This window comes from Anabas testudineus, chromosome 11 (assembly GCF_900324465.2).
Source record: "Anabas testudineus chromosome 11, fAnaTes1.2, whole genome shotgun sequence".
Lineage (NCBI taxonomy): Eukaryota > Metazoa > Chordata > Actinopteri > Anabantiformes > Anabantidae > Anabas > Anabas testudineus.
In genome coordinates this window covers 12493973-12724615 of record NC_046620.1, presented here as the reverse complement: position 1 = coordinate 12724615, position 230643 = coordinate 12493973, and the positions used below count along the sequence as shown (strand labels likewise).

Genomic DNA, 230643 nt, shown 5'->3' with positions numbered 1-230643 from the left:
TATAAACGACATTACAGATTTGTTTTTGTCGTAGGCTGCCATTAGATGACATTTTATAAGTGAAGCTTGTGAGCAGATGTTTTGTTGATTGCTTGTTCACTGTTTGAGAAGTTTGCACTTCTGCTACATGGACGACTTGTGTGCGGACAAAACAAACATGGGATTGTTTTCAGTCTCACTTTATTTAACGATGATGTGAAAAGTAAAGGCTGTCCATAACATTCAGACAATAAAAGAAGAATGTCCTCCCGTAACAACTAATGGCTTCGAAAATGTTCAGGTGTTCCAAGTGTGATACTTATTTTATACAACTTTTTCATATCTATACCTCATCTGTACATAACATAGTTACAGATACTGTAATTAAAAAATGACTTCCAAGTATCCTTGCGGCGCAATTGTGAAATATTTCCCATGTAAAAATGAGAATGTAGGTAAAGATCTTTACATATACATATATATATATATATATTTCTCTATTCTTTCTGTAATAAGAAAACAAGTTATTGCCCCTCTTGAACATGTTGCATTAAACATAGGTGTTGTTTACCATTTTAACTCTTAATTAAACTTAACGCCATGTGATACCACATATCAAACTGACAAAACAGTAACAATATGGACCTGTGTGTTTCTTCCACTTAATATATATGTCATATTGTTATACTTTTGGACATGTATGTTTCATTTTGTCCAGAAACCCTGATGATGACACATACAAAGATTTAATAATATACGTATATGTCGCTTTGATCTTCAAACTAAAAAGTCTTGTGGCAAAAAAAAAAAAGAAAAAAAACCATCAGCATGACAATATTTATTACAGGAAATTAAGAGCCCTTGACCTACCACAATTGCATCTGAACATTTTTTTTTTGTATCACTGTTGAAAAAAATGTTTAAATTGAAGAATAATAAGAGAAAGCAAATCAGGGCACAGAAACAAAACTACAACAATACCTGATGATCTGCATTTGGCATTGTGGATGGACTAAAAAAAGTAATTTGGTAATTTGGTAAATGCCAGGAATATGACTGATGGTTTGCTACTTCCTTCAGCTTATTGCCCTCAGTGAATAACTGCTAAACCAGTAGAATAGTCAATATGATGATGTTGACTTTGTCCACTGAGAATTTTGGCATTGACACATGTGAGCTGATCAACAGATTAGAAGAACTTAAATCCATGTTTTGCAAGGAAATGTACATAAAAAACCTAATTTTAGGTGAGAGGATGAAACATTTGAGTGGATTTGTCACAACAGTTGCAAAAACAGAGGTAACTCTGTGAATTATACATTTTATTTCATGCCGTCTTGAGAAAGCCAAATACCAAATATTCCATACATGGACACCATCATCAGGGTATCAGCAAATTGTACACAATCACATATAATGTAATATATAAAATGTGCAGTTGGGCGTTCTTCTCCTTGGAAGAACCAACCCTCTGACAATGTCTCTCGCTCACTTGTCAAGTGATGGTGATTCTCTGGTTGGCAGAGGTGTGGGAGAAGCTGTGACTCCTTGGACATCTGTGCTCGGGGGGGGGGGGGGGGGGTTTCTCTGCTCCTGTGTGCTCAGCAGGAGCTGGAAGGGGAAGAGCTCTCACAGGGAGTCACCCTGATATGTCCGACAGCAGGTGGAGCTCTGCTAGTTCGCCTTCCACTCTAACTCTGTCTCCTCCACTCGAGGCCGACTGACCGTGTGTTTGATCGGACAGCAGCTTGCGGAGGACGTCCACTCCAGCTTAAATGGAGCTTTCTCCAAGTTCTCCCACACTGTCCCATGCATTGAGGCATTGAATTCAAAAAAATCTATGACACTCACGATTTACAGATGTGTGGCCACTGTTGTAGTTTGCTGGGTGAGCGCCATTATCACCCTATTTACTGTGGGTCCTGCAGGCTACAATATAAGACAACAGGTACAGCGCTCAGTAAGCGCTGATAAAAACGGGAAACCAAGACACCAATGGTGAAACATATGCTGAGAACGAACCTTCGTACACTTGATAAAAAGTCCTTTTGAGTGGAGTCCCTGTTTGCTTTCCTCCTGTATGAAGACAGTTTTACAAAATAAATGATGACACTGTGTCGATGACCATTTTGCTCAGTGCAGCTTTCTAGGGCCAAGCTCAACAGCACTGACTAAAATTTCCATAGCAACTGAGGTATGTTCACTGTTGCTAAGTGTGAAGTGATTTTTCACGACACAGTCATTATTAACTGTGAAAGAAAGCCCTGTGTCTGCACTTTATGCTCTATCACCGTGACCGGCGGTGGTGTCATCACCGTAGCTCCCACTGCTGCTGCTCATTTTCTGTACTATCGTTCTTGGAAATTCAGGTCAACTGTTTAATCCAAACTAGAGGTGGAAGTGGTAGACCTACATCCTTTCCACAATCATGTCTTGACTTTTATTTCTTCTGAAGATGTCGTCGTATTTCAGTCTTGTGCCCCTTTTGTCACCGACAAGACACCACGCTTAACTGTGCTAGTTAGGTTTCAGGGCTGGATCAGATGGACATCTTAACAGTCTAGAGAGGCGACTCTGTGGGGATCAATATGACCAAGCCTGTCACCAATGCCAAGTCCGTAAAGCACCTGAGTTCATAAGGTGCTCTCTTCGCGTATTAAGTGTACATCTGAATGTGTGCCATGTAACACACATAAAAGACAAGTGTGCAACACTCTTGTGGTGTCTTTTTATCTCTATTTAACATGTGCAGCCTTGGGGATCTGGCATAGCATCAGTATCCTGAAGAACATGCTTTCTGAGGACATTTTAAGCAAGTTGGAAAATATGAAAGGGCTATGCAGTCTGATGTGAAACCTCTGACAAAAACCAGTGGTGCAAATTTAGCAAAGTGGGAAAGAGAGCCATGTGCATCCTACTCCAACTTAGAGGGATGGACCCCTGGTGCCTGGTTGCTTTGATGCATCTTATGCTTCTGCCCATAAGCTAATTTATGAACAGTTACACAAACCATTTCATATCTCATTCATACATATGTCTAATTCTTCGCAGGGTGCCATGTTTCATCAATTTTCATTAGAAATGTTCATGGCTACCTGCCTCTGTTACAAGCTCCACACTTAGAACCACTTTAATTGTCCATTCACAGCATATACAAAGCTTACAGTACATCAAAGTCAGAAATGATGATATTTACACGTCTCCACAAGGTTGGAAGGGGGGTGGGGAGAAAACTGGGTGATTTCCTTTGTTGGTTTCCCCACTGGTATCCAGTCACTGAAGCAGTGAAATACTCAAGTTAGATGACAAGCTCACAACTAGCCGCGAGCACATACATACAAGTAAGTAACAGAAACAGACAATCCCCTCTGAAGCAGATAAGGCTACATGTCAGATCAGGGCTGGTCCACCGCTGCTCTGCCATTTGGGGTATCAGCGTGTTTGTGCACGTGTGTGTATTTGTGTATGTTTGTATTTGTTTGACTGTGCATGTGTGTATATGTCTGGGCGGGGGGGAGCAGATGAACAACGGGACATTGCTGTGACTTGTGGGAGTTTGATAGGGTCATCCAGAGCCCACTCACACTCCTCCCATCCCTTCCTGACTGAGGGTTTCAGTTCTCATTGAGAGGTTGGGGAGAAGAGGTACAAAGAGTGAACCTCAGCCCCCCTCCCTCTCCTCTCCCCCTGTCCTCCTTGTTTCGAGACACAATACGCACATACGCTGATGATATCAGTCTATTTGTTGTAGAAAAAAAGAACCATATATGTCTCCTCTGCAAAGAGCCAGGTGGGGGAGTGAATGAAGCTCACAGGCCAGAGACCATTACCCGGTAGGAGGGGGGCATGTGTCTGTGCCGTGGGCTGGAACCAGGGCTGCCGTTGGGGCTGGTGCAGCTGGCATCAACCCCTCCTATGGAAGGTAGGTAGGCATGGTGCAAGATGGGCAGCTGCAAGGACAGTCGACGTTGTATGCTGAAGACAGAGAAGCAAAGAATGTAAGACGCATTTACTGAAACACTTCACGCAAAGAATTTGACTTTCTTGGCAACTTTTAACTTTTACTTTTTATTCCATATTTGATCTAAGAGCTGCAGTTTTCTGCCACTTTGCAAAATAAGATTTAATAATGGCTAATTGGGCAGTTACATTCAGTTAATGTATGCATTTTAATGTGTAGTGCCAACATTTAATGAGCCGGGATAGGAGTTTAGAAGGCAAAACAAAAAATCTCAAAGCAACTCTGGAGCGCCTCTACTTAACAAGTTTCGAATTGTTCACAGAGGATATTGTCGTCATTGTTGGTGTTTATTGAAAAAAGGTTAAAAAACCAAAAGATTTTTGAATAGTTTCAATGGATTATTAATATAATCACACCCAGCCACAAGAATAAAGCTAAACACAAACAGAGGAAGGATGGATGAGGACTGACAGACAAAGTATAGTTCACACATGCCCTCAGCGACTCTTCTAATTGTGTTCCTCGTATTCTTTAGCACCCCCCTCCTCCTCCTTCTCCTTCTCCTTCCCTTCTTTCGCTTCTCCTTACTAAACCCCTAATCCACTGTGCCTCCCAGCTTCTGGGATCATCTGACAAAAAGAACATTTCATGCTTCTGCCTGGTGTGACAGTTCGCACCCTACCTCGCCAGAGCCAGTACCACTGCCAGCCGTTTGCAAGAAAAATTACATAACCAAATGCCAGTTATGTAAAAATAAAGAGGAGGGATGAGATTCGAGCTCATTCAGAAATAGACCTAGAAAAATGTCTTAATTACTTTGAAATATTGGGCCTCGTCAGTTTATCCTGACCTGTCCTATTTCTGAAGGAAACACCATCTTGCTTGTTCATGAGGAATGTTTTTGTACTACTGGCGTTTCCCATAAGACACAGATACCACAGGTGCATGTACAGCTACTGTACATGGTGGGTGACTTTGCATTTGTCAAGTCGCAGTGTTACCATTTGTTCTTGTCTTCCTTTCCTTTTGTCATACGTAACGTCTTCATGTGTCTCCTCTTTCTCTTTCCCTCTTGCTGACTCTTCATCTCTCTTACCTCTACGTGATCAAACATTCATGCGGCATGGGAATAGCTGTGAGTCTTTCTTTACTTGTGTTCTCCTCCCTGTCTATGTTCAGTGCTGCTTCCAATGCACGCTGTAAATCACTGGTTACATAAGCTCTCTGTGATTCGCTACCTCTTTCTTTCTCTGTGTCTCCTTATTGCTCTCTCTTCCCTATCTCAACATTCTCTCTGGTAATCCATCTTCTCCCGGTACCTGCCCTCTCCTCAATATTTTACCTCTGCCTTCTCCATTCATCTATCCCGATACGTTATGCATTCTTCTCTTGGTTCTGCTTAAATGAGTGTGGGAGGGGGCGCTCTCAATGATGCATTGATGAAGTTGTGAAGTCGACATCCCTCATGCTTGCTGCCTTGTGAATAACAACTGAGTGTAGCTCTGCATTTGTCGAATGAGTGCTTTTCATGTCCGAGACCATCTCCTTTTACAAGTCGGGACGACAAATCAATCAGCTGCATATAAAGGTGAACATGCAGGTGCATGCACGTGTGTGTGTGTGTGTGTGTGTGTGTGTGTGTGTGTGTGTGTGTGTGTGTGTGTGTGTGAGTGTTTGGCTCTGAGTATACTATCTGCAGTAAGTCGAGCACTGTGGCAGAATGCATGTACGCGCTATGTAGTTATATGTAAGTTGATGTGCGTGGGAGAGAAAAGTACAGGGCTGATCCACACTTTTTGCAGGGCCCTGTTGCCAGAGCAACCGCCTGAGAGCTGCTGGTGGTTGCAATACATGTGATGTGTAGTCTGATGAGAAAGCTGACAAGACAGAGGGGAGGTGGGGAGGAACACGAAGATAGAGGTGCTGAAGAAACGGGAGAGCTCACTGTTCAGGTGAGTTGATATCCTCCAGGGGACCCCTGTTTATTCTGGAAGGATCCATGGAGCCCCACTGTGCCTGAGGCTTCTGCTCCAGGTGGTTCTTCAGTATCGACTTCTCTCCATCTGCATTGAAAACACATGTAGGCATCATAAAAGACATGATAGGCTGTGTCAAATGGGCTGCGTACTTCAGTGCTCAGCTTCTCTCTGACATGCACCTGATTTAAAGGACTTAAAGGAGAGAAAGAAACCTTTGAAGCTGCCCAAATGTGAGAATGCTCATATTTTAATCACGTCCGTAACACAGGCTGATATGTAAAGCAATAGTAACGGGACGGATGCTTTTGTAGACAGGACAGGACAAAAAAAGACTTCCTAATGATGACGTGGTTGATGAGGTTGAAACACAAACAAACTGATCAGTTTTCCAAAATTGTACCTGGAGATTATCAATCCCCTGGAGGGTGGAGGAATTATTCTTTTTTTTGTTTTTTCTCCAGTTGTCCCAGATTTCCCAGCACGCTCTGACCCGATTCACTGATCACACCACTTCGTGCCCCAATTGGACATTTGAGCTCACTGAACTATTTCAGAACAGACTGATTCTCTCTGTGTTTGGAAAAAAAGCCTTTTGTAAAGTTTGTAGCTCTCCAAGTTGTGTTAACACACATTTATACACTTCATTATGAATTTGGTAACTAGAAGACCCGTCCAAAAATACTCCTGTAGGTATAAAGGATTCGTCTAGTAAATGTAGCACAGTCACAAATACTATATGCCTCAGCTGCCAATCTCTCAGCAAACCACTTCTGAGCTGTCCTCCACTTGTGTTCATCAGCATCACCATGTGCCTGTACATATTCATGAAGACAGGCAGAGAGAGAGAGAAAGTTAGAGGGAGAGAGGTGGAGTGTTGCTTCTCACCCGTTGTGAGTGAGCATAATTGCTGTTGACACGGCGTCCTACTCTTATAACAGCCGCTCATTCACGGCCACCAATACATTTAGACCAGCGCTCTTCTGAATACTGATGACTACAGTTAGGAGCCTTCAACGATGATGATGATGATGATGATGACTGTCAAGCACAAGCATTTTTAAGCTGGGGACAGTTTACATGCTGGTGATCTTCAAAGGAGGTTTAATGACCTGTGATGTATTTCCATAGTTTGTGAGCGCCATCTAATGTGTCGTCTGGCTTTGTCTGAACTATTCCTGAGAACCATCTTTTCTTCTGATTGTAAATTAGAAAGCTAAGTAAAGAAAGTTAAGGGATGGCTACATATGTAAGTGACACATAATCAGGATTCTAGCAACTCCCAGTGCTTCCCGACTTGCTGCCAACTCTCGCTGTGTGCCTGGAGAGGTTGTAGGCGTTTCTGGTTCCTGTTCTGAGAAGCTGCTTAACACAGGTTTTGTTAATATGTACATATATATTGCTTTTGAACTTGACTGATGACTGTACTTAGTACTTAGTAGCACGCCCCTGAACTGTCGGCGTCGTTTTGGGCTCCTCTCTCCCTGCCTGGTATTCCAAACACAGCGTAACAGCAAAAGTCTATGAGGAAACAAAATGACTAATGAACTCAACAAATGGAAAATGTGAGAATGTGTTTACTTAAATTAGACTAGTTTATTTTTTATTTCCAGTAAAAGCAGTGCCTGAAGATGTCTTGTGAAGTTAAAAAAGAATTTCAAGACTAATAACTTGATGCACTATCCTGGTTGGAAATCTTTAAAAGATGAAAAAAAAAAAAAAACATATAGTAAGTTCAGAAACTGCAGCAATTGCAGCTCATTAACTAATCAATATGAATAACATCCTGTAATCGTGACCCTGACTTTTTAATCTGTGTGTGTTCCCCGAAAAAACACAACACAGAGCTGCTCCATCAACCAGCATATTACCATATTATCATTTGAGTTCTGTCCTTGTTAAGGTGCCATCACACATTCAATCTCATTTTATTTTAAAGCCAGACGATATTAGAGCTTCAATAGGAGGGTTTGTGTCTCGTGCACACATTAAAAAAGATGAGAATCACATAAAGGGGAAAAACAGAAAGAAGCCGAGAACAAACTAAAACACAATGAAGCATTAGACACATTTCTCTGTGAATGTACTCATTAACTGTTACCAGTTCATTGCGTAACTATGAACTTAAAACAGATGAGGAACTTCTCAACCAATTTCAACCCACTCTGCTCCCAATCCGCAGAACGAGTGCAGCTGTTCTTCTCTTTTTACCTTCCCAAACTCAGACAGATCCATTAGACACCCCTGAGACGGGCTTTGTGCTGGCGCGTGCATTAGACATGCTGAATGTGGCTGCTGCAAATCGCCCACCGCGGTTAAAATGGTGCCTAATGCAAAGTGATGCTGCTGGGGTGTAAGGGTGAACCAACGCTATTCTCTCCACTGGAAAAGACAGGTTAAGCTATCAAATACATCAGTAATACGTAGATTTACGTGGATTGTGTGTGTTTTACATTCATCCAAGTGTGGGATTCTTCCAATGTTACCACAGCAGCAGAACAGCTCTGCATGAACAAAACAAAAACATCCTGGGGCTCTCGATCCAGTTGCTACATATAATGCTGCAGTGTAAACCGATATGAAGAACCTTTTTAATATAGTAAATACAATAAATAATATGAGTGCATGGCAAATTTCATTCAGCGCTAGCGATATGAGAACAACCTCTCCTTACCATGTTTTATTTTGTGTTTTTTTTTGGTGCATTCAGGGACAGTACAGACTGTAGGTCATCCATGTTTTGAAAACAACTCAAAAGGCTCCACCTTGAATATGACCCCTATTCTTGTTAAATTATTGTTAGGTGCAGCATTTTATGACACTTTTATATTTCAGCAACACACAGCAAACAATCCCCAAATAATTAGACGCAAAAGTGTGGAGCCACTTTGGGCTTCATAATGAGAGGTGAGAGACTTGATAAAGTGTGACTACAATATGTGTAAAACCTGCAGAGCAGCTGTGGAGTATTCAGGTGCTGTAACTGATCTCATGACTCATTCTAAGAGATGTCACTGACTTGCTGTCAGCCAGAGCGCTCCTGACAGGAACTCCAGCAATGGTAAAAAAAAAAAAAAAAAAAACAAGACGTCAAAATATTCCTTCAAGCTGCTGCTCCAAATGCAGCATTAAAATCCTTCACTGAAGCCACTAAAAAACACTGTTTGTGCATAGTAAGAAATTATTATTACACAGTGTGTGAGAGCGTTAATTTTCTTTTTATATGATTTGTTATATTACAGTATAATATAAAGAACTGCATTAGACTGAAATACAGAGTACTAGAATGAGATGAGACTGAATTAAACCACCCTGAACTGCTTTTCTTTGCTTCATACAGTATTGACTGCTATAATCAAGTCACAAGCAGCAGTACTGAACACAATCTATCGATCTATTTCAGTAAATGAATGAGGAATAAGTGATGCACCGTGCCAGTCTGAGGAAGATGTGTTTTGTATCTTTGTCATTGTCATTTGTCGTCATTTTCCAGGTAACAAACTTGGTTTAAAGTCTAACAGAGCTGAGATAAATGGTATGACAAGGTTCCTGGATTAGTGCTACATGTAGTCATACAGCTAGTTTCTGACCTTTTCCATCTGTGAAGTTGCGTATGCTGAGGATGTTGTTGGCGTCCGGGTAATGGTTCTGTTTGATGTAAGGAGTTTTCTCTGGGGTGTCCTGCAGCTGCATGGTAACTTCTTCCAGCTCCTTGTCAAGCTTTTTTTAACAACAAAAAAAAGATATGTTATTAGTTCATGTTGTATTATTATTTTTGAAGTGGTCAAATAGAAGATTGAGTGAGTTCATTATGAAACATTCACAGAAACGCCGACTCAAGTAGGGCACAAGATTACCAGACAAGATTACCCATTGTTAAGTCTGATCGTTGAAGAATAAACTCCTGCGACTGTCTCTTTACATTTCTAAACACACTGAAAAATGCTTGAAAAAGTTTGATGTGTACCAAAGGAATAAGAACGTTACTTGTCCTCCAAGTGTCTGAAAGTCCCAATGATCAACAAAAGTAAGGACAACAAAAGTAATTCATCTCAGAGAGCGGATAAGAAGGTGGGGTTTTTAAATTGCCATGGCGTCTTTGAAGTGTCACTCAGTGTCAGTATAAGTGAATATTTTAAAAGACATACAGCCTGATAAGTGATCAGAAGTCAGTTTAACAACAAGCTATCACCGTATTAATGCGACAAAACATTATTAATAGAACGACTCGTGTAAATGAAATAACTCGGCTCAGACCTCCGTTATCCTCATGCGGAGACGGTGGTTGTCAGTTTGAAGACTGTCCAGTCGTGATGTATTGGCCTGGTTGACACTGGTGACCGAGGTGGAGGTTTTCGAGTCTTCCTTCTTCTGGTTCTGGGTGAACTTTAACCTCCGGTTCTGGGTGGCTGCATCTGGGTTGGTTCTCATGGTGATCAGCTAGAAGTGGAGTTCTGAGTGTTAGTCACAGCTGTACACTGAGACAAAATGACATCGACCAAGTAGATACACACGCTGTTTGTGCCACAGTTTCAGCTTCCAGGACTTGTGTGGAGTGTGGTGTGTGTGAATGTGGTGATAATTAAGCACTCCACTTTCTGGCAAAGCAGTTTCATCCACTCATCCTCTCACGTACACACTTTTTTCCTCGCACCGAAACCAACCTTGGGAACAAAGACCAGACAGAGCGTGATGGTGCTGCAAAAGATGATGACCAGGGCTACAATGCAGAACTGGACATTGGGCTGGTCTCTTGTCAGGAACGACACCGCGGCGCCAATGATGCACATGATGCCAACGTTGTACACGCTCATCCCGATGTACTTGCTGTCGTTGAGCGCGGGGATGCTCACGTTCCTCGTCTCCCATGCCAGGAAACAACCAAACAACTGCAGGGGAAACAAAAACAGAAGCAAAGACATCTCATGACAACTGTAAGCACCATTTCATTTCTATTTTACTGCTACCGGTCTAAACATCTGACTTTTTGTTGTTTACTGATCATCATTGTTCTTCACGTAGTTTAAAGAAACACTTTACACATCAAACATATATAAACTCCATCATATAGCATGATCAAGTCTAAAGAGGTGAAAAACAAGCTAAAGACACTCGTTCAAAGCAGCCTCAGGTTTCATGCTGGCGAAACGCTTATTTAGTGAGTGAATTGTTTGTTTAGCCGAACATTAAAGTTGCAGCATCAGCCTTCTGAATAATTCACTGTGTGCTGTGCGAGGTGGCCTGCCTGCTTCTTCTAAAGGCTAAATGAGAGTTAGTGGAATGGCAAGCAGCAGAATTAAAACAGCAGTCACCGGGGATTAGTGTGCCTCAGGTGTGTGAGCGTGTATATGTGAGTGAGTTGTGTGTGTGTGTGTGTGTGTGTGTGTGTGATGATTCAAGCCTGATGCTTGTTTTTGCTGTACTGTCCCTCTCTACGCCTTATACAGATGTGGGCTCCTGTCAGCCACTTGTTACACACTTTTTCTCCTCTCCCATTCTTTGTGCCTTTCATCCAAACCTGAAAATGAGGTTGTAAACTGACTTATATTCATGTGTAATTTCTGTATGTGTCCTGATTGTGAGCACAACACGACATTTAGTGTTCTCTCCTCCTCACCATTAGCAGTCCCTTGTAGGCATAGACAATGCCCAGCCAAATGGTCATGTGGGTGTTCTCACAGTGCTCCAAGAAAGGACGGATCGCGATATCTCTGCCTTGGGGGTCGGCCTGTTGACAATGCACAATCACAAAGACAGGAAGAGAATTCAGTAAAGTAGGAAGAAAGTGTGAAATGTACAGTTACAATGAAACAGACAGCTGGAAATGATAAAACCAACAAAGGAAACTAGTAAATGAGCTCAACAAGTGCGCAGTCCTTAGAAAGTTAGAAAGCTTTCTTTTTGCAGGTGTTCTAATTTCACAACCAGGAACAAAAGCTACACAGACTGTCCACCGCTACTCAGAATGATGGGTATCAGTGATCAAACATCCAGGTGTGTAATCAAACTGTGTCCCATCACGGCCGCTGGGCTTCTCCAAAGTCGGCCATTAGTCGGGCTCGACTAATGACGCTTATTCATTATTGTGATCTCCACCTCCTCCTTTCTTTCTTGTTTTTCACTCAGTCTCTGTCACGCTATCGCTCCATCCTGCCCCTGTCGCTCCGTTTCTGTGTCTTTCTTTTCATTTCCACTTGTCTTTTACCGCAGCTGGTGACACAGGTGTCTTACAAGGCAAATTAGCACCTGAGGTGGATATTAATAAGCTAAGACATGGCACCTCTTTCTCTCTTCCTCACGCTCTCTGTTAGGCAGAGCTTTAAAAAGCCTTTAATAAGAGCATTAGTTTGGCCTGCATGGACCCATCTGAGGCCACACCAATATATCAACTGTGAGACACCTGGGGCAAGGCTAGGCATAATGCCATGCTGCTCTCTAGGTGTGTGTGTGTGTGTGTGTGTGTTTGTGTGTCTTCAGGCTTATTTACAGAAAGACATGTCTAATGGCTCAGCAAATGGTGTGTGTGTGTGTGTGTGTGTGTACAGGCGTCCACAGTGCATTTCACTGTTTCATTTGACTGGTGACATTCAGTTTGTAATGAAATTCCTTTCAGGCAGGATGGAAAGACGAGAGGAAGAACACTGAGATGTTGGCTTTGTTTCCATCTGCTTACTGTACATGACAAACTGTGCACTTCATGTACTGATACATACACATCCACTCACACAAAATATCTCGAGCCATTCTGACCCCCACATTCTCCTTTCAGCTCACATTAATGGAAATTGCAGCTATTCGTGCTTTTCTCTATGACCTTGATCAATTTACATTAGTGGTTCTCTATAGGATGAGCACTTAAAAAGGGAAATTGGTTTTTAAAGAGTTGCACTGATTCACCCAACACAGCTGAACAGAAATGGGCCCGTACCATATAATTTCTGAATATCCTTGAAGTGTTGTATTATAGGACAGTTTTCTAGCTTCCCATGCCTCTGCCTTGGAAATACAACTTTCACACAGTGTTCGTGCAGCTTGCGCTTTCTGTTTCTAGCTGCAAAGTTCTGCAAGGGATTACGTTTGCAGTTATATATCACACTGTGTTTGCAAAAACATAGCAGGCAGAACCGTCCCCCACAACTCAGATGTAGAGTCAACGCTGCCACTATCTACTAGAGACCTTCAGACCTTCACATGTCTCAAAACACATTAAAGCGTGTGAGGCAGTCATTGCACTGCACATATGTAACCCTGTCTGAGAGCTCAGTGGTGTCTGCAGCTGTGTGGCTCATGCCACTCAAATCTGTGCATATTCTTGAGACCTGATTTCTTGATGACTTCAGGTTAAAGGATGGTAGAACTAGGTTTCTGCCTTAAAAGACTTTCTAACACAAAGGGGGTAGAAGGACAAAAAAGTAGAGCGCGAAAAGATGCACTGACGGTTCTTGCAATCAGTTTTCCATTTTTATTATAAGTAATAACTAGGGACTGAGCATGGAAAATAACGAGATAAGGATGAGATGCTCTGTCAGTGGCACGACTCTTCTCTGGTCACAGGTAACTGTAAAAAAGAAAACCCTGTTGTGATGAAACTCTTCTGGACGTCTTGCGGAGATTGGTACAGTAAATGTAATGGACTACACAGCTTGGAATGAATAAGTGTTGTGTCTTTTCAATGAAACACGTCTACACAGTAACGCTTCAGATGTAGCCATTGAGCTGGATCTACTGATGCAACCCAGAAAGACGATGGACGGTGTGATCATATCAACACAGAATAGTGCACTCCTCCTCTAGTAAAGTCTATAGTTGTGTGTCATCATTGATGTTCCTGTAGCAGTGCACCTATGGGAGCTGTGTCAGTGATGAACAAACGGCACACTGCTCGTTCATGAGCTATTCTTAGTTTACAGTTGAAGGTGAAATTTAGATTTCTAAATTTAGGTGCAGATGTATCATAACCACAGTGCAGCATTCACACGTACATGTTCACAGTTTGCACCCGAGAAATGAATAATGTGTTCAGAACCTCTCAGCTCTACTAAATAGGTTCAGTGTATCATCTGCATCCTCGTCATTTATGTATATTCATGATTTCTGGCTGAGCAACCACTTTCAGACAATGCTCTAAGAAGTCACAGTTCCTCTAAATCATTTTGTTCATTCAATATGAGGGACAAATTTTGCATCAGCACACTTTCCGTAGTTGTTACTCGGTGCAAACTTGTGTTACTAAAACAAAATGATAAGACAAAATGAGATATAATGCTTATTAGACTTGGGTCTCTATCACCGCAGAGCAGACAGTAGCTCTTGTCGTTTGGAGGGGAAGCTCCCTGGGGAGTTTCCAGGCAACACAGCCGTAGGCGTCAGGTGGCCCCAAAGCATTGGTGATGGCGGTAAAACTGCCGGTTCGCTGACATTTTTCACAGCATTAGCTCTCTAACGGGATCACTGCAAGAGTGCTGTAGAGGGCACAGTACTGGCAGATTGTCTATAGTGAGCGATGGAAGGAAGAGAGAGAAAGGAGCAAGAAATATGGATGGAAAGATGGAATAAATGTAATAATAAAGGATCGTATTATAGACGGAAGGAAGTCAGAAATGACGGCAAAGAGATGTAAGAGAAATTTATACTGTCAGATCTGTTTCCTCAAAGAGAAGCGAAGGAGAACTCCTTTAAGAAAAAGATAATGAAGAGAAGCAGAAAGGTAAAGACAAGAAACAAGTTGACTATAAATTACAGCCATCCAACTATCAGATGTGTCTGTCGACACAGCTGAAACACGCTGGTTCACAAAGATAGGAACAGAACTCGATGTATGGTCCGTTGTTTTATCCAATTTACTATGCCTGATTTGTTGTTGTTATGCTTGAATGCACTGGTGGGTGGCAGACCTGAGAAATCAAATCAATATTCACATTATCCTATTGACACAACATGTTTGACTGTTTTGTTTTGCCCAAATTGTATTACAATTACAGCAGCAAACAATGTTTGCATGCTGCTGTAATCATTACACTATTGTAAAAAAACTGACGTGATCCTTTCGTATGCCACTTAAAAGTGCAGAAACATGAACGAAAAGACGCTGACATCAGTATAATCCTGTTTCCTACTGACTCCACAACCACAGCTGCAGAGGCCTGCTCCTGGATTAGGCTCTCACTCTGACTGTATGATGGCCTCTAGCCTGGTGAAGAGCAGGACGAGACAGACCAACAAGTGAGGGAGGAAATGGAGCGCTCACTCATTGTCACCTGCGGCTACTTCACACGGAGGTTAGAGTATGTGTGTGTGTGTGCGTGTGTGCGTGTGTGCGTGTGTGCGTGTGTGTGTGTGTGTGTGTGTGTGTGTATGCAAGCATATGTCCCTGTTGGTGCCAACGTTTGCACATTCTATGAACACACATACGTAGTGTGACGTGTGTGCCTGGGTGTGCGTTACTGTTTGTTTGTGCGTAAAAACTGTGCGTATGTGTGTGTATAGATGAGCTATCCTGCGAACACTGACAGAAACACTCCATCACTCACACTGGCAATTACAAAAGAGGAGATTCCACCGTGGCGAAAGACAGAGCGAGAGATGAGGGCAAAAGCCAGGTATTGCGATGGAGCTTTAGACTTTACTCCACCAACTGCAAATGTTGTATTTGGAGAAAGTAAAGAAGGTGACAGATGAAAAATGACAGAGAGTAGAGCAGTGCAGAGAGAGGGAGGGAAAATGGGGGGGGAATTGTCCACTATAGGTTTTGTTGTTTTCCGGGGAGATGATTTATCAGGAAAATGCTGCATAAAATGACTGTGGTGTGATTACTTCAGGGATTAAGTCATTTACATTTATGAATGTCGAGACTATCTGAAGTCTCTCTCAGGACAGCATGAAATGTCACATGTTATAAATTAAATAATTGTGGCTTTTGATTTTCCTATCTGTGCGTGGTAAAATGTTGAATAGCATTGTGTTTAGCTAATGCCCACGATATTATACCCACCGTTTGCCTGGGCACAGAAACAGGGAGAGAAACTCAGTGACACAGTAACAGGAGCACATTATCCTGAGTACTGATTTCATGTGTGCAAACATTTTGTCATATGCCACTTTCAGTGTGTCTCTGTTGCTGTCACTAGGACAAAATAGATTAAAGCAGTGACAAAAATTACATTATGTAAAATCTTATTTGTTGAAAGTGGTTTTAGAAGAAACACGAGAAGTATCATATTAACTGTGCTGCAATTTATCAAATGGGTTTTTGGCTTCGCGGAGGAAAACAAGGAGAAGCAACTGAGGCACACTGAGAAAATGTTATAAAGGTGAAGGTGTTTAAAGAGTGAGTGAACAAATGTAGAAAAGCCAGGATGAGCGATTTGGAGAGTGGCAGAGGGAGAAATAAAACAACAACAACGACAACAACAACAAAAACACACATAAAGAATACAGAGGGCAAAAAGATGGGAAGATGAAAGGCATCCTGGTGCCACAGCAATTTGTAGGAAATATGCTATGAAATACTGAACTGCAATAATGACCTTTAGACAAGTAGAGAAGAGAAGCACATAGTTGGTGATTAGCTCAGCTGGTTGGACACGGAGGTCGATGCCAGTGACGCCAAAAAGAGTTGACACCCATTCACGAAATATTTTCACTGGCTCAAGGTGAAACTCTGACTTCCTCTTCCTGACCAAAACTACCCTTGATCCAAACCTTTTTAGGACTTTATTTTAGTTTGAAATTGTTCACATGGTAGGCCGGTGCTCTTATTCCACTTGTTGTAGATGTCTGGGTGTGTTCTCTTTTCACATTGGTTGCTATTCCAAAAAACAGACAGTTTTACAGTGACACAAATGCAGTACAAGCAGACAGTACAAAGCCCGGGTTTACTCTGTGCCAACTTGTGAACACAGATCACAACTTGACTTAGAACTTCAAGAGTCCGAACCAACAAAACAAACGTATAGATAGGAGTCACTCATGATGAATTACTCAGTCATGGTCAAAAGACTACAACTGACTGTGGCTTGTGATGAAGCAATCTGCGTAATGTCACCTGCTTCTCACCTCGTGAACAGAGTGACGTTTAAAACCAGCTCCCAGTTTGAACCTCAGCTTCCCCACTGAGGTGATGAGATTTATAAACGACCTTGTCTCTGCTCCTGATGCCGGTGTTTGTGCAATAACAAGAACCACTGGATCCCATCAACTGATGAGACTCACAACTTGCCCATCAGACTGAACAAGTCTGGATGACAGTGCACAGGAAGAGACACGTAACCGCACTTTGTTGGTGTCCACAGAAACACACATAACCACGTTAAGTGATAAACTAGGTAAGTGTTGCTTTAGGTGCTGTGAAAACTCTCCTACTTTAAATTAAAAACCCATTTCCTAAGATTTGACAATACACTGAGACTGAGACTGAGAACACAGCTGTTTTTCTTAGCTTAAAGAAAGTTGATTAGGAGATGTATGACTTCTACAACAAAGTAAATTGTGCTAAATGAACATATAATCTAGTGATATAATCTGAGGCCAGTAGGTTTCCTTATGATTTGCCGTATGACAAAAGGCTGTGAGCAGCGTTTCATGACCTTACTATAGAAAGAGAAATGAAAGGAAGGAAAGGAAAGGAAGACAAATTCAGTGAGGAAGGGCTAAAAGAAGCAAGGAAGTGGGGTTTGTGAGAAGGAGATGAGGGAGAGAAGGATGTAAGGTGCCGTGCCCCCAGCCAAGGATGACCTACATGCACGGGGGCTTTGGTGGCAGGACAGCAAGATGCCGTTGGCACTCCAAGCCATGTGTGTCTTGACTATCCAACTTTACACCATTTAACTGTCCGTGTGTGTGTGTGTGTGTGTGTGTGTGTGTGTGTGTGTTTCATTGTAGCGTCCCAGTCACACTGGATGGGTGACCAGGATATTCCACTTCAGTGCATCTTCACAGATATTATTATGGCTCACTTAAAAGGGAGAAAGCGAGGTAGGAACAGAGAGGAGAAAGCAGATAAACGCAGAAGATAAGCAGAATATAGGGTAAATGACAGAAATAAAATATTTTAAAACATATCTAGTTTCCCTTCTCTACTCTCCAATCTTCCATTCGTTTTCATTAAACTACAGAATTCATCTCTCACCATCCCTGTCCCCTCATTTCCCCTTCCTCAGTAATGGTCATACAATATCTTCACTTTGATCTTTCTGTCCTCATTTAAATATTTCTACCCTCTTGCCTGAGCATCCACCCTATTTTCTTCCTTATTTCACACAGGCCTGTAATCCCATTTGAGGACTAATCCTTCTGATGGAACCATGGCCCAATGACCTGACCAACACTGGGCCAAATTGGCATTGGCGTGATGAAATTGTGAAAGGATTTTTTCAATTACTTCCCTCTCCACAAGAAACTGGCACAATAACACTTTGACATGGGACCAGTCCTGTGTTGTTCCGATAACTGGTTGACCTACTGTACCAGTACCCGACACATGGAGATCAACAGCTATCTAAGGCTCACTTTCACATTATATTCACTAATAACTGAGACATGCACAGAAACCCTCCTTTCATCTCCTGTTTCCAGCACCCTTTATTTTGAATCCTTTAATTCATTTTAATGTGTCACTATACATGTCAAGTCTCACATTTTACCTGAGAATCATATTTTAGTGCCTCTGGTATCATCTGATGGCTGTGAGGTGAAGTGTGTTGTACTCCTTGTTCAGTGATAAGATGTCAGTGTACTACATCAGTTACTGTGCTCTTGACAGCACCGTCTGCAGTGGCCAGTAGGAAGCCGCCCCAATATAATTTTTAGTGCCTGGTATATTTTCCTTCTATTGTTTTTTTTTTATCAAAAAGTAAGAAATCTGTTTTTCTATGTTGTGCAAAAAGATGACAAAACCAACCAAGTATTTCTACATGTTTTCCTAGTTAGTACTAATATACATGCAGACACATACACACTAACACTTTAAATTGGGTTTTAAATGGAAAAATAAATGCTAGAGAAACACAAAATCCTTTTCTTACTAATAAACTGCTTGTATTACAACTTCAAAAGAAGAATTTCAAAGTAGTGGAACAGAAGCTACTGCCCCTTGCAAATGTTCAAAAGCAGACAAAAGAAGTGTGCAAGCACACACACACACACACACACACACACACACACACACACACACACACACACACACACAGATTTAAATACAGACTGAAGACAGAAACACACGCTTACTGGGAAAAGTAGTGAGATAGGAGCGAGGAGATAAGTGCTCACAAACAGACTTATTCACTCACTTATGCATTCTCACAAAATTACAGCATAATGGCACACACACACACACACACACACACACACACACACAAATCCACAAAGCTGCACTGAAATGAAATATGCACAGAGAGATCAATGCGCGCACACACAGACACACACGAGTGCAGCTCCCTAGGCTCCAGCAGGGAGCTGCCTTAACTGATTTATTAAGAGCTAAACGCGTCATTAGTGTAAGCGGCTAACCCTGAACATTGGACTCATTAGAATATGCAAATGCTGCGGTATAGCCTAACAGCCTGCTAGATTGCGAGCTAAGGCTTTTGGTTATCGGAGGCACCAACTGCTTTTATAGCTGCTATTCTTTAACGTAACTCGCTGTCATAATGCTAGTTTTCATCAAAGCGCCCATCTGCACAGTGCGTAGCTCAAGGCCCTGTGTTGGGTGAAACTGCGGCTGCCTTATGCCATTGTTGTCACAGTTGTGGAGAAGGTCGCTACATAATTATGGAACTTTGTACAATGCTGGGGGATTAGGTATATTTCTTTGGAAGTGGCATGATGTTAGAAAAGTGAGGATCCTCTTAAGGAGATCAGTATACCTCTGGGAAGAAGGTACAGTACAACACAACTGCAACTTGAGGTTCTATTGTATGAGCATAACTATGGTGATTATGTTTGGCTCTTAACATTGGAAAAAACGCAGGTTGCCTGAATGCATCCTGTGCAGACTGGTGCAAAGACTGAAGCTGCTACTGTTCTGCAAAGGTTCTGTTACTGCTTCGCACGCTGTGTAGACATGCATTATCAGAACAGAAGAAGAACATTAGACCATCTAGTCCACACATATATAATCAAACTTTATCCGAAGGACCACAATTAGGATTTGTATCTATGAAGAACCTCCTAAATCCTGGTTGATTCACTGACAAGCAGAAAGCTTCAAGAACCAGATAAGCGGTCAGATATGATGAGTTACTCTCACACATCTCCTCAGCCTTAGGTATTTATCCTCTTTCTCTGTCTTTGTCATCCTTATTTCCCTTCCAGGTATCTCTCTTGTAGCAGTTCTCGTTTTTCTGGTGCTTAACACACTCGTCACTCTGACTTGTATGCTTGCTTGCGGACAACAAATAGTCCAGCACACTGACTAAAGGACAACCTTACTCCTAAATCCGCAGACCCGGAGATAAGTAGGTGTTTGACTAAAGCGAATAAAGGGAATAAAAAGCAGCACACACACCTACATTTTTCGTTGTAAAACTAACACACACCACTTCTGATACAAAAAAAAAAAGACACATTGCATAAATCTCATTTTAATAACTACTTTCTTTTACAATATTCTGCTCCAGCTCCTGACTGAGGATGACATTCATTGATAACCTTTTCCCTATTATTATTTCATCATTTCACTTGCTACACTCCTTTACAACCCATTCTTATTCCCTTTGCCTTCTTTCACCTCAAGGCAATGGTTTTCGATTTGGTTCAATATCAGAACAGCCTTTGGTGCCACTGCTCCTTATTGTGAAGCAGTCCTAGTAATTATGGACCATAATATGTCCAAAATAAAGTCTGGCATCATTATGTCAGCAACACCTCCTTTTCATTTCACCTGCTTCACTCCATTTAATATCATTTGTCAAACAAAAATTTATGCCAAAAACTAGACTTTACTGCCAGGAAATAACTTCCATATATCTACATTTACTTTCTTCTTCTGTGTCTGTGTTTATACTGTCTGATGCAAAACCATCCTATTATATCATATGATCTTCCTTGGGAAATTGCCAGAAAAGATATGCCATGTTAAACATTAATTGAAGAGGCTCAGCTCTGTATTTAAACCCACCATGAGTGAATAGAATTTGTACACAGAATGAATAATTTTGCTTACATATATTTAATGCTTCAGTACCTAGTAACATCAAATGCAACAGTGATTCAACACAATTAGGATGCAGACCATACATACCTAGTTCAACCTTTTTTACAAATATAATTTTTTCATATCCTTAATGCAGATTAAAGAAATCCCCCATCAGTTTTACCCTGTCTGAACAAACAAACACCATTATTCTGTGGAAACGGTCATCATGATATTTCATTACCCACGTTGCATACGGACAGCAGTAAGAATTTCTATTTTCAGTGCAGGGAAACACACTGTCCTCTTTTGAGGAATGCGTCTCTCTCAGTGTCTCTTTCTCTCCCTCTGTCCATGCAAACCGAGAGCAGTAATTGAGTCCTTTGAGGCCCCAAAGTTGCCATGAGCCTTGTGGTGTGGCTGCTTAATTGGCTGTGTTATGCACAAGCGAGCCACTGTGTGCTGTACTGTGTTTATGGTAGAGGCCTCTGAGTGCTGTGTGTCTCCTTCTCCAAGGAAGTAGACGGCAATATTTATAGTGACTGTAATTTTGCCTATAACTACATATTCTATGACGTTTTGAGTCTTTGATGGGAGCTACGCCTGCTACAGAGCCGATTAACATTTCTGTTTTGTTGCTGCTTTCCCTCCGTACCATTCCCGTTTCTAACCATCTCATTCACTAAATGATGACTCCATCATACTTTATATTCAATCTCAAATCCTACTTTTTTTGAAAATTACTCGGCTAAACTCTAATATCTTTAGTTTTTGTTTACATATTGAGACTAAAACTAAGGTTGGATGTTTTCTGCAGTGGCAGCTTCAAGCTAAACTGTGTGTGACAGGTAATAAAAGCAGACAGCATACATCCCCTCGTCTCTGCAGCCCTTCATTCGACTCTCTTTACCATACTGTAGATGTATTTTTAGAAGTTAAATAACGTTATCTTGACACAAAGATAACAGTGGCCGGCCTTCTGCCATTCTTATGTGGACACTTGCTTCATAAAGTTGACTCAGCAGGTGGAAAGACATTAAACCTAATGAAATTATTCCACTTCGCTGGGAAGCTTCACTTGTTAAGATAAGATGTGTGTTTTTTGAATTTGAAGTCTCAAATGAAACTACACATTGACATAACACATATACAGTAATATATTTTTGTAGTACACGTGTAGACTCAAGGAGGTTGGCACAGCAGATGTCTTAATTTCGCTTTCTCACGTATAGTACCTTTCTCTCCCTTTGTCTCTCTTCTGAACCATTTCTCCATGTTCTTCTCAGTCTTTTCCACCTTGTGCTCCCTTATTAAATCTGCTTTTTTTTTAATCTCCCAAAAATCTTTCTGCCCAAATCTTGTTCGTTTTGCTTTTCATCTTTTGCTCATTAATGAACAGTCTTGTTTCCCTTCTTCCTCTATCCTCTCTTCTCCCAGTCTTTCTATTCAGTGGTTCCAATACATTGACTGTGGGGTCTAGCCTCTTGCTCAACCTTAGGGAGAAACCTAATGGTGCAGAAATGCAGCAGTGCTCTGCAGGAGTTCCATGGATGCTTTGAGAGCAGGAAGGAAACACACACACACTCATACAAAGACACAAACGTACACTCACATGCATACATGCACACACAGGCACAGCTGCAAAGGCGCAATTGTGGATGTAAAGTACTCACCCAGGCCTGAATGCACGTGTTAGGGGCAAGTGGTGACAAGAGTTATATGATAGGAGCATCAATAGCAGCCTGCAGGAGCTGACACAATGAGTTCAACGCCATTGGTTTAATATGACAGCCCTGCCAACACCTCACAGCCTCTGCAGGAAAGACATGCACACATACGCGCGCGTGCACACACCCACAAAAAGCATGGGTGAGTCAAATCCTCCCAGGGGCATCTCTCCACCTAGCTAAAACTTGGCTCTGACAAACAAAACACCTTATGGTTGGCTACTGGTGCCCAAGGAGATACAGCAACACAGATACCATCCTAACTCCAGCCTGATACTATGTCTAGTTGTACATACAGCACAATGATGTATTAGTATAATTTGTATCTAGTACAAAGTAATATCTGCAGGTGGGCTTAAATGGAAGCTGATAAAAGATTCACACTTTTGTATTGTTTGTTTATCACCCATAATAAAGGTGTATAAACATCATGTGTGTAGAATATAGGTCAATCACCCATCTGCTACATCAACAGCAGGCAGGAAATCCATAAGAGCTAAATAGTCAGTTACTTCAGCTGTCCTCGGCTTCCCACTGCCTGCTGCTCCAAAGGCAGAAACCAGTCACACCCAAGAGTGACGCAGTGCCACGAATCACAGAAGAGGAGGAGCCCACCTGAATCATAGAGATTAGGTTTGAACTCAGACACATCATATGGACGTAAATAGTTTATTTACACTGTTATAATTGTGATCTGGCATAACTGCAGCCACCTAGTTCGACTAGGTTGGGATATGTGCCCACAGTACACTGTGCACAGCTGACTATAGCTGGTGTGAAATGAAGAAGTACATGTGCATATGCAGCAGCTGGTCAATACACTCGGGAGTGAAGTGGCATGCGGTGACAGAGTTGACCTACCTACCTCTCATAACAGAGAGAAGCAACATAACAGAGTTTCTGTTAGAGTTGGATAAAGTTGGAATTCTGAATGTCCATGGTTCAGTGGTTACAACCCTCAATGGTTACTAGTTTATAGTTAGGCCACTCATTACTGCTGGTGCACAGTGTATTCAGGACACCTTCACATTCCTGAATTTCAAAATTTCTGAATCCTAATATCTGTTTAATTAAACAAATGACAGTACCAAAGTGTACAGGCTTGTAATGTCAGGTGGTCTCATCTTTTTGTGCACGTGTGTGCAAGCAAAAGCAACATCTATGCTTCATTAGTTTTCAAGTTGTAACAATTTATATTTATGTATCTGAATCAATGTATCTGATATGTAATACATCTCGAGAATTAATGAAGCACAAATGTTTGTTTTGCTTGCACAAATGAAGCGCAAACGAATGAGTCACCACGAGACATTTGGATGTTAATGAGGCTATGTTTAAACATATAATGTCTCATTTCTCAAAAACTGTGCAAGCACATATTTTAATTTTGCCTGCTCAAACAAATCAGATCGGTTTTATTAGCATCCTGATCATATAGGCTGCAAACTTCAAAGAGGCACAAAACTCAACTAAACCAGTGCAACTTTGTCTTGTGCACTTATTTTGTAACTCAACTTATTTTTGAAAGACTGGCTCATTAAAAAATGAGGGAATATAGAGACCATGGAAGAGCTGAGGTCAGGTAAGGTAAGTATGGATGCATAGAAGTCACCTTTTAAGTTAATGAGGGGATGTTTCTTTTGGGTGTTAGTGTGCAAATGCACCAACCCTATCCATAATGATGCTAAGGTCACTGTATGCTATTTCTCCACCAACCCATATAAATATAAATTTGAATGTGCACACAACAACCGCGCCGCTGAAAACAGCCTGAGGGAAAACAGTGGCTGATATTGTATAGGCTATTGAATAAAAACAGATTTACGGTAGAAGAGGTCACATATATATCTTCTGCTGAAGTGCACCTGAAAATTAAACTGTCAAAGAATTTCCAGTGTTTCATTTTCAAGTAGTTTGTTCTCAAAGCAGGTATTGTCCGCAGTAAAGCGAGCTCCATTTTCCATTTGTTAAAGTTTGACACGTGTATATGACACTAACGTCATATATACATGCAGAAGCACTGGAGCATACACAACTCTCTTTTCATTCAATTTTATCTCAATCCCTCACCAATCCAATCTATCTATGCTACAGCTCAGACAACAAGCCCATTGGACCTCTTTCACTGACGGTGGCTGTCTCTTCAGTCCAGTTAAAAGGGGACAAGAATGCCAAGAAAGTGCCTATTTAGAAAGGAGATCAAAAACGAGACAAATGCATTCTGGGCAAGCAGTGCCCTGTTGTGTTCCCATTTTAGCAGCAACACACGCTCGACACACTAATGGGCTGGACACCATTAGGGGTAACAGACAAATTGTGCGGGCTTGGTCTGGTGTGTTCACACAGCTTCGTACTGTACAGTTTTCCAAGATGTTTTTTTTTTATTAATTAATAGACACTGCTACCATGGCCTCATATTTAGTTCTGAACACACAAAAACATTCATGCCTCGGACATTTTTCTGCTGCTTACAGTCATGCATGTCATTGTCTTTCTAATTTGTATCGTGTGTCGTCTAGATCCATCACAGTGAGTGCCTCATGCAAAATTCAGTGATAATAGGTGTATGCATGAGAAACAGAGGTGGTGGGAGGCCGAGTCGAGTGACAAAATCTATTTTTTCTGGTTATGTTGTTGTTTTTCTCACTTTTTATTTCTACATTTTAACGCAAAAACATTTGGGATGCATTACTTTTTACCAATTTCTAGGATTATTTTCTTCATGGTAACTAAGATACCCTAACAGAGGGGATGGAGAGCATGTTTCCAGAGACAGACTGATCTCTATCCACAGAATATAGCATCAACTGATCGAATAGGAGATAAATGATTAGAGAGAGTAAACCCCAGCAAGGCAGAGTAATAGCTTCTCTCTGATGTCCCGGCCACATGGAGCTGGCAGTGTGACAGAGAGATTATTATTATCGTCAGATGGTCAGATGGTGGTTGTTTTCAGGGCTCAGCTGGTTGAGTTTGGCCATCGGGATCATCAGCAGGTGCTGCCACATCCTCCCTGGGCATAGACCCACCATTGGAGGGCACTGCAGGGTTACCTTCCCCAGCATGCAAGGTTGTGACTAGAATAATGCTGGAAACACAGGACACTTTTTTTTTTGGTTTTTTTTTTTTGCGCATAAAGGACTGTGCCAGATTTAGACCCTATCAGAGCTTATTTGAATGAAGTTGATGAAAAAACAAAGGCAGAAGGGAAGAAATGAAGAACAAACAACTATTGGACAAGCAACACCAAGAAGAAAGAAAAACAAAAGCGTAAGCAAGAACAAAAGGAGGAAAAAAAAGATGAGTGTACACAAGCTGTGGATTCTGTTTGAGCGCATGTCCTTGAATTAATTTAGTCCAAAATTTAAGAATAGAATTTCTACACTGATCGAGGCGGATTAATTAAAAACCATAGCCTTGTTAATTATACCCATCTATCTCAGGCAGATGAGCCCGCGTTGTCTGTCCCTCTCTGTGACGCTCACCTCAGCTACTCTGGCATTGTCCCACTTTAGTTGTGGCTCCTGTGCCTCTAGTACTTTTATACATCTGGGATATAAGTTCACATTGCAGATAAAATCATCAGCCCTAGTTTGCCTGCTTTCACAGGAGCTTGTACCTCAATGCCATTCTCGCTGACTCTTCGTACGTTTGGTTGCAGTATGTGAGGTCACATTCTGTTTTTTTTTTTTTTTTTTTTATTACTACAAGTTGAATTCTGTAAAAAGCCTAATGTAAAGTTCTTCAGAGCTAAGTTGGGACTGCACTGCAACAAAATGCTACTACTCCCTCACTGCCAGTTCTCATTTCGTTCCTTTTATCAGAGTAATGAAGAACAGCGAATACATCTCTTTCCCTCTCTCTTTCTTGCTCTCATAGCTTGTCTCTCCATTTCTCTGCCATCTTATCGATCCCCCAATCCAATCAGCCTCTTGCTACGTGAATCTCATTCTGAGGACATGGCAGCACATTTAATCTGAGCACCAATCAATAGCCCTATGTCTTCTGAAGGAATGCAAATTCTATATGTATTTATGTATTTAAAACTGCACAAACTTGCTGAAAAACCAGCCCTATAATAAATCAACTAGAACTGATGCTAAATCAGGACGGAGTAAAAGTTGTGACTCTATATTGTAGAATAAATAAGCATGACGAGTATAACAAAAAGAGTAAAAAGAGCATACCCTCAGTTACAAACATATTCAACATATTGCTGGCATACAAATTGTATAACTATATTAGTAACCTACTATATACTTTAAATTAGTCTAATTTAGAATCTGCAGTAATTATATGTATCGAGCAGCTGTCATGATGGGGTTTTTACTGAATCTCATTAGAAAATGTTGCTTAAAAAGTCACGTGATCTACATACATATCCTATACACAACAAAATGATACAGATAGATGAGGTAACAAAGGAAAAAGTGCTTGCAACATGACACCTCACTGCAGATACAGGACTGTAGTCTTTCTTTGGCAAATGCTGCACTGCTGTTATGGCTATTTTGAAACTGCAGAGCAATTCTTTTGTCACCAATTCATGCACACACGTACATCTACAGTACATCGTATCATTAGAGAAGAGAACAGGTGAGTCTGCAAGTGTTTCACATATTGTTTGCTCTCAATCACACATCACTACCTTCCTCTTGTACCTCCTGTCAGTAACCACTCTCGTTTTCTCGTCTGACCTTCTTCTCTACACCCTAAATACAAGAGTTGCTATTATTTAAATTCAGATTCAGGTTCAAAAAATTGTATTAATCCCAGAGGGAAATTGTTTTGCCTGCTTGTAGGTTGCTCTCAGCTCAGACAAACCAGAAAAGATCTACATATATTTAAAATAACATCGATAAAGAAAACTCAGTATATACACAGAATATCTAAGATGGATGAAAAAAGATCAATAATAATAGTCCAGGGTGAAATGACAACAAATATATGACATAAATATGACTGTCACTTGCCCACACCTTACAGAGGGAGGAGGAGTTGTACAGTTTGATAGCCACAGGCAGAAAGGATCTCCTGTGGTGCTCCGTGGAGCACTTGATGTTTTTCTAGTCTCTGGCTGATTTTCCTCACTGCATAAGATTACATTACAGCAATGAATATTATACAGCGTCACACCTGGAGAACAGACCCATTCATCAGCGACAGGAGGGCAAGATGAAAGACAGGTAGACAGACTTACACATGCATGCATAGAAACACCCACAGTATGACCGGGTGAAGGGCAGTAAAGCAGTCAGTGTTGCTCAGTCTGTCAGTCAGGTTAATTACCGGACAGATGGCTGTCTGAGATGCTGCATGGGTGTGGATGGCGTGGGGGTAGGGGGGTGGCATATCTGAAAGATACATCTTAGGTAAAGGTAATGCATTTACAAACGGAAGTGATAAGCACATGCACACACACACACACACACACACACACACACACACACACACGCACGCAGGTAAACCAACAGTCGATCAGCAGATTCCAACTACAGTATTTTCTCTTCCTCTTCCTCTCCTCTTTCACCTATTCTTGCTTTTGCTCTCTTTCCTGCCTGTTGTCTCGCTGCTCTCTCACTAATCCGCAGTGGCACATCTCACCATTCGAATCTCACGCGGTGAGCGCCTGCCTCGCTGCAGCTGATAATGTGCAATGCGCCACAGAGAAGCAATCAGATGATTTAACACAGAAATAAACAAGCGGTTTGCACATGACAGGTAATTCATCATTAATGACTGTAATTTTCAGTCAGTTCTGGCCATTTATAGTTAACATGTCAACAAGCTACTGTTGCTCTACTCCTTTGTGACAATCATACTGGAAAAAAAGGCAGAAAATCTTTCAGCATCAGCTGCTGCGGCTGAACGGCAGTAATGGCTGGGATAGTAGATTTTTGGTTGGAGTGTCGATTATGCTGACAACTTCATCTGTGATTTGTTAGATTTAGCAAAATGATAAATGCTTCTAACCTTAGTGAGAACACTGACTTTTCTCTGATGTCACTGCTTTGTTAAACTTTAAAGCCATGAGACTTCAGTACCAAAAAATGAACAATATTGGATGCTATGTATCCCTGTAAGAGGCAAAAGCAAAGCTAATTGGGTAGGGCATAGTTCAAGTAGCACCATATGGTTTACATCCTCCCCCTCCCATGATGTACTTTCCGAGCGTATTGATTGAGGACATTCATAATCTCCCTGTGCTCTTTGTGTTTCCGGAGGTTTGCGGATGACAGAGGTGGCTGCTGACATCGGGGGACAGAGAGGGAGGGGGGAGCTGAGAGCAAGCCCAAGGACAGCTTGTTACACTCAGTAGTGTAAAGAGGATCGCAAGAATGGGACATTTATTGGTCCATTTAGAAAATGATAGGTGCAGAGTATGGCAGCAATGGCATTAAAAGTAGATAAGAAGCAATTAACAAATATGATATATATCCCAAGATTTGTCAGTTGAACTAAATGCCCTAGAAATTAAGCCATCAATAGCTTAACACGTCACCACGTGTGGTTGTTTTTTTTACTTAGAATACTACTACATTTTCCACCTGAATGTTTAGATCCCACCCCTTACAACACCGGTTCTTTTTTTGTTTAAAGAGCACTATTAATAATGCCCAGAGCAATAGCAACGCTTTGACGGCCAAGCTGACAGCAAAAAGTGTGCGGGCTTGACTCTAAATAAACTCTAAATAAAAAAAATAAAAAACATAGCTGCACACTACGATCAAAGAAAGCGGAAAATTCACAGAGGTCGAATCCAATCTCACTGTGCTCCAAAGCCTGAAAAAAAAATCTCCTCTGGTCTCTTTGAAGAGTTAAATTTGTAAATGACAGGGGAGAAAATCAAAGGTTGGAAGAGAAGGAACAGAGGGTTTAAGCATAGGTACTGTTTAAACTCATACAAACACCCAATACAGTAATTTGATCAGATGGGCCAGAACACAAATGTCACATATGATCATACATAGAATGTCAGATCATTTACTACTTACACTCACTTGGGTACATGTAGCTGAAGCATCTAGCAATAAATCCTCCCTTAGTGAAGGTGAAAACTGAAACTGTTTTAGAGAAGATTCGATTCAACTGTATGTTTATTTTGGAGGCTGTAGTTTGTGCTGCCTTATGCAGACGTGTGTCTCTGGTATTTTGCCTTGCTTCACTGATGAAAAATGACCACAGCCTATATTTGAATCATCACAATCATTTGAATCATCTCTCATTAAAGGACTGGGTGACATTTTTCAATTTTCCGACAAACCAAAAAGTGCGAGTGCTGACACTTCAAACTTACAGCTACTTATAGAAACTAGACACACACACTGCATGTGGTTTTCTACTCTTGCTGCTATCCATCATGTCATTTCATATTTACAATGCCTTTAATATCAGCAAATTCAACCAGGTCATACTCCCCACATATAGTACATTGCATTAAACAGCAGTAAGCACAAAAGCACACAGCAACAACAGTCTGTCTCATCCAGTGAGTTAGGGGTGAGAGCGAGATGGGCCTAGCGCCAGCTTGTTGCAGCGGCGTTGGGTTTAATTATCTGACCTTCCCGTCGACTGGCTCACAGGCTCCCTGCCGATGGCAAGTGCTAATCAATGTCACCCTCGGCAGTGTGATGATAAATAACCATGACACCCCTTCTTCTCCCCTCCGCTCTCTTTCACTCTGCCTCTCATCACATATCTTCAACTTCATCTCCGCTAACATCTCTATCTCATAGTTATAACGGGTATGCTTGCAGCCCTCTCCTATTTTGGGTCCTTCACCCTCCTTGTAGCTGTTTTGCCACCTTTCTCTCAGTCTCTTTCAGCCTCTTCTTCCCTCTCACATGTTTATTCTCGCTGTACTTTCTCCACATTTCTTTCCTCATCTCTGTTTCTCCCTCGAGTCTCTTTGAGTCCGCTGTCATTCTTTCCTCGTCCTCCCATCTTGGTCTCTCTGTACTGCTAGTGTAAAGTCTGCAGTGTGCCAAAGGCTCAAGGTCTTGTGTAAAAGAACTCTTCCACTTAGCTGAATGTATTTGTATTCCTGGGCTCATAGTGCTGAGCCAGCATCTGTACTTTGGTCAACTCGTAGCAAAGTGCTCTCATCTCGCCATCACTGGCCGACCTCGGTGGTCTCCTATACCTGATTCCTTGGAGCAGTTGTGCATATGTGCTTAGTGTGTTAATATCTGTGTGTATATGTGTGATGTCAGTGATTAACCGTTCTCTAATCCACCTCTTCCCCCTCCCAGTGGCACTCAGGCACTGTATAGCACCTCCTTGTGCTTGAGATGACCACTGATCTGCACTATTGTAGGTGCTGAGTGAATATGTGTAACAGCATGTGGATTCACATGGAAAGTAGTTAGGAATGAGGGTGACAGATAATCACAAGATTTTCCAATAACACAGTTTTCATCTCACACAGCTGCTAATTTATTCATGGATCCATCACCGCAGTTTGAAGTTTTCAACATATTCTAGTTAATTTACATTATACAGAGGATAACTCTGGGCACATTCACAGTGTGTCAAAAAAACTACTGTTGAGAATAATGATCATGGCATGAAATGAGGGTTAGGTGTGATCTCGCTGTGCCACTCATGTTGTTTTGGGTAAAATGTGCTAAGTGGGGGCTCAAAAATCGAGACACAGGACAAGCAGATGTGCCACAACATGCACATAATAAACCCTAGATGCATAATTCTTATCTCTTGGAATTGTTACTTTTACTGTAGTTAAAGGTAGTCAGTTTTAGAAATATGAAATATGTATTCCATCTGTTTTACAGTTGTGTATGTGTCTGTACAGTATGTCAGGAGAATAGGGCCCTAAATCAACTGACTGACCAAGAAGGGGGAGGACAGTGAACTTTTTCTTCATCCTTTGAAAACCTGTTTTTGTGTATAAGTTGTTGTAGCATGTAGGTGGGATTTAATTGATGGTTAAAATAGGGCATTGTTAGTCATGATAGCAAACCTTGCGATGTATGGGCCAAACAGCTGTGCATGAGTGCACCTCCTCACCACATGCCTCTGGTACCACCACCTCCATCATCATCATCATCATCATCTTCATCATCATGAGGTGCATCGCTATCTCGAGTTTCTAACTAATCATGTCTCTGCCTGAGGCCAAGAAAGATGAAGTTGCCTTTTCCTTTGTGTGTGTGTGTGTGTGTGTGTGTGTGTGCGTGTGTGTGTGTATCAGCTGCTGAGCCATAATGGAATCCTCAAGGCTGTGGTTGAGCAGAAGAGGGAGAACATTGATGGATGGGTCTGGTCACTGATGGGGGGGTGTCTCTGGTATGAAAGTAAGACGGAGAGAGGGAGGACGATGGAAAGTGTGTAAGAGATGAACGGAGCGATGAAATGTGAGAAGAGGTAGGAAATGGGGAAACAGAGAAAACAGAAGGATGGACAGCATCACATTGATCCAAATAAAGGGCAAATGGGAAGCTGGATAACAAGGCTAAGTGTGTTTCAAGAGATCACACTAACAACTTCAGATATTAACACACACACACACACACACACACACACGGTCACTTAGACGTCAACAGGTATATATACAGCCACACAATAGATAAACATGCCTTTAATGTAATTTTCTGTAATTAAATGTCTTTTGTGAACTGGAACAGAACACAGTCTCCCACTGTATGTATGTCTGCATATGTCACATACTCATATAGAAAGGTGGGGTGGGAGGGAGCTAATATTTCTGTAATACAAATCTAATAATATTATCATGGTAATTATCAAAGTAATAACAAAGTAATACTCTGCTACTAGTAATACATTACCTTGACATGTTGCAAGACAAATGTGTTCAGGTGGGAAATGCAAATGAGTTTCACAGTAAGTTAGCTTACTTAACACAAGTTAGTGAACGAAAATGATTAATTTATCAAAGAAAATGCAAAGAGTGTCTGCAAGAACAGTTGACTGCAGCATCAGGTCGGTTTGCAATGAATAGGCTAATGAAAATTTCAATGACTGAGCTCTTCTTTCACATTCTGCTCAATAGAAGCTCAATCACCCCAAGACATATCCCTTTTCATATCATCAGAGAGCTTATTAAAAAACTGAGGCAGGGAAAATGACCACTTGAACTTAAATCAGTGTGATAATATCTATCTGAAATCACCTTTGGGAAAGAAATCTAGGTGTCTTTTTAGTGAATATTTAGTTGGTACTATGTTCGTATCTGCTTTCTGCTGAAACAGGTGGTTTTACATTTTGCAGCTCTGTTTAATGAAACTACTACTACGTGTGTTATCAAAATAATATATCCTAATATATGTATATATGCATACTACATCGTACATTACTATTATTAAAGCCTAAACTGTAACTGTAGGTATTTCTGATGTCACTTCTCATTGCGAAGATTCCTAATTGGTCAATTGTATATCCCTCATGCTCAATCAGCTGTTGCCTAGCAACTGTATTCTGGGGGAGCAGTAGGAGCAGCGTGGAGAAAAAAATGGCTGAGCAAAATTGAGAGGAGAGCAAAAGAGAGGTGCGGGTGAAGGTGGAGGTCGTGGGTAATGTAGTGTGTTTGTGCTTACTTTGTTAGAGAGAAAGAAAGACGTACAGAAAGGTGAAAAGGAAGGAGAAAACAAGAAGTCATATAGCACGTAAAGAAAGACACAAAGTAAGAGGTAAATATTGCCACCCAATTCCATTTTTGACAGATTCACTCGAACGGGCTCAGCCATGCACAGCTACATGTTCAATTTACCAGCTGGAGTGTCAACAAACACTACACCTCTGCAGCAATCCTTAGAGTGCTTTCCTGCATGATTCACCGATAACGCTGTCGGCTTACACATATCGTACAGTGTTGTCCCTCACAAGACAAATACCAGCGCATTGCCAAGCATGACAAAACCTACTGGGCAAATATTCTCCACCAAAATGATGAAATCCTGTGTAAATTGACACTTCTGTTGACATGGCAAGCTCTGCAGGTCCCCCTCATCGTTCTACCAAAAAACACACGGAGTCAGAGGTTTGGACAAAATACAACAACAACAACAACAACAAAACAAATATGAAGAAGTTTTCAAACGTCTGAACAACTTGTTGATTTAACACTGATTTCAGACGAGACAAGTAGTAAAGTTGAATGACTCCTTTTACAGACTCCCAGTGGTTTCTTTCACATACAGTAGCAATACAGGCCGAATTGGAAATGAGGCAGCTCTAAAATTGTCTCGGCTCTCCATGATTTTTTTTTTCAATGTCAGGCATTACAAAACAAAAATATTTTGATGTGAAGTGTCATTTTCTATCCACCTGGCTCTGAACTGTGACTTACTCTCACCTGGAGCTTTTAGCTAAACCTTACAATAAGAATATATTTATTGTCCACTTTGTAATTTTGCCTGAATCTCCTTAATAGATTAGTTTTTTTAGTTTTAAATTGTATCCCATTGTGAAGTTTGTTTTTTGATGTTCAAGAAAAAGTTGAACATATTCAGCTTCCATTTCCATCACTTCATAATGCAGCACTCTTTATGTAGGTTGAGGCTTTTGTCCTGTCCAGGTGGAGTTGAGTCGTGACTCCTTGTGCTGCCAGGGACATGTAAAAACAGGGAAGACTATAAACAGAAGCGGGTATCCCAAAGGTAAAACCTATGACACACTTACTTTAGAGGACCTCAAAATAACCAGCAAACATCAGAGCACCGTGGTTCTCTGTGCCGAGCACAAAAGTACGGCCAAAGTAGTGAGTCGATTTTAAGGGGGTGTTAAGAATGTAGCTACCTACAGCGGGGACACGCGTCTCACATTTGCCACAATACTAATTCTTGATACAATCTTATAATGCAACACGTGGACCAACAATGCCTTACTGTAGCCATAACAATGCATAACCATCCTTTTGGGACAGGAAAGCTCTTAGACGCTCACACGACCATACAAATCACCAAGAACGTGTGAGGTCTGTGTACCCTTCTCTTTTGTTCTCTCCCTCCCTTCCTTCTTCCCTCCAGAGGTGGTCGATGAGAAAAGGCCTAGGTGGGTGGTGGTTATCCCTTAATGACCCAGTTTACTTTGAAAAGGCATTGATCTCAGGCGGTGCTTTACTCAACAGTAACAAAGATGCCTCTAAGCCTATCTTAATACCATCTTAGCACTGTCACCGCTGCATGGATAATGCTGCAGATGACATTGTTGTGCAGGCTGCAGAATAAATACTTCAAGATTCTCAGTTCATGTCACATCATGTCATTGTCTCTGTCGCTGGGAATATGGCTACTCCCTGGATAAGTCTCTATGAAATTCAATTCAGAACCTGCTTAATCTGGACAAAACTGAGGTCAAACTTAGAAATATGCAGTGAATTTAATTTGAATGTTTGTTTTTTGTATGTTCTATTTCTTAAAGAGTGCCATTTGAATGAAGATTCAACTGGATTAAATGAAGTGTAAACAGGAACAGAGAAGGCTGATAGTGAAACAAGAGCATTGTGTCCTTCAGAAGTAGTTGACTGGGACTGCAGAGGAGAACCTGTGTGAGAGTGCAGGAGGAAGAGCAGGCGTGTGTGCGTATACAGTACGTGGGTGTGTAAGTGTAGATTTATTAAAAGATGATGCAAATGTTTGGGGTTTTTTTTAGTATTAAAGCTACCATGTAGCACATAGTTTCTGGCACCATTAGGCAGTTACCGACTGTAGCTAATTAAAATCAAAATTTGCAATTTGCAATATTGAAAGTAGATAATTTACATTGAACTTTCAGAAAACTGTGAGTGCAAACATTATATCCAAAATATTGCACAGAAAAGAGCAATAAGATATAGTATAGTACATAAAGTTGTAGCAAAATTACAACAGTCTAGCATACTCTCTGACTGACCTGGATCCGCACAGAGTCCCAGAGGTGCAGACACTCACTCATCTGACTACAGAAACTCTGCCAAGTCTAAATCCTTCTAGTCACTACAGCCACTTTCTCCAGCAGGGCTGAGTGTCTATCCAGAGTAGGATATGGTGAATGGAGATGAAAGAAATGTTTTACTGTGGCAAGACTAAAAGAGAAAGAGAGGACAGAAGGTAGAACGAGGAAAGAAAGAAAACATTTCAGGTCAGCATGAGTCTCGTCCACTGGTCATTTTCGATTTTTTTCTGCTTTTTCAGCACACTCCCATGGGGTAGGAGCTGGCCAAACAAGAAGAAGCACGAGAGACACAAGGTAGGAGGGTAGCAAAAGGTATGGAATGAGTACAGGTCTGTAAATAGAAAAGCAGCTCTCAACCGATGAAGTGAGAAACAGATGGACAGAAAAAAAGGTTGAATGAATTTTTCTGCCTTTTACTGAAGCTTAATGCACTATAAATATACAATATCTATGTAATAAGATTCATGAGCTTCAAATATTTTATTTATATGCACATGTTTTCAACCCACAGTGGAGGTAAAGCAAACATAAGTGCATCAGTTAACTATGCAGATCACATACCACAAAGTTCCCGGTAAAAAAATTCCAGGCAACGGTTTTCTAGACTGAAGGCAACTGAGCAGTTTGATGCAATAGTTTGTTTAGCCATGTATTTTATTTGGAAAATGTTTTTTTTTACCCAGAAGTAAGAGAAAATCCATCCTCCTTAAAATAGTCAAGAGCTAAACAGCTTTGTTCAACAGATGTACACTGGCAAGAAAAAGTATGTGAACGTTTTGGAATTTAATAGTTTTCTGAATTAGTCATAAAACGTGATCTGATCCTCATCTAAGTATTAACAAATATAATGTGCCTAAAATATTGTATGATCTTACATGTCTTTATTGAGAACAACCATAAATAACTCACAGGGCAAGTGGAAAAAGTATGTAAAACTGGAAAGAGTTACAAAGTGATGTCAAAGAGAAATTTTGATTTGAAAGCATCATCAACTGACTATGTTCATGACTCTACAGTAGGTAAATCATTGAACAAGCAGGGTGTCTATGGCAGGACATATTGACAGGGTTCACATACTTTTTCCACCATCAGTATAAGGCTTTTATGGTTGTTCTTAATAAAGAATTTTTTATTTTGTTATTACTTTAGTTACATCATATTTGTTAATACTCTTGACTTAGATCACATTTTAAATTTTACACAATATAAAATTTTGCTTCACATACTTTTTCTATCTGAGGTCTGAGCCACAGAGAGACACAACGTATGTCTGTGAAGGCCCTGGTGTTGCATTTCAGCTTTCACCCGTTTGCCTGTACTTGGCACTGAGATTTCAAACTCCACTTCTGATTATGAGGGTTCAAATTCAAAAGAATCATCATCATCTCATGAGCTCATAAATAGGAATGTTTCCACATGAAATGTTAAAAAGTGACTCATACCTCAGCTAGCTACTGTAAAAATATGATACTGAGAATAGACGAGTGCACTGTCAAAGCTGTGGGATAAAACTCCCCCTCCCTTTCTCGCTCTCTCCTTGTAATGCTGTGTACAGGTAGGGGCAACAGATTCGGGGAAGCACGTGCAAATGTCTGTTATTGATTCCTCAAACTTCTGCGTGGAAACATGTATCCTTGAGCATGTGAGTGTAAATACACCTTTTCCGCTCTGCTCAGTCGTTGAGTGAAGTGTGTGTTTTTCTATAAGAATGTTTATCTTCCCGACACGTGTCGCCATCCTGAAGTGGGTCCTAACCCACTATTTTTGTCTCATGGATCAACAGTGCAGCTCTCTGCGTTATGGATGTCAGAAACCATCGTCGTTGCCATGGTGATGCCACACTGCAATATTCTTTTGCAGCCTGCCCGCCTGCCTGGTGATGCTTGCAGCAGCTTCCAAGCTGGGAAAAATGACAGAGAAGGGAGGGGAAGGAAGAGGAGAGACTAGAGTAGAGGGATCTGCGGCAGAAACCACCAGAATGCTAATCATCCTTTCTCGACAGTTTGTCCTTCATTATGCAGGAGACAATGCCCAGGACCACAAGAGAAGACATTAACAGCATACGTTACCAAACAGGCATACGTGTAAAAACAAATCCATGCACGGGCGATTTGTACACAATAATGTTCACACAAGGTCATACGCAAGAACACAGACACACAAAGCAGCAATCACACAACTGGACACATACTGTACAATATGTGTTTACTGATCCTGCAACATGTGTCAGTACTGTGGGGACTTAATCTGATGATAATCGTCAGTCTCCCCTGCTGCGGAAACATCCATGCCATTAACAAATGCTCAATTATTAACGAGCCACAAAATGGATCTAATTGCCTACTGCAGCCCAACGTCGCCAACAACATTCCTACATTATTCCTGAAGCATTCAGAGTTATTTCCGCCCTCAGTAAACTCTCTAGGAAAAAAAACACTGGTATGCAGAATATTCTTGTGTTGTTAGGATTTAGGGGTCAGACCACTGTAAAGAATCTGGAAAAAGCTGGAGCTACAATTACCATCATGGTCAGATTGCCTTTAATCTCATCAACGTTTTTATTGAATTTACATTAAACAATGTGCAGATCAGAGGCCAGGCCGGGTTTAAAGAGGTTTGGGACAATGTCAAGATCACAAGTAGTTTTTGGTGAAGGCGAATCTGCATACTGTAATTATGCATATTACAGTACACCATATAATAAGAGTCGGGGGTTGCTTCCTTCAAAGACTCTCTATATGATCCCTGGCCCGATCATATTTTAAGTATTCCACAAGGATCTATAGCCAGCTTCTTCCCAGTTTCATTGTCTCACTAATAGAGAATACAAAAGGGGATCCTCTAGTCTGCCAATGGAAGCTCATTAAGCAGTGGAAGAGGGTTCAACCAAAATGACAAAATTACTTTTCTTATGTCTCCACTGTGCAAATCTTAGATGTGTAGCATGATCAGCATCATTTTATCCACAAGCTCAACTACAGCTTGTTATCCACTTGACCCATAAAAACCCAGACCTATTTCTTCCTAAAGGAAAATTATGCGGGGTAGGAAACAAACCAAATAGACCACGTAGAACACATTTCTTAAAGTGTTGGTGACACCCAATCAAGAGGATTATTTTACACCCTAATTACGCCTGGATAAAAACACATACTCCACTTGAAAAAGCAAAACTGTCCAGCACAACAAGGCATCCATTACTTCATGTTGTATGTTATGCTGCAGGACAGGACACGGTTTAAATACAGGAGGAAAAAAAAAAAAAAAACATAAAAAAGTGTGTCACCATGGTTTAAAAGATGTACTCTTATGTTCAGTGTACTATGTCTCTCTCCCAAACCACCCAAACTACTTAGATAGCATATGTTTTGGCACAGCAGGTAGACACAGCTCTGTGAAGCTCTGTGCGTTTACAGACATGCCCACAGGAGCACGATGTGAGAGCTCACAGGAAACTGGGTAACTAATGGTCCTTCTGCTAGCACCAATAATTGTTAGTCAGTCAGAGAAGGTCTCACTGGCTCTGGAACACGATGGAGACCATCCACCAGGGTCCCATTTCTCCTGTCCTTCACCCAGCGACTCCCATACCATCTAAGTGGGTGTTCAGGCCAAAAATAGCATTGTGTTAAATTACATAGGGACTATGTTGGTGGGACATGCTGCTGCAGGGAGTGGTATTCAGTATTCAGACTGACTGTTAACATTGTTAATATTGTGTTATAGATTACATTTTAAATACATTTGCAAAACATTTAAAATGGATGTTATGTTGGATTGTTGTGCGCTATGGCCTCCACTGAGCCAACACAACAGCTTCAATGTAATAAGGAGGAGGAGGACGTTGTGTTATTTGATGCAGCAATAGTTGTTTTAAAGCAGCTCTGTAGTGTAGTGCAATAGATTTATTAGATTTTCTTTTAAATTCCTTGTTTTTTACAATAAATAAAGTCTTAGTCTACATTGTATAATCATGTTCCCCCTAGCTTCCCCACCCTCTTCTGGATATTTGGGTTGCCTTCTGGTTTCTGGTCCCACAGGACAGGCCTGGAGGCCTGGGGCGCAGAGGAGCTCCAGGCTCCCTCTCTCATAGCTGAGCCGCAAGGGTCTACTTCTGCTGGTACTGGAAATCTGGCAAGCTGGGCAGCATGTGGAGCCTCTGCCTCAGTCCGGGCATGTAGATCCACAACCCCAGGGGGGATGCAGACTCCTGCACTGAGTGGTTAATATATTCACAACAGTCCCCTGGCCTGAGGCTTAGTGTATGAGAATACTCCGCAAGGATCCAACTGTGCACACTGACAACATTCACAAATGAATATGTAAGGCAAGGTTTTGTTGCCCCCTTTAGTCTGACTTCAATATAAAAGTAATCACAATGGAAATACAGTTAAGTATACCGTTAAGAGTACTGGAAATGGAGCACAAGAGTTCAAAAAAGTCTGGCAAAATCTCCTACTGCAATCTTTCTATTAAGTACTAAGACAGAAAAACAAACTGAGAAAAGCTGACCTGCTCCCAGTGCTCTTAGATAAGCGTTATTTATCACTTCACAGGATTTTTATTTAATTGAAGACACAAAAAGTCAGAAATGAGTGCTCCCGTTCCAGCCCCCGCAGGACCTTGGCAACAAGCAGACAACATCTATTCAATAAGATCAAAAGAATTCTCCAGAACAATCCACCATTACACCCTGCCTTTCACTGCACTGACTTTCTGATAACCTCTGTTCAATAGAACGGTCAGTGAGGATCCAACCAATGCTGTCAATTTCTGAGGACTTTGGGATCTTCAGAGGCAGTTAACAGTATTGAGGCCTACATACAGAGGTCTAGGCGACTGAACAGACAACTCATTAAAGTAAATCTTCACTTAGCTGTATTCATGATCCACGGTCTTCAAAGACAGATGAATTAAATTTAGTTGCAGTTTAATTATTGCTTTTGCTTGTCAGCTGTTAGCAGGAACAGTACACATATCTTCTGTTCCACTGAATTATTTATTAGCACATGCAGTCTAAAGGGAATTAAATATGGCAATGTAAAACTGGCTTTTGTTACTTCAACAATCCAGAGATCTTTATTTTGAAGTTAGATTGTGTGTTACTGTCGTCCGTCTCTTGAATTCTTACCTTACTAGCATTTTCTTGTTTTACATATGATGGACAAAAGTAAATGAATAAATTGAATATGTACAACATAATGTATGTGTCACATACAAATACAGTATCCCAGGTGTCAAGCATCCCTCACTGTTCCAGCTTTGTCACCCATTTTACTCATTTCAATGTTATTAACTGAATTAACTGCCCTCAGCTAAATGCAAGCCAATCTCTTTGTATAACAACTTAATACATCGAGGAGCTAATGACTTCCATGACCTGTTGGCTTTAAACAGTGAATCAATGCTGTAACATTTTATACTACAAAAACTCCACTGACTAAAGCAACTAAATTCTTAGAGAAGATACAGTATGTACTAATATGTCATACCTAACTGAAAAAACAATTAACACACCATCAATTAACAATGCAAGTTAATAACAATGCCAATTGAGCACAGAGTTCAACTCCCCCTGTACCAATCCCACTGAATCTGAGTCTTCTCTAATCAATCACTTCAAAGCAATGTGCATTTCAACCCCATGCCATGTCTCCAGCAACAACAAATTGATGCCAAGTGCCTCTTTTCCAATGGGCTTTGCCAATGTCTCACATCCAAGCTGGCAACTGTTCGGCCATGGGATAAGAACAGGAGGCAGCCATGGCTCACATCCTGACCCAAAAATAACAAGCACAACAAAGATGCTTGCGCTACGGCCCGAGGCACACATTTTGTTTGCCTAAACTTGAAACATACAGGCATTTTAGCAAGAATCTGTGTCACAGGGATTCTCCCAGCTGAGGAAAAACAGGGTGCATTAACATAAACCACGGTGAAGGACATAGATGTGAAAAACATCAAAATGCACACTGACCTCCAAGCTGTATTCTTCCACAGTTCTCTTAAGTGGGTCCACAATCTGCCAGCAAATGAGGATGCATAAGTCGATTAGCAGCATCCCGCCAACGATAATCAACAACTTCTGGTCCTTTATGATCTGGAGGGGGAAAAGAAGATGGGATGCATGCATTAGCCGAGTAGTCTACACCTGCTAATGTTATGTAATAGTATGTGTGTTTGTGGAGCCATTTCAAACAACATTTCTTATTGGTCACTGTAATTATGTGAACCAAATGATTCTCATCCCATCTCAGGACCGAGAACCCTGCTGGTTTCATTCTAACCATCTAATCAGTTACTAATTACAATGTATTTAGCGGCAATTAACCACCTACCAGGAGAGAAAACCAGTCAAACTGTGAGTCCAAAATACCAAGACCAAGACTTTCTTTTTCACTGTGATACATGTATATTTAGCAGACTGTACTTCATTGGTCCAGGACTGAGAAATATTGGTGGACATTCAGTTTCATCAAGACAATGTCACCAAGCTGCTATTTTGTTTCCTTGTGGCCAGAGAATGTGGAAAAGATCCACCTAACAAGAGCTAATGCTGTCAATCAGTAAAGCTCCTCTTTTGTACTATGAACTTTAGAGGGATGAAAGCCATGACCTGTTTGTGATCTTTATTTATAATAGCGTTTGACTGTCTGGAACTGCAGATCAAAGGAAAGGTCATGGAGCACAGGCTGGGCTATGTTTGGAGAGTATCACATAGCCCAGATGCAGAGCAGTGGTCTTGCACAGGTCTCTATCCGCTGGTGGGCTCAGCATTAGATGCATGAAGGGAATTGTTTTTTGATCTGTAGTTGTTTGGTGGTGCTGACACTGAGCAAATACTGGCAATACGAGGGAGATGGCTGCTTGAAAGCCAATGCAAAACCATTTGACACTAAGATGACAACAATAAAAAATAATACTTAGATAACTAATGGAATACAATCTGGTAAAATCTGGCTAATGAAAGTAATAATCTATTAATCTAACAAGTAAAACATTGTAACGAAGTTCTCCAAGATGTGTGATATTTTAGGGAAAATTACAAAAAAGCTCTACACCACCATCTGTTCAACTGTGATATGTAACTCTGCCAACTGAGTCTGTTAGACAAACTATGTAATGACTCTAAATTACCTGAAGTGTTATCTACTATTTTGGTTCCCCCACTAATATTGGCAGTGTGACACAGTGGCAGGCGAGTTTTAGTGTTTCTCTTTCTACTGATGAATTTGATTGACACCAAGCGATTTAAACAATTATTGAATGTGCACGCCCCTGACATGACTGAGAACAGAAATACAGAAACGAGTTTATCTCTCCGTTCTCCATAACTAAGCAATTAGGCAGCCATTATTGTAAAACTGATTTGGATGTTAAATCAGGGACTAGCTGTCTCTGCTGCACTGTAACAACGGTATCTTACTACTGATCTATCAAGATCCAGGAAGTAATGTGAAGATTGTGCTCGTGTGTGCCAGAGTCATTATGTGTGTGTGTGTGTGTGTGTGTATGAATGTATGGAAGTCTAATGTGCTAAAAGGTATTTGTGCGTGTTTGTTGTAATAGTTGCTTCAGGGACCTGGATGTTTTTGTACTGTAAGTGTGTATGCTTGTAGTAGTGGTAGTAGTGTGCAGCTGTGTGGTTTTGCAGAAAGGGCACTGACTGACAGCACATTGAATTCCTGCACTAAACTCTTTAAGACATGAAGAAGTGCAGGCTGTAGCCCACCGAGCAGAATCCTTATCGAACACAGCCCTGATTTACACTCCCTGCTCTCCTAGTGCACGAGAAAATAGATGGAGGGGAGGCTGGAGGAAAGAGTGAGGGATGCACTTCCAGCCCTACTGTTTGAAGAAAATATGGCAAACACTTGTGCTTGTTCCTCCCCTGATGGCGGTTGGCAGAGATTTCAGGGAAGCAACAGCAACTATCACTCTACTGAAGCCAAAGCACCTGCACTCGATCAGTATGGAGGAAGTGTGACGTGTGTGTGTGTGTGTGTGTGTGTGTGTGTCCTCCACTCAGACCAATGCCTTGAAACGACAGGGAATCCATCCTGAGGTTTAAGGGCGGTGTGCAGTTGGAGTGAATACTGCTTTGAGGAAACATATGCTTCGTCTATGTTAGCAAAGGAAAGCGGGTGAAAGAGGCTGAACTGAGCAGAGATAATTAGCTGTGAAGCGTCGGGGGCAAAGCCCCTGAGCTCGCAGAGGGAAAACTGCTTTGTTTTGCTCGAATGATTAACTACAATGAATAAAAGGCCAGGAACAGTGTCATTCATTTTGAAAATATCTGCACTAAAACAATGCGGTGGTGACCTTGTGTTGACCTGGCCACAAACCTGGAGTTGAAATTCCAATTCAAAGCAAATGTGGAACCCAGCCGTGGCGTTAAGCCTTTATCTTTATCTGGCCTTTGCCCAGTTTTTCCAACTTTCCCCTTTTCTCTTTACAGTATCCAACCTACTTGCTTTGCCATTCGTGCCACAGTGTTTGTCTTGTACCCTATTCTGCTCTGTTGTGCCTTCCTCCTTCTGTTGCTCCACCCTCCCCTCTGCAACTACTTCCCTGTATCCCTCCAACCCCTCAGACTCTTTGATCAATCTCTCTTTCCACTGTCTCTGGCAGGCCACCCACACTTCCTCCAAAATGCAAGAGGATGAGAGAGTGAAAGAGACAAAGAGAGGGAGAGAGCAAGATCTATAAATACAAAAAAGGCTGAGCGCAGTGAACTCAGCACCACTTTATATAACTAGGCCAGAGAAGCAGATGGTGTCAGATGTTTAAAAAGCCATTTATATTTCTGAATCTTTTTTTTTTTTTTTTTTTATAGAAGAGAAGATTCTAAAAGCAGGTGCCAGGGGCTGCCAGTCTTTCAGAGTGTTTGTTCAAAAGCGTGAGTATGAATCCAAGCACCCACACACCAGTGTTGGGCTTTCAAAAGGCGTACAGGCGTACAAAGTGGCACGAATAATACAATGGGGTCTACATGTTTCAATGGAAGTGCTTTTGGTTATATGAACTAGTAGTTGTCCTATCTAACAGAAGCACATAAAAAGATAAGAAAGAAAAGGTTCAGAACCATGTTAAACCACGAAGGATGATATGTATCTAAGGATGTCTGCTTTTATTTAGAACGAACAAAATTAATAAGAAAGCACATTTGTCACTCGGAGGCACTCGAAGCAACAGTCCAACAATATATTGGTATCAGTTAAGGTGAATTTCTAGTATAGCTCTACAAAATCTGAAAATTTAAAAAGAAACATTTGACGAGGTCCTCTTATATAATTGTTTAAAATATAGAACATTTTTCTATACCTTCTTCTTCATTTTCACATTTTTGAAGATGGCGTGCACCCTCCAGGTCTTGGCAAACATCGCCCCGAAAGCTGTTGTGTATCCAACAATGAGAATCCATGTCCGAACCTATCAGAACAAAAACAACACACATAATTGTGTCGTCTTAAACTGGTGATCAAGGCAGAAAACAACATCTGATCTGACAGGTATTTGCATTTTTCTCGAGAAGTTCATTCAAAATAGCACCGTGATGCATTCTAAAAATAAGAAGCTGTCAGATTTATTTTTCGTCTCCAAGTGTTGAGCTCTGGGAGAATGTCCTGAACCATGGAAGCTGTCACACTCCTGAGAACATTTTATCTTAATGAGAAACAAAATGTAGGCCTTTTACTGCTTTGGCACAAAGGACACTGCTGACATGTTTTAAAAGCTTGGGATTTGAACACAGCCATGAAATCCTAATATATCTACAAAGTCCACTTTTGTGTCTTATGTGTTTGTTTTTACGAGTTGTGTCTGTGTGTTAATCCCTTCTTCGCCACACACACTATATATGTCTACACATTTAGCCTTCCATAACTAGAAAACAATAAGGCCAGGCCGGGACAGAGTGCAAAGTAGAGAAGACAGTAAAAACTTTATCTGAAGCGACTAGATCTGTTTGACATCTGCAGCAGGGCTTCAACCAGGTGGTGGCAGCTTGAGGCGTACCCTGTCCAACATTATTTTAGTATGCCTGTGTGTGCCTGGGAGGGTGGTATCTCAGTGGAAACCAGTCATCACTGTAATCAAAACTCTTTAATTAATCCAGCATCTACATAGTCACACGGTTATGCTACCTGGGGGGGTGGGGGAGACACTTAATGTGCTCCGTGCTAGATAGAGAGCAGGAGAGAGAGACTGAGTCAGATTCACTTATAGTTAGTGTTTCAGTGGGATTCTCCATATTTTAGTTCATCCTAGATATCAACAGTAAGAAAATGGAAGTTATTGAATGTGTAAAGTTCATTCACTGAATATACTGAATAAGTCATTTTTTATTTCTTTTTCCATGTTGCAGCATCTCATGAATAAATTGCTGCCATTCTTTAACATATGTAACAGTAATCAAACTAATTGTTAATTCATAATTGGTACTATTTTAAATGTTGAGGGAACTCACAGTGCAGAGTGTCTCGAACTCTTTGTCAGAGACAAAACCTCCATCCAGACCAAACAGGAAGATAGAGGCATATGATAGCATGCCACCTAGGATGATCAGGTTGTTCATGTAGGGACTGGACATCTTGATTAGCCTGAAGAAGAACATAGAATTGTATTTTATTTTTCTTATAATACACTTAAAAAGACATCGTGAAAAACTGTGAAACCTAAATAAACTGCTGTAAAGTATAATATCCTTTCATAGACAGTAAGATGTTCAACATTTGAGTAATACTAAATCCCCCATGATTCCTTCTACACTTCCTTCTCTATATTTTCCTTACACACTTACCCCTCATTTGCTTTCCCAGAGCACCCCATGCTTATTTAATGTATGTCCCCTTTAACAGCTAATCCTTAAAATTCATCTACTGTACTAGCTGCTCCTCTACCAATACTGTATGCTGACCTGTGGTTGCGGTTCTTGATGTTGAAGAACAAGAAGGCCCCAGCCATGAGCATGCCCAGTATGGTGATGGTGGACAGGATGCTGTAGAGGGGCACGTTGATGTGTCGGCGCTGCAGACGCACAAATGTACGATCTTTGGGAGGCTCCACACCTAATTAGAGAATGTGTTATGCAAAAAAAAAAAAACGTTTTTTTTAGACAACCTCACTGACCGAATCACACATTTTTACTTTCTCTATTGAGCTTTTGCTTTTCACTTACTAACTTGAAACCTGTCTCCTTCAAATCTTTTTCTTTTCGACTACAAAATAGTGACACTGAAGCAGACATCCAGTTATTTGAGATCCATTTCCTGGTCCTCAGTCTCCCCTAGTTGAGTGCATGTATCTCTATGCTCCACAGTCAAGTTATTGTGGTTAGACCCTGCGCTCTCTTATCTTTTACTCTATTTTTCTCCTGTCAGTGTGCCAATCGATCGCAGTGGCATCATCTTACACATCTCCACTTACTGTGGTCAGGGATGTGGAAACAAGCATTTTAGATGGCACTGTCATAGAATGTATGTGGGGCAAGGCCGAAAAGATGGAGAAAGGGTGGGAGGGTGAAGAGGGGGAGAACAGCCAGGGGGATCAAACAAATGACAAACTATGTCAACACAAGCAAACACAGGAGGGATGAAAAATAGACTGGTAAATAATTTAGCTGAGAGTGGATGGGTTAGAGTGGCACTGGAGAGGGGCCAGTCTCCGCACTGAGTGGCGGGAGTGTCTGAGGATGTCTGTGTGAGGAGGGAGTCTGCATTCAAGTGAGCGAGTGAATGAGTGAAGAGAGTGCTGGGCTTGTACGTGATGCCTTTAATGTGCACAGTATATAAACATATAACGGCTGCATCTGGATTCATTTTGTCTCGGTATCTCCTCAGACTATCACGTTCAGGTGCATACACACATTTCCAGCCTTCTTCATACCTTGGAACCTTATGGAGTTGTTGATGAGGTCCAGCACATCAGCAATTGCATTGTACTCTCCAACCTTCACTTCCTGTCCCTCTGTTAAAAAAAAAAAACACATACACTTAGATATTAAAACAAACAAAAAAACCCAGGTCAAAGTAATAAAGTCCACACTGCATAAAAGACACTAAAGGAAAGGTCAAATGTCAACAAATTTGGATTCTCTGACAAGTTCTGTGAAATGTTTATGGTGGCCAACTTGATTCGACAGTGTGAAATAATGACTCACAGATGCAAAACACCTTGCTGGGTTTATAAAATATAGCTCCAGGCATCCTTATTTGGAGAAAATGTAACAGATGCTACTTTAAGTGAACAAGTAAATCTAATTACAACAGTAATTGGACACAATGAAGAATAGCCCAACTTTAATCTGTATACTCTGGCACAGTGGCGCAACCTTCTAGAGAGCTTTAAATCATAGGAACATCTTACAAAACCCATTAGTAATATAACAAAATACCCATAACATAGGATTTTAAGGCACTCAGTAAGATTATCTTTTAAGATTCTCCACTGGTAGCTTTCAGATGCAGCTTAATATGACCAGGAAATGGTCTTGCTCTTTTATATACAATCTCATTTATCAGTTTATTTTACCTCAAGGAAACCTAAAAGGCAATGAAGAAACCATATCACACCATATCTGTGAAACCCTATCACAGAAACCAGCTAACAGCAAAGACATAAAAAAAAAAAAAGCAGCAAGTAGCGAGAGCAGTCGTCCAATACACACTATGAGAAGAACCCTCAGCTGATGAGGACATAATAAATAAATGCAGCCCTACTTTGGTATTTATATTGCAATTTACATTGACTTAAGCATTTTCCAAATACAGTCGAGGGATTGTAAACTGTTATACACCCCCAGCCTGTAAACACCACGGTCTCTGCGGAGTTCTGTTCAAACAGAGCAATTTCACAATTTAGTGTTTTCTCTTTTAGAAACAACGATGACTCCCTCAGGTGTAATATTGGAGGAAGCATGACCTTGTCAGACAAACCTGGGTCTCCACTCTCCTTCATTCATAAAGATTACTCACTTAGAGTGTACACCAGGGAGGAGAGAAGCAGGGGATGGCAAGAGAGGATAGATTATTCCTTTTTTTTTTTTTTGGAAGTGCTACAAACAACCTCCAATTTCTTCTGGTGTGCACTCAAAAATCTCTCTCTGCTTCTCACTGTTACCTCTCTAATAGGCCCATTGAACTTCTCTGCAGCATTGTCCTTGACTAGGAAAATGACAGATAACATCAGCTGCAGCATCACGGGCACTGTGTTCCCCTCTCCTCCCCTCTCACTGAATCACCTCATTTGATCTCCATCTCTGGCATCAAAGCACACAGCAAATGTTGGAAATGTTTGACAGATGAGTGATTATTTTAGTACAGTAAATGTAATGTGCACAAACAATTTGGTTCTCTAAAACTATGTTGTTTCCCTTGACATCTCATGCCCTTTGGATTAGTGACAATAAACAAAAAAACTGTGTTTTTCCTGATCATAAGGTAAATTTGATCTTAAATAAAAACTCTGACAGAACAAATCACTGAAAAAATGGCTGAAAGGCTCTGAATTGTTTTTGGGTTTTTTTTATTTACTGTAGTAGTAGTGTCCTAATCTGATTAATTTTTTTTTTCCAGAGGTTTTAAGAGTTTAGTTAAAGTTGAGTTAAAATAGGTGATGTCATGTATCCCACTCTAAACAAGATTGAAAATTGAACTATGTCAGTTAAAAGAAAATATTTTGACTTTAATTTAGAATTATTTAAAGTCACTGAATCTGAACTTAAGATAAATAAGTTATTTCTTCCAAACCTTTTTTTGCCGCTAATGGGAATTTATGTTACTGAAACCAGGTTTTCAGAGACTTTAAATACAATTAAGTGCTTTGCAGATTGTTTTGGAAACCAAAGTAATGCTCGCAATTATTGTTACTCACCAAAAACCAATGTGTGTCCTTGTGATCTTACAACATATTTGATGTTTAAAATATTGAATTGCTTTTAAAATAACAATTTAATAGTTAACATTAATTGATATTATACATAATTTAACATGTATCGCTAAAGATCTAAAACCCAACGCCCCACATATGATACCTGATATACATATATATATATATATATATATATATATATATATATTTGAATCGTGCGGTATATATTATTTAATATATATTCTACTTACAGAATGACAAAAGCCAGGTTTCCTTATCTACTATGCTTGGTAGTGTGTTGATTTAAAATGGGCTCTCAGAGGGACTGTGACTGTGATCGAGACCTCTGGTAGCCAGCAATCTCTTTTCCCCATGAGACACAGTGGGAAAAGGAGCCATCGAAGCCCCTGACTAAGAAGAATGTCTGGCAGGGTAAAATGGAGGATCAGACACTGAGGACAGAGGATGAGGTCATGTTGAGGATCACTGCCTTTTGAAAAATTCAAGCTGGGACTGTCCCTCCTGTTCTCCACACCCTTCCCAGCTCAGGCTATTGGTGTGTCAAAAGGGTGAGAAATTCAGAGGAAGGAATGACAGAGTGAAGGTTAAGAGGGGATGGGGGGGGGTTAGGGTTAGGGTTATATGGGTGATATGGCTAGAAGAAGATAGCTATAGCTGTAACTGTACTGTAGGGATGAATTTGATTGAAGAAAATCCTGAAGGAGACTTACAGGACAGGGAAACAAAGACAAAAGAGGGGGCAGCAGTGTGTTACAAATGAACAGAGATATGTGGCTATGATTCAGATTAAGGTTTCCAAGTGAATTCTCTCAAAATCTCTAAAAATCAGCCTCTAACACTCCTTTGTTATCAAAAGCAGCCAAACCCAATTTAAAGTGACCGCACCATCACCTCCCAGCATAACGGGCCAACCCGCCCTGGGGAATCTGTGTGTCTCTCTCACAACCACACACACACACACACACTGTACTCACATATAAGCACTTTCCTTCACTCTGTTTCATCATCCTCTAATCATAGCTTTTTGTGACAGCATCTGTGTCCCTGTTAGTGCTCCTCCTGCTGTTTGGTTTTATTCTTGCAGGTGACATATAGAGAACAGGTCAACATGAGTGTTTTCACATCACAGGCGTCGCTTCTCACTTCTCCCAGACCACAAAATATTAAATATTCTTCTTCAGCGTGCTTCTTTGTAGCTGCGTCCCAGTTCCTTAGTAGAAGCTAATTCTAAAGGCGTTGTCAGTCTGTAGAGTGCTTCCAATGTGAAAATGTTAAAATGAAGATACTGAACATTCTGCACAAGCCCTAAAATGCTTTATTTGTCCGCGGGGAAGAGAGCAACTCCTCACACGGGGATGGCTTTTGGGGTAGTTCATGAAACAAACAAACAAAAATCTGTATTATTAGGTATTTGGAAAATAATTTCTCTCTCTCTCAAGGTTTAACTAACAGTATCATAGTTTCACTCTGCACGTACACATGCATTTTCTGTTAATGCATAATATTGATCTCTTGTCTATGAGCTGCAGTAGTATACTGTGATAAATGGTTTGAAGTGTATACAGTGTACAAATATTTTGTGCCTTGTTTTTTCTTTTTTTTATTGCCCAATTACTCCCAACTATACAAACTCTGTAACATTATTAGCATGTAAACACCATAATTGAGGTACACACACACACACACACACACACACACACACACACGTGCAGGCGCACACACATGCCGCTCTCCATCACTCTCACTCACTCAGACAGAAAACATACACACACACTCACACAGTGATTCTGATGTGAGTGGCCAGAGGCATCAAGCCCTTCTGCAGTGGGAAAGATAAGATGGTTGGGCAGGGAGGACTGAACAGCCCCGCGCAGTGTGCTACATCCAGTCCGGGAAGCCCAGGAGTTGGGAATCCCCTGCATCCAATGCAGTCTCTGGGTTATTCTAAGCAGGCACTACTGGTTCAAAAAACAACTTAGTACTGAGCCATGTTTTCATATACAAACCTTTACTGTTCACGTATTGACACTGTTGCATTGGGCCAGGTAGAATGCAATACGTTCCCCATATCTAGCCAGACAAAGACGGTAAAGATTTACCCAGACTCATAGATGTTATTGCTTTCAAATGATGAGATTTCAGCTTTTGTTTATTTCTAAAAACATGTTTTCACTTTGTCTTATTGGCTTAGTTAATGTAGCTTGATGGACAAAATGTAAAATATATCTACTTAAAACTAACAAATCTACCAGACAATAAAGTTTTCAACACTTTCAGAAGCCACTGTATAGTACACTGGATAACTACAGAGGACATCAAGCACAGAAAAACATCATGAACCTTGCAGAGACATTCGGTAAATAAAGGAAAAGACAAAAAGTTGTACTTCATTCAAACAGTTTCCAAAAACGAGCCTTGCAATTGTGAATATCATCCTCTCCAGACTAAAGAGATAAATGTGTGTCTGTCTATGAGAGTGTGAAATCTTTTGTGCTCCCATCCCTGTAAATAAAACTCTGCTGAAAGCTTTTTTATAAAGCCTCTTGGTAAGTATCCATCATACATGTAGGTACCAGTATACCAACAATGGCAGCTGACTTGGAAATATAGTTTTATTGAACACAGATGTAAACAGTAAGAATTCAATAAATTATGACAATAATTCTAACTCCAGTTCAGTGGAATCAGATCAATAATAAGTGCCGTTGGCATCCTGACTGGTTGAGGCAAGTCAGCTCAAAAGAAACATCCCTGTGGTAAATAAAATAAAAGTTTCTGATGTTGTGAAAATAGATTCAGCAAAGGTTAAGATTTTGGAAAACAGCATAAGCAGGAGGCCTCAAGTAACAACACAAAATGTGAGGAAAGAATTGAAAAAAGGCTCATGTGGGAAGGAGTAGTAGTGTCACACATACCTTGAAACTGGTTAAATTTGATTGTGCCCATTCTCTCTCCATTTCGGAACATGACTTGACCCTGAAAAGAAGGAAAGAAACAAAATTATAATGAATATCTTTCCTATCATGTAACACAGTAGGCAGCACTTATATTTTAAAGTCTTAAAAATATTCTATTTTACCGAGGAAGCTGCAGCATAAGCAGCAAAATGAATTTTAGTAGAAAAAAAAACTTGAGCTTAGTGCAACTAAATTCACGCTCAGTGCTTTCCTGATAGTGGAGTGCTGGCAGGCAAAGGGCAGAGGCTCTGCTGCTGCATGCATCTCATTTTTTTTAGTGGCCAAAATTGATCTGATTATAGGGGTAAACAAGTGATCTTTTAGCATTCAGCTGCAGAGAAGTGTGCAAAGGCCAGTGAAAGTTTCTGAGATTGAATTCCATATAACATTTCCAAATATTAACACCTCTCCAACAGTGTGTGTGTTAATTGATAAACAACCTCCCGAAAATGACAAAGAAGACAAAAGAAAGTCTTTGATTTAAACTTCACAGAAACAAGATAATCCGTTTTCAAGCCAGGGAGCATCTGGCAAACACCTACAAGGTAGACAAAAGCAATTCAACTTTGTGGCAATATTGTAAGCCATATTCTGACGCTGTCCCTTAATCTTCTCCATTGTATTCTCAGTCTTTCACTCTCTTGTTCTATTTTCTCCTTCGCTCTGTCTCTTTAGCTCTCTCTCCCTCTTCATCTAGGAAGACCGTTCAATTAATTCAGCCCACCATCTGCTTACAGAGCTCTTTAATTACACATTTAACTGGGTTTACGTATTACTGGCGAGCCAACAAAACAGGTGAGAGCACAGAGAGAGAGAGAGAGATGGGCAGCTAGAGAGAGGAGATGGGCAGATAGGTAAAGAGAGAGAGAGAGAAAGCATTTGCATTGGCTGATTAAAAGACAGCTGGGGGGGGGGGTATGGGGAAGGAAGCTGGAGAGCCAATTTTGCCTCAAAAAGATGGCAAGCTTTGAAGTAGCAGGAGCAGGGTCCCACCCCTCTGTTTGAGTCCCAGTCTTTGTGCGACATCTTTGATATTTGTCTGAGCGCGCGCATCCACGTGTGTCTACGTGCCGTGTTTATGCAATTAATATGTCGTCACATTATGCTTATGTACAAGCATGTGTCCCCTGTGATGTGTGTGTGTAAATGCTACTGCTGCAAAACGATGGTGGTGCACATTGGATCCTCTGCTGCCAATTTCACACCCCAGTGTCAATCTTGCTTGCTGACAAGTTCTTTGGTCACACAATGCTTCAATATTCTATGTAATTATGCATGAAGTGTATTCTACACTAAATAGGGCAGTGCAGTGTACCCTGGTTCAGCTCATCAGGTATTGCCTTTGGATAACTGTGGCGTATAAACAGGGTCAGACTATGTGGGTTGAAAGTAGGGAACTTGACTTTAACCCATAATGACTGTGACTGTATTATGCAGGTTTCTAGAGTAGTTGCGCCAATATACTCTTGCCATGCATTAGCATTGCCACTATAATTGCCCTTCACATCAGCAAAAGTGGAGCTATCACAAACCTTATTGAAATCCTGTGTAGTTATTTTAACAGCCCCGATTTGTTCTCTCAAGTGTATACACGGTTTGTAGAATATGCTAAGTATATCAAACATATGCAGAGGCACTGACTCTGACATTCTTAATTGGAAATAAATGTCTGGGCTACAAAGATTAAATTAACCTCTGCTGACCAAAATTCTAAGGAGCTAATGTAAAGCCTCTTTCCACGAGGTATTATGCTCCTCTGCAGCTCAGGCAACCTCAGTGGAGTGTACTGACCCAGAGAAGGCGCCCCTTGTCTAGTTTTCAAAGGATGATCAGGCCTGTTTCACAATTATGGCTGATGACTAGAAGTGTGTGTGAGTGTGTGTGTGTCACTCACAGGAGCGCTAGGGTCAAATGAGATGTTGCTGTGTGGACTGCAGGTTTGACTTCCTGTGTGTTTTCACGGTCTGACTTGGGAACGCTGTTGATGTAATTGTTATCTGTGATGAACACACACACACACTAACGCACACACATTCACATGAATAAAGGTGCACATTAGCCTCTCCCGTCTCACTTCAGTGCGTTTGTTTGAGGTGACTGTCAAACTTCTGGCTCGCCATTATCCAGAAAGACGCAAATACCACCACAACGTCTAGAAAACGGCTGTTTTAAATGAATAAATAAACAAAGATAAAACAGATCTTGTCATCCCCCAATCACAACCTGCCTCTTCCCATCCAACCCTCCCTGGTGAATTCCAATTCCACTGTAGCAGCTATGTGCACTCTCTTTTCTACACCCTGAGGTCTCCCCCTGCTAATGTCAGCCTTCTTCTCCATGGCTCTGAGAGCAGCCGGATCAATACTGTGGAGCCCTCACTCTCCTGCTGTTGCAGCTGCCTCCTCCACTAGTTCGGCAGCAAAACTGAGATCAGCTCAGAATGGACACGGTTTGGTCCCAAGAGATGTGTGTGTGTGTGTGTGTGTACACGGCAAACACACAGCGGAAAATTGTGAGATCAGGAAAAACACAAAGCTCAAGTAAGAGTTTGAGCTCAAGCACACACAGATCTAAACCAAAGATAAACAGAAAGAACATATTAAAGATGCATTTCATTGTTTTCTTTAAATACCATTGCTCAGGACTAGTTTTTTTTTAATCAAACAACATTTATTGTATAGTGTGTTTTAAAGTCAAGTTCTGTACTTCAGTTTTATGAAAAAGCTACTGTCAGTCTACTACTTTCCTTGTTTTTGCTTAATACAATTTCAACACTTCCACTTGAAGCCTTATGTATCGCTATATTTTCTTTAGTAAGGGGTTTGAATACTTTTTCTACCACTGACAGCTACATATACAGGATCAATATGCATCAATACAGATATGACATGAAGAATGGGATTGCTATCCCGTTCAAACAAACTAATGGGACTTCATCATCTTCTGTGTGCCTGGAGTAAAAAGTGAATGAAACGTTACATGGCCATCAATATTCCTGCACTGCTTTCCTGAGTCTCTGAGGAAAGACTCAATGTCAGTCTGCTCCTGATCAGCAGCCCTGAGTGGGTCTGTGCTGAGAGAGGTGAGAGGTGAGACTAGAGGGATGAGGAATGACGACTCAAAGGATTTGGTGGAGTGCTGCAACACACATATAGCCTCGGGGACACTGGCCCCCAAAGGGCCTAAGAGTAATACGAGTCAGCAGCCTTTGCTGATTTTCTCCGGGACTATTTCTTCTTCTTCTATTTCTTTATTGTTCTGCTGACGTCTATACTGTGTGAGACTCTATATGACTGTGGCTTACTGTATTGTTTCACTCTTGTGCCCCACCTCGACTTTATTCTCTCATCACATTTGGTGATGACCAAAATGCTGAGTGCATACAGCAGCTCACTTTTTTATGGGCATTTACTTGTATGCGTACACAGTTATGAATATAATATGCATTATGCATTGCTGTGCTGTGCTGTGCTGTAAGACCCTGCATGCCTACTGGCGGTCTAGGCTTGGAGCAGAGGGGCATCCTATAATATCGGAGTGGCCTTTACAGGGAAACCGGATATATCTTCCAATAGCTTAATAGACACTGCAAATGAGCAAACACACACACACACACACACACACACACACACACATACACACACAGTCATGTGTCTCTCTGATAGTCATAAGGGCACTCAGTGGCATAATGCATTGGCTAGCTCCTTACTAGCCTTAGCTCTTACAACTAAATGCATAAACCCCAACCTTTACCCTAAAACATATATAATGTAATGCTTAAGCTTAATCTTAACCTTGAATTAGCCCTTGGAAGCTGGAATAACCAACCGTCATACGCACACTCACACACACTCGGCTTGTAACTTTCATTGCCACCAGGATCAATCTCGAATGCACTGGAGTGAGTCGACAGCACCAAATGACATCACTTTAGGCTTCATACACAGACAAGGGTGGCTAAGTAACCTTTTCTGCAAACATGCTTCCAGCCTCACAGGACCATAAATAATGTCTCTATATGTGGTTTTGACATTTCCCCACATTACACATTTTTCTATAATTAACACAGAATGGTTTGCGTACCTTTAACAAACACTTAGTCATTTGAAATACTTCCCAGGATTACACTCAATCATCCTCGATCAGTATTTTGACTATGTAGCTTCAAACCATATCTGTGACTGTGCTACCTCACTGTATACTCTTCCTCAATATTGGACCTCTTGCTATATGTACTGTTTGGTATGTGTTCACAAAGAAGTATTGAAGTATTCTCTGTTGGCTCCATGTGCAGAATCTAAATGAAAGCAGTAAAACATACTGTATCATAGAGTGCAATACTGTTACCTAATGTTTAAATTTTCAATAAAAATACTTACTGTTACTCCATAGAAGTTGGTCTCATTCATGACATCCAGAACCATCTTTCCCACTTCTCGATCATCCACGGTGAAGTTGTGGTAGGTGTTTTGTCGTTGTTTTATCCGGAGCAGTTCCATCACTCGAGTCAGGGTTTTAGCGATAACCCAGATCCCATCGTAGGCAAAGCCGTGAAACTTGCTGGCCTCCACACCTTTTTGCTGAAGCACTCGGCTGTACTCCCTCTCGTACTCCTTAGGGGTCTAAGAGAAGCGAAAGAAGAAAAGAGGAAAATCAAGACAATATACTGAGCATCTCTTGAGAAGTTCATGCTCCTCTATTAAAAAGGCATTCAAATATTGGTGTAACTTGGTCCAAAAGGAGAAGGGATAATATTTCACATAACTTGAGATACAAAGTTACTGGAAATAAGATTGTTTGGAGTCAGTGTACCTTTGGTGCGCAGTGCAGTGTGAAAACAAACAGTATGATTCATTTTGGGCAAGACCTCAGGTTTCAAAACATGCTTCAAGGATGAGTTCCCTACTATCCCCATAGATTCTTCTACAAACAATCACAGCCAAGGCGTGTTACAGTCATAGAAACACAAAATGAAAAGTTCAGACTTTTTTGTGATGATTAAAATCTGTGCCACAAAAAAAAAAAAAAAAACTCAGAAAAAAATGGGCTAAAATATTTCATAGTTCACTTCCTTTATTTAACTCAGGGAGCTACAGTATCTAGCACACCATAAGTATATTTAGACAACATCTGGGCACATCTGGGTCTCATGTCGCATTAAATACCATATTCGATCTTCTTAAGTACAACACAGGGTGTCACTCACCCTGCCAGAGATGCCCTTAATCTGCCGAGCACTGAGCGGCTCAAAGTCCACGCTGATGTATCCCTCCATGGCTGTGAGCAGCTTCTTGGTGGTGCAGTTGGTGCTGTTGGCCTGCTCCCACCAGTTGCCCTGGTACCAGCCAGGGATAATCCATTGGTATTTACTACCAAACATGTTCAGGTTGTATGCCTGGGAGGGGTAGATGAAACTGAGGTTGAAGCAATGTCACACAGGGAGATAGAGTATGATATATGCTGATTACTGTAACTACTGTAAGGTGTAATTACTCTCACTTAATGTGAACTGATGTCTGTCCTGATAGTATAGATGTAGCGCTCATTGAGCTCAGAAAATCCCTGTTAAATCTTGAACTGGGCCCCAAGGCTAAAACATAAAGTGAGACCAAACCATCTAAAGTCCAAATTATATGAAGCCACAAAGTTAAGTGGTACATTTAGCTAGGTCGAACTCTAACAGGGAAAGTATTTCTGTCAGCTTTGGAAATAAATATAGCATTATATTATATATTTATAGTTTAGTATTTCACATTCACACTATTCCCATAAACCAAATCACATCTTGTTGAAAGATGTAATAAAAAACTGCAGCAACTATATTTTAAACAGAAGTGGTATAATTGGCAAAGCTCATTTCAAAGCGTTCAGTTGCAGTGAGTGTAGAGCGAGGACTTACACAGCAGAAAACCTTGGAGGCCAGGTTCTCATCAAACTGGCCGATGATGATTCTCACATCGTTGTCCTGAAAAAAAAAAAGAGAATAAAATGTCATGATTTAAATAACTAATGTGGACATCTTACATTTCAGAAAAAAGATGCTCATGCAGAACAAATATTATAGGATACATCATAGTAAACTGGATGTTAGTCACCATTACACTGTGAATGCGTCACTGTCACTGTACAGTAAAGAGTGTGAAAGCTTTTCATTGTGATTGTGTAGCCTCGTGGCTTTATAGTAGTGTTGTAATACATTTAGGCGTTTTTTTTTTTTTTTTTGTCAGCAGGAATCGTTGCCCCGGAACTGCACTTTCCAAAAAGAAGGATTACTGGGATCAGTTTCTATGTCTGCGATGCCTCAACACATCACACTTTATTAACAAATGGACATAGAATCAGCACGCTGTGTGTGCTGTATTTCCATCTCATCAGTGACTACAAAGTATGTGACAAACCAGTGGCTGAGAGGCGAAAGCAATATTAAGTCGCAAAGTGTCGATCCATAACAACAGAGACATTAGTGTCAGCAGGCTGAACTGCCTTTCTTGCCAACCAGGCTGGAAAGCATAAATTTACATGGGGATTGAAAGCACATGGGCTGATGATTGACTGAGTAAATAATTCAGACTGCCTGTGTGAAAGTACAGCAGGTTTCACGATGGGGAAAAAAGATCAGGCTCTGGGGCCAGCAGTCTGTCATTTAGTGTGCAACTGCATGTGTATACTAAGAGAACAGGCCCGCATACATGCACACAAGCAGATGATCACAAGCACTCCAAACCAGAACTGCCCAAAATCAAATCCAATAATACTGTCACAGGTTTGATGAATGTGCCACTAGCCAACAAGACTGGAGATGATGTGTGATGCACAGAGAAATCTGTCGTGAGGCACTTCTATGGCCCTGACATTGCCCTGAGTATCAAATCTAGAAGGTCAGTATCAAGAAAATCTGAAGACTGGCTGCATTAATAATGTTACTGTACTTAACTAAATGTTTCAGAAGACCTATGTAATAACATTGCATCATTTAAATGCAGCATGCAGCTCTCCAGTGTTCAGTTCCATCTTATATTGATTAGGTGAAAATACTACACCCATATTACACCCATACATTAAACCTTTCAGGGCCTTTGCTGAACTGGAGTGTAATTATAAAACAGAACTCTCTGTCGAGTTTCAGAGTCGGTGTGCATTAAACTGTGATGAAAAATTAAAAGTAAAGGAAACTTTAAGAAAAACAAAAGAGGCAGACATACCAGCAATAATTTTAGCCATCCATTTGGTGTCATGCTTTTATTCTGGATAATGAGAAACCATTATGAATACAGTTCATGAAGCCCCCTCAGGCAGTCTCTACCATATGCCTTGCATCCACAGATCAGAGGGGGCAACCAGTCGCTGTCATCTTAATTCAAATTCCTTAAGGCAATTGGACACAAAGAACTACACTGTAGTTACTCCTCTGAATAAATTAGATATATTGTACAGATTATTCAGATATCTTCGGTGCAGTAGATTTGAAAGGGACAGGAAGCTACACAGGTAGATAGATGCCCTCTAATTCTACAGTAAGTTCTTTATTGGACATGAACACTGGCAGTAAAGCTTTTAGATCAGGGGTGTCCAATAGGTTGATGTGGATGGCAAAGTTAGTGTGGGTAGATCACATGATATAGATATAAAAAAAAAAAAAAAGACGTCAGTTTATCATTTATCGTCACTATGAAATGTGTCTCTTGATTGACGTACAGGGGAGCCTGTATGACATCTGACCTTTTCTGACACATGGGTCACGACGCATGCGCATACAACCGCGCCCAAAACGCGGTCACGCTACCGAGTTGTCTTGTTAGCCTCTAAGTTATTTCTACTAAACTCAAGAAAGGGTATAAAAATGAGTGGGGGAGCTGGACCAAGTAAGAAGCCCAAAGCCTACCATTTCCATAGGGAATGGGAGGAGGACTTTTTTCCCCACAATGTCATATTTAAAATGAATTCGCCTCATCTACCATCGCTAGTCCAAGGAAGGGAAATGTGGAGCGGCATTTTCGGACTGTTCATAAAAGCTACGACACTGAGTTCCCTCTGAAAAGCGAGCTGAGAAAGAGAAAGGTGAAGGAAGTAAAACCCCAGTTCTCCGGACAGCAGTCGTTTTTCTCACAGCTGATCACAAAAGCGAAGGCACCCAACGAAGCATCAACCCGGGTTAGACACTTCGCACAGATGGTAAAAGAGGGTTCATGCACTAATGCAAGATACATAAACATATATTGTACAAACTAAGTAAAGAATACTCGATATATTTATACATATTTGTTTTGCATTTTTATAATGGGTCCATCATTTTGACTTGGTCATTTTATAAGTAGCTGGCATGCTGAGAAAGTGTGGGCTCCCCTGTGTTAGAAGGTTGAACAGCTCAATCAAAAGTCATCTTCTGTCTCTTCCTCTTCCTCAGAGGCAGAGTGGTGCATGCTGGGACACTGAAGAGGTCTTCTGATGATCGATCCACTGCTCTGCCACCATCACGGCGTGTATGTGCCCGCTGTGCATGTGCAAGATGGACAGGTAACAACTCTGAACTTTTCTGGGAGGCACACTTAGTTTCTGTGTGTGTGTGTGTGTCTGTGTGTGAAGTGCTGGTGACTACTCAATAACACTAATCAGCCCTGGAGCAAAGGCACTTAACCCAAATGGCTCTAGCTATGGCCAAGAACCACGGCCTCGGTGCAAACCCCGGCCTTCCTGGCAACGTGAAGGGATTGCTTAGTTGTGGGCAAAAGCATGAGTGAGTGTGCTGTGTTTGTGCATTGCAGATGGACTGGGGCACTACAGGGCCTCTAATTACTCTCATTGCTCAAGCTTTCATATAACTATAACAATAATTGTTCTCAAAGAGAGTAGCATTAAGGGCAGCCCTGACTGCTTTATCCATGACAGGGTTGTTTGGAACTCTGTGACGGTGATTTATATGTGATAATGGTTTGAGTAATATTGTACCTCATAAGCCCAATCAAGCACTGTTAAGGCTTATTAGGCACCAAGACACACACACGCATGCACACACTCACACATTGTAGTAATGATGGTCTTTTATGAGCTTGTGGGAGATGTGATTTGTAGACTTGGCAATGGGTTGCTTCTACCCACTAAAACCATTCCCCTTATCTGTTTGTGATGATAACCGTGCAGTGGGATAACTATGTGCAGATATGTGTGACGGTTTGCTGAACAGTAGACATCTTCTGGACAACACAGAATTAAAGATTAGAAACAAGTGTCCGCCTGAGGATGATGCAGAACCAAGGCTAGAAAGATTGCCAAACTACCTCACTACCCCAAACGAGGACTCTTGCTTCTATCGGAGATTGCTTCCGTGTCCTAAGGACCAACACAGATAAACTTGAGAGGAGTTTCTACCCTCAAACAATCTGGTTACTGAGTAATAATAATAATAAGCAATGAGCAGCTTCTCATGGACAGGGGTCACAAATATACTGACAACCTGTGGCGAGAGCTGAACGGAAATGTATTCAAAAATTAAAAATGGCCGCTTTTTAAATACGGTGCTAGACAAATGGGATGAACAAACAAGTTAATTTACAAATTAAACAGTTTTATAAAGTATAAAGCACAGTGATAAATGCGTTCTTCCAAAAACTGCTGCATCAGTGAAGCAAAACATGTTTAAAAAGAAAGGGAACATCCTGTGCTATGCCATATGTGAGGGACAAGAGTTCTGAATGTATAATAAATAATTTATGTGTAATAAATAATTAAGTGTTTTGGCCTTAATTTAGATTTTAGGACATTTTTTTCTCATGTGGCCCGCCAATGAATGCAAGCTCTCTAAACTGAACACAAAAAAATGATAAAGAATAAAAAATACTTGTTCCAATTAAAGAAGAACAAACTAAGATTAGAAGGTACGACTGTGGTTGTGGCTGCTTCAGCGCCCTGCAGCAGAGATGCCTGTCTGCTTTTTGAATATTCCGGCTGGAATATAACAGATGTGAGTGCTCTATTTGTGGATCACACAGTGACGCCATGGCCCCCTTCTCCCTTCGTCCCACACACCCCATCAAACACACAACACTGTACCAAAAAAAGACCAGCCTTCACAACAAAATCTGTGTCACCCGCTACCTCATCATATTACGTCGAGGAGACTGCAAACCATTTGGGTGTCAGAGGCTGCCCCGCCCACCCCCGATCAAACGTTCTGAAAAGCTTTTGAGGCGACGCCGCGCTTTGCATATTTACAGTTGATCACGGAAGGATCGTGTCAGCTTAAAATGTCAGCCCTCAGCATGCAGAATTACATATATGTTTAGGAGAGACAGCTTATCCTCACTGCACTTTCTCCATCCCGCTGTCTCATTATCTCATTGTTGCTTTTCTTTCAACCTGCTCCAACTTGCATACATCATATCAGACTCTCTCTCTCTTTGTCCTCTGTTCACTTCCAACATCTCTCAATACTTCAATACTCCTTTAAACTAACATCTTGTATGCTACCCTTCTGGTTAAACTCAACAGCTAGTAGTACTTCCTACTATGTACTGTGACATTGTGGCAGTTTTGTTTTGCCTTAGCAAAGTCTGATCAACTGTGCATACACATAGTTAAAAGCATATACTGTATAAAAGAGGAGAGAAAATAATAAATCCTGTCTGTGTATCTACTGTAAATGCTTACTGTAAATGCCCATCAAACATCCATTAGTCAGAGCAGGTCATTAGAGATCACTATACACAACCTCCCAGCTATTACAGTGTCCTCATTACAGCTCCACTAGTCTCACTGAGGAACACAGTGCTCTGCTTTAGACAGTATTGCATCCAAATTCAAACACAATCAACAGAACCATTGTCTTTTGCTGTGATTTTTGTATTTATAATCGTTAGACTTGTAAAGTGCTCAGACTGGATCACTTACCTTGAGCTTTTTGACGTTGACACAGGGGTCATTGGAAAAACTTTCTGTATCTGCAATCTGAATGTCTGCCTTCTCCAGCTCATTAGTCAGGTCATTCCTCACCTGAGATAGCAGGAGATGAGTCAGAGAGAGCGAGAGAGAGAAAGAAAGAAAGAAAGAAATGAACACAAGTCATAATTTACAATGTGAGATCTTGTCTTTCTGATCCTTTTATTTATCATCCAACTCCTTTGTACTGTGGCTGCACAATTTTCCTCCTGTAGACATAATTACATACTTGAAGACCTGCTGTAGCCTTATTTGACTTCCAAACTGCATTAATTGAACCGTGCTTGGAGCTGTCACTGGGTTTAGATTAAAACTTACAATAGCAGTACTGTCATCAAGGTGGTGTCATGTCTTTGTCACTACACTTGTAACTGGTTGGAATCTGCCTGGTACAGCACTTCTCATGTTACTATATATCTGTATCCTGTGCGAAGGTGCAGGGAATTCAATTTTCTGAAATGGTGTCCGCACAACTCAGCGTTATGCTGTGTTTTGGTAATGCTGTTTTTTCACTGAATAAATAAAACACAGATGTACATATTAAATCATCTCAGGTGGTTGTCCAGGCATCGACAGAAAGCACTTGGAGTTCTGTAAATGCATCAGTAGCAGCTGCTTGTGTTTCACGTATTGGTTCACAGGAATTGTAGGTAATGGGATCAGAGAAAAAGGAGAATGGACAGGTGCCCCACTGTGATGGCAAGCGTGAGGTGGTTCATGCCCCCCTCGATCCTTCTGGTTTCACTCCTTTAAGCTTTAAGAAAAGGCTTTTTTCACAGAAGACATTTTGACTGCAGGAGAAGCACAGGCGTAACTAATGACATTAATGATGGCTCTGCTCCATTTGGTTGTTCCAGTAAGCCGTGCCAGAGAGCCTACATGGGCAAAACCAGGCCTCAGGGATGGGTAAACCTACTGTAAATTGAACACCAGACATTATCAGTTACACCAGTGATTAAAAAGTGAAAATATCTTCTCTGAGGGAAGAAGATATTTCCCCCTCACATACATTTTGCATGTGAGGTCTACTGTTCACATGTCCTCTTTCTTTGGCCCAATGCTTCACATGTCCTCTGGCTATGCCCTGTGGCTGTCAGCCTTGCCGTTCCCACCCAAGAGCTTGGCAGAAGGGGGCATGTTGAGACATCAGAGGGTGTATGTGCTCAAATGGGTAATGCCAAGCTCAGTTGGCAGAGGCAACATATAACAACTAACAGATGAAGGCCCTGTGTGTATGCCCTACATTTGTCAGTGAGTGTGCATATGTGCCGTATTGATGTGTTTTAGTCTTATATTGCTTAAGATATATATAAGATATTGCCCTGGCAATTAATAGAATACAAACTAATTTTTACAGCATGTAGATACTCCACCTTAAATCCACTGTATATTTTTGTTCAAATGTGGCTCCAAGGGTTTATAATTCGCTTAGTGACAGATATCGAAGAGATAATGATATTTATAATAACATGTTGCTGTCAAAGAAAATACACATGCGTTTCCCAGTGGTGCTTCTTACATAGCTGCAGACGTTAAAACACCTAAAGGTATAAAACTGCACTGTTGAACTATGCTACAATGCTATAGCTAATAAAATAGTTAAAACAATTATTTTGTGTAATCAGCTAGAAAAAAATCAATAAGTCTGAAGAACATTAACTTTATTTCTATTTTGTTTCTCAGTGTTTGCTCTTATAATCGCCTCCTCTTCTTGTACCCTGGAGGGAGCTCTAAATCACTCTGTACATCACTCACTCCTGTACAAACATTCCCTCCAATGTACTGCTCACTGAGTTGAAACAACAGGGAGGCCGGAGTGGATCAATACAACCAGATTTTGCTGTTGAGGAACAATCGGCTTGGTGGTCTGGACAACGTACAATGTCCTGTTGTGTTAAGTGTTGATCTAAAAAGCCTGGCTGCTGCAAAGCCAAACAGAAGCTAACTAGAAACGGGAATAGCAGCTGTTGAGCTCAGTGTTTGTATAGGCATGTTGGAATGAACACATAGGCGGACAGAAGAACTCAGAACAATTAAATACAAACATGGAGATGCAAAATTTCTGTTGCTCAACATCACACACTCACATACATAGACACATATACTGTGCAACAAACATATGCTGACACACACAGAGCCGTTCACCTTGTCACAAGAGGACTTTTATTGGTTTGATTTTGTGTTTCCTCCACTGACATGGAAAGGGACAAAAGCATCTGCGTTGTGCTGGACTGAGCATGTTAGATAGAGCGAGGGAGATGCAGTGTGGGGGGGACTGGGAAGGGGGCAGATGGATTGAAGGATGGTGGGAGGGGAAAAATGAGCAGATTTCCTGCGTAACAAAAACATCCTCCATTGTCTGGGGCAGCCTGGGAATCCCCAGCAGCAAATATAGAAGATAAATAATCCTATACTGTAGCATGCGTGTGTACACACACACGCACACAGAGTTATGTAAGTACACACCCACACATGATGAATCGAGTGTCAGATGTGCTACATGTGTATTAAGATGTGTCTTTATCAGCATAATGGAGTCATAAACATACACGAACCATATCATGCAACCAAAAAATAAATGAGGGTGATACCCTGTGGATCTTTGGGCTGTATATGAAAGGATGGAGTATCATCCTACACCTACACTGCCTGTGGATATTGTTTTTTCTTATAAATTGTATTAAATGACGTGAATGAAAAAGAAAGAACTAGCAAATAATTTTCTGTTGCTGACACACAGCATTGCAAGATTTTTTCAGCTCTAAGGATTTGTAAGATTTAAACCTCAGCAATCACACCTTTTGGAACATGATCTCAAGATAAAGTAGGTGTATTGACTTTCATACAGAGTCAATATACTGTACGTTCCAGGTCAAACCCCAATCTATTACTTGCTATTTACACATCTATATTTGTGTACTAACTAACAAAATATGATATGAGGCAAAGTCTTACAATTTAACTTAACAGAAGTGACCATGTGATGCACACATCTGTCTCTCATACGATGCATTGCATTGCTGTGCTGTACAAATGACCACTCACTGGTTTCTTTTCATGGCCCTTGCATGCAGTGTGCAATGGCATGAAAGAGTCATCAAGAATTATTACAACATTACGTGATTATTTGTAAAGAACAGCAGCTGATTGCCATAGAAAACACCAAGCAGCCTTTAGATTGTAAGGAGGATTTCTGTGAAAGGGAGAGAAAGGCAGAGAGGACCTGCGAGAGAGTGGAAGCTGAGAGAGGATCTTCTGCTAGATTTATGAGTGGTCATAGTGTAATTAAACACTTAAGCTCAGAGGGTTCCAGGCAGAGAACGGTCCTAATCCTGTTCTCAGTCAGGTCTGCCATCTGACTGACTGATGATGGCCTGTTCCTGGATAAGGCCTGTTTGTCTGGCAATCTCAATAATCTTGATTGCTGTGTGTGTGTGTGTGTGTGTGTGTGTGTGTGTGTGTGTGTGTGTGTGTGTGTGTGTGTGTGTGTCATTCTCATCTCCCACTACAGTAAAGCACAAACTCCCCAGTAATGGAACATCAGTGTCCATCCACAAACGGGCTGTGTGTGTTCGTGTGTGTTTCTTTGGTGTCTATAAATAGAAGCGACGAGCTGGCTTTAGCTTACAGGTTACAGTCCCAGGGGATACCACACTGTATGTGTGTGTTGTGCATGCCATTGACTGAATCCTTAACAAGCATTACATAACATATTAACCTTGTGAACAGTCTCCCTGGGAAACAACACTGCAGATCAGTAGTGGAGGAAAAAAACAGAGATATAAAGGTGGTGGAGATGACAATGTAGCCAGTAGTAGACTAATTATGCCGATGCAAGTGTGTACACGCATGCATGATGTACTGCATAAACAGTACAGTACAATTATGTACTGAAACTACTAAATTAGGTTTATTTTATATCAGCACACTAATAAATCATTTATGTCATGTACTCCAAGTTTATACATATTTGTTCTTTATTATTTTATAATTCTAACATTATAAAATAATCATGTCTGCACTAAGTAAAATCCTTGAATACAAGTTAAATATAATCTGCAAGATAGTATCCAACAAAATGTAAAAGTACCAAGGTAACCAAGGGACTCATGATAGATTTCATTGCTTATTATTTTTCTTCTCTTTAGAAGCATTAAAACATTCACTGTTTTCCATTTCATCAAGCATTTGTCTTGTTACATGCTGCTGTGATTTCTCAATGAACCAAAAACCAGCTCGCTCTGTACCTGACAGAGGATTTTTCGAATCACAAAACACGGAAGTGATGCTTGCATATTTGTAAATCAGGATTAGAGGCCAATCTTGTGGTGGTTTGATTGAATCGGGCCGTCCGTCTTCCTCCTGTCCTAAGCCCCATGGTGCTTTCAGGAGGGGAGAGATAAAGGGATTTGGGCTCTCTGAGATTTGCAGTGAAACTTCTTATACTCCTCTCCACCCCACCCCCAGCTGTTGAGCCTTGACGCAAAATCTCACAATATTTTTCTCAAATTCGTGCTTTCAATACCTCTGATACAGCTTTTTCTTTTAGTCTGAATGTTTCCTTGTGTCTAGTGTTTTTTTGTAGTAATTTGAGTCGTTATCCAACAGCACAAAAAGTCTGTGTCATTAAAAGGAAAAGCTTGTCTCACTACAGTAGTTAGCATCCATTTTGGTATACCTCTGTTTAAACTTGATGACTGACTGCCTCCCACTCAAATAATTTTTTTGATATTGTAAAAAAGATTTTCTGCATCTGTACAGTGTAATGAGAATTTATTCAGATTTTTATGAACCTTCACCTTCAACATGAAAAAGCAGGAGGTATGAGGGTTGCAAAACTGAAAATACATAAAGCTACACTGACTTTAAAAACTCCTGGACAGTGCAATTATAAATACATGTGCAGAGGAAATGGTTCACTGTTGGATTTGTGAGTGGCAAAGCTGATAATACCAAGCCATGTTATTAAATATTTACATGTCCACTGGCCAGTGTGGGATTTACACTACAGATTTTATGTTCATATATCTGCTCTAGTCCACCATCTGTAGAGCTTTATAAGCAGTTTTTATGTGCAGTAAAGAAATATACACAGTAAAAGAGAAGCCACACACCTTCTCCCTCCTACATTTATGCTATTACTCTAAATTCAGTATGTTTTGACTAAATAAGTACTTAAATGAAACCTATATAATATATATATTTAAAGGAATCATTCATAAAGATTTCTACAGCGACTACTCAGACTAGCTCTAAAGCTTTTTCCCAAAGCCTCTTGTAATAATGACAACAAATACTGACCTCTGAGAACCTCTGAACATCTTGTGTGAGTGTCCCCACACGGCTCCAGTTGTAGAAGTTGAGGAACTTTACTACAGCGGGGTTCACAGCGTTGTCTGAGGGGACAGTGCGGAAGAAGTTGGGGTACTTTTTCTTGTCTGCCAGAACTGGAGTTGTAGCTGCAAAGGACAGCTGTAATGGAAGAAAACAGCACAAAAATACAGTCAGCACTAAGGCTACTTGTTAAATACCACAGTCATAAATAATACTGACAACAGATTATGATGATTTCACTTGAACTGTTGGTACAGTAGCTTTGAGTATGGGAAGGTAGTCATGACCAGCAATTATACACATTCATTCATAGTCAGAGGGTTTGAACAAATCAATTAGAATAAATTAAATTGCACCAAATGTCAATGAAATAGTGTCTTTAAAGCGTAACTGTAAAGGATCTGTAAATACTGCATCTGAGGGGATTGATGACTCGTGTGTGTGTGTGTGTGTGTGTGTGTGTGTGTGTGTGTGTGTGTGTGTGTGTGTGTGTGTGTGTGTGTGTGTGTCTGTCTCTGTTTCTCAGTGTAAGTTCACATGTCCTATAGTATATATACGTGTGAGTCTGCGATTTTTTGTTTTGATGAGAGAAAAGCAGCTGTATGATTCATCTTTGTGTAGGTACATTTACCCTTCTTCACACACAAGCACTTGAATCAGATTACACGCACACAAACACACACACACACACACCTACAATGTGTTGAAACTCAAACACTAATTGGTACACATACAGTACCCAGTATCCACTTTAACCATTGCAGCGTCAGCAAATTTAAAGCCAATCTCCTGTAAATCTATTGATGTTCACAAGAAGAGAAAACACAAAGTATTTTTCCTGAGCTTTAACACACTAATGAACTAAACATGATGCTGTAAGCATAAACTGAATCTGATAAAAACGTAACCTGATTGTAGTAGCAGTAGTAGAAGAAGTCCAGTAGCTGGGCAGTTGAAAGTATGTTTTAGTTGTAATTGTGCTCATGAAACATGTAATACACTATCATGTCAACTGGTGCTCTACTGTGTTAGAAATAAAAATATATTTAATATTACAAAGTATAAAACCCTTTAGCTCTCAGCATCGCATCATAGTACTGTATTTGTTATATTTGTGTAACTATGACTAATCATTGTGCTTTAAAGGTTTACAGTGAGGTACAGACATGTCAGCTGTTCTACAGAGTAGTCATGACTTTCAGTGCAGGCACTGAACAGTTTGTCACTAGCAGCTGAGCTAGGATAATAAAGCACTGTGCTCTATTTTAAATGTCCTATCTGTGGTAATTTAATGAGCGATATGAATCAGTGCAGGGTTAATTACATACTTTGTAGAGATTAAGTAGAACTTGTGATTCATGATAATGATCAACACAAGGATGTTATACTCCTGACTGAGACCAAGAGGTGCTCTAGATTTCCTAAAAGTGAACTGAAGCAGCGAGGGGTTCAAGCACATGCAAACTTTGGGGACGACTATGATTCGATTCTATTAAGCCTCTATCCACTTCTAGATATCTTCACTAAGGTATGTAAGAGTAGCAGGAATGTAGGAAATCCCAAATCTACAAGTCTTTGCCCAACCAGCGGGAAACCCTTAGTCTGCCCCACTAAATCACCACTTTCTGCACGGACCCGCTGGGGTTTGTGTTCACACATCAACAAGATGGGCTTTTAAAACTAAACGTGGATTACAGCCATCAATTAAGCAAGAAGAAAGGCCTTTATCTTGCTACCACTGCTAAATCCAAAATTACCCACCAGTCTTAGAGGGCTTCAAGGGGTCTTTCCAGCATTGCCTTAATCTCCGTTTAGCTAAGACTGTTTGCTACGCCCACACAGGGAGATGCTCCTATGGATATCTAATAAGAGTTGAGTTGATGTTGTCTGACTACATTGATCACATCGGTCCTCTCACGACTGCACTGGGAAGAGAGATTGACATTCGTGATCTACAGTGAAGAAGCTCCAAAACCTTATTCTTTCCCCCTCTCAGGTGTTTCGGGTTCCCATGCTGTTCTGCCCAAAGCAGTCCTTTTTGCTTTTGACCCAATTTTATTTGTTTCATTTATTAGAACACCACACTGAATTCACAGAGTCATGAGCAAATGCAAGCGGTTTATGAGGTCAGTGAAAGGTCAGTGATAGAGCTTTATAAATATACAATCAACCATGACTAAATACTTCCTCAGATTAAATTCACCCAGCATGTATCCATGGGGAGTTTCGAGAGAAAGTATGGCTCGTTTTTTTATCACTTGACACCTCACCTAGGTTGTTTATATTATTTTTATTGTCGTTAAAAATCCAATACAAGACAATATAAGTAATCAATTTTTAATTTCCTTACTCTTGCAGTTAACACTGGGTCAAATCAAACAGTAACCCTTCAGGTTCATTGAAAATGAAATGTGTGTGGTTTAATAGCCTTGACATACAAAGATCTAATATTGTATTTTATCAATCAAACAGTTTGACTTAAGATCAATTTGAGCATTTGGCGTTAATCAAAATGCACCATAAGTAGAAAATAATACTTCAGTCTAAATGTTGAACAATGACATTACAATAGCCAAGCTTAACTGTGTGAAATGGATGAGTTTTTTCCCTGACAGCTCAAACAAGCCCGTCTACAGGTCAACCGAAGTCAGCTAAATCACAATTTTGTGAGGACAGTATATTAAGACAAGTTGAGAGGGAGCTCCAATATATTATTTAAAGAACAGGCTCGTCTTTATCTAACACTGAACAGTCTTTTTCAGAGGAAAAGCCAAATATAGTTTCATGATATCACACATCTGAGAGTAGTGGCTTATGTAAGGGATTTAAAGTGGGCTGGCCCAAATAGGGTAGTTTTTGGTGGAGAGCTCTCCACTAGTGTCAGATTTACACATGCAGTGTGCACATACACACAGATCACGCATAGGTTAAGACACATGCATTCACACATTTTCGAAGCACAGATCTCTCTGATACACACAGACTAAAGCAGCCTTCCATTGCCAGTAGTGATTAAGGCTACGGCAAGAGGCCCCAAGCAGCTTCTCTCTCTTCTCTCATTAAGGTCACTGAGGCTCCTGGTAATACAACTGAGGTTCTGTCTGGCCTGGCTGAGACATGATATTGTTGTGAAGATTTAAGGTGAATCGCTGATACCATCACAGTGGTGATCTATTTAGACATCCTGTACAGACAGGGCCTGATCACATTGTATTTGAAGTGAGTACAAAAATGTTTCTTCTCAGTTACAGTCAAACAAGTTTTGTGTTTATCCGTGGACAAAAGGGAGAGAAAAAGGTCCAGAATGGAAAACAAGAGGTACAGAGAACACAAGGTGACTGCTGAGATATTTACAACAAGTTAAGAAGGTTTCATGTATCTGACTCCATAACATTTGGATTAAGAGATGCATTACATTTTAAACTTCTTAGATCAACCCACAGACTGATATTACCATGCTAGTGTGGCTAAAAATGGGCCTAATTTAGTAAATTGACACTGCATTTGATAGAAGCTATAACTGCTTCTCTCGCTTAGTTGGCTATTAGTGCTCTTTACTGGCGTCAGGTGCTGTGAGTAAGCGGGAGATAAAGGTAGTTTGTCTTTCCAACCGCGTTATAACACATCCACAGAAGATTGCTGCAGTTAAAGACCCAGATATAGTTGTTAAAGCCCTTGTTATCCACATCGACTGCAAAATGTCTCTTTGTTTATATCCTCTGCAATATACCTGCCTGATTTGGCATGGGATTGGGAATCAATGGCACATAAATTAAAGGCAACAAGCATTAACTTCCCTAGCACAAGCAGTTGGAAGGAGAAATAAGGAAGATGCAAGAGTGTGTCAAATCACACTGATGGATCTAATAACATTGATTGGTCCTAGCGGGACTGCTTCGCAATAGGCTCTGTGGTGCTAATTGTGTAGGCCTTTGAATAATGAAGTGGATATCAAGGAGAGGCTAGATGAAAAAATGAATGGTAAGTAAATATCACCTCAATAATCAGTGCTTTGCTTATGTCCATCATATTCAAATATGTCACAACATTGACTGAGCTGAAACTGTTGACTGGTAGACTGATAGAAGTATTGCAGTCACACAAAAAATGTGCATACAAAGTGCATCACACACAGGGATTTAACCTCCATAATAACTCTTCCAATGTTATTTGTTACAGAAAATTAGTTACTGCACCAATGTTTGCCACTTAATCAATAGCAAGTGCTTAAAAACAAATCCCTCTTTGATCAAGTGTACTGGCACAAATCGATCAGACCGTACGCTTTATGATTAATATTTCAACTACACACTGACAACATATAAAATGTCATAAAATTAACCCAGCCCCCCACTGTAGAAGAATAACATTACAGTCTAATAAAATGTAAATATTCCGATAATATTTATACATTTTTTAAATGTCTACATGTTGTTTCGTGACCATGTCCTGTCTTTTGGTATGAGTGCAATGCAAGCATACAGGAGAAAACACCTATGGGACATCGATGGGACATAATTTCCATAGTAATTAGCAGGTCACAAAAAGGTTCTACATAAAGTGATGAATGACCTGTGCTAAAATCAGCATTGCTCAGGTATACTGACAGGGAGAAAGTTAACTTAGTTTGTTTGCAACAGTACTGATGTCAGACCTTGACTGGGTGGAGCCCAGAATCAAACACATTTAATAGATGCTTTAAGGCATATTAGGCTAGTTAGAAAACTAAGACAGAAATGTTTCATGACCGTAAGGGATAGTAACAAACAACTTCAAACGCTCAACCCACCCGTGCCTATTATCTCTACCTTTGCAAACAACTCAACAGATTCAAAGCCCATCCACCCTGCCAGAGCCCCGGGACCCTGCGCAGAGTAACAGCTAGGTAATAGTAGTGCTGTTGATCAGGAAACACAGAGGAGGTCCCGGGGTTTATTCAATATTCAGGAGAGGCATTTGGTGCACCGTGGGAGAACCCAGCTGGAGAGGGAGCAGCAAGGAAGAAGCTTTGGACCCCACACCGACCACATCCAGAATTCATTAGTCCCGGATGGAGGGGGGGAGAAAGAGATGAAATATTGTACAGGTAGATAGAAGGTGGAGGGACTGAGTGAAAGCCCAATATTGATAAAAGAGTCAGGCCTGATGGCAAAAAGACGACGGAGGGGATGTGATTAAGGGAAAGAAGAAAAATGAGTCAGGAGTGATGGCACTAATAAAGAGCTGGATGTGTGCATCTGATTAACGCTCTTTAGCTGCATGGTTACACTGGTGTGTGGGGGGTTGTATTAAGATGTACAGACAATGCACATAGACAGCATTCATGTATATCTATTAAACAAGATCATCATATAGACACCATAGAGTCCAGACACCACATGACTGTGTCTGTTAAATGTTAAAAGCGAATATGACTGGCACTAGTATTTAATTTCAAATACACTGAATGGTATGTTGCAAAACTCACTAGATTAAACAGTTCTGACCTCACAGCTTTTTAGAAATGTTGAAACTGCCAGCATTGATAGTGTTATGCACCTGTAGCCCCAACTTGTGCCTCTATCGCCTTTTGCATTAGGGATACAGACCTGCACTATCCAGACATCTTTTTCCAGTGTCACTTCATTATAGTTAATATTATTGTGGGATTAGCAATAAGCAGCATATGTTATATGATAAATAGATGTTTCCACTGTGAACAGCTGTAAGTATGATTGATTTGAGTTAACCACAGTACCAGTCAAAGAATGCATTTCAGAGCTACACTCTGCACAGAAAGTAGGAGATATTGCAGCTTCCAAACTCTTGGCTGTTGCATGAACACATATTACAGTTAAATTCACTAACACACAGGGATGTGTGTTAACGGTGAATTATAAAAAATGTTGGATATATACACCACCAGTCTCCCTACACCACCTCCCACCTTGTTTAAAACTGTGTTCCACAGCTCTGTTGCGTGGTTAACAAAACACTATACCACAAAATGAATGATTAAAACCACTTAACAATCGCATCAGAATCAGTCATATTGAATTACTACAGACTCCACCTTTTACTGGACACACATAAAAAACACACACAGTAGGTCAGGCATCACGATCGATTTTATATGGTAATGGTTTTTTCTTTTTTCCACATGGCTGGAAACCCTTGGTGTGTGTGTGTGTGTGTGTGTGTGAACATACCATTTGGTTAGCTACATATAGACATGAGAAAAATTCAGGTTATTAAACCCTGTGACAGTAACCATTGATGCTATAATTTTGCAGAAGAATATAAACAAAATAAAATGATGAGATATAAAATCTTGATGATGGAACATATTCCTGTTAGTTTCACTATTTACTGCATACACATATTTAAGATAACAGCTAAATTGACTGCCCAACACACCATCCTGTGTGGCAGTATCCTGCTCACTTCCTGGCCTCTAGACAGCTGAGTGATGTGGCAGTCACCTCCTCTCTAATAGCTTATGGCCTGCTGCAGCCCCTTTTCTAACATGTCAATCATATAGCAGCTGACCCCAACATGTACACACCAAGCCACACACACTGTCCTCAACAAATCCTCTAACCTCAGTGAGCGTATAGGTTGGAAAGAGCCTACCTATAGCACACATTGACCTTTTTGCCCTTTTACTACACTGCCTGACTTTTTAAATTACTGCCTCTCTCATCATAATTTCTGCAACCACTGGCGGCTGCTTGACAGTAAAGCTTGACTAGGGTTCCTAACAAGCTGCGTCAACTGACAACCTTATACAGTTGCTTTTTAGGAGCAGACAGTCTTGAGTTATTGATATTCTGTTTATGTTGACCTTGCACAACACTCCAGCACATCAGTTTTTTTGTTTATGACTTTAAGCTGTCTGCAAACGGATTGTTCAGATTAGTCTGGTCCGAGCACTTGAGTTTAAATGCACATTGCTACTAAACCTGGGTCGTGCAAGCATTCAACGTTTAATGCACTGTGTTCAGCATTCACTCATACATGCATGGCACTGACTCACTGGCATGCAAGGCAGAGGTTTTTATTCACTTGCCGTTGGTATTTCAGTCCACTGTGCGTGAGCATTTCACCCACACACACACACACACACACACACGCATGTGTTTCCTCTCCTAAGGTTCCCCTCGTTCAGCTTGGCCTATTCCAAAAACACATATTACAGCCAAGGTTTATATTAAGAAGAAGATGTGAGAAAGTGAGGAAAGGGCGGACCAGATACAGACGGGTGAGAAAATAAAGGAAAAAACTTTTGACACCTCTGTTGGCATTTTGCATGCATGGTTTTAGTCCACTTAAAAGGGTCATTGAACATTTTGAATGATCACCTTTATCCTCTAATAAAACATTTCTATGCTGATGGGCGTGGTCTCTTTCAGGAAGACAATGCTCCAATCCATAGGGCACGAGGGGGTCACTGAATGTTTTGATAAGTATGAAAATCATGTGAATCATTGGATTAAGGGTAAAAGCTAAAGTTAATCCTCTGTGGTCTGATGGTTGTTCATCTCACTTGGTAATGCTGCAAGCAGTTTGAGCTCCGATTAAGATACTAAGGCGTTCTGTCAAGCTGACCACTTAAAGCTAAAAGTGGATCAAACTTTAAAACTTCAGGCTTTATTCTAAATTGGTTTGCATTATCAGAAGTGGAGAGATAAAGCTTGATCTGACCATGGATAAACATAAACGCATATTAATACGTGCCTTCAGGTAACTAGCCACAATTTTAATTACTATTAAGTCATTACCTGAAGCTGCCAATCAAATGAGACAGACACAAGGACAGGAACAAGCTGCCACACTATTCTGCCCCTCCTGACATCACCAAATAATTCACAACTATTTGCTGCACGGCATACTATGTGATTGGCATGTTAGATGTGGCACTTTCATGGAACATTCATCAGCAGAATGTGTCACCTGTCACCTGTGTGAGAAAGATTGGACACCTCCCCTACTCATCACCTCAGCCGAGCTCATAGGACTCTGCCATTCTTCATGCAACCATCTGTCGACAGGCTGGCCTTGAAGGATGGAGATGAATGACAGTGATGCATCACTACCACAAACAGTACCGGGGAAAGCATTTTCTTATTGATCCAGGTGTGGTTGAGTCCACAGTGGATACTGACAGAATCGGATGTGAAATGAGAGGAGAGGACGTGACACTCACTTAAGCTACAGCTTGAGAAGTCGCTTACCACAGCATATTTATGAGCATGTCTGGAAGGATGTGTGACATATTTTCATAAATCTATGATGGAACAAATCTGTACAGCACAGAGCATGTATGGCTATGTCTTCCCTCATTTCATCATATGTGACTGCTCTCCAGTTCCAGCACCACCTTATTTGTGTTTAACAGTACTCTGTGCGTGGATAGTGGAGTGTAACCAAACATTAGACACAGAGAAATCAGTGAATGCTCAGGGGGAGGTGGGCCGGGGCTCTGAGTAATGGTATTCTGCCACCTAGCTCCATAACTATTCTATTAATAAATTGAGATTTGATACCATAACCTGAAATCTCACTGTGCTCCCTGCTGCTGCCACTTGGCTGCCTATGAATGATTAATGTGCAGATGCTGATGCTGAACTGTGGAGACCATTATTGTTCCACCCTCCCTCTTCTCTCCATCCTTCTCTATACACTGATTCCTTCAGGGAGGCAGAGTAATATTTTGCGTGAGCAAGTATTTTTCTCTGCTTACTTGGCCAAGTGGTGTTGAAAGAAAAAAAAAAAGTTGACATCCTCATATTAACAATTAAATGATGCTACTGCCAAAATCTTTTGAGCATTAAACACCCCCTGTAGACATGAGAGGTGGCTGTAAAAAGTTTCTAAGTTTCTTCTTCATGAGGAATTGCTGCTGTGGTCAGCTTTTAATAGGCAATAAAAACTTGTAATGTCGGCCAGCTTCTAACTATGAGCGATGGGCCTGTACGTGAGCAAACTTTTGTCTGCCAAAGTTAAAACAGTTATTCTAACTTTGGGTTATGTTTTGAATCAATCAGGATTAAATGACATTTTACTTGGCTTTGAAGACAGTTATGACTTTTGAAAACATATCCACACAAATAGGGATTAATATGCTGTCTAAATGTATTATCAACGTGTGGATGAAGACAACGTACTGCCCTACAGAAAAATGTCATACTAAACATCTATCTGTTTATTTTGTTCTCCTAGTCGACATTTCATAATACACTGATTTATGGTAAAGTTGGTGGATCACTTTCACCTGCAGCATGCCTCTTCAGGTGTTCTTTTTAATAAAATCAATCGCAGCCTGGACTTCCCTTTGATTCTTTCTGGACTTTACCTCTGATGAAAATGTGGTTGGTTCACAAATAAAGATTGTAAGTGTGTACACGTGCATGACCACCCAGATTTCCATGTCCAAACACATACTCTGCAGTATGTCTCTGCTTTTTACACTGTTTCATCCTTTCACCTGAGAGAGTGAAATAGCAAAAGCTGCAAGAAAATTGCTCGGTGAAAAAAAAAAAAAGAAATCTGTAGCCAATCCTTTTTCCTGAAGAGGAACATGTACAGTATTTATTGGTGCTCGGTAAAGTATTACAATATCTGACAGAACAGCAAATGAACTGCACGGTGTAAAATTTGTTCTATAATAGGTTATGTATGGGCAGTGTAAGGGAAGCCCACACACAGGCACTGCATGTTGTGAGTGGGCAAACATTTCACTGAAGACAGCCAGCATTTGCAAATTACTATCTTTTAAGTTGGCAGACACCTCGTTTCTCTCTCTCTCTCCCGCTCTCTCTGTTTCTGCCATTTTCTGGAGAAAGCGTTTGCAGTTCAAACTTATGGGACGGCATTGGTCCCATTTGGTCTGATAATATTCAGATGTGACTCTTCCCCTTGCTTTTCAATTTAATTGTTAATGAAGGCAATGATAAATAAATCATGGCTACACATAAAAAAAAGAAGAAGACTTGCCATGTAGGAGAGAAGAAGAGGAGAAAAACACTGTCTCTGTGCCAAAGCAAGAGGATGATGCTGGGAACACCCAGATGGTTTTATGAGCAATGTTGTCTCCCTCTCTTGTTTTCCTTCTCCTGTAAGCTCCTTTTTTTCTACTACTCTCCAAGGACTGCAGCATCTTGTTTTGATGCAAAGCAGGTTAAGAATGTATAAAAAGAAAAAGGAGAGGATGCATGTTGATAAATCTAAATACTCTGAAGAAGAGAAACGGATGGTTTGTTCCTTTGATAAATAGCGTGCTACCATGCTTCTCTGTTACATTTTACTGTACGTCTCCTACATTTTTCCCTTTACCGTTCTGTGGCGGGGTAGGATTGGGCATTGTTATAAGGTCATACTTAAATGTCCTGTATGTCGGTTGTGGTTGTGGCCTGAGACTCTGTTAGCAGGAATTTGAGCTTGTGTGAGTTAATTTAAGCATCGTTTTTTCATTTTCCACAAGAGAGTGCCCACAAGGTTTTTTTTTTATGTAAAATGCTCCACTCAGTGCACAGGCAATACACGTTCAGTTTTTTCTCCACTACTGATATAATATCAAGCAAACAACAACCTATTTACACATCTAGCAGACATTGGAAAAACATCAGCATTCATGTTATATTAAGCTGCAAAATGCAGCGCTATAGGTGGGCACTAAATTGTCTTTATATAGTTTGGTGCCAGGCAGGTGCCATACAGTGGCATAATTAGTACATTTTTACTAAACATCTGCTTATTGCAGCTGGAAACATGGCTTAAAGAGGGCAGTGAGGGGGAAGCAAAACCAAGTTGCAAACTGGAAAACCAAAACAGTGAGCTAAAAAATATTACAATGCTCTGTGAACCTGAGGGTGAACAACATAGTGAGTTTGTTGCTATATGCAACGTCTATTTATTATACATTATAAATTATACATTTTTTTAATATAGCAAAATTGATTAGGGCAGCTTGTGATCCACTGTGTGTTTATACACAGTAAGTTATCCATCTGCACTGTGTTATCATATGGGTATCAATCTCATAAATCCATTATCTGCTGGTTTCTAATGTCTGTGCCTACAGTGCGTGGGTCTCACTGTCTGCGTGTTATACTCTATACTTGCTCCAGTGTGTGTTAGTACCAGAATTTCCTGTTCACTCAATCGAAGGATTTCATTACAGAGGTTATATGGAATCTAATACAGCACTGCAGCACCGCTGGAGTCAAAGTGACTTGTCCCATGTCTGAAGAGAAGCTTGTGGTGGGAGGGTTACTGTAATTGGTTATACATTTTTGAAAATGCTCCCCTGAAGTCAATATTACTCAGACCACCAAGCTTTTTTCCCTCTTCCGTGATCTCTCTTCCTCCATTCATAAAAAAAGACAATAATATAATAGTGCACATTTATCACGACCCCTATCACTCTCTCCTTCCGCCTTCTCTCATCTTTCCTTCTCTCTTCATCTCTCTCCAATAGACGACTAATTTGATTTGCAGGCTCTCTCTCCTCTACAGCAAGGAAAGAGATGACCTGGAGATAGTGGTCAAGAGATGAAGAGGCATGGCGTGCTTTAATATGCCAGTGTTTCCCCATGACAAATACCTTGCATTAATTAATACACTCATTCATAGTTTCACATGAGACTATACATATATATACAGTACATATACAACAACCACTGCAAAAATTAACTGGTTACACTCCACATTTTATTGTTCTGTGCAACTGTAGCATTAGATAGAAAGGACTACTGTAAATAAGTAAAATGAGTCACAAAGAGCAAAGCCTGTAACCATAGTGACAATTAGTACACACCAAAGATAGATCACTGTGCTATCGTTGGAAAGTATTTTTAAAGCTTCAGTAAAAGGTCTAAATCTATTTGTTGAACTGTGAAAAACTGACACCAACAGTGACTTATGATGCTTTCTGATAAACAGTTTTGGCTTGGTTACACAGGTGAAGGAGGGTTGTGCAAGGGTTGCCAAAACTTGTGTCATTAACTGACATGATAAGATAGCGACTGTTTAAAAAAAATAGATATTTGAAAAACACATACAGTACCACTCTTACTGTAGCTCTACCTTTGTGAGACACTGATATACGAGAACATGCAAAGCACACATCACACGATGGATGTGTATTACTATTGTAAAAGCTGTTTTTTTTTTTATGTTTATCTCCATAGACGTGCTGCACAGTCCTGTGTTACAATGGCATACTGTGTTTATCAGTCAAAGGCTAATTCAGCATCACAAAACCCTCCTGAAATTATGTTAGCACAGCTGAAAAATGTATGTTTTCATGAACCCAAACTTTTGTGCTGCACCAAATGCATTTTCAGCCTGCTTGAAAAAGCTTCCACTGATCAGGTAAAAAAAAACTTCATAACAATAATAATAAAGATGATGATGATGATGATGATGATAAATACGTATTTTATTGATCCCCTTTGCTCAGTCGTTGGTGAACAGCTGGCCGACAGTGCATGGTTTCAAAGAAAATAAACGGAGAGGTTTTTTTTAAGAGATAGTTTAGATGCAAAAATAGTATCAGACACAGCAGAGACCGTGGGAAACAGTGAAATGATATTTACAGTTATATTTGAAGCACACAAATACTGTGTGCGACACCACACTCAGGAATTATTCTTACCACCTGGAAACATTTTGTGAGCACTCTCTGATTCTTGATTCTGCAATGACTCAATGTTGAAACGTGAAAAGCATGGATCAAGATAACATTTCTGACACACATGCGCACACACATTGTGATGTATTCTGATTAGTGAAAATAGCCTCTTTAAAAGTAAATTGCTACCAGACAGACCAAACATTCTCTCTAATCTGCTTATGTCCCAGCCTGATTTCCATCAGCAGCACAACATGTGAGGATGGACAACACTATAGTTGAACAATCGGGGATGGAATTGAATCATCAAACGTGGCTCTTCACTCGATCCTCATTTCCCAACATGTGACCTGTGGGGCTTGCTAGATTATTGCTAACAGATAATTCCTCCAGAACCAGAGGGGAGCCGTGTCCTATGACTGCACAAAAAAATCTTGTCTAATGTCGCTTAAAAAATTAAGCATAAAATGAAGTATATACAACAGCAATGTTGAAATCATTTGGGAATGACAGTGTGGAGTATTAGGATAGTATGCACTGGAACAAAGCAATAGAGACAGACCGACAGATGGAGACCAAGATTTTTATGCAAATGATGCCCATACAGTATATTTTTCACAGACAACAGTAATACATTTGCCCTGGATTTCATAACTGGCGCTGCATTACGTTTATTACACCCAGCAATTACATAACATGCTTTGCTGTGTTAAGTGGAACTGCAGAAGGCTTTATAATTTGGTGGAAGGAAGCACACATTGTGCACACAGCAGCCACCTGCGCTACCACTCCACTAATCTATAGGACAAAAATATTTTTTTCCATCAAGATTTATTATTCAGACGTCATTGCTAGTCCCCTTAATAACCAGTTTAGAGAGTTCCACTTTTGTGTCAACAATGGAGGAGCGCAGTCCCTCTTCCCTTCCCATCCTGTGTGTCAAACATGATACCACTGAAAATTTATTTGTCTACTTACTGAACAAAATTATGTTGCTGTCATGCTACATTTAAAGCCACACACACACAAACACATTAGGGTTGGATGTCCAATTTTCTGGAAAGACAATGTGATCTTTATTTACATCCTCAATTGGGACCACGGTCTCTAAAGGTCTACTTACTTACAGTATGACACCCAATCTCTCTCTCAAACGGACTTGATCAATGCAGACACATACTGTAGGTGGGACTATAAACTGGCATCTATTTCATCTAATCCACTTTGGCTGAGCCTCGGGAATAACCGTTACAGCTATCCTTCTCTCTGACCACCTTTTTTCTTTTTTATCAACATTCACAGGGCCTGTTCTGGCTTCTCTTCTAGCATGAAAACATATTTAGAAATGAATTAGACATGAAAGGAACAGAAAGAAGACACACAAATCATAATGGGAATTGCAGGTGTGAAAAAGAGCCCGATACTAAATATGTGCCGGTTCTGTGCAGTGAATATGATTCATAACTCTCAAGATGGAATGAATAAAAATGAAATTCAGAAGCTGAATTTCTCACAATTTTGTCACAGTGCAAGATTGTGGATTTTGGGGAACATACTTACACCTGGTGGATACCACAGATCAGTGCCACCTGCTTTAGTCAACACATTGTGATTGCACTTTTCAGCAGCATTGACTCAGTGTTAAATCCTGCCACAGAAACTTCTGCATTCCTCTCCACCCCTTCTGTCTTAATTACCATATCATCCTCCACATCCTCCTCAGCAAATGTCCAATTGTGTCATATTGATAGACACGCACTGTTGCTGTGAAAAGTCACTAGGGACTACTGGAGAGACTGCTGAACTGCTGATGACATCAGCCACAGGATAATTACAAAACAATTAGAAAAGGTTTTCCAGCAGATCGTCAGCCGATTAGTGAGTCTATGCAGGCAAGACTCCACAGTGCAGCCTCAGAGATGCATCTTCACACCTTGCATTGTCACATTTTGTCAGATGTATGCAACAAACTGGAAACAAGCAGAGACGAACGAACTACAGTAACTTCCAGTTTAGTTCTCTCAATTGTAATAATTCTTCAACAACATATTTGACAACATATGCAGTATTTGCTGACGTACACATACACATATGAACACAGGCGCAGATGCATACATTTAAATTTGGCAAAGCAAACTTGTATGCAAGCTCCTTCAAGCACTCATACGGTATCTCTTCTCTCTTCCGCCATCTCTGTTTCTTTCTTCATTCCATCCTTTTCTCTGCCGTCTGACTGTATTAGTAACTTTATTTGATATTCACAAAATGCATTACTGTGCTGTGCAACCTTCGTCACCCCAGGGGAGGCTACACTTGCCGGTTTCTCCAGAGAGAAGAGAGAATAGCAGATTCCTCTCCACTGCTCAACTGTCGTCCAGTCCTCCGGGCAACAACTCTGCCGCCTCCCTGCTTGTCAGAGCACCTCTTTGCCATGCAAATTGCTTTGTTTTTTGACGCTTTTGCTCTTCTCTAGCATTCCCTCTGAGCAAAAAGCAGTTTGGAAGGAGAAAAAAGGTCTTTTCTCCCCATTTCAAAATTCAGCCTTTGAAATAGTTTGAGCCCATGCTGATAGAGGAAATGCAATGTCCTGGTGGATTTATGACCACAGGGTCAAAGGCTTGGATTTTCCAATTGGGACATTTTTGTGGGTGGCAGGTTAGGCTGTGTTTAGCTGGAATGACTGAGTGAGTGCTTACAGCTCAAAACAAAACTGACAATAATAGTTGTTTTTTCAGTGCTTCACAAGGTTATTGATTGCTATATCATGTCTGCATACTACTCTATTTTATGTACTCACCCCTACACCAAGCCAGCTTCCACTGAGTGAGGGTTTGTGTGACTGATGAAGCTTTGAGGGCACTGGAAGCAGCATGCAACTCCCTGGAGTGTGGCTGGAGGGTAGTGAGTACCACTCCAACAAACAGATACACAAAACACAAATGGCCAGGTTTTCCACTTACCTGCATCAGCCCAGGAGGAAACCTAAGCTGAGGCAGACATCAATAAGATTTTGTAACAAATGGCCCGTAGGGGCCACAAAAACACTCTATCCAAAACTGTAAGTGACTCCTAAAATGTGTCTTCTACATTCAGTTGACTGGCTATCAATCAAAATCTAACCATGTACGACCTACCAGAATGACTGCAAATGTTTAACATTAGTTTTAATGTTAAAATTTCACCCTGAAAACCCAGAGAAGGAAAAACAGGTGTATTAAAAGTGTACTTACGAGTACTTAAGCAAATTATTTTGTTCTGATCCAATAGCCATGACTTTCTCCTCTAATCTAAGGTAATATGATGTTGAAAGGTCACTGCATATACTATGGCAAAATTTTAAAGAAAGCAAAGTTGTGCAAATAAATCAGAAAAGGACTTAACAATACGACTTAATTACTATTACTGACACTGCTACATAGTTGGGTCATATTTGATTTATTTGCCCATTAGCAATTTTTGTCAGCTGTGAAAAAGGTCTACTTTTTTGATGTATGACTTTTCAAAGCAACATGCGGCAACTAACAAAGCTTAATAAACAATAAGTCATCATTATTTATAATGTAGACGCATCAGTGACTCGGTGAAAATTGTTGATAACACTGACAACATTTTCAAAAAACAAACTCAGACAAAATGCACCTACAAAGATGAACTGTATAGATGACCAGTTAAAACCAACAGGAAAATCACAGAAATACTATGGTGACAGACGGAACTATTTGGTTATGTTATTTAGGCATCACTACAATCACTGTTAGGAACTTGAAATTTCTGGTTATCAGCACTAATGATAACTAATTAAAAACTTTAATGATCCACTTGTGGTGTCGGTGTCTTGTCCGAGGACGTCTTAACATGTCGCCAAGAGGAACCGGAAGTCAAACCTCTGAACCTGGGGTTTGTAGACAACTGCTCTACCGACTGTGCTACATATTTTTGCAATCTGATCCATAATAATTCTACAACAATAGCACAAACAAAAACTTGAATCTGCAAACTCTGACAGATCAACAGATACATGTAGTCACAATGGAGGTTAGGTGTTCAGATGTGCAGATAATGAGCGAAAATACACCCACAATTTGACATGATAGCTATATCTACATGTCATCACCACAGACACAATCAAATGTCAACCAGAACATGGAGCTAATCGGGAAAATGCCCTCTGTGGTCCTAGAAGGAAAAGCACCTTCAGTAGCTGCAAGTAACACAACTGTCTCTCTGTCTTTCTCTCTGTTCTATAGTCTGGCCATGTTTATTGTGCTATACAGCACTCACTGAAAACGTGACTTGGATGTCTATGCAGCCTATTCCCACACTCAGCATGCTGGGTATATATCAGCGACTCATCTCCAAGACACAGGCTCCAAGGTCCCTCAATGTGAATCATGCCATTAGCCCCCCTCCCCTTCTTTGCTTTAACTCTCAGATGTCATTGCTGTAACTCCTCTTTGGTTTCCCGTTTAGATGTCATTTTCTTTGATATTGCTTTGTGGAGACAACAGAGGTGGATTATGTGGCCTAAACTGTTTGTATCGATGACATATTAGACCATGTAGTATCGGGGTGCCTTATTTTTGATGTTACAATAATCAGCAAAGCTAGGGACTAATTGTCTCATGCATACAGTCCAGTAGCAACATATTCACCTAAATGTCCTTCAGTTCTACTTGGCGGTTGCGTCTAAAGAGGTGGATGTATGCCAACTCTCTGAAGGTATCCCTGCTTGATCGACAGTTCAGTTGGCATAGGGTGAAGTAGTGGAAGTAGTGAAGTGGAATTGAGCCAGGGTTTAGGCCCCTATTTTGTGCAAATTACAATACCTATAGAATTTAAAATTATTCTATGACTGCATTGCATAATGATCATGTCTACCTGCTCACCAGAGGTAAGGAAAAGTGGGAAAACTGTTTCATGGTACAGATACACAAGACTCTGTCAGGCTGTGCTCAGGTACAGTGATACAAACCAACCTGCTGATGTTTAACAGGTATGTTTACCACATATTAGACCATCTTAGTTTAGCATTTGATCCATAGTACTGAAAACATACAGAGGTATAGCTTAAGATAATGGGAATTTCAGTAGTTTAATGAGAGTTTGATCCAAAACCAAAGCATTTAAATAGAAACTTTGCATTTGAACTGATAAAAGCACTAGATTAGTTAAGAGAGGAGTTAAGGTTTATTGCATTTCATCCTTAGAGAGACATTAATTGTATATTTTATGTCAATCCATTCAAAATTGTTGAGGTATTTCATTCTGGAAACATTTATTTAAATCTAAATCAAAAACTGAGAACCAATCGATTTAAAGCCTGCTAGCATGGCTAAAAAATATAGTGCATGTACTGTATATGAACATACTGTATGTATCATAGTACTTAGAATAGTTTATTTGTTTGTAAAATTACTATTTTTTAATAATCAATAGAAAAAAAGCCCAAATAAATGTTACATCACATACGACAACAGGCATGTTGACATCACTGACATTGTTCACATGCCTTCATTGCACAATTTCACATTAATTGGGTAAAACTTACATTTAATAAATGTATTAATAATAATGTATTGGCAACTATTAATAAAACTATGCATTTTGACAATTTCACAAAAAAAAAAATTACAAAGCAAATGTTCACAGATTACTTAAAATACAATTTGGCAAATCCCAAGGAGGCAGTCATCTTCTGTCTAACCACTTTTCCATGAAGGCCTCATGGAGTGCTGCTTGGATGATAATTTTTCCATCTCTGCAGAGAGTTCTCTCCTATGACTGTTGGGTCCTTGAACCTCACTGACTAAAGCGCTTCTTGCTCAGTTACTGAGTTTGGCCAGATGGCAAAATCTAGGAAGAGTCCTGGTGGTTAAATTTTTTGATTTAAATAAATATTACATTACAGATTTACATACACAGCTTTGCATGTTGTCATTATGGGGCATTGAGTGTAGATTATTGAGGAAAATGGTAATTTATCTACTGTACTTGTGTGCAAAAGGTGAAGGGGTTTGAACACCTACTGTAGCTCTTGGATCCCATCCAAAATATATCAATACTCCCTCACAAGAATCACCACACAGCACAGATATGGGTGTTGGCCCCGCAACTGAAGAAAAAATAATTACCATGGGTCTGAATCAATCAGCCATGGATTTTCAATTACTCTTCTTATAGCGGCCATGAAACAACTTCAGCTGAGAAATATGCTGCAAAGAGGTCTGAGAAAACATGAACCGGTCTGGGTTTTCATGTCAATGAACTGCCTTCAACACAAGCTGAAATTTTCAATGATGGCATCAGATAGTGTGAAGCCTGTTGAAGGCCACTCCATTGAGCAGGGGGTAAGGGAGAAGGAGAGAGAAAGAGAGAGAGAGATACAAAAAGTGGCTGAGATCTTGCTATAGGGTAATACAAGGTCTGTTCAGCTATACAGAAACCTCTCTCCCTCTCTTTCATGGCCTGCCTGCCTCCACCTTACCTTACCTCTCTTCTTTACTCTCTCTGACTTTTCAATTTCCAGAGACCTGCAGGGGCCAAGAGGCTAGCTCAAAGAGGACTGTACATTTTGAAAATTCCATCTACTGGGTTGCAAGGGAGACATGGCCAGGGTCTGAGGTGGGCTAGCAGTCAGACATCAAGTAGTATGAAAGACCCCTGAGCACGATGACACCAAAGACTGAATACCATCCAAATCTTTAGTTTCTACAGGGCAGTTATACACTTGTGCAGAAAATGTGCAGGAATATAAGCTTATTTATCAGTAGGACGTGCCAGTAAACTAGATCGCATGTGTGTTCATCTAATGAACGACCGCATCCCACTATTCCACCCCCAATTCATAGATAAAGAAGACATTAACCCGCATAATCTGCAAATATCCATTTACAAAAGAAGTGTGTGTTCAAGGGTTCATTGTTTACCCCTTAATTATACCAATTAAGCTGATTACTCCCACTGTTCTCTGCCAGTGGGGAAAAAGGAAGTAATGCCACAACAGAGGCTGAAATCAAAGTTTACCTTGGAGGGATAAACACCCAGTTCAAGTAAAATATCTATCCAGACCCCATGGTTTGCTTCATCTCTCTCTGAGTCTGACAGATCAATACAAGCAGGTTCGACAGTGAAAGCAGGAGGGGGGGCAGTATCGATGATGAAGAGAAGTGGGAGTTTTTCAAGAAACGAATCGATGGACAAAATAAATATTTCACACTCACCAATGACCCATTGTCTTTTGATAGTCTCTATGAATTCTCCCTCATCTCTTTAAAATCCCTGTAGAATGGATGAAAGGAAGCAGGACCAGTTGTATTGTAAACCAATACGGTGTGGGTTCTCAATAACCATCATTGGGTGTTTTATACTTTACTCACCATCTAAGCCTTGGCTCTTTGTCTGATTTTTTTCCAGTGTGTCCTAATGACACCTCAAAAAATGTCAAGAGTATTATTAGCCAAGAAGTAAGTCAGATAATCTGCGTTTGGCAGTGAGTGTGTGTGTATATGTGTCGGGGGTGGGGGGCAGTGGTTACTTTCAATTATGTCCTTATTCATATTTAATGGTGTTTATTGGTGCTAAAGGTTAGTGGTGGTGTGTTTATGTGCGTTTCCTAACTCTGAGGGAGGCAGCTGACGTCCTGCTGGTAAGTCTGTGCTGCCTTTTTAAAAATGCACGCCGTTCCACCACAGGAAGCAGTGACCCCCTTGGCGTTAACCTATTGAGCCTTAAATATCAAGTCTATCTCAGGATCTTCTATTTCCTTCACAACCTTCTACAGTAATCCTTGAGTGTCAACACAAGTCCATCTGCTTTATTTAATGAGAGGAATCCATAAAGGACCACTGCAAGTTTGGAGTAGTGCACCGATTTACTGTGCGAATCATTATATATTCTGTACATATCATACTGTATGCTCAAAGGAGTTGACTTGTTTTAATGAAAACATTTATTAACCAAGACAGGATGTGGTTAGAGAGGTCAAGTGCCAGCGCATGTGACCTAAATTTGTCACTGCATCAGCGTTTAGGAAGATCAATAAATGCTGTATTTTTGCTGTGATCAACTGGTACCTATATTTCATGTCTGACTGACAACTTTTGCTTTTACTTTTTATAAAATCGTATTTATTTTAACTTTATTTTATAACATAAATAGGTAATAACAGACATTTCATGAATCTACTCTGAGTAAGAGCATTTGCATCAGTTTGCATTTAATAAATACCAAAAGGTATTTATGCTATGTTTATTTAAATTAATCACTAAACAGTTGATATTATATATTTCTGTTTTATTAAATACATTTTAATGAATAATGTGGTTTAATGTGTCCCGGGCCAAGAGACATTTTGTGAGTGTAGTCTCACAGAGCCAAACTACATCGGGCAAATTCAATCTTCACTGTACAAATTTTATCTATGGAAAAAATGATATGAAAATGTGACAAAACCAATGGCATAATTTCGATGAGCTTCTGCAACGTCACAACATTCTTACCTGTCTGAAGTTATATTCATTTTTCACAAAGATCTTGTATTGATGATGGGAAAGTCTGACCACTGTGCAAAGTCTTCTCCAGCACTTTGGACTCTGTGGTGGCCAAACTATCTGTTTAAATGATGTGTCATGCTCCCTGAACCACTCTGTCACATTTTGAGCCTGATAAATCCTGGCATCGTCATCTTGTAATATGCTCGTGCCATCAGGGAAGAAAAGTTATTAATTCCAAGGGTTCACATACCTTTTCCACTAGCACTATGAGGTTCTTATGGTTGTTCTCAATGAAAGACATGATTTCTGGTATTATTTTAGGCACATCATATTTGGTAATACTCTTGAATTAGATGAATAAATAAATAACAAAAGGTTCACATACTTTTTCTTTCCACTGTACTTACATGTAAAACGTGCTTACATAGATGTGAGTTAAGATTTACTTTATTAAAATAGACAGCAGCTAAAAGAAAGCAGTATGATGAGCAACTGTTCTGATGCATTTGGATGTAGAAAATACCCAGCACTCCAGAAGTCAAACACAAACTCGCTTTTAATACCATGGGGGTATTTATAAATTTAGAGACTGGTACAAGTTGAGAATGCATCTACCTAGTCAGTGTGTTTTTATGTGTGCATGTGGGTATGTCTGTGCTATTATATGAGGAGATATGCTGTGCGCACATTTTGTGCACAGTGTTGAGGAACATTCTGCCCCACTTTCCTTTTTTTCTGCTAACCTGCAGAGATCAGTGGTTGTCAAATAAAAGTATATATATGAATGTATAGCAGGGTGTGTGTGTGTGTGTGTGTGTGTATGCTTCTTCTGGGTGCACGTGAGTGTTAACAAACACACTTGTACTTTACTTTTTGAGTGTTTATGAATTTTGCGCAGCCAATCATGCCTATACCTGTGTAACTGTGTGAGATCAGTGTGTGATGGTTGTGTGTGCGCCTACACAGACATGAGAGAGAGAGAGAGAGAGAGAGAGAGAAAGAGAGAAGAGTTCAAGGACAGACAAAATCCACTCTGTACTAATGAGCTAGCTGTGCTGCTCTCTCTTTGTCTCTTAGTCCCTCCTGCTTGCAAACCACTAAAAGGTTTGAATTAAAATTTTAAACAGAGCTGCACTGTGCTGCCTGCATCTCAGGGCATTTATATATAAAACACACTTTGCATAACCCAAAGCAATGTGAGTCATATGGTTTTGTGCTGTCTGTCAAGTTGAAAAACTGTGTTGTTATAGCTCTTCAAAGCTCAAATACTTACCAGTCAAGAAATATTGGAGTAGGTTTCACATCCAATGCTGCCAAATATATTTCATTCTCACTGAACAGCATTGTTTTCAATGTTTGGACACACAGTGTACTACTGTCTAGAGAGTCTGGGCCATCTGCCAAATGCAAATCTTCTATAATGTTGAGCTCTACAGCATCGATAGTTAGTGGCTTAGCGATGTCCAAACCTATATGTTGACAGTATAGTGTGTCTGATTTAAACAAAATGTAGCGCAGCAGATGTACTATTGACGCACCATACTGTCGAGCAACATGTTTGTACTGTTCTTTAGATGCTCCGTTTAATATCACATAAAATAAGGGTGTGTTTCGAACAGCTGCTGTGTTGCAAATATTCTCAAACATTCTGTATGTGTATAGTAAATGTGTTATCTTATCGATGAAGGATCGAATGTACTCATACTCTAGGCCATTTAAATATGACGTGATTTAAAGACCAGGGTTATAAAAAAATGGATTTCTGCATAACAACCAGTTAGAAGGCATAAAAAAATCTTTAAAATTGCAATTTGGAAACATCTGTCCTTATATTACATGAGGAACCCTGCTCTATCATTTTGAATATGCTTATCATGTTTCCTATTTACATGTGAATCAAAGATAAATCTTTTGACACATGTCACACTATAAACATATACAGCAGAAAACATGCTATGACTATTCATGACAGTAGTTTCCATGCTCTGAAACAGTACAAGCTCATATCTCTGCCAGGGTAATTAGGATACGGGACGTCCTCGTGCCAAACACTTCACCACGTTTTGCCAATTACAGCAACAACTACCTTGTGTGCCCAAGGGCTTTTCAGGCCCGTGAAAAAAGGAAAACCCCTTTTGTTTCAGGAGAAATGGAAGGATAGAAGAAAAGGGATGTGTCATGGAGTGAGAAATACATGTTACAGTTACAGACACAAGTCTAAGACTATCTACATGTAATCATAAAACCCTTCTACATTACTTTCATCACAGCTCTCACAAAGCTTCTGTCATCAGCGGTTGTTGTTTACCCTGGCTGTCCCATTATGTGGCTGTTTCTCAGCTCACAAGTGGCTTCATTCCAAAAAGTTTTACTGGCTATGATGTTTGTGCAATGTAAAAACAGCTAATCCAACAGAAGAATATATCGTAATGAATCTGCTTTAAAAATAAATGTAATATATTATTTTCATGAATAAGAGCCCATCTGTGAGGAGAGTTTGCATGATCTCCCCCTGTCTGTGTGGGTTTTCTCCTGGTACTTCGGCTTCCTCCCAATGACCAGAGACATGCAGTTAGGATAGGGTTCGGGATAGATAAGGTTAATTGTGACTCTAAATTGCCCATAGGTGTGAATGATTGTCTGTCTCTGTATGTCAACCCTGTGATAGACTGGCGACCTGTCCAGGGCGTATCCTGGGTAATTCTCGCCCAATGACAGCTGAGATTAACTATAGTATATGAAACTGGACCAACTAGGAAACAATTCTGATTACTGCCATATGAATTTGAATAGGCAGTCCTCCATACAATACAATATATACATACATGCATATGTACATATCTATAGATCAATCCAGGACAAAGTATTCCTTTTCTTTTCGTTCTGAGATTCTGCTTTTAGAGACTAAGTTGATGCAGCCTGAAGCTAGAAAGACATTATCATTTATCATGACTTATCATACTGGATTCCATTTGCAGCCGCAGCCTAAAAAGAGAGGTATTCAATGACTGCACCAATAGGGAATGAAAATAGCATTGAGCTCAGTATCAACCTCAAGGAGGCTTAACGCTTCTGCATTCTGATGCCCCGATAAAATGAAAGAGGATCGTGTGGGAGGAAAGAGAGACAGAAAAGAGTGACAAAGAGGAAAAGGAATTTAATCAAGTAAGGAGGTGGAAAAAATCTTTTCTGCCAGGATCTGGTGTTTGTTACACAAAACACTTTGATCCTTTTAAAGATAGATGCAGTTTGATGTACTGAACAGTATGGAAAAGTCTTTGGTATAATTAAGGTAAATAAAGCTGATCATAGCTCATGATGGTGTAATATAATCTACCATGTGTTGCTGGAAATACAGTTAATTCTACAATTTGGGAATTACTGTATAGAAACGTCGTATTCCAGGTTAAGTTAGTGTTTTTGTTGTGCCTTGTGAGTATGAGGCATGTCCACCTATGACAGTGTGTCTGTATAAATGTGCATTGTGTCCTCACATACAGGTTATATACCAAAGCTATTGTGTATGTACATCATAGTGTATGACGGGGAGGGGTGAGAGAAGAAAGACAAGGAGCAACGGACAGGATGGAAAGCACTTTGTAATGATCTCAAGAGTCTTTCTCTCTTTCCATTTCCTCTCTCACCCACTAAGTTTGGTAATCATCTTTTCTCTCTTTCTCTTCCTCTGTCTCTCTCTGAAGTGGCGTTGATGTTCCAGATATTAGTGAGCTGTGTCAGACAGTTAAACTGCCCTTTATCGATCCTCTAAGCTTCACTCTTTCCAAGCAGCCGTTATGGTTTTAATGGCTTGTAATGGAGCCGGGTTCTCTTTGATGTCCAATTGCTCAGCAAGTCAGCCCTTGTTTATGATATTGTTTCAAAGGATCCTTCTAATGTCGAGCTGAGCGGAGCCCCGTTTCCGACACAAATTTTTAGGTCGATGAACTGCACAACCCTGTGATTCTAAAATGTCCCTATATTGGAAAAAGTGAGGTAGAATGAGTGTTCTTGGGTTTTGTAAGCCTGTGTTTGTAGATTAGGTGGTGTTTATTCACACATGACGGAAAACTTAAGGTTACACAATCTGCAGGACATAATGTGAATAATCTTGTAAGAAGTAAGTCATTTGTAATAAAAGAAGGAACTACTAAGTTTAGTAAGTGTTATCACCAGTGCCTGTGGTTCTATATCGAGTCAGGACTCCCACATTCGGTTGTGAGATCACTAACAAGAGAGAAAACATCAATTTGAGACATAGGTTCGACTTTTGTTTTTGACTTCTTTGCACTCAGTACACAATTTCTCAAAGTTACATAGTATCTGAATTGTGTACGCCTGTGATCAGAGTGGAGCCCTTTCATTTGCACTTGAGATGTGAAATTAATTGTATCCCTGACATCCTGTTGTAAAGTATTTTTTGATAGAGATTAACAACAACTTCAATTTATAGTTGCCTTTTTTTTTTTTTTTTCAAAGCTTTTTTCATGTAAAAAATAAAACTTGTATACACCCAACTAGCTCTGTGCTATGGGCTGTATGACCTAAATAAAGAATATCAAAGCCTGGAAACCCCACAAGAGAAAAGAGAGAAAGTGAAAGAGAACCCGGATTTGGGGCACAGAAAAACATATCTCACAGTCTTCACAAGATGGGTGTGTATGATAAAGTCCCTGTGCAAGACATCAAAAACAAGCTTGAACTATTAATGTGTATAGTTTGTTTATTGTTGCTGTGGGCTGGCAGGTCCTGGACCATCATTAGTGCTGGAGTATGACACACTCATTTTCTTTTTACATACCCTCCTGCAGAAAACTACACAGGGAATGATAGTACTCAAGCACATGAGCGGAATTCAACATTTTTCTTGGCGTTTCTTTGGCGTCAACTACATGCGTCACTGCTATAAACACAGAATGAGAAACTGTTGACGCTTGTCGTTTTTACTTCCTTGGGTAAAACAGAGACAGAAAGATATTCTATCAAAGCTCCTATTCTTATTGAGTGCTGATGAACTAGCATGTTTACTCAATATGTGACACTAACAGTTACAGCCCGTTAACGGGTTGTATTCAACAAATGTTGCTAATTGGCTAATTACTGTCTTCCCTGTCAAATGGCGTGCATTTGACACTGTGAATAGGTACTGCAGCATGTGTGAGCTCAGCTTTATAGTAAATGGCGATGTATTCTACAAGTGCAGGCAGCATTCATGACCAAAAAAGTCTTGGTAATGCACAGTATAGTGTATAATTAATATTTTCTTCTGTCTCTTTTTGCCTTTGGCACTGAAAGAGAAACTGTGACAGACTCAGTGAGAAAACATTGGAATTAAGAGGAAGTCTTTCTATTTTTACATCTGTGCAGTAGGCTCGTTTGTCTTAGAACGAGCTTTGCTTTAAATGTCAACGTTCGCCTTGTTTAACTTCATCAGTACTCTGTCCCAGAAATGTGCGGTGTGATTTACAGCCTGTTAAAAAGGGTATTGAGCTGTCCCCCCACACAGGTACCAAATGGTACCTGTACTTACTGTATGTAAATAACACAACAGAAGCAAGGCTCTGCCCATTAAAAAGTAACATTAACACAAGTGCTTTAAGTGTTGTGTGGAATAACAATACTCCATACTAACTAGTTTAGTTAGTGTGAGGGACAACACTTACCGTTTCCCCCAGGTCTTACCTAGACACTTTGAGACAGTATGAGAACCAGATTTAATTGCATCTTTTAAGCATCCTGCCTTTGCTCCTGCAGCCCAATTCTGAGTCATGTGGATAGAGACATGCATTCAGATGGAGTAGGTGAGAGGGGTTAGAAATGAATGCACAAGACTCAACTTGTAGTTACGAAAGTAAAAACACAAACAGACATGCAACCAAATACAAATACAGTATGAATGGTTTGGTGGAGTCTTTAAACCATTAGAGGGCAGTTTAAATAACCTCGTAAGTGGAAAAGACCTGCACAAACCAAAAAGTGAACCTGAACTTTACACATGCAGTAATGTTGATTTATGATGATCTATTGTGATACTCACACCATCTCTTCCCTTGCACTCTGAGATTTGAGTCTAAACTTTGGAAGTCATGAAATATTGATATGGTACACAGGAGGATTTGACGTAAGTGAGGCAGAATACTGCAGTGCTGGGCATCACATGTTTTATTGAAGCATCCAGTGTAGCACTCAGGGAGAGTGAGAAAAAGAAAATGGCAAAAAGAAGACCCTAAAGAGTCAGTGGAGGCTTGAAAAAAAGAGAATTTTGCACTGGGAGGAGGCAGAGATGCACATCTTAAACCGGTTAACGCTGACATCAATACAGCAATGCAAAAAATGGGTTTTTAGTGGAAAAGTCGGTCTGTCTGACATAAATCTCAAAGGTGTTCCCTTTTTCCCTTAAATGATTGATCCTGTCCAAATTACAATGATCAGTCGGTGCTAAAGGTTCAGCTTTTATAGCACGGCCAATTTTCCTCTTTTCACCTCTTTTGACCTTGGACTGTCCCCCCAATTACCACTGAGACTCCCTGCCACTAACTCCCTTAGGCCTAATTGGTGAGTGAGAAGGGGGCCAGCTACTGGCTGGTGAGTGGGTGGGGCACACATTTCCTGGCACACAATGAGCCATTCATGGAAAATAGACACCACTGCTGTGGAGAGGAAAGGGACCCTTCGTGAGTTAAGAAAAAATGGTAGAAGAGAGAGTCCCGCATGTGGACTGGGAACAGATACCTGTGCCAGCAACTATTTAAAAAGCTCGCCAAATGCTTTCTGCAATTATTCTGTATCATGTTGAGGAGGACACAAGATTAATCACAAACCAATGTGTCTGCCAAGGAAATGGCTTCAACATTTATTGTCGTGCAGAAGTAAAATCACAGCAATCAGCTGCATTTGTGGCTGATGGCAGCTAACAACCGCAGATGTGCCTTGCCCTGTTTCTTTGAATTTCAATTTTACACTATTGCAGTCCATGTCTGCTGCGGTCTTCCATCATTCCCTCAATCCGCTCGCCATCTGTCCACTAGCCCCGGTAGTATTCTTATCCACCATTTTAATTTGCTTAGCCAGTCATTTTAGCACATGTACAGCACTGCATTGCAAATAGTGACATAAAGTGAGTGCAGTGCCACACAGAGCTCAAAGAAACCTCTAAGAAAAAAGCCACTTCCACAGACTCTGAAAGCAAGACAACAGATCAATCCTTACATACAGTACACAAAGAGCTTCAAAACTGATCATTGTCACTCGCCATCTGTCTGCACTTGTGTGAGTGTTGGTGTGTGTGAAAGCAAGATTTAGTGTAACTTGTTAAGTACTGTATGTGCTGTGCGCCTGTTAACGTTGTCTGTCTTTACTGCTACAACAAACTACAAGGTGATGGTTGTGATCAAGGATGATGACTTCATCTGCTAATGTGTTAATAGATCCTGGTGAAGTTGGAATTTGCTTTGTTCATTATTTCACCTGCCATTGCTAATAAGTATGTGCAAGTGTGCACGGAGCATATTAAAAGAGTAAGCAGTATGAGTTTTTTTTTTTTAGCTTCTCAAAGCTGACTTCATTAGGCATCAACACTGATTGAAAGTTATTTTTATGGGTGTATGATTAAGCTATTTTCAGGAGTGGTTGTTCTCTCAGCTATCTTCACTGCAGATAGTATCTGCCAGCTCCCTGTTTTGATGTGGAAATGATGAGCTTGTTAAGTATGGCCCAAAAAAATCACCAGAAAATTCTCTATTTCCTTCCAACTCAATCTTGCAGTTGGGGTTCCAGGTCTGGGTAATAAATATGCAGGGCGACAGAATTTACAGTTTTAAAAACAGATTCCCACTGATGTGGCTCACTAAGCATTGTGGAGTGCAGCATTCGAAACTTCCAATCATCTCTTCTCAACTGTTTACTTTCTTTCCTTTCTTACTGTACATCCTTCTTTTCATGCTGCTCTTCTTTCTGTCCTGCAGACAAAAACGTTTTATGCATTAACTACCTCCCAACACAGATGCCGTCTGAGCAAGCATTTATGCATATTCTGCATACAAACGTTTTCACACACATACAGGATAGACGACTATTTGTACATATTCACACACGTGCCCACACACACGTATACCCTATAAACAAAAACAAATTCAATAGTAATGTTAAAGTTAGTGGATTCAGAGATGAACAGTGTAGTCAAATCTACCACCTGTCAAGTACAAAACAGGTCCGTGTCTGCTAGTCGGCTTGTGGAGTCAGAGTCAAGTTCAATTCAAAAAAATGAGGTCAAGAATAAAGCACCAAGACAGACAAAAAACTTTGAGACCACTTACTTGTTCATATGTTTTTTTTTTGTGATGCTAGAGATACTGTCTATGATTGAGCTATAAATAATAATGATCAAAAAGCATGTGCAGTCTAAACACAGTACGATCAAATCAGATCAATTTCACTTCTTATTAGAATCAACAATCTCCAAAGACAAGATAGCATGTAACCCCCACCACTAGTGAAAAAGTGCAGTGCAGCCACACTGAAGAATCAACTTAGGTGAATAAAGACTTTTCACTTTAAAGTCAGAAAAAACTGGAGTTCTACTTTAAATTTCCAATATCTGAATAATATATCTGAGCAAGTTCCCACTAGGTCTGTTGTGAAGGAGGATAGAAGCGAGGAACGAGGGATGGAAGAAACGCCAACAAGAAGGAAATTTATGTGAGGGAATAAAAAATGCTGGACCCAGTCAAGTCCTATTAAAATACTTGGCAAGTTCAATGACCAAAAAAAACGGACTCAAGTCCAGATTTGAGTTCTGCAGCCCCTCAACAGCATAATGCACAGCTTGACTAGTGCATTAATATTAAACAGAAAAGTGACGCCTTACTGTGCATTTATGCTGTGGACAACAACCGAAAGCCATCCAGTGTGTTTACATCCACTTGCGTGTTTTACTGCCAGCAAACATTATAGTTGCTTAGTGACTCGTACACTGAAGAGGGTGTAGCTCAGGTCTGAAAAGACATCTTGAATCTCTGAAGAGTCTCCTCAGCTGGTGAAACTGTACAGTGACACACATAAAACCAAGATTGCCCCAACACTTGTGCACATTTTAACACATTTAATGCACAGATGTTCGCTCTTTGATCAGTAACAGCAGAATATATGTCTCATTAGATACTCCAACATACAAATGTAGCTCTTCAGTTGACATCTGATTCAATGTGTGAGGTTTCCACAAGGTGCTGGACATCTACTGATTTTATCAGGATATTTACTGTGATAAAGGAACATTGTTGTTTTGTAGCACCAGATCAAATTTAGCTAGGTATTCCTAAGGTTTTTTGTTTAAATGCAAGAACAGTCTACTGTAGGTGTTACAGCCATAAACCTTCATATTTTCCTCAGTCACCTGCTGTCTTTTATTCATGAAACATCGCAATGTGCATTTGAAATGTTGTAAATATGAATTTGTCTGCATATTGATAGTGAAAAGAGTCTGGTTGGTGGTGAAGTGCTCTGGGGGAACACACTGTACCAGGCAGAGTGTTCTGCTGAGCAGGACATCGCTACTGCACTTCTGACAGGTAATCACTGCCAAACAAGCCAATAAAAAGGGAGGAGAGGCCACAAACACATACAGTACAGAAATACACAAAATACACACACACAGAGTGAGAGAGAGAGAGAGAGAGAGATGGAGAAAGAGAGAGAGAGAGAGCACAGCTACAAATACTTCAGAGCACTTAAAATTCAACTATAACTTGAACCACTCTTGATTGAGTGAGATCATTACCACAGAAAGTAAGAGAGCACAGAATCAAAAATTACTCATCTTTTCATTCCCTCATCCTGCCAGTCTTTTCACTCTTGAGTGACCCTGACCAGACAGTGAGCGAAAAGGAACATGAAAATGATCAGATTCGCAGTAATTGCAAGGGGAGGGAAAATGCCGCATAATGTGACATTCAGTTAAAAATGTAGCCTCTTGAATTACGCTATCTCCTCCAAGCATAAGCTTCACTCCTTCCTTATCAGTGCCTGATAACCTTTGTGGGGTTCACAGTAAATGAAATGTATTCTTTGGACGAAGGCATTTCCTCTCTTTGGTACTGCAGTACAGCACACAATCGAAGATAGATGGACAGGCTGGTTTGTGGTTTCTTCATCTGTAATGGTCTGTAAGACTTACATTTCATCATCTTTCCACATCAGCACACTGACTGTGACATGCACCAAACAAGCAAACTGGCTGCTCATATTGTGCACCACTTCATACCATTAGTTTTCCCATCAATGGTCCTTTTTGTCTAAAATTCACTAGAGGAATTGTAATAATTTTCCCAAAGCGTTTCAGCACAAGGCCTTCACCTGGGTGATTTACAGAACACAACAGGGCTCCTGTTACAAGGTTATGCTGTGTGAGAAGGCCTTTTTACAGTGCATGTATGTTCAGTGAACTAGTGTTGCCATGTTTTTGTTTTTTTCTAATTTTCTGCCAAATACAGATAAATAAAGGAGCCCCTTGCCATCTTCTGCTAGTGGAACGTGTCTGTTTATGCACATTCCCACTTATAGTATGAACAGAAACGTGCTTGTGTCCGTGTCTGCCTGAGGACAAGCAGAAAACATGCACGGACCAAACAACTCAAACAACAAATCAGGGGTTCAAAAGTTTACCATATGCAATAATGAGTGGGTTTAATGCCTGCAGTGAGCAATCATGAAGCTCTTCTAAGTTAATGGCACCAAATACCATTTAGCAAGCAAGAGTATAATTGAATGGTAAAATCTATTATATAAATGTCTAGTTGATAATTAACATCAACTGCCCTGAGTGGTAGCATCTTTATTAGCATATACCAATGGCAAAAAAGCCAAAAAAAACATATTTTTAGCCATGCATATGCCTCATGAGACAACTTTTCACCGCATGTTTTTTGTTTTTTTTTCATGTACTAAGAGCACAAAATTTTAACAACTGGGTTTAAGTTTAAAGTACACACTGAAGTTTAGTTTAATTCTAAATACTATATATACTAAATATTATTTGGAAATAATCAATTAAAATGTTTTTTTTTCTTTTTATGTGAGACATAAGGCCAGACAGACAATCTTGGCACAACAGCATGGAGGGTTCAAAAACATACCACGATTTAATAACATATACAGTATTTCTCCTACCTGCACCAGATTCCAGCCCTCCAAGGACTCTGCAATAATGGAGGTCACAGAGGGGCAGACGCCACCAAAGATCATTAGGTGTTTGGGACCGTAGCATATGGCATCAAAGAAGGCCCTCAACCCCTTGGCATTGTCACACTGCAGACCCAGAGAGGTGGAGAAGAAGGAAGTGAGAGGAGAACAAGAGGTAGAGAGATAGAAGGATGAGAGAGAAGACACATTATAATTAGTTGTTGTGCAAACAGCGATGAAAACAAAAGTTAAAAAGAGCAGAGACATTTAAAAATTTTAGGAGTAAAGCTGTGCAAGAAAACAGAAGATGTGCGGTGCATGTAGGACGGAGCAAGAACTGCAGGTGAAACTTAAAGACAACATAGATATACAGTACTAACCAACAACAGTAGCTGGAGAAGCAAAAGAGAGGACGTCTAATTATGGTTCACGATCTTAACCACAAATAAAAAACGATCATGTGATTCTGCAGAAAATCTTTCTGTCTGCATATTAGGAGAATAATTTATAACATATTTGATAGTGGAATAACCGTTAGATAACAAGGGCAGAACTTTTACCCCAATCTGGCATCCACTCAGTTAGCCAATGAATCAATAATTACTAAGTGTACAGGAAAAACTGCTGTAGCCACAAGGTCATAAAACATCGACATCCAGTGATCGAACCCCACTCGTATCAGTTTACAGTAATGTACGCTGTTTATGAAATGATGTGACATTCAAGTAACATTTAACTTGTAATAGGCTCTAAGCAACTGTGGCACATGCTAACATAATTGCAGCCGTGTGTGTGTGTGTGTGTGTGTGTGTGTGTGTGTTTCAAAACCATCTTGTAAAACAATGTAGCTCACAGGCTGCGAGAGCGGGCCCCCGCTCTGATCCACTGTTGCAGAATGCAGCCACTTCACGTCACTATAGCAACTGAGAAAAAGAGTGTGTGAAAAGAGAGGAACAAGACAAGAAACGAAAGAAGACGGGGGGGGAAAAAAAAATCAGCGTAGGCCTCTATTGATTGCTACATGTGCTGGCTAACCGGTTCTGCTGATTCCCTGATTTCCACAGTTTGTAATGATATTCCTATCGGCAGTAAACACTTTCCACCTCGGTCTTCTATTATTGCTACTCAATTCAGGCTGCGGTTCTGTGTGTGACTGACTGACTGGCAGGTGGTGTGTTGTTTGCACCTTCTGACACAGTCCATCTCATCTGGAGAGTCATTTGACCTTGTTTGGCATCCGAATGAGATTTCCCACAGAACAACTGCACAGCAGGCCCTTCCACTGAGCGGACTGAAAGCCCCTACATTCAAACTAGACACATATTGTACGACTCTTTGTTGTCATCTGGTGGTAACCATATTAAGAGGGCTGCAGATCGACACATTTACTGTACATCTTGTAAACTTCTCTTGTCCATTTGATTGAGGAAGAGGTGGAAGCCTTACATTTTTTTCTGCTCAGTGCAAATTCACACCATGCATTTCTACCGTACACCCGTTCTCCATTGTACTCACTCCTCCACAGTCAAGTTTAATCGCGCTAAGATTTAAGTCAGGCAATTTTTGTGTTGATTGTTTGTTGAATTTTAAAAACACTTCCACTCTGCATGTACATTCATGCCACTACAGAAACATGTATGCTGCAATGTCAGTCAAAAACAGACACGGTTGCTGATATGCCTCCGGTGATATAAGAGGGAGAAGATGTGATTAGACACAGTGGGGATTCCTTATCCTGGTCACACGGCTGAATAAAACAGTAGGCTATTAAAGAAGATAGATATCCTATTAGCATACTCGTATCATTCATTTCTCTCCAGCTGGCCATAACAAGGTGGGTTGGTAGGACTGTGACTCTCAACTGGTTACCATGCAACAGAAAAGAAATGTGGGCAACTAAGCTTGTCAATGTGAGCACAATGAAGCTTGGTCATATTGCAGGTTTAAGCTGATTTATGGAAAGAGACAATGCAATGTAGGTGGTAAAGAATGACTATGTTTGTCTCTGTGCTTCCTCTCTGCAGGAGTAAACCTGTTTACACCATTTGAACCCGGACAACAGAAGGTCTACACGTGTGTGTGAGGCATCGTGCCAGTTTTACACCAAGCACCAGCTTTCTGCTCTGAATGAGACCTTCGTAGAGGTCAGTCGACCTGCTCGTTATTTTCTTAATTAATCGATGAATCCTTTGGTTTACAAAATGTAAAAATGCTGAAAAGAAACTCACATCACAGTCCCCTACAAACAAGGAAAAGCACCACAGGAGCACAACCGAAATTAAGAGAGCTTGCTATTTTTGTGTGTTATTGGCTGTATGACTGTTTTTCTGTCTTGATCGACTCTCTGGATTCTCTGTTCACCCCCCCGCTTCATTCATCCTCTTTACTTTTGCCATGCACACAATCTGTTATGACTGCACACAGAGCGCTGACAGTTGTGTTGTCATGCCAACAGTGTGACTATCCACACTTTGTGCTCTAGTTGAGGGAGGAGGCCGCAGCAGGGCCGGTGTAGCGGTGGCTATATTTAGCCTCTCATTAGGTAGCATAACCACTCAGACATTAATCAATACTTATTCAGCTATGGAGATGCTGTAAAGCTTAATGTCATGTGGACAAAGAGGGATAGAGGAGAGAAGCGTAGTATATTATAATGGGAGACAGAATATAAAAGGGGCATGGAGATGGTGAAGGTGATGGTGGGAGAAAGGGGAAGAAACAAGCAGTTGAAAGGAATAAAAAGGGAGAACTGAGGATGTATAAGACCTGACATTAACCATGCACTAATAAAGACAAGTCAACCAGTATTAGAAACCTGCACTTCATGGTAGTGAGATTGATTCAGTGGCTCTCTGTGATGATCAGCAGCTGTATAATCTGAAGATTTGTCTACAGTCCATCAACTATGGAAACAAACTTTTAAGATTATAAATATATATATATATATATATATATATATATATATATATATATATATATATATATATATGTATAATTCCTGGGCTTCCACTGAGAGGCTTGGGTAGAGCCTGTAACTTACATCCCAATTTTCCCTGAGAAATATTTCTGTAAACAAGGTATAAACAGAGACAAATATCACTTGGCTAAAAAAAACAAATAAGTTCTGAGTAAAAAAACACTGCAGTGAAGAAGGCATAGCAGCACTTAACTTCCAAGCCAAGAAGCAAGAAATACTACAGCACTTTATTTCCCTCTTCCCCAGTCTGAAATCTAATTCCTGGCATTTGGAGGCCATTTGGAGCAGATCGATGGGGGTTAACGCCCGTAATAATCTGTTTGACCGCCTTGGGAGATGGCCAAGAAACGTGTGTGTGCATTCGTGTGTATGAGGGGTGTGGTTGGTGGGGTGAGGTCTGATGGCGGAGGAATCCGGAGAAACTCAAGGGAGGCACGCTGTCAGCCTATCTAATGTTCATAAACAGAAACTTTACTTCAGGTGAATGCTGTGTCAAATCCGGGTCATTCATATACGCCAGAGTCTGACTCTATTATTTATCAAGTTTTTTTTAAGATACTTGTTATATTACTGAGACGTTATTACTTTTTGTATGTTGTGAAAGGCTTCCTCCTCAGCTTGACATTTCAGTGCAGGGAGATTGCACTACTACCTTTACCATTTAGAAGATATTACTGATGGCCAAGGAGGAGTTTATTTCAAATGCCCCACAATCTATTGTCTCTTTTGCATTCCCTTCACTTTGACCTTTACACAACACTACCAAGACTTATGTCTATTGATTTATCATTAGATAATCACAATAGCCTACTGTTATTGTGCTACTAATAGATCACACTCAATTAGGCTAAATGTGAGGATAGCTGCCAAACAGCTAGAATATTGCAACAAGATACATTTTCTACCATTGCATAATGTTTCATGTGATAATTTGCATCTATTACAGTATAAATCTTGTTTGTATAACAGCATATCTTTCAAGGTTACTGTGCATCAATGCCATTTTTACACAGAAAATAACTTTAAAGCACAATGGCACAGAAAACTATTTAAATACCATTTTAAAATACGTACGTTTTAGGAGAACAAAACCCCAACCCAGGATTAGATTAGACTAACGTTTTAATGACTTCCTTAAATAAGGTCATTCATTGAACAGCATACCTGAAGCCATTACAAGCCAGCGTGGGCTTTTGAACCGACATCCTTTATCTAACCACCACTGTATGTGAAACTATCCTTTAGAGACCACTAGTTAGACTGTGTTAATTTGTGTACTGTATACGTGCATGTGCATTTGTGTGTGAGCATGTGTGCGATATTGTGACACGAACAAGAGATGATCAGAGCACCAGGCTGGAGCTAACCATGATGAAATGCCTTGTTAGCGCTGCAAATAGAGGCAGCTGCACCTGTCCCTCATCTAATGGCATATTACTGCACCCAAATCAGCAACCTGAGGCCCAGTACCACACCTACACACAGACACACAGGAACAAGAACAACAGAGAGAAACAGAGAGAGGACAGTCTGATCTGATGTCAGAAGCAATCTGCTCTTCACACACTGCGTTTATTCATGACAAGGCCAACAGCACAGGTGATTACCGAGAATAAAATTTGCTGGGATCCCAAAACAGAAAATGTGGATTTATGGGACTGGATGTGTTCATGCTGTTTCCTCATATGTTATGATAATTAATTTAGTAATTTACCCACAGTGTTTGAATATTACTGTATCTCTAACTGCAATGCATTTCTATCAAATCTAATCATCAACTTCTTGGGGTTTCATTTGTTTTAGAATTATTTTTTAGTTTTTACACAGAAGATTTATTTAATAATTCAATAGGGATACAAGCATGACAGAAATAGTTATCTAGGATACTGCAAATTACTGATGACATCTGACAGACACCACTTTTATCGAGCTACAAACATTTATTTGCTTAAACGCCTTCACCTGTAAACGCTGCATTGCTGTAATGTACATTTTTCTGCAGACACAGCACTGCTGTATACCCCTTCAACGCATCCACTGGTACACATGTACTAGATTACGTCTCTGTCCTGACTCTATGCTGCATACTTTCCTGATGTTTCTAAGCAGTGCGGCAGCTGCAAAAAGCTGGTCTCTTCTAACAGCTACATCTGCCTCCTGCATGTACTCCTTATTGAATTACTTCCACATCTCCAAGCCAGGAGAGGAAATGTGAGCTTGGCTCAATCCAGCAATTGCTAAAACATATGCTTGGTATTATAAAGCCCTATAGAGCTAGCAGAGTGCAGCCAATAGGTCAGATCTAAAGGAGATTATCTATTTCCCCATGTATAAACCCAACTAATCCTCTAAACTCTGTCATGGCTGTCAATACCGACTACTGTTGGAAGAGGAAGAACGAGGATGGCCTGTAGTGTGAAACAGTGTAGAGCAGTTTGCTAAAGTTTTACTATTCCAGTGCCATAGCAATGTAACTATATTAGGTTAGCGTCGCCTAATAGTATATCAATAGTAATTTCATAAGGAGGGCTCCCTCTGATTCTCTAGGATCTGATTCAGCTGTCAATTAAGGTCAACACTCCCCACCGCTGACTAAACCTCTCTCTCATTCTAAGTAAGGTTCAGTGCTGCTGCTCAAACGTCTCTGCTGCCATTCCTATATGCAGAGATATAAGATCTTCTAAAAGCGAGGGCTATTTGTTCCCCACCACTGAGTCCTTAAGCAACTGAGAGGCTCACTGGGGTGTAACATATCACCTACCATGACTTCTCTTTTCCTGTCTAAATGACCAGGAAGACATAGCTGACAGGTAATTCACAGACTTAAGGGACCAATGTAGGCGGCGTTAAGCGCGACCCTTGGAAAGAGCAACAAAAAGGAGAGAAGCAGAGGAAGAGGAGGTGAGGATGAAGCTGAGTTGTGTATGCAGCAAGCATCAAGGATCCTTGTGGTAACATTTAGACAGCTGGCCCCAGAGTATCCGAAGAGAGTACACATTGATTGAGTGAGACTGGATGAAGTAAAATTGGGAGCAGGAAGGAGAGATGGAGTTGTTTTTTCCTCTCAATCAGTTCCCTTCAAACTACATGGCTGCACCACTGAGGAAAAAAGAAACTGAGGAACCCACCACTTGTCTAAGAAGAGACTGGCCTTTAAAATCCACTGCGACAGACTGACTGGGCTGCTCAAGCTGATGACTGTTTTCCCTCCATCTCCTCCTCTCTCCCTGCAGTCTGGCTCTTGTTATTGCACTCAGTCCATCTCTTGCATTCTGGAGAGCTCAGATGGCCACCAGGATAACCATGATGGTACGTTGGAAGTCTCTTCTGGGGTGACAAGTCTCTTTTCACTTTCTCTCTCTCCCACACAGGCACAGACTATTCTCCCCTCTGTGCACATGCTTATTCTCATACATACACTAGATAAATTATCATCCTTGAGTAAATGTGAGCCAAAACACAATCGTCAACAAATATACACACACACACACACCAGCATAGTCACGAATCCGAGATAAGCTCAAATTGGCCAGTGGAACAAAAATCACAGCGAACACATTGCACCTTTATTAGCAATCTGTGCTGTGCAGGAAGCAGACGCTTTGTTAAGCCTATTACAGGTTGTTGTGCTTTTGACAAGGCCCGACAACAGCTGGAACATGTTGCACTACCCAGTGAGAGGGACAGACCAAAGTGTAATCCCACTGAAAAGAGCCAATTGGTCCCTAAGGAGACACTGGATGGGTGAGGAGTGAGGCAAAAATCCTACTTCATTTTCACTTCATTATTCACACTGACATTTTGTTAGTTTTAGCAGTTTTTTCTTTTGGAAATAGTGGTTATTTTGTAAATTGGGTGCTAATGAATTGTCCATCATGTCTAAGTAATGTTCAGTCATGCATTAAAAATAGCTCAAGGCATTTTGAAGTTGCAGCTTTTACATCCAATTTGTTGAACTAAGGAGCAAAAAAGTTAAAGTACATTCATGGCACAATGTCCCATGAAGCATTATTCTGGTTTGACAAAAGCAAGATTATTTTCATACCTGCACATCAGACGTGAACACAACGGGCCAATAAATAGACTGTGTTTTTTATTTATGAAACACATTCCTAACAACCACAGAGGTGCTATAGATTGTGTACTGTATGTGATAAAAACTGGGACATAGGGGATGTGGACAGAGAGTGGGAAGAGAGAAGGTCTGCCACTCTCTGCTGTGGATGAATTTAAATGAGGCAGGGGATGGGACAAAGGTGGGACAAAGGAAGATGATTCTGGTTAGAAGAACAGAGCAGAATTTAGCTAAGAGTAATTTTTGGTGATGTGCAGGTATCTAAGGCTACAAATGTCTGCAAGCCAATTAGCAATTCATCCACAAGTCTTCTTGATTGGCGGAGGCATGATGCAGTATCTGCTCCTACAAAAAGCATCAGAGTCAATCCTGACTCAAGGCGTTCCTCATACAATTTTCTCCCTCTGTTTTATCGCTGACAGCAGAAGCCCAAAAGAATTCAAAATGAAAAATCGCTACACTTCAAGATGCTTGTTAGATAAGTTTTTCTCAACTAGAGCTGGGATAATGATTTTCAGTGAGAGCAGAAGCATGGTGTGTGGGTGTGCGCTCGCAAGGTACTGCTCTGTGTCTGTCATTTTAGTTGGAGAAGGTGCTGCCGTGGAGAAAGGAACATGACAAAATGCTCAAGAGTTAAACAGAGCTTGTATCGTGGGATTCTTTTTGTCTATTCAAAGCAGACGTTCAACATTTTGGAGGATACACGTATTTGTATCAATGCAGCTTTCATTGTCCATTCATTCCTACCCACACTTCTGTGGCTTTGTAATTACTGCAGTGTGTCTGACTTGTAAAAATGATTATTTTAGATCTGAACGGTTATGTGGCAGTTTACAGTATGTCTATTAGTATGTATTAGTATTAGTATTAGTATTAATCAGTATGTATTTCACTGGTTGGATTCCTTTCTGTGAATGTTCTTCTTCAAATGATCTTAAACAAACCACATCGACATTTTCACCTTCAGTGTTTTTGGTGTATATTAAATCAGTGTTTGTTCACGACTTGTGAGGTTGGGAAATGTAAACTTGTCTAAAGTTACAATTGAATACTCTGGTGATTTATTGCGCTGCCATACATCTGACCCACACTATACAGATTTACAAAGAGGGGTTAAAATCAAAGCAGCAGAGGCCAAGATGCATTGACTTTTACTGTTAAATTTGTGTTAAGCTTCAACAAAGCTGAATTCTACAATTCCCAGGATGCATGATAGTGTATTTCATTAGACATTTTCCATCTCCGTAAAGCCCATGTGTTTCAACCTCCACGTCTCTCCTTCCCCAGTTTGTAATTTTTTCTGTATGAATTTATAGCCCACACTGAGATAACCCTGTTGACATCCCCGGCATTGTTTTCTCTCACCTGACAAAGCTCTTCCAGAGCCACAGAAGACATTTACACACCACTTTCCTAGACTGAGTATTACTGTCTATGGCTGCTAAATTGTACAGCATATACAGCACAATTTTCTGAAGGTTGAAGTAGGATGATCGTAGTGGTTAAATTAAAGAAGGACAACACAAGACGCTGTTCTTGATCACACACACCTACGTTGTTTTGTTGTGACCTCACCTGTCAATCATTCTGGTGTGATGTTTCAATTAATTTCTAACACAATAGAAATTTATTTTAGACTCAGTTTGACATTGTCTTTTGGAAGGTTAGTCTTTCCACCACGATCATGAAACAAGTCACATTTGTGCTTGGGTGTTCAGGTGACATTGCCGGTAGTCCTTTCTGCAATCGGTTATCTAATAACAGCCATTTAGAGAGTGGAAAAAGGCAGATATTGCCGCTGACATTTACTCAGTTCTGAAAGGACAAACATTGGCAGATTACACATTGTTCTCCAAATCAGGAGGACCATCTAGTGACCATTTTTACAACAAGGTAGAGAGACTGTAGCTTTTACTCCAAACAGATGGACGTCTTGGATGTACGGACATGGTGAACGGTGGCGCTGGATTAAAAAAGCTGCGGAGGGATGGAGGGCTATGCGTGTCTATGTATGTGTGCACGTGTGAGTGTACGTGTAGGAAAGATAGAGCAGAGCGCAGTTCAAACTCTCTGCAGCCCAGGGATTTTTCTCTGTGTGTCCACACACATCAATATTGTGACAGCAGAACACCACCTCCCAGGAATCCTGGCCTAGTCCCTGTTTGGATTGAGGACCCCTCTGTCATGCTGCAGACCTCTCTCCCATCTTTCTCCATTTTGCACACAGACTTGCACGTCTCCTGCCTCCTATCACCCACCACCCTCACTCCTCCCTGTAACTTCCTATCTTTCATTCATCCCTACTCTCTCTCTCTCTCTCTCTCTCTCTCTCTCCTCTCATCTCTTAGCACCAGGGTGTGTAAAGTTATTTTAGGCTACTTCTGATGTCTAAGACGCAAAACATGTACATTTTACAAATTTGCTCTACTACTTAGACTGCTAAAACTCCCAACAGTTTTGTATTCTCTCAATGTTTATCCGAGCTCCAAACATTACTCTGTGTGCAGCACTTCCCCACCTCAACCGGGAGGTCTACGCCACCCGTATGCCTGCTCCGTCACCACCACATGAGAGATACACACAGATACACACACATACACCTTGTACCCTGAGATTCATCAACCAGCACATATTTAACCAGGCTGGAGGCCATGCCAACAGTGTCTGCAAACAATCATCAATCACCAGGAGCTACAAGCATACCCACACATACACATAAACCATCCAACCAGGTGGTGAAGTCTTGTCTCACTATAGCTAATTTCCGGGCCAAATAACCATTCCAGTTGAAGGCACTGACTGTGAGTGTTTGTCATTTCTAATGAATCCTGTATTGACTGGCCTGTATTGAGGAGACATAGGAGCAGTAAGAAAGAGTCTCTCTCTCCCCCTTTGACTTTCTTTTTCTCCCACCCTACAGGGTGACGGTAAAGCTGGAATTTGACAGCCCGAGCAATCAGACAATACCGTCTCATTTGAGAAGCTGATGTTCAACACTGTGTTGCCATAGCTACCGAGAAAGAGAGGGGGGGTGATGTAAAGAGGAGGAGAGGGGAGGGCGAGAAGGGGCTAGACTGCAAAGGAAAATTAATTTGTGTACAAGGCCATGTCGCAAAGAAAATTGCATTTTTCCCTTAGATGGGGACAGAGGGTGAAGCCGTTGTTAGTCCGGTGCTTGCATGGATAAAAGTGAATGTGGATGTCAGTGTGTATGTGCACACTTATCTACAACCAGTCAAATGCCATCTCAGTGGTTTGTAGGCAGAAGTGTTGCAGGATGCCGGAAGACTCTTCATTACAGAGGCTTTTAAATAAAACAGAGTTGAAGGCTTAAAATAAGACACAGTCAGTTCAGCAGGATACACATACTAATGCAAAGGAAAAAGACGAAGTGTGGAGATGTGAGGAAAGAATACTTGAATATACTCTGTGTGTGTGTGTGCGTCTGTGTGCATCTATGTGCGTGTGTGACATGTCTCTCTCGCACACCAGCCAAGAAGAAAAGTAAAATGTGCAGGAGCACATTTTGCATGCATCTTTCTGACACACACGTACAGCGAGTGAGCGAAAGATTTTTTCTTTCTGTGGCATGACGAGTCGTCTGAATTCCACGGCTCTCTAAGTAGGTCATGCAGCCTTTTCAGAGTTCCACTCCTCCCCACACTGCATCAAAAATGCATAAATCCCTGCACATTCTCCCTGCTAGCAGCGTCCCAGGCTGGCTAAAGCACATCTTTAATGATTCTAATCCCATCAAAGGTGGTTCTGCTGGTATGTAAACACAACATGGGATAAAAATGCCTTCTCTGGCAGTTACATTCATGACTGCTCCTCATTTCTAGGGGATGTTCATGAAGTTATAATACAGCAATCCTCTTAGTGAATAGGTACTAGTGTTGATGGAGTGGGTGGTGCATAGAAAACACACAGCTGTGTTTGGCTCAAGTTTGGTTACAGAAGCCCAAATGTTCGGTCTCCACCAGCAAAGCTACAGGCTGTGTGACGATGCTATCTGCAAGCTCAAGTCCACTGTCTGATGAGTGGGACAGGGGCTACACAAAGGGAACACAGGCAAGATAAACTCTGGCATACCTCTTTACAATGGAGGAGCAATCAAGAGATGGTACCATTACAACCATGCGGAAATGTTACAACCGACATCCACAAGGCCTTTTGTTAGAGCTGTGGCGTGGAATTGTTTCACTTAAAAATGTTATCAGAAATAGCGCCCTGTTATTTGTTTCCTTTGTGAAACCTCTAAATCCTCTGCAGTTTTAATTTATGAGAGAGTTAAAATATGGATAGACATTTTATCTTTGCTTGGGCACATGACAGCTGCGCTTAATGTCAACCCAAAGTTTTCCCTCACTATCTCTTTCTCTGGGTATTGAGTTCCTCCATAGATAAATAATTGAGTAGATCACAATAATAGTCTTCCTCTGTTACATCCTAATCTCTGACCACTGAGCCACCCATGGGACATACGAGTGACAGTCATCACCAGTGACTGTTCACAACATCACCTATCACGGTGCTGCTGCATGTGTGTGTGTTCTTTGTGCCCCTGAGTGTGTCCCTGAATAATTTAAAACACAGCAAAGTGGCCATTCTAAATTACACGTAAGAAAACCACATAAAGGAAATCTCTGAATGCACGACTGCATAAGCATTACATAATGCCAACCAATTTATGCAGTCTATTTATAAACCCTTAAACGCTTGGCATCTCTTCTGTCATCTGAAATGTTAGACTCTTACCCCAAAGCCATTCTAATTTCCTGCTATGTAATTCATTACACAGTGATCCTTATTGATTTTTGTGGTGTGGGTTGAGATCCGGCTGCGCAGGGGAGTTATTTCTCTTGTCACCTGAGAGAGATACTTTTGCTTGGATTGACCTATTAGATCAAAACTGAGTAAATCAAAGCTACCTCTAAGCTTGAGGTAAACACTCAACAAACCAATCTGGCTGTGATTCATGCACTCAGTCCTCATAGCCATAAAAAGCAGAGATATACATCTTTATAGATATTGATCAGTTTAGCCTCTCAAAAGTGCATTATTTTTGAGTACAGCAGCAAATGTCAAATCTGCCAATTTTTCCCCAGAAATGATGTCTTCCTGTAAAAGTTTAGATTAAAAAATGCTGAGATTTTTTGGTAAAGTAGAAAACTTTATTTTGCTGCTAATCTGTGGGGATGCAGTTCTGTCAGGATGTCAAAATATAATATTTATAGAGAGCACAAATGCTATCAATAAACGTACCCTACTGTATAAGGGGGCAGCCTAAAATAAAGGCATAAAGCCAGTACTGAAGTCCACGTCATAAATAAATCAGCTAGTGGTAGCTACCCTCAGCTTCTCAACAAAGACAGTCTGCAAGTCTGTATATGTACTGTATATAGGAGACAGATAAGATGCTGATGTGTGTGTGTGTGTGTGTGTGTGTGAAGAAGCACTGAGGAGGGAAATATACTGTACAGTATATTGTTTCCTGGTCGAAAACACCTGGTTTATTCTCCAGGCTTCTGTATCTCTGGTGTACCACTTCAGGCAGGTAGCCAGACAGTTTCTAAGATCTCAGGTATGGACATCTTGTTGTACTTCTTCTGTAACCTTTATTTTCATCATGCCTTGCTACACTTACAATAGCTGGCTCAGTTCTGTCGACACAGCCTTGATCTTGGCCTCCAACCTCATTCTCAGGTCTTGTCCATCAATTTCTAGTTCCTGTTCAGCAATCAACCATCAGCAGCCACTATGCCAGAACTATTTCTGTATGTATCACTGAACAAACTCAGGATGCACTCAATGATTTAGAGATCTAGATCTAGGTTAGAGTTCCACAGTTTAACCAATTATTGGACATACAGCACTATAAATCATTCATTGTATGTTTAATGGTGGTGTTATGTATCTTCAGATTTGCACTGGCTTTAAATTGTTCCCTATGAACTCATGTACTGTAAGTCAAATAAATGGCAGCTGCATGGAAAGTTCAATATATGCTAATATATACATTAAAATGTCTCATGTCGTCACATTAAGCTGTCACATCAAGTATCAGCTTTTGACCATGAAATGTGAGCAATCTAGAACTGGTGCAATATGATTTATTTTAAGTTCTTGACAAAAGCAAAGTGAAGGCACAGTAGCTTTATCCTTAACATATTGGGGAAGGATGATAATCATTTTATTTATTATGCCTTGGATTTAATTCGCAACGTCAGCATTGCAAATTGCAGAGGATCCACTGAAAATGGCCACAGACTAGTCTTATGCCTCCCCGAGCCAGACCACAGAGAAGACAAATCAAAACTTATTTCCATCCCTGGAAAAAGACAGGGAGATATAGCGTAATTCAGAGGTTGTTTTGGCCTGCAGGGGGAGGGACAGGAGTCTTCTTTAGTTTGAATCTCCCAAACTTTTACAGCACAGGCAGCTATGCTTAATGAGTGTTGCTGAGCTCTGATAAGCATGGGCTACCAGGCAGTTACAGAACACCACACTCTTTCTCCTCCTTACCTTCTCCCTTGACTCTACAATGCCCAATGGCTTCTTTTCTTCCCCAGCAAACCAACAACCCCTCACACGCAACGTGTCATACAAAGACCGAGGAGCAACATTGAAATAACTATACCTCCAGGGTCTGAACACAGTGCTCTGCCGTCCCTCTGTGCTGCTATCTTTAACTCTGTGTTTCGGTTTGTGTACACATGTGTATGTGAAACGTACTACTGTTTACTCAAGTGGGAGAATCCGGAAATCCTCAACAGCAGCTGCCCAAGGGTTCACTTCTAATTGCCCCCACCACAAGTAGGCCACAGCAGTTCATTTCAAATTGACAAAACAAAAGACAAACACAAAACAGAAGCATACCACCGCAGGCTTCTGGGGTTTTTATATCTCAATTTAATCCTCTGAAGGTTTCAGAACTACTATTTAAAGATGTGTTTAAAAACCTCGGGCAACTGTAATGAGCCTAACTGACAAGCCACATACATAGTGGGTATATAGAGTTATATAAACAAGAACAGCCATTATTATAGATGTAAATAATGTATGGAAAAATAAGAGAGTAAGAGAAAACAGAGAGACAGAGAGAAACAACACTCCTTTAAAAGTGTACTTCTGCCTACCTACCCACCTGATTGCCTGTGTGTGAGCATGCCTACACTGTATTCAGTGTATGTGTGTGTGTCTGTTCCCCTCTCCGACAGGCAGTAATGAATAAAATAACAGTGGAGGAAGATGAACTACTTCCTCTGTGAACTCATCAGGCAGACATTGGCATGCACCACTGCCTCAAAGATGGCTGCATCCTTGCCCCCCCCCCCCACTCTTTGTGAATACCTTCTTCTACAGCTGGCAGTGGGAAAGCACACTGCACGTGACAATACGATAGCATATGATATGGATCATAGAATGAGTCCGTATAAATTTGCTGTGCAGTTGAAATTGAAATTTACTCTTGTTTTTCCCCACAACAGCCTCAAGCATGGAAAATAGATGCAGTGCACTGCTCCGAAAAACAGCTTCAGTACTTTAAAATGTATCCAAAGAATAAAATTCTTTGTGATGTTTTCATGTGTGAGGAGACTATTCAAGATCTGCTTACTGCTTAAATCCCATTTAAAATTAAATAAGCGTGTATATCTAAAATGAAACAAGTAAATCTAAACCAGAATAATTAGCAGCTCAGCTCTTTCGATTTGTATCAGAGGAAATAACTGCCAGTGCCAGGTGTGATTATGAATGAGGACTTCCACAGTATAGAGCCAAAGGACTCTGGAGGTTCATCTTTCATGTGTTTGATGTGTCTCCTGTAGGGATGGCGATGCCCAAGAGGAGCAGGCCAAGCCAAAAGGCCATAGGTGAGGCAACTCCACAGGCTGTGATCGGTTAAAACTGCTCCCGTCTCATTCACCTGCCCCTGAAGATGATGCTATAACTATGATAGTGTTGAATAATGCAGCGATCTATTGTCTTGCATCAGTGGTTGAGCTTTGATATTTATAACAATACTGGTAGGAATTCAGAGCAATACACAAAAACTCTACTTGGCATTCTGTAATTGTTGAATTAACTGTGTCACTCTCTATTTCTGGCATAGTTACAACATGACAACTGCATCTTCGGTTCCATCTCTCCTAATCTCAAGCTTTACTAGACATAATGACTCCTTGATGAGATTACAATGACAGGGGAAACTCTTAAGACCTCATATGCAGCCTCCAGAATTTTGCTGAAGTGGAGCTGCATGGCTGACACCAACACACACACACACACACACACAGACATACACACACAGAGTGAAATAATTTAAAATGTGCTCTCTGTCAGAAAAGACAGCGCAAAGGTGGGATGGAATAAAGTAAAAAAAAAAAAGAAGAAAGGCAGATAGAAGAAGGTAAAGTTCAGTAAGGAGTGCATGACAAAAGGACACACAAATTGAAAAGGGGACCGAACGTGTGAATAGGATGGAGAAAAAAAAAAGAGCAGAGAGGAGAAATCGAGCAAGGGAGGAGGTAGAAAAGTTCCATCACTGCTGCGATGATGTGGGTGGAAGGCAGCGCGTGGGCAGATTCATGGGAGAGAAGAATGCAGAGGGAACTGGCTCATGACTCTCCCTCTCTTTGTGAGCTCATCCACGGAAATACAGGATGAGCATGAGCTCTTTTCATGTCTGCACATTCCAGCACACAGCCACAAACTGCTGGTAGATAATGATGGCCGCAGTCATTAGGAGGAATAAGCAGAGCTATGTATGTGTTTGTGTGAACGCGTAGGTGTGTGTGTGTGTGTCCAGAATGAAGGGTCCTGTCAATCACTGACGAGCAGTCCTGCCCCTTACATACAGTTTAATCCTCAGTGGGAATGATGAGATAACGAAAACACACATAAAGACACCGGCTCATTCATTTCCTACACACACATGCGCACGCCAAGCACTGGATAGTTTTGCATGTCTCCACCGGTCACCAAGGAAAAGGGTTTTTCACTCATCTCGCTCAGTCAGCCCACAGCATGTTGCCATGGCAACAGGGAACCTGTTGAAGGGGTTAACTGCATCACTGCTGTTCGGCAGATACATTTTCATGTGACGGCATTTGCGGATTTTGAATTGGTCCACCGCCAAAAATGTGTTTGTGTGCTTGTGTGATGTGTGCGTATCAATGTCACTGGCACGCTCCTGCGTCTTTTCTTGGCTGAATGTTTGTCCATGCGCGAGGGGAAGAAGAGGCTGACGAGTGGTGGAGGGAGAACATGAGTGAGAATGAATGAGGGCAAAATTCACAAGATGCTATTGTCTCCATGGTTGCAGAAGTTTAATGTATTTTTAAATAAGCCATCATTAATCTGCGCTGACTGTGTGTCTGACTGAACGGACCCGGCCCCTGATGAAGTTGCCTAACAGGCCACTTCAGTCACTGTAGCTGAACCTGAGCAAACACAATGCAGACATAAGGCCGGGTTTGTGTTCTCTGCTGGTGAGAGTCACATTTTTCTGATGTAACTAAAAAAAAGTGAAGACACAAAAAGGACAATTACACTGTAACGTTTCATCCAAACATGACAAACTTAATTCTTCTTCCCTTCTTTTTCTTCTCCTTCATTTTTAGCGGCGCGAGGCTCTGTGGCCTAATAATGAAATACGTTATGGCATCCGTGATACCTTTGTGGTCGCTCTTTTTGTTGCAGGGCAAAGTGATAGAAAAATGCTGACATGGTGTTTGATTTTTTTTTTTTTTTTGTTTGTTTCTTTACTGAGAAATAATATTAGTCACAGAGAAGTTTAGTGGTCTACTGGGGTCAACTTCCTACACTTCTCTAAGACTACTGGCAGCGTTGTGCTTGGTCAAATGATAGGTTTAGAGATGGAGTCTTTATGTCTGACGTTGCTTTGCATTCTTGGCATATTTTAGATGACTCTTCTTATTACTGGCACATGATTGTACTTTTATATATATATATATATATATATATATATATATATATATATATATATATATATATATATGTTTGCAACTGGTTATTGATATTAATTATTGATTTGATTAGTAGATTACAGTCATAGCTGCAGAAACGCATTTGAATTAAACATACCTGTTTCAACAGCTGTTCAGATGTAGGCTTCCTAAGTAATACTATTTAAAATTATAGTCTAACTAATTAATTAATTACTTTTAAATAAGTCTGAGGATACATCAGATTGACAGAGAAGGGATGCATGTGCTTCAGTGTTTCCTGTTTTCTGTGTTAATGTGATTCAGTTCATTAACATTAGACTATCAAACACCGCACACAGAATGCTAAAGCAGCACACAAGCTCTATTTCTGGTTCACTGAGTATTCATGTTTTCTAGCTTCCTTTAGTGTTGCCATAAACCGCCATAAAGGTTTGTCTCAGTGATGAGCAAATGTTCACCTCGCTACATCTGTACAGTAAATCTGACCAAACCATTCAAGTGGGGAAGCTGGAATAGGCTGTATAATACAGTAGCTGATAGAGTTGATGAACTTTGACACAGGGCCTATTGCTTCCAGGCTGCAGCAGATAATAACTACAAATTTCAGAATGTTTATTTAGTACTTTTTGGTTGCTAAACATGTTTAAAATGGCCACAAATCTCTCAAAGCTTATTTGTGTGTGAAGCATGACTTCTCCACCCTACACGTCACAAATCAACATAAAGGTCTCAAAAGCTTTTCCCAGGGGAATTGACTGCACGACTCATTACGAAAGGCCTTCGACACACACACACACACACACACACACACACACACACACACACACACACAAAAATCCAGAAAGATCAATAACAATCTCTTATTTCACAGATCATCACAAATACAAATGATGCAAGCGGGTGTTGCACTTTGCCCATCAGCAAATGTTCCTCCTGTTGTGTGACATTTAAAAAACCTCAAATTACTAATGTGCAACCAACCAGGGCTATTACCCTGTACAGCCAGAATATTAGCTTCCCTTTGGTTTCATCTTGTTGTCATAAAAACTTGCAGTAAGATTGATGTCACCTGTCACTTATGTTTCCCCATTGTGATCACAACTAAATCTCATCATTAGAAGAAAGAGAAAATACCCTGAACACAGTAAATGACCATGCAGACAACGGAACCGTACCTTATAATGCTGAGATTAGGATGTAAATACAGTATGGCAGAATAGCCTCAGGTTTATTGTGGCAAGAAAGAATCAGGAAATGTAGACCATTTACTGATGAGCATAAAAAATCTAATTAGTTGATCAGTTTTATTTAACTCAGAGACATATAGTTTTTTGTATCCATATATATATATATATATATATATATATATATATATATATATTATTACATGCACTCAGGAAGATACACAGCAAAGAAATTAACCAATTACAGTGAATGACAGTAAAGAACAATCTGTGTGATCTGTCTCCAGTTCCGACTTGTCCTTTTTTTTTTTATCAGAGAACGACAGAAACAAAGCTCTGACAGTGATGTGTCCTGACATTCCCAAAACCTAACCTGTGTCTGTTTGTATGTGCACATCCGTGTGCACACACACACGGGCATCTGGATGTGTGTGTGTGTGTGTGTGTGGTGGTATGTGGTTTATTCATTTGGTTGTGAATCACTCGGCTCTGGGGGTCCCGGCTGACTTCCTTTCATCCTGCAACTTCCACTGATCTTTGCCTCAACTCTCTCTGAATCCCTCACTTCCTGCCCTCCATCTCCCTGCTGTCACGAGAAAAATACTCTGAATTCTACAAAAACATCGTCATTTCAGGAACTCGACTGCTACATGTTAAGGAATTTTTTTACACTTTACACAGGGCTTAAAATTACCACCATAACAGAGACATGGACACTGAAAACTGCAACACTGAATGTGTTTTGCAGGACCAGAGTTATATTAAACACATTTAACTTTCACTGCTGTAATAACAGCAGTAATGAGCACCATGCTTTATTTATGGTGGGTATGTCAGACACAGTGTAAACCTAACAATTTGCACGGAAAACATTTTCCCACTCCTCTGTAACGCCTTTGGAGCAGCTTTTTTATGGCTTCGTCACAACCTACTGACTGCTCCATTCTGACACTGCTGGAGAAACAGGATGTTTTATCAGGCAGAGCCGGTAGGGACTTGTATTGTCTGCCCTCTGATCTGTGTTCCCATCAGCTGGGCCAAGCTGGTGGACTAATGGGCATCTGGGCAGATATTAGTGTTGTGCTCTATAGCTCCCTGCTAACTTAATGAGAAAACTCTAGTAGTCATCCTGACAGAGGAGGCAGGGAAAAAACAAGTGAAGAAACAGGGGAGTGTTAATTGGAGAAACATGAAAAAAAACAGAAAATGCACGAAGGAGGGAGCAGAATCATGATTAGAACCTGTTTTATCCAAATATACAGTAGCTTTTCAATAAACACCTCTGATAACTCTCAATTTTAAACACCAAGATGATCCAGCATCATCTTCCATCTTACTATACCATGACCAAGCAGTGATTTTGCACATCCTGCAGCCATAACTACAAACACAAACCCAATATCTCTCTCTGGCCTCAAATATGACTCTTCCAGCTAAGTTGGTCAAGTCTGATGAATAAACCAGTGCTGCGACTCTCAGCCCATCAGAAGGCCATGCATTGCTGGCATGAAATGTTAAATGGCTTACAAAAGTAGCCTGGACTATAAAAGCAGCAACAGCACTTGGAAGGAGACGAGCTGGCTGTGTTTGCTCTTCCTCTCCTCGGCACAAGTGTCAGCTGCAGTCCCCATCTTTGTAGCCATTGGTGTGGAACGGGGCCCGGCTTGTTGGGGGTTTGATAGGCAAGGCGTGTGTGTGTGTGTGTGGTGAGGTGGGAAGGGTTTGAGTGTTTGTGTGCTACAACTACGGCCTCAGCTGTCAGAAAAGGGCCCCTCCGGCTGGGTTCAGGTGCATGTACAATCATTCAAACTCTCCCTCTGTCTGTAATTGTACATTTTACTTTTTTTTTTTTTTTTTTTTTTACTCCTTTTTATTACAATACCTCTTCACTGTGTCTATTGTCTCTCCATGTGGCTCTGGGATACTGACTGAGTTAATGAAACTGGGACTAAAGCTTGGTAGAAACCCACTTGTCTCCCTCCTGATAACTGTTGTGTTCAAGCACAGCAGGAGAGAGATATTTTACTGTCTTCCATGCACACACAGACACAGCAAGACAAACCATGCATACACACCCATACTACAAAATACACGGCAGAACACACACAAAGCATATTTATGATTGCAGGCACACACAAAAACACACATTTTAATGGCAATTCCAGCTCATTAGAGCTCCCCTTTGCTGTCAGCCCTGCAGGTTAAAAACTCTTTACAGTATATTAGCCATGTTTCAAACTGTCTGACTGGGGAGAGATAGTGGGAAAACTTACATATTTCCACTATTTACTTTTTTATGCATGCTACAATTCAAACATCCGACATGTTTTGTGGAGAGATGATACATTATTTTAGATGAAAGAGGAAGTCAAGTGAGGCCAACGAGGAGATGTATGGTTACTGACTCTCTGGGACTGGGAGTGTTGCTTGAAACAAACAACAGGACCAGATTTTCCAACCATTACACATTCACTTTATGATGACCTACTGTGGCCAGACATTAGATGCTTATAACTACATGACCTACTGAAGTTTTTACTGTGCTGTGCCAGAGTGCCAGAATTAATGGTTCTAATTTGAAAATTATAAATATAAATAATATATAACTTAATATAAAGAAACTACAGTTAAACAATAAGAGAGGATTAGACTGAAGTGATCATCTAAAAATGCCAGTGTTTGTATTGCACACTTCCCATCTGGTTAGGCTAAACCTTGTCTGTTGTGGGTATGGATATATGTTTAAGTTAGGAGTAATGATGTTGTTGAAATGAGATATATTCAACTTCACCTGAGGTGAAATGCGCTACAGACATAAGTATTTTTGAGAATTACCTTCAATTCTTTTGTTTTATCTCCTTTAATCTCAGTTGTTTCCTTTTTTCTTTATTTTTTTGAAAGGCAATTACAGCTGGCAAGAGATAAAACTTAAAGTTAAAGCCGTTACTCCTTTAAACTTGCACCCAGCAACACAGCAAGATTAGATTTTCAGTAGGTGATGTAGCCTGAAGTGAATGTGTTTCCTCCAGTGTGCATTTTTTTTTTTTTGCCTCCAGCTAACAATGTGATGCAATCATGATGTAGGCTGTAAAAGGGTTTATACATTACACATAGCTACCTACCTAGATAGCCTGTATATAGACACTGTTGATCACTTGCAACTTTGCTGATTAGACATTAGTTGTGGTTAAAGCCAACGAAGAGATTAGGAAAAAGAGAAAAGGGGCGAGGAAGAAGCGATGCTATATTTACACTGTACTGCACGCCATCACTGCTAGCCAGGCAGAAGAGTGAGCTTTGAATCAGAGCTATAAATAAACTGTACCAGTACTGTACTTATGGTAGTTGTGAACAAATGAATAGGCTTGACCGGGCAAGACAAATAGGACTGTCACATGAGGAGGCTGCAAGACCCTCGACAGTATTCTTGAAACTTCACATCCCTAGGGGAGAAAAGCCTGGGAATATCCTTTCAATTCATATTCGTATAAAGCAAGTCCCTCTGATCCCATCCATGAAAAATAGTCATTCATCACTATATGTGGGTTTAAAAGCAAAGAAAGAACATAAACTCGCCGTGTGCTCCTCAGCGTACAGTGGGAGAAATGATTAACAAGGTTGTAATCGATGATTCTTAACCCAGTTCAGATATCAAAACTGAAATCCATCAGCATAACAAGACATGCAATCCAAATATAATTTCCCCCTCTGACTAATAAAGTCTTTTGAATATTTAATTTGAAAAAACATGTATAAAACATCTTCTTCACTATGAACTGCAGAACTATTGCACTGTTCCAGTGAGCAAGATGTGCAAAGACACTGGTTATGACAATACAAGCCCGGTGACAGTTATTAGTCGCTAGAATTAAGTCAGCTGTGTGAAGGGGAGCTGTGAGTAAGTGTGCTGTCAACAGCTTCATTGAAAGACAGCAGGACATAGCCACCTCCACTGACCCAGAAGAATCAGCTATTATAAAAAGCCACACCTAAAATTGCTTTAAATGAATGTGCACAACTTCATAGATTTGACCTGACAAGACAGAACAAGCATTTCTTCCCTGTGCTTTGTAACGTTCTTTCCATCTCCTCGGTGCTTCTGCACAATTCTTCCATCTCATCTAATCGACTTCGCTTAGCTTCCTCCTCCCACTTTGCCTTTTTGTCTCTCTCCACCCTTTTCTGTCATCTCGTCAGCTATTCTCTTTCGGGCTCTTTCATTCTAAACCATAACCCTTAATCTCACCAAGAGCCAAATCAGCAGATTAGATGGAGGGTGACTCTCGCTCAGACTTTGCCGAACAGTTTAATGTTCTGTTCAGAGAAAGTCAGAAGCAGATTAAATCCAAGAAATCTCTTTTTCTCCTTCTTTTCAATCCTGGCACAGGAGTGCAGACATGCAATAAGCAATAACAAATCTTCCCCAGTGCCTGCTAGCTGATTAAAATATCTCATTCTGAAATTTTGAATGTCTGAGTTTAGTTTAGTGTTTTTTATTTGTATAAGCAAAACGTCCTGTTAATCTTTACTTGGTATTTTTCATTTTGTTTGTTGATTAAAGGATTTAGATTTCATTTGATGTGTATATTTTTATCTTATTTGTTCTATTTGCTGTATGTACTATAGCTCACGTATGTAATACACTAACAAAACAATCTCTTGTGCCTTTGAGCAGCTATAGAGGTCTTTGCAGTTTGCGTTTGTGGTACCACAGAAAAGGTGTTAAACGGTTGGATTTGCATCTCGTATTTATTCTTTTGTTGAAAGCTAAAATATGCAAGTTAAGCTACAGTAGCAGAAGCACGAGACTCAAAATCAATCCACTCTCTGTCCACCTCTTCCGCTCCCTTCTCCATTACAAAATCACAATTAATGAGAATATTTCAAAACTTAATCAAAGACAAAATATTAAAAAAACACTGATTGGTTAGAAGAGCGAGCCTTGCTCAAAACTATTAAAAATGAGTATTTCTGCACTGCTGCCAATGTTTTAAATGAAACTTTGTCTCCAGAGGCTTTGACTGCACATCTGCCTATTGAGGAGCTGGTATTATGGCCCTTTTTAATGCATTTTTACTGAATGGTGACTACATTTGAAACATATCTCTGACTGTGTGTCAGCCATGTTTATCACCAGCCAATGTGGATATGACCTATATATAGACATATAGTCTAGCGATTATACTGGAGTATGATCCTGAATGTGTAGGTTAAAAACCTGCTGTTGCATGATTAAAACTGGTTTTTCAGAAAGGTTTCCCAACAAGGCAACAGTCTTTTCAGTTTTTTCAAAGGTAGCTTCAGGTAGCTAATTTGGCTTTATGCTGTATTCCTTTGGTATAGCTGCACAACATAAACAATGTTCATAGCTTTCAAATGTTCAATAGCATTAAACAGTGTTAAAAGTATCTTCCAACATCCTGCTTTACTCCTCATCCAGCTGGAATACAAACTTTGTCTATAGACGTTGTGTATGCTCTGTACTATATTGTATATCATCAGCCTTTTTTTTAAAAACAACATTGACACACAACACAGTTTAACCCTAATTTGACAGCACAACTAGGTCCATTTTTTGGTTTTGGTTTTCAATAAAACCACTTTTATCCCTCTTTTAGATATGTTTAGGAGCAAAAAGGTTGCATACTGTATATGTATAACATGCACATGAAAAACAGCCTATATGTACATGGTGTATACATAAACTGTTATCTACATTATGTTATATTATATTTAGTAAATAATGCAACTGTCTGTTTGACACCACAAAATCATGCAGAAAAACCTATTAAATGCTGTCACTGTTTCTACCTGTGACACATAAATAAAAGAAGCATTAGTTCAATGGCATTGATTTTGTGGGCGCATTGATCAATAGTGCAACAAGTTTAATGCATAATGAAGTGAGAAACAGACAAATATTTACAAAATGACACCCGAGTGAGTGGTGGAAGCCTACCACTATGATGAAAACGATTGCTTCAGGGTTTCAGGGTTAATCAGTCTGTTACACAATAATCAAGGGACATGACAGCCCCAGGATTCCTGTCTTAAATACAGCCATCCTTTGGGCGAATAATGATAATGTGTGACAGAATATTTCCTCCAGGATGCCATACACTGCACACAACACAACACTCATCCATCACAACCAAACAGAGGGAAGAGGTGATGGAGACAAGGGGGAAGGAATGATGGGAGGAAGAAATTAAAGATGGAGGAAGAGATGCTGTAATACAAGTGTGGGGGTGTGGCTGGCTGGTTGCCTTGAGGATCAAACAGTAGCCATGAAAGGTGATGGGGAAACGGTGGTCTTCAAAGAAATGTGGGCTGTGTGGCAAGTCTGCATGTTTATGGATAGAAGATGGAGGTGTTGCTATGGAAAACATAGTCTGTGTTTCTGTATGTTACTGTACGCCCTGATCACACTGACAAATGTTGTATACTACAATCAGACAGAGCAAGACACTCACAGCCAGGGTTCTTCTGGAGATTAAAAACCATCCAAGTTTGATTTTATTTTTTTAATCCAGCTACATCGCCCTGCTGCTCCTCCTTGCTCTTTATTTATAATACATTTTTAAATATTTCTAAAACTGAATCTGAAATGCAGAGATAGTTCATTTACATACTGAATGTATTCCCCCTTTTCTGTGACACACTAAGCCGAGATGTATCTGATTTCCTTTGATCTTACTTGAGCTGTCTCTTGATCTAAATGAGGCTGGACATCTTTTAGAAATCCACACACCTGTCAAAACGGCCCTTCTATTCAGAGTGTATTTCAAAGACAAAAAAAATGTTTTCCACATTTACCAAAATTAAAAAAGCCATCATTTTACTCGAGTTTGTCTTGGTACACCCTCAGACCCGAATTAGTACAGTTCATGTCATGTAAGCCCAGTGTACAGGCCGATAACACAATATAATCCTGTTATTGCAATACAACTCCACTGAAAGACTGATATATAACCTAACCCTACAGTGGACAGAACTCATCCACAAGACGGTAATAGATGAGGGTGTTGTTTTTTGGTGCAATATGTTTGTAATTATCAAATGACCCATGAATAGTCCAAACCAACTATGCATTAGTCTGTTGCTCAGTGATTTCTTTGCTTAGCTCCGAAATCATTCAGTCTTACTGAAATACACTGCTCAGAGAAATTAAGTGAACACTTAAACTTAGGTTCTTGATGAACAAATTCTTCAAGTTGAAAATCTTCACTAATTTACATTCTCTAATTTGTTCAGAACTGAATTGTACTGTACAGCACCAGTCTGTGGAAAACTGAAATCATTCAGTGAGCTCCTGGACAACTATTGGTACTATTGGCGGTTGTAAATGATACATAATAATAGATGTTCAATTAGATTAGACTATAAATATAAAATGTAAAATGTACAGTATACTGAGTTTTGAAAGTTTCAGAAAAAAGAGAGAGAACCTGCTCTCATCTGGCCAATGCCAGCTGAGCTGCATGGTGCTGAGCTGGTAGGCACAGGTTGTACTAGAGGATGTTGGGCCCTCATGAAGTCTGTTTCTGGCATTCTGCACAAGAGTGCATTTACATTTTGTCATTTTGCAGACACTTTTATCCAAAGCAACTAACAAGTGAGGTACAAGGTAAAGGCAGGGTAAGCGTAACAACGTCTTGCCTAGGGACCCCTACTGGACGGCTAGTAGCTTGATGTAGTTCATTTTTCAGGCTCTTGCAGTGTTCCTAATGTTGTGCTATGCAAAAAGCTACCGTTGTTCCTGCTGCTGTGTTGTTGCCCTTCTACGTCCATGTCCAGCTCTCCCAATGAAATGGTCAGTCTCCTGCTGTATCTTTCAAGTTATTGAGACTGTGCTGGGAGACACAGCAAACCTCCTAGTGACCACACATATAGATGTGCCATCTTGGAGTAACTCAACTACCAGTGCAACCTGATCAGGCTCCGGGTACTGCCCCAGCTACCTGTAGTGATAAGGACACTAGGAAAACATAAAACAGGTGAAGAATGAGTTTGGAACGATAAGGATCTTGGATCTTGCTTTTGTGTCTTCATTCCAGCTGTTGCTGTTGTAGCAAGTGAAAGTGATTGAAAATCATTTGTGCTTCCTAAATGGACAGATTGATATTCCTGATGTTAAACTGACTTGATGTTCTACTTTGATCATAAAGTGTTTCCTTAATTTTTTTGAGCAGTGTATAAGCTTTTCAAAATAGGTCACCAATATTAAATTGCAAACATGAAATGGCTAATCAGTGCCGTGTTGTCGTGGCATTTTGCATTTTGAACATTATGATTTAAAGCATTCGGAGTGAAGGATGCATGGAGCAAAATACAAAACAGGGCCTTGAGAAAAAAAAAACAGCTCCAGAGCACACATGACCTCAAACTGGTGATGATTCATTTTGAGCATTACAGCAATCTACTGTACACAACCAAAATGATGTAGCTTCAGGACAAATCTATTGAATAATTATTAAATTATTAATGTGTATTTGTGGCAATATCTGCAGATAACAATTGTCGAAGTGCCTTTCCCATGGCTTGTCACAGATTGAAAGGGTTCGCACCAAAAGATGAAAAATAGCCCAGTTCCACTCTATAAATACTAAATACAATGTCTAATTTAAAACAGCTATGTCAGAATTCTTTTTATATTTTGGCAGAAAAGGAAAATGTGTTGTCACATTTTATTGTATACATACATACAGTATCTCGTTCTCTCTCCATGTGGGACAGAGTGTGCTGCTATTCTGATTATTAGTGGCAGCCCTATCGCTCTGTGTTTTTATTTTTCCTTTTGATAAAGCCTGGGGAAGAAGCGCCAGTTCCACTGCCATCCTGTTCACCCAGCCCCCACGCCCATAGTTGCCAGTGGGTGGTGTTTTCCTCGCCCGCCTGCCACTTGCCTACTACTGTGCCAAGTGCGACATGTGACAGTAGCAGCACATGGCCCTTCCAGCACCCCCAATCCTCCGCAGGCCTCTTTCCCCCCCGACTGTCTGAGAACACCTCGCAACAAGCTTGGCACACTTGTCATGCTCCTTCTCGCTCCCAAGCCAACATCCCCATCTTCGAGGCACACACATGCACAGAGCCGCACATACGATACACATAGACAGATAGCTGTGCAATTAAACTCCCAAAATGACACACGTAGTGACGCAGAAATGTAGGCGCATGAGCATGGAGCCACATCCCTGAGTTGTGCAGCTCAAACCATTCAGATGTTTGTGCCTCTGTTTGACTTTCATTGTGCGCACCTTTCTCCAGCATTGCTTTCACATTGTTAGAAAGGAGCAAACATGCCAGGTTGTGTTCATACCAGTCACATCGAGTCATCATCCAATTGTAGCTGATGTGTCATCCTTTTCTCTGTATCTTCTTTACATTGTACCATTTTCTTTTCTCTGGGCTTGAGACTAGCACGACTCGTTTGAGCCCTTCCCCCACGCCACTTCTAGGGGCTGAACACGTTTTTTGTCTACTGCCCAAAAAGCTAAATGTCTGACTGTTACTGTGCGACACAGAACAAAGTGATAAAAAACAATAGTTGTAGAACTACAGTAATTTATTATGACATGCAGTGGCAGTAGCTTTATGTTATATCACCTACACACACACAAAGCTCTCCTTCACAGAAATCAGAAAAAATATTACACATAGCAATGAAGTGACTGGCACATGGCTGTAGGTTTACTGTATCATTTTAGTAGTTTAATTTAACACACAGATCAACTGTTATAACGTAATTCATGAGCCATGTATTAAAATTAGTTTAAATTTTACTTCACAGCTGCAAAAACACATTCGCCGACATGCGAGCCTGTGTACTAACGCACCATAAGCAAAGCGGTAGCAGCTCATTTCAGCGCTTGGCGTCAAGTGGTACCGCATTTTGAAAAAACTCTCAAAGACAGTGAGTTGGCCAGACTGAACCATGTGCGTTTCACAACCAGCCAACATGCTAATACACATTCACTTTAAGCTTTGGACCTCTGTGTTTAACATGGGCTCCCAAATTCACAAAAGTATATATGTAACTTCTGACCCCAAATATGACCCTTTCCGTGCGTATCCATAGAAGCGAGAAACGTCACGACCTTCATGGTACATAATTGCACTGAACATGGGAAGGATAATGTGGGGGGTGGACTCTATATATAAACAAAACATAATTTCCTTGGTGAGCTTAGCGTTAATATTTCATTTACCTTCATGAATAAATGAATTAAACAGAGACTAACATTATTCTCAGTCTGCTTTTGTTGTGGTGGGAGGACACTATGACATGCGACTAGACACCTAAGCCTTCATTTCTAATATGTTCAGAAACACAGATTGGGGTATTCTTCTTCATATTTGTAATTGTTTTGGGGTTTGTTTGTTTTTTCATCTCTTTTATAGGAAACTAAAATTCTCTGTTAAGAGAATGATTAGTTGTCTTTTCAGAACTTATCATCATATTATTATTAATAATATTTCATCCAATGGTCACATTGGAGTAAACCACGACTAATGAATAGAGTTCCGTCAATGGAAGCAAAATCTCAAGGAATTAGGTAGAACAATATCTTTAAATATAGAATATAATTATTGGTCTTCATTCAGTATTCTTTAGTATTGCTTTCTTCCTCTCAGCTTTGCCTCCATAAATTGTAGCTTACAACATTTTTTCCATCTGTCACAGCTTATTCCATGTAGAATCAGACACTAGTAGACCTTTCTTTTTGCGACATCACTGACATTTACATTTGCCCTCTATCAAAGAGAGAAGGATGGTCGTGACCCCGTAGCCTCCTTTGCCCTCGTTGTCACACATTCTGCCTTGAGGAACAAGAAAGCTAACACAGATTTGGCCATCAAGGAAATGCCACTGACAGTGTTAGTGTGTGAGGAGAACAAGCAGACACCATAATTTATACAGCAACATTTTAAACAACATTTGAGCAATGATTTTTTCCGGCTCATTTTCCCCTAAAACTTATTTTGTGCGTGTGTCTGTGTGTTGGCCCTGGCCTAGGAATAACAACACATACTGTTCATTATGCTCAAAATAAACTGATTAAAATGTAGGCCTGCTACTAATTGCCAACATTTCATATTTGACAATGTAATAAATAAAACTATTAAAATTGTTTTTCCTAGTAAACCCTAAGTTTTAATACAAAAAAAAAATCCTAATGATTGAACATACAGAATAGACAACATGGGATGCTGCACGTGTGCAATGGAAAGCCCATGTTTGAAAATGTGACTCCAGTGAGCTGAAGAAACCAACATGAAGGTCTTCTTGAAATCAATAGATGCTCCCCTGTGTGTAAAAAGCAAGTCAACAGAGCAGAGAGCAGTGCAGAGTCAAGACATACAGATAATATTTATGTTAACAGAAACTGCCAACAACGACCAGGGACCATGTATCATTCTGATTCATACATCTAGTAAATGTGAGGCATCTTCACTTATTCAGTAAGAAGGTTTTCCAGCAACAGGTTAGTGCCGGAGAACTTAGAGCTCCGCCAGCTTTTAAGAACTCATGCATGCATCCTCAGGATTGCGTGTCTCACTTGCTTTAAGTTTGGAGGATGTCAATGAGCAAACAAAAACATATTGGTCCATGCACGTCTGCATACTTTGGTATATGGAGTGTTAGGTTAGGTGAACTTAGTTAATGTACAACATTGTTTTGGACAGATACCTCTACTGTATGTCATCAGTTGTGTTTATGTTCATCCAATCCAAATCATCCAAGATGGATGTCTTTAGTACAGTTAGCAGGTTTATCAACCTCATGAATAAATTCATGGCACTGATAATTGATGTCCTATTTCCACACAATTTACATACATTAGACAGCATTGCATTGCCAAAGGACCCTTTACACATTTGTATGCCAAGTACAAATGGTGTAAAGGCATTTGCACTAACGCTGACATATAAAATTGCTTAAAACATACATTTTAGCATTTCTGTTTTTCTTTTCTACTGTGTCCCACAGGACATCCTTATGGTTTTAATGGCTATGCTAATTGCTAATGTTCCACTAGAATACTAATAAGGATAGTAATTAGTGTAGCATGGACTGTAGACAGTGTGGGAAAGAGTTGATTTTGCCTTTAAGAGAGTCTGTAAAATGGAACTGAAATCTCTGGCAGGGAGCGGACATTGAAAATTAGCATTAGGGTTGTTTGGCAGATGCTTAATACTAACAAACTTCAGACTCTGAAAACTACTGCAACACCAAGTATGTCACAGTTGGCAGACTTTTACTGGTGTGCTCTCTGTGAGATTGAGAACAGCTAGCCTAATACCAGACCGGCCAATAGAAAGCTTGTTTACAATTATATTAGCGCCGGGTTGTGATAGCTCTGTCTATGTGAATATAAATGTTGATATGACTGCTTCTTAGGAGTAATGTCCTCCATCCGTCCAGATGGCCCTTGGAATTATCTGCTTTACGTGGGATAATGAAATCTCACTCATGATCCAACTGCTTTCTATTGAATTAACATGATAGGCATCATTCCTTCTCACAGTTTGGGGTGTCATCCAAGTCCAACAGGCACTTCCCGTTCCTTTGGCACATCAATCACAGATACCTGAGGCAATAAGAGCTTACAAAAGCCCAATAACCATCACAGTATGAAAAGCTGAAGTGACACATGGCAGGAATGATCTTGCCATGCCATAAAATGGGGATCTCCTCCAAAACACAGACAGCCATTTTAGAGATAAACTGCATGTCATGCTTGTCACTGCAAGAGTTCAATATACTGTATTCATTATCTTGGAGATTTATCTGCTTTATCTATCTTGTACAGTATGGTGAAGTGGCTGAACACAACTGGTGACGTTCAGTCCCTAGACAGTGTTTTATCTTGGAATTTCAAACATAATGAGAGGGTTTAATAAAAGATGACCAGTAGGGGAAGTGCTGGCCAGTATCTCTTGGCAGCAATGGTGGAAACCCCAGGAGTGCATTCTTCAAGCATCCCACTGTGGCCATGAAATATCACATTACGAAATTGGTGTGAGGTCAAAGGAAATGTGGTAAAAGAAATCACTAAAATAGGATATAATGAAAAGACTCTTTATGATTCTACTATGATTTAACCGATGACGCATACTGTAATTGATTAAATTCAGGTGCAGTTGGATCCGCACTGTCAAAAAGCGGTTTATTTTTAAGAAGCAGTAAAACAACGTCATCAATTGTTCTTGGATACTTACCAAAAGGAAAAAAAATAAAACAGGCATTCTGCCATCATCCTGTTTTTAGCTATGAAATCAATACACGCAGTTTGGCTACATGAACAGAGGAGCTGCTTTCTGGCAAACACTGATGTGCATTTGGACAGAGGCGAGAAATCAGCATGAAAGTAAGAGCATCTAATCATGTAAATAGTGTTACGACCAGATAAGACTGTCTGAGATGAGGATTATTAGATCACTAAATATATCCCCTTAGTCTCTATTCAACATGTCAATTACGATTCACAATTCCCAAATTTCATTTTTCAAAAAATTCTTTAGAAATCACTGCAACTAAAACAGAAGTTTTAAAAGTTTCTTTAAATGTTAAGTTTCAAATACTGGAGTCTTGCTGTGAAGCTTAAGGTTTTTCAAGATAAGGTAGGAAACTCGGCACAATCAATGAAAACATCTTTTGTTAGTTCAGCTTTTAATACACTAGTGATTCTTTAATTAGTTTTCCAACAATGTTTTTTAAGTGAGCGCAGACGCACACGCACATCAGGATGTCATTTGTTAACAAATTGCTCAAAAATATTTGAAAGCCTAAAAAGCTTTTAAATCCTCAACAGTATACTATTAGGAGAAGCAGAAAGAAACAAATCTTCCAGGTTAGAGAAAGTGCTTCGTGACCACACTTATCCTCTTGAAGGAATGAATTTCCAAATACAGACTCTGCCTCCTTGGATGTGCACTCCTTTGTCTCTTAAATAGTAAGAAAAAGAGTAGAAATAGTGGAACACAGTATGACCAGTGGTTTGTGAATGGCATGTATAGCAAAGCTGGTGAAGACTGAGAAAGTGGAGCTCCTATGCATGGATTAGGGTTCAAATGCTTTTAACTACATCCATTCTGTTCAAATGCCAAATGTAAATCTACCACTCTTACAGTTCTAGTAGATTTTCATGCTGCTGCAGCTTAACACCCAGTCATCCAGTGTTATCTAGGGTTTAGTCTGAGGTCAGTGAAAATAAAACTTCATTTATAAGACCTAGCATCTCATGGGAATTGTATTTACAAAATTAGTCTTTAACACAATATACCAACAGGTTTGTTCCAGTTGTTTCCTGCCTGGTCATCAGCTGCCTATGATTTGTTGAACAACCAGCCCTGTATCAAGCCTTTTGGGAATAACCATGAAAGATAACGGTCCTTCAGGGAGATCCAAGCCCTGTGTAAGTGTGGTTGTATGTACACATTTGCAGGTGTGTGTGTATGTGTGTGTGTGTACATAGCAAGCAATTGACCAGTAAAAGAAGACAGCACGTTTATGGTGTCATTACTTCTGTGTGTATTTGTGTAGGAGAATGTATGGATACATGTATGTAGGTACGAATAGAGCAGGGACTGATTAAAACAAGACGCAACTCACTCCTCAGTCTTTTTTTTTTTTTTAAAGACAAAACATAATCACATTACTACAACATAGAAAAAAGCGTGGTTTGATCTGTTTTGCCCTCCATTCATCCAACAATCCAGGCGTAAAAAACACACATGTACATTCGCGCAGACATACATACAAGCACACAGATTAGGACTCAGCAGACAGCAGATAGCTTTGTTTCATCATCATCATCATCATCATTGCACAGCCTTTTGTGATTGCATGTGGCATGATCGCCTGCTTTAGATGGGTATGACAGATGTATATACCACTGTTACAGTGCATAGGCACTGTGGGACCACAGCAAAGAGTGTATTTGTGTTTTGGTTACCTCTGTGACTACTGTCTGTCGTTATCGCTCTTGAAACACAAAGGGCTCACCAACTGCTTTCCGCTAACAGACCCCAGTAATCACGGATGGGGAAGTGGTAGCCACTGTGAGTGGGCAGCAAATAGACGAAGGTCTGATGTGTATCTGAGATTGCTTCGGCTAAGACCCGTATTGTGCCACATGGACAGATGTAAGATCCAATATTAGCAACAAAATCCCTATACATATAATCAGTATATAGTCAGGAAAATCCTGGGAAAGCTAAGAGTTACACTGTCTGATGACTGCAAAATTGAAATAGCACACACCGTATAAAGCAAACACAAAACATGAGCTGAGTTTGTTTCTTGTGGGTGAGCATACAAGCATGAGATACTGTTTAAGAATGCTTGAATGTATTAAATGCAGCCATTTTTGTAAAATAATAACGGTGAAGGTTGTGCTTCAGAAAAGTACTCGGTGAATGTCCTTATCAGAGTGATTGAAACCGTTTAATCACCCCTTCAGCTGAGTATCTCCTTCTACAGAAGGGCAGAGAAACTGCACTGGCAATGACACGTTCTGATATGCCACAAAGCAAACCTCTGTGTAAGATAAAAGGTACAGCCTAATGCAAGTGCATGATACAATTTACTGATCATGCCAATGTACAAAACAATTAAATTGTATTAACAAAACCGCTTTGTGAATATTGGAAAAAGATCTTCTTTCTAATAAGCAAAATCCTAAGAATTTAAAAAGGCACTGGTGAACTTACTAAGATCTCTGTATGCATAATTGCAACATATTACAGATGGTACAGTTTTCAGCAACAATACTACTGTGTGGAAATGGTTGTGTAAATAAATTATATTAAAACACTATTTGAGCCTAATTATGATTTTTGAACAAACTGGACTCCTACTGCTCCTTTATTGAGTAAACGTCTCTAAGAGCAGTGTGTTGTAACAAAAAAGCTGTGCCATCTAAACTAGGTGAAATACACCAACAACTAACTAAAATCTTTATAGGAATAATAACTGTGTCCTTTCCAGTTTTTCTTAAAGAATCATACATTTGGAGCAATTACAGCTTGTAGACCCTGGCCATTCTAGTTGTCAATTTGTTGAGGTAATGTATAGACATTTCTTATACACCATGCGATCAAGCTGCTTTACCATAGCAGCTTGACCATAATTCCACCATAATTCTTGCATAGTTTAGAGCAGTGCATTGGTAGTAGCTTCCTCACTAGTGATGTTGAGACTAGTTTTTTGTGTGCTCTATTTAATGAAGCTGGCAGTTGATGACCTGTATGGCATCTGTTTCTCAAACCAGACACTATAATGCTTTTGTCATTTTGCTCAGTTGGGCACCAGGGCATCTCACTCCTCGTTCTATTTTGATCAGAGCCAGTTTGCACTGCTCTGTGAAAGGAGGTTACACAATGTGATTTCAGTGTCTTGATAATTACACGTGGAATAGGCTTTATTCTTCTACATTAGAATAGACTGACGAGTTTCTAGGAGTGTAACAATTCTCCAAATCCACAATTCAAAATTTTTCCATGGTCTGGGTCATACCTCATTTTTTTTTACCTATTGTTTTTGTTTTGCTTTTTGAGGTTGTGGCCTTTCGAATCACAGATAACTTTCACTCTATAATGGCACTGGAGGCTGTGTACAGAGCAGCAGCTGATATAGTGCTAACACTACTCCAGACACAATGTTACTGTCTTAGAGTAAAGCCTGCTCCCAAAGGCAAATAATACTCGTACAGCAACAAATATTAGTTCCTGGATCCTATATTGAATTTAGGGGTATAAGGGAGTATAGGTAAATATGCAGGAGACTACACTGCAAGAGAGGTTGGATGTTTTCAACAAGCTGGCAGCAGCTATTCTTCAAGACGGGTTTGTTTCTGGCCATTTAGAGACTGTAATCAAACCTATAATTGCTGATGCTCCAGATAATTAAGTAGTCCAAAGAAGGTGAGTTTTATTGCTTCTATATTGCACCGGCAGTTTTAAGCTGTGTTATTTATTTACAAAAGCCTTCTCTAATAACCAATTATAATGTATACACCTGTGTACAGATTCCATTAAAAAAAAGCTATGATCCAGCTATGTCTACACTGCATTTATGATCAGTCACAAAATTCACATTTTAAAAACAAATTGCTTTCCTTTCAAAAAATATTGAAAGTGATCCCAAACTTTTTAACACTAGAGGAAGTGAATTCCCACGAGTAAGATGACGAAAAAGTGACAACAGAACAAATGCTACTTAGGTAGGACAGTCCCCTGGAGCCCTCTAATGACCAGCCACAATGTAGATGAGTGTTTGTTTCAATGTGACAGGCACTGTTTTGTGTGGCAGGTCATTATTATTTTTATTAATGAAAAATGTGTGTGCATGTGTGAGAAATAAAACAAGAAAAGCCATTACTCTTCTGAAGCACCTGTCAGAGTTTCCACACATCTCAGCTGTGGCCATGACAACCATGCTGCCCTTTGGGAACAAGTATTATGTGCCACTGACCCCTGAGAACAAGATGTACACATGCTACAATGGCACACATTGCATGCTGCCGGAATCACACACATGCATGCACACACACACACACACATCACAGTCACCAGCCTTCAGACTCAAGCACGTACTGTATGTGTGCACTATGCATTTTATGTACAGTATACTCATGTTTTTCTACCACATACACGTGGGTAGCAATGTGCACACACGTTCATTCCTAAAAACACAAACAACAGTTGGCTCCTCTCTTTCATTCTTTCTTTTTTCTTTTTTTACCAAGAATTACATGAGTTTCAATGTAATTACAGGACTGACAAGGACAGACTCTCCCTGCTTATAGCTCTGTGCAGGGTCCCCTTGAGAGCGACAGACAGGGACATGCACAGAGTATTTGTCCAATCTCTAATGACAATGGCACACCCTGTCCACAGTAATCCTTTCATTTCTGTCCATTCAAGGGAAAAGGACAAGGAGACAGACACTTGAATTGTGTATGATGCATGGAGTGATGAGAAATGAAAGAAGCAAACAATGATGCAGTGGGGGACAGAGGAGTAAAACTGTAAGGATTATGGTATAAAACAAATCCTGACAAAAGTGATATTTAGTTGATCCTTTAAAGAGGTCATCTGGAATATAAGGGCCTCAGAGTCTGCCTTATTTAAGGGTTAAAGGTCAAACATATAGCAAGAAAAGCAATATTAAAAATGTTTCAAGCCCATCTCAACACATACAACCTTTCTCTGTCCTTTGCCTGACTCTCACACTCATAAACATATACGCAGCCTTTTAGTGATGGAAATTCTCCAGACGTGCAACAGCAGGGCACCTCTCTTGGGGTTGGTAACCATAAGCACACAAACGCATTGTCCTGGATCTTAACTAGAAAATCGAGTTCAGCAAACAGACTACAACATCTGAAATGAAGCAATTTTCCAACCGGTACTCAAAGAATCCTAATGTACCACAACATCTGGGAGTCAGGAAGAGCAATTTTTCAGTAGTTTGTAGTGAAACAAGCTACAGCAGTAGCTAAACATAAACTGTGTTAATTGTTAAATGGTTTGGCTGGAGATCAATGGCAGCTTTATAGATGCACCAGCAGCAGCAGCAGCAGCCAGACAAACTGATTTAGTATCGCACGCAACATGGCAGCAGCCATCTTGTCAGTCTTTTCAGCAGCACTGAATAAAGATTTTCATCCTCCTCTAGTCTACTGCCACTTAAAAGTTGTATCTCCAGTGTTTTTACTCCAGTTTATATGTCTCTCTACCCTTCACCTCTCTTACCTTGTCCTCCTACAGTCCTTATTTTCTGGCGGCACCACCTCTTCAGCCATCCCTTCCCAAAGTCTTTCTATCTCATGGGTGATTTCCCAGTGGGTGTCCCTCCCTCGACCTCACTGCACAGCCATGTGAAAAAGGCACTAACTGCTCGTCTAATGTTAGTGGTAGCTGGACACCTGGTTTGCCATGTTTGTAGCCATTGTGCGTCTCAGTGACAGAACAGACTTAGCAAAAAGAAGTAAAAAGATGATGGGGAGGGGGTGTAAGCCAACAGATGTCTCATCATAGCATCTGCTGGGAAAACAATAGGATGGCACAAAAAAGGAAGATAAAGAACGATCAGTGACAAATTCATTTGAAACCTAACTGATTATCACAAACTGCATTCATTAAAACAAATTACTACACAAGCATGTCGACTGGTTGTAATTAACATTAAATGAATTTTGTTCAGATGCGGTATATGTGGATGGAGGATCACTCAGAAAATTGTGTTATTCCTTTCTAGTGAGGTACTCAACTCAACTATGATGTATGTAGATATAGTGCATGCTATTATCAGGATCTTCTTTTTAATTTAACACTGAGTAATAGTGCTGACCACAGTTCTGTTCACCATGAATGAATCTAGGCTGACAATAGAACTGTATATTATTTAGTTCAATGAGCTAACACAGACCTAAATTGGATTCCAATTGGTCAGACTGCTATGTTGAAATTTGACTCTGGTGTAATTTGCCTGATTTTATAACAATATCAGTGTAGGGTGATTGGGTCCATCTCAAAGATTACATTCACCAGCCACTGATGGATCACATAAGTACCTCTGCCCACACAACCAGTGTAGACTATTTAATATCCTTTCCCAACCTCCAGCAACACTAATACACAAACATACATTTTACTGCTCTGCAAGCAGTCAACAGTGCTTGCTTAAGGTACTTCTGAAATTGAATTCAGCTGTTGCTACTGTCATGTGATTAGCCCTTGATTTGGTCAGCACATCTGGGCCTGCAGGGTGACTGCACAGACATGATTATCCCAGATTCAGCCAAACATACTGTAATATATTCCAGGCAAATAGAAGGTGTTCTTTGTAGAGAGCCGGAAGGCCAATTTGTTTTTGTCACACTTGAACTCACCTACTGAATTTTAGCATTTGGAATACCAAAATGATATCAAATTGTTGTGTTGTTAACACATTAGTAAGACGATGTTGCCACATGAAAACATGGAGTAATGTGCCGTAAAAGAGAACCAGTTAAACTTGACTTAATTCTCTGAGGATAAACCTCTGGGATAAACACAAAACAGTGTTCAAGAGGTCATGTCTGGGGTGGTTATTAGCACTGGAGGGCACGAGCTGGGCACAAGAAACAACAGATTTTAAACCTGACACTAGTGAGAAAGAGCAAAGCTGAGGAGGTCTACTATGTCTGTTCTTTGTTGTTGTATAAAATAAATAAAAAAAATTTTTAATAACAAGATATTAAAAATATAAATATGTGTTAGCTATAGTGAAATTTGACTTTTAGCATATGGTATGTGCCTGTGTCTGTTACAAAACCAACCTCTGGACACATACAAGAGCCTCTTTTATCAGGAAAGTTTATGTTTCTGGTTATCATGCTCAAACCCTCCAGGCTGCTGGAAGTATCTGTCAACAAATGATGTTCAGATTTAGTACGTTTATTAAACAGTTACCTAATTTTGTGTGAACCAGATAAAAAATAATATAAACACAATAATATAAATGTGCAGATTTATGAGAATATTGACCTAATAACTCTAGACTACGAGAAGCCTTTAACTGATCCACTGTGTGTACCTCATTGCATGCAGTAATTGCCTTTTTTCACATGGCCATTAAACTACATAGCCTCAGAGAATTGGCATTACATTATCATCCAATAGGAATTAAGAGGCTGGCCATTTCCTCTTCCTGAACAGAAGATGATATAATCCTATTTCGGGATCGCCATCTCGAAGCCCTACGCGTCTCTTTTTCTCTTGCCTCTCTGATTCTCCCCTGAGATCCTGTTCTTTCTATGAGAAGAGCTGCTGCACATTGATCCCCACTATCTGTGTCGGGTCAGTGGATACAGCCACACTCAGCACTTTCCGTATGCCTAGAGAGTAGCCAGGCTGTCACAGACTGTGTTTCCCTACTATCCATGCATATTCACTCTCTCCCAGGAACAGTGTCAGGTAATCTTTGTTGACTCCCCTGGGTCACAGCTACGGCACTGAATAGATGTCAGATATTGAGATAATATGTGGCGTACAATATGAGTCCCTGATATACAAGATGTCCAGAGGCACTGCTTCATTAAGCCCATGTCAGATGGTTTAATACCAAAGCTCAAAGGGTAAATTACATTGTGTGAATCAGTAAGATCACTCAGTGCACCCCATGGTGTGAGCACAAGTGTACTGTGGGAACCACTGCGAATAAAATACATAAATGTCTCACTCCTCAATTCTTAAACGACCTAAACTGCACTGAAACTGCTCGCTTTGACTTAAAGACCTATAGCATGCTTGGTACAAATGTACTGTACAGTGGTTTCAGGCTTGCCGTCACGCACACAAATGTGACATGTTGCCTCTAGTTTTCTGCAGAGAGTAGATACTATATGTATCTGTGTGCAGTACCTCTGAACACAGATCATTGCTAACATAGTCTAACGAGGCCCATAGATGATGGTCAGACAGTCATGTGCTATAAATACCCATCTACATAATGTATGGGCGCGATCTACATCTCCAGCTGTAGACTCTGTGTCTTTGTGGTTGTATTGATTTGCCCTTTGCCTTGGATTCTAAGATTTTTTTCCAAGAAATGGGGACTGTTCTCGATAAAGTTATCACATTGCTCGATGGCTTTAAGTAAACTACCCACCTCTGGTGTGACGAACCTAAATTGGTTTGGAGACAGGGGAGTAAGAAAACTAGATGAAGACTATGAAGAGTCATATTTTCCCAGTACTTCAGTCTTCTACTGCCAGAGAGGCAGACATACAACATGAGGAAAAACCATAAAACCCTGAGTAGAAATAAAGTCACAATCACATCAACTCCCAAAATGAAAAAGTACACACGCTCTACATGGAGCACTACAGACCACTTCATATTGTACAAACATGGATTGGCTGCAGATCCAGCGAAGCAGACACTGTAACATTTATTTATCAAATACACCTATGAATATACATACTATTCTTGTCACACTGAAAAAAATTATGATCTAGAGAGAGCGTCACTAAACGATAAACACCTTTTTTTATGCTTTCACCTTGTCGTCACAATTTTCAAGTGACTATGCAAGGTTGGTTGGTTTCTTTTCATTAAAAGTATTAACAACTGTTCAAGCCTATGTAAAGATGAAATATTCAATCTGCAACAAATCAGCATTACCTTAATCCACAATTTTCCAACTATGGAGTTTAACATTGCTTAAGTAGTAAAATCCTGATCTGTTGAACAGCAACTTATGCCTTTTTGATTTGTGCGGTTTACAGTTGTATCTATTGTAATTTTAACAAATTCCATAACTTTGCCTTCTGTTGTTAATTGCTCTGCTAAACGTAATCTTTCCCTTAGTGGCTTCTCTTAAGGGGCCTGCTACACATCCTATAAGCCAGTCAACTAGGGTCGTTTAGCCCAGAAAGTACTCACTGCCCAAAGTCTCTCTTCCATCGTCAGCCAGTGCTTCCTGTCCTCTTCACAGCTTTGATCGTCTAAGCTTGTAGAGTTACAGTATCAGTCCTCAGTTACACTAAAACCCACCCTCACATGTCTACATTGGAGGCCCAAGTCCTGCTCTAGCATTAAGCCTCCCAGTTGATATAATCCATCCTTCTTTTCTACCTGCAATGTGCTGATTTTAAAGCATGGATGTATTGTGCAGTTGCCTCAGCCTACTACAACGTCTTCATTGGTGAAACGTCTCAGATGGTGAACCACCACCTGCTGCAGTATCTCCATAAAGGAGACATTTCCTTAGCCTGATCAGATCAGTTTCCTTTTGGCCTGCGTTAGATTTTATCTCCATACAATCCTGGTATCTGTTCTACTTCCAGTAACTGCTTCTTTGGTCTTCTCACCACCGCTTTGGTTCTTGGGCATTTTACTGTGGGACAGCCCCCCACTGTCTCACCATGCCCATTATCAGCACCACCTCCCAGCTCCTCACCATCAGGGAATGGACTGGGCCTGCTCAGTCTACCCATGGCTCCACCGACAGGGGATAAAGGGATAAAGAGCCTCTGCTCAGGGACTGATTACTTACATCTGCCGGGCTAAATCCCAATGCCCGCACATACACACACACATGTGCAAACATCACACAGGCACACACATGGCCTGCTGCTAGCTGCAACAAACACACTGATGCATATGTTGTTTTCTGACATAAGCATGTGGTATGTGGGGAAGCTCTGTGCATCAGTGCATGTGTAGGGGGGTGTGTGTGTGTGTGTGGACTTTTTTATTCATGTGTAAGAAAAAGGTTTTATAATAAATAATAAATGTATAATGAACACATGTATGACAAATTCTTAATTGCACAGCCATCATTAACTCCACATTATTGCTCCTATAAACATGTCAGAGGCCCAGAAACCAATATAGTCGACACTACAGCAATAACCCTGTCCTGAGCAAAGGTTCCTTCTACTTGTAAATCCTCATGAGCATTGAGACACTGAGCACAGACCACTTCATCTTATACAAACAAATAATAATAGTTTCTTGTATCTTAAGATGTCATTGAAATAAGTTTTTTCTCATCTGTTGCTTTATTATTCTCAGTAAATATGTAATATATAATAATAATAAATTATAATAATAGAATATTGCTGCCATTTAGCCATGCCAAGCGGTGCCAGATGATTTCCAGCAGCCTGTAAATAAAGTCTAAGTTGTTGGCATGGAGCTTTTTTCTTGGAGTTATTAAAGCCAGGGCTAATGAGCCACCTCTGACCAATGCTTCTCATTAACAAAATTTATCTATCTAGTCATTAAATCCTGCCTCTAATAACTTAAAAAGACAAAAGAAAAAGTATGAGTGCTGAGTCCATGTTTCTCCAAATCCAAGTGCCTCTAATGGCGAGAACAATGGGCATTTGTTCCAGGACTGGAATATTTTATTTTGACATTTCTAAAGCATTATCAGAGCTCAAATTTTTAGCTGGCCTGTGTACAAATCTACTGTCAAATTCCACGGGATTGGCAGTGCCACAGAGTAATAGAGTTAGCATTTGACCACAAGTCATCAAATAACACTGTTCTCATGAGGTCCCATCGATTGCCAGTATTAGAAAGCTGGCATCACTATCGGACATTCCCAGCAAGCGGATGTCAGACTGGCCCACTGACCTCTTGCTTCCAGCTCCTCTTTCGCTCCTGAGTAATAGGAGAAAAATCATAACCCTCATAAGAGCATATTAATCCCACGGTCTGAGAGCAAGCCGCCTGTGAGGGCTTACCTCTGTCAACAGAGATTTGTGTCATCTTTCACATGGACACACCTGTGCACATACTGTACAGCACACCAAATAAGTCCCGAGCAGAAAAAGCCAAAATAAGGCATTTCCCTGTTTGACGGTAAAACAGATGTATTAAACTGTCAAAAATCTTTCAAAGTTGACATGGCAAACGCACGATGCAGCCGCTTTAAACTCAACTGCACTGTGTCCTCAAAAGCTCATAAATCACTAAAGCCTTGCAGGCCACTATAAGTACTGTTGGCTGAGTCAAATAATTCAAGTGTAAACAAATTATGGCGAACACGCCTACATAGTCAGAGCTTGCAGAGATTTAATGATGACTAAACTTCAAGAGGACTTCAGCTGGAGTGGTGTATTATTGTTGTTATTGTTATCCAATAAATAGATCTTAATTTGGAACTTGAAAAGCTGTGAGATTCAGCTCCTTTCAATTGTGCAAGAAGTCAGAGGAAATCGTACATCCAATTACTGCCATCTTCAGGCACGATGAGAACCAGCCCTTTGATCGTTAAAACATACAATGATTCGTGACTGAAAATGTTTCTAGACTTATATTCTATTCCTATTGGGTGGCGGGGATGGATGGCATCCGTATTCTTTGACAGCCTTGTCATTCTTTGCTCTGACTGCAGTAATCATGAAGACCTTCTGGAATACCAGGGTGATGTACATGTACACTGACTGCGAACGACGCTTTACAGCAGTCACATAGACGAGCACAGACGAGGAGGGAATATTGGCACAACGCCTGTGCCGTGTTTGAGGGAAAGCGTGTCCGCAACTGACTTTTGCGCAATGAAAACATGCTTATCAACAACGGGGCTGCGCAGATACCAAACACAGCGGATCTCTGCGTTTCCCCTCGGACGCACACAGTGTGGAGCGCTGCGGGGCAATTGCGCGTGTGCCTGCGCAGGCACGCACGCACGCACGCAGGCACACACGCGCGTGCACGCACGCATACACATGCAAGCCACATACAACTGTTTTTAAAAACACGCCTGAGCCAACCGGCAGCAGCTTAGTGAAAGGATTTAGTCCTGATGTTTACCTCGGTGTCATAGATTTTGGTGATGAGTGAGAACGAGTACTTCCTGGACTCCCGTATGTGCTGGATGGCCAGTTGGACTGCCGGCTCGATTCCCTGGCTGATGCTGCTCATCAGGGCCGACTCGTTCATGGGCATAAGAACCATGATGGGCAAGTTTTCCCCATCCCTGGTGAACCAGCTGTTGTCCTGTCCGTGTTTGGTGCGGTCGTTGCACACCTTGGCCAGGGCAGGGTGAAATAGCAAAACAGAGAGGAGCAGGCATCCCGTCGGGAGGAACATCTCCCAGCCGCTGCAGTCCCTCCGGGCTGGAGCCATGCTACCGTGCAGGGTGACCAAAATGAGATCCCACCGTATCCTTACTGTTTGGGCATCGCAAATTCGGGCTCGTCCGGGATGCCCAGACGCCCGCCCGTCAATGAAATCGTATTTCAGAACGGAGCAGGAACGAAAGCCGCAGCAGCCCCTGCAGTGGGCAAACTCGTCCTGTGAATATGACTGCAAACTGAGAACAAACCTCTACTCTCTCACAGTGCCTCTCTAAGAATATTCCAAGGGCGCAGAGATCTATGTTGCAGAGGGAGATACTGCCTCTCGGTGTCCGTCACCCAGACGATCTCCTGTCAAAACAACCCCCTAATTCAAACCCCCGTCTGTCATTTCATTTGAAACATTTATCGCAGAAGCACAAGAATGTCCTCAAAGATGCCCGCAGACATGGAGATAGCCCCCGTAAGTGGAAACATGAATTAAATCACTCGTTGACAGTTGGTGCAGATACAAAATCACCTCCGAAGTAAATTCCCAGCCAGGAGATGTGGGCATCTGTGGGCATCCCTGCCAAACGCAGCGCTGGAACTGGATCTGCCACGGTGCAACGAGCGGATACTAGAAAACAAACTAAAAACAAATGCAGTTGATGTTGGAAACTTGACCACAAAGGTCCGAGGGGGAGATGTCGAGAGAGTCTGTCTTGACAGCCAGTGGGAACGGGATGCTAATCTCCGATTGTGCGTCAGAGAAGCGCTGAAGCCGCTGCCAGTGCTGCTGCTGCTCGCCGTGCGCGCAAGAGGGAGCACTGAATGTGGAGGAGGAGAGGAAATGAGGGAGGGAGGGGAGTGGGAAGAGAGCGACAATACAGCCCGGTGGAAAGGCTGCATAGGTTTTATGCAGGGCAGACTCATCACCGCCTTGACAGCCAGGCGTGATTTATGGGCTTTTATGTTATAGGAGGCAGACGGGGTTTCAGACACGCACGCAGCGAGCTGATTAAAATATACAAAGATACAGCCCTGCGCGTATAGTGGTGCCTTATGGCTCTGTTGTGTTGAACGTCACATAATCACATCAAAATGAAAAACACTTTTTCGATATGTATTTTAAACGTGCTGATCCTCGAAGATGGTGAATTTGTTCCCACAGGCAGCTGCGGGGCTTTGATTCCCAGCTGAGCTGTACCTGCAGTACCTGGGCAGGATGAGACTTAATAGCTGGAAGTATGTGTCTCAACCCGTGGATGAAAACAGACTTTCCACTAGGAATATATTGAAATATTAAGAATCGGTGGGCTGACATACACGTCCTCGAAAGAACCAAGAGTTTTTGTTTGTGCTTTGGTTTAGTGGAGTGTATCAAACAGTGACACCTATGTGCCAGAACTGTTAACTGAAGTTCTGTTTGATCATCACCAGGTGTCCTTGTTGGAGGAGGTGTTAAGAAAACTTCATTTTCACCTTTAGAAGGCGACTTGATCCAGGCGTTGCAACTGGGAGAAGGTGAATACAAACTACTACTCTGATTATCAGTTTAACTATCTCCACTATAAAATAAAATGATCACTGAATATTTGGGAAAGGCAGGATTCTCATCGTGCAGTGGAACTGTGACTGATTTCAGCACCATGGACAGTGAACATGCAGTCTCTGAACTCTCCATGGTCCTGAACACAGCAGCAGCACTGTTACTCAATCCGTCCTCTGCTCCTGTTGACATATGTACATAATGCTATAATACTAATACCTGTAGTTCTCCAGGGCAGAGTAAACAATTTTATTCATGTCTCTGTGTACAAGAATTAGTTTCTCCTGTGGCACAGCAATAAAAAAACAAGTAATTATTGCAATACTGCAACACAAATCATGGTACTGTTAAAGAGGCGTGGGAAGAGAACAGAAAATGCTGCCAATGCGTAACTGTTCTCCACACGGGGGGGGAAACATGAAAGCCTTTTAAGTCATCAGCTGCAACTGTATTACAAACCAGTGGCACCTACAGTTTGACTTACACAATTATATCACATGCACAGTTAAAGTGTCAAGGGGTTGTGCCTGGATTAAAGCACAATTAGAAATGTGTGTTGTTGTTTTTTCTAATTTAATGTGGATGAATATGGCACGTGGCCCAAAGACAGCCTTGGTGTGATCACCATTCAGACACAGCAAACTATGGATCACTCCACGTTTCCCATGCCATGGGAAGGTGAGGTATTCAAGTTGAAGGCCAAAGGTCTTCATTACTGACACCGTCTAACAGGAGTTGATGTCCTGTCATATGCAGTAATATAAAATACACCATCTGCAGCATTTTGTTTTTTCCTGACGACTTCACTTTGCAGGTTATCAGAAAATAGTCATAAGCATGTGACCTTTGCAAAAAGCTGTTGTGGTTGATATGGCAGAGATGACCCTCCTGGCTTCCTAAAACACAGGTCATTTATCATAAGGGCAACCAGCTCCATGCAGAAAATGCACCAAGGGACCAGCTAGCCATGGAGAATTGCTGCAATATCTCTCTTTCTCCCCCTTTTTCTGACAAGAACATCCTTTAGAAGGAGGACGACAGTGGTGTAGTGGTTGCCTCACTGAAATATTAAGAGGACAGTAGTTATATCTACTTGACTCCAGTTCTAATCTGATACTTCTCGTTCTTCATTTATTTGTGACATGAATAACTGGCTGTTTAATAGTAACCAGAGATTTGCCTCAATCAAATAATACATACAGATATCATGTAACTATAGAGGAGCACATCAAAACAAATACATCTGGATTTTCTCCACGTTGTGTACTAATCACACCAATCTTTTTAACCTCTCTTCTCCATAGTCATCTTTCTTTTCTATTTAGAGTGGTCCAGATGAAGAAGTAGGTCAAGTTGTTGTCCCATCTGCTTGTTTTGCATAAGGCAACACCCCTCCCTGTTTAGATCACCGTGACAACAGCAAACTTAAAAATAAGAAGCAGACGCCCAACAATGTTGGAGCAGAACTTTGCATCCAGCAACAAATGAAACTCTTCTGCACGGTGAGGAAACTATAATTGAATTAGCAATTAAGTGCTGTGAAAATGTCTTCCTTAATTAACACGTAGTACGGTCTATATTATAACTAGTGTCTACAAACATTTCTTGGTACGTTCAGTCACTTAAATAGATGGTATTCAGCTGTTGTTGATGCCTAAATGAAGATATTCATTTCATTTTAGATTATAAATCTTCAAGCTTTAAATGATGGCTCTGCAATCTGTCCATCCTCACTAAACAAGATGGCAAGCCAATATATAACCACTAATTGGAACATAACAGTGTATATTTATGAAGTTTGTATAGCAAAATAATAACTCAGATGCTAGTATTGAACCACTCTGAGATTACATTTTATATTGTGACTGTAGCTAACTAGAAGACAAACGGTCCAGGTACTAAGGGTCTGAGAAACCAAAAAGAAACAAACTAAAGAATACTCAAGTTTATTCAACAACATTCCCGAATGCCTGATACTGAATCCTTAAAAGACTCACAAATGCATAATCAAATTCACACATACACACTGAGGTGGCTGACATGTCCCTGTTTAATAGAGATTAATGGGGTGGCCTGAGGACATCCCTCACCAAAACTCTGACAATATGCCACAAGATGCTCTATGAATTTTAAATGCTAGGTATTCAGACCGGTATGAAATTAGAAATTTGATGCACTCAAATTTTAATGCTCTCACTGTACGAATATCCATGGACATACTTGAATACTTGTGAGTTGAAAGTGAGTTGTTTACAGAATGAGAAGATAACTGAACAGGCTAATGGATAATTAATCAACTTCTATGCAAACTCAATGTGTATAAGGTTTTCCTTATAACTGCTCATGATTACATCACTGTGACGTAGGTGTTTTCATTAATACTTCTAGAGTGAGAGTGAATGTGAGTGGAGAAAAAGCTGAAAAAGGTTATTTATACATCAAACTGATCACTAATATGCTCTTTAGTTAAAATGGGACATTATGTTAGTTCTGCTTATAAGTCATCATGGTTTAGTTTGATTTGGTATCACATTCAATATATAAATAAGGTTTTACAGTGATCTTCTTAGTGCACAGACACCAGAAGTAAAAGCTAGAAGAGATTTTCATTTATCCCAGATCAACACCTTAGTTCAGAGTCATCTCACACATGACTGCCCTCAAAACCCCAACCCTAGAACACTGGACTCTATCTTGAAATGGTGCAGACAAGTAACTCCCCTATACAGCAATAGACATTTTATTATGAATCTCTGAGATGGTTCTCTCCCTTGTTCTCGACACGCTTGCCCTGCCACTTACAGTGGCAGCTATTTGAATAATTGGTTTCAGAATCTGGAGTCACAGTCCTGCAAATTCCATGCATACCAACAAGCTGAGGAGTGATTCTTCAACAGGGCGTGTTCCATGCATAGCAGTGGAGTATGCATGTTTTATGAGCTTAGAGAACATGAAAACGAAGCACAACTGTTAACTTGCAACCCCTTGGGATAAAGAAGAGAAATGCCTCGCGCTGGCCTTAGTTGGGTAACGTCCTAATGACAATTTGCGCACACCAAAGTTTTCACCAAGTTTTCATTCTGGATTCTTTCCCTTCGTTCTTAAGAGCTTTTTCTAAATGCTAAAAAGTCTGAGATCAATAAAAATCCTAAATCAAGCTGAGTATGGCCACAATTAAACTATAACTATAAATAGCTAAATTAAAAATATAAACGCATTTAGCTTTTGAACTAACCAAAAGTAAACAGAAAACATAGACTACCTTTCTCCCCAGGGTTAAACACACACCTTTGACTTAGGAATTACACAGAAACATATTTGATTCAAATTGGCAGCATAAACTATGTAACAAAGTCAATGCTATGGTAATGTTCTGTTCACCAGATTGTCGTCAACATCAAATAAAACGTCCTCACAAAGGAAGTCAAAACAGTAGCCCTATATGTATGTCAGTTTTAAAGGTGTTGATTATGATAATGATCAAGTTTTATGGATCCGCATTGGCTAATAAACAGGTGGCGCTGATCAGTCTGCGGTGAGTGATTTATGACACTCTCGTGCAGTTAAGAGACTCGTACAAACAAACCCCAGAGAAACAAAAACAGGAGACATTTCATGTTCTTGCGTGAGACATACAGTTAACTTCTATTCTGTAATATCTATGATATTATGTCTTCACACATAACTCTTTTAAAAAATGGCAATGACACTGTTTGATTTAACAGTACAATGTTTCATTATTTGATTGAAAGCAGGGGTCATGGTGATGCCACTTTATATTGTACAGCACATGTTAGGTTGATGACATAAACTCTAAAGCAAATTACAGAATATATATTCACCAAAAGGAATTTACCTTGAAACCACTATGTTCCTCATTTCTCCGTCACTTCACCATCCACTGGCCTTCTACAATAACACAAACAACTACATTTAAACTGTGCAAAACACTCTGAAATGTACCTCGACCAACAACATGCTGTTATATACATGCTTTAGCTATTCCACATGACTTGTCTGAAATGAACTTAAGCGGGAGTCTAAGCGGTCAATAACATTAAAATGACCTGTGTGAGTTTAGCATGTGTGCACATGCCGGGGCCAAAGTAGCAATAGTAGAACAGATCCTTTTCACAGCTGACATCTTGATGTGTCAGTGCCAGGAAGAACAAACTCAAAGATAGAATCAATGATATTAAATGACGATGAGTGTTTAGATGAGTGTCCCAGTAAACTATTCCAGTGAAGCAGTACACAGGAATGCATTATTGCATCTATTATTAATGTTATCAAATACATATATCAAGTACAACACTGTTGCTGAAAGAGGTCGATATTACCAAGCTAAAATGTAGCCTAGGCTGTTCTACGTGGTTATTCAGCCTAGCTTCACTGATATAATGAGGAAGAGAAAGTAATATCAATACATGTCAGTATATCATAATTATCGTGCTTATAAAGTGAGCTAGGTTTGCAGAGGTAGCTGGAGCTAGTTAGATGCTAAACATACAAACCAAACCAAACTTTTAATAGAAAAATACATCTGAAAACACTTCTTCAGCAGACATCACCAGTTTTTAGGAAAGCTTCTTCTGATGCCGTGGGACACAAACTAATCCATGGGCTGACCAACAAAAAAGACATTGTCATGTTAGTAGTGTTGCACAGTTTTGATTGTATTAAAGTAAGATGGTTGCAGTAAATGGCATTCCTCCTCTAGCAGGCTTTGTAGAAGCATACCAGGGTTTACAGCAGCTCAAGTACAGCTAACTTGTCTTTATTGGCAAATAAATATGTCTTGTGCCATAAATTAATGATTTTCCACTCATGCAAGATAAAAGGGGGTTTTCAGGATTCTGGCAACGTCTTTGAAACAGCAGCAAGTGTTGTCTGTGATCTACAGGGGGGATTCAAAGTGCGAGTGGTATTTCTCATTAAGTCAGTGTGACTTTAATCATCATTGCAAAAGACATGGCTATAGCTTGTTGACAGACTGAAGACAACAGAAAATAAAATTAGCTACTACACTGACAGTGTCACAGCAGGGTGTACTCAGGATCTCCAGGCTCAGTGTTGTGTCAGAAAGGACAGAGAATGCACACAGCATGTTTCTGATTTAAATGATGTCCTCCACTGTGCACCCTAGAGAGATAATCTCGAACGGGCATGCTACATTTGTCCTGGTCAGAAGAGGTTATCGTAGCCTTTCTTATTCCATTCTGAAATTAAATCAAGAATATGAGAAGCGACTGTGTAAAGTAGGCCACTGCCTTCAAAAGAGCTTCAGTTGTGGCTGTGTTGTGGGAGGACGCTATTTTGATTACTGTCAAGTCCTAGTAATAGCAAGAACTATGCCTTACATAATCATAATGTTTCCAATGTCATCCACAGCATAGCTACTTCATAGCAGGGCTGATCATTTGAACAGCAACTCCACGCGCGTGTATGTCCAAAAATATATGGAGAATAGATCACAACAGGTATTTTAATCAAAGTATTGTGCTCTGCGTGGTCGCTCACTACTGATTTGTAAGGGAACATTATGTGTATAAGGATTTGTGTCTTGAGATAAGTAAGGAAATTGATCTCCTCTCTAATAACAAACAAAATAATCGGACATCATTTCAATGACGTATTTTGGATTCCTCATATACCAGAAAAAACACACTAGGTGGTGAATATACAGTATGAATCCTTTTACCACTCTGCTGTCATTATTTTCTGAGATTGATTGGTCTTGTACAGTCATGTATAGAAGTATATGCATAATGTGAAACTGCTTTAGTGATTTTCAAATATTTTGAGATTTACGATTATATCGTTTCATTGTGTTTGCTGCAGGCAGTTTTCAGACTTGCTTAAAGATGGAACAAGTCTAGGGAACACGGCGTAACCTCAGGTTTAAACAGGTCCAGACTAAAGTCGGAAGTGACAATATGTCACTGTGTCATCTCTGTTTTTGCGGTCGGATGTCAGATCGTCAGCTTGATAATTAGGGCCCGAGGTGGTAAGCGAGCAGGGTAAACGAGCTAGTAGGAAAGCTGGAGTCACGCTATTGCACATTAGCCCCAAACTATTAATAAAAACTGCCACTCTAATTAGTGAGTATGAAGAGATACATACACTAAAGCACTTACACATGCATGCAGCCAAAGTTCTCAGACACAGACACTGACACTCTTCACATGCGAGGCCATTCTCAGCACACAAAATCTTAGTAGAAACTGTCGCTCCAAGTGATATTACAGACACTTTCAGGAGAGTGAAAGGGAGATGTGGAGAAAGAGTTCAAAGGAGGAATTAAGGGGAAATTAAATAGACATGAAGAATAAGCGGCACAGAAAAATAAATAAAATGGGCGCAGAAAAAAAATCTCCAGGCATCTCTCTGGGTCAAGTTAATGACAGACATTGATGCATATGCACGTGCTGTCCCACAGTGCACCCCACCAACATTAATTATACAAAACACCTTTCCATCCACCAAGACATAGAGGCGCGCCTGAAAGGTTAAAAGCCATCCGATGATTTATATACTGCACATACAAGTTGACTGGAGCGGCTCCATGATAAAGATGGCTCCACGAGATGAATGAAAAGCACTTGGGAACATAGTTTCTCTAATTTCTCTTCACCGGTAATTGTACTAATGGACACAGGAGATGCCCAGACTCTCCAACATGTGTATTGATCAGTGATTGCTTGTGGAATGCTGGCAGCTTGGTCCTAATGGATTTAGCAATCTTAAGTGTGCAGCGCTCTGTCAAGTCCATGGGCATTTGTGCAAAAACACAACACAAGAGTCACGTGTGTGTTTTCACGAATCCAGGAAAGTCCTGAACGGGGGCAAAGAGCTACACTCAGGGTACGATGCCAGACCTGTGAACTATTTTTAGACAGTGAGTATGGGTTCGTCTGAAAGATTATTTTCAATTTTTACACTCATTGATCATAATTAAAAACGACAAACATACACATATGCAGTATAAACTGTATATCCACACTCAAATAACACAGCATTGGTTCGTACATTAAGCAGGTTCAATCCTGATGTCACACCAACCATGAAATGAACATTTCTAATATCAATTATGATTATAAAGCTCCATTTCCACAAGTATTTTTGAACATATCCCCCAAACAATAATATTCACCCAAACCTGAGCTCGGATGTTCCGTTTTATAATAGACCTACTGCTGTTGCTCGAGCACATTATTCATAACAGTAAGGGAACATCCAAAAATATTTTTGCAGGCAAATAGCTTAACAAATGAAAGCCATGAAAGATAGATGAGCAAGTCAGCGCTTCATTCATATTTGATAGCTGGGCTTAAGATGCATTACCCAGCCAACACAACAAGCCACAAACTGACAGTCCCAGAAATAATGAGCTTGAAAGAGCATCTGTGATGCCAGAGGTGTGTGTGTGTCTCTGTGTGTGTGTGTGTGTGTGAGTAAATTATGCTGGACAGTGGCTTAGAAATACTGTGTTACAGTGTGACAGGTGGACAGCTGTTGTCTCTTCAACCCCGTCTATTCATGTGCCACGGTCACTCACTTCAACAGAAGAATGGAAAGACGTTCAACGTTAAAGGCAACTGACTCAGACCTTTATTTACCACACATACACATCTTGACCTGTACGTGTATAATCACATTAACGCACTTTCTGCCATCAGATTACATTAAGTCACAAATGACTCATCTATATGTGCTCACCTATACACTTCCTCCAACATTAAACATGACTTTTCCCATGCAAATGTACACACACCTGTTGAGCACAAGTTTTTCATTCTGTGTGTGTGTGTGTGTGTGTGTGTGTGTGTGTGTAACCCCAGGTGCTCATTAGGCCAACTCCCCCTAGGCTGTCAGTCAGTCAGGCATCAGATCAGCTGATGTGGTTGGATCGATAAGCAGGCAGACAGACTCTTCATTAACAGTCCTGGGGGCCAGTCCTCCTGTCTTTCACTCACCTGCTCCTCTCTGGCAAAAGTCCATAGTCTGCCTCTATCTACCGCTGCCATTTTTTCATGTCTCTGTCTTCTCTCACAGCTTTTGTCTGACTGCTTAATATAAGTATGCTGGTTCAAAATGAACAGAACATACTGTACCTGTCACAGCACTGACACCCATCAAGACTCCTGGCACCCAGTGGAAGACACTGATAAGATGATTGATATGATGAGGTGCTTTGAATCGCTGCAAAAAAAAAGCTAGTGTGCCATAACTATGCTAGACCCAGAAATCAAGAGCCATAAAGATGAAAAGAGGAAAGTAGAGAATGAAAGAAAACAACAGCATTCAGGTGGTGAGCAACTCAGTCCATTCAAAGGACATATTGAGGAAACGGATGGAAGTGTGTGTGTTTGTGTGTCAGTGAATTATTGGAGTGAATTCCACTCTTGTACAATACATTCTTTATACATTTGATAGATGTTTGAGGCAAAGAAACACAAAAATAAATGAATATTTATTCATGCAGCATGTCTAAGAAAGCAAACTGCGTAAGGCTAATCATAATTTTGAGTAGTTAATCAAAGAGCTACTGTGGGACGCAGTTTGGAAGTAACCTAGCCAACCGTGTTGGCACATTCAGCTTCCCCTCTTCAACATTGCACAAAGGTCTAATAGCTGTGGCACTTGAGCTTGATGAAAGCAGGCGATGAAAGCAGAGTTAGGCAGTAAGAGGAGTTGGCCCTGCTCGCTGCCACTCCTCCACATGTCTGCAGGCTCATTACCAGCAAGCAGGCTCAATGACCGCAGTCCTACACGTACCATTTCCATACAACTACCCACTGAGCATTGCTCACCTGTCACTTTGGAGTGCTATTACTCCGAGAACAGGGCCTTTGTACAGAGCAGTATGAGCACTTGTAGTTCAGCTTTCCAGGGTGAAAAGAAGGCTGCCATATCCATTTTTGTGCATAAAGCAGATTTCTAATCCAGCGTGGCTTTTTATGGTTAGGGTGACTTTTCATTTATCATATAAATATACAATTTGAGCTCCATAACATAGCATTTTGATACATTTTCACCCACCCTGTAAAACAGATAAACCAAAGGAAATATAATATTATATTACAGTAGGTAAATCATTGTATTCTTATATATACTAGCCCCAGCCCAAGGTAATTTTTGGATCCACACGGGGGCAGGAAGGTTGGAATCTTAACACTGAGAGCCATCCAGCAGGTGCAGGTAAAGGGAGGCAGCCACAAACAATTAGCACATCATCTGACAGTGTGGGTCTTCTACTTGTTGTCTCTCTGCTGAGAGATTTCCAGAGCCCTGCAATGTTGAGCTGTATCGATTGGCACACTAGAAAGGTCATTGACTTGGATTACTGTTGGAACCCCCTCCTGCTCTGGCATTCACTGGAACTGCGCTCACACAATGCACTGATGCCCAAGCAGGCTGGCACCACGCACCAGAAGAGGCAGTATGAGGCAAAGGAATACCCTGCTGCTTGTGCAGAAAAACAAAAGCCCAACCTTTAAATAACCACCAGGCGTCATTCACTGTCACTTCTTCAGAACTTCAACTTTATCATAAAACTACGTTTAAGGGATAATTCTTGGAGAAATGCTTTGGAAAACCCAAGATGAGAACAATTTCCTTTGTGGGAGGGTGACCACATGCACAGACTCATCTCCTGATGAATATGTTTTATCAGCTCTGGATAGGGCGTCAGCTCACTGACTTAGATGATTAATAAAAATCATATGCTGCATCAATCAATCCTTTTTTTTTCCTTTTTCTAGACTGGGCGACTGCTAAAGAAGTCTAAGTCTTACTCTCTTAAAAGAACATTAACCAGTTCTCAGATGCTTTAGCTTGGAGCTTCACTGCTTCCTGCTACTTTTTCCTCACTACTTTCTTATCCGCTGCCTCTGCACCAACAGATAAGATTAATATACTACAGTAATTAATTCCTTGGCATAAAAGTGGTTTTAAAAAAATCCTTCATAAGCTCGAAATATGCTGAGAGTATGGCAATGTTGCATGGCATGCACACTGGAGATTAGAATAAAACATACAGGAAGACAATGGACTTTCTGAGACTGGTGTTTCAGGTTGTATTTTATGTACAGAAAGCGTACTTGTGCATCCTTATACTGTACATGTGGAAGACCTCCACAATTAGCCTATACAGACACTGTCTCTGCCAAGTGATAAGCAGTTTAATTCGCACATGCCTACACCCAGACAGCAAGGGATCTGTTCATTTGACCAGCATCACTACACCCCTTAAGTGAAAAAAGCCCTCAAGAGAAGGCTGAATTCAATTTAATCATACACTGTGAAAAGAAATGTCAATGGCTTTAGCACACCACATCAGGAGCACATCAGGTGTAGGACTTATTTCATCTCCTGGGAGAGTGATGAGAAAACAGCATCAGGCAGCGAGATCTCACTCGGGTTTATTTCTAACCAGCTAAAACTGAGCATCCAGTGTGTCTATAAACAGCAACTGCACTGAATGCGTTCATAAAGTTGATGCAAATGCAAATGTATTTGAAAAAGATTTACAATAATGGGCACAAAATATCAAGTCCTTCACACAGAAAGCTGAAGCTCAGATGATCCGATCACCTTGAGGCTGCCACAGAGTATTGCTCCATAGCGCTACCAGGCACCACAGTCTCCACCGTGAACCTTTAACCAGCCACACTGTGTTACTTAGCGACCTGTGGATGTGCTTGGAGACTTACAGGCCTTCACTGAGGATGTGTTGACATGTCAGCTTTGGGGAAGTGCAGATGCAAAAGTGGGGGCAAAGACCCTATTTTTAACTTTTAAGAAAGCTTCCAGTTAGGTCAAGCGTCACAGCAGCTGTTTCAATCATCTGATCTAAGTGTCATCAAGGAATTCAATAGGCATATTCTTCATATGCCAAATTAGTCATTTAATGCATGTATGGTAGCTCGATAGCAAGACTCAGCACTTACATATCAGATGATCTTCGCGTTTGGATTCCTCATTATGTGAGAGGTGAAACATCAAGAATCCCCAAAATTCAACCAAATAGCATATTTGGGAAAACCATGTTCTGATAACTGAGAATTTCACGAACAGAAACACGATTCCCTGTTTAATTCAGTCTACATGAATTGTAAAACCACCGCTCATACTTTTCCAGTTTCATTATTCACAGCCTGAAACTCTAAAACAGCTCGAGGTCAATATGTACATGAGTATAAAATATATTTTGGAAAGGATTAATAATATCTCAAAACATGAAGTGCACTTGACTGAACTGAACTAAGGCTGATGCAGTGTCTAAAAACACAATGTGCTTGGAAAAACCCACCATATCTCATTTTGTCAAAGGAAATACATATAGTATATTTCCCCGGGGAAAGAATCAGTCCATTTAACAAGCAATCACATAATCTGATGAAGTGAAATGAATGGGAGGGAGGTGGAATGGTTAATCGCCTGTGGAAGAATTTTATCTCGTAGAAACACATTAAAGAGGTATTCTGTCAATGTAGGTTACACTGGGGGAGGCTGTGAAAATTCACAGTCTGCCGCGGTGTGAATCAGTGTGACTCTTGTGTTCTCTTTAGCGGAATACGTGATTTCTGCCAAATATGATTTTCTATTAGACAGGTTTCAACATTGTATCAGACAGGGGAAGAAAACAAGTACGAAGTAAACACGGCAGAGAAACATCAATCAAACTTTAACATATTGAAAACGGTGCACGAAATGACAAATCGCGGCACAGAGTGTTATTTATATCGCGTTTCATGTCAGTTACATTAGAAATAACCCATGCTCATATTTCCAGGCTCTGCCATGTCCATTTGATGTGGGAGAGAAAGAAAAAATAGAGTGGCAGACTCCAGTTTTTAGCAGACAAGTGTGATATGTGCTGTGACTGTCCTCCCTCTATCTCTCTCTCACCATGGAAATGCATCTCATAATTAATTCCATCTGCAGTGTCACCGTAAATATCACACGAGATTTGCAATCTGTGATCTGATGCATTACAAAAGCAAAGACGGCAACAAACTCTTACTTGTCTACTCAAGCAACCAAACACACCAAACAGCATTTCTTTTTTTTTAGTCCAGACTGAGAAGTTGGAAACGTTGTGAAATAAAACCGAGTGATTGAACAACGGGAAGCTGCCGCTTTGTAGATGACAATGTCTCATCTGTCTCTAAGAAGAACCTCTCTTTCACATCAAGCTGATAACTACATACGATTACAACAGCATCCAACCCTACAAAGAAAATGTGGTCCCGCTGACACTTTTCCAAACTAAGCCATAAAATCTCAAAGAGCAGAAACCTACACACAGGGCATACACAACAACAAGCATGTTGCATTTCATAATTAATGAACTAATTCAGATTGTGCAAGCAGCCATGTGCTCCAAAGCCCCTGGTAAATGCCTGTTGTATAATTTATTTTCTGGCTTCCATTGCCACAAAGATTACATTTAATCAATTTAGTACTAGTGCAAAGAGCGTGTTTGTGAGTTAGTTAAAACGCTGTGCTATTTTTTTTTTGTGTGTGTGTGTCATTTAGAGAGTTAACAAGACCGAGCCTCTACGCCCATGTTAGGAGCTCTGTGATGCTCTTTTGAGGAACAGCAGCGCTTTGAGTTAAATCCTCCTGCTACAGTAGCACAACGGGAAGATGTTTTCTTGATGTGGTGTTACGATGATCTCCATCTTCTCCTTCTCTGTAGGGGGCTGCCGTGTCACAGTTAAAAATGAAGCTGTGATCTGAGCATGTCCCATCTGTATAACTGCAAACAGGAAATATGATTAGCATGGTACATTGTTTTTAGTCCAATTTTCATTTTAGTACAGTACAACTCATAGGGTCACTGAATAACAGGAGCATGTTGGCTGATCAGACACCAGCCGTTGTATTCTTCACTGTGCAGCCAAGCACCGGTGGTCAGAATCAGCTGGGCAGCAAGACCGAGCATGTGACAAGTGACTCATCATCAGGGATTAGTTCACAGATGTCATTAACAAAGCTAGTGTATGTTCTCATCATTTACAGCTACACTGTTACGGCAGCAGTAATTGAAAAGCGTGAGGTATGACCCACAATTCTGCTCGCACACTGTATTCTGATATTTGTTTCACATCCCTTCTCTACATAGACATGTTTTATGGGCCCCAAAACCCCTCAATTTACACCTGTCTGTCTTTTCAATGAAATCCATTACATGTTAGGTGTCTTTCTGTTCTTGCATTGCAACAGTTCTCGCTGTGTATTATGCTGAAAGCTGGCAAAGATAACTGCTTGTTTGTGTTTTTACCTTTGCTTCCTAGAAAAATGGATTCTGTAAAAGTGATGAGCTCTGTCAATTGGAAATGACACACACATGCTCCAGCAAATAAAATTTAGAGACATTCAGACATCGCTGATGCACCGTGGGATAGTTGGTTATGGATATTTACTGTAAACTACTTTACTGACTGAGCGATTTCAGGAAAGCCTTGTTTCTCCTTCACAGCACCAACCACCTTCACAAGATGCCTGAGAAATGCAACGCTATCTCTGTATCTAGGCCTCACATGTTTACTGCACCGTCTGGAGTCCCCACTGAAAGTAAAAGTGTGTCATCTAATGTATGCAGCCAACAGCCACTGCTCCTGAGCTGTTCTGGGTATTGGGGATTACATAAACTAAACTGACACGCAGTGTGGAAATGGTCTCCTATCAGCGTGGTGTACGTGTGTGTGTGTGTGTGTGTGTGTGTTGTTCCTCCTATGGCTCGTTTCGCTCCCTGACAACTGAAGCCTGAACATCTCCAAAGACTTGCGCCATAGGGAGTCTTGTTTTGCATTATCATTAAAGAGACATATGGGCTGTAGGAGACTGCATGTATCCCACACTGCATGAAAAACTAGGCCTAAGATGTACGCAGGAATTCCAGCGCCACGCACCACATCTGCGGACACATCTGCTGAATTTCTGGATGTTTTCTACCACTGTTTCATTTTGCATATTTCACAGCAATGCACCCAAAAGACTAGGATGAGGCGGCGTGGAGACAGCAGCATCACAGCCTTCCGCAGCAGCAGCAGCGCTTCTCATTTTCCTGGGAAGCAACTGAGTGGTGTCTAGGCAGCATTTGTCAGAATGAGAAGATTTCTGGCAAGTTTTCCATTAGAGAATGTCATTCTGCGCAAGAGAGAAACCAGCTCGTCTCATGCGGTGCCTCCGGTGGGGCACAAATGTTCCTTGCTTTTATTTTTAGCAGTGTGGTATACCTTAACAGCTGAAACTAGGAGATGCACTTATATGGACGGTTACCTATTGTAATATGATAAAAGGCAAAAGGTGTATTTTCACCGTGTGTGGTTATATGTAAGAATGGTGCGGTTTTGCCGTCTATCCACCATTCTAACTCTCTTTTCATGCCTTTCATACAAAGACATGGCTCACACACAATGTGTATCCTATGAAACAAACGGCAGAGCATCATCAATGAGTAATTGAGACAGATTGCGGGGCAGAGTGTCAACACCAGGGGAAACAAAGCGACTTGGCGCGGGCTCGACATTTCACCATCTCACTCAGCAGCTGGTGATCAAACCAATCAGATATGGCTGGAGAGCTCACTCCCTCCTTTCTCTCTCCCTGTCTCTCTGTTTTTCTTCTCTCATTATCCTCCGAGCATCTTGATTCACGTCTCCATCACAGCTAAATGCGGATGATAGGTTCTTTAACTCCTCGTGGATGCAGATGAGTCACAGTCTTATAGACAAACAATGGTGTACAGCCATGTTAAGAGTATTTTTAGTCGAGGATTTTTTTTTCTTTAATAGATGAAATCCAATGCATGTCTTGTGTTGATTCATATTTTAAAGACACAAAGGAGGCAAAATCTAAATCCAACATTACTTATGTGTTTATTTAAACTTTCAATTGACAGGAATTAAATACAGATGATAAGTAAATCAGATTGATCCCACAAATACAAAAATAGCGTTAATTACGTCTTCACTTTCCTAATAACAACATAAGGCCACTCGAGTTACTGACAGTGTTAATTCACCAGACACAGTATTGATTTCCAGCCTTTATCATTTGTGCAAGTTTCCCACTTCAATAATTTCAATGCCTCCGCTGGGGAATAGGTTACTATTACAAACAGAACAAATGAATACTATTGTAAAACAGCATTGCTTTGTCCGTTAGGGCTGGGTGACAGAACAATCAGCAACTTTACAGGTTCAAGTGCTCCAACAGATCCCTGGAATATCAGCACCCTTTTACGACACAGGTCTGCTTGATATAAAAACCCAATATGACCTGCCAGCGAGATATGATCGCCAGCAGACAAATATCTGTTTTACTGCAGCTGCGTGGATAATATATCAAATATTACTCCACATTACACTATAGTAATATTTTACTATCTGGAACACGTCTGGAATATCAAATGATCATGCAGGATAATAAAAAACCTGTTCCTGGTTTATAAAAAAAAAAAAGAGGAAACCAAAGTCTGCAGGATTTCCAGGGAGCCTGCACACTTGCAACTGTTTCAAACAATCTGTTACTAAGACTTTACAATTCATAAAGTGCTCTTCTACTAAAACAGAGATACATCACTGTCACCATATGCAAACAGTTTCTCCCCCATTGTAGAGTCCTGAGGTGATTTGCTGTCATTTGGCCCATTGCACTTATTACCAAGCACTGTTTGCACAATTAAATACCACCCATACCGCCAGCAAAACCCTTGATGCTCTACTGGGAACTTAAACCCCAAGACCTCAATAATAAACATAAAATAGAATTATCACCTTTCTGGCAGTTTCATCAAAAACTGGGAAATTATAACCTTGTAAAAGAAAAATTTATCACAGGGCTTCTTTGTTAAATAGCAACAGATTGTAAAGGTGTAACCTAACAAACTGGCCACTGAGTGCGTTTTGTGCCTTCATTCTTCTCAGTACATTTATCGCGAGATAAAATTCTATTAACTATATATTGAACACACATCTTAAAACACATTTTGCATCTCTGTGGGCTTACACTGTACATGCACAGATCCTACCATGTTCTTCCCACTGTGTCACCATTATACATTACTGTAAATTCATAATATTTGGCAAATGAAGGGATACTGATTTTACTCAAATCCTAGCTGTGGTACTGGAAATCTTTTTTCCATCTTCTATTGTGAGTATACATCCTCAATCAATAGTAAAAATCTATTACACTATGATAACCCGCCAACATGTCTAACAGAGCTCCTCTGACACTGTGGGGACAATAGTCCACAGAGATTAATGGTAAGGAAGAGAACTGCTTCATTCAGTCTCCTTCATTATCTGATGCTGCTGTCAGAAACTGTACTTTTGATGACTTCCATTCATCAATACAAACCTCAATTATATACAGTATACAACTGCTCATCTGAGCAGGATCTGGCTGACTTGAGTCCAAAATCTAAGTCGTCTGCTGTGCCCCTCTGACTCAGAGAGGTAAAGAGGTAAAGAGGTGGTGTTAAAGAATTGGGAGAATCAATCGGGAAGCAGTCCAGCATATCAGCACTCAGTAGAGACCAACAACTGTCTACTCCTCTGCTGTGTTTCTCTTAGTCCCGCTGCATAGTGTGAGTGACAGCAGCACAAATGGCCACAGCTCTGAACAGATTTGTCCGATTCAGACAGATGGACACAAAGGCAGTTTTCACAATAAGCAAACCCCACCAGAGTAGCAGGCTTTTTAGTCATGGGAATGCCTCCTCCTCACTTGCTCATATTCTTAACACAGATGTACACATACTGTAAATGTATAGATGCTAATTCTAAGTAATGCCCCCTATCAGTTTCATCATGTGACATCATCTAGATTCAGCACAAGAGCATTCTTAATGATCCTGTTGACCCAAAATCAGTACTGACATTACGCACTTTATAAGAGCCTCAAGTGGACATTTATGCAATAAATCTGCACTTATTACTTAAATTGTACTGACAAAAATAACAGTAACTTAACCTCATCTAGAAAAGACATCATCCCAAACGAACACAGTTGACGCTGCATTAAGTCTCTATAAAATATGGCTATGAATTAGGACGTCTGCAGCGTATTGTAGAAACCACAGACGTATCCTTTTTTGGACTGCCAATCTTGCAAAATAGCCTTTACCACTTCACCTCAGTAAGATTTGCATTAAGAAAAATTACCTCGGTCAAAGCAGAATGAAATAAGTAAATAAATAATAAATTCTCCTGTTATCAGTAGTTAGGTGATTAAATTTGAGAGGTAATAGACATAATGCCGTGAATCTAAGGCTTTTTTCTAAGTCACCTTTGTGCGAGAGTAGCAAGCACTCAAAATGTTGAGTTGACAAAATACCTGATCTATCCCACTTTCTCCTGACAAATAGAGAGTACATTAACAGAAGGCAGAGTGCAGAGAGGCACGTTGGCCCCCTCTGCAGGAAAAGACGCACTGTAATGCCAGCAAGTAGCTCACAAGAGGCTCTACGTTTGTTGACAGAGGTATGGAGCAGATTCTTTCAGATGGATGAACACGTGTTTGAATGACTGTCCACGTGTACATAAAAAAAAAAAATCAAACTATATTGATCCCATTTTCTAAGCTTTCACCAGTAGTGGAGTGGAAAATGTCACCATGTTCATTTGTGCAGGTTATTACTGATCCTGAAGCATGTCCTTAATTAGAAAAACAATGCACATTCCAATAGGCTTCTGTCTTCCAGCATCAGCATCCAAGAAACATATTCCCATTCATATTTTCTATGTACTTTAGATATTAAGTACTCCCCAGTACGATTTCCTATTTGTCCATTAAATCCAGCTGGCAGCTAAATGGATAAAGTTTAAAGTTTGGAAGAAGCATAGAAGCTTCCTCCTTTTGGTTCCTTCTCATGCCAAGCCAACATCATTTAGCAACTCAATCCACCAAAATCCTTCTTTAGAAAATTTACCCTGAATAAAAAAAAAAAAGACACAGTTGAACACACATTCTAGGTCGATATCATCACATTCTCTCCTCAAAGAACCATTTTTGGTGGAGGCTGTCAGAGCAGGGTTGCAGTGAGGGGGCTGGTTTTCCATTGTCGGTATTGTCTAATGCCTGAACACACTTCTGGCTCGCCACATGGTACAGACTCCCATCCTGAAATCAGTGGACAACAGACATTTCAAAGAAACGTAATGCTATAATAAAAAAGCATGTTGGTCACATGGGTAATGACTCAATTGTCAATAAGGAGTTCAAAAAATAGTCATTCAGTGCTATACTTGCCTGTGTGTTACATCTATTCTGTCTTTCTTGGATCCATTTACATTTAGAAAGTTCAGTTTAGCTATTGGCATTGGTTTGGTGTGACTAAACTGAACACAAGCTCAACAACTGCCAGCACTGTGTGGTGAACACCCAGCTCGCTGGTGCTCTGTGACTCACAGTTTAGTATTATCCACACTGGCATTCGACACCGGTGACATGACTTTGACCGTGGCATGAAAAAGATTTGGTTCTTAACAGGGAACCTTTTGATTCAGTTCTCTCTGTTTCAATGCAATAACATCATTTAAAAAAATGTACAGTATTACAGTGCAAATTTCCAAAGAAATAATTCTGCAGATTGCACTGTACTTTCTTATTAACACAAGATATTCAGAGAACAGATCTGAATCTATGAGTAGGGGGTCTGTAACAGCAAGAGAAGTCATGAGGAGCAGCAAGTGCCAGTGACAGTTCATTTTTAAATATTAAATATTAGTTGTGGTTCCAGAAGGAAAGTAGTGAATAATGTGCAAAGGTGATGAAAATGTCTCTTGGACCGACACTGATTTATGTTACTGTTCACTTTATTTATCAGACAGCAACTCAAAAACTAATTTCATCCACCACATCACTCCTGTCTGACCACTCTGTTCAAATTTTGATTTTAACAGATAGAGACACTGAAACCAGAAATATGTCCCTTACCTCACGAAGGATAAATTTCTGATCTGCAGGCAGAGGTTGGCCTCGTTTTCTGCATGAGTGGAGAGTCAGGTAGGTGCTGATGTTGTCACCCGCAACACATCCAGAAGGTTCCCGTGTGTTATAGCGAATCTCTCCATCCATGGAGAGTTCAAAGAACTTCAGGAGGAAACAAAACACCTGTCTATTGATTGAAATATTTTCATGCATATTGTGTAATGTCAAATAAAAGTTACATTTAATTTTTAAATATCATTTGAAATGGAGATTAAAAAAAAATACAGTTGACTGCATGTGACTCAAGTATAGATAGAACATTAGTTGGACTTCTATTTCGTTTTTATAATATTCCAGTTATAATGAATGTAATTTCAGTTAGTGTACTGAGAGATGGCAAGATACAAACAGGATGTGGTAAAGAAATTACAATGTAATATATAAAGGAAAACTAAAGAATGTACGGTAAAAAAAAAGGTTTATGAGGAGGCTAGAAGGGTAATAAAATGCAATATTTATCAGAATGAGTAAAGTAAGGTGACTCCTACAGTACAGGTGTATAAGGGCATTTAAAGAGCAATGATTCCAGTAAATTAAAATCAAACTTAAAACCGGTATTGGAAAAACGTATGGCACCGATAAATTTATCTTTTTCATAAAATCTGACTTGAAAGATTTTTTTACCAGACAATACATAAAACATCGTATAAGCCTGTTGCCTAAAAGACTAACACCCAGTACCTGGTTTTGTCCCATGCCATGACAATGGTAGAGGATGACCCTCTGGCCCACCACAACGTTTTCATCTACAGGATTGTAGTCAAAGCAGTAGTTGGCCTTGCCCCGGTTTTTCAGCTGTTGTGAGCAAAAAGCAGTTGCATCAATTTATTTTTTACAGCTAATGACAAAATACAACATATAGACGCTCGTACAGGGGTTAGTGTCGAAGTTACTCATGTTGAACATAAAGATCAGTTGAGTTTTTTTTATCTTTGCTGCTCAGCTGGATTCAAAACAGGTGATAATTGGTACATTCGTACCCTAATTTGAAGATGACAATCAGGAACTCAGATGATTTCTCACCATTCCAAACATGCCTGGCTGATCCTCTGGGACTTGAAGATCAGGGTAAACATTATCCAAAAACCACTTGAAGTTCTTACAACCCAGCTTCTTTCTAAGCTCCCTCCGCTCTGTCACATCTCCGAAGGCCTCCTAGAAACAAAGACCACAAATCATAGTTCCATGTCATTGCTTTAGTTCCTGTTTCTGTCTTAACATGTTTAGATTTAAAAGAATATGAGGAAACAGAATTGCTCTAATGTGGATATTACAGCACGAAAAGTATCAATCAATTACACAGTGGGTGTATAGTGCCCCGATTCAGTCAGCATCACACAGCTGAAGTGGTACATGATGTATTCAGCATAGTTGTGTGCTGAAATGATATACAACAGCACCATCTATAGTTGTTCACGGACTTTGCACAATTACAATACAGTTCAAATGCTAACACCCTCTCGGATAAACAGAGTTTCTACCAGTAAACCCTTCCTACACCCTTGTCAAACAAGAACAGGAGGATTAACCTGTATGTTTTTTGGATCATTTGGAATGCGCCTGCATAGTTGCACACCCATTTATACTTAGAGTGACTTAGACTTAGAGTGCAGGAACAAAAACAGAGCTGCCACGCAACGATTTGCTGGTGAGCATATGTTCACCACACCTTCCCTGCTGGAGGAAGGATTCAGTAGCGCTGCAGGATGATGGATGTTGGTGGTTTGCCCAACACAGCTCTAATTGGCCCTTCATGAATTTATTTGGTTAGGAGAAGGATTCCCAAAGGAGACAGTCTGGTGTCAATACGAAGGAGTGTAAGAGGACAACAAGGGCCAGTGGGTGGCATTGGAGTCTATGGGGCCAGTAGAGGGTACATTAAGTGCCAGAACAGGTGCTACTTAAACGAAGAGCAAATATTTGGATGACTAGTGGCCCAATGACAATCCTGTACATGAATAAGTGAAGAGTTCTGTGGAAAAAAAAAAAAAAAAAGTTTCAACAGCCCAATTTGATGTACACAAAGAAGCCCAGAGGTGCCAATTAGGGGAGAGCAAAAATGCAAAGGGAAAACAAGACACGTGCTTACATGTTTTCAGAGTCATCCCTGAAAACAATACAGGGTGTTGCATCTTGAATTTTGTTCAGTTAAGTTTCATGCTGCCTTATAACCTATAAACCAAGTTATGTGTATCAATAGAGAACGTATAACTGACCAAGACCAACCTGACAGATACAGTGATCTATCACACCACTAAACGCTTATATTAATTATTATTATTGCAAATATTAAGAGTCATCTAGGTTCTGTACATACTATACTGACTGAAATTATCTATATTGTGGGTGTAGAACCAAATCAGGACCAAAAGCGGAGGTGTAGTTTAGTCATGCCAACTCTCAAGTACTATTTTAAACATCTCGCCTTTCTTTGGTAATTCTAACAAAGAAAGACAAATGAACCTGAGCAGAGAAAAAGGAGACCTCAGCGTGTGTTGTTTCTACTTTAACGATATTAGATAGAAGTTAAATAATAACGTGCAAAGAAACTGCTGAAAATGCCAGAACACGTGCTAGTTCGGAGGCTCTTGGGTATTAGGTTTGTCGTGCCACTGCGAGGTTGACAAGGCTACGTCCTCTCGGGGAGAGGAGCGCCACCTGATCTGTGCTTAGAGAGCTTCTCCTCTTAACTACACTGTCGCACACTAACCCAGCCCCTCTTATGCATGCACACACACAAAGCCAGGGCAATCCATGAGTTAGCGCTGCTCGCACCCTGTCAAGGACAGGTGGGTGACACCCATTGGGACAGAGTGACACGGAAAGGTGGTAATCACACACCGGAACGCCCTGACACCCCTGTAACCTCAGGTGTCCGTAGCTCATGTAACCCAAGCGTCACATAATCAGGGGAGCTTTTACATCTCAGCGGGAGTGCAATGTGTGTGTAGTTTGTGTGTGAAAAGTGTTGATGTAATTTTGTACACGTGTGGGAAAATGAAAGGGTGTTGACTGGTGAAATCTAGTGATTAATCAATCGCACGGCTGTGAGATGAGCACAGATGCAAAAATAAACTGCCTTCATAATACTAAAGAAAACAAGTCATTCAGTCAATTAAATATGCCAAGAAGCCTGCTGAAAAAATAGCTTTGGCTGTGTTTGATACCACTGGCACATACACACCATCTGTGTGGACTCACCAGTCGTGCATGTGGGTTACGATGGTAGTAGACCTCTTTATATTCATCCAACCAGACCTCAGCAGCTCTCACACTGTTTGCCAGGGCTTTGTTCCGTGAGTAAGGGGCGTTTTTAGGAAACACATGACCCACATGGGAGCATGGGTGGACCTCCAGGCTGCCTCCACACTGCCAAATCTAAAAAAAAAACAAACAAACAAACATCAACCCCACCACAAGGCTTTGGTTAGCCCCTCGGCCATGATTCAATCATTTCATCAGGCAACAGAAAGCGCAGCGTTGTTGTGGAAGGGCTTGCAAACAGAAAAGCTGTTTTGTTGTCAAAGAGAAATATTTTTGGTTGCTTCCCTTTGGGAAATAGCAGTTATTGGAGAAAAGGGGCGTTTAAATTCTTCACTGCAATTAAAGTATTAGGATCTTTGGCCTGTTTTCACTGCTTGCTCGGTTCGTTTGACAGGGAATGACAAATCTCATATAATGCATTTAATGAAAACCAGATAACGCTGCCTTTTTTGTGCATTGTGCCTATAGTACATAAGAGTGGGGGCTTGCACATGCAGAATACACAATTATACAAATATATGTACATACAGTACACAATGTTACACACACACTGATACAGGGGGATATTAAATTACATACATACAGACTTAACCCTAAGACTTAATGATTTGCGTAATGTGACCTGCTTTTTGTCCCCAAAATAAAGTTGAGTCCCCACAATGTGAAAGTGTAAATAACAACTTGAATAATACAAGTCTACGCACACACACACACACACACACACACTCCAACACACAGATAACATATCTTTTACCCTAAAGGAGAACTCCAGGTTCTCTCCTCCCCACACCTCCATCCCTGTGTCATATGTACCCAGATAATGGAAGTAGTTCTTGCCCACAGCAAACAGGCCACCTGCCATGGTAGGAGACCTAAAAATGGGGAAAAAAATAATATTTAGATGATAATCTACCTACATTTTATACATATCTTATAAATCCTGAATCTTTTCTCTCCTTTATACATTATTCAAAACCTTAGTTGTTAGGACAAAAGCCAACCCAAGTAACTAAACCTAGAAGAATCCTCTGCAAAAATGGGAAAGCCTGCAGGAAGACTAACATCTCAGCAGCACCCAATCAATCGAGTGTTCACAGTAAAGTTGCTAGACTGAAGGCACAGCCTGGTCGGAGTTTGCCAGATGGTATTTAAATGACTCTAAGAGCAGGAAAGAAAGATTGTGGTAACATATAACTGAATTATGTCTGCCAATCATCAGACACTGATTATTACTTAACTAACACCTCCCTTGGCAGCATCATGGTATGTGGGGGATTCTCCCCAACAGAGGTGGGGAGACCGGTCAGTATATAGAGAACAATGAATGCAGCCAAATGTAAACATGTCCAATAAAGAGAAGATTCTCTGCTGCAGTGTGGATCAGAGCTCAGACTAAAGGAAGTGTTCACCTTTCAGCACAACTGTGCCTGGAAGCCTACAGCCAAGACAACACTGTGCTGACGTTGTTGAGTATAGATTGATGCAGGATTGTGACTTTTTTCATTTCACATGCAGTGAGGAGGTTATAAACCTTGTGACTGTATCAGTTTGAAGTTTAATGGTAGCTGACAGTGATGACATAAAGACTAAGGAAGGGCCTGTGCTAGAAATGGGTCTACAACAAATGTGCACATGACACACCTGATGACATCAGTGGGTGAGCGGCGGCGTTTCTGCTCATATTCTGGGACAGAGTGCCAGGTGAAGACCAACCGCCAATCAAACCCCCCAATCTGAGGTTCTCCGGAGTTGCCTAAATACTCAAAGGTATTCCAGTCGATGACGTCAATGACAGGACACACAACAGCTGTTGGCTCCTCTTTGATTCTTGTGGATAAAGGAGAGACAAAGCTGTGAGAGCTCGAGCTACAAAGCACGTAATTTGTTCATCTCAAATGTGTCAATGTTTTGTGTTGTCCTTGATGTGAAGAGTGTTACTGAGCACACTGAGTCTGAGTGAGCTACACAACAACACTTCTGTAGCTGGCTGGTATTTTTACTCCGTGACACTTCAGTTGGGCTTAAAGGACAGTCACATTTTAACAAAATATTTGAGCTCGTGCTTTACTTGCTGAGTGTTTCTCACCTGTGGAGCAAGGGCTCTAACCAGCCCTTGTGACACTCACAGTGACAATCCAGGAAGGTCAGCACATCACCCGTGGTAATGGATGCCCCTAGCAACCTGGCCCGCACCAACCCCTCCCTCTTTGTGGCTCGGATCAGGTGCACCTTCCTCAAACCTGAGATGTACTGTTCCAACGGTTCCTTCAGATGAGCTTCAGAAAATTAAACAAGTGAACAAACTGAGTGTTTAACACACAGATAACACACATTCATTTATACAGTCATCGTCCATTTGGACAACCGGATTTAGATCAGATCAGGTCACAGAGATCAGTGAATTGGGCTTTGATGAGTAAGCTCTCAAACACATAGTCAAAACCTGCTTAGTGATCTTCTAAACATTTTTGATTGTAAAGTAAATTTATTTCAATGTGTGAAACACTGATCAGTTTTAAGCCTCCCTCTCCTCATCTAATGGATCAAGTGAAACAAATTTCTTAGGCAGGAACATGTATGGGCCGGTCGCTGTTCTGAACATGTAACCAATGTTAAGGCAGAGGGAGAGGCAGGCATAACATGCAATTAAGGTGTTATGTATTAGAACTGTCCCTCCAATTTCTGATGAAGCGCATGTAGTTTGCATGTGTACAGTTTTGTTGTCATTATAATCTTCACAAGATATTTCTGCGTATGCATATAAGATACAATGATATAACACTCACATATCTAGTATGAATCTATCTGAAATTTGATTACATTTCCCTTTATTTGCATCTTAGGTTTACTGTTGCTACCTTCTAATATCTCTGTTTGGCTTTCCTCATTGGCAACGTGTCAGGCTATCACTCTTCCTTCTACATGTTGAACAAACCAGTGACTGCCACCTGTTTGCATGTGTACCTGTGTGTCCCTCTGACATTCTTTCTGTCCTTCCTGTCAGCCTGTCAGTCCACAACCCCTCTACCTGTCCATCAGTCTGTCAGTCTCCCTGCATCAATCTGTGCCAGTACCTCTATCGCTGTAGTCATCCACAAGCACCACTTCTTTTAGCAGGATGTCAGGGGTTGTCTCCAGCACGCTGTGGACTGTCCTCAGCAAGGTGGACCAAGCTTCATTATAGAAGGCGATCACCACAGAGGTTGTTGGCAGGGACCGATAGTCGTACTGTAGATCTCTACAACTGCAATGGATAAGTCAGTAGTTAGGACACAGTAAGAGACAGGAAAATAGGCTGGGTAACAGGTTTAAGACTGCATTATTACACACTGACAAGAGCAGGAATCTTTCTCTTATGGAGGTGTAAGTAATTATGGTCAATGACCAGATGACGTGCAAATAAAGGAAAACTCAGACATTACTCCACCCTTAAAGCAAATGACGGTTGAGCTACAGGCCTGTGTGGCTGTTCCTGAGTTGGTTTTACCTTTGCTGTGAGATCTACTAAATGCTGATTGATCATATTGTTTCCAATGTGTGAGAGTTACCAGAACTCATCCAGTTACTTACAGTGGGTTCCATCTCTCTGGCAGCCTGCGATGTAGTGACACTTTATCACTGACATATATATTAATCTTATTCACTTGGATACTTTCCTCTTCTTTTCTCTTCTCCTCTCCTTCCAGGTTCAGTCTTACAGGTCTCCCCATTTCACCCGGGGCACCTAAATCCAGGGGGGGCTTCTCGTAGACGGGTTTCTGAAGCTGGTCATTTTCTACCACTACTTCCACGGGGGCCTCTCGTCGATTTGCTGCGCTTACGTCCCCGGAGTTGTGTCTAAAGAATATTAGAAATCCTACTAAAGTGCCAGCGAAGAGAATAAACCACAGCTTGGGTCGTGATCTTCTTCCGCAGACTGCCATCGTGTCGCTTCCTTCCTCGGTGCAGACTGGGGTCGTAGCTTCATGCCCCGTGGAGCCGCGCTGCACTGGCACCTACAGCGAAGTGACCCTTTCAGTTTCAACAGCTTCGTCCCGCTTCCGGATGGCACATATTTTTTTTTCTTAGGTAAGTTTGCATTCAGTCTTCTTCCTGAATGAAAGCTGTCCAGCTACAACTCTCTGAGTGCTGCCACTTGTTAGCCAAACCTGAAGTGGGAGTGGGATCCTCCTTCAGAGTAGGATGACTTTACCTCCTCTCTTCAACGGTGCATTAAAGGCAGCCTACGTGTGAAAGGATTAACCAACTCGGATAAGCTATCTCCTCGGATTAGCTAACCTGTATCTTCCAAAACATATCTGGGTCAAATCAGAGCCTCGTCCACTGTTTCATTTAACTAGCGTTAGTCAGTTTTCAGCTTCCAGCGAAGTAGTTTACAACTAAAGCGACACATATCAACTATTTATCATGACTGAAAAATCAACACCTGTATCTAAATACTATTCCTCTGACATATTTAGCATTTTTCCAGCAGTCTCTGCTAAAGTTTGCCTCCGGTTTAGTGTCACTTCAACAAACTCGAAACAACTGTTGAACCTGACGAACTACAAACTGCGTTTCCGGTGTGAGAATTTCAAAGTAAGATGAATAACAGCCAATGTTTCGATAGGTGACTTGATAATACTGAATAGTGTACTTTTATTTTGAAGACGAACGGAAGATGAGGTGTCATCTCTTCTGTAACTTCCTTAATGAATGGAGTTAGAGTTCAGTGTAGCACCAGGTGAATCTTTTAGAGCAGGTAATTCATAGATTGATAAAGTTATTTACAAACAAATCTGGCCTTTCCCCAGAACTAATGTATTTGGTGTCAGTAATTTATTTTAATATTTAAACTACTGTTGACTACTGGAGATATAGCCCCAGCTAAGATACAGACTAATTGGAAATCCATCCAATTCCCAAACCATTATAGAAATTCTAGTTTCATTTGTAATTACTAAATACATTTAAGCAAATCTATGTAATAGTTAAAATAAATCATCATTTAACTTTTATTTTCGGGGGGAGGTAACCAGGACCAGATGTTAGACAGCGTTTGCCTCGGTGGTCTTGATATGATATGATATGATAAGATATGATATGATATGTCACTCATATGAAACCGATATGAAAACTCTTGACACCAAAGCTGAAATCTGACACAAAATGTATGTTTAAGCAAATTAAAATGTTAAATAATTAAGGCGACCAATCAAGGCGAGAAGGTAATTTGAGTGGCATACTTTTTGATGGAGTACCTATATTGTCAAAACTACAAAGAGACACGGGAAGGCACCGAGTCAGCCGGAGGGTGGTAATATACCACGGTCCACTATGTCCTGTCTGTCACAGACTCAATATTAATGGGAATGCATGAGGGCGTTTTCATTTGGGACTGGATGATGGATAACATTTTCCATGCAACAGATATTTGATGCATATGTATTAACGGACACATGGCACGGACAAAAAAGCGCCTTTACTTATTTAAGACTTTTGGAGTGAAATGCCACCGTTTTATTTCTTAGCAAAACGTGTCTTTTACTTCTTTTTTTTATTATTCGTATTATTTTTTATATATATAATAAGCAGCCAGTTGTGTTTTTCCTTGATATAAACCTGCAAAATACAATAAAATGGGGGGAAAGATACATTTTAGATATTTTATTGAAAATGGAAACACAGGTGAGACCAACAGTGAAAGAGATATAAACAATCCTTCATCAACCTTTGTTTACAAGGCAATATTGGTTACTACTAATTTTGTGCTTTTATTTTGAAGACAAACAGAATGTGAGTGGTATATATTATTTATTTATAAAGAAAGCAATATTGTTAGGTACACCCTATTCATTCTCTGCTCAAATGCAGTGTCCTCATAAGATATAAAATGTTCTACTGATTTAGTAATTCCTTGTGCCAAAATTATTTTCCAAAAAAATTAAGAAAAATTTATTTTCAGGAGACCAACTTCCTTGTGTTATCAGAGAATCAGTTAGTGCCCCTATTCTTTTAAGAAGTAAACAGTATTAAGATGTCTTTACATTTTTATTTAAAAAAATGTATTAATTATCTGTTAATTAATTTATCCGTCACGAACCCCCCCATCTCTGTGATATGTTATTCATACCTCAGTCATCAGCTATGTCAGTCACAAGACAGTGACAAAGCTTGCCTCCTAAATTTTCCTGTTAACTGTAACCCTGTGGCCAATCTGGGGCTTTGGCCTGTTATCAGTTGTAAATGCTATTTGATTGGTTACCATTAGGTGGTGCCAAATGACTTTAAATACTGTGTGGAATTCCGCTTGTAGATCAGTATTGGTTTTCAGAAAATCTCAGTCTTTAGTAAACTCAGTAAGTACGTTTAGTATAATTTCATAGTGTTGCTCCAAAAAATGTACTTCAGCAATTTTCAGCATGCAGCTTGTGTAGATGATAGTAAAAACAGCATCACAGCGTGTATTTGTGGTTAGTTTTTTTATTCTTTCAATCATACCAGCAACTCATTTTTTATGAAACATCCATCCCTTTTTAGCCACACCCTTCTTCATTTCAGTTAAATAATAACAGTAATAATCATCATCATCATCCCCTTTGCATTATCAGTAGTTTAGAGGTGCTTTACAATAGCACTGATCCCCTCTGGTCCCTGGAACCAAATACTATTTACAAAGGAAACACAAAACAGAAGTTATCTTAGCATGTTTACTGCATCCATTGACTAGTTTGAATATCTCATATTGTGAACATTGTTCCGTGATAAGCAGTCACTGGCAAACACAGTTTCTATTTAACAGCAGTTACACTGTATCTCTTGGTCATTACATCCCAGTGGAAACACCAATGAGGTCTTTAGTGGAAAAAAGAAACTATAGTGGGAGTGTTTCTAAATTTCAAGTACAGTTTATATGCAGGAGTCTTAATAAAAGAGTCTGGCACAGCCAAGTTGAAGAATTAAATTAAAAAGGTGCTCGCTCCCTTTAAGGCTTTTGTGACTTAATAATATCAAGTACATCAATCCACTGTTTAGATTTTTGCATTTAAAATGCTTTAAATACATTTGACACCCACTGGCACATTTCATTTGGGCACGAATAACTCATTTTCTAGGATGACAACCTTTCAAAGGCACAGCGACAGATGAGTTTAGAGGGTATTCTTAATTTACACAACAGGGAAGAATAGACTACAACACTCCTTTCAACTCACTACACCCTCTGGGGCAAATTGCACTTAGTACAAATGCTTAATGAATACTTCAAGTCTTGTTCAGGCAGCATTCTACCATGAAACTGGCTCCAAAGACAAGAGAGGGAAATGAGAAGCAATTTGCATGACTGCAGTGCTCTCTCCCTGATTTCCTCTCACATGATGGAGCATGTTAAGATGTAGCTGGTTTGGGGCAAAATGCTGCTGACCTTACATTCCTGACATGACTTCTTTGAGCATGAACTGGTTATTCTTGACCGTTAAACAAACAAGCACAATGATTTAATAACAAGACTTAATATTAATTGCACATTCTGTATTCTGTAGTGCAGCATAATTTTGCATTTCGTTTTCCGTGAAATTCTTTGTCTTTAATCTCTCTGAAAGGCACTTCTTCATGTGCTGGACAGTCAAATCAGTTGCTTTCAAGTTGTTGCCAGTAGAAATGACATTAATGACACTTGAGGTGTGTGCTGGAGTCCATTTTGGTTGCAGAGGCACTTGGATAAAAGCAACACAAAATTAAAAGTCTCAAGTTCAGCTGGTCCCATCAAAGAGACCAAATAAACCTCGCCCTGCTATTCTCATTCACTCTGCGGCAATCTGCACTTGGCTTAAAGCAACCCCCTCACTATCTTTTATTTCCTCGCCATTCCCGCTCAAATGGAGTGCAGACTTGGAGGATGAGAGAATTGGGAGCAGTGGAGAAGATATCCACCGTTATAATTGCACTATGGTCAAACAAGGTCACTTGAAGTTCCCTGCTACTTCCTTTCTTCTTCCTCCTACCACTCAAACTTCCACTGCTGGGATTTGTCTACGGGGTTGCACCGCCTCATCTGGGTGTCTGTGCGGCCCTCTGTTGTGCGGTAGGCTGTCACGCACGTGTCTGAGTGTGGGTGGTAGAGGGTCCCATCCTGAATTGATTGAAAGGGAAATGCAGTTAGGATGCGATGTTGTCACATGTCACGTGGAATAATGTGTGTTTACATGTATTCACCTGGGTTTCTGCTTGAGTGAGAGAGAGACACAGAGAGAGAGAGAATTGAGTATATATGTAAATGTGTTCATCCTTTACCTCTCTGAATTCCCAGATGATATTGGGCGGCCTGACCTCCCCATCACGAGGGCAGTGTCTCATCCCAATGGAGATCTGTCCCTCAGGCACTTCAGCACACAGCTCTGTCACTGAGTTGAATCGGATCTCCTTCTGAGATGTGTATTCAAAGTACTGCAGTAGAAGACAGACTTGGTTATTTGGCTATTTGCTGTACATGCATTTTAATATATTACAAATATATATTACAGCAATTGACAGATTAAAACTGTGTTTGTTTCAATACATCTTTCTTACTACCTTAATTTCCCTTTAATCAAAAAGCAACAAACACAAAACAATAGCTTGGCATGTTTTTTTTTTTTACTAGGACTACAGGATGTTTTTCTCTTCCTTTGCTTAGATCCAGTCTAAGCCCCCGTTTCTTAGTGTGTCTGCACGTGCGTAGGGATCTCATCACTAAAGACAAGGTCTTGGCCCTCTCAGTCAAGCAGACGTGAACACAAACCTGACTCTCTCTCCGTGTCATTTCAACATCCTAGCGCAGTGAAACAAAAGATGCAACACTTTCTGGAATACCTGTTAAATGCACAGTCAGGTAATCAATCTTCATACTTCCCCCACCCATCTCTTCACATCTCATACATCTTTCAGGTGCATCAGGATCCGTAATGGTTTCTAATAAAAGACTCACTGGAGGACCCTTTGTCTGGCTTCAAACTTATTTACCCAGGCTGTGCCATTCATTCAGCCTGCGAGGCTCATGTATCTTTCAAATGGAATGTGGTTCTTGTGTGGGCCAGGGAAGGGGAGAGCAGGAGGGAGGCAGTGAAGGGCCCTCAGGTTTTTGTTTCAGCAGGGAACAGTTCAAACATTGATTTTCAGTCACACGTGGTGCTTTTTGTGCCCGCGGACACCTGATGCGATTCATCAGTGGGGTAATCAGAGATATACTGTCTGAGTCCAACATTAAATATACATCCTCACAGACAAATAATCGGTCGCTTGCTAACCTATCCATCACTGCAGTTGGCAGGTGTTCAGTTTAAAAGTACCTCAGTTGCACAATATTTTTGGCTATGCAAACCCAAATCTAGTTTCCCCTTCATTACATTCAAGTCATGTCCAACACACCAGCAGAGAGCAATTTTCTGGTGTGAATCAACTGTGGCAGCTCGTTTTAGGGGTTAGCAGAAAGTAGTTGACATTTTAAGATATATCTCCTACTGGGCCAAGAGAGGTGGCGAGATTGTGACATGAGAGCATACGTGCACAAGAGCGCTGGAGAGTAATGGACAAAGACTGAATCAACGAGGTGTGAAATACTTAATGTACCTGGTTGCCTCCCTGGCCGTGGCAGCCAAACAGAGAAAGGTGGGCACCTGTGGGACTGTGCTCTGGAGCATTGTAGTCCAGACATTCTGAATGTATCCCCATGCTACGCACCTGACAGGGGGAGATAAACAAATACAGGTTAAAATTTTAAATACTGTACTGTATTGATTGCTTTGAGTCTCTCTTGTAGCTTTTATTCTCTATAGGCAGGTCATCACAAAGCAGCACTAATGAAACTGGTAGATGGAGCCCTCTGATTAAATCAGTGTCCAAAATATCACCTTGAAACCCAAACATACGTTTCCCTGCTGTTTGCTTATTTTCTGCATCAGCACACACCTATAAAGCAATCAATACAAAGCAACTGTTTTGCTTTTTCATGCTTGAAAACCCAAACCCCAGTATTTCAACCATTCAGCTTGGTTCTTTGTGTTTTGGTACTGTAGACTTCCATGTAAATATTAGACAGTCCAGGTTTTTGGACAAAGCCTTTCTCACATATAATGGGATTTTATGGCAAGGTGGAATTTTTTTTAATATTACAGACTAAGAAATGTTTCAGGGATTTTTCAATTTTCATCATGGAGAGAGAAATACTCCGCTAGGTGTGTGGATTACAACGGTCTTGGGTTTCAAAGCCTCTGTTTGTCTTGGTTGTGATTTTAATTGCATTTTTCTCTGTCCTGGAAGAGAGATCCCTGTTCTGTTACTTTGCCCGGGGTTTTTGATGTCTATTCTCTGTTGAACAGGATTTTCCCATTTCATGCCTCTGCCTAGCAGCAAGTTTCAGATGCAAAATAGGTGGAATTTAGAAAGGAAGGCAACTGCGATGCTTTTCCTTTGTGATTCGGAAATCGGTGCAAGTAAGTGTAAATAAAAGAATAGAATTGTATATACAAATAAAAAATAATAACACATTGAATTCAGATATGGATAGCAGACACTTACAGCCCCATGCCAACCCTCCCTGTCCTCAGGTACGTGTAGGTCAGGGTAGATATTTTTCAGATACCAGTCAAAGCTGTTGCACTTCAGCCTGTCTCTCAGCAGCAGCCGCTCTGAGACATCCCCATATGTCTCCTGTAAAGTAAGATAAATGGGATACATGAATCACCTTGAATAACATCACTTCATTTCGCACATGATATTCTGTCCTTTTGCAGCGTGTTTGATATGATGATTGGTGTATCTGAAATATTTAAAACAAAACAGTCACATTGTAAAAGTAAACGTTTATATCCTGGATATGAATACTACAAGTGTGCATTGACAACCTTGAACTAATGTTGACTAATAGAAAACTAGGGTTGGGCTTGGTCACACCTACTTTACATATTTGAGATAGCTGTGTTTACTGAGGTAGTTAACTCCACCTCAAGTGCTCTCTCAAAGTCTGTACTATGATAACAGCATAAAACACTTAGAGCTGATGAGCTGGACTGGCCATGCTGTGTTCAATCTCCCTCTGACCAGGTAATTTCTTGTTTGATCAAAGATCCCTGACATTAATAATTTCAGATAGCTGAAACTGAGATACATTAATTTTTGATGGTGCCCATCACTCAGTACTTGGGAGCCACAGCACACACACACCTGACCCAGTCAGACATACAATGTTTCATTATACGTTGAAATGTCACATGAAACAATTCTATCTAACAAAAGAGATAATCATAGTGTAGCTAGGTGTGGGAAACACACTCCAACGCTTCAATTTAGTATGAGTTGAATGAGTAATGTGTGCAACAGCCAAACTAAAAACGTACTCAGTGGCTAGAGGATGCATTTGTCTACACATGAAACAGGGAGTACTCCGAGGTCAGCATCACAGTAACACGTCTAGATAAACATTATGTTTAAAATTTGGATTTCTTTCAGCTGGAAGCGTCCTACCTTTCTGGCTGGGGGATTCCTGTTGTAGAAGTGTTGTTTATAAGAATCCATCCAAACCTCTGCAGCTCGTACAGTATTCTGGAGGAAGTTAGGCCGTGCATAAGGGGCCTTTTTAGGGAATACATGGCCTACATGAGAGCAGGGGTGTATTTCCAGGCTGCCTCCACACTGCCACACCTGAGAGAGGAAAAAAACATGGCATTGCATGTATGAGATCTTTCTAGTTTTTAACCTCATAATATCCCTGGTCCTTTTGAATATTTTAATAAGTTCTATGCAGTATTTATTTATATTTGTGCTTATTTCACATTCATGGCTAAACAACGGAAGTCGCACATAGACTAGTTTTGATGACTATGACGATGGGCTGTTGATCTCTGTGATGTAACACAGATGTAAACACATTATGACAGAGGTTCAGAAGTTACACAGGTGTATTTATCATTAACCTGCTACAGTCCACTGTACACTGCATGTTGAACTGATATGCCACAACCAGTGGACTTAGGCACCTAGGTTTACTGCTGTATTTTATAACTTTGTCCATCATTCATGTTTCACTTGCCTCTGAGTAAACTAGGTCAACCGTCAGTTGCTTTAAACTACATATAAGCAATGACTAATAATAACACAAATAATGTTAATATATTTATCCAAACAAAAAAAATATTATTTGTATTGAACAGTGCTATGCAAAAATATTATCTTAATGCGGAACAAAGCAGTTTGTCGTTCACCTTTAGTCAAAAGTCATGAAAATTCAATCACTGCTTCTTGTGAGACACAGAACTGACTCATGGAATCAATTTGCATTGTATAATTGATCTTGCAAAAGGAAAAAGAAGGAAACAACACCCTCAAAGAATGAAAAGTTGTTAACCAGGTATTTCTTAATACTTGGCTGAGCTACATTCCAATTACACAAGGCAAACCATTATCATATATCCACAGACAAACAACCATTACATGACAGTCGCTTCCATCTCAATACACCAGGCATTTTACTCCTCACCGTATTTCGATTCTCCAAAAACAGACCTGAAACTAATTCGCTAAACATAAATTATGTATGACAAAGTCCCAGTGAGAGACATTTTTATTTCCACATGCATAACGCATCACTCAGGGGAATAGCCCATTCATCTTCACAGTACAACCACATTCACACTATAAATCATGCACACACAATTTACACTGCCTAACCTTCCATGCTTCTGCTGCAGACTAACAAATAACCTCAAATCTGTGCCAAATTGATTGACGCCAATAAGTAAAAAGCGACACCAATGTCACAACAAGGTATCAGCTAATATCAGGGTGCAGTATCAGATGCCATGGCCGACTGTGATGTGACACTGACATGTGTCTCACACTGTTAGATGGATGAATCAAAGAATCAGGGGTACGCAGTGTGAAAAGGATTGTTTCACTATGAGATGCTGTAAAGTGTACTTAAAAAATATCACAGTACCAAACAAGCTGAGTCAAGGGAAGTTCTGTGTTTGAGTAAGAGAGTTTGCAAACAAAGCAAGTTAGTCATTCTTTCCCAACATTTCTGAAAGCTGCACTCTGGTCTCTAAGGGGCTTTGGCAAAACAGTGACTCTGCTCTTTGGTCTCTCACTGAAGGAACCTCACCCTGAAGGAGAGCTCTAGGTTTTCTCCTCCCCACACCTCCATGCCCATATCATATGTGCCAAGGTACTCGAAGTAGGCCTTGCTCACAGCAAATAATCCACCTGCCATTGTAGGAGACCTGAAGAAATACAAGAAAACATTTTTATTATGTTATAAAGAAGGCAGGCTTCCTTTTGTTTAATGAGCTGTAAACATTAATAGCATATAACAGATGTATAAAGTAATAGACACAACTCTAGTGACAGGTTTATTATATTTTGAGAGCTCAGTATTGCTTCATCTATTGAGTCATCTCTCATGTGAGTAGACCTTGTTAATTAAAGCATCAAACATCACCTGATAGGGTCAATCCGAGACTTGCGCCTCTTGCGTTCCACTTCGGGGACCGAGTGCCACTGAAAGGTGAGTCTCCAGTCAAAACCTCCGATCATTGGTTCATCTGTTTGCATGTAAAACTCAAACGTGTTCCAGTCAATGGTGTCGATAACAGGGCACACAATGGTACTGGCATTCTCACCAATCCTAAACAAACAGCACGAAAAGCAGGTAGAAAAGCAATATATTGCTTTTAATATAAATGTGCACTCATGTCAGGTTTGAACCATTTCAAGACTGGTCTTTAACCTACCTTTCCAGCAGAGGCTCAATCCAGCCAGGGACGCACTCACAGTGGCAATCAAGAAATGTCAGTACATCCCCTGTTGCAAAGGTGGCACCAATGAGACGTGCCCGAACCAGGCCTTCTCTCTTATTGGTGCGGATGAGCCGAACACGTTCTAGATTACTGATGTAGTCAGCAAGCTGGGACTTCAGGTAACCTAGTGTTCATATAACACATACAGAACCATAGATAAAATTAAAATTATGTTATTTACGTATATGTACATGGTACATGTAACTGTGGTGGTCTTCTATGAATTTTGGCCACTAGAAAAAAAGAACATGTAAACTAAAAGTAGTGGCTGTGTAAAATAAGTTTCTACAGCTTTTTTGTTAGAAATGACTTCCTACTGACGGTTGAGGAGTGTGCCTCAGACTCAAGATTCAAGCTAAACTGGCAATACTTGGTTTCTCCCAGGCATTCCTCCATTCACTGTCAGTCTGTAGCAACCATTCTGGTTCAGGAGTGGCATGTCTACAGTAGTATTCCATTTGGTCAGGGTGGTCAGAAGAGAGGAAATGATGTCACTGCAGCTTCATGCTCAATGAAGTCATCATAATAGTTTAATGTCTCTGATGCATACACAGTAGACTGGCGGGGGCTGAAGACTAATTTGAGTTAGACATGCAGGCATCAAGCTACTCTTGTATCTACTTTAAGGGGTGTGTCATTCAAAGAGTTAGCAGCTTAGACTGTCAGAAAAAGCTAGTGAATGGGTCTTTAGAAGGGGTAAACTCCTGACACATGCTTTCATTAAAAAGGTTCAGACAACATGAGGCTACATTTAAGAATCAAAGTAAGAAAGATGTTAAATTTAAGTCTCCTATATAAGCAAAACCTCAAATTCACAGACATAAGGACACACATAAAGGATGAGTCAAGCAGAGGTTGGAACACAGACAGACAAAGAATAAGACAAATGATTTCCATCCCTCTGCTAAGAATTTCCTAATTTCTAAAATAATAATTCTATAATTGCTATTAGTTGTATAACAATTTTAAGCTCTCCTCTTTTTTTTATAATCTTCAAAATAGATGGACTAAAATACGACAACCACCTTTTGTACGCCTTGATGTAACTCAATACCTAATACCTTATTAAATGAATGTGTGCTGACTTGTTTCACAATTCGTTACTAAGTACTTTCAGAACACAACCAGAGGTATTATCTGCTCACTGCTCCATAAATAGAATCTTTGAACTAAATATAGCAGAGTTTGCTTAACCTTGTTTGCATGCTGTCAGTGATACTATTCAAAACACATCTGAGCTTTGGCTTTTCCATTTCACTTAACTAGGCCAACAGTCAGTCGTTCTTTTTTTTTTAGATTTATTTATACAAATAAAAATAACATATTGGTTTCATTATTAATAGTAAGTATCAGACCTCGGTCACTGTAGTCATCAATGAGGATGATCTCTTTCAACAGGATAGCAGGCGTGGTCTCCAGCACACTGTGAATAGTCCTGAGTAGGGTGGACCAGGCCTCATTATAGAAAGCTATGATCACAGAGGTGGTGGGCAAACTCCGGTAGTCAAACTTCTTACTTCGGCATCTGAAGTATGTTGAGGTGTGTGGGTGAGTTGGAAGAAGAGACAGAGTTGACATAAATAGTAGTAGTACACAGGTATAGTACATTTGTATAACTCTTTCCTAGTATAGTTCTGCTTATGGGAAAAGTAGCTTAAGCAAGTTTTATGGCAGGAAGTGGCGTCTGATCCTAACCCAGATGGCAATCATTAAGACGATAAAGAGCCGCCAAAATAGGGATGAGGTGGGAGGGTATCACACCATTAAGCAACATACCACAGAAGTGCGCTGGGCAAGGAGAGCACACAGAAACAAAAAGAAAAGAACTGAGACAGAGGCCAACTGGCAGAGTGTAGACTGGCACGGGCCGCTAACAGCAAAGAGACATTCACAATACATTCACTGATCTCTTTGAAGGATGTAATCCATAAATCTTACTTCATGTAAGAAGCCCATTATGACTGACTGCTAATTTTGGTTGTTCGGTTGTCACACCATAGCTATACGTGTATGGAAATAAAAATGTTACTTCTCAAACTACTTGTATCACTGGCCAACATATGACAGTGTAGCACCTCTAAGTTTCTGTTTATAAAACAACAGCACAAAGCAGCACTGGTCCTTGTTTCATGCATCCTTCATCATAGTATGAGGAGCCAGACAGCAGATCAGAGTTCCAGAGTTTACACAGCTTCTTTCCTGTTAACAGACTCTCTGCTGTGTCTCTACTACTACTGTACCTCTCCAAAAGCCCCAAAAACTGTGCTTTTGTCAAGAAATGTCATTCTGCCAGTGCCAGGACTCATTACCATCTGTCACAGTTTGTAAAGTGCAGTGTAGTCTGTTGCTTCCACTGAACGCTGTTATGCTGGTGCCTGATAATGGTATATCTTTTTTTTTTAAATGTTATCTTTGTATAAACACAGGTTTCAGCGTTTAACCTTCCAAGCATTTTTCTCAGCCCACCAAGAAGATCAAACCGTCTTATCCGTCTTATCTCTGCACGTGCAGGCGTCTAACTGATAAAAGGTTTTACTCCAGTTTCACTTGGGTGACCTATGAGATTTCTTGTTCCCTCATCTCTAGTCAGTAGTCCATTTAAGACAAATAAGCATGACTAATAGCTAAAATGCAATTTTAGATAATAATCAATTCACTGCTAAAGACAATCTAATGTTTCACTGGTAGACTCCAGGGAAAGTAACGCAAACAAACAGTCTTTACAAAAATCACACTGCTTCTCACAACACTAATGGATACCATATCTTGGTTTCATTAGGATGGTAACCACTAAGGGATCAAGCAGAAGGCAGAAAGAGAAGCTGCAGCTAAAAGATATTGCTGACTGTGTTTCATCAACGAGGCAGAGAAGGACTGTGGATAACAACTCTGCATAGAATGAATTCTTTCAATCAGGCAGCTGCTTACATCTTCTTTAATAAGCAATGCAGTGCATCATGAGAAGAGGCATCCTTGTAGCCGTCAGTGGAAAACTGATCTCAAAAAAGAGCTCAACTTAATCTCTATTAAGTTATTTATCTCAGGCGCAGCTGCAGCTCAGTGATTAGCTCTACACGGTGTTCAAAGCCAGAGATACTGTGCATATATGGTATATTTAGGTATATGGTATATATGATATATAAGAAAATAGCTCACAATCAAAAATAATAATTGATTTGCTGGAAAACAATTTTAGTGAACAGGCTGTCATAGCCCATTAATCAGTAACTGACTAAGAGGTCATTCCTGTGTTGGATGACTTTTTACTTCACTCACTCATTCATCCTATGGTCCTGAATGTGCCGATGGAGGGAAATCTTGTCACTGACATATATATTGATGGCATAACGCTCCACAGTGTCCTGCTCCAGTTTCTTTTCTTCAGGGCTGAGGTTGAGGTGTGTAGCCCGACCCCATTCCCCTGGAGCATTGCTGTCAGGTGATGGCTTAATGTAGAGGGGCCTAGCCAGCTGTCCATCAGCCCCACTCTCCTCTATGGAGATCTGTCTTGGAAGAAGGTCGTGGTTGTCATCATCCTCATCAACAGAAGACGAGGAAGGGAAAGAAGAGCGTGCCAAAAAAAGATAGCCCAACCACAGTAGCCAGAGCAAGAAACCAGCCTTGGCTAGCACGCCCAGTTTGCGAGAGCAACGCCCCCTCATGACAGAAAACCAGGGGAGGCACCACGACTGGCTGAGCTTTAGGGTGCCCTACAGGACACAAACCTCTGGAGAACAGAAAGAGAAAAAAACAGAACAAACTATGATTACTCACATTTTTAGATCACATGTCAGAAACAGGAAGACATTTAAATGAAGTTATTAACACCCAAGAAAGACAGTGTTGGCCTCTACATTCACAAGTGCCCTGAGGACGCAGCTCCAATAAACCAGACCGGCAGCATTCACCACAGCCATCAGAAACATAATCGCATGCTCCGGGCTGCATGAGCATTAAAATGCTCATTAAATACAAACTGCAGAGATGGAAGAAGGTAAATTATGGCTTACAGTACAGTAATGTGCCAAATAAATTTAGTCTGTGATACACTCCAATGAAAGATGTGGTAACCTGATGAACCTCATTATGACGATGCGGTTTTAGTCACACTGTGTTTAAATAAGTAGGGAGGTTTTTTTTTTTTGCCTCAAATGTGCTGCACATTTTTGCAGCTTCTGTGTGCAATGTGAGGATTCTAGCTCTATTGCTGTGAAAAGCGTGGAGGCTTTAGATATTATCTGCACAAGATCATAGCACATTTTTTCCTCTGTAAGTAATAGAAGAATAGAGGAACTGGATGAAATAACATTATCTTCACTTCATGAATTCAATTCATCTGTTTTGTTGTAAAGTACTCACTACATGTTTTGCTGCATGCTCTGCTCTTGTGCAACATATTTACGTAAAAGCATTCACATATTTTTTTTGTGATCAAATAGTCAGGTCTCAACAAGTCTTTAGTTTAGTTTTGGATTATGAATTTAAAGGGGTTCATCATTTTAGGATTTCCATTCTCACAACAGAGATTGTCCAAAAATCTGGATGGAATATTTACACAAGGTTAGACCCCATTGTTACTCATTTAAAAATAGGACTGGCCTTAGACGGTAGATACACAAAGGCTGTAATTTAGACATGTCTGACAGTCCAGCTTAACGTGTCAGGATTTGAAAGAGGGTTGTGGTAAAAACAAACTACTTAGCTGAACTGAATGTAATCACATAATTGTATTGCATTAATATTTGAGCAGGATCTCGCTGACAGTACTTCCAACCATTGCCAGACAGGCTTAGCAGTAACACTGATGCTCACACACACACACACACACACACACACGTGCAGTCACCTTCCTCACACCAGACTAATATGATGGTTATTTCCTTGTTCTGCAAAAAAATACCTTTTTGTAACTTCTGAGAAAATGCAGTCAAATAAAATAGAAATAATATTTTACAACAGGAGTTTATAGATCAATGGTACAGCATCGGGACTCAGTTCCCACTGTGAGTCCTTCAAAGCAGAAGCAAAGCCCTTTCACTCCAGTTTGGACCCTGGCCAGAGGACTAGGGAGTCCTGAGGTTACAAAATGGAGACGCCAACAGACAAAACCCCCTTTTATTGGCTGTCCATCACACCTTCTACTCTCTGAATCTGATAGCTGTACTGGAGATCTGTGTGGCACAAGCAGGAGGGGTACAGAGCAGCAAGATGCAGCTTAAATTCTGCCCTACTTTTAAGCTGAGAGGGGATAAAACCCCCCCCCAAAAAAAAGTAGGTGATAGGATGTGCTTTGCAGGCTGCAATCTGTGCTGCATGTTTCATTGCATCACGCTCACAAGACTTCAAAGGCACACGAAAAAGAAGGTCATAACTGTAAAGCAGACAACATGAACTAGGCTTGGAGTGATTCTCAGATGTCAGCGCTGAGGTTAACTGTGTGCACACGAGATAAAAAACCCAGTGCTCTGTATAGTTTGCCCAAGAATACAATACAGTACAGTACATGGTTGATTTCCTCATCAGTCCGTCAATAGACAGGCAAATAGCTACAGCACACATAATATCCAACACACAGGCACCAGTGGAACAGGTTAGACAAACAGCAGCCGAAAAAAGGAAAGCAACACTCCCCACTAACCAGTTCTCAGGCTCTTTTTAGTTTCTAAAAGACTCACAGGACAGGATCAGTGACTTCTAACAGCTCAAACAGCTCAAACAGCTCTTCACTGATTACAGTCAGTGTATACAATACTGACAGCAGCCAGGCTGTGACGACAGGCTTCATTTAACAGCTGGACATTAGAGACTTTTCCATTAGAATATCTTTGACAAACATGCCAAACAGACATGAACTGTGCAATAAAACTGAGTTTTTTCTCGCTTCACTTGAACAGACATGATGCCGAAAAAGCCTCGAGTTGAAAACAAAAGTAAAAACCAACGTCCTCCGTAATGACGAGCAGGGCTGAGGCTCTCCACAACATATATACGGATCTAACTTTTTTTTATTGAGGAAATAATGGTTTCGGTTGTTTTACGAGAGAGGGAGAATGATTCACCTGTGTTTTAAGAGGAAACAACGTTTTAAAGACAAATAGCGAGCCCCTGTCACCAGATTATCAGCAGTCAAAACAAAGGCAGCAACAGGTCGCATCTGTCAAATCAAATCAAATCAGATCAAATCAATGTTACAATCATATTTTGGGGAACAGTCAGTGGAGATAGTGAAACCATCCTCGGATCAGTCAACGTCGCCTCCAACATGCAGATTACATGTCAGACTGTCCACAATAATCCAACATCTGAACTTTTCTACAGCGTCTCCGACAAACGCCTATTAGCGAAATGATGACTTTTCATGAGTTTGTAAGTTAGCATTAGCGTTGTCGTTAAACCGGTGGGATTCTTCGGTGTTGCGTTAACTAAAGAAGCCGGTTATTCAGATTAACTATCGACAACATTAACAAAGCGAACTGTGTCATGTCATGTTAACATAACGTAACGATGAGTGGCAGCCGCTCACTAAACAACATTTCTCTCCCAAATGACGGGGCCAGTTTGTGAAAACGAATTTACCTTCACACCCAATTACATGTTTCGGAGTTTGTTCGAGGTTGGCGGAGCCGTTGTTTGCCTTCTTCCAGTTAAAACTTCTGGCTTGCAGATGTCAGCAGACCCACATCCTCTCCTCCACGTTTGGCTGCTGGTGTGTGTCATGGCAACGACAAAAACTGAAGAGATTCCGGGACGCCCTTTCAAAATAAAACGACGACGGCGCAAGATACGTTGAATAAAATGAAATGGTTACTGTGCGTTTTTTTTTTTTATATTTGTGCACAAATAATCAGTCACCCTTTTTTATTAATTTGTGTTTTTAAAGGCAATTTGCGTAGAAAGCTATCACCGAACTAGCGTTAACTTAACGTTAGCTTAGCTGTTTAAAAGTACACATGAGGTTTATAATGGCATGTCTTTAGTTCGGCACGTAGTGTGCGGGTCACATTGTTTTATTACTTCCTCTATTTCTCCGTACTAACTTTCCTACTATAAAAAAAGAAAAATAGGAAAACTAACTACGTAATTGGGCAGTACTTCCGGTGTTAGCGATTCTCCTCAGTTAGCTTGACGCAGCATTCTATGCTAGCCTGGGTCTGCAGCGATTTGCTTCTAGCTACGTAAAAACTGATCCACAAGCGATTTATAATGTGATCTAAAGTTTAACTTTACCTTCAAAGTCTATCAGTGGAACCTGATAACCAAACGTGAGTTTTTGTGCGAGTGTTATTTGCAGCAAACTGAGAAATATTAACACGATTTGCAGTTAAAATGAAGCATCTGAGATGCTCTAGTTTCCTTTTGATTTGCAAATGATCTCAGAGCAAGTTGACGTTCGTCCCATTAACTACATAGGTTTTTGTTAATTCTAAAAATATCGATGTATTAAATCCTTACCTAACTTAAACATCCTGACTAATCTGTAGCGTAGTGCTGGATGTCACTGTGTGCACACATTCAGCATGACAGCATACACATGTGAAATGAGCACAGTTAAATAGACCCTTAAAATGTATTTATATAGTCAGATGCCTTGACATGTCAACACATCAGAAGCTACAACTTTAATCCCGTAGGCACACTTCTAAAAATTGCTCCTACAGGTGATTCATTTTACAAACCCACCTTCATCAAGATCAGAAGCTTTCAGCAAAGTTTATTCAATAGATTTATTTATGCAATACCTCAGACAAATTAAGCATGAGACAATTATTTTCTCAGATTATAAGAGTTCAGGATTTATGATGTGGTTATATTTTAGCATCTTGAGTATTAGTCACGCTATAGTAGTCACGATCTGACAAAATCTGAAGTCGCAAAGTGTCTTAAGTCCTTACTTGACTTTCGCAAGAATGCTGAAAGGATCTGTCTCAGCCGCATGAATGGACAATGCGCTACGCACACAGCCCTTCCCTCTATGTGTTTGCCATATAGGCTTGGTTTGTTTTCCCATAGTGTGTAGGTCCTGCTCAGGCCGGACCACACTTGCCTGGAGTGTGCAGTGCGCTAGTGCAGCCTGTTGTTTGGCAGACACCTGCACCACTTGGTAACGTGCCAACGTCTTTTATTCCTTCCTCTCTTTCTTTCTCTTTTCCTCCTCCTTTTCTTCTCTCCAGTTGAAATCAATTGACACCTCTCTCTGTGAGTCTGATGTGCCCTCATCCGGAACTGAAAAAGGGTCCCGTTTCTGTGATAGGGATCTGGGACTTTCATAGCTACAAGCAGGGCTCTTGTACAGGTCTTGCATTTCAACCTTTCCCCGATTCACGCTGTTGAGTGAGTTGCAGATGCAATATGCTCTGTTTCTGTTTTCTTCATTCTTAAATGTGTAGCAACACCCATTTGGTCAAAAGCAAATATTGCATTGCAATAGCTCGTGTATTAACAGCAACATTTTTCTTAACGCACTAATTCTTATTATTTATTATTATTATTATTATTATTAGGTTAACCTACATGTGGGTTTTTGTTAAGGATCATTACTCAGAAGTCTTTGCTGCAATCTAATCTAATTCTTAAGAGGTTTTATTGAAATCCAGAGCAATTCCAGTGTTTGTCCCTTTTAAGTAGGTCTGCAGAGGCTCTTGTCGATTTGTTGGTCACAGGCTGACTAAGCCTATCACCATCCTTCATAATAACTTGGACTCAGCTCAACAGCTGCAGAGCTCACGATTGAGATCTCTTTCATTTGGCGGATTTGAAAAACATGATTCATTTCAAGAAAAACATCAGTCAGGATTTGAACCATTGGCAGCAGGAAGAAACGAAACAGCTCAAGGATGGAGCACCATCTAGTGACTGCATGAAATACATTCCCTTTAATTACACTTTACAAAGGAGTAATGCTTTAGCACTTTAATGTAAAGAATCTTATTCAAGCTAGAACTGAACTGCAAAGAGATAGTGCTCTTAAGTAGCCTTGTGGTTAAATCCAGCCCTCTGTTTAAGTAGACAGTAGTTCGGGATCCTCTAATCTGTTTAGATGAAAGATTCACATCTTGAATTGAAAACAGCATTTAAGATCGCTGCATCACTTTTCTGCATTTGGTTTCTGTGTCCCTCTAATGAATGCTGGTTAATTTGAGTAAGCCATTTAATCTCTAAAATTAGAAGCGCACAGCTGAAATGCATGCTGCGTTTGTCAATGGGCTAATAAACTGCTAGACCTTCTCAACAATGATGCAAAGAGTGTGTGTCTGGACGCTTTTTACTTCTCTACAGCTCTATTCAATTACAGCTCAATTCACTTCTGAACTGATTTAACTGTTCGGCCAATGATTTCATTAGCTGGGTGTCCTTTGTGCTTGATGTTCATTTAGTCTCTTCGTGCAATAAATAATAGTGAAAAGAGGTCACATTGTGGGACCAGGTTCCTTTAATTTAATGGAGATGTATTCTGGCCCACACGCTCCCTCGGCTTATTAGCTCTCCATTGAGCAGAGGACACAATCACCTTCAACCACAAGGACTGAATATGTGATAGTGAAGGTAAAGCCTCTTTTATGACCTCAGCCACCATTTAAGTGCATGGCCAGTAATTATGCACAGCAGTCATATTTCACTCCTAAATCGATGAGTGAGACTATCTGTCAGGAATGCATCATTATGTTCATGATACTGGTTAATATTTAAAAATTGTATGCCTCTGAGAGGTTGGCAATATGCTGTCACTTTCGAAAATGATTATATATACAAGGGGGTTTAGACTGAGGCCCACAGGGAGAAAGACAGAGCCAGAGAAACGGTTCTGGATCACTAATCAAGGGGGAAAAAGGCACATTTGCGCACACTATTTGGCCAAAACAACATGAAAAAGGTAAACAATATCCTTCTGTTTTGCTCACATTCTGTTATTGGTGTGGCATCATAATGCATTCAATTACCAGGAAGTTGCACTGTTTTATGTTTCTGTCCTCACAAGTTTCATCTTGTGATCAATGTTCTTCAGATGTTGCTGCATTTATTATTTCTGTTGATTCTCTTCTGTTGTCTCCTGGAATATCAAATTGCTGTTAGACTGATTTTATGTGAAGGATTGCTGGAGTCCATTGAGCTCAATTACAGCTATTGTGCTTATACCAATCGCTTATTTTAATTACTGTTAATTACTAACATCTGCTTTTTTCTTACCGTGACAAGTCAAAATGTCTGCTGTGAAAAGGTCTTGAATTGTAACATAGTAGATCAGGTGATGTGAAAGCAGGTTTGCTGTAGATTCCTGTTCAAAGGTAAGAATTATAGTTTTTAAGGTCAGATTGCTGAGCTGTGCTCTCACTGCATGCGAAATGTGTGTGGGAAAAAGTCAGATCTCTGAGGACGAGTGTCTCGTTCCCTAAGTAGCCAACCACGGCTGACTGTGGGTGTGCTGGTCTTTGTTGAGCGTGTGTGTTCAATGACTATAGCAAGGATTACGGATAAATCTCTATCCACTTGTTTATGCAGCTGAAGACCCAGAGCAGAAAGTATCATCAGAATCACAGAGCGAAGGAAGAGGAAGATGAGGGGGTAGATGACCAGGAGAGGGAGAGAGACAGAGAGGAGAAGGTTGGAGGGTTGAGGGATTGGTGAAGGATGTCTGCGTGCCAATCAGCTCACTCAGCAGTCAGTCCTCGCCTGCCAGGGGGCTCAGTGGGAGTGTCTAAAACATGCACACACACACACAGACACACACACACATCCACCTCCTCACTTTTCTCCCCTCTCGTCCATCACTAGACTCCCCAGGCCTACCCCTCCGTCGTCCAGGCAACACATCTCATTCAGTCCACTGAGCATCTAAGTTGTTTGTTTCCCTTTTGGATTCACAATTGGAGGGAATAGGGTGGCAAGAAAGAGACGGAGAAGGAGCGAGAGGGACAGAGAAGGGTGAGAGAGAAAACGCAGGAGAGGAGGGTGGCATGTGAACGAAGCTCCTTTGCCAGAACTGGTAACAAAGTTCTGAGTGCCGGGCGGAACGCCAGGTCTGCTCCTTTGAAACTGGATAGTTTCCGAAATGAGCACAAATGTCAAATTGCTATAATTGGTTCCTTCTTTTTTAAATGAGTGTGACAGCTGTTTGTTGTTTCTTCCATGGGGGAATCTTTTCTCTCTTGCTCCTGTTTCTTTTGGGATATCATTCGGGTCGCAAACAACCCCAAAAACAACCCCAAAGAGTGGTAGACTGGAAGAGTGAACTGTTCATCTAGCAGCCTCATTTGTAGGGAAAGAGTGTAAAATTTGTAATTAGAAGTAGGGCAGATAATGATCATAGGGAATTAACATACAGCTGCCAAAGATAAAAGTGCATGTCTTGTCTAGACTTTAAATAAGAGCAAATCGTATTTGCTATTGCTTAGTTGCTATGGCTTAATAAGCATCTGCCCTCGTGTCTATTTAGGTGTGCAATCTTTATGTGACAAAATAGGTTTAGGTGTGAAGTGCAGTGTGAGTCCTTTTTTGGAGGTAGTTTGTGAAACAAATCAATTGTGTCTGCAAGGTCAAACCAATCAGCAGTTAAGTGCAGTGGAAGAGAGATTTTCAATCATGGGGTAAACACAAAAACACTATTCCCTCCATCCCAGATGTGTACACACACACACGTAGGGTAAACAGAGGCATAACCTACATCCGACACCATCAATCCAGTTGTGCGAATCACAGCCAGGCTGCACGGGGAGCCGCTGATGGGACCCCAGCTGAATTTGAGGGCCCCTTGTCTCTCTCTGTTTGCTCCCGATAACACTACTGGAATTGTTCCTCAGCCACATTTCACATTAATCAAAAGCCCTGGGACAATACAGGGGTGTAGAGCTGGTCAGCACAGTGGTGCTTTCATTGCCGCTGGTCTCATAAAAACATCCTCACCCCACCAACAGCAAACAATGTATAACATCAGCAACTGCAGTTGCATAGTCCTGCTCCTAAATGAGGTACTGGCAACTGCCGGTGCATGACAGAGGATTTTTAATGTTTTCCTTTCTGCTCTGGTTGCAAGAGCCATCACACCGCAGCTTCCTATCAGCTGTAGAATTTAAACATTCCCAAAAAATGTTTTCCACCTTTGTCTACCACTTTTTTCAAAAGTGTACGATTTATCTCCACCAGAAGTGAAAATATTTTCTATATTTGCAAGATTATGTGGGGTTAATCTTTAGTAGCTGATATAAAGTAAAATGTTGATAAAGAAATGGAAACTGTGTTTTTACACAAAGTAGATTAAAAGAAAACTTTCCCCATCCGAATCTAAGCAAATTCACATTTCACTCATATATTGTTGTCATTATCTCTCTCGATGGAGAAGCAGGCTCTGTTGAAAACACATTATCTCAGGCTGACAGGAAGTGCAGCAATTCACTAATTTAGCCTTCATCTCTTTAGTCAATTCTAAAGTCGTTTCTCTTTACGAAACACTTTTGTAACTGGCTTCATATTAGTGTCAACCTTTATGTGTTCCCTGTCACATCTGGTGGGATTTCCTTCATCGTTCCTACGTATGTTACGGCCATTTTATTAAACCAAGCAAGGATTACTGTACAGTATGTGCTATAGTGGTTGATTCATGGTCACCCCGAGGGCTCCTCTTTACCCTTTAAAGTTTTGTGTGGCTTCAGAGTGAATGAATAAACCATAATGACAGTGTGCCAGTGGGAGCTGGGAGCTGAAAGTGAACACCTGTCACTGTGAGAGGTCCATAGCTCCCTTCCATCGATTTGCTGATTTACAGAAGGTCACCTTGTGTCTGTGGGACCTGAGCAGGGGACTGGCAGTCGATAACTCAGCACTGGACAATACTCCCGCTGAGGATTGAGAGGGTGACTCTTATCATAACTGACCCTATCTGCTGTCATTTCTCATGTTTTAAGCTCACACCACTTTCAGCGTCCTCTGTTTTTCCTCCTCTGTCCTGTCTCCCTCTCTCTTCTTTTTCTCAGATTTTTGCTCTGTCAAGAAATTGTGGTCTGTGTTTTTGTTCTCCACTTGAATAATTTTGATGAGACATTTTGAAAAGTCACATTTGAGAAGTCACTCTCCTTCTCTGTCTGTGTTTTTAACTCTGTCTGCCTCTTTGCACACACATCCTACACTTATAGGCGGCAACACACTCCTCTTTTTCCCCTGCACGCCATGAACTTTGATTTTCATTTACCTCACATGAACGCTTCAACCTGAAAATTAAGTTCAGGTCTACTTGTCTTCTCTGCAAAGAGACTCCCCCTGAAACGCAGTATTTTTAATCCACTCCCCATAACCAAAGGCAGTGTAGAAACAATTTTCTCAGGTGTCAACACAGTGATGAAATGCAATATTTTAAATCACAAATAACTTCCCCTAAATTACCGAAGATCAGCCTAATGAGGCTTAGCATGTGTTGTTGCTTGCGCTGTCAAAGTCACACTAACAATTTACAAGTGCTTCCAGAGGCATCACAGAATTTCTGACTGCCTGTTCCTGTGACACGGCTCAGCGGGCTTACAGGAAATTTGTGATTTAAATCTCTCCATCAACTCAATGAGCCTTTCAAGGGCATGAACCCCCAGTGCGAGAGCCTACAGATACACCCATACAAGTTATGGATGTACATGTTGGTTTCTTCTTTTGCGATGTTCTTCCTTTTTTCCACCATACTTTTCCATCACTTTGGTAATTAATCTTATCATCAGCCTATAAAACTGGCTTTCCTATTCTTACTGTGGATTGTATCTTATGGTATGACCTTTGATTTGCTGATTAAGTTTTGTTCACATGATGGATGGTGATACCTTTACCCCTCCTCTGTGGAGGATGTTGCTGATGTCATAGTCCTGACGATGCTTTTGTTGTTATATTTCTTGGCTGGCCTGTACTGTGCATGTTGCTCAGTACACCAGTGGTTTCTTTCTTTTTCGTGACACTCCGTGTTTGTGCAGTGTCTCTGGTTGATTTTCCTTCTTCAAAATGGCTTTTCATCTGCAGCTTTCTGGTTTTCATGTGTATTTATTTAATAAAACTGAAGGTATTTAGAGCCATTTATTGTTTGAGCATTTAGTTTCACACACCTGGATAACAGGAGGCATCTGTCAATCATGTTACTTTTGCCCTCCTTAAAAGTTTTTGCTTGCTGTTTAACATACATTAAGATGTAAGTAAAATGAGATACTCTATAATAAGATATGATTAGATAAGATAAGATAAACTTTATTAATCCCCAAAGGTAAATTCAGGTAGTCTCCAGCACAGCCTTTAGTGAGTCTAGCCTCATTCCAGTCACTGTGCAGGCTTTTTGCACCATTTTGTCCAGCCGGCTTTTATCCTTCAGCTGTCCGTGAGACAGTTGGAAGTACCATCAAATGATAGCTAAAAGTGTTTTCCCTCTGCCTGCGCGAGTTTTCTTCAGATACTCCAGTTTCCTCCCACAGTCCAAAGACATGCAGTTAGGGGAAATGGGAATTATATCCCCTGTAGTTGTGTGCATGTGTGTATGATTGTCTTTCTCAGTGTGATAAATTGGCGACCTGCCCAGAATGTACAGCACCTCTAGCCCAATGACAGCCGGGCTTGGTTTCAGCCCCTCTGTGACCCATAACAGGCGAAGCGTTATAGATAATGGATGGATGGATGTTCCTCTTAGCATATTAATGGTCCTGAAGCTTAGTGATGATTTGTTTCCTTTTAAGCTCCATAAGTCAGGGCTTTTAAAACTCACATCAAAGGGCGCCGAGAGCTTTCAAAGCTGACAAATGCTTGCATTCAACCTCATATAACCTCCTTATGTAGGTGTTTGTAATTCTCATTATGCTAGTATAGAATCTGCTTCCATTATGTGTTTTGATTTGACCGTGCCCAGTAGGTAGGAAGGAGCCATACCGCACAACTGGAGAGGAAGCACATTGTAATGCTGGTAACGGCTGTTTTGTAGGTTGATGCTGCAGAGGGTGAAAATGTCTCCTATTCATTTTTTTTTTTCTCAAACTACTTATTCTGTTTCAGGGTGACTGAGAGTGTATACGTGAATATGTGTTGGGATTTTTTTGTGTGTGTGTTTACTGTGCAATGGATAAATAGACTCACGCTAAAAACCTATGTGAAAAATAGAGGGAATAAAAAAGACTTTGTTCTTTCCGCACTAACTCCACACCACAAGGATATTTAAAGAACAATTTAAGTCTTAATTCCTTCTGGTTATCAACAATCTCAGTGACCTCCACCTCACCGCCAGATTATGAAACAATGTTCAGGACCTTTCTGCTGAACACTTGCACCAGGTTTTTGTTTCTATTGACTCATGTGTCATTGTCACTTGTCCTAAACTTGCACTGAAACTCTGTGAGATGTGGCAGCTGTCTCTGAGGTGCCGCCTCACTCAGTTTTAATAAATCACCAGTGATTCTATTCTCCACTCTGTCCCTCTCTATCCTCTGCCTGCCGCCTTTGCCTCCTTGGCTCCATCTCTGTTTTGCCATTCTCTTTCCCTTCATTTACATCCCCCTTTCTGCTACTCTGTCTTTATCTCCTCCAGCTGCCAGTCTCTTCATCCCTCTCCTACCATCTCTAACTCCCCCGCTTTAATACTTCGCTTCCTCTTCCTGCTCTTTCATTCTCCCTCTCTCTTTAGAGCCTCTTATCATTGCTAAGATGCTCAAAAAGAGCCACTTCCTCTGCTATGTCCCCTGAGAGTGCTGGTATATTGAGACAGTTCCAAAAACTCCAGGTCCTTGGATAGAGTCAGGTACTGTGGGTTCCTCACATTACCCCTCCAAAGTGATGGCAGAGGTATGGTATAATTAATGAGGAAGGATCTCTCTTACACTCTGTCCCCCTTTCTTCAGTATTCTCTCCTCTTATGTTACCCAGTTTCTCCTCTTTTAGCCATCTCACCCTTTCTAAAAGGCATCAGAACACATAATACATTTTGACCTTGTGAGTGTGTGAAGGGATATGCAGCCACTGAAATCGACTGAGGAATTGATTACGCTGCCAAATACGCCATCTCATAAATGAGCTTGATGTACTGGCCACTGGCATACATTATCAAAAAGAGAGAGTGCCAGGCTTTCTGAGGCATTGGTGGCCCCTTCTTTGTCACTGACTACGTTTGACAACAGTTGTGATTGATTATGAGAATTCATCTTATCATTATTCCTTTGCCTACACCTGCTCTTCAGCAGAAATGCTTGCACATATATAACAGGTGATTAATCCAGGCATTCTGTAGGACAGATTTTTCTTTCTTATTTCTAAGACTCAAAGCAAAACCCTGACTATATTTAACCACGTGTCATCATCAAACAAACTTTAAACCTGGTGTTGTGACATTCAGCCTGAGCTGCCTGCCATGTCATAGGCTGCACACATATTCAGTCTAACACATAGTGACAAGATACCTGTAACAAAAGGGCTTTGCACTTGGCTCCCTCCCATATTCTACGCCTGCAGTTTCTCTCCCTCACTGTGAACTGAATAAATCCATGACTTGATGTTGTTGCTGTAGTATTACCATACCAGCCAGGGCTGTTAGAAGGGAGTTTAAACTGCAACACTAAGGGGGGGTGTAGCTCTCTTTCCCTCAATCTGCAATTGCTGATTGCAGACACAAAGTGCACTGGCACAGAAAAATATGTGACACAGCAGATCCTTGTTAAGACCCAGCAATGTGTTAGATCTGTTAGTGTGTCCTGCTCATTTCTCTGGGTGTGAGATGCTAAAGTTTTGTTCAGCTAATTAGGTTGGGGCTTTTTTGAGTATGGGGTTAAAGGTGTACCTTGGTTCTTTATGGGTAGAAAAGCCAGGGAGGCTAGAGTAAGTGAGACAGAGGCTAAAGTCACTGTAGTATCATTTATTTAAAGCACTCATGACGCATTCAGCACCAGTAGCTGGGGACTTTATTTAGCATGAAGACTATAGTGTTAATGTACACATTTAACCCAAAGCCCAAACCTAGACATTTCCCTGTGTTTCCAGTTTTTATTTTGATCAAAGCTAACTACTGCTTATATTTACTGATAAATATATGTGTGGGATCAATCTTCTCATCTATCTCTTAACAAGTAAACAAAAAAAGCAAATGTCTTTTTTTTATTTACCTTTCAAACCAGTGTCAACTTTAAACATTTAAATCAAGTAGAGGAGAAAACCACCCCGAAGTGCTTGTGGTTAATGTTGCAGAGGGTAGAAAAAGGTGTGCAATCATTACATACCATTTCAGATTATTTCCACTTCAGTTCTACCTCAAGATCAAGTCATGGAATACTGCTGGAGCCTATGTCACAAAAATATTTGGCAGCGCTCGGAGCTGTAAAATGGTAAATAAATAATATTGCTTGTGAGACGTCTCCACCGCCACGGGGTAAACACAGTCAGCCAATATCAGCTCACACAATGTTCAGCACACATTCTTCAATCCCTCTGGTAAACAATCCGGGTGGGGGGAGATTGAAAACAGCAAGCGTCCACACCTAGATTAACATTCCAATCAAGTGATACCCCTGTCAGAAAATGGCTTCTTTTTCTCACAAGCACACACACATACTTACACATACTGCATTATCACACACAACAAACAGGACACCTGATACTGTGCTCTCTTCTGGATCCCCAAACACCTTGTGATTTCTAACCAAGTCTGAGTTGCTGGAGCAACAACACGAGGTTGGCGGTCATATCGGATGCATTGTACTGCATCACTGTCCTCTTGCCCCTTCCCCTCTGCTTTACTCATCTCTCCTCTTCTTATTGAAATGAGAACAAAGACAATGGCTATCCTGTGTCACTCTCTACCGTCTTCATCTATGTTGAAACCTGGGGGGAAGATGATGAAGCATTTAAAGGGGCTCAGACAGCCTGCGCGTGCCTCCCCAGCACCTGCCTGCTTTGCCCAAAGGTACATCACTGTTGACCTTGTCAGGAGCTATTGCTTCATAGTGACTGTTGCTCCCTGGGAAATTTAAAAGTGTTGCTTCATTCGATGCAAGATGAGGTTCATAAAAACTTATTTGACTTGCTTTGTGATTATAATAGTCCTCAAATGTGTTAACTTTGCTTTAAATGTCACAGTACAAATGTCACCAGGGGAGTTATTCTCTGGTATTGAATTGAAGTATTAAATTTAAAGTGGGGACGCCCAGCACACCTGTAAACAAATAAGAATTCCAATATTGTCACAACAGGTACAACAAGAGTAACATTTATGTCTAAAGTACTTTATTGCCTTCAAACTGTGAGAGAGGACAATATATCAATTTTGAAAACTACGCTGGGAATGACAGTAAATAGGCACAAGCTCATTTTACAATGAGGAGCAGGGTCAGCAGGTCCACAGTTGGTAGATCCATCTGTTCTGGGAGCTTGGTCCTTCCGAGGTGGACAGACAGGCTGGCAGCTCCACTGGCTGCAACACAAGACACGAGCGGGAAGGAGAGGCAGGACCCATGTCCTGTGTTGCAGCCTCTGGCCCAGCCAACAGGTCACCTTCAGCTTAGGTTGGCTGGAAACAGCTGATCCACTGTGAAAAGGAAGACAGGGAGGTAGAGAGGAAGGAAATGAGGGAGGGAGGTGGAGGCAGAGATAAAGTCAATTAAAATAGATTCTGTGTGAGAGACAGCGGCAGCAGATGGGAGAAAATGAAAGGAAGACAGTGACAGAGAGTGGTGGGAGCAGAGCGTGAGATGGCGATCGGGAGGATAATGAATGAAAAAGGTAACAGAATGAAGGAAAATACTAATATAGAGCAAATGGGAGTGAAGAAAAAAGAGTGCTAAAAGGCCTATGCTTCTCCACAGGCACCACATTCATCACCTGGCCAATGAAAATAGCCTTTTCACCTTGTGAAGAGGGTGCTGGCCTTCCCAGCTACATCTCATATCCAAAGTGCTCGACATCCAGAGAAAAATGCTCCTCTGGCCCAAATTACCTGACTAGAAGGTTAATGACTACTAGTGCCATTTGTGGATAGAAAAAGATCTGTCTGCAATGTCCTTATATAGAAGCCCTGTGGCAGAATTGGAGCATGTCATTGGGAATAAATGTAATCATTATTATGGCTGTACACAGCGCTTCGAAAAGAAATACAGTGGCAAGAAAAAGTATGTGAAGTATGTGGAATTTCATGGTTTATTAATTTGTCATAAAATGTGATCTGATCCTCATCTAAGTCAAGACTATTAACAAATGAATAAGAATGTGCCTAAAGTAAAAACAATAATAGATTTTTCATGTCTTTATTGAGAACAACCATAAAAACCTCACAGTGCAAGTGGAAAAAGTATGTGAACCCTTAAGAAAATTAATTTGTAGGTGTGGACTAGAGCTACTTCAAGTGACAAATACCAGCCTAACTTTTAAGTTTGCTTCGCACAAGAAGAATGTACTTATGTGAGCCATGCCTCGCCAAAAGGAGCTTTCAGCGGATCTACAATCAAGAATTGTTGATTTTAAAAAAGCTGGAATAGGTTACAAAGTGATGTGAAAGACAGTTTGGCAAACAATCTATAAATAGAGACACTTTGGGACTGTGGCTACTCTACCAAGAAATGGGTGGCCAGTCAAAATGACCCCAAGAGCACAACAAACACTCATTAATGAGTTGAAGAAACAACATCGAGAGAAAGCCAAAGATTTGGAGGCATCATGGGAACTGGCTAACATCTGTGTTCATGAGTCTACAGTAGGTGAAACATAGAAGGAGTTTGTCATCAAAGACATAGAAGGCATGCAATCAATTCCTGAAATATCCCAAAGCCTTGTTATTCTCTTGTGTTTTATACTCATCTTTTCTGGGGAGTCTGCCATGTAACGGACATTAAAAGGTCATAGCTGAGTGAACTCTAAGCTGTATGTATCACAAACAAAGGTCTGAAAATGTCAAGGCCGCGCAGACGTGTCCTCACATCTGCTGAAGGAATATCAACAGGCAAAACAACAAAACTAATCAACAGCCCTTTTATGCCGTGACATTTACACCAGGTTTCTTATGTGGTTTAGTCACGTCAGGTTCATTCTCCAGTCTCCCTGTCCTGTCCAAAGATGCTTACATCAGCCTCACTGGTTAAACCTCCTTTTGTAATACAGTATGGTTAGGCAATTACATTAGTGTCGTTCTCTCGCCTAGTTGCTTGTATGAAAATGGGTCCAACCTAGATTTGAAGCTACAGGGATATGAACTCAGAGGACAGATGAAAGGAGGTGAAGGACGAAGCAAATGAAAAAGAAAGTAGTGGAGTGCCAGGGGCAAAACTCAATTCACTTAACCCTTTTTTCTATTCTAAAAAAAAACAGCACGTAAAATGGAGCACACAATTAGTGGGGAAAAAAACAGTAGAATCAGGATGGATTGAGTCTGGGTGTAGACTATGAGCTTCAAAGGCACCAACGTCGGATGAAACGTATATATTTTATCAGGGCATAGAGAAAAAGCCTGGACTTCATATCATACAGGATATGTGACAAATACAGAAAGTAAAAATGGATGACACATTACTGGAAACTGTTCAAGGCAACTTGCCTCTACTGAGAAAGAGGCCACCCAGACGCTACATTTTATGTGAAGTGCCTTTCATTACTGCAGCAACAATGGGTTTTGACAGAACTGAAATGACTTTGCCAGGCGAAAATGCTGCAGAGACTGTGTGCAATTAATGGGACATGTAATTGAAGTATTGGTGTTGAGTAATAAGACCTACTTATTCTCCATAATCAGGACAATGATCACACAGAGTGGCGTGGATATGTGCCGTGCATGCGTTTCCCAAAACCTTATCATTAGAAAAGATCCTCCCCTATTCAAAAGATTCACACAATAGGAAAAGCTCAACAATGGTGCATTGTGCCAGTTGTAACAATGATGTGGCTCCTCTGATCAGTGTGTGATACAGAGGCAGAATTTCAGTTTGTTGGAAAATTATGAGGAGAGACCACTGTAAAAAAAAACAACTACACTGCACATACTATGATTCCTACATTCATGAGAAAATTGTTTCAGGAGACAAAGGCAAATCTGCATAACAGATCCCCAAATTTACATAATGCTTATGTCCTTATCTTGCCTCTGTTTCATGTGTAGTTGATGTTTATTAATAATACAGCTATAGAAACTTAGTTAGAATGAGCCACCTAAGAGAAATAAATACAGTTTCACATGTCTATGCATGTGTGTGTATGCTTGACCTAATGGGGAAAAGAAAAGTCTTGTGTAGAAGCGTCTTTGGGTGTGAGACTGAGTCCATTCATTTACTTGCTAAGCAAGGTGGCAGGGAGCTAAAAAAAAAAAAAACACACCTTCATTTCTATGCAAGATTTTGAAGACAGCTACCTAACTATTAAAAATGACCTTAAATAATAACCACTGAATCAGATCATAGGTCAGAAATGTAGGTATATGTCATTCACAGCAGTGGTAGGCATTTTATTATACGGCCTTTCATGGCTACTAACTCGTTTTGTTATGAAAAGCATACAGTGGAACAAGGCTTTACTATTCCTCTCCTTGTTATTCTTCAGGGCTACACAACCTTTTACTTAGCTAGTGCCTCCACTGGGTCCCTTCCCTTGATGCCTTCTGAATGAGCCTCTGTTCTCTTCGGTTCTGGATGCCTGGATCATCCTGATCCAAACAAACCCTGTATATAGAAGTAACATCTTTGTTCTCCTCAATGTGATTATGCATGGCGTAGAAAATGTAGTCTGTACCAGCAGCGCTGCTTCCCAAGTGTACACACCGGCCAGTGTATAGAGTACGCCACACACTCACACACATGCTCTCTTTGCCTAAAAATAAAGGAATGTGTAACAAGGTTAAATAACCCTATCACCTCCTTTTGAGTTGTCACATGTTAATTCCTCAAGAAGATGATATGTAGGGAATGTTTTCATAAAAAATAGCAGAAGACAAATTAAGTCTCTTCGTAGATGTGCAGCTTCCTGGAACAGTTGAGTGACTCAGGCCTCTTCACAAATAATCTCCACAGACACTAATCACTTCTAATGTTGAATAGGAAATTATATTTATCTCACAGAGTAGCCACAAGACTGCAGTCTTTAAATGAAACAGTTGCCCTTGAAGTAGCGGGTATGCGAGTGTGCGATAACTTCCAGAGAAATAAAAACAACTTCAAAAACTGTGCACAGACAAAATTCTTTATGAGCAAGTGATGCTGTGACCTTGGTCATCTCTCACACAGTGATTCTAAGAATGACTGTGATAAATGCATCGCAAGCAATGTTTGAAGAGTACTTACTCTCAAATGATGCATTAACAAGATAAATGCTTCCCATACCAAGAAGAAGAGGTGAGGGTTTGCACACACGTGTTTGCACCGAGACACAAGAGGAAAGACGAGAAGCACTAGCTGATAATTCAGCGTTTATCAAGGTACAGCATAAAAACGGACAAAATGAGTAACCTTATCCCCGTGAATTATTAATTCAATTGGATAATTACACTCATTAGAGAATATAGACTTGTTCCAGCTGGAGATGTGTGAAGGCACTGAATCCTGCAGGAAAATGGGCTCAGATAACAGCCGCAGACAAATGCGTATCTGCAATTCACATAAGGAAGAGGAGAATCTGGCTGAAGTGGACCCTCGAGTTGTTAGAGCAGCAAGACTGCTGGAAGTCATCACACACAAGATGTACAACAGACACAGCTAACTCTAATCAAATCTTAGGTACACACACACACACACACACTCAGCATTACAGTGCATTGTGCCTTTTCTCCCGAGCTTTCTCAGCACTATCAGAGTTGGTGTTGTGTTTCAGAAGTGATAGCTGGCTCGATGGCTGTCACTGCTGGGATTGGCTTTTCCCCAAAGATGCTGACAGGACACTTTGGGATGACTCTGCTCCCCTGCGAGGTCCTCCGTAGGTGAAAGAAAAGTCCTTCTGGCCGCAACAACTGACTCACCATAGCATAATGGAGACAGGTGTGGCCCTACTGTACATGGCTCCTTGAGTAGTATATTAATAGCGCAGGGGCTGCAGGTCCTATCATCTGTGAGTCAGCAGAGCACTGCACCTATCAGTCAGTTCTGAGGGTTTAATTCCCACTAGTAAAACAGATTCTTAAAATGCACATAACTGTGAACTTTAAAGCTGCAAATGGCTCCACTGAATATCTAATGTCACTGTGTGGAAATACATTTCCTCACACTTCCAGGCAGCTTTCACACACTACAATCCTGCCTGGTAGTTGTGCGATTGATGTCCATAGGTTTCCTATGGAAACTGCAGAAGGATTGGGTCCATTTATAACTGTGGTGATCAGTGGAGAAGTATTCTTTTGTCGTCCACACTATATTGGCTCTAAGCACAGCAGCAATCAATCTGTGCCAATTTGTTTCTGTGAAAGGGAAACCATTCAGCCTACCTCTCGGTCATTGCCCAGGCTCCTTGTTTTTTTTATTTTTTAAATTTTATTATTATTTCAGCTACACGGCAGTAAAGACGCGATGAGGATGTGGTCGCACTATGAGCACCATCAACCTCTCTGTCTTTCTGAATGTCTCTCTCTCTCTCTCTCTCCCCCGGAATCGCGAGTCAATTGTGTCCTGGTAGCGAGCGACAATCCGTTTATCCGCGGACTACACTTAGCGGAGCTGCACCGCTTGGCTGTTTCGATCTTGTGTGGAAGCTCCAGCCTGACAGCGGCTGATAAAGTGAAGATTTACTCGCGGACGACGTGAGGAGCAATGCCTCACACTTGAGTTTACTCCATCAGTTTCTGTGCGCTCTGCACCGGCCCGGTGATTTAATATGTTTTCTGTGTCTGGTTGCCTCCCTCTCGTTACTTGATAAAGGAACGCACACTACGCATAGCAAATAAATATACCCTGTAAAGAAGGCATAGTTTAGAAGACCCTAAACCTAACAGACCTGTAGCCTATGTAAAAACATGCATACAGGCTATGGCACAAAAAGTATAGAGAATAAAGTCACTAGAGCGCAGGCTATATTATACTGTTTGTATTGTATAACAACAATACTCCAAAGTGCACTTTAAGATAACAAAGCTACAGTATCTGAAAACTGAGCAGCTCTGATTAAAAACGAAATATTTGTCATCAGTGAAGGTGTGAAAACCAACCTTAATCAGGATATTCCGGGAAAAGATGCGCGTAAAGCGCATCGGTCTGACGATCAGTCCTCGGCCACTGACAACGAGCAGTGCGGAAGCTGTGTGGTCGGTCCTATAAAATGTGTTTCCTCTTGTGAATAACAAAACCTCTTTGTAACTTGGTTCTGATGTCTCCGTTCCAGCGGTCGTGTGTCAGATCGGGTTGCATCTTCTGATGTCCGCATCCTAGAGGGCACCCGCCGATGCGCACTCATAGAGGCTCTTCCACCCTCCTGCTTCCACACACACACACACAAAAAAAATCCAGTTTCACGTTGTGTAATAGCTCCGTTTAGGTTTAAACTCAGTCTTTTAACTGGATCTTACATGAGTTTTATAGAGTCATGGGATAGGCTATCTAGAGTTGCCGGATGGCGATGACCAGGTGAATGTGTATGTGGAGCTGAACAAACCTGGTTTGTTAGTGCTCTGATATGCGCAGGATACGGCAATAGCTTAATGATGCTATATCCCACTGTTGTCTAACATTGGCAATTCTCCCTGTCCAATAAGAGCTAAGGAATGATGTCATCAAAGGAAATCCACGCGTTGGCTGAACTACATTAATAGCGTGTCATATTATTATTCAACAAATGCAGTCATGAGTTAGTGTGTGAGGATTCAACTTCTGACTGTGAGTAACGTGGCTGTCTGAACACTGATTATAAACGTGCTGACTCCAGACTGGGACTGTTAGTGCCCTAACCTAATTCCTGATAGGATATCTAATGCTACATGTGTCCTAAATAAGCCAATTAAAAGTTCGTTTTAAAACATTTTGATTGTTATGAAAAATAATCACTTCTTTTTCATTGTTATAGTGAATACTATTTTAGCATATAGCTTGTTTGAGGACTAACTAATAGAAAATATATAGCCAACACAGACTATGGTACAGTTTCTCCACATCTTGCTTCTTATTTACTCAATCTCCCACAATGCACTGCAAACAACGTCAGAATTCTGCGACCCAACGTGGGTTTCTGTCGTGTAGCTGCAGAGACTCACTAATAACTTAATCTAGACTTAGAATTGGCACTTTGTCTATACATTTAGGCCACGGTATATCCAGTTATTAGTGTATTTGTGTAGTAGCTCCGCTAACAACCGTTTTCACATTGTTGGCCGCTTAAATGAAGATGTTTTAAGACGACGTCGCACCCGGACACTCTCCAAAATGAAGATTTCTCTACAAGAACAACCGGCCAAGTTTTTATTAGACGCTTCTCTGCTGTACAAAGAAACATGTCCGGAGCTGTCGCGGTTCTTCCTGTAAGAAACTTTGCTTAAATTGGTCTTACACAGACATACACTTGCCTTTTCCCCGTTATTGTTGTAATGTCGATATCTAGACGCTAGATGGGAGAGCTCGACCTGTCTTCACGGTTGATTTCCTGTTGGAGAACTGGGATTGTTCTGATGTTTGAGGTTAAACTATTAAACTGAAATTTACATTTTCTGACACAAGTATGTTCCACATACGTGTCTAGATGCATCCAATAGGAAATGATATAATTTAAAGATTACTGAAAGAATTTGAACTGGGCTTATGAATATAAATTTGCAGATAAGACACTGATGCAGAGACATAGTATGAAACATCCAGAAAAAACATGTACAGTTATTAGTATTTGATTATGTTGCATTTCAGATATATTTACAAATTTTGCATGTTGGCAATTATTATTGACATAAGAGCATTTTAAATATGAATTTGTCTTGGTTATGTCCCACATTTGTATTTTCACACCATTGAAATCTTGTGTTGCAGCTGTGTTAGTTGTAGCAGATAATCAGTGACCAGTCTGCTTCCACATATTGCTTTTTTTATGTGCTAGTTCCTCAAAAGGTTTGTGAGATTTTGCTGTTGCTTTCTTTAAACGCCGAACTGTGCTTCTTATTGTGAAGCGTGAAAGCTTGTGTTGTTGCAGTGGAGTGTAGCATGCCGGAACCGGTATCTGTTAAATGATGTGAGAACACCTGCAACTGATGAATTCAGCTCATCTACTGTACAGTTCATTGGTCGGGTCACAACACTTGAAACATGACAAAAACAAAGTGGCGTGAGCAAACACAATCCCTCTAATTATGAAGATGGAGAGCCAAAGCCAGTCTGTAACCCTCTTTTCCTGTGTTGTATCCTTTTCACGGTTGTTAAAAGGACCCATACAGAGCACAACGTGCTTCCCAGCGTACTGTCCTCATCCAATTACCTTCTATAGTCAAGTCTTTTCATTCCTATTAGAGTAAAACACAATAGTAATTAATGCCAGTTTCTAGTTTACTTCATCATTTACACTTTACTGCTTTGGTTTTGTTGCATTTGCCAAAAAGAAATTTAGTCCATTTTCTTCTGATGGTGTATCCCACACTGTAGTGATTGCCTTATTGTGTAGAAAGTGAAAGCTTATAGAAATTTCAGGAGAAATGTGTGTGTGTGTGTCTGTGTGTGTGTCTTTGTGTGTGTCTGTGTGTGTGTGTGAAAGAAATGTTGTGAGTGCACTTGGATCATGCACACTTACAGGTGTAGAGAATGTGTTTTCCAATTATATTTGTCATAGTTTATATTGATATTAATGAGTCTAACATGTGTACTACCGTTGTGTGCATGCTGACTCTTGTAGCTGGTGTTTGAATTGGGTTCCAGACATGTCCTTGTGCCTTTTTTTTCCCCGTCACCTGAGCCAGGAAACTTGCGGGCAGAACCATGAACAGAAACAAAAACAGAGGTTTTACTATTGAAACCCAAAGCCACTTTAGTACATTGAGCTTTTCTTCAGATTCTCTGGTTTCTATGAGCTGTGGTTGGAGGGATGATTTTGACCAAGTTTAACCAGCTGTCCAAAAGACAAGAGACAAATACAGTATTACTATTTGGACAACTGACTGGACTCATGCCAAAGAACCTGGCAGAGAAGTTACAGTTAGCAGTGGTAGCCAAAATCTTCCCCAAGCGTGATGAGCTAATTAATTGATCTTCAGCCAGAGTGATAATGTGGGAGGCACACTAGGAAGGAAATCACTGTTAAGGATTAACATTTCAGATGATGAGTTAGCCAAGTGGAAATGAAAATGTTTTGTTAGCATCTAGTCAAATGGCTGGCATGCATGGTCCGTGTGTTTTGATAATGTTTTTAGTCCTAATGAGCCACAAATGTCTCTCCATGTTCTTCTGGGAGTTTCCAGTGTCGTCTCTTTGTCCAGTTGTGGTCTTGGCTACTTCTACGTCACCGCCGTGTTTGTTTCCTGTCTGTCATTAGTCATACGCTCTACTCCACATACTTGCTGGAGATCGTGTTACTGCCTTTTGCCACTGCTTTCGCCTTCTGTCAGGCTGAGGATGACTGAGTCTGTGTGTGTGCGTGTTCACGTTTTTGTTGTCAGTTGCTGCCACTTAAACTAGAACCAGTGTTTATTGAGCATTTTGCATTGAAAGTAGACAAATTAATTATCAGGTATCAAAAGAAATTGATGTCACTCTATTAGCTGAGTAATTGTTTCTGCTGTCAAGCTGTGCCTAGAGGTGATCTCCCCTCACACCGTGCCTCTTGTCTTATGACCACTCTCAGCAGGAGTCCACTGGTTGCCACACGTACATGTGATCCTGGATTGACCAGCACTTCCCGTCTTTTTTTCTCTGTCACATCCTGTTGATAAATGGGACCCAGGCAGTCTGTGCTGTGAAGGGTCATAGTCTCTAGAGTGTTCACTGCTTCTGGCTTTCACCACACCACTTCCTGTGCCAGGCCACTGTGTCTAAATGTCTGTGTTACAAGTGAAGTGAAGCCAACAGTTGCTCTTATCCGGATGGTTGCAATAAAATGCTCATAATGCTTTTTATTTTGTGCACTTTTCCTCAACCAGCACTTCTGTCTCTAATTATGACGGCACATAATATTATATTGTTCCCGCTACCATCCACCCTGCCGCATCTTCCACAGATCTGATAGCGCCGCTCAGTAGTCAGTAGACCATGAGTCCATATCTTCAGTGTTCATCACCCCAACTAAGTGTGCACTTAAAAGGAGAAGCATGACAAGTATGTTAATAAGATTAGTGCGGTGGAAGAGGTCTTTGTAGTGTACAGTTTCTGGCTCATCAGGGGAGCAGTGGGAAGGGAGATTGTGGGAAAACAAAATTCTCCCAAGAATCCAGCTGCCCCACATTCAAGTCATCAGTGGTCTGTTCATAGTTTTTTGTCAGGAGAGATTTGGCTTTTTAGTGCTGCAAAGAAATGAAATTATGTATCTGTGTGTTGTATATGGTTTATATAACGTCCTTAGTTCTCTTTGTAAAGAAGACTTTCCTATCTGCTAAGAATAATCAAAAAGGGTTTTTGCATAACTAACAAAAGTGTTGTAGTGGGGAATAGTTCAAGGTCCATGAGTCATTTTCAGCTGTGATTCTCCAGAGTCACAATCCACCGTGACAGCCTCACACAGCTTATTTTCATTTCCAGTATTTTCTGACAAGGCGTCCATATAATCTGACAGAATAATCCAGTGACTGATTATGAAATTCGAAGGGGATCAAGTGACAGTGACTCAGACTATGAAATGAGTGATAGGAGGTGTGTTGCAAATGTTCCTCCACCCTGCCATTCATCCACCTGCGTCCATTGTGTTGCCCTGCGGTATGATAAACACATGTGGTGGTGGAGGATGCCCCGTGGAGAGTGACAAAACAAACCACTGCAGCCAGATGCTGCAGCAGCCAGCAGGTTAACTCCAGATTAAAGTCGACCTCATACCCCACCCCGCCCCCTTGCCTCCATAAATAACCAACCCTGTTTCTGTGCTTCCCTGTCACACGTGCTGCCGGACGGCAACTTTCCCCTCATTGATTTAAGCCTGCGGCTAATTTTAGCAGGACTTAACAGCAGCTTAGTTAAAATGTTTGTGCACATATCTCAGAGTTCTAAAACTAGAGGCAGGCAGAGCAGTCACCCAGGCAGCTCTGCAAGGGGTAGAGGTGGGGAAACAGTTTGGGGTGTTGCCTTATATTGTTTGGGCTATTGCTTTTCCGGTTGCGTGTTTTCCACCACACATAATGGGAAAAGTTGTCCATGACAACTGCTTTTTTCCAAGTTGTCATGGGTCTTTTAGCATGGACGCATTAAAACAGTTTATTTCATCAGATGATTTTAATTTGACTGCTAGTCCTTTTTACTTTAACCCTTAACTTGTGTTTATTATGTTGTTGCAGTTTGAAAGGAGTTGTTTAGATGCAGAATTTTAAGGATATTGTGACATGCAGGAGTATATTAACATATGCATGTTAAATTATTAATAAGCAATTTCCTATAGTAGAGAAACTAAAACCTTTATCTGTGAAAGAGAAGATGTATTGAAATGTTTCTGGTCTTCTCATATTGGTTTTCAACTTAAACCCAGTTACAAATTAATTTTACTCCTATCTGACATACTGTAAGTCTCTGTGTTTAATCTTGTCTCTTCTTTTTTTTTCCATAGGCAGTGGCCTGTGAATGGTAAGCTAAAAATGATCTATAATTTTTTTTATTTGTTTTTATTTTTAGTTTTATGCATAATTGTATCAGTGATGCCCTGAAGTATAATGGCCACAGAGAGCAGTAGTGAACAGAGCCTTCTCACTATCTTGTCTATGTTGATAAACCTCATTAAACTCTCAGCCAGACACGTTGAGTCAGCCAGTTGTCTGCAGCAGACAGCCTGGTGGGCTCAAACACAAATCACACACACTCACAGTCAGACCCATGCCAAAACCACATCAGTAGGTAGTAAGGCTCTTCAGGCGTTTCTCCTCCAAATAACACAAAGACTGGTCCCTAAGCAAAGTCTGGATATGGTGAGATTAAAAACACTGCTGTGAAATGTTGTTTGAGAATGGCACTATAAATTTTGTGAACACTTTTCTATTATTTTCTGTATTTCTGCAAAAATGTGACCTAAATGTGATTTGGTTTTGTCTTGGTCCTAAAATTAAGGGGGAACCAATTAAACAAATGCATCACAAACAAAACAAAAACATCAAATTTTTAAATTCATTTTTGAATATTATCTTTAATAGTAGTGTTTGGCCAAGGTATGTGAAGCTCTAGGAATATCATTTCATGTGAAGGGTGAATCAGGATCTAGTGGATGGCCGTCAGGTGAGAGTCTGTGAGGCCCCGTCTTATTTAAAGAAGAGAAATCTGGGTCTGCACTATCAAAGTCTGATTAAAGCCTGTCTACAGTTCAGGGCCATGTGGATAAGCCAGATGTCAAGTGGAACTGTGTCCTGTGGATTGATGAGGCCAAAGCTAAACTTTCTGGTTTGAATGAGATGACAAAACACCGCATTCCAGCATAAGAACCGTATCCCGTCTGTGAAACGTGGTGGTGGCTCTAACATGATTTGTGCTGATTTGTGGCCTCTGGATCGGGATGTCTTGCCATTATTGGTGGAGCTATGAATTCTGAGTTGTACTGGACATTGTTATAATGAACTGAAGCTTAATGGAATCTGGATCATGCTGCGAAACAACAACTCCAAACACACAGGTTGTTCTAAGTTTAATGTTTTGAAGGGTTAGGGATAGCTTTCAATTACTCAAACCTATATCTCTTAGTTTGTTTGCTTAATATGCAACTGCAAATGAACAGAAACCCATCAGAAAACGTCTTGTTGCCATTATTTTGTTGAGAACACATGCTGCACCTCAATATTTGCTGACAGGTTTAATTCAACTTGTCTCTCTCCTCAGCAACATCGAAGCAGAAATCCTCCAGTTTGTTGCAGAACGCCTCGGTGTGTCCCTACTGTTATCAGTGGCTACAGCCTCACAATCACCGGATCCGTCTGCGGCCCAAGAAACGTCCATCAGCACGGATGCAGAGCATACTGCGCAGGAAGGCCCGGGGCAAACGACTCAGTCTGGTGCAGAAAAATCTGCTGCAACGCTTCCATAAGTCTTCCTCCGTACTGGTGAGACAAAGCACTCGCACAACCTCGCAGACCTGGTTATGTTTTGTACTGCACTGCAGCACATTGTCCTTGCAGAGAAAATCAGTGCCTGTTATGCTCTGCTATAGGGGGGTTGAACCAAGGAGAGGTATCAACAGAATCATTTAGTGTTTTTTAATAAACCCACTTTAGTGGGATCTTCTTAGGCTGATTCTGAAATTGGAATTTTCTTATTTACTTCCAGCAATTTATGTGCATTATGTGCTAAGTTTCATTTCCATTTCTTCATGTTAGACACTTTGTTTGTAGTTGGTGTTGACCTCTGACGGAAGATCAAAACACTATGACATATTACAACTTAACAAGCTCTATGATGTCTCTTAATGTATTGTTTCTAACCTTTATTGCTCCTTTATATTGATGAAGTCTTTTGAATTGATCCCACAGGAAGCGCCTGGTTTCATTATGGTGCTCCACTAATTATTCCAGTCTTTACACTGGTCCCATTAAGTTTAACTGTTGGAGATCTAATGTTGTTAGATGGCGCTTTGTCAACTTGTTCACTCTGACGACCCCTAAATTGTAACAGTGGTGTTCGTTGTCTGTTCTCTCTATGGATGGCAGCATAGTGGGATAAAAGGGAAAGCTTATTTTGGCCAGCACCCACCCGCTCCACTGATAAGCCCATTTAGAAGAGGAAAGTGTGGCAGAGCTTGTGGCATTTTCCCCTCCTGCACCACACAGCAGTGTTAGTGAAGAGCCACTCTAGTGATCTGACATCAGCTTAATGAAGAGCAGCTTGAGTGGAAATGCTGCTGCCTCGTCAAAAATGGTCGTCAGAATGGGTTCATTCAGTATGCAGGTTCACCATACAAGGCACTCACTGCCTGCTATATACTGTATCTGTTGACTTTGAGGACAAAGAGGCAGGCAGAGGCTGAGAGGGAGCAAAAAGGAATTAAAAGAGGTGGGCAGAGAATGGATAAAAAGGTGAACAGGAGAAGGAAAGAACTCATCTTTTGTCTTTTTTATGGGAGCATTCAACTGCATAGTTCAATGAATAAAGACGACACAGGACAGCCTGAAAATTTGGAATTACTTTTAAGGCTTGCATGTGACAGAAATGTGACCTTTGGAAAACAAAATTTGAGAAAATGTCCACCAGTTTCATCATCATTTTTAAAAAGTTAATAAGATCCATTTGGATGGCATTAACATTACAGAAGGAGCAGGAGACAGTCATAAGCAGTAGAGTTGGGGTAGTTATGTATTAACGTGCTAACATATATGGCTCAATAAACCCTTGTTTGAGGTAGCATTTGGGTCTCAGATGCAAGTACTGGTTTCTCTAAAAGCTTAAGTTATGTTAAGAGTTAAGAACCAATATTTGAAAATGACTTTATTTAATTATAGCTTCCTTTGGCATGTGTCACTAGATTCTACAAATTTTTTGTAACCACCTGAATAATAAAATCCTTAATACACCGAGTAATAAATGATCAAGAATGTGGTGGCTCTGTGTCTGAATCAGACCTCACACTACAGAAAATGACAGTAACATTAGACTAAGCTAACCAATGATCACACAGGTTTGGCTTGCATCACCTTAGGCAATACATCACCCTGGCTGCTCACCTCTGCTCTTCCTCATTTTGTCAACAGTGTTTTGGTCACGATGAAGAATGTTGACGCTGATGCTTTCGTCACGTGACTTAGCAGTAAACTAATACACCCTGAGCGTGTCCCACGGTGTATTTTTAGCCTCTGTTTTCCTGGACACTCGGCTTCATTTACTGGGTTCAAGGAGGAACAAATCAAACCGTGTTTGCAGGACAACATACACCTGTACTCTGCAGAGAAGTAGTAGTAATACAGCGATGTCCTTAAAACGCATGGGGTGGAGCAGAGAGATAACAGAGGGAATGTAGATTACTTTCCTTCCTTTGCCTCCATGCTCATGAACAGAGCAGGTGAGAGGGGCCCAGCACGTGAGCGTGAGAAGTGTCATAGTGAGGCTAATTAGATAATTAGAAGTTATGTGGTGTTTTTTTATCCTTGTGCCATTTGTTATTCCCATAAGATGCTGCCGTTGATTTTTATAACTGTATAAGAAACTACAGCCCACAGACACTGAACAGTGACTGGGCAAAACAGTTTGTCATAGTGACCATGAAACCTTAATTTGATTTGTGTTAGTGTTTCATCATTTTATAGTTTTATTTCACTGTGCCTGAGTGGAGTGTTATGGCCATGTACACAATATTCTGCTCTTCTTACTGTCAGCCACGTGACATCCCCAGGATGAGGCAGATGACTTATCAGAGAAATAAACAAAACAAGCTGTCTCATAATTTAATTGTCACATTCATGCTTTTCTGTGCGTGGCAGGAGACAGATGTTTGTTTAAAACAAGGCGTGAGTATTTGCAGACAGAGGTACAGGTGACGTATCTCATCAGGTGATACAGATGCAGGTTTAGTATTTATGTGAATTGCCTCATTTTTGACACCATATTGGTCTTCCTCCCTTTGTAAAGTATTTAAACCCCATTCACCTTTTTCACACTTTTCATTATGTTGTTGATTTAATTTTAGATTGATCAGTTCACTTACAATAACCAATATTGACCAATTAAAAATGCTAGAAAGAGTCCTAATGGTTCAGACCCATTTCACAGTTATTGAGGCCACTGTGCTTTCAGGATTTGTAATAAAAAATATGGTTTATTGAGTGTAGATTAAACAATAAATTGCAAAACGTAAAGGAGCATGCATACTCCCTGAATATTCTGAAACAACTGTATGTGCCACCATCAGGGCAGATGCCAGCGCATCATTTGCTTTCCCCAGCTCTGTGATGTTAACTCTCAGAGGTATTATAAATCACAGATGTTTGTGTATGCCGGGCAGGTTATCTTGCCACGGCTATTGAAATGAGTTGGATTGTAGCCCTACAAGTAAGGCAGAGACCCTAAATGGAGCGAAGGATAGCACACTCCTCCTCCTCCTCCGTCATTCCTCGTTCTTCCTCCTTCAGCATAAATGTATTATTCCCAGCAGAGTTGTCCGTTACAAAATGAAAATACACAATTCCAGCCTTTACTTTGACATATTTCTTCTTCTTCTTTTGGTGGATGTTTGTCTACTACCTAAACTAAACTGTTGTGTACAAGAGAAATAACTCATATTACCCAGTTCACTAGAAGAAAGACAGGTGTACAGGCATGTTTATGTGCAGACATGACGCTTATAGATGAAACACACAAAGTGACACACAGCACAGCCTCAGAAGTGGCTAGAAAATCTCCTCTCTTCCCCAGAAGGACTATTTCTTTCTGGCATGAGTCCATCCTCTCTTCTTTGTAATTATTGTTAGGACTTCATGACCTCACTTACCACCTGTCCTCCCCTCATTCCTGTCTTTCCCTCACACTCTCTAATCCCCCTCATATATTCTCTCCTGAATTTTATCTCCATTTGCATGCAGCAGTCTCCTCTCCTCCTTCCATTCTTGGCCAACTCTTCGTCGCAGCCTCCCGTCATATTTATCTTTAGCGGAGTAATGATGCTGGAGAATGTGCCTCTTTAAGGAGATGACAGGAAACAGGACACAGCGGTGTCTGGCTAGTGCGTTGCCTGTTTGTTCTCAGGGAGCAGGAAAATCTCAAGCGGGGACTTTGACACCTTGAAGTTGGACAGTGAGAGAGTGGTTGATGAGGGAGGAACATGCTACGAAAGAGAACGCAGTAACATGGGATAATTAATAATGATGGCGACCTTGACCTTTTTAGACAAAAACAGTGGAGACTTGACGGGAAGTAGAAACACTCAATCGTGTGTAGAGATTTAAGTGTCTACTGAAATATTTAAAGCATGTTAACAAGTGTTCGCAGCAGGAGCAGCATTCGTGACATGTTGGTGTCAGCTGCGCCAACATAGTTAAACCTTGAACCAAGAAGAAAAAAATAATAAAAACAACATAGTACAGTGTAACATGCCTATTCCGAGTGCATCCATATTAATTTGTTTTCCTCTCACACATACACACCAAACTGGCCTAGGATCAGATGTACAGTAGCTTTCATCTACCTGCTGTCAACATGTCACCATGTAGCTCACAAACAAGAATAATCCCTATGAAGAGGACTTGATGTAGCACCATAGCAGCTTGTCATCTCTCAATTAGCTCTATTAATGTGTGCCTCACTTCATTTTGTTTCCTCGGGACTATTAAAAGGCCAGAACATGATGGTGATCTCGACTGTAGGTTTAACTGTTCACTGGTATGGCGGTCAAGGTTTGGATGACGCCTCTGTTGAGTGTTTGGATGCTCACACACTCCTGTGACTCATCCCTTCAGCATGCATGGACATGAATGGCGTTCATCACATATCTATTGTAAAGCCACACATTACATTACGCCATTACTTTACCTCTCCAAATCTAGATCTGTCTCCAAGCGGTTTTGTTTATTTTTGAACAGCAGCTGCACGGTGAAGCACAGCTGGGCTGTCCCGGTATGTACTCAGGTCACAGACACTTTGTAAATTGAAGTACAGACACCGTTATGACAGTTTGTTTATTTTTTCATTTTCTACATGTTCAGCATATCTCATACAGAATTTACTAAATTAAATGGTCCAACATGTAACACACACTACATTAATCCTTGTCTAATATGTCTTGTCAAGGACTATGAAAGAAATCATCAGTTTACTCTTTGTTGGGACCTTTATCACCTCCAGCAAAGACAGACAAGCAAAAGAATCACAGAAGACGTCTTTTCTTTTTAATGACAGTGTGTAGCAGCTCTGCATTCAGATTAAGTGTCGCTGTGTTTATCAGGCAGCCTGCCTGCAGACAGTGTGACTAAGTGGCTGCCAGCATCATCACAGCGCAAGGCCATGCACTGCCCTCCATGCAGGGGAGGGTTTGCGCTGCTTGCCTCATATTGATCCCCCGACTGCTCTTTTGCTTCCAGCTTTTGTTGTGTTGTATTGATGTGTTCTCAAATGGCTTTCACACACAGTGTGTGGAGATGTTTGTGCTCTTGAATGCACGCACAATGACATTTTGAAAACTCTGTAACACAATCAACATTCAGACACTTGTCAGGCTTCCATTCACATCAAAGACCCTTTTTTTGGCACCTACCTCAGTCACTCCCTTCGTTACTCTACTTGGCTTCACTCTCTTAGGTGCATTGTGCAGCCAAGGTCAAATGAATCAACCCAAGCTGACCTCTGGGAGCAGAGAGTGGGAAAGAAAGGAAGGGTATTTATGGAACAGGGCTATTAATAGAAGGAAAGGTCCATATGCAGAATTGATTTGTGTGTCTGCATATGTGTGTCATTACACATATTTGTGATATTTATAATGATGTCATTATTTCTAATAGTATTGTTAGAGGCTATTTCCTAATACCCAGTTACTAGAATAGTTATTGAGATATCTAATGATTGCATGTTGTCTGTTTTTATGATTTGAGGATGTTAGCGGATGTTGACATTTGCCACTGCTACATTTATGATGTTTTTGTATAGGATCAAGGCTAAGTGTATCTGTGACCTGGGCTGTCAGGTTAAAGGCAAAAAAAAAGCATGAATATGTTGTAAAGCACAAACTAAAATGCTGATTGTTTAGGTAGGAAAGTGATGAAAGGTCCAGCGTTACCCAGTGTGAGAATATATACAAACTTTAGAAGTTTTTATTACTCATGACTACTATCTTAAGTTCACTTTAAGATAGTAGTCAAAGGGATGCTTTCTTCATCTGTGTCATTAAGCTTTTCCAAACAGACATTCAACCCTGTGCTAAAAACAGACATCTGTAATATTCCCCTAGCTGTGCATAGGTGGATTTTCCCCAACACGTTGCCTTTGCCATATGCTTGATTGGCCACTGTGTACTGTAGGGCTGTCTGCTGCCAGGATCAGCAGCCCAAGATCAGGAAATCAGATCACCCTGTGGCACCAGCACATGTGTGCCTATCCAAGTGCATACACTACATGTCAGAGGATTAGCAAAAATTAAAACGGGTACACGTGATGGCTGGGATTTTATTATAGGTTATCAGGATTACTTGTCACCATGCAGCAACCATACTGCACTTGTTGTTTTTGCAGTGGACTGTCACTTTGTTTGTCATGTTGTTGAACTTAGCAGAGAGACTATGATATACTTCCTTACAGTCTTATCACGTCAGTGCCTTAGTTCAGGCGAGCTGAGGATACTGAGGCCACGGTGGTAACTAGAGGACACGAGGATAAAAACATGAGGTCATTTGAGCTGTAAACATCCATCTGCAGCCAGCTGTCCGCCTGTTTGATCCATTTCACTACAAACCTAACCTGTTTTTATAAGGTGTATATTTTTCCCTCGGTCATCATTGAATGAACAAATGAATCTCAGTTCAAACCATTAAAATGTAGGATGTCACCTAAATGTCCACAGCCCCTGATCACCTACTGTATGTTTTGAAATTGTGTTTATAGCACGGTTTATCGTCGTGAACAAATAGTTTTTGTTTGAGTGTTTGGCACCGGCAACCTGTTTAGATTTGATTAGATGAAACTTTAATGATCTTCTGCAGGAAATTGGGTAATTGTAGCAGGAAATAACTGCAGGTACCAGTGGAAAGATTCTAATTAAGGAAATACAGAGTGTAAAATGTAATGTAGTATAAACAGGAATGTGGGGATAATCGGAATGCTGAAATATGTGCATCACAAATGAAAACACTGTGTTTTATCACTGTTTGTGTTATTTGCAGCACAAAACACTAGAAATTATTCACATTAAAACGCATTTGGTCTTGATTTATTTATTTTTTTATTTAATTGTGCAGGTCAGAGTTGATGGCAGTTTCTCTAAAATAAAAGCTCCAATTTGCTCTTTCCATTAGAAGAATCGCATGTTTCCGTTTATTCAAATGAAGTTCGGGAATGCATCACAACTTCTATTTTGTCAGGCACATTTTGGAAATTCTTCACGTTGCTGCACTCAAGGACTCGTGCTTGAGATCTCAGAGTCAGTTTTCAAGCATCAGTTTAGTAAATGGAGTAAACTATGAAATTTGGCTTTCCCGAGTTGTTGGTGCCTTTCAAATGTGTTTTTAACTGTGGAGACTGCAGAGTGTCAATGCTCTGCACCGATCCTCCAAAGAAAAAGCTGAAACACTCTGGAATCATTAGAAATTCAATGTTGGGCTTGAAGACATTAGAGCAGGATAGATATTTCCTCCAATACATGTGTTCCAGACCCTCCAGTGGAGTACTCACTATAGGCCAGCACTCCTTTCATCTGAAATACCTATGTAATCATGAAGTGGTGCCTGTGTAACACACAGAGAAAATCCTGCAGATCCCTGAGTGTAAATTTGAACAGTATCATAGACTCCAGCTGACTCCTTTCTTAGTTTATCAGAGCAATCTGTTCCAGTTTTATCTGCATCACCAGCATATGTTTAAGTTGTTGTAGTTTTTTTAATATAGCCATTATGTAATTATAATGGGTTTGAAATGCTAAATTATAATAATATTCACATCCTCATCATCATGAAATATACACCAGTCAGCCACAACACACTGAAAAAAATGAAACCTTGACTTTATCACATATAACTTACTTATGTAATAGATAAGTAAGTTATACTTACCTCTTGACAAGATGAAATGAATTTAAGTCAAGGTTTCATTTTTCAAGTAAATTAAAATCCCCATATTGTGGCCGACAGGGAGTCAAAATGGTAAAAATTGAATGTTGGCCGTGATTAACTGGGGTTACACAACACACTGCATTGCAGCTTGATTTTTTATTTCTACCTGGAACTGTGTGTAACATTTTAGTTTCAAACAAAATGTGTCTAGATGAATCTAGTTAGGGTTGAGTGTCACTGTTGAAGAGCAGCAGCTGACCCACAGATTAGTTGATCCTTTTGTCAGAGCATTGGTCAGTCCTCCTTTGAGCCACACCCCTATACAAAGATGGGTGGGTCAGCCGCTCAGCTTGCTCTGTATAAAGCTGGACATACAGAGTCGTGTAAAAAACACTTCACAGACTGTCACGTAGAGAGAAAGTGGAACTCCTGGTCCTCCTGGTGCATTGAAACCCAACACTCCAGCGCTCTTCAGCAGACACCTGTCAGAATCTGAAATGGCTACTTTCGTGTCGGTGAGTTTTCATCTCATCAGCATTCAGGACCGTCAACAACTTGGCTCTGTCTCGCTCGTCTCTGTGGTGGTGGTGGTGGTCTGTTCAGACCGGTTTTGTGCGGCTCTGAAAGGCTCTGATGGGATAGTTACTGTCAGTTAGGGGAGAAAAGTGTAACTGTCTCTTTGATTTTTTACTGGAGTTGTTTGACGATTTATTCTTGCAAAAACAAACTTAATTCTGTAATTTGTCTTAAACTTGGGTCAACTCAACATTGGGAACATATTCTCACTGGATCTGATGTGCTCTGACTTGAGAACACAGGGCATCAGTTGAAGAAGCACATTTGCAAAATAATATGAATGTAAACATAGCAGTATTTTGTGTGAGTTGTGATCTATTTGGCTGTTGCTGACGTTATAACAGGCTTTGTGGGCTCTGTGACACTATGTATGTTATATATCTTTGTCAGCTGACAATTCACTGGGGTTCACAGCGTGCCATAGTGTTCTGTTTGCATATGAAGTGTAGTATTTGTCAGATAAGTAAAAATGTTAAAGTAGTTGTAGAGTTTAAAGGAAAAGGTTGAATAAATAATCTCGAGGAAGTGTGGCAAGACTGATGGGAAGTGCCTCCGCTGTTATGTGAATCATCTTCTGTCATGAATTTGTTTCTATAGACCCAACTATGAACTCTTCCTCAGCTGAGGTCAGGCTATACATCGTTTAGGGCTTATGAGCAGTACACATTACCAGCCCCTTGTCTGCCACAAGTGCAGCTAGTCCTGCTCTCTGTGTGTCCCTGGAGCTATTCTGTCATGTCCAGATGAAGTCTCAACAAATTCTTGTGTGTCCCAGAGAAAGCACGAAAACTGCTGTTTGAAGAAAACGGCATGTAGAAGAACAAAAGATCCCCTCCCTTTCAGAGATTTGAATTTGAGGGCTAGTTTGAAGAATCTTTCACAACAACTACTGGTATTTCTGCTAAGGTTCCCAGTGGGGCTTTCTTGTATGCCTTCACTCAACACCTCTTTGTATGTGAAAGGAATATAGATATAGGCCTTGCAATATTAATGAAAGTGTTTTTTTCTTCTTCTCTTCGTCCCAGATGGCCACCTGCCACACTTGCAATAAGACATCTAGACACAAAGGAGTGAACAGGGACTTTATAGCTACCCTCTCAAAAACACACAGCACACCGGGGAGCAGTGGCAAACACAAGACCCCACAGTCAACCACCAGATCCAATATGACCACCCCCAAGACTCCTGGTAAAGACACGACTCCTGCTCACACACCTAGGTAAGTTATTTAAGGTGTTTGTATTAATATCTCCTGAGCTACAATTTAAGATATAATCTTCCTCCACTTAACTTTGTAGGTGTCAGCTAAGAGGGTAATGTGTCAGGCATGTTAGTATTTGAATGATTAAGTTTCTATTTATTCAGCATTAATAGAACCCCAACTTGCTGCTGCTGGTACGTGTTTTGGATCCGTGCTTACCAGATCACTTACTTGTTGACAGCACACTTTTAACATTTCCTGCCAACAACCAACGAAATCTCCAATTACTCTGTCTCAGTTCTTATTTTGTCACCCTCTTTGCTTCCAGGTGCGCCACCTCCTCTAACAGTGCAGGGTCTGGCTCGGCTTCCTCCAAGTCTTCCTCTAAACCTAAAAACTGGGTCGTCCAGCGTCTCAGCAAGATCCTCATGAGAGAGGACAGCAAGGGCAGCAAGAAGGGGGGCTTAAAAGACTTTCTGTCCTCACTTTGACTGAGTCTTCATGTACACTCTTAAAAAACAAGGGCTTAGACCCATGTTGTAACCTGTTTACACCAAATGCTAAGGAGGGACTAAGTAAAGTAACTTTGGTTTCCGAGCTGGTGTGTGAAGGGTTACAGTTTGCCCACAAACACAGCTAATGCTGGGCTGTTTGCCATGGAGCTCCTGGAAATTCTGAATGCAGCCACTGGGAGCAGTGGGCTAGTTATTTCTACTATTAATCAGGGTTATTGCAACCTTTGCTGAGCTTGGAGAGAAAGCGTCTCGTGTCTAATTCAGCTCATGTATCTTAAGATCTCCTAACCGAGGGATGTTTCTATAAGAGGAATGTGAAATGATTCACCAAATGGCTCAAAACGTTACAAGAAGCCCATTTTTGTTCTGTAGTAGCGTTTGTGACAAGCTACCAATATCCTTCATTTTAGATTATTTGTTTTCCAAAAGCTACAATTGTGCATTTATATGATAAATATATATTAAGCCTGTTAGGTACTCAAACTACCTGATGTTAAAACTTTTGTATTTTTTATGTATTTGTTTAATTTTTTAGAGATGTGTCTGTGTATTGGATAGAAATGACAGATTTCACAAATATGCTGTAAATGTGTTTTTACACATTTATAAAATATTTTGATTTTTTTTCTTTCTTTCTTTCTTTCTTTAATTTTTATCTAATATGGGACTCATCAGTTGCTGTTTACACTGTGTAGGCAAATCTGCCTAAAACCTGTATACAAACACTGACCATAAAATACTTTTTTAAAACCTTTTTTCAGATTATCATTTAATATTTTTGTCAGAGCAAGAATTATAGCTACTGCATTTTGTACTGCCCTGTTGCCCACCTGTTGTCCATTAGCTGTTTAATGTCAGTATGTGTTTACTTCCTGAAATACTTCACATTTGTATTCCACCTACACTTTGATTCTCAGACATTAAACCTTTTCACTCAGCCAAACAGTGCTTTTTATTGTTACTTTTAGAGAGTGTATGTCTGCAGCTTTAAAAACAGATATAAAATATAGCATGTATCCAGCCTCTGGGAACATTTTAAGCTCTTTGCATTTCACATTGCTTACAGACCAATTGCACAACTAAGAAACTGAGCAAAAATGTCAATTCCAAAGTGATTTTTTTTGCTTTTAAAGGACAGGTTCATAGTTTTATCTTTAATTAGCAGGTGCTCAAATAAATACTCAAAGAGGTTTTTATGCTGTCGCGTTTCTCCTGGCCGTAGTTGCTGTGGATGGACCCTTACAATGAAAGTGGTGGGAGCTAAATTCTGCAGTGTTTATTCTGTGCAATAATTTATTCAAATGTGTAGCTGGCCTTGACAGTCTGACGCAATGAAATTAAGTGGATGTCTTCCAAAGTTGGTATGAAATACTTGCCTTTATGGTGCGTCTTAGTTGAGTTGAAGGAGAAGGATGGTCACAAAGATTCTAAAGGTTTCTTTTACATGCAAGGCAATAGAAATATCCTTGAAGCAGTAGTCACAGTAGTAATTGAGACCAATGCTATGCCATCTAGAGTAACTATATGATTAGATAGTAAATCTCTGAGGTTTTTAAGTCCAAATTCAATAACCTCTGTCTTTTCTCAATAGCTGGATGTCATCTGCATAGAAAGGGAAATTTATGCTGTGTTTCCTAGTTAAATTGATTAAAGAAGACAAGTATAAAGTAAAACGTATTCAGACGTTCTCCAGAAGATAACAACATTAGACAACATAGTATCAAATTGAATGTAGGCTTATTATAATCATTGAAGAACAGACAACAAAACAAATCTACGTTATAATAACTAATCTTAGAAAAACCAAATAGGGGACCTAAAATGTTCATAAAATATCACATAATACAACATAAATATGGTAGAGCTTGCTTATTTAGATATCGATTAGTAAAATAAATTTAACCTACATACAAAGTAAAGTTGCATGAAAATAGAACAAAACAATTCGACATGTAACATAAAAACGGGCATTTGATGTCAGAAATTATAAGCAAAGAAACTTTACACAATTGTGCTGATAATAATTATAAATTTACTGTAAAAAATTGTTTTAAATGTTTGATTTTCTTTATTTAGAGAAACATTGTGAGAAAAGGTAAAAAAAAGCAGTAGATAATGCAGCAGCACGTCGTGTGTTACTGTCCACGTCCTGTAGGTGGCGCTGGACTTTAACCAACGAGCGCCGCTGCACAGGAAGTAGAGCAACACCAGAGAAAGACTCGCTAGTTAGCAGCTAGTTAGCACGTTTTAATGCAGAGTTAAGTCAGAGTCTTACAGATCATCTGTTAGTTAATGTTTTCTCTTACGGTTCGTAGATAGATATCAGGACTATGTCGAGCAGGAAGCGAACAAGCGAGAAGGAGGAAAGACGAGAACACAAGAGACACAAGACATCAAAACACGACGTGGACAAACTCAAAACACAAACGAAAAAACTGAACCAAGAAGTCCAGAAACTGAAGCACATCGAGACTTTGTGAGTCATCGCAGCGGCAGCTTTTTTTCTGTTCACGATTGCAAACTTGTGCATGAATTATCAATGCGATTTAACGCCTTGCTGTTTATATGTAAGGGTTGCGTCGTCTTGCGTCTGCAGCAGCATGGGAATTCAATTTAATATTACATGTATGTCTTATTCTCTTAACGCAGCTATGAAAAACCTCCACCAGGACTCATAAAGGTAAAGCTGCCACAAACACAAAGTGTGGCTACACTGCTCTGACCTTAGTGTTAATACGTGTGGTGCTTGTTTGGATGTCCAAACGTGGTGACAGTGAGAGATACTGTTGCAGGAGCATGAGGAGAAACCAGAAGACTGTATTCCTGCTGAACCAGGAAATGAGGAAGCCAGGACCTTCCTGGCAAACGCTCCCACCAGGGGGCTGTGGATGCCCCTGGGGAAGGAGGTGAAGGTGATGCAGTGTGAGTATACAGACACCAGTCCAGCTGTGTAAGCCTGGGTTTTCACTGAGGGAGACAAATATAATGCTCAAAGCTCCTTAACATAATTTATTACAACCCCCCCGGCACATTTCACACAGCTATAGGTGTGAGGAGAGGATGCAGAGGCTCGGCTCTCTATGAAAAATAAAAGAAATCAGTGTTATCATTTAATATGGCAGAGTTTATTATTGGTTGGAGCAATAACAGCAGCACTTATAGTGAAAGGACTGTAGGTGGGAGTAAACCTCCACCATAAGTAGGCAGTGATGTTGATAACGTAAATGTTACCACAACTTGACATACCGTGTTAATCTTTTCCTGATTTAATTTAATAATAATGCAGTAGACATTACCTTCTGTCCCTTTGGTCAAACAAAGACTATCATTATATTCATTGTCCGTTCATTACCTCATCCCACTCATTTTTATGCTGCGTGAACAGCCAGGGACTTAAAGAGTCAGCACACACACACACACACACACAGTCTGTCTGTCTGTCCGTAAATTGGCATTTGTTCTAAAGGATCTTAATATAAGCCGTTCTGTATAATCCTTTAAAAAATGTTTGAATATGTCATCCTGTTTAAAGCAACAGAGACACTAGACTGTGGATCTTTCAAATTTTGAGGAACTGCATGAAGTATGAAGTATGAAGAGGACAAACAGAACTTGTGTGGTTTGGCTTTACCAATGCTCACATTGTTTGTGCTAGTTGCACTGCAACTTGTAGTGTAGAACATCAAAACAGTGTGAAACTTTTATGCTAATCGTTTTCAGTGAAGACGTGACTATGAATTTGAAACGCTGTCTCTGATAATGCAGCCACACTGACTACATGAGCAGCAGTGCCAAGAGCAGTCGAGTCGCAACTCCAAGTTGTTGGTATTTTGGAGAATGTTCTCTTTACCTGAAATGATTGTGTTTTTGTGAGTGAGGATGCTCCAGCGAAGGCAGGGAGGTTAGGAAGAAACTGCAGTGAAGTAAAACCCATAGCTTTTTCCACAGCTTTCAACTTCACAGCCTTCAACATAAGTGGTGCTTGATATGTTGTCACTGAGGATTGTCAAAAATGAGGTCAAGAGGTGTAGTTGGGAGCTCCAGGAAGAGCTAGGTCATCCTTGTATTCTTCTCAGCAGACACACTGATATTTATTTCTTTTTATGTCAGGTTGGAGATGCAAGCGCTACGGTCACAGGACAGGAGACAGGGAGTGTCCTTTCTTCATCAAAGGCAACCAGAAACTCGAGCAGTTCAGAGTGGTGAGTTTGCTGTTCATGAAAATAACCCGCCTCTAGTTATTTATAGGGGGAATCAAAGGGCAAGGTCACTGAAGCTATGACCGAGACTAACACACTGACAACATTTGAGCAGCAGACTTCATACAGCCCCTGTTCCAGTGTACTCGTATTGAAGCAATGCCTACCGCAGGAGCACACAGCATCTGCAGTGATTACCATAAATGCAACAGTTTCATATTTTCAACTTTGTATTGTCATAGGAAGCTTTTTAAAGCTGATGTTACGCTAAAATTTGTATGACTGTTGTATGACGTGTATGTTTAGTTGGGATTATTTTTTAGCTCTATCATAAATAGCAGCAAAACCTACTGTAAGTAGAAATGACCTTTTATCCATGTCTTCATTGTAGCTAGTAACAGATTGTGCTTTATTCTTTTAGGCTCATGAAGACCCAATGTATGACATAATCCGGGAAAACAAAAGAAATGAAAAAGAAACCAGGTACATTCATTAATTTATTTCTTGACTTGTGCACATTGCGTAACTGAGTACCAGCTTTGTTTTAAATGTACAAATAAGAACAGAAGGACAGATTAAGGGTTTTGTGGCTGCTTGCAGAAAGATCGTACAGAAGTTGCCTTTTTTTTTTTTTTTTTTTTTACTGTTTTCCCTCAGAGAAGTGAGATGATCTCAGATGACCTGGAAATTCTCTCATGGTGGCTGCTTCTCTGTGCTGGTTTCTAGCAAATAGTATTTGACACCAGGATGTTTGAATGTGTTCACAATCAAGGCTGTGTGTGTGTGTGTGTGCGTGTGTGTGTGTGTGGTGCGTTGTGTGTGGTGTGTGTGTGTGTGTGTGTGTGTGTGTGTGTGTGTGTGTGTGTGTGCATTTCAAAAAAGGTTATTCCAAAGGCCAGTGGTGCTTTAAAGTCTCAGCTGTCTGGCGTTTTCTGTGAAGGGAAGTGAAACAGTCCAACCCCTTCCACTATCTCAAGCTGTACTTGAGCTCGTAACGTCTTATCACACTGATGAAAACACTGAATGACATTTTAAAAATATACTTGTTACAGCCTTGAGAGCTGATGTATTAATATATATATATAACTTTGGCAGAAAAACAAAACGATGAGGAGATTGGCTCGGAGGATTTTAGGTCACAAATGGACCCCAGGTTTGCTATAATGACGCATCGATGTGGTATATCTGCTGAAACTCGTCGGCTATGGAGATTAAATGTAGTGTGATGGTTTGTTTACTTCAAAATAATAAGTGTTTGTAAATGATCAAAGTATTGAAGTCACCTTTTAATTGTCCCCCTATGTTAGGTTTAGATGAACATTAAGCATTGATGATTCTTGTTAGTAATAAATGTTTAAAGAGTCATTTGAGTTTGAGAAGATAATTTCATTATTCAATCATGTTCCAATCCTCCACACACCAGTTAAATTTTAATGAATACTGGAAATATGTAACAAAATAGACTCTTGGCTAACTCCACAATCCAGAAATGTCAGTAGTGGGTCAAACAGCCACTTGCTCGCTTCAGATATTTAACAACCAGGCGTCTGACTCGACTCTAACCTCACCACCTCTCCTCTCCTCCTCCCTGCTCGTCCTCTCTCTAGAATCCAGCAGCTGCAGCAGCTGCTCCAGGACACCACCTCCTCCGACTCAGACAGCTCTTCCTCTTCCTCCTCCTCCTCTGACCACCAACGCAGGAAGAAGAGGAAAAAGAGGAAGGACAAAAAGAAGAAAGACAAGAAGAAGAGCAAAAGGAAGCGGAGGCACAAGTCCTCCAAAACAAGTGACTGCTCAGATAGAGATTGAGTGTTCGATACACCTGCTTGTGTGTTACATGCTTTAAATGTAGGAAGAGACTGTTAATGAAGTAGCAGCAAGGGTAGAGCTCACACAGTAGTGAAGTGTGTTCTCTAGAGTGCATGAGTAAAGAGTGCACACCCCCTTTAAACCTTTTGTCTGCAGATTGAAACTGTACATCCACTGCGCATGACTTCTACATCTTACATTCTCTCTGTCGCACAGCACAGGCTCATATGGAATAGCTGCTTAAGTTATGTGTGTGTGTGTGTGTGTGTGTGTGTGCACAGATGTGGCTTGGTGCATATGTTTGTATGAAATGAGCCAGATGGTGTAAGAGATAATGGTCTTTTATTGGATTTTAATGAGATAGCATGTCAGCAAATACAGTGCGTCATCAAGAGATTGTACTTTCCACCGTCTTTTCTTTAATCCCTGCCATCTCAGTGGCATTGAATACTTTGATTGTAGAGCGTGTTCAACGCAACAAAATAAGATGGGGGGGGGGGAGTCTTAATTATATGTCAGAGTCCAGTTACAGTTTGTTTTCCACATAAGCATGAAATGTTTGAATGCTTGCAACTGTACATAAATATTTGGAATGATTTGAGGTTGGAATATGCTTATTTGCTTTTAGTAAAAAAAAAAAAGAAAAAGAAAAGCCACAGTGATGGGGGGAAAGAATGTATGTGAATGTGTCTCCTTATTCTGGGAGTAAAGATGTGTTTTCCTTCTATGTGTACCCGACTCTAGGCTGCAAAAACAAAGCTGTTTATCATTATGGCCTTGACTTAATGTGTATCGCAATGTTTTTATGCTGATTAGTTAATCTTTTGAGGATTGCAAAGCCCCACACACAGAAGCCTGATCATTAAAAGTGCACGGCACAGTCCTGTAGTGACCTTTCTGAGAGCCAAGTAACATATTCTTTTGATCTTGTCTTGCTAGCAGTCTGAGCATTCTTCAGAGTGTTCGCATAAATCATTTCAGTCTGCAACAATGCAAAGCGACTCTCTCTCTCCCTCTCTCTCTCTCTCTCTCTCTGTCTCTGTGCAGAGCTGCCATCAACAACTTAGTCGTGTTCTCGAACAGCAGAACTGCGTTACATAAAAAGTGAGCGGGCCAGCAGCTACTTCACACAAGACTTGCCCTTTAGGCCACATTTG

General features: G+C 40.6%; 5 protein-coding genes across 5 annotated transcripts; 2 read left to right on the top strand and 3 right to left on the bottom strand.

Moving 5' to 3' along the window:
* Positions 1-1570: 1570 nt before the first annotated feature.
* On the bottom strand, positions 1571-145603 carry gabbr2 (gamma-aminobutyric acid (GABA) B receptor, 2). Its single transcript, XM_026346953.1, has 19 exons — positions 144606-145603; positions 101064-101201; positions 68766-68936; positions 63417-63518; positions 58432-58497; positions 57739-57927; positions 56912-57154; positions 52491-52551; positions 47572-47652; positions 46604-46754; positions 46154-46286; positions 45010-45117; positions 41663-41785; positions 11534-11644; positions 10581-10805; positions 10174-10356; positions 9507-9636; positions 5886-6003; positions 1571-3954 (listed from the first exon to the last, which is right to left on the bottom strand). The coding sequence occupies exons 1-19, from the start codon at positions 144918-144920 to the stop codon at positions 3789-3791; spliced, it is 2814 nt and encodes a 937-aa protein (XP_026202738.1). The 5' UTR covers positions 144921-145603; the 3' UTR covers positions 1571-3788.
* Positions 145604-161268: 15665 nt separating this feature from the next.
* galnt12 (UDP-N-acetyl-alpha-D-galactosamine:polypeptide N-acetylgalactosaminyltransferase 12) lies at positions 161269-173210 on the bottom strand. The gene is made up of 10 exons (XM_026346997.1): positions 172248-173210; positions 171752-171921; positions 170764-170953; positions 170319-170504; positions 169432-169549; positions 168615-168791; positions 166437-166568; positions 166095-166208; positions 165360-165515; positions 161269-164543 (listed from the first exon to the last, which is right to left on the bottom strand). The coding sequence occupies exons 1-10, from the start codon at positions 172598-172600 to the stop codon at positions 164406-164408; spliced, it is 1734 nt and encodes a 577-aa protein (XP_026202782.1). The 5' UTR covers positions 172601-173210; the 3' UTR covers positions 161269-164405.
* A 1921-nt stretch (positions 173211-175131) lies between these two features.
* poc1bl (POC1 centriolar protein homolog B (Chlamydomonas), like) lies at positions 175132-186147 on the bottom strand. Its single transcript, XM_026346996.1, has 10 exons — positions 185762-186147; positions 183841-184010; positions 182420-182609; positions 182128-182313; positions 181792-181909; positions 180156-180332; positions 179211-179342; positions 178263-178373; positions 176949-177101; positions 175132-176787 (listed from the first exon to the last, which is right to left on the bottom strand). Exons 1-10 carry the CDS (start codon positions 186145-186147, stop codon positions 176656-176658), a joined length of 1755 nt encoding a protein of 584 aa, XP_026202781.1. The 3' UTR covers positions 175132-176655.
* Positions 186148-207575: 21428 nt separating this feature from the next.
* c11h18orf21 (chromosome 11 C18orf21 homolog) lies at positions 207576-224230 on the top strand. Its single transcript, XM_026349431.1, has 5 exons — positions 207576-207878; positions 212078-212094; positions 213331-213551; positions 222788-222981; positions 223292-224230. Exons 1-5 carry the CDS (start codon positions 207784-207786, stop codon positions 223452-223454), a joined length of 690 nt encoding a protein of 229 aa, XP_026205216.1. The 5' UTR covers positions 207576-207783; the 3' UTR covers positions 223455-224230.
* Positions 224231-225669: 1439 nt separating this feature from the next.
* On the top strand, positions 225670-230382 carry rp9 (RP9 pre-mRNA splicing factor). Its single transcript, XM_026346588.1, has 6 exons — positions 225670-225954; positions 226128-226158; positions 226271-226400; positions 227589-227680; positions 228099-228160; positions 229285-230382. The coding sequence occupies exons 1-6, from the start codon at positions 225809-225811 to the stop codon at positions 229484-229486; spliced, it is 663 nt and encodes a 220-aa protein (XP_026202373.1). The 5' UTR covers positions 225670-225808; the 3' UTR covers positions 229487-230382.
* Positions 230383-230643: the final 261 nt, after the last annotated feature.

Coding starts and splice junctions, on each gene's coding strand:
- gabbr2 (XM_026346953.1), bottom strand. CDS start 144,920: ATGGCTCCAGCCCGGAGGGACTGCAGCGGCTGGGAGATGTTCCTCCCG. Junction 47,653..52,490: donor CAAATTTAACCAGTTTCAAG/GTATGTGTGACA, acceptor TTTTTTTAACAG/AGGGACAGGAAGTGAAGGTT. Junction 10,806..11,533: donor CCTACAAGGGACTGCTAATG/GTGAGGAGGAGA, acceptor TTTCCCCTGCAG/TTGTTTGGTTGTTTCCTGGC.
- galnt12 (XM_026346997.1), bottom strand. CDS start 172,600: ATGGCAGTCTGCGGAAGAAGATCACGACCCAAGCTGTGGTTTATTCTC. Junction 170,505..170,763: donor TTAGAGCCCTTGCTCCACAG/GTGAGAAACACT, acceptor TTTATCCACAAG/AATCAAAGAGGAGCCAACAG. Junction 165,516..166,094: donor ATGGCATGGGACAAAACCAG/GTACTGGGTGTT, acceptor TTCCTCCTGAAG/TTCTTTGAACTCTCCATGGA.
- poc1bl (XM_026346996.1), bottom strand. CDS start 186,147: ATGAGGGGGCGTTGCTCTCGCAAACTGGGCGTGCTAGCCAAGGCTGGT. Junction 181,910..182,127: donor TCTCGGATTGACCCTATCAG/GTGATGTTTGAT, acceptor GTATTTCTTCAG/GTCTCCTACAATGGCAGGTG. Junction 178,374..179,210: donor GGGAGGGTTGGCATGGGGCT/GTAAGTGTCTGC, acceptor TCCCCCTGTCAG/GTGCGTAGCATGGGGATACA.
- c11h18orf21 (XM_026349431.1), top strand. CDS start 207,784: ATGAAGATTTCTCTACAAGAACAACCGGCCAAGTTTTTATTAGACGCT. Junction 213,552..222,787: donor ATAAGTCTTCCTCCGTACTG/GTGAGACAAAGC, acceptor TCTTCGTCCCAG/ATGGCCACCTGCCACACTTG. Junction 222,982..223,291: donor ACTCCTGCTCACACACCTAG/GTAAGTTATTTA, acceptor CTTTGCTTCCAG/GTGCGCCACCTCCTCTAACA.
- rp9 (XM_026346588.1), top strand. CDS start 225,809: ATGTCGAGCAGGAAGCGAACAAGCGAGAAGGAGGAAAGACGAGAACAC. Junction 226,159..226,270: donor CTCCACCAGGACTCATAAAG/GTAAAGCTGCCA, acceptor ATACTGTTGCAG/GAGCATGAGGAGAAACCAGA. Junction 228,161..229,284: donor AGAAATGAAAAAGAAACCAG/GTACATTCATTA, acceptor TCCTCTCTCTAG/AATCCAGCAGCTGCAGCAGC.